At 32.4% G+C, this 288,358-nt stretch overlaps 4 protein-coding genes and 1 long non-coding RNA gene across 5 annotated transcripts; 2 read left to right on the forward strand and 3 right to left on the reverse strand.

Moving 5' to 3' along the window:
• Positions 1–17,809: 17,809 nt before the first annotated feature.
• LOC130675200 (uncharacterized) lies at positions 17,810–112,559 on the reverse strand. The gene is made up of 3 exons (XM_057480741.1): positions 112,477–112,559; positions 70,165–70,279; positions 17,810–19,918 (listed from the first exon to the last, which is right to left on the reverse strand). The coding sequence occupies exons 2-3, from the start codon at positions 70,273–70,275 to the stop codon at positions 18,743–18,745; spliced, it is 1,287 nt and encodes a 428-aa protein (XP_057336724.1). The 5' UTR covers positions 70,276–70,279; positions 112,477–112,559; the 3' UTR covers positions 17,810–18,742.
• A 25,322-nt stretch (positions 112,560–137,881) lies between these two features.
• Positions 137,882–139,180, forward strand: LOC130675203 (uncharacterized). Its single transcript, XM_057480746.1, has 3 exons — positions 137,882–138,043; positions 138,130–138,326; positions 138,407–139,180. The coding sequence occupies exons 2-3, from the start codon at positions 138,195–138,197 to the stop codon at positions 138,746–138,748; spliced, it is 474 nt and encodes a 157-aa protein (XP_057336729.1). The 5' UTR covers positions 137,882–138,043; positions 138,130–138,194; the 3' UTR covers positions 138,749–139,180.
• A 25,351-nt stretch (positions 139,181–164,531) lies between these two features.
• Positions 164,532–166,854, forward strand: LOC130675205 (uncharacterized). The gene is made up of 2 exons (XR_008991238.1): positions 164,532–165,375; positions 165,457–166,854. It is a non-coding gene; the product is annotated as an uncharacterized LOC130675205 (long non-coding RNA).
• An 85,121-nt stretch (positions 166,855–251,975) lies between these two features.
• Positions 251,976–269,225, reverse strand: LOC130674944 (uncharacterized). Its single transcript, XM_057480391.1, has 7 exons — positions 269,087–269,225; positions 259,769–260,086; positions 257,484–257,685; positions 256,534–256,727; positions 256,111–256,330; positions 254,946–255,387; positions 251,976–253,028 (listed from the first exon to the last, which is right to left on the reverse strand). Exons 2-7 carry the CDS (start codon positions 260,072–260,074, stop codon positions 252,134–252,136), a joined length of 2,259 nt encoding a protein of 752 aa, XP_057336374.1. The 5' UTR covers positions 260,075–260,086; positions 269,087–269,225; the 3' UTR covers positions 251,976–252,133.
• Positions 269,226–270,323: 1,098 nt separating this feature from the next.
• LOC130674139 (uncharacterized) lies at positions 270,324–274,577 on the reverse strand. Its single transcript, XM_057479405.1, has 2 exons — positions 274,412–274,577; positions 270,324–274,360 (listed from the first exon to the last, which is right to left on the reverse strand). Exons 1-2 carry the CDS (start codon positions 274,575–274,577, stop codon positions 270,324–270,326), a joined length of 4,203 nt encoding a protein of 1,400 aa, XP_057335388.1.
• Positions 274,578–288,358: the final 13,781 nt, after the last annotated feature.

Genomic DNA, 288,358 nt, shown 5'->3' on the forward strand with positions numbered 1-288,358 from the left:
CATAATAAAATAAAATATGGTACATTCTGTTTAAAGAAATGCTGAGGTAGAAAAATTTTGAACGTTTTGAAACTTTGTCGGGAAATTTTAATTAATATTAATAATTAAAAAAAAGTTATCGTCAGTAAACCCCGCACGACTATTTTTTATAAAAAAACATTGCGTTTCGTAAACAAATATACATATTGTTTTTTTTTTTACACGACTCTTAATGCTAAGCATTTGAGTGTGCTTTACGATCGAAAAATATTAAAACAATTATTTATTACGTTCTCCAAAATTGTGAAAAAACAATTCGTTTTTTATTTACAATTGTTTTTCATAATTTTAGAAAACGTGATAAATAATGATCAAGAACGTGATTTGAAAAATATGCTTCTTTAATATTAATTTTTAGCAACAACAAAAAATTATTAATTAGAAAGTGCATTTTAGAGCAATAAAAAATTTGTTTTAAGAAACGAGTTTTTTCTTTAAAATCATTATCCTTATCAAAGATTAGATTTTGAAAAAATTTTAATTTTTTAAATTTTTAAAGTATTTTTGATCTCAAATACCCTACTTTTTTCTTAAATCGCTTGTGAGCTTTGAGACCTCTAATAATTATACAAAAAAAATCGGTCTATAAGTTGACCCTGCGAGCCAGCCCCAAAACTTGCCACTGTTTTCGAGCTCGTTGAGCTCAAAAACATTATTGTGAATACATTTTCGAGCTCTTCGAGCTCGCAAATACTTTTGTATGCCATTGTTTTGTAAAAAACCATTTTTTAGCATTTCTTTCTGCCACGATATCTCGCGAACGAATTAACCGATTTTGATGGTTGAGGCGGCAATCGACGTGTTTTATCAAGTTCTAGAGCTGGTCGAATTTTGAAAAAAATTTTTTTTGAATTCTTTCGTCAACGGTTTCTCTTGAACGAATGAACCGATTTTGATAGTTGAGGTGGCATTCGACGCAGCTTATAGAGTTTTAGAGCTGATTAGATTTTGAAATCAATCTATCGAGCGAATTAAAAGTTATCCAAATAATACATTTTCGAAAAAATTTTATTTTTGAAATATCTCTGAACGCACCCTACCGATTAAGTTCAAATTTTTACGGCTTCAAGATATCAACAAGCCGCGTCGAATGACACCTCAAAGATCGAAATCGGTTCATCCGTTCAAGAGTTATGAATTTTTACATACATACCAACGTACGTACACACATACATACACTCGGACACCATCGTGAAAGTAGTCAGGATAGCTTCCTAGAACCTCAAAACGTCACAATCTGATAGAAATTTGGTCTTTACAAATTGGACCGAAACCAATAACTTTCCGAATTTTTGAAAATTTTCAATTTCTTTAGCGGGAAGTTAAAAATTATTGTGTAGAAAAAATTTGTTTTTTTAACCAGAAGTTATTTTTCTTGGAGAGGAAATATGTAAATTACATCAAACTCATAAATCTAGACTTTAAAAAAAAATTTTTTCAGTTTTTTAAATTTTTGGCGGGAACCGTGTTGCCTCAGGTTTCTCTTATCACTCTGAAACGTGTTGAATGTATCAAACTCATAAAAATATGATGATAAAAAAAATTTTTTTTGATAAATTATAGAGGTAGTCCATCGTGCCCTGGTGTCCTTTGAATAATAAAATTTTACTAATATTTTATAACGTTCACTTCTTTAATTTTTATTTCTTAATAAATTTAAATTACTCAACTGTTAAACCGCAAAATTATTTGAGGATCATTCTAGAGTAACAATACATGAATACATTTTCAACGCCCGATGAAAAAAGATTTTATATAATTTTTATTTTATATAATTGTATATCAATTATATATGGACTATATATAATTATGTATAGACTATATATAATTGGATAGAAAAAATAGCCCGGTTCAATTGTATACAATTTGTATAGAAATTGTATACAATTCTATACAAATTGTATGCAATTCTATATAATTATAAAGAATTCTATATATTGCAATTATATAGAATTGTATGTAATTATATATAATCGTATATAATTTGTATAAAATTGCATATAATTATATAGACTTGTATAAAATTTGTATAGAATTGTATACAATTTCTATACAGTTGTATACAATTGGATCGGGCCATTTTTTGTATATTATTTTTTACAATTGTATAAAATCTTTTTTCATCAGGCGTAGAAAATTGAATTGTGGATTTAAAATTTCGATGAGAATTTATTTGGTTGTTATACTAGACATAATCGCATTTATTATAGTTTGTAATTAAAGATAAATGTATGGTTATGATGTGACCGTTAAATTATAAATATGAAGGGAGGGGTGGGCAAAGCGGAGTATGGTGGCAAAACGAGGTACCCCAAAAAATTTTTTGTTGAAATGTTTTTTAAATATTCTACAACTACTTTTGTAAATCTAGTTGAACATTGTTTAGAATTTTTCTCTCACCGTTTTCGAAATTTTTTTTTTTTATAAAAAAATATTATAAAATCAATTTGATTTTTATTCTTATTAATTTATAATATCACAAGAAAAAAGCTCAGAGTCAAATTACTTCAGATGTATTTCAATAATCAACATGAAACTATTAACAATTTTTTAAATTTTAAAATTTAATCAACTTATGATAATTTTGTAATCCATTACTTTAAGCAATATATAATTGCTTTTTAAAGAATATCTTCTTTAAAATTGAAACGAATTTAAATCTTAATCTTTGAAGTTAATAATAAATAGTGATTAACAAATGAAAAATTAACAGTTTAAAGTCGGGAGTTGAACTTTTTCAAAAATCGAGTGTCAGTCAAAAAATGATAATGATTTGTTTTGTGATAAAAACTATTAAGAATTTTTTTTTTGTTCCTTTGCATCTAATAATTATGTGAAATGTAATTTTTCTTCATGTAAATTACTTATACTAGAAAATTTAATTTCATCAAACATATTAAATACCTAAAAAATTTTTTTTCTTCACCTTTTTTAGAGACTTCCTCATTTTGTCCGCAAAAAATGAAATTTTTTATTACATACTTTGAATATCATTGAAAAATAAAAAATAGTATCAAACGTATTTGAGTCCCTGAAAACTTAGTGTTTTTTTAAGTACCCCATTTTGCCCCCCTCCGCTATATATATATATATATATATATATATATATATATATATATATATATATATATATATATATATTAGACCGGTTCAAAAAAATCGACTATTTTTTTTTTTCAAAACTCGCAGTGAAATATCCTCCTACTCATGAAAGAAGAAGCCTGTGAAAACGGGAGCTTTTAATATCAATTTTGAAAGGTCGCTTATCGTATATTTCTATTTTACGTTTAAATAACATGGAAAAAAAAATTTTTTTAGTTTGGAATTTTTCACCTTGGCAATGGCTGATTATGCGAATAAGCCAAGTATATATTTTTGTAGGGAATTTAACGCTCTACAAAAGAAGTTTCTTATCATTTTTCGACAAATCCATCTGTTCAAAAGTTATTGGAGCTCGAAGTCAAGTAAGAGTAAATTTTGATATCTTTTTACTTTTCCCGCAAAACTATCATACTTATTATAAAATGTCATAGAATCATTTTTGTAGACAATTTTATTTTCTACAAATTATCATTGATAAATTTTTTTCAAATTCTGCATTGTTTTCTAGTTATTTCCATTTTAATGCCAAGCTCTAAAAATCGATCAGAACACTATTTTTTTAGGAGCTTGGCATTAAAATGGAAATAACTAGAAAACAATGCAGAATTTGAAAAAAATTTATTCATGATAATTTGTAGAAAATAAAATTGTCTACAAAAAAGATTCCATGACATTTTATAAGAAGTATGATAGTTTTGCGGGAAAAGTAAAAAGATATCAAAATTTACTCTTACTTGATTTCGAGCTCCAATAACTTTTGAACAGATGGATTTCTCGAAAAATGATAAGAAACTTTTTTTGTAGATCGTTAAATTCCCTACAAAAATATATGCTGGGCTTATTCGTACAATCAGCCATTGCCAAGGTGAAAAATTCCAAACTAAAAAAGTTTTTTTTTCCATGTTATTTAAACGTAAAATAGAAATATACGATGAGCGACCTTTCAAAATTGATATTAAGAGCTCCCGTTTTCACAGGCTTCTTTTTTCATTATTAGGAAGATATTTCACTGCGGGTTTTGAAAAAAAAAAAAAATAGTCGATTTTTTTGAACCGGTCTAATATGTATGTTTAATTTTTGCATAAGAATTGCACCATAACCATCGGAACTGGCATCTGTGTGTAATTCTATCGGAAGATTCGGATTAAATATCATAAGTACTGGTTCGTTTGTCAGTGCTAATATTACTTTTTGTCGAATATTTTCATGCAAAGTCGTCCATTCAATATTTTTTTTATTACCTGACGTTAATTGGTATAATGGTTTCAGTATTTGAGAAAACTTATGTATAAATTTACGGAAGTCAGACGAAAGGCCTATAAATTGTCTCAGCTGAGTGACACTTTGGGGTGCAGGAAGTTCTGTTAGCGCTGAAATTTTACGAGGGTTGGGTCGGACTTCGCCGGCTTTAATCTCATACCCGAGATAATGAACTGAGGTCTTTAGAAACGAACATTTTGAAAAATTAAAAGAAAATCCAGCTTCAATGAGTATACTCGTCACTTCTCGTATTCTTTCTAATGCTTCTTCTATTGTAGATGCAATTATCATAATATCATCGAGGTAAACTATAACATATGAATACGCAAGTTTTCCGAGAGCTCTCATCACAGCTCGTTGGAAAACAGATGGCGCATTTTTTGAACCAAAAGACATTGTTAAATATTCATACTGACCATCAGGGGTCACAAACGCGGTCCGTTCGATAGATTCTGGATGAACAGGGATTTGATGGAAACCACTTGCCATATCTAAACATGTAAAATATATTGCGCCGCTAAGTCGGGCAATTTGGTCAGCAATAACAGGTAACGGGAATCTATCGGTAACAGTATTATCATTCAGCCCACGATAGTCCAAACACAGACGATCCGAACCATCCTTCTTTTTTACTAGTAATATTGGGCTCGAAAAAGAAGAACAACTCGGACGAATAACATTTGCTTTTAACAATTCATCTATTCTGTCCCTGACTATCTGCCTTTCTTCCGAGCTAAGCCGGTACGGTCGTCTTTGTACCGTAACATTAGGATCAATTAAACGTATTTCCAACTCTCCGGTATTAACACGAGTATTTGGAAAGCCTTGAATAAAAGATTCTTTAAACTCTTCCAAAGTAGATATGAGTTTAATTTCATTATTACCGGTTACGTCTGTATCTACGTTATTGAAATCGATTTTATCATTTAACTCCGATTTATCACACGCATAAATAGTTTTACTCTTAGCAATGGTAAAGTGATCTAGGGTTATATTAACATCAAATCCTTGATTAAGAATTTCACGACCAATCATGACGTCGTTCTTTAAATAATTATCTAATACAACATGAAAAAGAATCTCTAATATATGACCATTTATAGTTACAGTGGACAAAATTTGTGCCGTACAATTTACGCTAGCATTTCCTATACCTCTTAAAATTATCAATTTATTTTCTCTATTACCTGAGAATCTAGCAGCAATGCTCTCTTTAATTAATGAACATTCTGCTCCAGAGACGAAACAAAATGAAAATGACTCACCAAGGTGTCTCAACGATCCTGATGGAGCTGCCACAGTGCAAACATCCACACGACGTTCATTGTTGTTGGCATTCTTGTTTCCAATCGATGATGTGCATTTTGAGGCAATATGACCGCTCACGCCGCACTTGAAGCAGGTAACAGGCTTGTAAGGTGTAGTGATCTTACTCACAATCTGGTTGTTGAGAACTGATTCGTGTTTTCTAATCTCGGGCCTCGAACGACATTCTGATTTCTTGTGCCCCGATTTTTCACAATTAAAACACTTAACTGGCGTTGACGGCTTCAGTCGTTTCGTATCAGATGATTTCCAGTCTTCTTGCATCGGTGCCGACCTTTTTCTGGCGTACGAAAAAGCTTTTAACTCGTTTTGCAACTGAGACTGAGTTTTTATGTCGGTAGTGAACGATAAGCGCTGAAGTCGGCTATCAAACTGTGAAGCATGAGCTAGCACAATTGACACAGCGATTTCTTCTATATTTGAATTTTTGCACTTCGATGTGAGTGACGACAAAAGACGGTTTGAATATGCAGCTAAACATTCACCATTTTTTGGGCGACTATTTCGAAGATTTATCAGTGTAGCTGCCGATGTTTCAACGCCACCAAATCTTGTCAGGAAAAAATCTTTGAATTGAGTCCAAGTTATTCCCGGAAAACATACTGGGATAGCTATTGAGATGCAGTACCCTGGTGAGCTTCACTTAACACAATAATAAGCGCATTACCTTCCAGTGGACGTTCACTTAAACACATATCTGCTGTCGCGCACCAAGCAACAGGATCTGCACTCGAATTTTCCCGGTTAAACTTTGGTAGAGAGATATTCTTAATACATGACTGTGGCTTTGTCACCACTTTCATCAGCTCGATAAGATTTCGATTTTAAGTTTCTAACAGAAGACTAAACTGCTCAGCAGAAACTCCCGTTGACGATCCAGATCCCACTTCTGATGTCAGAAAACAATAATATGATAGGCATCACCCTGACCATCGGGTTTATTATTTTTGTCTGGCATTTTATTACAAATATAAACAAATAATAATTACACAGAACAGTAATTTATTATTAAAGTATTATTCACAAATACTAGTAACTGAACAAACGGTATAACGAATATAATATCTCACAATTGTTAATACATACAGAATAACAACTAACACAATATTTGTTACACATAAAATGATAACAATAAATTAATAATTATAAATGATATTAATCGTAGTATACAATCGCCCGATAATATTAATAATAAACTATGATTAAATAATATACGAGTACTACGGTAAACTAGGCTCGAGAACGAATCCACGGTCAACAGGAAAATTTGTACTCGCACAACGTATGCTCAATCAGAACTGCCCGACTCAACTAGTCCAAAAACTCTGTACTCTTCATTAGAAACCTTTTAGTCAAAATGTTTAAAGAAGGACGACAATCTTATTATCTTGTCCTCTGTGTCTTACTACATCCATCCTGTGACCGTGGCTACGTTTGGTGAACAGATGTCACAGCGAGCCTAAACCTCCCGTAATAAACATAATCTACTTAAGTTGTAAACAACTAGAGCTTAAATTTTATTTAATTGTTACTGTAAAAACTAGTCTCGACTGTTAGGAATTTCCCGTCCCATTGGAAAACCCCATTTTATTCTTTCATCTCCGACATATATATATATATATATATATATATATATATATATATATATATATATTAGGGTGGTCCGTTTGGAACGACTATTTTTTTTTTTTCGCTCCCACTGAAAAATATTGTTGTAGACATTGAAAAAAAAATTCTCTGAAAGTTTTAGCTCTTAATTTTAATTCTAAGTACTTTACATTTGATTTTAAAGTTTTCCCATTTAAAATACATAGGAAAGTTGGGATTGTTTTTTAAATTCTCTATAACTCAGCCGCATTTTAAGTTATCGGGTCGCCGTTTGCGGCATTTTTTAGGTAATTTGATACTCTTCAAAAGTCTCCTAAATACACTAATGCAAAAAATTAAAGGAGCAGAAAAATTTTATAAATTTTTTAGTGATTTTTGGAAGGCTGTAACTTGGTGAAAAAAAATCGTATCGAAAATTTAAAAAAAGCATTTTATAGCTTGAAATCTCTAGTTTAGGTGTATTTTTTTCAAAATTTTTTAAAAGCTCCGATTATTGCGCAAACATGAGAAATACCGCGAGCCAAAAAATTTCTAAATTTTTTTTTTTTTTCCGAAGAGCCCACGGACCGCGGAAAAATTCTTTCAACTAAACGAATGCATACATCATTTAGCAAATTTATTTAGCTTCAATTTGGTTTTTTTTTTAACCTCGTAGGACGATTTGTCGCAGAGATATCAGCCTTCAAACAGAAAATGATCCTTTTGGCTTTGATCTTCGATATTTCAGGTACCAATGATCGCACAGATAGTTGAAGGGCGGCGTTGAAAACTTGAATAAATTCCCTACAAGACCCTGTCATCAATTTTTGAAAAAAAAAATTTTTTTTATTTTTAACATCCATTAGAAGAAAGTACAAAAAAATGACTTTTTTTGGTTTTTTAGTAAATCAACCGCTACTCTGCAAATATCGATAAAAAAAATAATGTTGCCAGGGACTTTTTTAGCTTAATGTACCCCCAAGACCCCTGTAAATTTTTAAATTGATCTATCGAACCGTTTTTTGGGAATCATCGATCAAAGTTTAGCTAAACAATTAAAGGAGCAAGTTTTGTTCTTTTAGTTGTGTAATCATAATCAAAATGGAAAAATTTTTTTTTTTCGACTTTTCTCAAATTTTTGCGTTGGTAACTCAGCAAATGCAAGGAAATGACAAAAAAAATAAAAAATTTCCAAAAAATGTCAAGAAAAAAATTTAGAACACAAAAAACAAGTTTCAATTTTTTTTTTTCTTCGATTTTTTTTGACATTTTTTGGAAATTTTTTATTTTTTTTGTCATTTCCTTGCATTTGCTGAGTTACCAACGCAAAAATTTAAGAAAAGTCGAAAAAAAAAAATTTTTCCATTTTGATTATGATTACACAACTAAAAGAACAAAACTTGCTCCTTTAATTGTTTAGCTAAACTTTGATCGATGATTCCCAAAAAACGGTTCGATAGATCAATTTAAAAATTTACAGGGGTCTTGGGGGTACATTAAGCTAAAAAAGTCCCTGGCAACATTATTTTTTTTATCGATATTTGCAGAGTAGCGGTTGATTTACTAAAAAACCAAAAAAAGTCATTTTTTTGTACTTTCTTCTAATGGATGTTAAAAATAAAAAAAATTTTTTTTTTCAAAAATTGATGACAGGGTCTTGTAGGGAATTTATTCAAGTTTTCAACGCCGCCCTTCAACTATCTGTGCGATCATTGGTACCTGAAATATCGAAGATCAAAGCCAAAAGGATCATTTTCTGTTTGAAGGCTGATATCTCTGCGACAAATCGTCCTACGAGGTTAAAAAAAAAACCAAATTGAAGCTAAATAAATTTGCTAAATGATGTATGCATTCGTTTAGTTGAAAGAATTTTTCCGCGGTCCGTGGGCTCTTCGGAAAAAAAAAAAAAATTTAGAAATTTTTTGGCTCGCGGTATTTCTCATGTTTGCGCAATAATCGGAGCTTTTAAAAAATTTTGAAAAAAATACACCTAAACTAGAGATTTCAAGCTATAAAATGCTTTTTTTAAATTTTCGATACGATTTTTTTTCACCAAGTTACAGCCTTCCAAAAATCACTAAAAAATTTATAAAATTTTTCTGCTCCTTTAATTTTTTGCATTAGTGTAGTTTTACTCGGACTCTGATTGTTTTTTCTGTATTGGTTCTGAAAATAATTTTTTTAATAATAATTTGGGTTTTTAGTTGATATTAACTAAATAACGAAATTTACAGAAAAAGTGCAGATAACGATTTTTTAGGAAATTTTATTCGCTACAAAAAAGGTCTATTTAGTTAAGTGGCTCAAGTTCTTCGTTCACGTGATATAGGGATTTCAGTAATTTTGTAAATAAAATATTTGTCGAAAAATTCCACCAAATGCTATTTCATTTCAATTTTAAATCAGTAAATAATTTTCCTTTCATTAATTTAATCCAGTTATTAAAATCAGAAGGGGTCGAATTGATGAACTTCGGAAAAATTTTTGACAAATTTTATATTTACAAAATTACTAAAATTCCTATATCACGTGAACGGAGAACTTAAGCTACTTAACTAAGAGGACCTTTTTTGTAGCGAATAAAATTTTCTAAAAAATCGTTATCTGCACTTTTTCTGTAAATTTCGTTATTTAGTTAATATCAACTAAAAACCCAAATTATTATAAAAAAAATTATTTTCAGAACCAATACAGAAAAAACAATTAGAGTCCGAGTAAAACTATTAACGAGACTTTTGAAGAGTATCAAATTACCTAAAAAATGCCGCAAACGGCGACCCGATAACTTAAAATGCGGCTGAGTTATAGAGAATTAAAAAAAAAATCCCAACTTTCCTATGTATTTTAAATGGGAAAACTTCAAAATCAAATGTAAAGTACTTAGAATTAAAATTAAGAGCTAAAAATTTCAGAGAATTTTTAACTTCCCGCTAAGAAAATTGTAAATTTTCAAAAATTCGGGAAGTTATTGGTTTCGGTCCGATTTACGAAAATCGAATTTCCATCAGATGTCGACGTTTCGAGGTCCTAGGAAGCTATCCTGACTAATTTCACGATGATGTCCGAGTGTATGTATGTGTGTACGTACGTACGTACGTACGTACGTATGTATGTATGTAAATATTCATAACTCTTGAACGGATGAACCGATTTTGATCGTTGAGGTGTCATTCGACGCGGCTTGCTAATGTCTTGAGGCCGTAGAAATTTGAACTTAATCGGTAGGGTGCGTTCAGAGATATTTCAAAAATAAAATTTTTTCAAAAATGTTTTATTTGGATAACTTCCAATTTGCTCGATGGATTGATTCCAAAATCTAATCAGCTCTAAAACTCTATAAGCCGCGTCGAATGCCACCTCAACCATCAAAATCGGTTCATTCGTTCAAGAGAAACCGTTGACGAAAGAATTCAAAAAAAATTTTTTCCTTGGTTTTTTTGAAATTTCTCAAAAACGGCTGAGTAAATCAATTTCAAAATTCGACCAGCTTTAGAACTTGATAAAACGCGTCGATTGCCACCTCAACCATCAAAATCGGTTGATTCGTTCGCGAGATATCGTGGAAGAAAGAAATGCTAAAAAATGGTTTTTTACAAAACAATGGCATACAAAAGTATTTGCGAGCTCGAAGAGCTCGAAAATATATTCACAATAATGTTTTCGAGCTCAGCGAGCTCGAAAACAGCGGGAAGTTTTGGGGCTGGCCCGCAGGGTCAACTGACAGACCGATTTTTTTTTCAATGTCTACAACAATATTTTTCAGTGGGAGCGAAAAAAAAAAAATAGTCGTTCCAAACGGACCACCCATATATATACATATATATATATATATTAGGGTGGCTCATTTGAAACGACTATTTTTTTTTTTTTGGTCCATTGACGGAATATTGTTCTAGACATAAAAAAAAAATTTTCCACAAAATTTGAGCCCTTAATTTTAATTTTAACAACTCGCTAATGGAATTTGAAATTTTCCCATTCATTTAGCATGTAAAGTGGAGGTTTTTTTTTTTAATTATCTATAGCTCTGCTGCATTTCACGTTTTTTTACTGTCCATAGGCAGAAGTTGTAGGGGAACCTTTATACTTCAAAAGTTCCTACAGTAAAATTTATGTGACAGGAACGGGGTCAGAGTTAAAAAATGTAAAAGTCGATTTTTAGCGATTTTTGCGTATTTTTTGAGTTTTTCATAGAAAATATTGTAGTTACCGAAAAAAAGTAAATGACAAATTTGTAGGAAATGAAATTCGCTACAAAAAAGGTCCTGTAAGCCAAGGCTGTAAAATCTATTGTTTCTGAAATAAATTGAATTATACATATGAAAATTCAAGATATCTTTGCAGTATATGATTTGTTAAATTAATAATTTAATTTTCATTTGTTAAATGTTTTTTTTGGACATCATATTATTTTTTCATGAAAATATAACAAAAAAAAATTTATCTATATGGGGCATTCCACGCCAAATTGGACGGTTTCAAAAATTGATTTTTCCGATTTTCTTCAATATTTGGTATTTTTTACTACCCCTCAAAAGAGGCTTCCCGGTAAATTTTGAGATCATTTTGATTAATGGTTCGAAAAATATCGAATTTAAAAAAAAAAACCGCTCTTTTTATGGTTTTTTGATCATAACTTTCGTAATCTCGATCAAAAACATTTCGTATATTTGTTATGCATTTTTGTCTGTAGAGGCCAACTAAAAACGAAAATTTTGAATAAAATACATTGAATTTCGACCATTATTACGAAAGTTATGATCAAAAAACGATAAAAAGAGCGGTTTTTTTTTTAAATTCGATATTTTCCGAACCATTAATCAAAATGATCTCAAAATTTACCGGGAAGCCTCTTTTGAGGGGTAGTAAAAAAATACCAAATATTGAAGAAAATCGGAAAAATCAATTTTTGAAACCGTCCAATTTGGCGTGGAATGCCCCATATAGATAAATTTTTTTTTGTTATATTTTCATGAAAAAATAATGTGATGTCCAAAAAAAACATTTAACAAATGAAAATTAAATTATTAATTTAACAAATCATATACTGCAAAGATATCTTGAATTTTCATATGTATAATTCAATTTATTTCAGAAACAATAGATTTTACAGCCTTGGCTTACAGGACCTTTTTTGTAGCGAATTTCATTTCCTACAAATTTGTCATTTACTTTTTTTCGGTAACTACAATATTTTCTATGAAAAACTCAAAAAATACGCAAAAATCGCTAAAAATCGACTTACATTTTTTAACTCTGACCCCGTTCCTGTCACATAAATATTACTGTAGGAACTTTTGAAGTATAAAGGTTCCCCTACAACTTCTGCCTATGGACAGTAAAAAAACGTGAAATGCAGCAGAGCTATAGATAATTAAAAAAAAAAACCTCCACTTTACATGCTAAATGAATGGGAAAATTTCAAATTCAATTAGCGAGTTGTTAAAATTAAAATTAAGGGCTCAAATTTTGTGGAAAATTTTTTTTTCATGTCTAGAACAATATTCCGTCAATGGACCAAAAAAAAAAAAAAATAGTCGTTTCAAATGAGCCACCCTAATATATATATATATATATTAGGGTGATCCAAAAAATAAGAAACTTTTTTTTTTTCTTCCAAACAGGTTCAAAAGTTTCATTTAGATAAAAAAAGACGCCTGTGAAAATTAGAGCTCTTAATATTAACATTAAGAGGTTCCTCATCGCACTTTTCTATTTCCCATAAGAATAACATGGGAAAAATTTTTTTTACGTCTTCTGATTTTTATAAGTAGCTGACGATGCGTCATAGGAATAAATGGCAGGCATGTTTTTGTATGGAATCGAATGCTCTATAAAAAAAGATTCTTATCATTTTTTGAGGAATCTATTTGTTCAAAAGTTATTTGAGGTTGAAGTCGAATTCATATTAAATTTTGAGATTTTCTACTTTTCCGGCGAAACTATCAGACTTATTACAAAATATCGACGAACCTTTTTTCTAGACAATTTTATTCTCTAAAAGTTATTTCTAATAAAGTTTTTTCGAATTCCGCATTGTTTTCTAGTTATTTTAATTTTAATGTCAAGCTCTTAAAATCGATCAGAAGACTATTTTTTTATGAGCATGTCATTAAAATTAAAATAACTAGAAAACAATGCGGAATTCGAAAAAACTTTATTTGAAATAATTTTTAGGGAATAAAATTGTCTACAAAAAAGGTCTGATGATATTTTGTAATAAGTCTGATAGTTTCGCCGGAAAAGTAGAAAATCTCAAAATTTAATATAAATTCGACTTCAACGTCAAATAACTTTTGAACAAATAGATTCCTCAAAAAATGATAAGAATCTTTTTTTGTAGAGCATTCAATTCCCTACAAAAATATGCCTGCCAATTATTCCTATGACGCATCGTTAGCTACTTATGAAAATCAGAAGACGTAAAAAAAATTTTTCCCATGTTATTCTTATGGAAAATAGAAAAGTGCGATGAGGAACCTCTTAATGTTAATATTAAGAGCTCTAATTTTTACAGGCGTCTTTTTTTATTTAAATGAAACTTTTGAACCTGTTTGGAAGAAAAAAAAAAAAATTTGTTATTTTTTGGATCACCCTAATATATATATATATATATATATATATATATATATATATATATATATATATATATATATATATATATATATATATATATATATATATATATATATATATATGTCGGAGATAAAATAATACTTGGGTTTTTCCTGAGACTCGGGAAAGTCCCAACTATATTGAGTTCGTTTTTAGACAATAAAAACTTAGTAAAAATATTTTACAATTTAATCCGCTTAAGATTTTGTTAGTTTTCATATTTACGTTTATGACGGTAGACTTAAGTCGAAGGAGCCCGTCTGGGCATCCAACGTAGACACGATCGAGAGATAGCAATATTTTCGGTATAATGAGTTTTCAAACATATGGAAGTAATTGTACGAGTTTGTAAAAATTACCTGAGATATAGTTTTGATCGATTCAGGAACTCAAGAATATTGGGTATAGAGAATTAGTTCTAATTGAGCAAAGGAACGGACGACATTGCTATCCGACCGATCGTGTATTCGTTTCGATTTTAACTTTACCGCCGCGCACATTTTACAACAGTAACTAGAATATTGTCAATAGTTGTTATTCTCTAGTAAACTAATCGCTTGTAATAATTTGTGTATTTAATATTGTGTATTATTTGATATTTTTGTAATCTTTAATATTCTCTTGGATATTTTGATATTGTGTAGCTGTCAAATACTGATATTATTGCTTGTAATCTTATTGTTCAGTGTGTACGATATTTGTGAGTAGTAATTACCGGTGTGTATTCGTTAATTTGTTTAATAAATAAGATGAGTGGCAAAGATAACAACGTAGACCCGAGTCTCATTAATACCTCCACTGTTAATTCGACACACATATATATATATATATATATATATTAAGACAATATATATATATATATATATATATATATATATATATATATATATATATATATATATATATATATATATATATATATATATATATATATATATATATATATATATATATATATATATATATATATTAAGACAATGTGAATTGTCTTCTTCGCCTTCAGCCTTGCGGTTCCCAATTTTCCCCGTCTCGTTGCCGTCTGAAACTACACAAGTCATAGTGACATGGTCACATGACTGATTATCACGTCGACGCATGCCTGTCAGGAGGAGGTAGGGACAGTCAGGAGGCTAGCCCTATGACCAAAAACTATCGGTCAATCACTTCGATCCTGGATTAATTAGCGTTCAGACGTCTTTATTATTTAGTGTCAATTATTAATCAGGCAATTATACTTGCAATATTAACGTACTTTATATTCTGTAAAATTGATATTTCTTTCTGGCAATTAACTTGCAAAGTAATACTTTTATTGTTTATTAGTTATTAATTATAATTAAATTTAAGTGTATTGAAAGCATTATACGTTACCGGCGACATATTCGCGGTAATAAAATTAGAATTAAGTAATAAAATCAGTGTATAACAAGGCGTTATTCCACGTGGTTACTGATTGCGTATCCGGTGTTCCAACCAGGACTGCGTTATTGTATCTTGCGGAAATTAATGTAAGTGAATGAATCTTTGTTACAATTGGCAATAAACTTGCGTATTTCGATAATATCAATCCTTGACATTATACATCGCCCTTATCCTATCCTAGTCCTAAAATATTGGTAAGACCACTGAATAATATGATATAATAATTATAAATTGAGTTACAAGTAGTAACTCGACTATCACTAAGTATAATCTATAATATAAATACAATCCATAACTTTATAATAAGCCGTGAGGTAAGTTGACAAGCTTTTGATACGTTGCCGAGTTTGAATAAGTGCGGGTCTTTGCTTTGCAAGAACCCCAGCCCACTGCTCTGTCCAGCATAAATGAAAATTTCGTAGAGGCCGGCCTAAGCCAGGGTTCAACCCGCGAAATCTGGTGGCTGCTGGCGAAAATCGCGAAGACGAAAAGCGATTTGTCTCAATATATATATATATATATATATAACGCGCCGTTATCGAACGATAGAGCCCGAAATTTTACACCGATCATAATGAAACTCAGTATACTTAATCTATGGACGATTACCTTGGATGAGTTTGAAGATGAGCCCATTTGGCCAATAAGTTTAGAAGTTATGGTAAATTGAAATTTTGTAGAATTTCCAAAAAAAATTTGTTTACTTATTTAACTGGATGTCACTTTCAGACGGAAAGAGATAGCTTATTTTTGTTTCCCCTTTGTGAAGACTCGTTCGATTGCCTACAATTTTGACTATACAGCTCTTTGATTTGACCATTTTTTCTAATAGATAAATGGTTTTGAACATGTACAAAATATTATAGAAACTAATTTTAGGCAGGTTTCACTTTGATTATAGCCACAATTTTAAACCGATCGCCTTGAAACTTATTATACGTATTGTGGGTGACTACCTTGTTCGAGTTTGAAAATGAGCTTAATTGGTCGATTAGTTTAGAAGTTATAGCAATTCAAAAATTTCTAAATTTCTAAAATTTATACTTTTACTTGTTCTTTCTTCAATATCTTTTAAATGTGATAACTAATCGACTTTCTATAAAATTCATCTGAAATCTCTTCAAATAAGCTTTAATTTCCATGCTTATATATGTGCCTAGACCGATAAAATTACTTATTTTACCATTCATTTAATGAAATTTTGCTATTGCATTAGTTCTCCTACTTCTTAGTAAATTTATGGAGCTACTTGACTTTATATTATTACAGTGTGACACTTATTAAATCCAAACATATCAATTCAGTGGGAATTTGCAATTTTATTTTATCGACAGTGTGTAAATGATATGATATATCAATAACAAGATTAACATTAGATATCATGATAATATTCTCTTTATCTACTCGTCGTTTGATATTCTAATAGGCTTTTCATTTCAAATATTAGTTCTAATTTTAAGTATGACAATTTGATATATCACAATTAAATTTTAATCTTAGATTATTTTATTAGTGGATTTTATTGAAAGCAAATTATTGCCTTTGTCCTTATGGTAGAATTTTTGAGGAATCAAACCATAATCTATTATAATCCTTCGAATAGAATCCGAAATACTATTGGTCCGATAGTTTTAATAAATACATAGGTATCTTTAAATAACGTCAAATCAAAACATGTAGTGCATTATCATCAAAAATTCTTCTGAAGCTCATTTAGTTAGCTTCAATTTTAGGCATTATACTTAACATTTTTTACTTTTTTTTTTGTTTTATCATCTTGAGAATTTTTAAGAAAATGTCAAAAAAAAATTTTATTTCGTTATTCACTTTTATTTGAAAGGTGAAAAAAATCAAATAATGAAAAATCTACTTCCATTTTGGCTGCCGAATGGCCTTATATTTAATATAGATTAATTGGAAAATCTACTTTTCATTTCGGCTGCCGAATAGCCTTTTTTCTTGTTTATCTCATTTTTGAGCTAGTTTCAACATCTTACGAATCTGAATTTTCCGAATTCGAGTAATTTTTGACAATTAAACTGTCACCGAGATCCACAATAATACAGTGTAGTTTCTGGGCACCTGTTATAGTTTTTGTATGTTTGTATCTATTAGTCAGTTTTGTTCATAACTTATAATTGAAATAACAAAAGTTCATATTTTAAAAGAATTGATATTTATTCAATAAAAAGCTGCTACTACACACGATTATGTAATAATCACATTTTCACACGAAAAACTTGACACATTAAAAGCAGAAATTTTTTTTCCGTTCTTGTTTTAATTAAAGAAAAATAGAACGGATCGGTATCAAATGATCAGATCAGGTTCAAACTTTTCGTTACAACATACACTATTTTTGAGATTTTTTTCTAAGAAAAAAAAAGTGTCACACATGTTGAAAACCACACTTTTATGATTAAACCAAAAAGACAAGCGGAAATAAAGAATTCTCAAATTTTTTAATATTTTTTGTTGAAAGTTTATTTGAAGCTGAAAAAATCAATGCACAACTTTATATAATTATCTATATTTTTCACAAAGTTATGAGTATTCACATATTTTTTATCGGAAAATTTCAAAAATCCATAACTTTTTCAAAAAGCAATAAAAAAAATCATGGATGCGTTTTTTGATAAGGTCTATAAAATGTCGAAAAATCGGCCAAATAAATAATGGTCGGGTCCATGACCTTGGTGATTTGGCGTGGAATGCCCCATATTGGTTTGATATCAATTGAGCGTGATCAGGTCTCATCATATATAGACATACCCATTAGTATGTAGAAGTATAAACTCATATATATGATATGAATCAGTCATGTGTGGACAGATCTGAATATTATGTTATTGTTACTTTCCTTTTAAGGACTTAGTTTATAAAATTGTATTAGATTGTATAAAATTTCATTTAATTATTGCTTTCTTACTAAGATATTACTTTATAAAATTGGATAAGTTTGTATTAAATCTTATGTTATTTCATGAAATTGTATGGAAGCCTACAGAATTTGATAGAATTTTTTTAAAATTCCATAAAACTATATGAAATTTCATTTAATTATTACATTCCTTACTGAGATCATGCTACATAAAATTTTATAATATTTTATACAATTTTGAAAAATTTCATACATTTTTGAAAGATCCCATTTATTTATTATGTTCCTTACTCAGATTTAACTTATAAGATTTTATAAAATTGTATGAATTTCTAAAAATTATGTTGTGAAATCTTATAAAATCTAATAAAATCTTATAAAATTTTAAATAATTTTATAAAAACATTTTTTCCCGGGATAACAGCAATATTTTCTTCCGTTCTGAAATTATTGAAATCGTCATATAAATCGACTCGTTACGACGAACAATAGACAAAACTTATTCGTATCTTATTCGATCATTTTCAATGCCTGCTCTAATTCAAAATGGTCTGTACTTGATGTTAAATATTGATTATGAATATCTAATTTTAACGGCAAACCCCAATTATTAATCGATACATCTCGATCACTGAATAATTGAGAATTCTCATGCAGTGTTTCATGCATTACTGTATTTTGTAATTCGAAGCAGCTTTGGTCTATTTGTACATTATAAGATAAATTTTGATCATTTTGGTTTGACCAATTTCCTTTCGATTTTTTACTGTTTTTCAAGATTTCATGAAGTTCACCACGTTCTAAAGCTTCTTGAAGTATTCTCTCGTGCACTCTATATATGTGGTTAGCAATTGAACCGGGTCTCTTGAAAAATTTATTGCAACGGCAAATGGAACAACTCATTGGTCCATCTTTTGAATTTGATTCATTCCATTTAAATATAGTATCAATTGTGAATAAACCATTTTTGAATTTTCGTATTATACTTCGACATTTTTTGTTCAAGTCAACCAATGCCTTATGTTTTTTTTCAGCATCGTGATTGGTTTGTCGTAAGTTGGCTAATGGCCTCGATTTTTTAGCCAATAACTTATTGCAGGATCTATAGTATTCTAAACTATAAATTTCACCGCTTAGCTTATCTATTTCGTGATTATTTATTAGCGACATTAACTTTATGTGAAAATTTTCGTCTCTTTTTATTACGTGATCTTTTTGACTGTTTACTGATCCAAGTATTGAAAAATTTTTGTAGTTAATACCTCTTCCTTCATCGAGCTCATAATGTTGACATTCATTTTTCTTTGGACTTAGTTGAGCAAGAATAGTCGTTTGTCCATTGACTAATGAATCACTATGTTTTATTGTTATGACGGCTTCTTCGTGATTGAAATTTGAATGCTCGTTCAATATTTGTGTTTCTAGCTTCTTATTTACATAAGGTTTTTCTTCAGACTGATTTAAAATAAGAACGCATTGATGTTCATTGCTTACATTCATAAAATGTTGATTATCATTAAATTTGCATTTTGATGTATAATTATGGTTTCTACTTTCTGTATTGCTTATATTACTGATAGAGAAGAATAATGGCGCAAGATTCTCGTTACAGTACAGATTGATAAAGTCAAGAAGATTATCGTTTGCGTACTTTGGACCATTATCTGTACCATTGTAACAAACCTCCTGTAAAAGAAACATTTTTGAATTTTACATATCCTCAAGCAAAATGTTCAATAAAAATAAATTGAAGATTTTTCAACATCATACACCATTCGCATCCGTAAAATCATAACAAAGTATAAAGTATTTTACAGTAAATCAAGGCAAAAATTCTGGGCTACGGTTGGCCCTGCGGGCCAGTCCCAAACCTCCCCGCTGTTTTCGGGCTTAAGGAGCTCAAAAACATTAGTGTGAATACATTTTCAAGCTTTTCGAGCTTGAAAATACTATTGTTTTATGCTTACATGCAATTGATTTTTCTGAGCTTTTCAAGCTCCAACAAGTTAGGTTCTATGCTGAAGTTTGAAAATTTAAGAATCGAAAATCATTAATGAAGAAGCGGTTTTTGAATTTATATTCCCGATTATGTTCAATTAAATAAATGTATTGAGGCAGGAATCAATATCAGTGATCAAAATCAAGATTTGAATGAGTTTTGACTTCGGTCAGAGCAATAATATATGAAATATCCGAGAAAAATATTAGGGACTATGTTTTTTCAATTTTTTATTGATAATATTGTAACAGGGTAAAGTAGATTCCAATGACTATTTATTAAGATCTAAATTTTGATTTGTCCACGGTCGATAACGGGCCCAAATTATAACCCGGTTTATTAAATTGAGTGATTCGACATGTCACCGGGTGTCGCTAATCAGTGAGACCTGAACATCCGCCCCTCTCTTTGGCTAATTAATTTAGTAGGGATGAGTTTTCCGGAGGTAAATCAAAGAGACCCGAATCGAAGAGTTATAAGGGAGTGAAAGGCCAAAAAATCGAGAGAGTCAGTCGGACGACCGAAGGCGATGGACGCCAAGTGAAGACAAAGTGAACGACTAAAGTGATCAGACACATTGTAATACAAGGTTATCTAGTACATTGCGAATTAAATAATAAAGTGTGACGGAAGCAAAAATACGAGGACGAAAGCCGGACAACGGAAACCTGGAAAAGAACACCACTAACATCGAGAGATTGCTAGCAGCCGGAGCAGATCATCACTAGAAGTTCCAAGGACTGCTGAAATTATAATTGGAGGTAAATTATAATTACTTAAGGCCTCCGATTAATTTTATTAATCTGGCAAATTAATTATAATATATTACTTAATATCTTTCCGTTGATCTCGCGTAAAGAAACAGATAGTTCAGGCTCTCCAGCCGTTCAATCTCGTGTTCTCGAAAGTTCCGTCGCGTCATTTGTCGTTAATATCTGGTCTAAACTCTGTAATAATTATTCAAGGCTCCACAGCCAGAATAAAATAAAATTATCGCATAAATAATCCGGTCATTAAAACTATTAATTTATTAATTTATTCCAGGCTCTCCAGCCGTTATAAATTAATTTATTAATTGATCTTAAGATTATAATACAGGCTGGAATTTATTCCGTCGGCCGCATTAATTCTAAGATTCATTAATTCAATCGATTTACTCTATCAACGTCAATAAAATCGGGAACCGTGTGACGCCAATTCACCGGCCTAAATTTCTAGTCAACCCGAAATCAAGTTCTAGTCATTACGTGATTATTAAATTAATTTTAAGTTAATTGAAATATCTAAAAACTAAATAAAAGATACTAGAGTTTGGGTAAATTAAATTGTGAGTAAAATTGAGAAAACGGATTATTTTGAAAGTGAAATAAATTTAATTGTGAAAATTGTCAGTGAAATATTTAGGAATTGAAAGTAATAAATGAATAAGAATTGTGGCAAATTAATTAGAAAAATTTAATCAGTCAAAATAATTAGTGAAAAATTTATAAGTGGTAAAATTAATTAATTTATAAATTACATTAAACAAAAATAAATTAATTGATTTGAAATACAGTGAATTATAGTATGAGAAAATTTTGAGTATTGAAAATTATGAATTGTAAAAATTTAAGTGGAAAAAGTTACTAAGTATTGTTAAAATTAGAGTCAATTAATTTGTAGAGTCAAGTTAGAGTAAAGGAACTGTGTCTGTGATGTAAGTCCGGTGGACAAAGATTAAGTTAGGTTTAGGATATGTCCGGTGGACACTAGGAAATAAGAATATGCGGGTTAACGTCCTGTGGACGGTTTTTTAAAGTAGAATTTAAGGAAAATAAGGTTTAATGTCCGGTGGACGGTTTTTTAATCAAAGTGTATTAAGGTTAAAGGTTTAACGTCCGGTGGACGGTTTTTTAAAGAGAGAGTGTGTGTGTGTTACGTCCGGGAGACGCTTAAAATACATGTGTGTGTGTGGGAGTGTGGAAAACGTCCGGGAGACGTAGTAAAATTAGTTGTCATAAGAATATTAGTTTGCCATAAGTACACGTCCAGGGGACGCATTTAGTTTGTCATAAGTATATAAATTGTTAAACAAAAGGTTAAATAAATAATAAGCAAGGTGCTTAAATTAATTAAAATTAAAAGTGAAGTTTAAAAAAAAATGTATTCAGCCTGTTCACTATTCCTCTCCTCTCTCACAAAATATAAAATTTACGAACGACCCTGAGCATATAAAATAAATACAATTAACATCCGGTTCTGGAAGGCCGAGTCCATCTTCCAGTGGCGCCCTAATATTCGACCATAATACTTAGGTGCGACCAGACTTGGCAAGCTAAACACTGTCATAATATGATTTAAACTAAAGAACAAATTAGATGACATTATATGATGATCGAAGGATACTGTAAAGAGAAAGAGTTCGTATAATTTCAGACACATTTTAGTACATTATATTATGATTTATTCGGAAAAAATAACATAAAATGTTATTTTTTTAACGTTTCAACGCCGATATCTTTTAAACTAATTAGCCGATTTTGATGTTTAAGGAGGCAATCCGTGGGTTTTATTTAATTCTAGAGCTGATTAAAATTTGGAATCGATCAGGTTAGTCATTTCGAAGATATTTGAAAAAAACCGTTTTTCACCATTTCTTTCTCCGCAATATCAACCGGTTGAGATGGTTGAGGCAGCAATCGACGCGTTTTATCAAGTTCTAGAGCTGATTAGATTCTGAAGTCGATTGTTCAAGTCGTTTCTGAGAAATCAAAAAAAAAATAACAAAAAAAAAAAATTTTTTTTTCATAATTCTCAAATATTTTCGAATTTACATGATCAACCGATCTGAAATTTTCAGGAAAGCTGATGGCCAACAAGCAATTTTGATTGCTGCCTTAACTATCCAAATCAGTTCATCCGTTTAAAAGTTATAGAGCGTTCACATCCACACTCACACACACATCCACACACACACAGGCACACACATACACACACACACGCACATACAGACACTTGGACAGCATTCTGAAAATAGTCAGAATAGCTTTCTAGGACCTTAAAACATCGACATCTGATGAAAATTCGATTTTCGAAACTTTTGTGAAAAAAATAACTTCCCGATTTCTGTAAAAATCATCGATTTTCTGAACGGAAAGTTAAAAAATGACTGGATTTTCCAATTGATGCCATCATTATAAAGTATGAAGAATTTGAGCTTTATAATGATTTGTTTTATTCCTTATTTATTGAATTTATAGATTATAATGCATTGCATTCGTTAAGCACGCATGCAATAAAGGAGCTCCACGAACACTGTATCTATCTCAAATATTTCACTCAACCTAAATTATATCTGCAATCGTTTAATTAATTTAAAATGGGTCAAATTATATATCGACGTACAGAAAATGTAAAAAGGCCATTCGGCATTTAAAATGGAAGTAGATTTTGTTTTTTTGAAGTTTGAAGAAGTAAAATGGGATAAAAAATTTAATTACTTGACATTTTTAATGAATTTGGAGGTCACAAAACCGCCAAAGTTTGAATAATGAAAGTTTAATCATAACACAGAAATCAATCATGTAGCTTTAAACCTTCTTTCAAAGTTCAAAAATTATTCTAAAACAGGAAGAAAAACTAGGAAAATATTGCTTATCTATGTGAGATGGAAACAAACGTTTCAAATCATTCAGTAATTATTCAAATAATAACTGTTACGCAATTCATGATTTGAATATATAAAAAGGTTGATGTGTCCTAGAGTTTCTGGGGGGTACATAGATTTGTAATGATTCAAGGAATCTAGGACGACCAATAGAGCTTCTGAAATAATTTTTAGAAAAGGCCATTCGGCAGCCGAAATGGAAATAAATTTCTTATTATTTGATTTTTTTTTATCTTTCAAATAAAAGTTAATAACGAAATAAAATTTTTTTTTGACATATTTTTTTTAAATTCTCAAGATAATTGTAACGTTCTGGCTTTAATTAAATTTAAATAAAAATTTTTAGGAATTTTTTTTTTGAAGTCTCGAATTATTTATTCGCCGCAGTGGGCGAATAAACGGTTCGAAACTTCTAAGAATCATAATTAAATAATAATTTAATAAATCGTTACTTTGTTGGCGATATTATTTTTACTCACCGCCAACAATGTAACGGAAATCTCTAGCGATCCCGGGAAAAAAAGTTCTTATATGATCATATATAAATCATATAAAAGTGACTCATATAAAATCATATAAAGTTTTATAATGAAATTGGTCCTATAAAAACTTATATGACTATAAAATCTTATATAATCATATAAAATCTTATATAATCATATAAAGTAAGATATACCCGGTAAAAAATGATTTTACCTAATCATATATACAATAAATTTTATATGATTAGATCTCAAAATTGGCAGGATTTCATGATATATAATTATATATAATCATGCATGAACAAAAAAAAAAAAACATCTATCGGTTAACTGCTATTTTGCCAAGGGGTCACCGATCCAATTAATGTTCTGCCTCAATGCTGCTCAACTTTGATGATCTCTTGATTGCCGTCTGGTTCTCTAGTCTGCTTTACCCTTATAAGTATTTGACAATCTATAGCATTACTTAAATCGAATGATCAAATTGATACATCCTACATCAATAATGCACCAAATATGATCAAATTTTATCACATTAGTGTTTTATATAAAATTAGAAATTTCTTTAAAATAACCTGCTTATAAGACCATAGAAATTAATATATAAGAATCATAAAGCTATATAAACTTTTATATAATCATGTATGATTTTATATAACCGTATTAAACTCTTTTGTACTTATACAAATTTATTTATAAATTCATATAAAATCACATCAATTTTCATTATTTATCTGAATTCGTAGAAGAATTTTATAAGGTCACATAAGATTTCATATGATCATACATGATTATGTATAATCATATAAAACGTGCTCTTGTAATTTCACAATGTTATATATAACTGTCTATGAAGTTACATTGAATTTTATAAAAATTTTATAAGATTATACGAATTATTATAAGAATTTTATAAGATCATATGAGTTCTTATATAATCATATATGACTGCATATAATGTATAGCATTTTATCTGGTAATGTTATAAACTAATATCTAACTTTATAAAAAATCATATCAACTATTATAAAATCCTTATAAAATTATATAAATTCTTATAAGAATTTTATAAGATCGTTATGAGCTTTTATATGATCATATATGATTATATATAAGCATATGAAACTTTACCTGGTATTGTTATAAAGTTATATATAACTTTATATAAAATCACATCAATTGTTATAAAATTCTTATAAGATCATATGAATCCTTATAAGAATTTTATAAGATTATGTAAGCTTTCATATAATCATATGTAAACACATATTTTTATATATGATTCCATAAGAACTTTCTCTCGGGTTTATATAAAATCACATCAAATTTTATAAAATCCTTATAAAACTATATAAATTCTTATAAGATTTTCATAAGATCATATGAACTTTTATATGATCATATATAATTATATATAAGCATATAAAACTTTATCTAGTACTTTTATAAAATTATATATAACTTTATATAAAGTCATATCAACTTTTATAAAGTCCTCACGAGAGTATATTAATTCTTATAAGAACTTTATAAGATCATGTAAGCTTTTATGTAATCATATATAATTTTTATATATTTCTTATATGATTATATATAAATTGTATATGAACATATATGTTTATATATGATCATATAAAATCTTTTTTTCCCGGGATAAGAGAGTCGCCGTGGCTCGCGGATAGTCTATTCAGATGACGATGCATGAGACACCCGGGCCACGACGATTCTCTCATAGGAAACCTGAGATGCAACGTTAACATTTTTGATAATGTATTATACCAAGGAGCGACAGAATCAAGTCAGTCAATCACAAGATCTAGTAGAGCCAAGAACTCTGCACAAACATGCTGGCTTGACCCTGTCACTCGGACTTTGAAGCAAAATATCTATCCGTATTCTATTAAAATACGCACTCCTTATTCAAACTTTGGGCGCTGTTACCGGCAGCCTAATATTCTCACCTATTTTGGGCGCCGATACCGGCAGCCTAAGCACTTCCTTTCCGAATCCAAAATCCACATCGAGAAACAGGAGTCAGGATGTCCAGTATAGCTCGGTCGCGGGATTCGAGGTGTCATCGTGGAACTCACCAGAGGTCGTTCGAGAATTAAGCTGAGGTGTTGTTGAGCCTTCGAGCTCTTGTGTTGTTGAGCCTTCGAGCTCTGGTGGTTTGATCGACCAATTAAAATTACTTTCCTCGACGAACAAACCGAGTCTTCGGGGCTCGTCTTGTTCGCGCTCAAAGGAGGCATCAAAGGGATTATTTGGGGCGAGTTATTGGGGACCATAATTGTCATCATGGTAAGTCAATAAATTTTTTTTGCATGAAATAAAAGAAGGTCAACAGCTAACGCACCTGGGGTCTATCGACACCCTAACGACGTAAACCTGGTAATTTAAAAAATATTCTGTTTCATATGTTGAGAAGCCAGAATGTAACATAATAAAACAAAAATAATCAAAAAATTTTAAGTATAATGCTAAAAATTGAAGCTAACTAAATGAGCTTCAGAAGAATTTTTGATGATAATGCACTACATGTTTTGATTTGACGTTATTTAAAGATACCTATGTATTTATTAAAACTATCGGACCAATAGTGTTTCGGATCCTATTCGAAGATACGTGATAGATTATGGTTTTATTCCTCGAAAATTCTACCATTAGGACGAAGGCAATAATTTGCTTTCAATACAATCGACTAATCAAATAATCTAAGATTAAAATTTCATTGTCATATATCAAAGTGTCATACTTGAAATTAGTACTAATATTTGAAATAAAAAGCCTATTTCCGAGTAGGATTGAAACTCATAGGTGGCCAGCCCATAGCTAACAGATTGGAATCATACCTTATTACTGCCTAATAGAATTGGCAAGTCATAACTTTACTATATAACGGCATCTTAGCCGATGACTGACTGATTATAACAGGCCAATGGATAGATTCTAACATATCCAATAGCTAGGTTAAAATAATGAGTTAGTGAGTGTGCAATTATAAATAGCTAATCGCTAACCCAGAACTATGAGCTAATGACAAGATATAAAAAATAGCTAGTGGCTAGCTAAAAAATATGAGTTTATGATGACTCGAAAATTGAAAAAAAACATAATATTTTTTTTTTTTACACTGGCTCTACAATTTGTATTTAGATTAATTTCTTTATGAGTTTATCATCAAATTAACCGTGATGTCCAGTTGGGCGGTGACGGGAGTTGAACCCGGATCCTTGAGATGATGAGTCTCGCGTGTTATCTACTAGGCTGCTACTGCTCGTTGGAATCGACTACAATTTGATGATCCATATATATGTTATAATGTAACATTATATAACTAATAGTGATTAGACAACTATAAGATACTGGTGAGGTGAAATTTATTTTTTAAGCAACTCCATCTATAAATAATAATTACTGGACACCCATTAGACACTGGTGAGTTACATTTATATTTTTATGTGGCACCATCTCTAGCTAATAGCGGCTGGACAAGCATGAGATGCTGATGAGTCACAATTAAATTTTTATATAGCTCCATCTATAACTATTAGCGATGAAATAGCCATGAGATACTGGTAAGATAAATTTTATTCTTTATACAGCTCCATCTGTAACTCATGCTAACTGGACAACCATGAGATGCTGATGAGTTACAGTTATATTTTTAGGTATCGCCATCTGTAAATATTAGCGACGAGATATCCATGGGATGCTGATGAGTTACAGTTATAATTTTATATAGCGCTATCTGTAACTATTAACGATGAGATAACTATGAGGTACTGCTGGGTAAATGTTACTTTTTGTACAGCTCTATCTGTAACTAATTTTTGATGGACAACCATGAGATACTGGTGAGTTGCAAATATATTTTTATGTAGTGCCGTCTATACTTATTTGAGGTTAGGTTGATATATTGTTTTTATATAGTTTACGCTTATTAAGCTGATCATAAAGTGGTTATATTGAACATAAAATATAATTGGGTAAAGAACCAATAACAAGTCAGCTAATTCTTTTTATGTATCACTATCCGTAAATAATAAAAAGTGGCCAGCTACGAGTTTACAGTGAGTCATCTTTTGAATTCAAAACTACTCTATCTATAAAAAATTATTTTGAGCCAGCTGTGAGGTAATGATGGGCCAGCGTTTTATTTCAATACAGTGCCATCTCGAAATAGCAGATAATGGCCAGCAATCAGCTTCTAGTGAGTCGTCTTTTGACTTAAAAACAACGGCACCTATAACTAATGACTCCGAGCCAACTATGATGTAATGATGAGTCAGGATTTCATTCTCATACAGCGCCATCTGTAAATAATAGATAATGGCCAGCTATGGTGAGCTATTTTTAACTTCCCGCTAAGAAAATCGACGATTTTCGAAAAATTGGGAAGTTATTGTTTTCACCCCGGTTTGCGAAAATCGAAATTTCATCAGATGTCGACGTTCTGAGGTCCTAGGAAGCTATTCTGACTATTTTTAGAATGATGTCCGAGTGTCTGTATGTATGAGTGTGTGTGTGTGTGTGTGTGTGCGTGTGTGTGTGTGTGTGTGTGTGTGTGTGTGTGTGTGTATGTATGTGTGTGACCAGTCTATAACTTTTTAACTAATGAACCGATTTGGATGGTTAAGGCGGCAATCGAAAGAGCATGTTGGCCATCAATTTTTCTGAAAATTTCAGATCATTTCATCAAGTAGACTCGAAAATATTGGCGAATTACGGAAAAAAAAATTTTTTTTTTTTTAGTTTTTTATTGATTTCTTAGAAACGACTTGAACGATTGACTTTAGAATCTAATCAGCTCTAGAACTCACTAAAACGCGTCGATTGCCGCCTTAGCCATCTCAATCGGATAATTCATTCGAGAGTTATCGCGGGCAAAAGAAATGGTAAAAAACGGTTTTTCGCGAATATCTTCGAAACAACTAAACCAAACCGTTTCAAAATTTGATCAGCTGTAGAACTCAATAAAACACGTCGATTGCCACCTCAACCATCAAAATCGGTCAATTCGTTCCTGAGATATTGTGGGAGAAAGAAATGCTAAAATCGGTTTTTTTCGAAATCAATGGAATACAAACGTATTTTCGAGCTCGAAGAGCTCAAAAATGTATCCACAACAATATTTTCGAGCTCAAGGAGCGGGAGGTTTTGGGGCTGGCCTGCAGGGTCAATCGATAGACAGATTTTTTTATTTGAAAACAGCGACATCTATAACTAATTACTTTGAGCCAGCTGTGAGGCAACGGTGAGTCAAGATTTTATTCTTGTACAGCGCCATCTGTAAATAATAAATATTGTTCACTCACGAGATGTCGGTGAGCTAAAAATATTCTTGAAAAAAAAATTAGCCAACGGTGAGCTGGTTATTAGCGAAACCTGCTAGCTAGTATCGCTGAGCTAGTGACTGGCTCTAAACTCATCTTTCTTAGCCAGGATTCTACTCGGGTTAGAATTTAAAATGACGAGTAGATAAAGAGAATATTATCATCATAACTAATGTTAATCTTTTCATTGATATATCATATCACTTATACACTGTCGATAAAACAAAATTGGAAATACCCACTGAATTGAGATGTTTGGATTTAGTAAGTGTCACACTGCAATAATATAAACTTAAGTAGCTCCATAAATTTACTAAGAAGGAGAAGAACTAATGCAATAGCAAAATTTCATTAAATAAATGGTAAAATAAGTAATTTCTTTGGTTTAGGCACATATGTAGGCATGAAAATTAAAGCTTATTTGGAGAGCTTTCAGATGAATTTGATTTCAAGTCGATAAGTTATCACATTTAAAAGATATTGAACGGAGAATAAGTAAAAATATGAATTTTGGACGTTTCGAAATGCTATAACTTCTAAACTAATCGACCGATTGAGCTCATTTTCAAATTCGACAAAATAGTCACCCACGAAATACGCATTATAATTTACGTTATAATATATATATATGTATGTATGAATGTATAGATATATATTATCTGAGAATGTTCATAAACTATATACTATACGAAGTTCCGGAGTATATACTTAACTATACTTTTACTTATTTTGGTATACTATTAGACCCACACAGACACTCATACATGCTTACACATACACACAAATATATGTCTACCTTAAGTTTCACGTATATGACTTATGAGATCAACTTTACAAGATAAGATTAACATTACAAAATAAGGAGTTACAAAATTTTTTCCCTACCGCGCCTAAAGAAGTTTCACTTCAAAAAGCAATTACGTAAGCCAAGAAAAATCTTTCTTGAACTACGCAATTTTTTTCTAAGTTCGAGAATATTTTTTTCTCAAGTCAAGAAATTTTATTTCGGCTAAAGACATTTTTTGTATTGAGTCAAAAAAAAAATTCTTGAACTGAAACAAAAAAATAATTTTAAACTAAGTAAAAAATTTCTCAGCCCAAGTGATTTTTTTTCAGTTCGAGAGTATTTTTTTCTTAACTTAAGAAATTTTTTTTCATGGTCAAAAACATTTTTTTTGTTGTCAAAAAAAAAAACTTCTTAAACTAAAAAAAAACAATTTTCGAGCTAAGTAAAATATTTCTTGGCCGGAGAAATTTTTTTCTTGGTTCGGTATAATTCCTTCTATTCACTCAAGAAATAATTATTTATGCAAAAAAAAAAATTATTGCAGACAAAGAAAATAACTTATTTGTCAGGATTAAAGTTATCTGAAACCATAAACGAAATTTTTTTCTCTCTCTCTCTCTCTCTCTCTCTCTCTCTCTCTCTCTCTCTCTCTCTCTCTCTCTCTCTCTCTCTTTTTATGTATATATATTGTGACGTTATTTTTCGTATAGGGGTCAAATCAAAGTGAACGTCACAAACACCAACGGATTTATGGTATTTACGAGCATGGTAATTCAAGACTTATAATTTAGCTTACAGTAATTTACGATTTTTATACAGATTTTTGATTAAGTTATAGTTTAAGAATTGAATATGGAGTAACGTTTGGCTACAGTTATGAATTTTTGGATAAAGAAAATAAGAATTAAAATTAGAATTATTGAAAATTAGTATGGGATATGGTTTGAGATTAAAGTTTGGGAAAATGATTGTTTGAGTTTTGGATTTTTAGTATTTTGAGTATGTGGACGAGTCAGTGTTACCGTGGAGCAGGACTTAAATTAGTCTCCCGGTATCATCTGATGATAGAACCTAGTTCTATCCCTCTGAGACTTTTCGGTTGATTGCAGAGGTCTAGCTGAGATGCTAGTGCTCCAGTATATAAGGAATTTGACGGATGCAGAATGGGATCAGTTTTGGAGTTTTGGTTTGGCAGGCCTCAACAGTAATTCTGTGACCGTTGCTGTTGTGGAAGCCGTTTGGTCATTTTTAAATTATTAGTCTGACAGGCCTCAGAGGACAAGTCATGACCACTTGTACCGCTGAGGAAGTCATAGGTCACTTAGTTTATAAGTTTTATGATCCCAGCTGAAGTCTGTTCCAGGAGAGCAACTGCCAAGGATATCCATACTCAGAATGGGTTTAGTGAGTACGTTTGGTGAGGACTTGAGCCTCCAGTTACCGTTATAGTAAAGATTGGGTTGGATTTTAGAATTTAGAATATAGAGGTCAGTTATTGATAACGATAGGATTGAGTTTGGGGTTTTTAGAATTGAGAATTGAGAGAAAAAAAGTCGAAGGGAGACCTTCGAGGAGTACGGACGTGGGCATTCGACTCTAGTCGCTTGAAGCGAGTAGACGTGTGCAGTAATGGCGCTACAGTTCAAGGCATTGCAGAAAGCTACAGATTAAGATTATTGCTACAGAAGTATTATTAAAAACAGTGTAAGACGTTACTTGATATTTATTCACCAGACATCAGGTATGAACTAATTATTATAAATAATTAATCGAGTTCGAGTCAAAAGTCTTGAGGTATTATGCTCCTGTTTTAATTAAAGAAAAGATTTAATATCTGAGAGAATTACGAGAATAGTGTTACATTTTTAGAGTCACGATCATGTTCCATTGTTAATATTATTTTATAAAAGAATTATAAGAAATATGTTTGATTGTTAAACCAATTAGTGTCTAATTAACATCGAAATGAGACCCATGTACGTTAGTTTTACGATTTTGCTAAAGAGAATGTTCTAGAGTATCGAATCCATAATTATTGTTCTAGTTTACCAAATATTATCTGATTATCGTTTAGTTCTAGTTAATTAATTGTTTTATTTATAAAATATCGATACGTATCATTTAGATGTCAATTTACCTTCCGTTAAGATTAATTTTATTGTATTCAGCATTCGTTATAGAGACAAAACATTATTTGTACTGAACTATCGTATTTTATTTATTGTTAAATAGAGTTTTGGGATTATTTGTTGTTAAATAAAAGTTGCAAATTTAAAAATGAATCGACATGACTTTGGGAATGATGTAACCCGGACCACTCCTTCTCTCCATAAACCTACACACTGAGCGACACCATGGCATACCGTAACTCTACTTTTAGTTTTCCAGTCTCCGTTTTGTTTTGCTAATATGTTCTGAGCACTTTGTTAAGTTTTAGTTTTAGTTTTGTCTATGCGTGGTTTTGGTGATAATTCCACAGATCAAAAATTATCCAAAACTTCATGATTTACTGGTTTGGTGATTCCAGTGATAAAAATTACCTGGCGCCCTATTCGTATTGTCACGGGAGGCTAAAGGCAGAGAACGAAGTTATAGCGCAGAAATTAGCGTCTAGTTTTTGTGTTATAATATATATATATATATATATATATATATATATATATATTAGGGTGTCCGTTATTTACCAAATTAGATTTTTTTACTTGGGTATGATATAAATCATATATTTGTGATCCAAAAATAATAAAAAAAAACAAAAAAGTTTATTCTAATGCCGTTTAACCCTGCCTAAGTAATGATACATTCTCATTTCAGTACAATGAGAAAAATGTAATTACTTGCTTAAAAATGAGTGCACAGTAATGACTAATACATATTTTTGTAGGAAATTTCCCGCTCTTCAAAAAAGGTCTCTTATGTTTTTTCCGTGAATCCAACTGTTTAAGAGATATTGATAGTCAAAGTTAGATTTTCTTAACAACGTTTTTGTTTGAAATTTTATAACTCTCTAACACCTAGACATAAAATTAAGCGCTGTAAACTTTCTTGTAAGAAATTTATTGCTCTTCAAAAAAGGTATCCAACACTTTTTCCCTAAATCCAACTATTTGAGTAATATCGAAGCTCAAAGTTGATAGATTTAAAAATGAATGTTTTTCGATTAAAATTCTATATCTCTCCAGCAAACGAATATTTACGTAAGCTTTTAACAGTTTTTTGTTGGAAATTTACCGCTCTACAAAAAAGGTCTCAATAATTTTTTCGATAAACTCAACCGTTTAAGAGATATTTGAGCTCGAAAAAAAAGAAATTTCTTATATCATCAGAGCAAAATTTTGTGTTGGTTTGTGAAACTTTTCTTTCAACTTAAAGCTTGAATATTTCTTAAACGGTTGAGTTTATCAGAAAAATTACAGAATCCTTTTTTGTAGAGCGGTAAATTTCCGACAAAAAACTGTTAAAAGCCTACGTAAATATTCATTTGCTGGAGAGTTATAGAATTTTAATCGAAAAACATTCAATTTATTTATCTATCAAGTGTGAGCCTCGATATCACTAAAATAGTTGGATTTAGGGAAAAAGTGCTGGATACCTTTTTTGAAGAGCAATAAATTTCCTACAAGACAGTTTACAGCGCTTAATTTTATGTCTAGGTGTTAGAGAGTTATAAAATTTCAAACAAAAACGCAAATTTTTTTAAACAAATCTAACTGACCTTCAATATCTCTTAAACACTTGGATTCACGAAAAAAACATAAGAGACCTTTTTTGAAGAGCGGAAAATTTCCTACAAAAATATGTATTAGTCATTACTGTGCACTCATTTTTAAGCAAGTAATTACATTTTTTTCATTGTACTGAGTGAGAATGTATCATTACTTAGGCAGGGTTAAACGGCATTAGAATAAACTTTTTTATTTTTTTTTATTATTTTTGGATCACAAATATACGATTTAGATCATACCCAAATGAAAAAATCTAATTTGGTAAATAACGGATACCCTAATATATATGTATATATATATGTATTAGACTGTGCCAAATAAAATCGATATTTTTTTTTTCAGTCCCATACGAAAATTAGGTTGTCTCAATAAAAAAAATCGGTCTGTCAGTTGACCCTGCGGGCCAGCCCCAAAACTTCCCGCTGTTTTCGAGCTCGCTGAGCTCGAAAACATTATTGTGAATATATTTTCGAGCTCTTCGAGCTCGCAAATACTTTTGTATGCCATTGTTTTGTAAAAAACCATTTTTTAGCATTTCTTTCTTCCACGATATCTCGCGAACGAATCAACCGATTTTGATGGTTGAGGTGGCAATCGACGCGTTTTATCAAGTTCTAAAGCTGGTCGAATTTTGAAATTGATTTACTCAGCCGTTTTTGAGAAATTTCAAAAAAACCAAGGAAAAAATTTTTTTTGAATTCTTTCGTCAACGGTTTCTCTTGAACGAATGAACCGATTTTGATGGTTGAGGTGGCATTCGACGCGGCTTATAGAGTTTTAGAGCTGATTAGATTTTGGAATCAATCCATCGAGCAAATTGGAAGTTATCCAAATAAAACATTTTTGAAAAAATTTTATTTTTGAAATATCTCTGAACGCACCCTACCGATTAAGTTCAAATTTCTACGGCCTCAAGACATTAACAAGCCGCGTCGAATGACACCTCAACGATCAAAATCGGTTCATCCGTTCAAGAGTTATGAATATTTACATACATACATACGTACGTACGTACGTACGTACATACGTACGTACGTACGTACGTACGTACACACATACATACACTCGGACATCATCGTGAAATTAGTCAGGATAGCTTCCTAGGACCTCGAAACGTCGACATCTGATGGAAATTCGATTTTCGTAAATCGGACCGAAACCAATAACTTCCCGAATTTTTGAAAATTTACAATTTTCTTAGCGGGAAGTTAAAAATCTGTCTATCGGTTGACCCTGCAGGCGAGCCCTAAAACTTCCCGCTGTTTTCGAGCTCCTTGATCTCTAAAACATTGTTGTGAATACATTTTCGAGCTCGAAGATACCTTTGTTGCCCTTTTTTATGAGCTTTTCAAACTCAACAGGGTTCCGTTTTATGTTAAAGTTTAAATTTTAGAATCTAAAATAATAAATAAATGAGCATTTTTTATATTTGTTCACAATGATGATTAATAATTAGCTCAAAAATACACTAATGCAAAAAATTAAAGGAGCAGAAAAATTTTACAAATTTTTCAGTGATTTTTGGAAGGCTGTAACTTGGTGAAAAATGATCGTATTGAGATTTAAAATAAAAAGCATTTTACAGCTTGAAATCTCTAGTTTTGGTGCATTTTTTTCAAAATTTTTTAAAAGCTCCGGTTATTGCGCAAACATGAGAAATACCGCGAGACAAAAAATTTCTAAATTTTTTTTTTTTTCCGAAGAGCCCACGGACCGCGAAAAAATTCTTTCAACTAAACGAATGCATAGTTCGTTTAGCAAATTTATTCAGCTTCAATTTGGATTTTTTTTTAACCTCGTAGGACGATTTGTCGCAGAGATATCAGCCTTCAAGCAGAAAATGATCCTTTAGGCTTTGATCATCGATATTTCAGGTACCAATGATCGCACAGAAAGTTAAAGGGCGGCGTTGAAAACTGGAATAAATTCTCTACACGACCCTGTCATCATTTTTTGAGAAAAAATTTTTTTTTTATTTTTAACATCCATTAGAAGTAAGCACAAAAAAATGACTTTTTTTGGTTTTTTAGTAAATCAACCGCTACTCTGCAAATATCGATAAAAAAAATAATGTTGCCAGGGACTTTTTTAGCTTAATGTACCCCCAAGACCCCTGTAAATTTTTAAATTGATCCATCGAACCGATTTTTGGGAATCATCGATCAAATTTTTGCTAAACAATTAAAGGAGCAAGTTTTGTTCCTTTAATTGTGTAGTCATAATCAAAATGAAAAAAATTTTTTTTTTCGACTTTTCTCTAATTTTTGCGTTGGTAACTCAGCAAATGCAAGCAAATGACAAAAAAAATAAAAAATTTCCAAAAAATGTCAAAAAAAAATCAAAGAAAAAAAAATTGAAACTTTTTTTTTGTGTTCTAAATTATGTTTAATTACACAATTAAAGGAACATGTTCAAACGAGTAGTCTGCCGGTGAATTGGGTTGTAATGAAGAGGAATTCGTACGTTTAATTGATGTGGTGGCCTTGAGAAAGGCCGATTTGGTCTTTAAAAAGACCGTTGGTTAGAGTTTCTACGTAGATTGCAGAGAAGTCCTGAGAAGAACTAGTATGATAAGTTTTCTTACTGACCCGGAGGTCGAGTTGGCTAGCGCTGAGAAGTGCTAGTCAACTTAGCTTGAGAATGGTCAATGAGAATTATCTTACGAACCCGGAGGTTTAGTTGGCTAGCGCTGAAAAGTGCTAGTCAACCGGTGAGGAGTTCTAAAAAGAACTGATTTAGTTGTAGAGTAGAGCTGGAGACTAATCAAGCTAGCGCACTTGATTAGTTGGTGAGTTAATGTTACAATAGCCTTGCTCGCTATTAGATGAGGTATTCTTGCCAGTTAGACTGCTCAAGAATTAATTCGCTGCCGCTCTGATTGTTCCTTCTTTTATACCCGAGAGCTGGGTTCTAGAAGGTTCTCCGAGGAGTGGGAGACGTCGGTATCTGCGCTCCAATGAGAAGTCTCGGATTCGAGGAGAAAGGGAAATCTTAAGAGTTGACCAATGTCACGTCGGTTGGCGAGGTGGGAGAAGACGCGGACCATGGAGAAGCATCCGACGATGCGGACGTCCGATTCGAGTTGTAAAGTGGAATGGCAAAGAAGGCTCCAGCTGTTAGCTCCAGCGTTACTTCCGAACAGAACAAAACTTGCTCCTTTAATTGTTTAGCAAAAATTTGATCGATGATTCCCAAAAAACGGTTCGATAAATCAATTTAAAAATTTACAGGGGTCTTGGGGGTACATTAAGCTAAAAAAGTCCCTGGCAACAATATTTTTTTTATCGATATTTGCAGAGTAGCGGTTGATTTACTAAAAAACCAAAAAAAGTCATTTTTTTGTGCTTACTTCTAATGGATGTTAAAAATAAAAAAAAAAAATTTTTTCAAAAAATGATGACAGGGACTTATAGGGAATTTATTCAAGTTTTTACCGCCACCCTTAAACTTTCTGTGCGATCATTGGTACCTGAAATATCGATGATCAAAGCCTAAAGGATCATTTTCTGCTTGAAGGCTGATATCTCTGCGACAAATCGTCCTACGAGGTTAAAAAAAAAAAAAACAAATTGAAGCTGAATAAATTTGCTAAACGAACTATGCATTCGTTTAGTTGAAAGAATTTTTTCGCGGTCCGTGGGCTCTTCGGAAAAAAAAAAAAATTTAGAAATTTTTTGTCTCGCGGTATTTCTCATGTTTGCGCAATAACCGGAGCTTTTAAAAAATTTTGAAAAAAATGCACCAAAACTAGAGATATCAAGCTGTAAAATGCTTTTTTTTTAAATCTCGATACGATCATTTTAAACCAAGTTACAGCCTTCCAAAAATCACTGAAAAATTTATAAAATTTTTCTGCTCCTTTAATTTTTTGCATTAGTGTAAGTATTTACGTGATACGTTGTATCTATATCGTGTAAGTATATCCTGATACGAGCAAACATGACGATTTTTAGGCAATCACTTCTAATGACTCATATAAAGAAGAACATATTAGTCTTGAGTAATTTTGTTCAGTAATTATTCTGTTATTCAATGAAAAAAGCGAATATTGATTTAACATTGATTATTCCGTTGACGATATTTCTCGATCGGATTATCTGATTGAAAAACGAGTAACAGAATCGATAAAAATTCTGCACAGTTAGAACATCACTTTTTCCTTTATTTGAATATCAATAAGTATTTTATTATCATAAACAATGTATATTTTTATCAATAAAGTAATAATTTTTGATCAGCAGTATGAGAATTTCAAAATTACAATTATGGACGATATTCTGAAGCAGAAAAAAATTACTAGAAGGATGAAATGCGAAAAATGTCAAAACGAAGAAAAAGTCTTGTTAGAAATATCGTTAATATCAATAGTTAAATGTTAGTTTTATTACTTCAAGTATGTAAACTATTCCTTGGGATCATAAAGGTTCCTAGAGAAATTCAATTCAATAAGTTTCATGCTTAGCAACATAGTTTTCTAAGCGTTTGATAATGAATATAAATATAAATTTTGAAAAAAAATTAGGTTAAAATGGCTGCAGAAAAAAATTGGCTGATGTTTTTCATTCGATCAAAAGTTACTTTTGTAGAGAATTGAATCCCCTACAAAATGCCACCTTGGCCATTTTTTAAACAGTTATATTTAATCAGTTGTAAAATATTAAGTTGGGATAAAAAAAAATTTTCTCAGAAAATTCTTATTTACGCGAGCGCTAACTGAAAAATAGACATATCGAGCTGAAATTCTTTCAGGATTTTTTTTTTTTTAGTGAGACAACCTAATTTTCGTATGGGACCGACAAAAAAAAATATCGATTTCATTTGGCACAGTCTAATATATCTATATATATCTATATATATCTATATATATATTAGGGTGCTTTATTTCGGAGCCAAATTTTTTTTTTTTCAAGTGCATGTGGAAAAAACCATAGTTCAACACAAAAAAAAAATTTTCGCGCAAGAAAAAAATTCTGTTTCGATTACAGACCTAGCTCATTGAAAAATTCGATTTTCCCATTTAAATAACATGGGAAAATTTTTTTTTTTAGCTGTAAGTATTTTTAACCTCGTTAACAAATCAATAGATCAAATAGACTAATACATAATTTTGTAGGAAATTGAACGCTCTACAAAATAGGTTTGTTATTATTTTTCGATTAATTCATCTATTCAAAAATGATTAGAGCTCGAAGTAAAGTTGGAGACCTTTTTACTTTTCCGATGAAACTATCAGACCTATCACACAATTTTATGAGATTTTTTTTGTTGACAATTTTACTCTCTACAAATTATTGCAAGTAAAGTTTTTTCAAATCCCGCATTGTTTTCTAGTTATGTTCATTTCAGTGTCGAGCTCTTGAAATCGATGAGAACCATTTTTTCAAGAGCTTGAAATTAAAATGAAAATAACTAGAAATCAATGGGGAATTCGAAAAAACATTACTGAAAATAATTTGTAGAGAATATAATTGGCAACAAAAAAGATCCTTCAACATTTTGTGATAAGTCTGATAGTTTCACCGGAAAAGTAAAACGATCTCCAACTTTACTTTGAGCTCTAATAATTTTGAAACAGATGGATTTATCCAAAAATGATAAGAGACTTTTTTAACTTTCCGCTAAGAAAATTGCAAATTTTCAAAAAAAGGGAAGTTATTGGTTTCGGTCCGATTTTCGAAAATCGAGTTTTCATCAGATGTCGACGTTTTGAGGTCCTAAGAAACTATTCTGACTATTCCAGGATGGACGTCCGTGTGTATGTGTGTGTGTGTGTGTGTGTGTGTGTGAACTTTTTTTTGTCCGACGATATCTTTGGAACGAATGAACCGATTTGAACGTACTTGGTGGCGATCGAAAGAGCTCACCAAAACTTAGTCTTGATTAGATTTTGGGGTAAATCGATCATGTAGTTTACAAGTTATACAAAGAATAAGAATTAAAAAAATTTTTTTTTTTTTGGTTTTTTATTGATTTCTCAGAAACGACTTATACGATCAACTCCAAAATCTAATCAGCTCTAGAACTCAATAAAATACGCCGATTGCGACCTCAACCTTCAAAATCGGTCAATTCGTTCCTGAGATATCGTGGGAGAATGAAATGCTAAGGTCGGTTTTTTTCGAAAACAATGGCACAAAAAAGTATTTTCGAGCTCGAGGAGCTCGAAAACAGCGGGAAGTTTTGGGGCTGGCCCGCAGGGTCAACCGATAGACAGATTTTTTGTAGAGCGTTCAATTTCCTACAAAATTATGTCTTAGTGTATTTGATCTTTTGATTTGTTAAGGAGGTTAATGATACTTAAAGCTAAAAAAAAATTTTTCCCGTGTTATTTAAATGGGAAAATCGAATTTTTCAATGAGCTAGGTCTGTAATCGACATAGAACTTTTTTTCATGCGCGAAAATTTTTTTTTTGTGTTGAACTATGGTTTTTTCCACATGCACTTGAAAAAAAAAATCTGGCTCCGAAATGAAGCACCCTAATATATATATATATATATATATATATATATATATATATATATATATATATATATATATATATATATATATATATATATATATATATATATATATATATATGTCGGAGATGAAAGAATAAAATGGGGTTTTCCAATGGGACGGGAAATTCCTAACAGTCGAAACTAGTTTTTACAGTAATAATTAAATAAAATTTAAGCTCTAGTTGTTTACAACTTAAGTAGATTATGTTTACTACGGGAGGCTAAGGCTCGCTGTGACATCTGTTCACCAAACGTAGCCACGGTCACAGGAGGGATATAGTAAGACACAGAGGACAAGATAGTAAGATAATAAGATTGTCGTCCTTCTTTAAACATTTTGACTAAATAGTTTCTAATGAAGAGTACAGAGTTTTTGGACTAGTCGAGTCGGGCAGTTCTGATTGAGCATTCGTTGTGCGAGTTCAAGTTGTCCTGTCGACCGTGGATTCGTTCTCGAACCTAGTTTGCCGTAGTATTTGTAAATTATTCGATCGGGTTTTATTTGAATATTATGGGACTGTCGTGTATTACAATTATTATAATTTCCTTTGTAATCAATTATTGCATTAATTAGTATTTAGTGTATTTTGATATTTGTGCGACACTATCTTCATTATATTGCTTGTCTAAGTATCATTATTTGTGAACAATACTTTTAATATTAAATCACTGTGTTGCATAATTATTATTCGTTTATAGTTTAAATAAAATTACGAGATATTAATATTAAGACCAATACTCGGGATAACGCCCAAGCTTGTAATGACTTTCTGACATATATATATATATATATATATATATATATATATATTGAGACAATGTGAATTGTCTTCGTCGCTCTCAGCCTTGCGGTTCCCGCTTTGATCCGTCTCGTTGCCGTCTGACATTGATGTCATAGTGCCGTTGTCACATGACAGCTCGTCACGTCGACGCATGTCTGTCCGGAGAAAGTGGGGACAGAGTCAGGGGGCTAGCCCTATGCCCAAAAATTATCGGTCACCGCTTCTATCCTGGATCCTTTAACGTTCAGACGTATTTATCACTTAGCATCGATTATTATGCTTGCGATATTCGCGTACCTTATATTTTGTATGTCTTACATTTTCTTTTGGCAATTAACTTGCAAAATAATATTTTTAATGTTTATCAGTTACTAATTGTAATTAAATTTAATTGTATTGAAATTATTATATGTTATTAGCGACATATTCGCGGCGATAAAATTAAGTTAAATAATAAAATCAGTGTATAACAAGGCGTTATTCCACGTGGTTACGGATTGCGTATCCAGTGTTCCAACCAGGACTGCGTTATTGTACCTTGCGGAAATTAATGTAAGTAAATGAATCTCTGTTACAATTGGCAATGAACTTGCGTAATTACGATAATATCAATCCTTGACATTATACATTACCCTTATCCTATCCTAGTCCTAAAATATCGGTAAGACCACCGAATAATTTGATATAATAATTATAAATTGAGTTACAAGTAGTAACTCAACCATTGATAAGTTTAAATTATAATTTTATAATAAGCCGTGAGGTAAGTTGATAACCTTTTGATACGTTGCCGAGTTTGAATAAATGCGGGTCCTTGCTTTGCAAGAATCCTAGCCCATTGCTCTGTCCTAGTAAAATAAAATTTGTTAGAGGCCAGCCTAAGCCAGGGTTCAACCCGCGAATTCTGGTGGCTGCTGGTAAAAATCGCGAAGACGAAAAGCGATTTGTCTCAATATATATATATATATATATATATATATATATATTGAGACAATGTGAATTGTTATCTTTGTCTTCAGCCTTGCAGTTTCCACTTTCCCCCGTCTCCTTGCCGTCTGAAACTACACAAGTCATAGTGCAGTGGTCACATGACTAATTATCACGTCGACACATGTCCGTAAGGGTGAAGTGGGGACAGTCCCGAGGCTAATCCTACGCCCTGAATTATCGGTCAATCACTTCGATCCTGGATCAATTAACATTAAGACGTATAGATTATCTACTTCTGTAAAGCTAGCATTGCCATTTCAGAAAAATCGCATAATTTTTGTTTATTAATTTAGTGCTAATTTAGTGCTTTTTTTGGATCTGAGAAAATTGATACAATGGTAGCTTCTAATCAAGCTAGCATTGTATCATGAGAAAAATACAGATTAACATTGCATAGAAAACTGGCTCATAGCTGCATAATTAGTGCTCATTAAGTGCTGTCGACCCAGCTTGAGAGTGGGCATTATAAAACCTACCAAAAACAGATTCTCTGTATAAAATCGCGCCAAGTACACGTTTAAAATTTTTTACAATTAAGAAAAGATTCTTTTTACAAAAAAAATAAATCAAATCGAAAAAATACCAAGTACCTAATATAATTCGGAATCATGAAAAACATTTTCATAGAATTGAAAAAAAAAATTTCAATGTACTTGGTGTGCATTACTAAATTTATTCAAGCAAAATTAATTTCGAGAATTGATTTCGCATATAAATTATTTTCTAATAAAATTGGATTTTCTTTTTTTTTTCCAGTTTATAGGCACACCAAGTACATTGAAATTTTTTTTTTCAATTTTTTTTTCAATTCTATGAAAATGTTTTTCATGATTCCAAATTATATTAGGTACTTAGTATTTTTTCGATTTGATTCATTTTTTTTGTAAAAAGAATCTTTTCTTAATTGTAAAAAATTTTAAACGTGTACTTGGCGCGATTTTATACAGAGAATCTGTTTTTGGTAGGATTTGTCTTTTTTTTGTCATGTTGATTGTCAATGATTTTGATATACACTATTAGAAATCGATTTATAATTTAAAACAAGTGAGCCTATATTGTTTATAGTATTATCTTGTAGAAACAATAAAATTGTTTGCCAACAATTGTAGTAATTTTGTACCGCTAACCCTATCCAAAAATTCCCATAGAATCCACTCAACTGCGACAAAAACCGCATAGAAACCAATACAGTCTACAGGATTCTATGCGGTTTTTGTCGCAGTTGAGTGGATTCTAAGGGAAGTTTTGGATAAGTAAATATCATAATCTGATTAATTAATTTTTATGTATAAATTCGCTTATCTTCAGCAATGGTAAGAACGAACATTACAGACTTTTTTTTTGTAGTAAAAATTAACCCTTAAGGTAGTACCCTCGCCAGAGGCGTTTTCTTAGGATTTTTTTTAAACTTTGACAGATTAATATTTATATAATTCTGCATCAATTGGCGCAATTCGAGAATTTTTGACTATCTAGTTTCAGAGATATTCAATTTCAAAGTTTGAGTTTTGAACGCTCTTATACATTGCGGTATACGGGATATCGAAAAGTTTACCTACAAACATTTTTTTTCTCAGAAACTTTTTTTAGGATCTGTTTAAAAAACTAAAGTAACGTTAACTAACAATTAAACAATTTAAAAAAAAAAAATTTATTGATAATTACCACACAGTTTCAGAGATATTTATTAATAAGTAATGAAAAATTTAGCAGACTTTAGCCGTGGAGGGGATACGTTAATGAAGCGGTGGCAACAGCGCAAGTTTTGCGAGCCGCGAAAGAAGTATGAGACGCGCATGCGCAGACAAATTTGAAAAGTTTAATTTACGTACAGTGCAACTTTATAGTTATTAATTTTATTTATTTAAAAAAAAAAAACAATGATTATTTTATGAAAAGAAGTAATTTTTTTTATATTTATTAAAAATTCAAAATGTTAACAATTTTCATATAATAATATATATTAATCTCTCATAAGTTATAAAAATAATAGTCAGATGAAATAATAAAATACTTAAATTTAAAATCAGTTAATACATTAACACAAAAATTATATTACTTGTTTTTCTGAAAAAACAAAACAATATTGTCAATTATTTTTTTTCTATTAGTTAATCTAGGCTTATTGTTGACTTTTTCAGACAAAAAATGACTTAATCCAGCTTCACTCTTTTCAGTGAAAATTTTTTTCAAATCATCATAGGCTATTTTAGCTAAAGCCATTTTTTTAATAATATTATCAGCAACATAATTTTTTGAAACGTCCAGCGTTCCTGTGATTTTGGTGACTTCTCGTGCTCCTACTATATCATTGACAACTTCTTTTAGTCCTTTGGCATTAATTATTAAATCCTTAGTGACAATATTAGAAGATACCAACTCTTTTAATATTTCAACATCAAACATTGCCTCATGGAAATTATCAGTTTTTCTATGAGGTAATAAATCTTTGGCAAGCTGCGATAATTTAAATAATCCTTTTCCTTTTCTGTCAGGGAATTGTTTTTTGAATAATACTAATGTATCAGTAAATCCTTTTATTATGGACTTAAAATCATTAATCATCTTACATCTAGTAATGGCTTAGACCAAGTGTTTAGCATCAAACTTAGCGTTATGAGCAACTAAAATTGACGGCTTTGGTGATACACGGAGAAATTTAAGAAAATTTTCTAAAGATTCTTTTAACGAAATAGTTTTTACTTTTACATCATTGAGTTACAACTCGCCATCAACAACGGTTAATCCGGTTACAGCAGAAGCAGCAGTAACTACAGGTTGAGTAGGTTGAATATATACTGAGAACTTTCTTCCTTCAACTTTAGCCGCGAGTTGCAATATGTCAGCAGAGTTTGCGAAACCACTAGTTTCAATATCAAAAAATACAATATTAAAAGAATCAAGGTTATCTTCGTCAACTTCCATAAGCTCATCCAATTCAATATCTTCATTGTTATTAATATCAGTATCGAAGCCACAGTTAGGAGAATATTGCACACCTTCTGAGTTTTCTGTTTTTTTACGAAGATTTTCACGATCTTGTTTCAATAGATTACGTCGACACTTCGCTGAATGCATTTGTGAAGCCTCAGCTCGTCGTTCTCTCTGAGAGTCTCGATTGGCTGCATAAAGTTCAGTATTTTTACCGGAAGAAAGGTTAAGTTTTTCTTTAACTGTTGATAAATATCGCTCGCCGTCGTTTTTAGTACATATTGCACTTGCCCATCTATAATCTGACGATTCGCTTAAGCTATAACACATATTCTTTGGTGCTTTATGTGCCATAATATTATTTAAACTTTCATTTGCCTGACTACTAGCAGCTATTGAAAATTTAGCTGGATTTGCGGCATATTTACTAAAATGTTTTTTCAATGATGCATACAAGTGTTGATCTTTGAGGACAATCGTCTGTTTTTTACCTTTTTTTAAACTGTCAGGATGATTGTGACACCATGTACCGCAATTTTCATGAGCACCAAACACGTGATCTGGAATCGCAGCAATAGTTTTTGCAAGTTTTACACTATCACCTTTATTTTGAGCAACAGCGTAGTTAAAACATTTTTTCAAATGTGGTATCACATTTTTTCTCTTCATTTCTTTAAATTCTGTTTGCATTGCATACAATTCTTTCGAGAAATTCTTTTTTAAATGATTAGAGTCTGATAACTTAAAAATTTTAGCGCTTTTTCTACGGCGGACAGCTGCTATCATTGAGCTGTCATCGTCACCAATGACTACACCTACATTTAGACCAGCTTGTTTCAAAATTGAACTGTCGTTTATTAACTCAGCTCCTACATCAGCTTCCATCGCTTTAGCACTTCCTTTGAAATTTAGTCTACAGTCATGCTTCTCTTGACTCCGACCTGAAGCACAAAATTTACATTTTCGATTTCGGGTTCTGAAATCTAAAACTTTTCCTGACAAAAAATCCAATTATCGCTCCATAACCATTCAAGCTTTTATAACTTTTACCATTTCCACGTTTGCTCCAACCCATGTCGTAGGAAACAATAATATTAATAATGTTTCCTAGAGCTTCATCAAATTTTAAAAATTTAGATTTAAAATTTTCTGAAGGTTGTGAAGAAGTTGCAGTAGAAGAAAGCAATTCTGAATCCAATGTTTCACTGTCAGAATGTGATGATGTTGAAGAGACGTCAGCTGTTACAGCAGCTTTAAGAAAAAAGTTATGACAGAGTGATTAGCTTGCCAAGTCTGGTCGCACCTAAGTATTATGGTCGAATATTAGGGCGCCACTGGAAGATGGACTCGGCCTTCCAGAACCGGATGTTAATGTAATTTTATTGTATGCTCAGGGTCGTTCGTAAATTTTATAATTTTGTGAGAGAGGAGAGGAATGGTGAACAGGCTGAAATAAATTTATTAAATGCTTTAATTCCAATTTCTTATTAATTAAGCACCTTGCTTATTATTTATTTTCCCTTAATAACAATTAATAACCTTATGACAAACTAAATGCTTATGACAAACTAAATCTCGTCCCCTGGACGTTTTCCTTATGACAAAACTAAATATCGTCCCCTGGACGTAACACACACACACACTCTCTTTAAAAAACCGTCCACCGGACGTTAAACCTTGAACCTTAATACACTTTTATAAAAAACCGTCCACCGGACGTTAAACCTTATTTTCCTTAAATTCTACTAATTTTAAAAAACCGTCCACAGGACGTTAACCCGCATTTTCTTATTTCTAGTGTCCACCGGACATATCTTAAACCTAACTTATATTTTGTCCACAGGACCTGAATCACAGACACATTTTCCTTCAATTAACATTACTTGATTCTACTTAGAACTCTGTTTTCCTTTTGTACCGTCAATATCATTACAATCTTTTTCACCCAAAATTATCATGACTCTAATTCAACTAATATTCCAATATAAATTTTCCCACATTAACTCATTCTGATTACAATTTATCACTTCCTTAATCTACAATTAACTCACTGATTTTACACCTATTAATTAATTAATTTATTGTTTAAATTAAGTATTAATTAATTAATTTTTCCTTATAATTTTCCACTAATAATTTTACCAGTATTTTTATACATTAATTTACTTCACAATAAAATAATCCGTTTCTTTCCATTTTACTCCATTTTAATAACAATATATCACAACTCTAGCCTCCTTTTTACGACTTCATTTTATTTAGATATTTTAATTAATTAACTTAAAATTAATTGATAATTAAATCACGACTAGAATTACGTTATGAATTGACTAGAAATTCAGCCATAGAGTTGGCGTCACTCAGGTCTTGAATCTTACTGACGGATTCGAGTAAATTAAAGTTTATTTATGAATTAATTCAGCCACTGGAATAAATTCCGGCCTCAATTAATTTACTGACGTTATCGAATAATTTATTTAATTAGTTATTTACGCGGGAAAATTATTTTATTCCAGCCAAAGGCCTCGGATAAAATAAATTCAGAGTTATAGACACAATATAGCGAATGAGAGCGGCGCGACACTTTTGAAAAGACAAGGCGCGTGGTTGTAATGACCAACGGCCTACAACTTCCAATTTATATACGCGAGAACCACGGAAAGATATTAATTAAATTAATTATAGTTAATTCTGCCATTGGAATATAAATTCCGGCCTTAGTTAATTATAATTTTACCTTGATGAATTTTACAGCAGCAACCAGATGAGACTTGTAGCTGATGTCCGGCTATTTCTCCAATTGTCGTCCAATTTTCCTTACAGGTGAATCTGCTCTTCTGGTTCTCGATTGTCCGGGTTGTTCTTGCTCCAGGTTGTTAAGGTCCTCGTCTTGCCTCGTATAGAATGGTGTAGATGATGCGTTCAATCACTTTAGTCGTTCACTTCACTTAGGCGTCCATCGCCTTCGGTCGTCCGACTGACTCTCTTTGGGTGTCCAAGGAACTCTCTCGATTTTTGGCACGGCACTCCCTTATAACTCTTCGATTCACCCCCGGAAAACTCATCCCTACTAAATTAATTAGCAAAAGAGAGGGGCGGATGTTCGGGTCTCACTGATTAGCGACACCCGGTGACATGTCGAATCACTCAATTTAATAAACCGAATTATAATTAGGGCCCGTTATCGACCGTGGACAAATCCAAATTTAGATCTTAATAATTAGCCATTGGAATCTATTTTACCCTGTTACAAAGTACTCTTTATAAATTTCTTGTGAAATTTCTTCGGGCCTAACAAAACAAATATAAAGTTATTTTATTAGGTAATTTTAATAAATAAATTAATAGTCGCTGAATTTTTATTCATATGTTTTATTGATTTAAACATCGATGTAAAACTCGGTATTTATATTATAATCCCCAAAATCTGGATAATAAAACAATAATAGTTATTTTCATAATAAAAATAATAATAAAATAATATTTTGATAAAATTTTTAATTGAATTACTTCATTAATTAAATATATTAATAATTTTAATTAATTACTATTGTAGCTTATAAGCCCAAATCAATCACTGAACTTCCTGAAAATAGTTAAAGTCAAAATAAAAATTTTTTACAAATGTTTCACTTGTTTACAATTATCAAGTCTGAATAATACTAACATTAATCTTGGTATAATTCGTCGAAATTAAAATTATTTACAATTTTTTATAAATTTGGAATTTTTACTGAAGTAAATTAATACTCACACAGGATTCATCCAATTATAGCCATAATTATTATTATTTTTATTAAAATGATTATTATTGCTATTATTTACTATTAATTATTATAGTAGTAGTACCCTGAATAAAAAAAAAGTATTAACATAAAGGAAAAAGTATTGAAAAGTACTTATTGAATTGCTGAGTAAACGGATACTTCTCAATAATTTTTTCTTTGTCTCGACACTTTTTATAATCAGAGTAGTACGGCATTAATAGATTCGCATGATTTATTATATTTATCAGCAATCAAAATAAATATAACTAAAAATTCGATAAATGTCTTACAGATCTTCGCATAGTTTTTCGATATTTTCAACTACCAAACTACGTTCTTCTTCTGCAGCTCGCTTGCAACTCTCTTTGGCAACCTCTTCTATGACAGTCCCTACTTCTCGTTCATACCTCTTATACAGAGCTTGCGATATCATTGATACATCAGCGCAAGCCAAAATTTTTCTTAGACAAGTATATCCAACTCCAGCGTGTACTGCACCTGCAATAATGTTGTTAAAATATCATGCTCATATTTATATTTTTTTTTTATAATACAATCATTTTTTTTAATATCAAAATTTGCAAAAAATATATTAATTTTTTTGATTATTTTATATTAATTTTTTTTTTAAACTTGAACTTACCTAACACAATTTTTGTATTGATATCACTATGTTTTGTGTTATCTTTGGTGATGTGTTTTTTACTGGTCTTGACGTTAGTTAATGTAGAGCAATTTTCACATTTACTACTAAAAACTGAACTTAAGAAGAACTTTGTTTCTCTCACAATATTTTTTAATAATAAATCTTTTTCACAAAGACAACAAATTAAATTATCCATCAGTTCATCCACATCTACTATCCGAGTACCAATTTTCTGAGAATTATTTCTTTTTTTTTTTGCTTCAGCCATAGCTGCTAGTGATTTCTGTCATTTCTCAAGGACTTTTTTTTTTATGAAACGTCCTTCATAAGTCAATTTTTCAGACATTATAATTATATTTCCGAATAAATATAAGTACATAAATAAATAAACGCATGCATCTAAACAGAGGTTAGTCTACAGCTGATCCAAAACACTACAGTATAACCACTTTAAAATATATTCACGCTCATGCAGTGTTGCCAGACTTTTCAAACGATCAGTTTCTCGTTTGTGATTGGCTGAAATAAGTACATAAACAGCAAAAAGTTTTAGGCTTGTCAATAATGACTATCTGGTATCTGTACCGTACACTCTAGCATAAACTTTTGATGGCTAAAGTCGCGAGGGTACTACCTTAAACCCTCGCGGATTCGGGGTTACTGTGAAATCACAGTGAAATCACAGTGAAATCAATTTTACCGTAAGTTTACTGTGTATTGATGGTAATTTCATAGTGAATTCACAGTCGTTTTGTGCCATTTCGTCACTCTGGTTATATAGTAATTTTACAGTAATTTTATGGTAGTTCCATAGTGATTTCACTTGTGATTCTTTTGTAGGTTTAGAATAAAATTACCATACTTTCATGATAATTTTACTGTCGATCAGCTATCGATTTATGGTAACCCAACAATGGTAACACTGAGGCTTTATCATGGGTTCACAGTCAGTTTATCGTGATTTCACTACGAATTCACTGTGATTCCATAGTAATCTGATAGTGTTAACTCTGTGACTTTACAATAGTTTCACAGTCAGTTCATAGTAGTTTAACCATGAATTTACCGTGATCCCATGACAACCTAGTAGTATTAGCACTGTGACTCTATGATATTTTCACAGCAAATTATTCGCGTTTTCTCCATGATTTCACTCTACTTTGATAGTGATCTGATACGGTACATCTATCATTAATCCAATTTCAAAATCAAAATTTGAATTTTTAATGTCATTAATCGATAGAAATGGAATTGAAAAAAAAATAATATCAATTATTTCATAAATGCTCCTATAATTGTTTGTAAGTTTAGCAAATATTTTGGCACATATGTATTTTATTTATTATAAATTTAGCTATTTTAGGAATTTCCGAGCGAAACTTTATCTGTAATTATCTAATTTAGTTAATTTTATAAAAGCTTAAGACGGTAAAATTCTTCAGAATTATAAAAAAAAATAAATAAATAAAAAAATTGAATAACTTTTTTTTTAAAACTGTATAAATTGAATTTAAACTACTGCAAAAAATAAAGAGAACATCATTTAGATTAATATTTCAATAGTAAATATTTATTATTTATCATAATTTAGAATAAAATATTCTTCAGTTCAGAAAACTTGATGATTTACAAATGAAGGCAAACATTTTTTTTTTTATGAATATCGTATTCTTTTAATTTTATAGTATTTAATAAAATAATTTTTCTTATAACTTAGTCTTGAGTATATATAGTATTGAATAGCATCAAGTAACAGATTAAATATTTAGTTCCGAATGCGTGTGGTGGCCGAGTGGGCTAAAGTACATGACTTAAGCTGCTCTTCAATCGAAGAGACGGCAGTTCGAGTCCCATCGTACGTAAAAAAAAAATAAAATTCCTTCTTTACCGAGGGTAAAAAATAGCATTTAATTCTCCAGAGGAATTACATGAAGTCATACAAAGGGATAATAAATAATTTTTTTAAACAAGAAAAATTATTTATTGAAAAACCAAGATTTGGATTATTGTTGCTATTATAATATTATTATTAATTTTATTATTATTATCTTTGAATCAATAAATATAGGATCTCAATATTGCCCCTAAATCTCGATGAAAACTAAGCAGATCCAGGATTAAATGATTAAGAAATCACAGTAATATTACTGTCAATTCACAGCGATATTATTGTGATTTCACGAAGAATCTATAGTAAGACTGCTGTGAAATCACTGTATGATCACGGTATTATTACTGAGAAAGCATGACTGAAGCACTGCAGATCCAGCATAAACTGATAGTGAAATCACTGTAAATACACAGTGAGACTACTGTCAACTTACAGCTATACTACTGTAAATTGACTGTTATGCTATTGTGATTCTACTATGAATCGATGGTGAAATCATCATAAAATTACCATCGGATGATAATTATCACACAGTAAGCAAATGGCACAAAGTTACAGTGATTTCACTGTCATTTCACTATGGGTTCACTATCTTTCCACTATGATTTCACCGAAATTTCACCATGATTTCGGAGTAATCCCGAGTCCGCGAGGGAATTGAGGAACAATTAACCGCAAATTTTTCTTTCCAATTTTTGCTGTCAAAATGTCAGCAAATTCAGGAAATTTCAATGTCAAATTACTGTCAATTTCAAGCTAAAGTGGTTATTAGGGAAGTACCCTGATAGCCACCATAACCGCAAGTGAACTTCAAGCCACTGCCATATTCTGAAGCCAACTTAAAGGAAAATGTTGGAGAGCAAAGTGACGGTTAAAATGACAGTAAATTGTCTGTAACTTGTATTCAACTTGACTACAAGTGTTACCGTCAGACAATGACATTAAGTTGATTTTTCTAACTTTTGCTTTCAAATTGTCGGCGTATTTGGGCAGCAAATTTCGGTAATTTCAATTGTCAAATAACTGCCAGTCCCAAGCTAAAGTGGCTATTAGAATATATATATATATATATATATATATATATGTATATGTATATCCTTATGCATACCCTAATAGCCACTTTAGCTTGAAATTACCAGTAATTTGGTATTAAAATTGCCTGAAATTCGCTGCCTGAATTCGTCGACAATTTGACAGCAAAAGTTAGAAAGAAAAATTTGCGGTTAATTTTTATGATAAAAAAAAGTCAGTTATGTTTGTTTCTACCATTTCAAAAAGTAAGCAAATTTATACATAAAATTGTCTACAATTCTACGGTAAAAAAATGCTGTACAATTTTTCGAGTCAAATTAACAATAAATTGATGTAAAAATTTGCCTGAAAACTTACGAAAAATATTTTCTAGTCAAATTTTGAAGTGAATTTGCATTTTCATTCGGGTGGTAAATTGACATCTAATTGTTTAGCAAGTTGTATGCAAATCGTCGTCAAAAACAGAAAAGTCTGAAGTTGACGGATATTTGAAGAAAAATTCAAAGAAATTTTTGCTAAAGCAAACTGTGCTATTAGGGAGGTTCGGTCGAAGACAGCCAATGACAACACCCTAATAGCACAGTTTGCATTAGCAAAAATTTACTTACAAAAGTTTCGTTGAATTTTTCGTCAAATTTCTGTCAACTTCGGACTTTTCCATATTTGACGATGATTTGTATGCAACTTGCTATTGAATTTGACGTAAATTTACTGCCCGAATTAGAATGCAAATTCACTTCAAAAGTTGACTAGAAAAAAGTTGTCGTCAATTTTCAGGCAAATTTTATGTCAATTTGTTGTTAATTTGACTTGAAAAATTGTTAAGTAATTTTTTATCCTCAAATTGTAGACAATTTTATGTATAAATATGCTTACCTTCTGAAATGGTAAGAACAAACATTACAGATTTTTTTTTTTGTAGTAAAAATTAACCTTTCAATTGAGAAAAAATTAACCGCAAATTTTTCTTTCCACTATTTGTTGTCAATCTGTCGGCAAAATTCAGGCAGAAAATTTCAGGCAATTTCAACATCAAATTACCGTCAATTTCAAGCTAAAGTAACTATTGGAGCATCTGTATCTGTCATCGCACTAAATATTGTACGATTTTGATACCACCTAGCGGATATAACTAGATAGAACTTAAGAAAATAGAAAAAAAAATTTTTAGCAACCCACAAATAGGTATTTCTGTGGTACAGGTATAAATCTATATATGTATGCAAAATCAGGAAACATTTAAAAAATACAAGTCAACTTTGAATACGAAATGAATAAAAAAAAATTCATCTTAGACATTAACAAGGATTTATTTGTATCATTGAAATCTAAAACGTTCTTACATTCTAATGATCGTCATCTCCTGACATGATATCGATAATTTAAATACGGATTGTTTGAATTTTATGTCAGAATTTCTATATAACTCAATGAAACTATAGTAAAAAATACAGACTGAAGCACCGCTAGTGGCGTAAAAATGAACCATTGCTATAAAAAAATTTCAATGTTTTACTGAATCATGGCATTTCTTACAACTTTTTATTCTCTGGCAGTGCCCTTTTTTCATGAAAAAATTTATAAAAGTGTCTAAATTGGGGGTGCTATAGTATATGCTGGCCTAATTTCATTATTTAAATTAGTTCTCATAACTAAAATGAATAAAGTTTTATAATTTAAAGACGAACAATCAATCATCTTTCGAACAGAGAAGGAATTTTCTGAAAATTTATTATTTTAAAAAAGTTTTTAAAAATGAGAGCTAAAAAGAGCCAAAAATCACTATGTCTACGGTATAGATACACGGTAGGCTCGCGCCATGACACTTCACACATATACATGTGTTTGAACGTGTACTTGGCGCGAGATACTACCGTGTCTCCTGATTTTTAAACATATTTTTAATTCCGAACAATGCTAGCTTGACGTTCACCAAGCATGGGACGACCGAAAGCAAGAGATTTAATCCTCTGTGCACTTATTAGTCACAAAGAGAATTAAGTGCTCATTAAGTGCTGTCGATCCAGCTCGAGAGTGTGCATTGAGTAAAGTTGAAACGTATTTTAAATTCCTAACAATGCTTGCTTGCCGGTCATCAAGCATGGAAATGATAGAATCAAGAGACTTAAACTTCTGTGCACTTTTTAGTCGCAAAGAGAATTAAGTGCTCATTAAGTGCTGTCGATCCAGCTCGAGAGTGTGCATGAAGTAAAGTTTAAGAATATTATAAATTCCTAACAACGCTTGCTTGACGATCACCAGGCATGGAGCGGCTAGATCCAAAGATGTAAATCGCTGCGCATTTTTTTGTCGCATACCCATATGAAGTCGTTGATGTTCGAAAAAAAACTACGATTGATCGAGGCTCGGCTACTAATGCTCGGTCGAGCGTCGGTGCTCTATTATCAGCCTATGGCTGTGACACCATCGGTAACTGAACTATAGTAATAACAATGAAATCCGAGGGGAGAAGGAGGAGAGGATGGTTAGAGAAAGAGCAACGGAATTGGAGGTCACGGGATGTGTGTGAGGAAGTGGAGGAATGAGGAAAAGCAAAAGAGTTTTTTCTTTGAAAGTTCTTTTTCTCTTGTTGCCCTGAGTGTGAAGGATGAACGAAGAAAATTGTAAAGGATGGGAGAATGGAAATTGTAAAGGAGCGTGTGGTAGGATAAGGATATAGATTTAAGGAATTTTGTCGATGTAAAGTGGATATTTTATGTATTTGTTGATGTTTGTAATGTTTCATGTCGTTGTGGATGGGAAGTCCAGTTGTAACCCGTAAGGAAAATCTTGAAACCAATAATAAATAATCTGGGCGTTGGTTGGCCCTGCGGGCCGGCCCCAAAACTTTACGCTGTTTTCGAGCTCAAAAAGCTCGAAATCATTAGCGTGCATACATTTTCGTGCTCTTCGAGCTCGGAGATGCTTTTACATGCATTTTTTTTATGATCCTTTTAAGCTCTGACAACTTACGTTTTATGTTACAGTTTGAAAATTTAAGAATCGAAAATTATTAATGAATACCCGGGAAAAAATGGCCAGATCTGATCAGATATGAACAGACATGAGTCTTCAGGTCTGATCAGATATGAAAAATGACCGGGTCTGACCAGACCTGGCCAGGCATGTTCAGGTCTGATCAGGTACGTTCATGTCTGTTTATGCCCATCTGGGTAAAAAAATTATAGATAAAAAATGGCCCTATATAATTATATATCATTATGTGTAACTATACATATGTATACAATTGTATATTATTATTTCTATAAAAAAAAAAAAACCGGGCGTGTGCAGAATTTGAACCGTGTACCTTGCACTCGAAAGTTTAACCGCTACCCGTTCACCTAAGAGATTGACTTGAAAAGTAAGTTTCGTATGAACTTCAAGCAATAAAAATCTTATACGTGATCGATTCTTGGTCAACAAAATTCTATATCTTATACATGATAGATTTTTAGTCAACAAAATTTTATATCTATTTTATTAATTATTGATTTACATGATATGTATAATAATATGAAATTATACATAAGTTATATATAATTATAACTGCGGTAGCTATGTAACTAAGTTAGTTATATTTAATTATAAGATTTAAAATTTTAAATTTAATCCCATATATCAGGCTGGATCAGACATGAACAGTTATGATCAGGCCTGAGCGTATTGAACGGAGCTATCCTGACTAATTTCACGATGATCTCCGAGTGTATGTATGTGTGTACGTACGTACGTATGTATGTATGTAAATATTCATAACTCTTGAACGGATGAACCGATTTTGATCTTTGAGGTGTCATTCGACGCGGCTTGTTAATGTCTTGAGGCCGTAAAAATTTGAACTTAATCGGTAGGGTGCGTTCAGAGATATTTCAAAAATAAAATTTTTTAAAAAATGTTTTATTTGGACAACTTTTAATTTGCTCGATAGATTGATTCCAAAATCTAATCAGCTCTAAAACTCTACAAGCCGCGTCGAATGCCACCTCAACCATCAAAATCGGTTCATTCGTTCAAGAGAAACCGTTGACGAAAGAATTCAAAAAAAATTTTTTCCTTGGTTTTTTTGAAATTTCTCAAAAACGGCTAAATAAATCAATTTCAAAATTCGACCAGCTTTAGAACTTGATAAAACGCGTCGATTGCCACCTCAACCATCGAAATCGGTTAATTCGTTCGCGAGATATCGTGGGAGAAAGAAATGCTAAAAAATGATCTTTTACAAAACAATGGCATACAAAAGTATTTGCGAGCTCGAAGAGCTCGAAAATATATTCACAATAATGTTTTCGAGCTCAACGAGCTTGAAAACAGCGGGAAGTTTTGGGGCTGGCCCGCAGGGTCAACTGACAGACCGATTTTTTTTTATTGTTGTAATAATGCTCGGAGTACCGGCGATTGCCTCATATTGTGGCATCATTTGCATGACCTCATTAGATATTGATTCCCTTTTTTTTATCAATCTCCCATTATGAGCTCTTGCGAAAGAAACAACTGGTAGTCTTGATGATCAAAGAAAACCTAGCTCTTTTTTATTCAACCAAATGACTATTACTTGACGTGTAAAATATTTTTCAGCCATTTTACGACGTAACAGTATTCAACGCTTCATACATGAACAAACCTGGAGAAGTGTGATCAGGCCTGATCATACATGAACAGGCATGGTCAGGTCTGATCCGGGCACGCGGTTTTTAAATTTTTAGTCCTGATTATTTTCAATAAAATAAATAAATTGAGGTAGAAATCAATGTCAGTTATGAAAATAAAGAATTAAATGAGTTTTGACTCAAATCAGAGCAATATAATATATAAAATATCCGAGAAAAATATTAAAAACTGTGTTTTTAAAATTTTTTGTTGATAATATGAATCAAACTAAAAAATAAGTTGCATGAAATTACATGGCGATCGAAAAATACCATAAAGACAAAGAGTTAGTGTAAGTTTAGACATATTTTAGTACATTATATTATGATTTATCGAGAAAAAATATTGTAAAATGTAATTTTTTCAACATTTTGATGCCGATGTCTTTTGAACTAATCAACCGATCCTAACGTTTAATGTTGCAATCGAGGCGTTTTGTTAAAATCTAGAGCTGATTCAAATTTAAAATCGATTGGTTCAGTCGTTTCAAACATATTTGGAAAAAACCGTTTTTTTGCATTTTTTTCTCCCACGACATTTTTTAGACACATGACCCGATTTTGATGGTTGAGGTAGCAATCGACGCGTTTTAATAAATTCTGAAACCGATCAGATTTTGGAATTGTTTAGTTCAGTTGTTTCAAAGATATTCGCAAAAAACTGTTTTTCATCGTTTCTTTCTCCCGCGATATCTCTTAGACAAATGACTCGATTTTGATGTTGGAGGTGGCAATCGACACGTTTTAATAACTTCTAAAGCAGATCAGATTTTGAAATTGTTTAGTTCAGCTGTTCTAAAGATATTTGCAGAAAACTGTTTTTTAGAATTTCTTTCTCCCACGATATCTCACGAACGAAGTGGCAGATTTTGATAGTTGGGGCTACAATCGACGTGTTTTATCAAGTTCTAGAGCTGATTAGATTTTGAAGTTGATCGTATAAGTCGTTTCCGAGAAATCAATAAATAACTAAAAAAAAAAATTCGTAATTTTTTCGTAATTCGCCAATAATAGTAATAACTAAAGTTAAATATTAAAAGATTGTAAGAATAAAGTTGTTTATATAACATTAATAATAATTATCCCTTTTCTAATTATTATTGCCATTCTTCCTCCTTGTATGATAGTTTATAACAATTGGCGACGAGGTAAATGATAAAAATTTAGAAAAATAAAATAAAAAAAAAACGAGTAGAAAAGATGGCGGAACAATTGAAGCAAAGAGAATTGGCAGTGTTAGAACAGGAGAAACAGTTAAAAATTCAATGTGAGCAAATTACACGAGAAAGTCAAGAATTGGCAAAGCAAAAAGAGGAAGTAGCCAGGTGGGAAAGAGAAGCAGAAGAGTTGAATAGAAGTAAGGGCAAGGAACGACAAAAGCAACAGGGTTCAATGAGAAGTGCAGGGTCATTGAGTGAATTTACGTGTAAGGATAATTGGTCTCATTAGAAAGAAATATTTGATTTATTCTGCGTGGTGAATGACATTGAACAAAATAAAATCGTTTCCCTGTTTTTGACGATGATTGGAGCAGAAACATATGCTTTGTTAAGCAATTTATGTGACCCAGAAAAGGTAAAAGATAAAACGTATGAGCAATTAAGTGAGGTCATGAAGGAGCATTTGGAACCAAAAGCAAGTATAATAACAGAGAGGTACAACTCTAAGAAGAGGAGACAATTGGAGGAAGAAAGTATCAAGGAGTAGATGGCGTCCCTGAAGAGGTTAGCCGTAAATTGTGACTGTGGTAATAATTTGGATAGTACGTTAAGAGATTGGTTTGTGTGGGGTTTAAAGAGTGATGCGATTAAAAAGAAGTTATTGAGTGAAGCAGATTCAACATTTAAGAAAGCGGCTGAGATAGCAACAGCAGTGGAGACGGCGGCAAAAGACGTCATGAAGATGAATGGAATTAAAGAAAATGTGACCAATGTTAATTGCATACAAGATCGTAGAAGTAAAACGATAAGGGATAATATACAGTGTTATCGTTGTGGAAAGAATAATCATATTAAGAGTCAATGCAGGTTTAAGAATTATAAATGTAATGGGTGTAACACAGTGGGACATTTGGAAGTGGTATGCCGTAAGAAAAATTGGGAAAATAAGGATAAGAAGGCTATGACAAGTATGAGAGAGAAAAAGAAAATTATGAAGGATCAGAGGGATCAAAATAATTATGTGAATGATGTTGAAGATAAAGACAAGGAATTAGAGAATTTATTTTGTGTTGAGGATTTGATACTTAGTACGGAGCCGTTTACGACGGATATTTGTGTAAAAGGAAAAATGATTTAATTTGAAGTAGATACAGGATCGTCGGTATCAGCTATTCCGCAGAAAATAAGAAATTGGGAGAGGTAATATCAACTGATAGAAGATTGAAGTCATACCAAGGGGACGTGATGTGTCCAGTAGGAGTAATTAAAGTGAACGTGAGTAAGGGAACCATCATCCGATATTAGGTATAGATTGGATTGATGCTTTATCACTGTTCGAAGGAAAGGCAAAAACTCATAATTTCAACTATATGAATAAAGAGTATCCGTCAGTAGGAGAATTGGTAAAAGAATTCAAGGATGTTCTTAGTGATAAATTGGGGATGTATGAAAGGAAGGTTTTTGAACTGAAGTTGAAAGATAAGGCAAAACCAGTGTATTGCCAGCCAAGGTCGTTACCGTATGCAATAAAGGATAAAATAGGAGAAGAAATTGATAATTTAGTAGCAGATGGAGTGTTGGAAGCGGTTGAGAGTTCGGAGTGGGCTACTCCAATTGTTCTAATTTTGAAAAGTGATGGAAAGATTCGTATTTGTGGTGACTACAAAGTTACAGTAAATTCTCAATAGGAGGTGAAAAAGCATCCAATTTCTTAGGTGCAGGATTTGTTTGTTAAACTAGAAGGCGAAGTATATTCAAAAGTGGATTTACGTCAAGCTTATTAACAACTGCAGTTGGGAGAAAAATCAAGAAAAATCGTAGTAATTAATACTCATAAAGGTTTGTTTGTACCAAAGAGGTTTATGTGTGGGGTAGCATCGGCTCCAGGTTTTTTTCAGCAAAAAATGGAAGAATTGTTAGGTAGTATTGAAGGAGTAGTGGTGTTTTATGACGATATAGTTGTTTCAGGGAGGACATTGAAGGAACATAATTTAAGATTAAAAAGAGTTCTAGAAATATTAAGAGCGTGTGGGTTAACCGCTAAAATTAATAAATGTGTTTTCGGAGTAAAAAGTGTAGAATTTTGGGGCTATGTGGTAAGTGATAAAGGGATGTCAATTCGAAAAAAGCGTATAAATGCGATTGTCGACATACTAGAGCCAACAAATGTAAGTGAATTGCGTTCATTTTTGGGATTAATTAATTATTATAGTAAATTTGTTTATAATTTTTCGACGATGGTTAAACCTTTATATGAATTGCTTAAGAATAATAGAGAGTGGGTGTGGTCTAAAGAAGCTAAAAGAGCGTTTACGCTCGTGAAAGAAAAATTAGTGGCCCATGATATTTTGGCACTATGATCCAAAGCTTCAAGTAAAATTAATGTGTGATGCGTCGCCAGTGGGAATTGGAGCTGTATTATTGCAAGTTTATGATAATAAACAAAGCAGGCCGATTGCATTTGCGTCTCGCACGTTATCCAAAGCAGAAAGGAATTACTTTCAGTTAGATAAAGAAGCGTTAGCCTTAGTTTTCGGGGTAAAAGCGTTTCACCAGTATATATTTCGTAAAAAATTTATTTTAGAAACGGACTGTAAACCTTTAATTTTTATTTTTGGAGAAAAAAATAAACTACCTATTATGTCAGCAAGTAAAGTCCAGAGGTTTATATTTAAGCATAAAGAGAGGGAATTGACAGTGGAATCAGGGTGTTTAATGTGGGGCCATAGAGTGGTAATACCAGAATCATTATGGAAAGAAGTGTTGTCTGAGATACATGGAGTCTATTTGGGTATTGTCAAAATGAAAAAGTTCGCAAGATCATATGTGTGGTGGCCGACAATAGATACAGACATCGAGAACCTGAGTAAAGCTTGTGAGTGGTGTCAGGAATTCACAAGTGATCCAGCATGGTCAATGCTACACGTATGGAAGTATCCTGAAGGTCCTAATGACCATATTCATGCTGATTTTTTCGGTCCGATTGAGGGTAAAATGTTTATGGTTATTGTGGATTAGGGTGACCCAAAAAAACCGACTATTTTTTTTTTTTTCGAGTCCCTTATGAAAATTTGGTTGCTTACAATGTTTTAAGAAGCTTCTCCAAAAATCAGCTCGATAAAAAATTTTCAAGAGGTCGCTCATGAATTTTGAAAATATCAAAAATAATTGAAATTCGGATTTTTTATATCTAAATTTTTTCTTTTTCGTGGCAGCAATAGTTTATACTTGTAAAATCATGACTATGCTGAAAACTTCAGCCAAAAATTTAAATATTTAAACGGTGCTCAAGAATTTTGAATATTAACTGATAATATGTAATTAATACTTTGAATTAGTTTTTGTATTTTTTTGTAACTTAATTATTGTTATTTCACTACAATATAACTTTTACATAACCAAAATTATACAGGACAGTCTCAAACAATAAAATTTGGTAAGTTTTGAATGAGCGAAAAAACTCAAAAATTGAATTAAAAAATAAAAAAGTATCTAAATAACTTATTATTTCTATTTCTCGGGTTATATGTTCATTTATTGTGATGCACATTGATGGTGAAAAAATCGAGAAGCTTTATTATTAATATTCAAGGGTCGCTCGAAACCGTCCAAAAGACAGCACTCGTAAGCATTCAAAATGCTTGAGCGAGGTTTCAATATTCAAATTTTGGGCTTAAATTTTCAGCGTAGTCATGATTTCACAAATATAAACTATTGCTGCCACGAGAAAGAAGAAATTTTGAACAAAAAAATAGGAATTTCGATCATTTTTTATATTTTCAAAATTCGTGAGCGACCTCTTGAAAATTTTTTATCGAGCTGATTTTTAGAGAGGCTTCTTAAAACATCGTAAACCAACAAATTTTCATAAGAGGCTCGAAAATAAAAAATGGGTGCGACATGTGGATCTCGAAAATAAAAATTGGGTGCGACATGTGGATCAGTTGAAGTCTAGGAATCTGGGCGATATAAAATATCAGCAGGAGATGACAAGATTGCAAGATTATGAAGAAGATATAGTGCGTAGATTGGTGCAGTCGTGGCCAAGCCACGGAAAGCAATTAGACAGTACTAGCGATCGGGGTACGTCAGTGGTTAGCAATAAATCGAGTAGTGCTCTTTCAGCCCCTGAAGTGATTGTGTCTGCCGCAAAACCAGTAGCGATTATACGTCGTTTTGAGCGACGAGTAAAACCTGTACAGCGTTTTAATTTATAGTAGTGTGTAAGTAAGAAAGTCGTATGTATATGTTTTCATTTAATGATGGAGGGATGTGACGTATGTAGATGGTGTCACCATCGTTTAAGGTATATATATATATATATATATATATATATATATATATATATATATATATATATATATATATATGTTATAAGTAGATGAAAAGAATGTCTTTACGCAGCAGTATGCTTTATAGTAATAACTAAAGTTAAATATTAAAAGATTGTGAGAATAAAGTTGTTTATATAACATTAAAAATAATTATTCCTTTTCTAATTATTATTGCTATCCTTCCTTCTTGTATTAGTTTATAACAATGTCGTAGGTTATTTTATCACTCGGTTATTTTTTCGTCAGTTATTATGTCGTGGTTATTTGATCGTGGTTATTTTGTCCACAGTTATTAACGCGAGTCACCCCATTATACCCACTCCAAAAATTCTGAAAGAATTCCTAAAATATCCTCTCTTTATGTAGAATATATATCCAGTTTTGGTTCGGCGGAATCAACCCCCTCACCTACCCTCAAGCTAGAGAAGTATAAATCACTACAGACGGTCCATTATACCCACTCCCAAAATTATAAAAAAATTCTTGAAATATTCTCTCTTTATGTTGTATGTATCTACCCTGTTTTGGTTCAGCGGAATGGCCCCCTCACCCACCCTTACGCTAGAAAAGTATAAATCACTACAGACGGTCCATTTTACCCATTCCCAAAATTCTAAAAAAATTCTTGAAATATTCTCTATTCTAAACAAATTCCGCGGAACCAAAACTGGGTGGATATATTCTACATAAATAGAGGATGGTTTAGGAATTCTTTCAGAATTTTTGGAGGGGGTATAATGGACCGCCTGTAGTGATATTTACTTCTCTAACTTGAGGGTAGGTGAGGGGGTTGATTCCGCCGAAGCAATACTGAGTGTATATGGGGCATTCCATACCAAATCGGCCACTTTTTGAGGTCACCCCCTCCGATATTTTTGAAAAATTTATATGATTTGGAGGCTGATAAAAAACGCTCTCACGAATTTTTTCAAATTTTTTTGACTACTCGTTTCCGAGATACCGATTTTTTTCAAAATACGAGGTTTTTTTTTTGAAACGGTTATAACTTCGCGAAAAGTACACCAATCGAATCGTTTTTTTTTTCAAAATCTTCGTTTTTGAATGTTCTTTAAAAAAAAAACACTTTTTTATTCTTAATCAATTCCTTCATTGTTTATTTTAAGTTTGGAGCAAAAAAAAATGTTTTTTGGAAATGTATGCCCCCTCCGATTTTTTTGAAAAAATTCTCAAAAAAACTTGGATGAATTTAGAAAAATTTGAGACCAATCCGATCGTGGACAAACATGGTTAATTCAATAACTAACAATTAACACAAAAATTACAGATGATAAATCAGATCTTTATTTAACAATATGTACACTGAATAACTGTGAGAAAAATACTTAATAGCGAATGCAACTACAAGATACGCGATAGCGAATGCGACTGTAAAAGAATGCGCGTATAAATTCGACACGTGGTCGGTAGTGAATAATGACGCGATAATTAATTTATAATTAATAACACGCGAGCAACAATTCGATATATACTCAATAATTAGTAGCCTTGATATACTAGCTAATTATTGAGAATATTGAAGCGGAGATTTAGCGGAGCGGTTCAGACTTATATCACACTAGAGATATATTATATTGAGTGGAGCGGTTAGATGGATAGCTGTCTTTGTACTGATCGAACTACGAAGTCGATCCTAGCTTAAGCGTTGTTAAGCAGGCGTTCCCACTCGGTGCTAACGTGGCAGCATTACTGCATAAGACAAATTTTCCCATTGGCTTAAAAACGCGCCAACCGGAAGTAGTTAACAGCCAATTTCCTTATTGGCTGCCGAGCACGCTGATATAAGACGAATTATTCGATTGGCCGGCTAGTAGCGGGTTTTCATGCCATTTTGACACGGTCATGATCAAGAAATTGCAGGTTTCGGGCCCAGATAGCGTGTGACCCGGCACTATTCTGACATTTAAGTCAGTAGCGAGTTCGGCTGCTCCCGTACGTAGCGAAAGTACACGAAGCTTTTCAAAATGATTAAGCTCGTGACTGAACACAATCACTAAAACTATTCTAATCACTTCCATTATTATTATTATTAAATATACTATAATTAATTTCTTTATTTTGTAACAGGGTAAAATAGATTCCAATGACTATTTATTAAGATCTAAATTTTGATTTGTCCACGGTCGATAACGGGCCCAAATTATAACCCGGTTTAGTAAATTGAGTGATTCGACATGTCACCGGGTGTCGCTAATCAGTGAGACCCGAACATCCGCCCCTCTCTTTTGCTAATTAATTTAGTAGGGATGAGTTTTCCGGGGGTAAATCAAAGAGATCCGAATCGAAGAGTTATAAGGGAGTGAAATGCCAAAAATCGAGAGAGTCAGTCGGACGACCGAAGGCGATGGACGCCCAAGTGAAGACAAGAGTTAGTGAACGACAAAAGTGATCAAACACATTGTAATACAAGGTTATCTATCATATTACGAACGAAATAATAAAATTGTGACAGAAGGAATTACGAGGACAAATAAAGCTGGACAACGGAAAACCTGAAAACTCAACTAACACCAGAGAGATTGGTAGCAGCCCGAAGCAAATCATCACCTAAAAATTCCAAGGACTGCTGAAATAAAATTTGGAGGTAAATCATGATTAATTCAGGCCTCTGATTAATTTTGTTAATCTGGCAAATTAATTATAATATATTATTTAATATCTTTCGGTTGATCTCGCGTAAAGAAACGGATAGTTCAGGCTCTCCAGCCGTTCAATCTCGTGTTCTCGAAAGTTCCGTCGCGTCATTTGTCGTTAATATCTGGTCTAAACTCTGTAATAATTATTCAAGGCTCCACAGCCAGAATAAAATAAAATTATCGCATAAATAATCCGGTCATTAAAACTATTAATTTATTAATTTATTCCAGGCTCTCCAGCCGTTATAAATTAATTTATTAATTGATCTTAAGATTATAATACAGGCTGGAATTTATTCCGTCGGCCGCATTAATTCTAAGATTCATTAATTCAATTGATTTACTCTATCAACGTCAATAAAATTGGGAACCGTGTGACGCCAATTCACCGGCCGAAAATTCTAGTCAACCCGAAATCAAATTCTAGTCATTACGTGATTATTAAATTAATTTTAAATTAATTAAAATATCTAAAAACTAAATAAAAGATACTAGAGTTTGGGTAAATTAAATTGTGCGTAAAATTGAGAAAACGGATTATTTTGAAAGTGAAATAAATTTAATTGTGAAAATTGTCAGTAAAACATTTAGGAATTGAAAGTAATAAATGAATAAGAATTGTGGCAAATTAATTAGAAAAATTTAATCAGTCAAAATAATTAGTGAAAAATTTATAAGTGGTAAAATTAATTAATTTATAAATTACATTAAACGAAAATAAATAAATTGATTGGAAATACAGTGAATTATGAATTGTAAAAATTTAAGTGGGAAAAGTTACTAAGTATTGTTAAAATTAGAGTCAATTAATTTGTAAAGTCAAGTTAGAGTAAAGAAACTGTGTCTGTGATGTAAGTCCGGTGGACAAAGATTAAGTTAGGTTTAGGATATGTCCGGTGGACACTAGGAAATAAGAATATGCGGGTTAACGTCCTGTGGACGGTTTTTTAAAGTAGAATTAAGGAAAATAAGGTTTAACGTCCGGTGGACGGTTTTTTTAAAGAGAGTGTGTGTGTGTGAGAGTGTGGAAAACGTTCGGGACACGTAGTAAAAATTAGTTTGTCATAAGAATATTAGTTTGTCATAAGGATATTTAGTTTGTCATAAGTACACGTCCAGGGGACGCATTTAGTTTGTCATAAGTATATAAATTGTTAAACAAAAGGTTAAATAAATAATAAGCAAGGTTCTTAAATTAATTAAAATTAAAAGTGAAGTTTGAATAAAATTTATTTCAGCCTGTTCACTATTCCTCTCCTCTCTCACAAAATATAAAATTTACAAACGACTCTGAGAATCAAAAATTACAATTAACATCCGGTTCTGGAAGGCCGAGTCCATCTTCCAGTGGCGCCCTAATATTCGACTATAATACTTAGGTGCGACCAGACTTGGCAAGCTAATCACTCTATCATAATTTATTTATTTTTTTTTATTATTGGTTTCAAGATTTTCCTTACGGGTTACAACTGGACTTCCCGTCCACAACGACATGAAACATTACAAACATCAACAAATACATAAAATATCCACTTTACATCGACAAAATTCCTTAAATCTATATCCTTATCCTGCCACACGCTCCTTTACAATTTCCATCCTCCCATCCTTTACAATTTTCTTCGTTCATTCTTCACACTCAGGGCAACAAGAGAAAAAGAACTTTCAAAGAAAAAACTCTTTTGCTTTTCCTCATGCTTCCACTTCCTCACACACATCCCGTGACCTCCAATTCCGTTGCTCTTTCTCTAACCATCCTCTCCTCCTTCTCCCCTCATCCATTCCAAATCTTTAAACCACATTTCTCCTTGCCCCTCCTCCCCTATCACTTCCTTCCTCATCTCTTGGCACCCTCTCTCTACCCCGAATCCCGAACAATCCTCCCACACGTGCTACCATGTCTCCTCTTTGTACCCACATACCCTACATATCCTTTTCTCCTCTTTTCCCTAATACCTGCCCCCGTTCACCCTAACCTCTAGTCTGAACCTCGCCACCCTCCTCCACCTCTCATTTTTCCAGCCCCTCTTCAAATACCCCGGTATTCCTAACCCTTTAATAAACTTATATTCTTTATTTCCCTTTGAATCCCTAATCTTTTCCAATCTATCCTCCCACTGCGTTTTCCTATTCACTTATATTAACCTTTCCCCTCTCATTTCTCCCTTCTCCCATTTCTCTTCTACCTCTTCAAACATTCGAACAATTTCTTCCGGTCCACCGAGTTGAACGCTGCCCTTAAATTACCGATTAACATCATCAACTTCCCTTTATCCATCCTGATCTTCCTGTTCACCAAATAATTTAACACATAGATGTAATCTATCGTATCTCTTTCTTTTCCTAAATCCAGCTTGACTCGGTAGCAGCAACCCTTTTTCTTCTACCTCCTCTCTTAATCTCTTCTCAAGCACTCTTACGTATACCTTCTACGCAGTTTGTGTCAACGTCACTCCCCTGTACTCTTCCACTACGCTGCCCTCCTAATTCCTTTATTTACAGCATTATTTACAATTTTTTCACTGTGTAAATTATCATGATCACGATCATTTGTAATATGATCATTAGCAATTAACACTGAGGGTGTATTAGGTGGTTGAGATCCATTATCCATGTATTTTTATAATGCCGGATGTTTTTTTACACGGTCAGACATGATTTTATAAATTACAAAATTTTTTTATAATCAAAACGATAAACTGATTTTCTGTTTTATTCAGTAAGAATTGCTTCGGTTAAAGAATAACTATATGCCGGTAAATAATGCTTAAAAATAGCTGATGTGATATTTAGTGCGCATGCGCAAGAAAAAATTTATTACATCGTCGACCGAGAATCGGCTGATGATCGGATTTCATTGTTATTACTATAGTTCAGTTACCGATGGTGTCACAGCCATAGGCTGATAATAGAGCACCGACGCTCGACCGAGCATTAGTAGCCGAGCCTCGATCAATCGTAGTTTTTTTTCGAACATCAACGACTTCATATGGGTATGCGACAAAAAAATGCGCAGTGATTTACATCTTTGGATCTAGCCGCTCCATGCCTGGTGATCGTCAAGCAAGCGTTGTTAGGAATTTATGATATTCTTAAACTTTACTTCATGCACACTCTCGAGCTGGATCGACAGCACTTAATGAGCACTTAATTCTCTTTGTGACTGTTCAGTCAAGACCCACTTCGCTACCACCTGAGAACGCCGAGCCTCACCAATAGGTCGGCAGCACCTTTGCTTCTTGAATAAAACGCGCGAAATCTTGGCCAATGAGGAAATTCCATCATTTGAATGATTAGTTCCAACTTTGAATAAAAGAGTTGCGACATGAAACGCACTCATTGGCTCAAGATTTCTACAAGCTACGTGGATTTTCGCTATTGGCTGAGATTTCGTCAGCGTCGGCAATTAATTTTCTTATTGGTCTATAACTCTGACGTCATAAAGAAACCGTTGTAAGCTTTCACTTTTACGTTTTCCTCATTAATTCACAACGTGCTCTTCAAAAGTTCACCTCATGTTCAAAAACCGCTTTGTTTTCTAAACGCTTTCTTGAGTTATTAAACTAAATCTTGTGCTGAATTATATTCAATACTTAGTCAGTATATCAAGGCTGCTATTTATTGGATATAAATAAATTGTCATCCGCTACTAATAAATTACTTAAAGTAATTTCCGTGAGTTTAACCGCAAACTACCACGTGTTGCTTTTATACGTGCTCATTGTGTTGCATTCGCTCTCGCGTGTATTAATCGTTGAATTCGCTAATAATAATAATTATTTCTCACAATAATTCTGTACAAAGTGTAAATAAATAGTTAATTTATTTTACCTAAAAAGTGTATAAATTTTAATTGTTAAAATTACCAACACCTGCACCAGATCCAATTAGTTTATCCTCTAATTCAACAGTGACTAATAAGTGCACAGAAGTTTAAATCTCTTGCTTTCGGTCGTCCCATGCTTGGTGAACGTCAAGCTAGCATTGTTCAGAATTAAAAATATGTTTACAAATTTTATAATGCCCACTCCCAAGCTGGGTCGACAGCACTTAATGAGCACTAATTATACAGCTATGAGCCAGTTTTCTATGCAATGTTAATCTGTATTTTTTTCATGATACAATGCTAGCTTGATTAGAAGCTACCATTGTATTAATTTTCTTAGATCCAAATAAAGCACTAAATTCCGTACACCAGCATTAAATTAGCACTAAATTAATAAACAAAAATTATGCGATTTTGCTGAAATGGCAATGCTGGCTTTGCAGACGTTATCTACTTCTGTAGTTAGATTTTTACTGAAACTTAGAATTTTTGCTCTTTGTAAGGAGAGTAATGAGTGCGTTAATTTTAAATATTTGTTTCTTTCATGAGAATGGTACAATTTTTATTCCACTGAAAAAGCTCAAATTTATACCTTCGAAAATATAGTAGTGAGTGCGTTAACTTTTATTATTATTATTATTATTATTATTATTATTATTATTATTTTTTTTTTTATGAGAAGTACAATTCCAAACATATGGTCCAAGATTAATAACAATACCATTTTTTTATGAGAATTATAACCTCAAAAACTGTATCAAGTAGCCTAATCTATAATTTACATTTACAATTACCTCATAATTAATATTGTCAATGAGTTCGTGAAATATATCCTTATAGTCTCCGTTATTTTCAACATAGTTAAATGTAAAAGTGTCAGCTACGGTTGATTGAATTGACTGCATCCTCCTATAAATAAAAGTTAATGTTTTCATCAAACGACAATTAATTAAGGGAGGGGTCTGGGTTTCAGCGTAAAAAAAAACACTTATTTTGTGATTTTTTATCTCAAATATCGATTGAGCAATTTTATTCAAACCTTCTATACATTATTGAGCATAGTTTTGACTATGTTCTGTAAACTTTTCATGCAAAAATATTAAACCATTAGCCCGTGACAGAGCTTCCCCCAGGACGTCTTGAAAAAAAAACAATTTGCGCTGTTCACTGTAACTCGGCCGGATATTATCTGAAAATGAAAAACCATGAAAATTTAGTTAAATTATAAACAAATCTTTCCCTCAACGTTCTCCGATTATTTTTTTTTCAATTTAAAAATTTTTGGCGGCCATCTAAAGTGTGAACCGTTATTTTCGACTAAAATTTCCGCCATTTTGTGGGTGGGAAACACCCTTAATGTTAAAAAAAAAAATTTTTACTAAACGTAGGGGGGAGGTATTTTATATGAAGAAAATGTGTACAAAGTTTGAAATGAATCGGTCGAGTAGTTTTCAAATGGCAGTGAACACGGACTTCGAAAAAGTAGTTTTGAGAAAAACGCGTTTAGAGCTTATGAAGCAAAAAAGTAAAGAAAAATAAATTTTTTATAAACTTACACAGAATCATCAATTCCAGCTCCATACAGCACACATCCTTCAGCATTGTCGATGTCTTCAGCCTGTTTTTTTTCAAGTCTTCGTTTTATTCTGGCTTCTGTGCTCTGCTGCACAGCTTGGAACTCGGCCCTTTCAATGCGATTGCTGTCCGTAGATGATTCATACTCGTGAGTGCTTGGGCCGACACTGACGTCCATGTCAGACAGAAAAGTTAGAAGAGCACCAGCACCTTCATTGAATGTGCATGCAGCTACATAAGATGCAAATTCAACAATTTGTCTGCTGCCAGATAATTATTTCGGTGCAATTCTCCAAATCAGCTGGTTCAAACTTTCGTTGGCATTTTGAATAAAACCTCCAAGACACCTTTCTAGAAGTTCGTCTTTACTCAAATCTTCATAAATCGGTTTGATCGCTTCTATGACATCTTGTGGAAGTGGAGTGTAGTCATGATTGAAATTTTCCACTCCTGTTGTGGCCAAAGCTTTTTGATACGAACACCACGAGTTCTCACCGCTCATGCACTTATGGTATTGAGGGTAATCGTCTGTTGACTGCTGGTGGTAGAACGTTGCCCAGACTGCATTTTTCATTCCTTCTAAAGAATCACACTTATGTCTGATTGCTGCTCCGTAGTATCGACTCAAATTATCAATGACTTTTCCAGTGAGCTTTCCTTTGCCACCGAGTAATTTACTTTGTCTTGTTTTACCAGCATTTTTTCCGGTTTTTACAACTTTATGTTCAACAGTTTTATTTACTAGATCACGTAGACGTTTACCCATTCTTTTTTGCACGTGACCTACACATTCTTTTTTATTTATAATAAAATTTTCACCATAAGGTTTAGCTTTTACTAAATTGCCGTAAGTTTTACTATCTCCGTCTCCAATATAGTTGCTGATTTTCGCTCCGTATTTTCCTTCTGATCGGCGAAACAGTTCGATGACAGCATTTACTTCCATGTTACCTGATGGTCCGGTGTGATTTGCTTGGCATTCATCTTTTCCAACATGTTCTTCGTACCAATCTTGAAATTCATCAGTATTTAATTGATTTCTTCATAATTTGCAAACCTGGCAGTGCGAACTACTTACGAAAATATCGATAACTTTTCCAGACCAATATCCAATCAAGGAAGTGACGCCAAAGGAAGAGCTAATGCCTTGCTTCTGCCACGTGCCGTCACCAGAAACGGTCAAAGTGTCTGACTCCGAATTTGCACGTGTTAGCTGTTTTTCTTCGTCTGCGGTGGAGACAAGAAATTTCTCAGCAGTCGTTTCGATGCTGCAGCAAATAGATTTCATGAGATCCAAATAAGATTGTTTCAATAGAAAACTACTTGCTATGTCCATGAGCCCGCAAAATTTATTGCAGCCTGCTAAACCCAAACCTAATGTACGCATTACAAAGGCAAAACGAGTGTTGATTTCATAGTGATGACCAGTTTTCTCACTCGACGGTATAAAGCGTGGATCACAATTTGTACATTTGACTTGGATTTGGAAGCCAAGTCCTTCTTTTTTACAGCTCTTGAACTCGATTGAACCATCACACTGAGCACATTTTACTAAACTTGCGATGGTTGAAAACACAAGCAAAAAATCTATGATTCTAAAATGTTTTTCAACGTCTTCCGGTACACTAGCACTCGTATTTAGTTGCATTTTCTTCGCCGAAGCACTTTTGGTGGTAGCCTCATCTTTTATTTTTTTATTCGGGTTTGATCTTTTTTTTGATCGACACAAATAGGTCCTTCCACTTTGACGGACTTCTCGCGAAATTTTACTTACTCTCGGCATTATTGCTCAGGAAATTTTTTGAAAAAATAAAATTACAAGTGCACGGTCGAACGTCTAGTCACTAACTGAAGCTCGTTTCTTTTTTTAAAATAATGTAGTGTATAGTAAACATACAAATATAAAATATATCTATATGGTTTTAGTGACCTGGCTTTACTAAATGAAATATTTCTAAAACTGGATATGGGATCAGGACAATAGCAATGAATAACCTGTATACCTGCTCGACAGCTGCACTGCAATCCCAACCGCCCGTAGCTAGTAGAGTTAGAGCGTTAAAGGCCCCGAGACTAATTAAACAATAACTTCAAGAATATTGCTTAAATCGGATTAAAATTTTGAGGACATATTCTTGAAATGTTCAACAATAAGATCAAACAAAAAAAAAATCGATTTTTCGAAAGTGAAAACCCTTACCCCGCCCTCAAGGTATTAGAAGAAGAAAAGGTAACGGAGAAGCAAGTAACAAACCAGATATTCAATGCGTTGTATAGTGACATAACAGATATCAAGAGAGTTAGCTAGAGTAATTATTAAGAATCTAGATAGTGGAATAACTCAGGTAGAATCTAGATTGGCTGAGGAAGCGGCTAATGAGCTAGGAGTCTATGGTAGGCTGGAGGGCAATTCCTTGGTGGCCAAGCTAGAGAAATTTGTTAGACAGGTAGATGCTCTAACGAAGAAAGAAAAGGCTAATAATATTATTATCAAAAGGCTTGAGCTAAAGATAGGCGACTATAACAGAGTTGTAAAAGACTTTCTAGCAGCAAAATTTCAGGTTAAGGAAGATAGTTTGGTTGAGATGAAAATGGTAGGAAAGGGACCCAGATATGTCGTAGTAAAGCTTTACTCAATGGAAATTAAGCATAATATTCTAGCAAAACAAAGTAAAGGGCTTGAGAACAGCAAAGTTTACATTGATAATGATGTGGCCAAGAGGGATAGAATTATACAAAAAACTATCAGAGTGTTTGCTAAGGAGGAAAAAATAAAAAAAAAAACAGTTAAGACAGGCTTCAGGAAGGTCACGGTCGACGGCAAAGTTTGGAAGTGGGATATGGTGTTTGAGAAGTTAACCCGACTAATCAGGAGCTAGATGCTGGAGTGCCCAGAGACTCAATGAATGCGCAAAGCAGTAATTTAAATGGGGAGTTGGCAGATATGAAGCTTTATAGGATGATTGGTGGAGGAGAAAAGACGACAAAAAACTAGCGAGGAGAGAGATAGTAGGTGATGGTGTGATGCGGATTATCTTTTGGAATGTACATAGGTATGCTCATTATAACATGAGCGGGTTGACGAATCTAGGTAATGTTAAGTGTCTTTCGGAAACCTGGTTATCTAAGGATCCTGGGTATTCTGAGGATAAATATTCAGTATGGATCAACGCTGAAAAGAAAAAGGGTCCAGGAAGGCCAGGTGGTGGTCTAGCTACGTATGCAAGCTGTCAGTGTGAATTGCTGTTTCCGTCATCTTCATGGATATTTAGCAGAGTTATAGGAGTAAGGTGCAGTCTGATAATTGACAATGTATATTTCAAAACGAACACAAACATAAAGGAAAAACTAAAAGAGTTACAAGTTCTGTTAGATGAAATTGAAATGAATTACAGCGGGGACATTCTAATAATTGGTGGTGACATGAATTGCAGAAGTGGGGAATGGGACTACTTGGAAGAAGAAGCCTTTATGGGCACTGCTTGCTCGTACAAGATTTCATCATTGGACAAAGAAGTGAGTAACAAAGGCATGGAGCTGAAAGGGTTCATGAATTTAAACGGCCTGGCCTGCATCAATGAAAGAACACCCAGCGACTGTCCTGCCAGACCTACATTCTGTAGTAATAATGGTTTCAGTGTTATTGATTTAATCTGGGTTAAAATCGAGTGGCTGAGCGTTATCAAAGACGTGGGAGTCAGAAGTAATATGAGTTTGTCAGATCATTTCCTGGTTATGCTAACGTTGATACTGGATGAGGAGGACGCAAGTGAGGAAAACGAGGATTGCAGTCTGGCAGAGGTCTTTTGGTGGAATTTGCAGGATAAGGGTGCCTGTAGGTAATTCATCAGGTTGTTCGATGAGCAGTATCAGGTGTGTGCAGGCAAGATCTATGACGGTTCTAAAGAAATGTACTCGGATCTAACTAAGGAAATAAAAAGTGCTGCATTCTAAGAGTACTTAGAATGCAAAAAGAGGTTCAAGGAGCTCTTACGGAAAAAGAAGCGCCGGTATAACAAGTCCATTAAGATGGTATTCAGTAACTGGAAAGATTCCAAGGCATTTTGGGGTGCAGTTAGAAAGTTTTATGGTGGTAAGCAAAGTCTGACATCTCTACCCATGCAAAAAAGGAATAAATTTTATCGGATGTGACGTTACATTGCCGAGGAGATGGAGTTGAAAGTTAGAGTACGTGTGAGTCTGTGTGATGAAGCGTGGATTTAACGGGGGATGTCTAGATGTGTCGCAGATAGTGGCCAAGATAACGTGCCTCCCGACCAGTGATGACGACTAGGCCTAGGCTTAGCCCTCGGGGTTGACGTGGTGATTACGGAAGTGCGACTGAGATGTCGCCGCCCTTTGTAGTGGTACCCGGAGTTAGCTGGGGTACGTGTACGTTTATTGAGGGAATGGCAGGCCTCGTTTGCGATGCTCGGGAAAGCCAACAATTCACTAACTTCGGATATCACGGGGAGTGACATCACGGGAAGGCCCGGGAGTCCACGGCTGGTATGCTTGTGAAGGTAAGAATAGATGGAGAAGCGAGAAAGTGACATTGAAAGAGATGGAGTGGAGCGAGCGAGTTAGAGTGGGAGATTATGGAGTAACAGTTGTGCAAGTACCGGCGAGTAAGTAAGTGGAGACTTGGCGTTGCTCGTGAACGAGTCGACCCAGTAGTCGAGTTTGAAGTCTTGGAGTAAGGAGTAGTGAGTCGGAGAGTCCCCAAGGTGGACCTTGACCGCAACCGTAGGCTGTCGTCGTTTTGGAGCCTGTAGCCCTGTGTATGGTGCTCTTAGAGCCGTCTGTCGCATTAATTAATTGTCGTAAATTACCGCATTATTTATTTATATTTTATTTTATAGTTTATCTAGTAGTGTATTAAGTTTTGGGATTCGTCGTCGTCGAGAGGTTCCCGATGTTGTATTCAGATATTTATTTGCGTGATGGACCGAGAGTACTGGACCGCGGGTTTTTTGGGCCCTTCGCGTCGCTCTCGCGTCATCCTTATTGTATTTTATTTAGTTTTGTTTTGCTATTTGATGTCTTTTATTTTAATTAATTAATCGGCTTCTTCCACATCAGAAGAACCGCGACCCTCTCTCCACAACCTAGCATACTGAGCGCACCAGGACATGCTGCTACCACCGGTCATGTCTCTCATCTCCAAAGAGTACAGTTTTTAGGTTTTAATTTACATGTACGTTTAGACTGGTTGCCGATACCGGGGACATAAAAGTCGGCTGGCGCCCGTCAGGATCTGGAGGAGATGAGAGGGGTGATTGGTGGGCGAAGTGTAACGTAGCCCGATTTTGTGTAATTTGAGTTTTGAGTTCTTGGATATTTTATTGAGTAAAGTTTTGAGTAATTATTGGATTTTATCGAGTATTAAGAAATATTTACCTTACACGGAATATATGCAAGCCCAGAGTTATGACAATGGAGATTAGCTCGGATTTATATGTGAAGACTTTGGATGATGAAATATTTATCGATGAAATTTAGAAAGTTCTGACGGTTCTAAAAGTTAGGAAGGCAATGGGTCCTGACTGAATACCTAATGAAGTTTATAAGCTCTTCTCTAGGGATTAAAAAGAGCATCTGAGATGCCTCTTCAACAAGATTCTAAGAGATGAAGTGTGCCTTGCTGAATGGTCCAGAACATTTTTTGTAATGATTTTTAAAAAAGGTGACACCCAGCTCCCGGAAAACTATAGAGGTATCGCTACAATAAACCATCACACTAAGATTATTACAAATGTACTGAAGAAGCAACTTGAAGTGTTTATTAGGCAGAAGGAACTGATCCCTGATACTCAATTTGGCTTCTGGAAAGGCAGAGGGTGTACGAAAGCTATATTCACGCTTATTGAAACTGTCCAACTGAAAATTAGGCTAAAGGGGAGGGAAGCTTACGCAATAATGGTAGATTTCGGGAGAGCGTTTGATTCAGTGCCGCAGTACTGGCTGCGGGAGAAGTTGATAAAGTTGGGCCTTAGTCGTAAATTTGTGTGCATACTCAAATCAATCTACGACCAAGCCACTATGTAGGTAAAAATAAAACATACACTCTCAGAAACCTTTGACATCACTGAGGGTGTATTGCAAGGGAAAATCCTTAGTGCCTTGCTATTTATCCTGTGTATTTCGGACATTGAGGAGTTTTTAAGAAGTAAAGGTCTGGAGGGGTTTAATATTAATGGCATACACGGCATTTTATGCATTCTATATGCTGACGATGCTGCAATTTTGGCTAGCACCCATGTTGATTTACAAAGAAAGCTAAAAGCGCTACTGAAATACTGCAAGTTGAACGAGCTGAAGGTCAATGTTAAGAAAACAAAAATCATTGTTTTTAAGGGTGCCGGAAGGAAGAAGAAACTGATGGTACAATTTACCAAGTATGGTGAAGACTGTATTGAAGTAGTAAACAGCTTCAACTATCTAGGAGTGCAGATCTCGCCGTCGACATTGGGCCTGGTGTCAACCAAGAGCGTTATTGTTAAGGCCAAGGTAGCTTCATCTGCTGCTCTAGGGATTCTGTATAAGGCGAGGTGCAACTTCTGGTTTGTCTTTAAAAGGCTTTTTAGCAGTCTGGTATCTTCTACGCTCTTGTATGCATTTCCTGCTTGGGGTCTGAGGCACACGAATTTACTAGAGAGTGATCAAATGAACTATTGTAAAACAATCGTGCATTTGCATCGAAGTACTCCGAACAGGACAGTTAGGTTAGAGTTTAATCTGCTTCCAATTGAATACAACGCCATTAAAATGGTCTGGTATTGGTTCCTAAAAATACTGAAAGCAGAAGACACATTTATGCCAAAAATTTGTATAATAAGGATGTTGGGCCTAGTTGATGGTAAAGATTGTGATGGTATATACAACGGGATTCTTCTAAGTTTCTGCTACAAAAAGTTGGCTACGGGCACTTATTGGATAATTTATCGTACGACGGCTGGAAGAGCAAGGAGGTCTTGTTCTTCAAAGAGCTGAGAGATTTCTACAAGTTGGAAGATTTTCACATGTACAGAGAGTCCACTTCCTTACAAATAAGAATCCAAAGGTCTACGGAGGACGAGTTACCTGGATATCTGATAATGAACCTAGCTCTGACGGACATGCGTACTATTGCGCAGCTCAGGCTCGCGTCGAAATTTTCGAGTAGCTTTTCATTAAATAAGAGTGGAATTAAGATCCTACCAAGCAAGGTATGTGAATGCTGCGGTCTGAATGAAAAGGAAGGTCTATACCATATTTTTCTGAGATGTCCTGCCTATAATGGCTTAAGACAGCTGCTAACGGTAGAACTTAAATTTAATTCACACCCCAAGAAAGTCTCTTTTCTGATCAGTAATCCAAGCTATAGCACCTGCAAATCTATTGTAAAATACTTGAATAGCTGTTTCTTAACTAGAAATATGATTTTGGTTGAGTGAATGGTATTTGCTAGTACTGCTATCTATCAAATTTTTCTCTAGTTTTATGTTTTCTAAATTTTTTTGTTTAAGTAATTTTTCATATATGTTTATACATACACTGTTTTTCACGTGGTTCAGTATTTATTTGTAACTAATGGTAACCCCCCTGTTTATGATACTTTTTGTGTCCAGGAAATAGAACAATAAAAAAAAAAAATTATTAATAATTCATAATTAAGTTTAAGTATTAATTATTTTTGCCTGATTGTTATTTGATAAATACTTAATGTGTTACTAATTACTTAATAATAATTTATAAATTATTATTTATTAACAATTAAATTTATTTATTAGTTTGTTTTCCTTGTTTCAGTTTAATAATAAGAAATTATGTTATTGTATTATTCATGACATTTTTTCAAAAAGATACAAGTTGTTTAGTAATAATATTTTTAAATGTTACTTTCAATTATGACTGACCAAAGCTGCAGGTGAGCCTGAGACGCTCAGCCGCGCACTGTGTTGAGAACGCTTAGCAACCGGCGTGTGGTGATAAATAAGTTCATATTGTTTAAACTAATCCCAAGCAGTAAAATTTTCTTTTGAGATCTTAAACTTTAATAATTAACGCATGTAACCCATGAAAAAAAGCTTCATTTTTTGACGGAGAAATCAATGAAATTTTCATTTGTTTACTCAAAAAATTAACAATGGGATAATAAACAAATAATTTTATGCTATTAATATTTTTATAAAATATAGATATTCGACAATAAATCCTGAAAATTTCATTAATTTATCTTTAACGGTTATTTTGGAATCTATTTTTCAATTAAAAGTACTCAAAATTTTCACTGTAAAAAAAACTGTTGTTAAAATGAAAATTTTGAAAAATCGTTTGAGGGATTAATTTTTCATAGTGACTACATACGAAAAAAATATATAGACTTAATTTTTATGATCAAATGGGAAATGGGGGGTCTACTTGGCGTAATCTTGCTTGAATGTAAGAGCGTCAAAAATTAAATTCGAAAATTTCTGAAGCTTGTCTCTATATTCAATAAATAAAATTAGAAATTAAAGATTTTATTGATCGGGCTAAGCTCCAGATCGTAGACGAATTACTGAAAGTCATGACTGATTTTCAAAAATATCGGTTTATCGGTTGACCCTGCGGGCCAGCCTTAAAACTTACCGCTGTTGTCGAGCTCCTTAAGCTCGAAAACTTGTTGTGAATGCATTTTCGAGCTCTTCAAACTCGAAAATACTTTTGTTCGCCGTTCTTTTCGAGAAAAATCATTTTTTACCATTTTTTCTGTAACGATATCTCTCAAACAAATTAACCGATTGAAACGGTTGAGGTGAATAGCGACGCGACTTATCAAATTCTAAAGCTGATGAACTTTTGAAATTGATTTATCCAGTCGTTTGTGAGAAATTTCGAAATAACTAAAAAAAAAAATTTTTTAATCCTTTTGACAACGGTTCCTCTTGAACAAATGAACCGATTTTGATGATTAAGGTGGCAAACGACGCAGCTTATATAGTTTCAGATCCCAGTTGATTTTAAAATCAATCCATTGAGCAAATTACAAGTTATCAAAAAAAAACATTTTTGAAAAAATGTTATTTTTGTAATATCTCCGAACAAGTCCTACCGATCAAGCTCTATTTTTTACAGCTTCAGAATATTGACAAGTCGCGTCGAATGAGACCTAGACGATCAAAATTAGTTTATCCGTTCAAATTTACCGATATTTACATACGTACGGACGTACGTACGTACATACATACATACACTCGGAAATCATCTTGAAATTAGCCCGAATAGCTTTGTAGAAGCTCAAAACATCAAGATCTCTTAGAAATTTGATTTTCGAAAATCGGACCGAAACCAATAAGTTCCCGAATTTTTGAAAATTTCCAATTTTCTTAGCGGGGAAATTAAAAAAAAGTCTGAAAACCGCCTGACTCTGCGGGCCAGCCCCAAAACCTTGCTGTTTTCGAGCTCAGATAGCTCGAAAACATTATTACTTGTAAAGTTCTGAGCTCTTCGAGCTCAAAAATTTGTTAGGACAGTGAAACATAGCTTCACTAAAAAATTGTAATTTTTGTCCGACGTTATCTTTGGATAGTATGAACCGATTTGGACATTCTTAGTGGCAACCGAAAGGGCTCAACAAGACTAAAAACTGATTACATTTTGAGGTGAATCGGGCAAGTGGATTATAAGTTATACGCAAAAAACCAAAAACACGCAAAAATTTTAATTTTTTTTTCTTCGTATAACTCGTAAACTACATGACCGATCTACCCCAAAATCTGATTAAGTCTAAGTTTTGGTGAGCCCTTTTGATTGCCACCAAGTACGTTAAAATTGGTTGATTCGTTTCAAAGTTATCGTCGGACAAAAAAAAGATCACACACACGCACACACATACACACGGACGTCCATCCGGGAATAGTCAGAATAGCTTCCTAGGCCCTCAAAACGTCGACATCTGATGAAAACTCGATTTTCGAAAATCGGACCGAAACCAATAACTTCCCTTTTTTTGAAAATTTGCAATTTTCTTAGCGGAAAGTTAAAAATCTTGTACCGGATTGGCAGTCTATTTCTCATTTTAACTCCACCTTTGAAGTTTACATACTCTATTTAGATTCTTTAGAATGAAAAATCGATATACTTTATAAAAAGTGAGAATCTCCAAACCTCCCGAAAATTGCCCGGCAAATTATTGTTCCAAAAAATAAAATTAACGACGTTCTTCAAGAAGCACATAACCCTTCATCTGATGGACATTTTGGAATTAATAAGACCCTTGATAAAATTTGTCTAAGATTTTATTGGGCAACTTATACACAGGATGTTGAGTTATGATGAAAAAATAGTAAGGTCTGTTTCTCGAAAAAAGGTCCTCATCGAAAAACTAAAGCATAATATAAGATTCATCATGCAAGGTCACCATTGCAATTGATATACTCGGTCCAATTACCAAATCTTGTTTAGGAAATCGTTTGATTTTAGTCGTCCCAGATTATTTTACTCGACGGCCAGAAGCAATTCCTGAAGAAACAATATATCCTGTAACTCGTTTTAAAATAGTTAGGTGATGATACAATATACAATTTATTTTGTACACGATAATTAATAACTTCCCGCTGAGGAAATCGACGATTTTCACAAAATTCGGGAAGTTATTGGTTTCACCCCGATTTTCAAAAACCGGGTTTTCATCATATGTCGACATTTGAAGGTGCTAGGTGCTATTCTGACATTTTCAGAGCGATGTCTGTGTGTGTGTGTGTGTCTTTTTGATGAATGAACCGATTTAGATGGTTCTTGCGGCATTCGAAAGATATCTTCTGAACTTAGATTTTCAAAAAAAATTTAGACCATTTAGTCAAATAAACTTTGAGATATTTAAGAAATACGAAAAAAAAAAAAAATTTTTTTTTCGTTTTTTTTTTGGATATTGTGAAAACTGTTGGATCGATCAATTCCAAAATCTAATCAGCTCTAGAACTTGATAACAGCTTTCGATTACCACCAAGAATGTCTCAATCAGATAATCCGTTCAAAAGATATCGTCGACGAAAGAAACAGTAGAAAACGGTTTTTTGCAAATATCGTCGAAACGACTAAACCAATCATTCCCAAAATTTTATCAGCTCTAGAACTTGATAAAACGCGCCGATTGCCACCTCAACCGTCTTAATAGGATAATCTGTTCAAGAAATATCGTCGACGAAAGAATGGAAAAAAATCGTTTGTTTCCGTTTTTCGTGGACATTTCGGAATCGATCAAGTCCAAAATCTAATCAGCTCTAGAACTCGATAAAAGCATTCGATTGCTGCCAAGAACGTTCCAATCAGATAATCCACTCGAGAGATATTGTTGACGGAATAATGAACGTAAAATCTACATCTGCTTTTTCCGTTGAAAAACATCATTATTACTGAACATAATTACTCAAAACTAATATGTTCTTCTTTATATAAGCTATTGAAAGTGATTGCTCAAAAATCGTCATTTTCGCTGGTATCACGATATACTTACACGATGTAGATACAACGTATCACGTAAATACTTATCTTTGAGCTAATTATTGAACATAATTGTAAATAAATATATAATAAACGCTCATTCATTCATTATATTGGATTCTAAATTTTTAAACTTTAACATGAACCGTAACCCTTTTAAGCTTGAAAAGCTCACAAGAAAAGAGAAACAAAGGTATTTTCGAGCTCTAAGAGCTCGAAAATGTATTTATACTAATGTTTTCGAGCTCTTAGAGCTCGAAAACAGCGGGAAGTTTGGGGGCTGGCCTGCAGGGCCAACCGATGCCCAGATTTTTTTTAATAACTTTTACAAATTACAGTAGTCTATTGTACATAATTAATTTAGATACGATATATACAGCATGGAAAATAAAATCTAATAATATTTGTTATTTTTCAAATTAAATTACTATTTTACCGAGGCACACTTGGAACGGTCAAAAAACCCAGAAATTTTCTTTAATAAGTACAAAATATGATCGCTTAATCCTGTATATTGCAATATAATAATTTGATCTTAGTGTTCTCAACCACCCGTTTGTCTTCAAACGGTTGCTAATCGCTGATATATTAGGTGAATTATTCAATAATGATGTCATTAATCACCATTTTCAATGTTAATTAAAGTACTGTATCACAGTTGAATCGATCTACCTATTAGTAGTTGGAGAAACTATTTATGTGTAGTGAATAACGGTGACTACATTATCAGAGTAGTTGCGCTGACTATTAGAAGTAGTTACACGAACTATTGGATGATAAACAAACTAAAATAGTCACGGGTACATTTTTTTTTGTCGGAGTGAACTAAAAAAGTATCGTTATTATTATTGTTGAAGTATAAAATCTGAGAAATAATATCAAATAATTACCATAAAAAAACACAAAATGTCAGCAATGCTTAGTCAATATTACTATTTCCGAATAGGTTCGGGCACTGATATAGTACCAGAAACAATAAATATTAGTTTAGATTACTATTTTTTCATCCTCATCTCTTTCTAGTTACCACAACCATGCACTTTTCTCTCAGTGTCACTATATTTGGGTATACATGGCCATATATAGTCATATATGACCATGCATAGCCATATCTAAAATCATTTGGAAACTACATATGGCCGTATTAGGGCATCGACAAGCCACATATGGTCTTAGATGATAGACATGTGGCCATACATGACTATATATGATTCGTTTTTCCCGGGCGCCTTAGTCGTAGGTAACGGGATTTCTAGTTTTTAGTCGGGATTACTGGCCAGTTACTAGTTTGAAATCGAGTAAAAACTTGCGTATTTCTACTAGGTATAGAATCCGAAATACCATTGGTCCAAAAGTTTAAAGATGTGTACGTATCTTTAAATAACTTTTAACAAGGGTTATCAGATATTTTCGGCTGAGTTTTTTTTGGAAACAAAATCTCTAAACACAAAATACAGACTGCACATTGATGCACTACTGTCTAATCTAGCGAAGTGCGCTTTAATTGTTTGACAATATTCGTTTGTTTAAGAGAAAAACTCGGCCAAAGTTTACATTTACTGCACAAGTGCAACAGAAATAGTATCGTTCGTGGACTTAAGTGTAATAGAAAGAGAAGTACGAATCCCTGTTAAACTAAAACTTGTAGTGCATTATTATTAAAAACTTTCCTAAAGCTCATTCAGTTAGCTTCAATTTTTGGCATTAAACTTGAAATGTTGACAGAATATTTATCTCTACTAAATATTCTGTTCAAAATATCATTTCGATCAGCGTTACATTTACGTCGTAGTATACATATTATTTAAGTTCAGTTCAAAATGTGCATATGTTTACTTAGGTAAAGGAAGTTAGTATGAATCAAATTTTATAACCTTAGATACTTGGATCGACGAGAGATTAAGGCCCATGTTCCAAGTAAATGAAAGGCAATATGTTTCTCTTCAATTGCACCCATATGTATATATAATTTGAACTTAGACGTCTTTTGTTAAGAAAACGAGAAGAGTTTAGTAAACCTCAGTGTTGAATAATATTAAAAGAATAAGTTAGTCTAAGCTAAATCTCTCATGAGTCGAGACATACCCCAGAGGGCGTATTTGAATAAAAAGTAATAATTTCCTTTTGTTCACTAAATTCATTTGTTTTATTCACGATCACTATGCCTTAATTCCCAACAGTATTTTTCACAATGTTTCACTGAGCACAAGTTTCGAAAACTATCAATTAGTCGTTAAGTCGTTGATAACGAATGGTAAAAACAAAACTACAGAACTTTCCAGAAAAAGTTTTTGATGGGTACGACCAAATACAAAAAAATTAATGAAATCAAAAATTATAATTTTATTGAGCTGTTCGATTTCGCATAAAATGCCACATACACATGTACTCAGACGGGAAATTTCGTGGCTAGCCAGAAGGGTCAGCTGATTTATACATTTTTCCGACCGAAAGTCTCGATTTTTAATGCCAAACAAATAAATGTATATGATTTTAAAAAAATAATTCAACAGCTCTAGAAAATTCAAAAATATATTCCGTCGCAAACCTATTAATATTATTTATTTTACATACTATTCAATTATCACCTTTATTTACATATTTTTCATTTTGAATGTAACATATAAGTTTTATTATTTTTAACAATAATTATTGTTACGTCCGATTGATTTTTATAATTTTCAAAATAATTTTTTTTATTCATAAAATTTTTTAACATACAATGAGCCACGCGAACAGCAAAATACCTGCTAAGGGAAACCTTAATGGGGAGAATAATGCGTGCGCCGACCAAAATGGAAAATATGGAGGGGCCGATAAGAAAATTTAGGCCCCAGAAACGAAAAGGAAACTCTCGCTCTCTTCTGGCAATCATCAAAGTGTGAGCAAGTTTTTTTATATACAATGAAGAAAAAAAAAAGGAAAAGAGTGAGTTAAACGAGTATAAGTACTACATCATGTATTCGCACAGAGAAACCAGGTACAATTAAAATATTAAATAAATTCAAAATGTTCAGTTTAAAAATTAAAATGTTAAACGAAAGTTTGAAATGTTCAGTTAATTATATCAGAATTACAAAATCAAAATTCGAACACGTGTTGTCTAAAATTGAAGTGTTAAATGAAAGTTTGAAATATTCAATTAATTATATCAGAATTACAAAATTAAAATTCGAGCATATGTAAATTAAAATTAAAATAGTAAATGTAATTTTGAATCTTGTAAATTAGAGATGGCTGACTAGCCACTTAATAATTTATTTTCATAATTTTTGTTGTAAATCAAAGTCGGCTGACTAGCCACCTGTCTTTGGATTATAATGGAAATGTATTTGGATCAGGAGGTAATTCCAACATTGTAATTAGAAGCATAATCTCTAAACCTCAACATTTTTTGTAATCGAGTTGATAATATAGTAAAAATTAAAATTAAATATCGTTTTATTAATAAAAAAATTAATCTATCCTCCTTAATAAAAGATCTCTGGGGTTCCCGGTCTATAGGCTTCGGCTTGGGCCAAATACCCACAAAAACATTAATTTATGTCAATTCCTGACATAACATTATGATTTACTCGGGGAAATGTTTTTAATCCTCCCAAGGTATGTATTTTACAAAATTTTTACTTTTGTCAATCTTTAAGTTTGTTATTTTTAGTAACTAATTGTAAATATACACTAATGGAAAAAATTAAAGGATCAAAAAAAAGTTCTACATTTTTAGGCGATTTTTAACAGGCTCTAACTTTGAGAGAAATGGTGGTACAAGAAAAAAAAAAAAGGAAATTATAGCTCCAAGTATCTACTTTTTGGATAAGAACTTAAAAATTTTTAGCGTCAGCAGTTATTGAGTAATCTTAGAATAACCAACGACAAAAAAATTTTCAAATTAAAAAAATTTTTTTTTTTTGGTCTCCGGGCGTGGTAAAAATTATTTTTGCTTAACCACTATGAGGATCGGATACCTTCATTATTCAGCTTTAATTTCTTTTCTTGGGGACCTTGATACGTCCACTTCTCGCCGAGATATCGGTCTTCAAATGAAAAAGGATCCTTTTGTCTTTGATTATCGATATCTCAGAAACCAATGATCGCACAGAAAGTCAATGGTGGGTTTTAAAAACTTGAATCAATTCCCTTTAACGATTAGCCATTGCTTTTTCGAAAAAAAAATTTTTTCCTATCGTCACATGAATTTAAAAATGCAACAAAAAAAGTGCTTTTTGTGGTTTTTTGGAAAATCAAGCACTGAAACGAAAATATTGTGGAAATCGATAATGTTGACTGTGCATTTTACAGTTCAATATGTCCACAAAAACCCTGCAGAGAGCCAGATTAATCCAACCAGCCGTTTTTTTGTTTCACGCAATCAAATTTTTAAAAAATTAACGGATTACGTTTTTTGCTCTGAAAAGCTCATAATCTTTAACAAGATGAAAACAAACATTTTTTCGGAGCTTTGTCCACAATTTTATTGCAGACAGTTCGTAAATTTCCGAAAAAGAAAAAACTTTTTTTTCGAAACAAAAATTTCCAAAAAAAAATTTTTTTTGAATTTAATGACTGAGAAATCAGTAAAATCACGGAATGCAGCGACGTAAACGTGTTAAAAATTATTGGGTGTTGGTTTTGTGAATTTCCTAAAGTTATTCAAAGAAAAAATTTTTTTGAAAAAAATGGAAATTTACGAACTGTCTGCAATAAAATTGTGGACAAAGCTCCGAAAAAATGTTTGTTTTCATCTTGTTAAAGATTATGAGCTTTTCAGAGCAAAAAACGTAATCCGTTAATTTTTTTAAAAATTTGATTGCGTGAAACAAAAAAACGGCTGGTTGGATTAATCTGGCTCTCTGCAGGGTTTTTGTGGACATATTGAACTGTAAAATGCACAGTCAACATTATCAATTTCCACAATATTTTCGTTTCAGCGCTTGATTTTCCAAAAAACCACAAAAAGCACTTTTTTTGTTGCATTTTTAAATTCATGTGACGATACGAAAAATTTTTTTTTTCGAAAAAGCAATGGCTAATCGTTGAAGGGAATTTATCCAAGTTTTTAAAACCCACCATTAACTTTCTGTGCGATCATTGGTTTCTGAGATATCGATAATCAAAGACAAAAGGATCCTTTTTCATTTGAAGACCGATATCTCGGCGAGAAGTGGACGTATCAAGGTCCACAAGAAAAGAAATTAAAGCTGAATAATGAAGGTATCCGATCCTCACAGTGGTTAAGCAACAATAATTTTTTCCACGCCCGGAGACCAAAAAAAAAAATTTTTTTAAATTTGAAAATTTTTTTGTCGTTGGTTATTCTAAGATTACTCAATAACTGCTGACGCTAAAAATTTTAAAGTTTTAATCCAAAAAGTAGATACTTGGAGCTATAATTTCCTTTTTTTTTTTTCTTGTACCACCATTTCTCTCAAAGTTAGAGCCTGTTGGAAATCGCCTAAAAATTTAGAATTTTTTTTTTGATCCTTTAATTTTTTCCATTAGTGTAAATTTAAGCTGATTGTTTATATCACTAAAGGATGCTTCGGAATTTCCCAACACTTTGTCGTTTTCCCAGTTTTTAACATTCTAATACTACAATACCACAATTGTAATTATTGATAGCAATCTGCTCCATAAAAAAAGTTGTTGTACAGCTATTTATTTATAACATCGCTAATCCTTTCCAAAAAGTTCATCTCATGGTCGAACTATTATGTCTCTAATTTTTTAAGCCCCTCATAAATCATACCTTCTCTTTTCTCATTTGTCCGCATTGCATACCTCTGACTACTCTACCATAACTCTGTTAGTCCGAGTTAAGTGCCCACCTACGGTCCATTTAATTACCAATTGCAAGACCCATTATCCCTTTTTTCACTTTCTTACCCTGAACTACCCAATGATCTTCTCCTCTCGCCTTTTCCCTTGGTTAATTTTAGTTTCTAATATAGCCCCACCTCCAAAAAACCAATTAGTTTTGAGCATATTCGGTTGTAACAGTAACTCACCAGACTTGTGAAGAGGGAAATAAAATCTCATAAAAGTGTTTTTATCTTTAACCATCCACTGAACTTGAACTCACACTGGTAATTCAATATTGTTTGTCACGAGGTCGTTATTAAAATATTCAAATTACTGCGGTAAACTAATCGCAGTGCAAAACAAAGTACACTTTTACACAACGTATATAAAAAAGTTTCACAAAAATCGATATTTATGACATTGATGCACTCAGTTATAACGTATACCGTTTTTTAATTCGCGACGGAGACGCGAATAAATTCGGTAAACCGTATGCGGTCACCCACGTGTATACAAAATTATAAATTATAAATAATAAATATATGACTCAAAATAATAATAGTTAAATATTCGTAAATAATAATATTAAACAATAAATAAAATAAAAGTGTGCCTGAACCAGCTCCTCAGGCTGGGTTAGTGCATGAGGGCGCCAGCCTGTTTTTACAAAACGGACAAAAATAATACCAAATCAGGGGAAAGATCACGGGACCAAATTTCGAGCGAGAATGTATGCACCAAGCGGAAATATAACCAAATAAATATGATAAATAAAAATAATAAAGAATAATTATCACTAAAATATATCCAGGAAATAACCAAAGAAATGTTGGCTATCACTGGAATCCTTCTTTCATATTATTTAATTTAAATATATTTATAAATATAAATCCAACAAACTATTACAATACCAAATGTTATTTACCATAAATTAATTCTTTATAGTAAATTTCAACAAATGATAATATACTTAATACAGTCCAATAATAATAATAAAAAATCAAATTAATTTAAATTATCCACTGGGGAATTCAAATTACAATTCACAAATTTTACTGATTATACTCAATATAAAATTCATATAAATAGAAATACTAATTTCTTTCTTTATTTTATATTATTTACTCTGGGCAGAGAAAGACGCGGGTACTCAAAATATATTTGGCAACACTGGGTTGCATACCATCAAATTATAAAACAAATTTTACCCAGAGAAATAATATTTTAAATACTATCGTAAGACAAGGAGTCAAACGCTATCCTTGTCTATAATCCACTAAAGAATGTATTCGACGCGTCTACGCACGTATACCAAACTCTGGGGCATACGCCGAATGTACTCAACTTATTATTATAAATAATAACTCAGGTTCAATTATTAATCAATTAAATATCGCGATCAACTCTACCGTGGGTCCAGCGATAGTCGATGCAACAAATGATAATACAGGTGACTTACCGGCGCTGATAATAATTTACTTCTGGAGTCTTAAATAACAATTAATCCGAGACTTTTTACTTTCAATTCAATATACCGAAAAAACTAATGATCACGAAATTAACTCTCTTTGATATTTAATTAATTTTGTAACGGCAACTGGGCCAGAATAATTTCACTTAAATCACGGACAACAGCAACACGTCCTATCTTCACAATAGCCCAGTCCTCTCTAATTATTTTTTTTTTGCGTCGGTTTTCCGAGGGATGGGTATCACTCACGTGTTATCCCCTCTAATGACCTCGGACCCGAAATTATCAATTAAAATAAAATATTTAAACATATTTCCCGACCTGAGTTATATGATAATAATAAATCGAATAATATTTTCATCAATATTCATAAACATAATAATAATTAACCCTTTAAACAATAAAATAATAATTATTTCAGTGAACCACGTGGCGGGAGGGATATATTGAATTTCATCCCCACTTTATCGACTTACTCTCCCTTCGGTCGATATTTTTATACAATGTATACGCGCACGTGTGCTACTAACTGAAATGAAAATATTGATTAGATACATAAAATTCAAAATAATTATCAAAACATAAACATAATAAACAATGATATTAATAATTTCTGAATAAATCGTAATTAAATCATAATTAATAATTAATTAAAATAATATCAATACTTAAATAGTAAAATCTTATAATAAATAAATGCGCTTTAATAGCTAGGAGGTGTTGTTAAATTCACGGCGAAATGGGAAAGCGCGCGCAGCGATTCACGTTTGAATCGCTACGTGACACAGTTTAATTTCAGGTTTTGACATTAAGTTGTTTATTAGTAGTACTAACTCTTGTTTGAAAAATTATATTTAAAATGAATTAAAATATTTCTGAGGAAAAAATTAAAATCTTAGTTAGCGACATTCTTTCTTTTTCAAAGATGTACTATGATATGTTAATTAATCACTTGAAAACAACAAATGACTCTAAAATAACTCACGCCTTAAGAAACATGCTAGAAAATAAATATCTGTAATGTCTACACTAAATTAGTAAATTGCATAGCGAGTGGGCTAGGTGAGTCTTCATACGGGAAGCACGATTGTTTTAACACAAATTGTGTAATGACAATTGGATAATGACTTAGCCTACGTGTTCTGCACTATACTTTATTTAACAAATGTCTGATCTTCGTGAATTATGATATCAGCAATGTAAACCCTCAATCAGGTAGGGTTTTTTTATGATACTAGTTCTTGATTTCTCTTACACTTACTATTTATTTGTTTTAATTAATAAAAAATGACCAACGTATTTCTACATAGACACTGACATCAAATTTGTTAGGTTGATTATAATCCTCATTAAAAAAAAACTGTTTCAATTTGATAGAAATCATCGACTTCTTTCAATTAATTCCGCAAATGTTGTTGATGAAAAGTTTTATGCAGTTATCTTAACTTACTTTTTATTTTGCTCAATATATTATAGTAATTAATTCATGTAACGGGACCTAGGTCCACCTCCGCAGACCAATAGCCGATACCTCACCCTTTTGGGCAAACTCCCGCTGTGAAATCCCATCTCTTCGATCCAGACGACACACTTAATCGAAACGTAGGTGGACATTAACCGGAGGTATAATCAAAAATCCTCATTATGTGTGGTATCTAACCACAGCCACTACGAGTCCAACTTCACTTGGGGCCCACCACTCCTCCCATGTCAAGAAATAAAGAGACTCTGGTCCGTCTCCTCCCCGTCCTCGGCTAAGGGGTCTTTTTCTGATCCTGGCTTGGGCAAAACCAAATCCTCTGCGGGAGCGACCAGTACCACCTCGGGTGCGGCAGCTACGGGCACATACGTAGCCAGCTCCTCGGCTTCAGCTGGCGTTAAAACTTCGTCCCCCATAAGATTCCAGCGGGTTCGGTTGAGGGCCTTGGCAACCTCAATTGATGATGACGGCCGTGTGGGAGGCCCGTAAACGGCTGGACATACCGGGCCGATGATGGGTGACCCTCCAACTGTTCTACAGCCTGGGCTAAGGTGCAGCGTCTTTGCCACCGTGCAGACAAGTCTGGTCGTGCAGTTGGAGCGACCACTGTATGGCAAGGCACTGGTTCCCTTCTTGGTACTGCTGGCTCGCCAACCTCCGGACGTGGTGGACGTGGTCAATGCAAAGGCGGGAGTGGTAATCCCAAACGTACCCCGTACTCCACGGGCTCCTGGTCCTCGTATAATCTCGATAAGGCATCCGGGCCTTCGTTCTCGGTTCCACAACGGTGTTCAATCGTGATTTGGTGGGCCAAAAGTTCCATTGTCCAGCGGGCAAGCCTACCGTTCGGGTTTTTTAAAGTATGGAGCCATTTTAACGAAGCGTGGTCAGTAACCACAACAAACGGAAATTCTTCCAGATAACATCTTAATTTTCTTACGGCCCATACAACCGCCAAACACTCTTTCTCGGTTGTAGTATAGCGTGTTTTGGCACCTCGAAACGGTCTACTTAAACATATTATAAGAAACTCTTTCCCGGTATCTGGTTCTTTTTGAACCAAGAACGTGCCTAGACTCGTATCACTCGCATCGGTATATAAATAGTACGGAAGATTTGGCTGGGGTTTGGCATTAACAAGAGCTTGTTTAAGATCTTGGAAAGCTTTTTCTTCCTCATCACCCCACTTCCACTCAGTATTCACGCTACAAAATTTATTTAGAGGTCCTTGGACCTTTGTGACGTTTTGTAAATGCCTGTGGTACCAGTTTACTAATCCGCAGAAACTGCGTACCTGTTTTCTAGTCGTCGGACGCGGGAAATTCGCGATAGGTGCTATTTTTTCAGGGTCAGGTCATAGACCCTCTCTATCTACAATAAAACCAAGAAATTTTACCTCAGATCTCGCGAATTTACATTTACTTGGATTTATTAATAATTCCGCCTCGCGAAATATTTCGAAAACGAGAGTTAAAATGGCTTTGTGTTCGCCATAGGTCTCACTAATTATTACCCAGTCATCCAGGTACGCGAAAACTTTATCGATCCAAGACCTCGGTAGATTTCTTTTAGGCACTCTATCCACAAACCTTTCGCGGAGCTTATCCATCGCTTTTTGGAAAGTTGATGGTGCACCCGCGAGCCCATAAGGCATACGGACCCATTCGAATTGCCCCCTACCTTCCACGGAGAAGGCAGTATAAGGGATGGACTCCGGTGCCATTAAGACTTGATGGAATGCCTCCTTGAGGTCCATCGTAGTTATATATTTCGCATCGTGTAAGGCACTTAAGGGGGGCGATACATGTAATCGCCTTAATTTTTACCGTTTTTTGAGGACTTTTTAAACTGGGAAGGAATATCTGAATTATTTTGAAACTTTGTAGGGTTATTTATTATATATTGAAGTACAGAAAAAAATTTTTTTGTTATTTTTTTTTTTTCAAAATGGCCGCCGTAAAAATAAATCTGCCGAGACCCTCTTGGAAAAAGACATCAATTTGCGGGCGTTCTCACTTCTCGTACGGTGATTTGAAATTAAAAAAATTAGTTTGTACGTGTTCATAAAACATATATCTTCTAGTCAAACCAAAAAAAAATCAAAAAAGTAAAAAAATCGTGAATTGGCACACCTCAGAAAAAAAAGTTTGATTTTTTACCCTTTTTTTCAATGGTTTTTTGGCAAAAAAGGTTAATTTTTGAAAATTTTTTTGAAATGTTTGAGGTTTAACTAGAAGCTATTACTATCAAGTAGACATGTAAAAAATTTCATTGGAATCGGTTAAGAACTTTTTGAGTTATCCCGCCCGCAAATTTCAAAAAAGTCGTTTCGAAAAAAACGCGTTTAAAGTTTTGACACCCAGAAACTGTATGATTACAGTGGCTAACTGATTTCGGCAGATTTATTTTTACGGCGGCCATTTTGGAAAAAAAAAATAACAAAAAATTTTTTTCTGTACTTCAATATATAATAAATAACCCTACAAAGTTTCAAAATGATTCAGTTATTCCTTCCCAGTTTAAGGTCCTCAAAAAACGGTAAAAATTAAGGCGGTTACATATATCGCCTCCCTTAAATGAGTTTTTAATATATAAATAATGATAATTTTGTTTTGAAAATTTACAGGCGTATTTTTGAGATGATGTAACCGTGCAACAGCGATTTTAAGACGTGAGAGTGAGGCTCTCTCGCTTCTATTTGTCCTCTCTCTCTCTCTCGTATAATTTTCTCGTTTGCGAGTTCGGCTGAGTCTCAGCGCTAGTCTTAGCGCAGCAGGTGAGCGATTTTCGGTCACTGCGCATAATTAGGTGGGGTCAACACGAGGTGTTGACCCGAGACAATTAATCAAGAGACGACACTTGAACTCTAGACTGCAAACCGATCAGTCGTTTCTTTTACTTTTATTTTGCAAAAGTATTTACTTGTGCTCTAGTGCGCTGAACGACCAGTCGCTTCTTTTTTCTCTACTTTTTTTAATTTAAATTTCTCCAGTGGTTTGTAGTTTTTGTGGGTGAGGCTGTTTAAGCAAACCAAGTGTTTGTGCTTTTGGATTATTTACCTAAGGAGGGTAACGAGGTGCTTACCCGGACCATTTCATCTACCCGTGGATCACCCAGGGATTTCGAGGATGCAACGTCGTCCAATTCCAGCAGTAAGTCCAGATTTTGGCTCACATATATATAAAATTAATTTATAACGTTATATAATGCCTCTCTCTTCAACGCGGTAGTTTTCCCGCCAATCTTTGCCCATTATTCTCACTCGTTATCAATTAATTCCCGCGCGTTTCGAGTCCGCGAATTCTTTTGAATTACTTGTATATATATATATAAAATTAAATTAGTTTTAAGAAAAAGGGGAAAACTGTATATAATGAGGGATCTTGGTTAAATAAATTTCATAAATTAAATTTATTCGAGTAGTAATTATTGACTATCACCAGAGTCCTTTATCTTTAAGTTTATTTTCAGCCGCGTGTCCGGTCAGGACGAGTACCCGCATCCTGAGAGTTTTCCCGTCTTTGGAACCAGAACTTTAGAATAAATTAAGGAGAATTAATGATAGAAAATTTAAGTAAAATCAGTAATCTCGGGAAATTTAATTAACTGTGGTTCTTGGCTATCTGGACACGCAGTAGCCAGGGCCCACCGTTATATTTGGCGCCCAACTCGTGTTCCTCGTCCTGAAAAATTTTAGACCTGGTGATAGTAGATAATTTAGAATTATACCAATTTATAATTATAATAATCACAAATAAATTTTGAATTTTCTTGTAACACCCCTATTACCGTTGAAGAGAGAAATTACATACAACCAAAAAATTGTGTTTATTGCATTGGTTGCCCAAAAATTTAATTATGTTATAAATTTAAATTTTAATAATAAAATAATAACTGGGTGAAATAAAATTTTAAGTATAAAGCGCGCGAGAAAAAAAAAAATCGATAAATTCCTGTAGCGCCGGTTAGACAAAGCGATACTCACCGGCTTACGCATCGGTCGCACGCGTCATCAGTAAACAATAACAAACACCGGTAGAGAAAATAAAATAAAATAAAATAAAATAAAATGAAATAAAATAAAATAAAGTAAAATAAAATAAAATAAAGTAAATTCTTTAGTAAAATAACAAAGAAAATAAAATTTCTTTGGTGACAGTGTCATCCAAAATAAAATCAGAAGAATAAATAAAAATTTTGTTGAAAATAATTTTCAAAATAAAATTTTAAATAAATAAAGTAGTACTTATCTGGTTTATTCTGGTTTAGAGTAAACCATTCTTTCGAATAACCGGTAATTTGAATTTATTTGACATATGAGTCACCATAAATAAATTATTCTAGTATAATAAATTAAAATTAGTAATTACCGGTCGAGAACAGTCGTTAAGATATTTGTTTGAGGAAGTTTATTCTAAAAGAATAATTAGATTTAGTATAAAATTAATAATTAAAATAAAGACAATACTGTCATCCTAGTATTGACAATAATTATCCAAGTAATCGGATAAACGTTCTCCGGAAGTTAATTCCGGTAAAATAATAAATTTTCTTGAGAACTAATAAAACTAAAGCTGTCATTTGGGGATTAAATATTAGTCATCGGTTTAGATAAAATAAAATTTTAATCCGGAAATAAAAATTATCCGTGTATATATTAATAATTGTGCTTCGTCATTATTTGTTTAAATTTGAGTCTATTTGGGCTCGTAAGCTGATAATAGCCATCGAGTAAAAATAAATAATTGAGAATTAAGTTGTTTGAAAATGAGTAATACGCGACCACTGACGCGCCAAAATTCTAAACAACAAAGTAGGCAGGACAGTGGGGAGGTAATATTTGACGGGGTTGGTTCATCGAACCAGAGTAATCAATCCAGGGTAGTACATTCACCACCTTCGAGTACTACCGTTTCGTCCGCGAACTCGACAATGTCGGTTCCCCCTCCCACGGTACCCAGTATACCAAGCTTGGTTGTCACTGCAGGCACGCCGCTGCAAAACAGACCACCAGTCAGGCGTAGTTTAGGAAATAATTTAGCGACGGTACCAAGTACCACGTCAATGGTCACCACGTTGACCACAACTATCGTTACAACCACACCGAGTACAGTAACAACTACACCGGTAACAACAATACATCCACCGATAACAACTACTACCGTATCGGGGTTAGTCAGAACGAATAATTCACCGGCAATAAATTCGAATGCGCAAATAAACCAAAGAATAAATAATAATAATTCACAAGCGTCTGTGGACGGGGTATTTGTTGAAAACCCCCCACCGGTACATTTACCACAGATTCAGCCTAATGCGGGATTCGTTTCTTATCCTGGCACCGCTTCAGTTTCCGCACAAGCTGAACAAGGGGTTTCTCAAACAGCGATGACTCAACTTATGAGTTGCATCCAAAATTTGACCCTTGCTTTAAACTCGCAGCGGGAAAATACTTTACAAGTGCCTGTACGACTTAACACACAAACTGTTCGCACCGTAACTCACAGTTTTGGCGACGGGGAGTGTGGTACAGGACACTTGACACAAGATACTAGGGCTATGACGTCTTCAGCCCTCCCGGCGTACGAACAACCTGGTACCAGTGGAACCATGAATGTCCACAGTAACTTAGCAGGAATAAATAATAATATAAATAATAATTCAAATATTGATTCGAATGCAAATCCAAATAATTACCCACCACAAAACAACAATTTAAACAATAATATTAATGTAGATAATAATTTTAACAACAATAATCACCCGATCGGGCCACAAATTAATAATGTAAACGATAATAATTATTGCGAACTAAGAAATAATAATAATTATCGACCGATGAATAATTACGGGAATAACGGTAATGATAATTATGATATATTGGGGGAAAACTTAGGAACCGGTGGCTACCATGACAGATATTTAAATAATAATGGCAGTGAGAGATACCAAGGGTTTTTCGAGCAACCCAGAGCGAATAATTTAGCGTTACCAGATGTCGCGGCGGTCTCGTTACGTAAATGGCGGGATATAAGAGAAATCGTGAGATCTTGGCCTGTACGATACCCGCAAGGCGATTTATCCGCCAATAGTTTTCTGGCTTCATTTGAAGCCATGGCGTTTCGCGAGGGTTGGTTAATTACGGATTTAATAAAAATTCTCGGCTACATTTTTGTCGGTAAAGTTAATAAATGGTACGATACTTACAGTAGGCATTGGATAGATTATGACCATTTTAAGCGGGAATTTTTACGAGCATTTGGCTCACATAAAACAGATACGCAACTCTTAATGGAAATTGGTCAGTTAAGACCAGAAGCCGGTGAATCTTCAACCGACTTTGTTTTCCGAGTACAACAGAAATACGGTGAAATGCGCAACCCTCCTCCCGAATCTGAACAGGTGACGTGTATACGTAACCATCTACCTAGAAACTTATCAACGTTGGTATTTTCTAGGCTAGTAAATAATTATGATGACCTGTTATCGGTATTACATGAAGCTGCCGTATTATTAGAGGAGAACAAACGCACGTTAGAGTCATCCGAGAAGTCGAGTTCCAAAACGAAAGAAAAATCGCGTTTCTCAGCAGTACATACGTCACCGCGTAACTCTATTTTGGTTGATATGATGAACGGGAAACAACCACTGATTATTGAAGAAATTCGTGAGGGTGAGGACGGTCAATTTATTGTTTGCGCGTCGGCAGCAACGGTACAACCTCCTCAACAAAGTTTTTCATCCTATCGTCCTCAAAATAATAGAGCGCGAAATTCAAATAACGCGAGTAACAACGGTAGTTTCAATGTCACACCGCGCTCGTACAGTGAAGCTACTGCCGGTCGAAATTTAGACCAAGATTTCTGTCACAATTGTGGACAAAATGGTCACACATTTGACCAGTGTAACAACATTAGAGTTGATGTCTGTAATTTTTGTTTTAGAGCAGGTCATATTAAACAAAACTGCTTTCAAGCAAACGGTGGTCCACCCAACAATGGGTTTAACCAAAACTTTAATTCCCGTCGGTCGAATGGTCCTACCCAAGTAAACTATAATAATAGAAATAATTATAATAATAATCCAAATAATAATAGAAATAATTATAATAATAATAATAGAATTAATTATAATAACAATAATGTAAATAGAAATAATTATAATAATAATTCGTATGTAAATAGAGATAATTTTAATCAAAATCGTGGGCAATCTAATTTTAGAGTAAATGAAAATGGCAATGAAAGCGGTAATCAGTTTCATGAGAATAATCGGGCAATTTCTCATTCTCAAGGCGATAATAACGTAAATAATAATCGTAATAATAACCCCTTTAATTGCGTCGAAGTTCAGTCGACCAGTGCTGGTGATGCCAGTTATCCTCAGTCGTCAAAAAACTAATCTCGCCCTCCTATTCCCCGAGGAGAAAGGGCGCGACATCCAGAAAATCGGTTAAACGAAGGAAAAGGGGAAATCGGAGCCCTAGTAATTATCGCGCGCACCAAATCTGGTTAAATAAGCCAAATAAATTTAAAAGAAATTCTGTAAATACTTTAAATAAAAATTCTGAACCTGACGGCGTCTTAGCGAGTACTGTCGGTTCGGTTGAAAATTTATATTATGAAGGTTTAGGAAATAAACACTCGGAACCTGACGGCGTCTTAGTGAGTACTGTCGGTCCGGTGGAAACTAGTAATTATGAAAATGTTGTAAATAAAACTTTGGGACCTGACGGCGTCTTGGAATTGAGTACTGTCGGCCCGACGAAAGAAATTTATAATAAAAATTCGGTAAATGTAAATTTAACCAGACCTGACGGCGTCTTAGAATTGAGTACTGTCGGTCCGGTAAATGAAGTTTATAATAGAAATTTGCTAAATATAAATTCAACTAGACCTGACGGCGTCTTAGAATTGAGTACTGTCGGTCCAGTTGTTCTAACCAGTGGTGAGCAAGTAGGCGATATTATTTTAGAAAACCAAAATTTAAACTGCATTGGCTCCGATATGTTTAATAGTAATAATTTTGAGACTGAGGTCGATCTAATTGACCTACGCGACCCAGTTACGGTCGAAAATAATTCTAATTTAGAGGTAGAAGATTTAATTAGCTTCGAGAATGAGGATGAAGATGATAGAATTGAGAACGAGTGTGCCAAAGAAGACACCTTCTCGGAATTTTGTAGAATATACGATAACGTAAACGGTTTATCGGTTTTTAATAATTTATCTGTCTTAAATAAAGATTGCCCTATTTTAGATAATTTATTTGTTTTAAATACTGACGAAATTAATCGATGGGAAGGCTTGAGGGAAGAAGCACAGCTCACGGTTAATTTACTAGATTCTAATAATTTAATTGAAGATATTTATGAAAATTTGAATCGAGATAATTCTTACGAAATCCCCTTAAATCTTTTGGAAAATTTTGAAGTTAGTGATTTTATTGAGTCAATTGGTTCTGATGAATCTGAGGAACCAGGTTCCGTTAATGTTCCTGGGATGCCATATTTATGTGGATTGGAGCCACTCGAAAATGATGAGGAGACCGAAGAGACGTGGGAGGAAGAATTGGATCCAGGTTTTGAACCTGAAGATCCAGCGTTAACTGACTCTCCACCATCTTGTCCTTCATCCCCACGCGCGTCGTATTTACCACATATATTTAAAAATAAAATATTACCCTCACGTATCGCGAATCGTATTGCATCTCGGACCAAATTTTATTCCGGTACTGGTCCAGAGCCACCTAAAATTACAGCACGAATACCTGTGTCTATTTGGATATTCGGGGTGCAAGTAAACGGTATAATTGATACGGGAAGTGAAAGGTCCTATATCAATCGGCGAGTTTATGACCAAATACGTGAGCTAAGCTCTGGTCAATTACAATCAGACGATACGAACCGTCGGGGAGTTCTTCTCGCGAACCACACCGAATGCAAAACTATCGGTGGGGCTCCATTCATTATTCAAATCAGTACGATAGCCGGAGAGCAGTATCTGAGTGTCCTCGAGGACCTGAGCTATTCAGTAGTCCTGGGTATGGACTTTGCTCTTCAATTTGGCTTATTAATCGATTGTGCTAATAAAACTTGGAAATTTAAAGGCACTGATGAAAGTCATCCTTTTCAATTAATAAATTGTAATGATAATAAAACCCGTTGTCAATCACTAACTTCCAATGAACAAAAAGATTTCGATGAATTTTTAAAATCGGAAATGTCAAAATTCGCGGAGTTACCGAACCAAGGTCTAACTGACCTCGTGCAGCATACGATTACTTTACAGCCGGGAATAAAACCCATACAAATCCGTCCATATCGGCGTAGTCCTGTTATATCGGCGGAATTAAATAAACAAATCGACGAGCTGCTCGAGAAGGGTTATATAAGGCCCAGTAACAGTTTCTGGTCGTGTTCTCCGGTCATGGTGACCAAAGCCTCAGGTGATTGGCGTTTTCGCGTCGATTATCGACCAATCAACAAATATACTATTTTACCCGCTCACCCTCTTCCAAATATGCTACGTATTCTAAGTGCTTTACATGATGCGAAATATATAACCACGATGGACCTCAAGGAGGCGTTCCATCAAGTTTTAATGGCACCGGAGTCCATTCCTTACACTGCCTTCTCCGTAGAGGGTAGGGGGCAATTTGAATGGGTCCGTATGCCTTATGGGCTCGCGGGTGCACCATCGACTTTTCAAAAAGCGATGGATAAGCTCCGTGAACGTTTTGTAGCTAGAGTACATGAAAGTAATCTACCGAGGTCTTGGATAGACAAAGTTTTCGCGTACCTGGACGATTGGGTAATAATAAGCGAGACCTATAGCGAACATAAAGCTATTTTAACTCTAGTTTTTGAAATATTTCGCGAGGCTGGATTATTAATAAATCCAAGTAAATGTAAATTCGCGAGGTCGGAGGTGAAATTTCTTGGTTTTATCGTGGACAGAGAGGGTCTACGACCTGACCCTGAAAAGATAGCACCTATTGCGAATTTTCCGCGTCCAACGACTAGAAAACAGGTACGCAGTTTTTGCGGATTAGTAAACTGGTACCACAGGCATTTACAAAACGTCGCGAAGGTCCAAGGACCTCTAAATAAATTATGTAGCGTGAATACTGAGTGGAAGTGGGGAGATGAGGAAGAAAAGGCTTTCCAAGATCTTAAACAAGCTCTTGTTAACGCGAAACCGTTGGCTGTACCTCAGCCAAATCTTCCGTACTATTTATACACCGATGCGAGTGATACGGGTCTAGGCGCGTTCTTGGTTCAAAAGGAACCAGATACCAGGAAAGAGTTTCTTATAATATGTTTAAGTAGACCGTTGCGTGGTGCCGAAACACGCTATACCACAACCGAGAAAGAGTGTTTGGCGGTTGTATGGGCCGTAAGAAAATTAAGATGTTATCTGGAAGGATTTCCGTTTGTCGTGGTTACTGACCACGCTTCGTTAAAATGGCTCCATACCTTAAAGAACCCGAACGGTAGGCTTGCCCGTTGGGCAATGGAACTTTTGGCCCACCAGATCACGATTGAACACCGTCGTGGGACCGAGAACGAAGGCCCGGATGCCTTATCGCGCTTATACGAGGACCAGGAGCCCGTGGAGTGGTCCGAAGTCCTCGATGAAATTAAAAATAAAGGTGTAGATTTTGTACATATTCAAGTTCGCTCGTGGTACGACGTAAAGAAAGCAAACGTTAGAAAATACCCGGAAAATTTTGTTGATTGGCGAATAAATAATGAGGATAAACTAGAATATTATAAACCCGATTATCTAAAAGAATGTATAGATGATCAAGATATGTGGAAATTGGTTTTAACTGAAAACGAGATTCCCGATATTTTGAAAGCAAACCATGATGTGCCAGACGCGGGACATTTGGGTCGCGATAAAATGTACCATCGGATACGTACACGTTATTATTGGCCTGGTATGTATCGCGATGTAGGCGAGTATGTAGATAATTGTGAGACGTGTAAAAAGGTCAAATATAAACAGACCTCGTCTCAAGCGCCGATGCGCACGCGACAACCAATTGAACCCTGGGCCATTGTTGCAGCTGATGTGACTGGCCCATTTCCGCGATCTAAAACCGGCTATCAATATGTGTTAATAGTACAAGACCTATACACGCGATTTATTGAGGTCTTTAGACTTCGTAAGCAGACTGGATTAAATGTCAAGAAAAGTTTCCGTCGCGTTTTTTCACGTTGGGGATACCCTCTATTTTTAATCACCGATAATGGGAAAGAATTCATAAATCATGAAATTAAAGATTATTTAAAAGAAACGGGAATAAAATCTGTACCTACAGCGATCGCGCACCCGCAAAGTAACCCGGTTGAAAGAATTAACCGTACTCTGAAACCAATGATACGGGCATTTATTTCGAAAGATCAGACGTCGTGGGATGAGCACTTAGGTGAGTTCCAACTCGCCTACAATAGTAGTTACCATGCTTCATTACATATGTCGCCATATTATTTGGTTCATGGTAAAGAACCACGGCTGTCGGGTAAAATAACCGAACTAGAAATAGATGACTTAGATTCAGATGATAATTCGTGGCGCGATCGAGTAAATCGTCTTGATCAGTTACGACACAAAATTGAAGCTATCATGAAAGTAGAAAGTGAGAAACAAGCCGTATATCATGATAAGGGACTTAAAGAGCCGCCTAAATTACAAGTGGGTGATTCGGTATATTACCCAAACAGAAAATTAAGTAAGAAAATTGATAAATATTCGTCTAGTTTGGCTAACAAATTCTTGGGGCCAGCCATTGTCAATAAAGTCATCAGCCCTTTAGTTGTCGAGTTAAAATCAGAAACCGGAAAAATTTTGGGCAATCACTATGTACCAGATTTAAAATTGCCCAGGCGCAGTCAGAGGCTGATGAAAACTGTTTAATTTGTTGCCAAGAGAAGAGAGTGACCGCCGAATCAATGGAAAATTTACTTAATCTTTTTCAGCTTCCGAGCCCCAATCTCAAGTCTGGCGACGGGGAGTGTAACCGTGCAACAGCGATTTTAAGACGTGAGAGTGAGGCTCTCTCGCTTCTATTTGTCCTCTCTCTCTCTCTCGTATAATTTTCTCGTTTGCGAGTTCGGCTGAGTCTCAGCGCTAGTCTTAGCGCAGCAGGTGAGCGATTTTCGGTCACTGCGCATAATTAGGTGGGGTCAACACGAGGTGTTGACCCGAGACAATTAATCAAGAGACGACACTTGAACTCTAGACTGCAAACCGATCAGTCGTTTCTTTTACTTTTATTTTGCAAAAGTATTTACTTGTGCTCTAGTGCGCTGAACGACCAGTCGCTTCTTTTTTCTCTACTTTTTTTAATTTAAATTTCTCCAGTGGTTTGTAGTTTTTGTGGGTGAGGCTGTTTAAGCAAACCAAGTGTTTGTGCTTTTGGATTATTTACCTAAGGAGGGTAACGAGGTGCTTACCCGGACCATTTCATCTACCCGTGGATCACCCAGGGATTTCGAGGATGCAACGTCGTCCAATTCCAGCAGTCAGTCCAGATTTTGGCTCACATATATATAAAATTAATTTATAACGTTATATAATGCCTCTCTCTTCAACGCGGTAGTTTTCCCGCCAACCTTTGCCCATTATTCTCACTCGTTATCAATTAATTCCCGCGCGTTTCGAGTCCGCGAATTCTTTTGAATTACTTGTATATATATATATAAAATTAAATTAGTTTTAAGAAAAAGGGGAAAACTGTATATAATGAGGGATCTTGGTTAAATAAATTTCATAAATTAAATTTATTCGAGTAGTAATTATTGACTATCACCAGAGTCCTTTATCTTTAAGTTTATTTTCAGCCGCGTGTCCGGTCAGGACGAGTACCCGCATCCTGAGAGTTTTCCCGTCTTTGGAACCAGAACTTTAGAATAAATTAAGGAGAATTAATGATAGAAAATTTAAGTAAAATCAGTAATCTCGGGAAATTTAATTAACTGTGGTTCTTGGCTATCTGGACACGCAGTAGCCAGGGCCCACCGTTATAATGATATTCTAACGATTGATGAAAAAAAAAAAAAATCGATTTTTTTTTTTTTTTACATGTATCGCCCCCCTTAAAATACGTAACATATTTGGAAGAGGGTGAGCAGGTAATATAGTATACTTGTTGATTGGTCGATAATCGACGCAAAAGCGCCAATCACCCGAGGCTTTGGTCACCGTGACCAGAGAACACGACCAGAAACTGTTACTGGGTCTTATATAACCCTTCTCGAGCAGCTCGTCTATCTGTTTATTTAATTCCACCGAGATCACGGGACTACGCCGATATGGACGAATTTGTATGGATTTTATTCCTGGCTGTAAAGCGATCGTATGCTGCACGAAGTCAGTTAGACCTTGGTTCGGTAACTCTGCGAATTTAGACATTTCCGATTTTTAAAATTCATCGAAATCTTTCTGTTGATCGGAAGTTAGTGATTGACAACGAGTTTTATTATCATTACAATTTATTAACTGAAAAGGATGACTTTCTTCAGTGTCTTTAAATGTCCAAGTTTTAGTTGCGCAATCTATCAATAACCCAAACTGAAGAGCGAAGTCCATACCCAGGACTACTGAATAACTCAGATCCTCGAGGACACTCAAATATTGCTCTCCGGCTGTTGTACTGATTTGAATAATGAATGGAGCCCCACCGATAGTTTTACATTCGGTGTGGTTCGCGAGAAGAACTCCCCGACGGTTCGTATCGTCCGATTGTAATTGACCAGAGCTTAACTCACGTATTTGGTCATATACTCGCCGATTGATATAGGACCTTTCACTTCCCGTATCAATTATACCGTTTACTTGCCCCCCGAATATCCAAATAGACACAGGTATTCGTGCTGTAATCATAGGTGGTGTGGGACCAGTACCAGAATAAAATTTGGTCCGAGATGCAATCCGATTTGCGATACGTGAGGGTAATATTTTATCTTTAAATATGTGCGGTAAATACGACGCGCGTGGGGATGAAGGACAAGATGGTAAAGAGTCAGTCAGCGCGGGATCTTCAGATTCAAAACCTGGATCCAATTCTTCCTCCCACGTCTCTTCGGTCTCCTCATTATTTACAAGTGGCTCCAATCCACATAGATATGGCATCCCAGGAACATTAACAGAACCTGGTTCCTCGGATTCATCAGAACCAATTGAGTTAATCAAATCACTAACTTCTAGAATTTCCAAGAGGTTTAGAGGAATTTCATAAGAATTATCTCGATTAAAATTTCCATAAATATCTTCAATTAAATTATTAGAATCTAGTAAATTAACCGTGGGCTGTGCTTCTTCCCTTAAGCCTTCCATCGATTAATTTCGTCAGATTTTAAAACAAATAAATTATTTAAATTAGGACAATCTTCTTTTAAGACAGACAAGTTATTAAAAACCGATAAACCGTTAACGTTATCGTATATATTACCAAATTCCAAGAAAGTGTCTTCTTCGACAGGCATATTCTCTACTCTATCACCACTACTAATATCCTCCTCATCATCGAAGCTAATTAAATCATCTACTTCTAGATTAAAATTATTTCCGACCGTAGCTGGGCCGCGTAGGTTGATTAAATCGACCTCAGTCTCAAATTTGTTATCATTAACTATATCGGAGCCAGTAAAATTCAAACTTTGATTTTCTAATATAATTTCACCGATTTGTTCACCACTGGTTAGAACAACCTGACCGACAGTACTCTCTATGCTGTCAGGTCTTACAATTAAATCTTTCTCAATTAAATTTTCATCGATAATTTCTTCAAACGAACTGACAGTATGCGCTGAGCCGCCGTCAGGTTCTAAATTTAAATTTATTAAATCTTGTAATTTATTTTGTTTATTCGGATCAACAGTATGCACAAAGCCGCCGTCTGATTCCGGATTTAAATTTATTTAATTTTCTAAATTAAACTGTTCAATCGGGTCGACAGTATGCACCAAGCCGCCGTCTGATTCCGGATTTAAATTATTTTGATTATTAAGTGCAGTGTTCTTAAATTCATTTGGTTTGTTTAACCAGTTCGTGTGTGAGTTAAAACTACTTGGGCTCCGATTTCCCCATATTATTTGTTTTTTAGATCTTCTAGATTTCGCGCCCTTTCTCCTCGGGGAATAGGAGGGCGAGATTAGTTTTTTGACGACTGAGTGTGACTGGCATCGCCAGCACTGGTCGACTGAACTTCGACGCAATTAGAGTGGTTATTATTATAATCATTATTTACATTATTTTCGACTTGAGAAATGGGAATTGATCGATTATTATTTTGAAACTGATTACCGCTATCATTGCGGTTACCGTTTATTCTAAAATTGCCCGAGGTAAAATTCGGGTTTGCTCTGTTAGTGTTTATAAAACTAGATTGCCCACGATTCGGATTAAAATCATTTCTATTTACATTTGGATGATTATTATTATTATTTCCATTATTATAATTAATTTGGGCAGGACCATTCGACCCACGGGAATTAAAATTTTGGTTAAATCCATTCTTGGGTGGACCACCATTAGCTTGAAAGCAATTTTGTTCGATATGTCCTGTTCTAAAACAAAAATTACAGACATCTACTCCAATATTATTACACTGCTCAAATTTGTGACCATTTTGTCCACAATCAAAACAGAAATTTTGGTCTAAATTACGACCAGCAGTAACTTCACTATAGGAGCGCAGTGTGACGTTAAAATTGCCGTTATTACGCGCGTTATTGGAATTTCGCGCCCGATTATTTTGAGGACGATAGGATGAAAAATTTTGTTGAGGAGGTTGCAGCGTTGCTGCCGACGCACAAACAATAAATTGACCGTCCTCACCCTCACGAATTTCTTCAATAATGAGTGGTTGTTTTCCGTTCATCATATCAACCAAAATAGGGGTACGTGGTAACGTGTGTACTGCTAAGAAACGCGATTTTTTTTTGTTTTAGAGTTCGACTCTTCGGATGATTCAAACGTGCGTGTATTCTCCTCTAATAATACAGCAGCTTCGTGTAATACCGATAAGAGGTCATCATAATTATTTACTGACCTAGAAAATACCAACGTTGATAAGCTTCTAGGTAAATGGTTGCGTATACACGTCACCTGTTCTGATTCGGGAGGAGGGTTGCGCATTTCACCGTATTTCTGTTGTACTCTGAATACAAAGCCGGTTAAAGATTCACCGGCTTCTGGTCTTAACTGACCAATTTCCATTAACAGTTGTGTGTCTGTTTTATGTGAGCCAAATGCTCGTAAAAATTCCCGTTTAAAATGACCATAATCTGTCCAATGCCTACTATAAGTATCATACCATTTTGTGACTTTACCCACGAAAAGATAACCAAGAATTTCAATTAAATCTGTTATTAACCAACCCTCACGAAACGCCATGGCTTCGAATGAAGCCAGAAAACTATTGGCTGATAAATCGCCTTGCGGATATCGTACAGGCCACGCTCTCACGATTTCTCTTATATCCCGCCATGTACGTAACGAAACCGCCGCGACATCTGGTAACACTAAATTATTCGCTCTGGGTTGCTCGACAAACCCTTGGTATCTCTCACTGTCATTATGAGTCAAATATCTATCATGATAGCCACCGGTTCCTAAATTTTCCCCCAATATATCGAAATTATCATCAACGTTATTGCCGTAATTATTCATCGGGTGATTATTATTTAAATTACAATTATTTCTTAATCCGAGATAATTATTATCGTTGGCATTATTAATTTGTGATCTGATCGGGTAATTATTGTTGTTGAAATTATTATCAACATCAATATTATTGTTTAAATTATTGTTTCCGATCGGGTAATTATTTAAATTTACGTTCGTATCAATATTTAAATTATTATTTATATTATTATTTATTCCTGCCAAGTTACTGTGGACATTGATGGTTCCACTGGTACCAGGTTGTTCGTACACCGGAAGGGCTGAAGACGTCATAGCCCTGGTATCTTGTGTCGAGTGTCCTGTACCACACTCCCCGTCGCCAAAACTGTGAGTTACGGTGCGAACAGTTTGTGTGTTAGGTTGTACAGGCACTTGCAAAGTATTCTCCCGCTGCGAATTTGAAGGGTCAAATTCTGAATGCAACTCATAAGTTGAGTTATCGCGGTTTGAGATACCCCTTGTTCAGCTTGTGCGGAAGCTAGAGCAGTATTTCCTAAACTACGCCTAACTGGTGGTCTGTTCTGCAGTGGCGTACCTGCAGTGACAACCAGGCTTGGTATATTGGGTAACGTGGGAGGGGGAACCGACATCAACGAGTTCGCGGACGCAACGGTAGTACTCGAAGTTATTGTACTCGTTGTCAAAGGTGGTAAGTGTACTACCCTGGATTGGTTACTCTGGTTCGATAAACCAACCCCGTCAAATATTGCCTCCCCGCTGTCCGGCCTATTCTGTTGTTTAGAATTTTGTCGCGTCAATGGTCGCGTGTTACTCATTATTCAAACAAATTGATTTTCAATTTCTTATACTACTCGATAGCTATGATCAGCTTACGAGCCCAAATAAACTTAAATTTAAAAAAATATTGCCGAAGCACAATTATAAGATATAAATATATACTCGGATAATCTTTAGTTCCCGATTAAAATTTATATTATTTTAACCGATGACTAATATTTTAATCCCTAAAATGACAGTTTTATTTTGTTTGTTCTCAAAAAAAATTATTATTTTACCGGAATTAACTCCCGGAAAAACGTTTATCCGATTACTTGGATAATTATTATACATCCTACAGTGACAGTATTGTTTTTTTTATTTATTTATTTTATACTAAAGGCCGCGGGACGATAAGTATACCGAATCGGCCCCAGATAGGGATCGGGCTCATTTTCTCAGGGAATGTTTGTACCCATGAGATACTTCGATGCTGCGAGTTTCAGGTCTTTATCTATAACCACTTCGGAGTAAATCGAAAAATACTGAAAATTAGAAAAAATTGATGTTCTCAGAGCGTACTTATTCGATTGATCTGAAAATTGGATATATTTTGGGGTTTGATGGTAGCTATCTGGAAAAAAAATAAGAGCTATTTCGGCTCACAAAAACCTAAAAAAAAAACGAGTTTATATTTTTAATTTCAATTTTTAAGCATCTTACCATTACGACACAGTTATGAAAATATTTTTTTTGAATTCCTCATCCAATTTTCTATGAATCTATGGCCTTTCGAAATTTTTAAAAATGGTACTACATATTGAAAAAAAATTATAACCATTTTTTGCTCAAAAATCGGGTTTTTCTATTAATTTTACTCTTGAACTGATAAAATACAAAACTTACTCGTTTACTAAGGTAGAGAAAACCATAAAAGAAATAAAATATCCTTACATTATTAAAATAATTTTTTTTATTTATTAATTTCAACGCTGATATTTCATCCATAAACAATTAAAACTGCAATTAAATATGTTAATCTACTACAAATGATAAATAAAATTTTTCTCCTAATTTGTGAATAGTCTTCGTCGCTATCTTCATCACATTCTGCAGTTAAACTTTCCATCATTTTAGACAATTCTGAAAATCTTAAGTTACTCCAATTAGAATAAACTTTCAAGTGGTTCAAAGTCTCCGTATAAAAGCGTTATTTTTTTATGAGATGATCGCTGCAGCATCGATTCCCATTCGGAATAAAAATTCTTTTCTTTATAAAGCATTGCATACGGGCATCTTGAGGAACAACGACTAGATTTTGATTTGAGACAGAACATACACAACAATATCTATGAGTCGCAACAGTTCTCTTCATTTGAACTTCTATACATTCTTCTATTTCATCATCACAGGCAACATCTAAATGAATAGATGGATCATCAGTACTTGATTGAGATGAAGTCATCGTTGATAAACTCGATTCTGTTCTTTCTAAAAGATCACTCCTATCTGAAGGTAGTTCATCTTCCAACGATAATTCCTGATTCTCATCTTCAAGTTTGGTTTTTTTATATTTTTTTACGCGACAATTGGAACAAAGAATATCACCAACTACAATCGGACACTCAAAAACAGTTGAAAACTCTTCAGCTTCTTCGTCAGATTTTATATGTTTTGGAGTACCTGGCATTTTTTTCAGGTACTTCGAACAAATACAACACTTTGGATTATGAGCTTTAGGGGTCGACATATTTTTACTTAAATAGTTATTTAAACAATTAAAAATAATTACTAAATATAGATAATAGTACAGCCAATTCTTTGGAATGTCAACACTCAGTAATTTTTAGGTTATCTACAGATCTAGTGACTTTTCACAAAAAGAAAAACAGTGTTACCGATTTCGAATTACAGTGCCATCTTGTGGTTGTTAGATTCATTGAATATTGGGCGGGAACGTTTAAGTTCTCTGAAACAACGTTGATTTACATAAACAATAGTAATGAATACTGATTAACTCATTACAGTTACTGATAGAGTTTTTAATAATAGTTAAGTACATTGAATAAAATTGTTTTAATAATGTAGGATATTTTATTTCTTTTATGGTTTTCTCTACCTTAGTAAACGAGTAAGTTTTGTATTTTATCAGTTCAAGAGTAAAATTATTAGAAAAACCCGATTTTTGAGCAAAAAATGGTTTTTATTTTTTTTCAATATGTAGTACCATTTTTAAAAATTTCGAAAGGCCATAGATTCATAGGAAATTGGATGAGGAATTAAAAAAAAAATATTTTCATAACTGTGTCGTAATGGTAAGATGCTTAAAAATTGAAATTAAAAATATAAACTCGTTTTTTTTAGGTTTTTGTGAGCCGAAATAGCTCTTATTTTTTTTTCCAGATAGCTACCATCAACCCCCAAAACATATCCAATTTTCAGATCAATCGAATAAGCACGCTCTGAGAACATCAATTTTCTTTAATTTTCAGTATTTTTCGATTTACTACGAAGTGGTTATAGATAAAGACCTGAAACTCGCAGCATCGAAGTATCTCATGGGTACAAACATTCCATGAAAAAATGAGCCCGATCCCTATCTGGGGCCGATTCAGTATACTTATCGTCCCACGGCCTTTAATTATTCTTCTGGAATAAACTTCCACAAACAAATATCTTAACGAATGTTATTAACCGGTAATTACAGATTTTAATTTATTATAATCGAGTAGTTTATTTATGGTGACTCATCTACCAAATAAATTCAAATTTCCGGTTACGAAAGATGGTTTATTTTAAACCAGTATAAACTAAATAAGTACTAATTTGTTTATTTAAGATTTTATTTTGAATAATATTTTCAGCAAAGATTTTTATTTATTCTAAATCTCTTATCATTACTGACACTGTTACGGAAAGAAACTTTATTTTTAATCTCTTTATTATTTTTCAAAAGGAAAGCCGTTTTTTTTTTTTTTTTCCTTTTACTTATTTTATTTTATTTTATTTTCCGGTGTTTATTGTTTGTCTACGAATGACGCGTGCGACCAATGCGTAAGCCGGTGAGTTTCACTTTGTCTACCCGGCGCTACTGGAATTTATCTATTTTTTCTCGTACGCGTTAAATTTTAAATTTTTATTCTCAATTATTTATCTTAATTTTATTAATATTTTATAAAGTTTTGGGCAACCAATGCAATTAGCACAATTTCTGGTTGCAAAAATTTCTCTCTTAACGGTTATAGGGGTATGAAAAAAATTCAAAACTTATTTGTAATTTTTATAATTATAAGTTGGTATTATTTAACTATCACCAGGTCTTAAAATTTTCAGAACGAGGAACACGAGTTGGGCGCCAAATATAACGGTGGGCCCTGGCTACTCCGTGTCTAGTAGCCACGAACCACAGTTAATTAATACTTCCCGAATTTATTAAATTAAATTATTAATATTAATTATTTCAATCTTAAATTTTAGTTGGTTATCGTTACCTCTAAAATCGGGAAACTTGTGTGTCTCAGGAGTGGATCGGCTCGTCCTGACCGGACACGCGGCTGAAATAGACTTACTCACTGTAGGACTCTGGTGATAATTGAATTTTATGCTTAATAAAAGTTTAACTACTAATTTTATTTAACCAAATCCCCATGTATATACAGTTTCCCCTTTTACTTAAACTTAATAATTTTACGACTATTTACAAATGATTCAAGAATTTTATCAATTTAAGACGCGCGTGTTTCTTATAGCGAGCGGGAAAATGATGGGTAATTAACTACGTTGAAGAGAGAGAGAGCAAATATGACCGTATACAGTGTAAAATATATATATATATATATATATATATATATATATATATATATATATATATATATGGCGACCAAAAGCATTAAAAACTTACAGACGGTACTGGTCGTCTATGCATCCTCCTGGTACCCACTGCAAAGTCCTTGATAAAGATGGGAGACGTGATTGACCCTTCAGGTGGTGAGGTGGTTCGCAGGATCACGAACAACACTATCGTAATTTATTATGTGCCACAAGTTAACTTAACTCACTATTTTATATACACTGGTCACAGAAATTAAGGGATAGAAAAAAAATCCGAAATTTTTAGGTGATTTTCAACATGCTGTAACTCGGTGAAAAATGGTCGTATAAAAAAACTAAAAAAAGCAAATTGTAGCCTTAAGTTTCTAGTTTTCAGATCTGGACCTCAAAATTTTTCATCATGTACGGTTCCGGAGTAATCATAAGAAAACCAACGAAAAAAAAATTTTCAAAATTTTTGCTGGTCTTTCAATACCTCTATGGACGACAATAAATTTTTTTGAATAATCCGACTGTCCGACTTTTCTCGGAAATTTTATGCCCTTTAATTTGGTGGCCTTAAAAAGTCTCTACGACGATTTGGCGCCGAGTTATCATTGATCAAAGCAAAAAAGTCCATTTTGGCTTTGATAATCAATAACTCCGGATGTATTGGTCGTACAGAGAATGGAAGCAGGGTTTTGAAAACTGGAAAACATTCTCTATAAGGCAAAATTACTGGCATTCGATAGAAAAATTTTTTTTAAAGCGATATTGTTTGGTAAAAAACAGGTCAAAATTCACAAATTTAAGGATATTCGGAAATCTTGCTATAACTATGGATATAACGGATGAACAAAGGATATCTTCGACTTTTTTTCAACCTCAAAGTGTCCTGAAAAAACCCTGAAAATTTCAAATCGCTGCGATTTTTCTTTCTTAGTGCCCCGAAGCTTTAAATTTATCGATTTTGTCAAAAATCACCATAATTGGTAGTTTCTCGGTTTTTGTTCATCTTTTCGATTTGAAAATGTTTTTTTTACCGATAATCTTCATTTCTTCGATCAAAAAGATCGATTATCGAAAAAAATTGAAAAAAAAAACTTTTGAAAATTAGTTTTTTTCTCAAAATTTTTTTTTTCAAAAATTATTTTTTTTCAAAAGTTTTTTTTTGTTGTATCTGCAATGATTTATCATTGTCAAAAAAAATTCCTAAAATTTTTTTTACCGCTGTAACTGCATCTGTGTTAAATGTCATTAAGTTGACTTTTTAAGGCCACCAAATTAAAGGGCATAAAATTTCCGAGAAAAGTCGGACAGTCGGATTATTCAAAAAATTTATTGTCGCCCATAGAGGTATTGAAAGACCAGCAAAAATTTTGAAAATTTTTTTTTCGTTGGTTTTCTTATGATTACTCCAGAACCGTACATGATAAAAAATTTTGAGGTCCAGATCTGAAAACTAGAAACTTGAGGCTACAATTTGCTTTTTTTATTTTTTTTATACGACCATTTTTCACCAAGTTACAGCATGTTGAAAATCACCTAAAAATTTCGGATTTTTTTTCTATCCCTTAATTTCTGTGACCAGTGTATTAATTTCTTCATGAGAAAAACTCGGCCAAAGTTCCTGATTACTATATTAACGCAACAAAGATATGTCGTTTACCCACTTGGGTGCGAGAATAAAAAAAGTAAGAACACCTGATAAGGATGCAGATTGATTTAATGTTATTTAAACAAAATTTTGAAAAGACAAAAAATTTTTTTGTTTCTCTTTTTTCATCTTGCTGTACCTCCAAAATTACAGTAGCTGAAAATCTGTGAAAATTCTGAGGAGTAGCTACTATTATAAGAAAAAAGTCTGAAGAGTTTCAAATTTTTAGAACTATTACTTTTGTAACGGGGTGGAATCCTTCCACATTACATTTTAAATTAAATTTCGACTCGCGCCAAAAGATCCGCCCTCCTTCTTCAACAACTGTCAAAAATGGAGGAAATACAGTCACTGATGCGCCGGGGTCGCTACGGTCGTGTCCCGACATTTGGTTTTAGGGGTTGGTCAACCTGAGTGGAGAGGTACGAGGGCCAGAGACGACGAGCGATCGGTCTCTTGGCTCGCAGCAACCGCCGTGGACGGACATGCCTCGCTACAACTACCACTAACATCTTGGTTTCCACAAATTTCTATCTACTACTACTACTACTACTATTACTACACGTGCTGCTAGTCATCAATAAAATGGGCCAAGAGCATATAAGCCCACGGCTCGTGGAAGCTTATTCCAAATTTAAGTTTAATTAAGTTTATTTAAACCGGTATTTATATAATATTTATTTTGGATTGGACCTAGTTGATTGGAAAGGATTGGAATGGTTTGGTGGACTTAGAAGGAAGGACTGGTTATGGTTATGGTCTTGGAGGAAAAAGATCGGTGGAAAGAAGGACTGGTGAAGGTTGGAGATTGTTAGAGTAAGTGAACTCGTTTGGTTATTGTCGGGTTAACTATTTGTTTTATGAAATAATATTTTATGATTGGAGTTGTTTATTAGATTAGAGTCAGTAGAGCCACATTGTCGTTAATTAAATTAGTCGAGTCAGTTTTGTGAAATTAGTCGAGTCAGTGTCATCAGTCATTTTGGTTATTGTTCATCTGTCACTAATATTATCTGTAAAGCGGCTTCGTTTCAATAAATGCTATTGTTTTTATATTTAAATTTGACGGATAAAAGTAATTAATCACAACCTTCCTGATAAGTTAGGTATAAGAATTCTCTCTTCATATTTTAATACTGTGTGGTCCAGTAAGGGGCTTACCCTCACCTGGAGATACTGAGTTCAGCTAGACAGGTTTGCAAGACACCTTAAGTTTTGCACATGTGTGGGACACTTATTGTATTGAGACCACAATCACAAATTAATATAATAAGTGCACCCATTACACTTTAGCCGGGATAAAAAATAAATCATTTAATGCGAGAAACCCAATGTTATTCGAACAGTAAACTTACATAGCTGTGCGGCATGGGTTAAAATTAAGATAGAGACCTAAAACTTGGAGGATATTTTTTTTTATTTATTTCGAACCACATAAGCCTCTGGGAGCATAAAAATTCGAAAATATCCAAAATAAGGACTACCCCAATATATATATATATATATATATATATATATATTATAACACAAAAACTAGACGCTAATTTCTGCGTTACAACTTCATTCTCTGCCTCCAGTCTCAATACGAATAGGGCGCCAGGTAATTTTTATAACTGGAACCACCAAACCAGTAAATTAGGAAAGTAGATAATTTTTTATCTGTGGAATTATCTAAAAACCACCCATTGATAAAACTTGATAATTTTTGATCTGTCGAATTATCACCGAAGCCACGCACAAGTAAAACTAAAATCTTAACAAAATGCTCAGAACTTATAAGCAAAAACAAAATGGAGACTGAAAAACTTAAAACAGAGTTACGGTATGCCATGGTGTTGCTCAGAGTGTAGGTTTATGGAGAGAGGGAGTGGTCCGGGTTACATTATTCCAAAATCATGTAGATTAATATTGAATTTGCAATTTTTATTTAACAACAATAATCTCAAAACTCTAATGAACAATAAACAAAAGACAGTAGCTTAATACAAATAATATTTCTCTCTATAACAATTGCTGACTATAATATAATTAATCTTACGGAAAGTAAATTGACATTTAGATGATACGTATCGATATTGTATAAATAAACTAATTAATTAACTAGAACTAAACGATAATCAAATAATATTTGGTAAACTAGAACAATCATTATGGATTCGATACTTTAGAACGTTTTCTTTAGCAAAATCGTAAAACTAACGTACATGGGTTTCATTTTGATGTTAATTAGACAATAATTGGTTCAACAATCAAACATGTTTCTTAGAATTCTTTTATAAAATAATATTAACAATAAAACGTGAACGTGACTCTAAAATGTAACAACATTCTCATAATTCTCTCAAATATTAAATCTTTTCTTCAATTACAACAGGAGCATAATACCTCAAGACTTTGACTCGAACTTGATTAATTATTTATAATAATTATTTTATACCTGGTTACTGATGAATTAATATCAAGTAACGTCTTACAATGTTTAAACAATACTTCTGTAGCAATAATTTTAATCTGTAGCTTTCCGCAATGCCTTGAACTGTAAAATCATTACTGCAAACGTCTACTCGCTTCAAGCGACTAGAGTCGAATGCTCACGTCCGTACTCTTCGAAGGTCTGCCTTCGACTTTTCTCTCTCAATTCTTAATTCTAAAATCCCAAACTCAATACTATCGGTATCAATAACTGACCTCTATATTCTAAATTCCTAAATCCAACTCAATCTTTACTATATCGGTAACTAGAGGTTCAAGTCCTCACCAAACGTACTCACTAAAGCCATTCTAAGTATGGATATCCTTGGCAGTTGCTCTCCTGGAACAGACTTCAGCTGTCAGACTAATAATTTGAAAATGACCAAACGGCTTCCACAACAGCAACGGTCATAAAATTACTGTTGAGGCCTGCCAAACCAAAACTCCAAAACTGATCCCATTCTGCATCCGTCAAATTCCTTACATACTGGAGCGCTAGCATTTCAGCTAGACTTCTGCAATCAACCGAGAAGTCTCAGAGGGATAGAACTAGGTTCTATCATCAGATGATATCGGGTGACTAATTAAAGTCCCGCTCCACGGTAACACTGACTCGTCCACAGACTCAAAATACCAAAACTGTAAATTCAAAACTCAAACTTTATTATTTTACTAAACTTTAATCGCAACTCATATTCTATATTCAATTTCCATAATTCTGATTCTAATTTTTCACTATAATTTTTCCCTTACAAAAACCGATAACTGTAGCCAAACGTTACTTTATATTTGATTCTTAAACTATAACTAAATCAAAAATCTGTATCAAAATCGTAAATTACTGTAAGCTAAATTATAAGTCTTGAGTTGCCATGCTCCGAAATACAATAAAATTTATTAGTGCTTGTGACGTTCGCTTCGCTTTGACCCCTATACGAAAAATAACGTCACAATATATATATAAAAGACACAGTATATAATAATTTACAGATATTTCTCCCTTTAAGGGGATAATTAATTATTTTGGTTTATTCAACAAAAAAAAAAATTATTATTGGTTAAATTTTATTTAACCATTATCAGCAGGTCTACGATTTTCAGAACGAAAAATACGAGTTGGGCGCCAAATATAATGGTGGGCCCTGGCTACGTCGTGTCCAGTAACCACGGACCACAGTTAATTAATTTTCCCAAATAAATATTAATAAATGAATTTTATATTATGAACTATAATAAATGTTAAAGTTCTTTGCTGTTGGCTCTGCAATCGGGAAAAGGATCTTAGGAGTAGGTAGACTCGTCCTGACCAGACACGTGGCTGAAATTTACTTAAATTATTGGACTCTGGTAATAATTAAGTTTCGATACGAAATTTAATAATAATTTACACAAGTTTGATTTAACTTAATTCCCATCTACAAAGTTTCCCCTTTTACTGCTGAAAATATATATATATATATATATATAATTAATTTATCTACTTGGCGTCCAGCAGTTATTTTATAAGTTATGGACGCTTGAATTTATTGAACGTGACCGAGGGCAAATTTTATCGAAGGAATATATTGACCGCGTTGAAGGGAGAGAAAATATATCGGTGACAATATATGTATATAAATATAGATCGATCAGAGTGGTAGACGACTTACAGGTGAAATCGGCCGACGCTGCATCTCCACTTGTAATTGAACTGCAAGTCCTCTGTTTTATTTTAACCACACAACGAGTTTTATAAAATCACTTAGTTTGATAATAGCCTGAAGAAATATTAAATATATTGTAGAATGAATTTAGATAACAAGAGTTTCTTTTCTGACTGATCAGATTGAGCTCTTGAGCTTGAGTGTGGTCTCCGGCCAAGTCGTCTTAAGTCGCAACCTCTGTTGACACCTTCTTACTCATGCGCAGTGACCGATTTTCGGTCTCCTGCTGCGCGAAATTGTCCCTTAGACTAGCGCCAAGACTCAGCCACACTCGTGAATCAGGGAAAGATGAAAGAGAGATGGAACAAACAACAGAAAACTGAGTCAGCAAGAGAGCTGCACTCTCATGTCGTGAACCACTGCGGCCCGGTTACAAAGTTTACTTGAATTTTTCTTTAGATATCTGTCATATACGGACTTTTCCGTTATTGACGACCATTTACACACAACCTGCTATACAATTTGATGTAAATTTACGACCTGAATTGGAATGCCAATTCGCTTCCAAAGTTAACTAGAAAAAATTTTTCGTTAATTTTCAGGCAAATTTTTACATCAATTTATTATTGTCTTGGAAAATAGTGAAGTATTTTTTCACCGTAGAATTAAAAACAATTTTATACATAAATTTGCTTCCCTTCTGAAATAGTAGAAACGAACATTACCGAATATTTTTTATAATAAAAATTTACCTTTAAAATGAGGAAAAATTAACCACTAATTTTTCTTTTTAACTTTTGGTGTCAAATTGTCGTTAAATTTGCACAGCAAATTTTGAGCAATTTCAATGTCAAATTACTGGCAATTTCAAACTAAATTGGCTGTGAGAGTGTGTATTAGGATATACATTAGGGTGGCTTATTTGATACGACTACTTTTAACTTCCCAATAAGAAAATTTTTAATTTTCAAAAATTCAGGAAGTTATTGTTTCCACCCCGATTTTCGAAAATCGAGTTTTCATCAGATGTCGACGTTTTGACAGGTCCTAGGAAGCTATTCTGACTATTTTTAGAATAATGTCCGAGTGTGTGTGTGTGTGTGTGTGTGTGTGTGTGTGTGTGTGTGTGTGTGTGTGTGTGTGTGTGTGTGTGTGTGAGTGTGGGTGTGTGAACTCTTTGTAACTTTTTGACTAATAAACCGATTTAAATGTTTAAGGTGGCAATCGAAAAAGCTTGTTGGCCGTCAACTCTCCTAAAAATTTCAGATCTTTTGATAAAGTATACTCAAAAATGTTGGTGAATTACGGAAAAATAAAAATTTTTTTTTTTAGTTTTTTACTGATTTCTCAGAAATGAGTACAATCAATTTCAAAATCTATTCAGCTCTAGAACTTTATAAGTCGCGTCGAGTGCGACCACAACCATCTCAATCGGTGAATTTGTTCGAGAGATATTGTTGGAGAAAGAAGTGGTAATAAACGATTTTTTTCAATTATCTTTGAAGTGACTTATTCGATCAATTCTAAAATCCAATCAGCTCTAGAACTTAACAAAACGCGTCGATTGTCACCTTAATCATCAGAATCGGTTAATGCGTTCAAGAGATATCGTTGGAGAAAGAAATGGTGATAAACGGGTTTATTATAATATCTTCGAAACGGTTAAACCGATTGTTCTCAAATTTTGATTAGCTCTAGAATTTAAGAAAACGCGCCGATTGCCACCTCAAACGTCACAATCGGTTGATTAATTCAAAAGATATCGGCGCTGAAAAGTTAGAAAAATAACATTTTATGTTATTTGTTCCGGATAAATCAAAATGTAATGTGCTAAATTGTGTCTGAAATCATACTAACTCTTTCTCTTTATAGGCTCTTTCGATCATCAGATAATGTCATATAACTTGTTCTTTAGTTTTAAACATACTGGCAGAAAAAATTGGAAAAACCCAGTCTAATGTTTTTCTCGGATATTCCATATATTATTGCTCAGACCTCAGTCAAAACTCATTCAAATCTCGATTTTGATCACTGATATTGAAATATGCCTCAATACATTTATTTCAGAGAACATAATCGAGAATAAAAGTTTAAAAGCCGCTTCTTCATTAATGATTTTCGATTCTTAACTTTTTGAACTGTAGCCTAAAACGTTACTTGTTAGAGCTTGAAAAGCTCATAAAAAAAATGATCGCATGTAATAGCATTTTCGAGCTCGAAAATATATTCACAATGATGTTTTCAAGCTCATTGAGATCGATAACAGCGGGAAGTGTTTCGCTCCATTGGCGAAATATTGTTCTAGACCTAAAAAAAAATATTTCTACAAAATTTAAGCCCTTAATTTTAATTTTAAGTACTCGCTAATTGAATTTAAAAATTTTCCATTCATTTAGCAAGTAAAGTGGAGATTGTTTTTAAAATTATCTATAGCTCAGCTGCATTTCACCTTTTTTTTTACTGTCTATAGGCAGAAGTTATAGGGGAACCTTCATACTTCAAAAGTTCCTACAGTAAGATTTATGCGACAAGAACGGTGTCAGAGTTAAAATATGTAAAAGTCGATTTTTATCGATTGTTGCTTATTTTTTGATTTTTTCGTTGAAAATATTGTAGTTATCGAAAAAAGATAAATGAAAAATTTGTGGAAAATTGAATTTGCTACAAAAAAGGTCTAGTAAGCCGAAGCTGTAAAATCTATTTTTCTGAAATAAATGGAATTATACATATGAAAATTCAAAATATCTTTGAAGTATTTATCGGCAAGATAAATAAATCAATTTATTTATTTAAGAAAATATCTATGTTAAATTAATGCACATAAATGTATTTTTTTTATTTATGATGATTTATAACTTATAACTTGACTTAACACACGATGAATAATTTTTTCGATGATTTTGGACAACTTGTAACAAATACTGCCGTTGATCTCCATCGTGTGTTAGGCTGTTATTGAACTTTTCAATGAGAGCTACGCCTCTCTCAGCAGTATCATTAACAACTCTTAAATTTCTGAAAGTGTTGAGACACTGTTGATAAGTCGTATTATTATCCTAGGAATGAGGATTATTTTCAAAAAAATCGTATGACAAATCGAATTGGTCAAAGATAAAAACTGAGTTCTGAAAATATATAATTTTAGGCAATATATAGCTTTAGCAAGCCATTGTTCAGGGTGCAAAGCTATAGGAGTTTTGAATTTGACCTCATTTCTTGGAATCCCTCCCAAAAAAATAGAACTCAAAGATAATAATTCTCCATCGTCTCTCGACTGATGATTCTAGTAGACCAAAAATGTCAAGATCAGACATGGATTTCGGAAAATTTCCTCTTAGACTAATTTGATTTACAAAATTTAACGAACTTCAATATAATTCATAGATATCGCATAACAGATATAAGGGCGTAAAATAAAAATTTGAAAGTAAAAAAAAAATATTTTGATACCCACTTATAACACCTTCAGCAGGTGGTAGATACCATAAGGGCGTAAAATAATATTTTTTTTTTCAGGAATTGAAGTATATGTGATCTAAAAGAATGAAAATGAGGAAGTAAACTTTTCAAATTTCAAATTTTTTTAAAAGTTTTTAAAAATTATTTAATAATTGATAAAATTTTTTATTTTTAAATTTCTTTTTTATTTTTACGTTTTCAGATAATTGTTATGTCAATTTTCGAACAAAAGTTTTTTTACATACCTCTATGACACCAGGAGCAGGTTCCACATGCCCATAATAAGAGACCATAAAAAAAAATTCAATGTTAGAAACATTTACGTTATTTTTTTATTTTCGAGCTTTTAGTCTTAATCGTGTCGATTTTAGGGGAAAAATAATGTTGATACACCCTTACATCCTGGTAACGGTACCTCGTGCTAGTGTATGACTTCATAATATTGATCGCGATATAATAATTATCAATTAAAAAATTCTGACGTTATTTTTACCGTAAATTGATCCTCAATAAAATTTAGGACATTATTTTTATCCTCATTAAGAATATGTTGGATCTTTTCATCGTTTATACCAATGTCGTACATCGATGTATATATTTTATGCCAATCATCTTTTAGCCTCTTAAAAATTGGCACGTTAGGACTGTTCGTTACTGGCCAAGCACACTCCGAAACATGTCTTAACATGATTTCCGAAATATGATGACGGCATGCAAAATAAAGTATGTCGTGACCCAACTTTGTTTTCAATAAAGCACATGCTCCAGCCCGAACCCCTAAAATAAAATTAACATCAATAACGTGAATTAATTTAACAAGAAAGACAATACGTGCAAATTTACAATTAAATTCTCCATCAAAAAAAATAATTTTGATTTTTTTTTTTTTTTGTAAGAGTTGCTGGTCATTACCGGGAACATATAGATGTCGATCAAATGTCGTTTCTTAAAAATAAAGAAATAATTTTTTGAATAATAAGAAAAATTTGTTAAATACAAAAAATGACGTCGAAGAAATTTTAAAGTGGTCGATTCGGCATGCAATATCCCCGTAACATTTAAATTTTACCACGCAGTTGTTTTATACAAAATAACATAAGTATTTTTACTGTTTACGGAAAATATACGAAAAAACAAAATGTTTTTACAATTTAGTTACAATCAAAATCAATTGTTTTGATGTAAAATTAAAAATCAACGCGTAACAAAATATAATAATAAAAATTTACCTGTGTTAACGGCAGTTGTATCAAAGCAAAATGCTTTGACACAATTTATGGAATTCCACATTTTTTAAAACATTATAAATTACATCTGCTTGGTTAACTCCAGTTCCTTCGTTTAGCATTGGTACAGAAAGTAACTGTTCTATATTAACTCCAGATGCAATGATAGGTAATCTTTCTACTTTAGGAAGATCATACCGAAGGAAGTAACTTTTTTCCCAATGATTTACAAGGTAATGGTGATCTTTAAAAGTATTTTTTGGAATTTTAGTATTTGGTACTTCTAACTCATCTTCGAAATCGAAATGATCCCGTTTTAACTCGCTGTAAGTAGATGATTGACTGCATAAACTATAAAAATTCGAAGCGCCTGAATTTTGTCTTGAAACTAGAAATAACACAAAAAAAAATCACAATTTTCGAGAAAAAAAAATTTTTCAAAATTTATGAAAAAAAAAAATTCATTTAATGCCTACAAAAAAAAAAAACATCATGATCACATCACAACTGAACAGATAATGGGTCATGAAATTTTCTAAACAGAGTAATCGAAGTAAATAAAAACTAAAAACGATTTATGTTTCTTTCAATATTTGAAAAAAAATTTTTTTTTTCATTTTCACATTTTTAGATCTAAAATACGTCAATTGTGGAAAAAAAATTTTTTATGCCCTGATAACACCTAGAGTAGGTACCACGCGGACTATAAGTGCTTAAGAAAAAAAAATCAAAATTTTAAAAAACAATTCAATTGAACAAAAATAAATATTTTATAATAAAAAACATTATATTAATTAAGGACATAACAAATAATTTTTATTAATTTACAAAAATTTCGAAGTTAAAAAAATTTGTATTTATTTTATTAAATTTTAAATAATGCACTTCATTTTGACGCACGGATAGGCCATAGAAATATACATAAAAAAAAATTCAGCAATCCACGTAATTATTATGATCCAAAAGCGTAAAAATAAAAAAAGATGAAAATAAAATAAAAAAAAAAAAACGAGAAAAAATGAAAAAACTTTAATAAAATAGCAAAAATTCTTATTTTTAAAATAACGAGTCTAATAAATAAAAATTAATAATTAGAACATAAATTTGGATAAAGTTGAATATATACTCACTCATCGCATTTTGATCAATCTAAATATTTTCTTCGCATTGCATTGGTTGTTCCTTAAGTTGATTATCAGAAATAGTAACAAATTCATCTAATAAATTATTACCAGATCGATAGCCGTACCTTGTTTCTCTGCACTCAATCGAAAATTGCTTGCAGTTCTCTGATAGATCCTGATATTTATCACTATCAGCGATATCAAACAATTGATTCAATTTTAAATTGAATTGATCTATTTTTTCTTTATGTTTCTTTGATTTTTGAAGTTATACTTCTTTAGGCGCGTTATGAAAAAATGATGAGAGTGAAATTTTACGATGCGCGCGCATCAATGTAACACACAATTATCACGGAAGAAGTTGCCCGCTAAGCTGCTCATTAAGTCTCGAAAAAAAGCTACCAACAAAATAGAAATAGAAGCTCTATTAGTCGCGCATGTTGGCACGCTCGTCGCCTCTGATCACTGTTTTCATATTTATAATATTTATCCACATGTTTCTAGTTTCTACTTTCACAACACGTGTTTAAGTTTCATACAAGCGCGAATTATACATGTGCTAATAAATTATATTCAGCAGTAATATAAATTGAAATATTATTATTTAATATAGTTAATACTAAATATTATTGAATTATTAATGTTAAATCTTTATTTTATTTTTTTTTATTTTAATATATTCACCATGTATGTAGGCCAGCGTCGCCGGTCACATGGTATACAATATTAACTAAGCTCATTTTTCCTGTTCCCAGTTTGTCTTTTGTGCGGCTGTGGCCCGACTTGTGCATGTACTGTACTGTATCATTACGGTGATGCCCTACTATCACCTTTGTGCAATGGAGGTGCAGTGGTGTAGGAAAACCACAGAGAAAACCTAGCCAGTACAGTTTTCGGTTTGAGTGAAGCTCCAGTGATCGATGAAATTCCCATTTTACCGATCACTGGTAGTCCAGTCGAGATAAGGATTTGTGCTGGTGAAAATTCCTGGCCGACTAATTTTTCCACAGAATGATTCAAAATATGCTAAAACTACGGCAACCGAAAAAATCCAACAAAAAAGTGCGTCGCAAATATGTTTTTTTTATAACAAAACGGTCAAAATTCCGGTTTAACGCAAATATCTAACAAACTATAGCACATGGATAAAAAAACCCTTAATAAAACTTGAAAAAAAAAAAACAATGAATTAAATGAGCCTTTATTTAAGTTCCTACGTGCTGTAATTTGTAAATTATTTAAATGTAAATTAATTTTCTCGTCAACTCGATGTTAATTTTTTTTTTTTTTAATTTATTGCATTAAGAGTAAAATTTACATCTTTTAGCAAGAGGTCCCATAGGCAATAAAAATTATTAACAGAATAAATCTTGTACATTAGAGCTAGTTTAAAGGAGAACAAAAAAGTAATGTTATATAATGCAGAGTAAGTAACCAGTAAGAGAAGAGAATTAAACATATTTAGAAATGAACTAATGAGAATAGAATTGGTGGTCAACGGCGAGAAAAACGTATTAAAGAGGATTGGGTGAGACTTCCTAGTGTTGGAGGGCCCAGTTTCAGAGCATTATGCATTTCCTTGCATAGTTGTAGACTGCGAAGATGTTACAGTCAACTCTGTCTGAAGGTTCTACGTCGGGGCAGGACCATTGCCTAAAGGTTCCCTCCCCACCATCAGCACTTCCCCTACAATATATTCCCCTCGAGCACCGAGGCGCACGCTAAAACGAACACATTGCGCAGTAAACATAACCTTAAAAAAACGTGCATTTAAAGTTAGCGCTCGAAAACTGAATTGTGATTCGTCACTCGAGAAAGCGGGTGGGGGAATATCCGGGAACCTTTAAGCAATGTATCCTGGAACCTATAGACAGCGGGAACCTTTAGGCAGAGAACCTTTAGACAGAGTCGACTGTATGCTCGCCTAAGGTTTCAAGGAGTGAGCAAGCAGTTGTGCATTGTGTTATTAACTGACTAAGGTAGTGATTCCTGTACAGGCTGGAGATCAGGCATCTCGACAGAAAGTATTCAATACTGTCTCTATCGTTTAAGTTGCAGAGTGAACACATGTTGGCTGGGTCGAATTTGCATGACGTATTCGACAAAGACAGGTAGCAAATAAAGTTATTGGCACGTCTAAGCTGGGCAAATATACGCTTTATCGGGATAGAGTATCTTGACAGGAGGTAGTTCGGCGTGTGGTTTTTGGGAGTTCTCTGAAGTGAAAATTGGGACGAAGACGATTGTCTGTATGCTTCGAAGTTCTTGTTCCGTAAAATAGCTCTGTATTTTTTGAAAATTTCCTCAGTTTTGGACTCCCAGAGGCCTGGGTTAAGGTTGTTAAATAGGTATTTATGGTCACACTCTGCTAAGAACTCCCTGAGTTGTGTAGCCCAATTGAATTTGGAGACATGCTGCAAGTCTTTAGCTAAGTTGTAAGTTCTTAGCAGGCAAATTTTTACCATAGTGGTAGCCCCCAAGCGTAGTTTCTTGATGAACCAGTTCCAAAGCAGCTTCATGGCCTTCCAGGCTACGGGTGTTAGATTAAGCTCCAGTCTGATCGCCCAGTGAGCAGTATTACGTGGCAAGCGCAGTAGCTTTTTGTAGAAGAAGCATTGGGCAGTTTCGAGTGAGTTACGGTAGCGCAGACCCCATGTTGGGAAAGCATAAAGAAGCACCGAGGCCACTAAGCTTTCAAACAGTTTATTGTAGGCATCCCAGGAGTCCCAGTTAGCCTTGGATAGTATAGGAATGGCAGTACCAGAGGCACATTTTGCTTTGAGTAAGGCTGAGTTGAGAGCAGCGAGACCAAGCGTAGACGTGGATATTTTTACACCTAGAAAGTCCGTTTTGCTGACCGTGTTCGAAGGAAGCCCATTGTAGGTTCTAAAATTTTCAGGGATCAGTTTAGGTCTTCCTGCAGATTTGTAGATCATGATGTTGGTTTTGCTGCGATTGACCTCCAGTCCATTGATTAGGCAGTACTCACGCAGCGCTTTCAACTTCCTGGCTAGATCAACATGAGAGTGCGCAAAGATGGATGTGTCATCTGCGTACAGAAGGATCATTAAATCGTTTAGACCATCAATATTTAGTCCAATTAGGCCACGCATCCGAAAGAATTCCTCGAAGTCCCAGAGGAAGAAGATAAAAAGATCTACACTCAAAGTTTCCCCCTGCAGGACCCCTCTGGTGACATCGAATTTATCTGAGAGTTCTCCTTTAGATTTAACCTGGAACGAAGCTGATTCATACAGAGAGATGAGAATATTGATAAACTTGCTGCTCGCATTTTTTTCACTTAATTTTTGCCTTAACCGCTGGTGAGGAACAGAGTCAAACGCCCTTTTAAAGTCAACTGCAATCCCAAATACTTTTTGGCCATCGTTGTGTCTTAGTTGCAGCTGTAAAGCATTGTGTAAAATGAAGACAGCGTCTGTGCGGCCACGATCTTTTCTAAATCCCAGCTGAGACTCCGGAAGAATTTTTTCCGTCTCCATCCATTTTACGAATCTGTTTTTCAGGATCTGGGTAAATATTTTTGTCACAGCGTTGACGAGAGCGATACCACGGTAGTTAGCTGGATCGTTCTGTCTCCTTTTTTAAATATCATCGTCATAAGGGCATTAGCCCAGCTGTTCGGAACCACTTCATCATCCAGGATTCGATTGAATAGATCTTTGAGCAGATTCTTCCAGGGACCAGTCAGGTTTTTAAATAGCTTGTTCGTCAAAAGGTCGGGGCCAGCCGTTTTGCCGTGTTTCAAGGAGGATAGAATTTCGTCTAGTTCTTCAAACCCAATTTTCGCGTCCAGCGTGTCATTGTGATACCCCGGTATCCTTGCGTAAATGCTATGTCTGGGCTAGTAGATGTTGGAATAGAAAGTATTCCATCTCTCTATTGGTATTGTTGTATGAAGATTTCCTTTGTATGTGTACTTTTTTACCGCAGTCCAAAAACTCGATGGATTGGATAAGTTGGAAAAGGCGTTCTTGATATTGTGATAATAGGATTTTTTTTTCTCTGTAGACTTTCTTACATCTTGAGATGTTGGTTTTGCTATTGGGCGAAAATTGACTGGTCTTATAGCTACGCAATGCTTTGCGGAAATCCCTCTTTGCAGCTTTACAGTTGGCATCAAACCACGGATTTGGCAGACAGGATTGCGGGAGTGAAGCGACTTTGGTGACTAAGATACCAGCTTGATCTGCTGCTTCGATCAGGACTGAGTGGAGTACTTCGTAAATCTGTAGTGTTTGTAAATTGTTGGTGCTGGGGACATCTGTTAGGTGCAGAAAGTGTTGGAATTCATTTTTACAATTGCTCGTCCATTTCACTTTGGTGACTGGTTTAGCAGGTATGACTGGATGCAAGTGCATATCTTATCTTTGGGAATGTTGAGAGAGAGACTGACTGACCTATGATCTGAGAGCGCGGGTTCCAGGAGAACTTCCAGGTCGAGGATATGTTGTAAGCAGGTAAAATCCGCCCAAATTTAATCAATAATTGATGAGCCTCTTTCATTAAAAGTTGGTTGAGCAGGTGAATCGTTCATAGATCTGCCATTGAGAAGCACAAAGTTGTTGTCAGTCATAAATTCAATGATTTTTCTACCTCTCTCACACACAGTACCATTGGTCGTGCACATGTGGTTATTTAATGTGAGACCTTCAAAGAGTTCTTCTGGCCAGTTGTCGACTATTCCAACTTTCGCGTTCATGTCGCCACCGAGAACGAGAATGTCGAAGTGCTGCTGTTCCCTTATTTGATTCAGCGAGTCCTGTAACATATCTAATAAATAATGCAGGTCTAAGCTCTTCTTTAAATATACAGACCCGATGATGATGGTTGTGTTGCCGGACTTAACCTTGTTAAACAGCCACCACGGCGATGATTCTACGATTTCCGAGGTGAATTGGTTGCTGATGGCCGTAAGGAGGCCTCCACTTGCCCTGCCGATATTATAGTCTCTCGTAGCAGTCGCACAGCATGAGTGGTGGTTTGGAAGGTACGATGTGGATATTTCCTGAGTGCGCCAAGTTTCACACACTGATAATATTTCGTGGCTTTGAATAAAAGGACATAGCGCAAGATTGGTCAGTCCATGTGCGTTCCAAAAGGCTACTCTCACCGTCTCGTCATTCTTACTGGATTTAGTTAGTTTTTTGGCAGGATGAAGTTGTAGTGCATTTGGATGCTGCTACTGTGCGAGTTCGTATTAAGCCTATTGCTGCTGTTGTGGGTAACAAGTTTGTTGTCTTCATTGCTTCAACGGTAAGCGGTGTTATCAACAATCAGGGTGTTGTGTTTTCTGGTTACATTTTTGCCGTCTTTTTCGAGTTGTTTTTTAGCAGTTCTCAGTTGCCGGTCTTCTTGGGATTCTCTGGGAGTTCTATCTGATTTAATATAAATATTCGTACCAGACAATTTCTCCATTTTGTTCTTTATAACCGAAGCTTTCGATTCAGAGCATTTCTGATCAACTATAATGCGCTTTTGGAGTATTCTGATTGACTCAGCGCTGCAGTCAAGATTAAATTCAGACTTCATGAAGTCTTGAACAACAGACGTTTGATTGTTACCTAATAACACAAGCCCAGAGATAGAGATGTTGTTTTTTCTTCGCTCTTTCTCTAGATTCTCCAATTTGGATGGCTGGCAGCATCTTAACCCGAGACTCCAGAGCAGTCACTAGTTCATGAAGACGTTCGAATTGCGAGTTTTTAATAGAGTCAGCTTCAAGAGCAGACAGTCTAGCTTCGTGGGCAGACTTGGATTGCTGAAACTCAGTTTGAAGTGCGGTTAGACTGTTTGTGATCCCAATACATGCGGTAGCGAAGGCATGGGAATTTTGCTCGATCTTCGCTGTGAGTTCACGATGCTTGGTATCTTGATCATTTCATAGTGCTTGTATTTCTTTTAGTATCTTATCCATTTCGGCGTCTTCGTTGGTGACAATTATTTGGGATGGTGATGTAGCGCTGGACAGGATCTTAGTGGGTCTGGCTTCTGGTTCGCTGCAGTCCAAGTCTTCCTGATCTCGCTTCCTTTTTGACTCAATGAAATCGAGAATAGAAGGGCAGAAGGATGATCTGTTGTGACACAGGCGCTCGATGTTTGTTGGCCATCCTCTTCTAGCTGCGTCGTTTGAATTACGCGGGGTGGTAGGTGCAGGCAGCTTTAATATGGGTGGTTTGAAGAGTGGCACAGAAGGTTCCTTCTTGCTGTCAAATATGTCGCTACTAGACATTAAGGTGAGCAACAGATCTACTCTCCATGTGGCATGATAATCTAACCTAGAAACTTTCAAGCTCGATAAAACTGCTAGCCAATTTTAATTAACAGGACGGATCCCTGAGATTAATATCTGTGAATCTTCTGGCCAATTAGACCCACACTTTCACTATTACAATGAGAAAAAGCTTTAGAATAAAGAGTGTTTAACTTGCGAAGACGGCCACTCACTTTAGAAACACGACCACTCACTTAGCCAGCCTAGATGACACTCCAACTCGATGTTATTTTTCATACATCAGCTGTCCCGATGCCAAAACTTGCCGAAGTGTGACGATGCATGACGAAGCTGCTCGCGCGTTCGATCGGGAAATTTAAAATTAGAGAAATGACTGTTTATTTTCTAACTGAAAGAAATCTATATTTTATTTAACGAAAAAATTAAATATATTCCTATAAAAAATAATTAAATCCCTGATTAAAAGAAACGATTCAAAACGATTTGCAATGTTAAATGCCCATAAGAAGGGCGATTCAAAAGCATTAAAAAGTATTTAAAATGTTATTTTTCTAATCGTTTTAAATCATTTATTTTAATAAGGGGTGGTTCAATTCTTAGCTTAAATGTTTTTAAACAATATTAAAAATTAAAAACATGTTCTTTTCCGTAATTTATTTTATTTTTTATCAGAATCGATTGCCTACTTATTTTAATTTCTTAAAATTATAAATAAAAAAATATTAATATATTTTCATGGCAACTATTTATTTATTTATTTACAAAACTTTCTGATATATAGCTGACCATCAACTGGAATAAAAATAATGATAACAATAATTATAATGGTAAAAATAATAATAATATAAGTATTAGTAATAATGGTAAATAGAATAAATAATAATATTAATTATAAAATCATAATTAAAACGAAATCTACATTAATAAAAGTAAATTTTAAATGTCGTCATCAGATGAATCAGAAAATTCATCATCGTCTACGGGAACATCTAAGAATTCTTCAACATCCTCTTCGTCGTTTACATCTTTCTCAAATTCTATGCTACCATTAAATAAATTATTTTCAGCGTACGCACAAACGTCCTTTCATGCCAAATTATATTACATTAATAGTTTTGTTGGAATAAAAAATTTTATGGAAATATTTTTAATTTTGTTCTAAAGTATTAAATGTATATGGGTCATCCCACCAAATAAAATTATTTTTACGGGGCGACCCTCGTCGATTTGGTTCAAACTTTGTGGAGTCGTAATATATATTAAAAAAAAAAATTCTCTGAAAAGGGCATAGCCGGAATAATATAGGAATTCTGCCCCCATGGCTTTTTTGACTCAAACTTAGGGGGTCGATTTGGTGTCGAATGAAAATAATTCACCTCAATTTTTAGCTCTTCAACTCAAACGGTATTCGAGAATTTCAAAAAGACCTGTTTTTTCGAAATTATTTTTATTTTTATAGTAAAATTCGGAATTAATCAATGATGATTTTTTTCCTAATTCTTACGAGTCCAAAACATGAAAAAATCATATGATCGTGATTCTTAAACGGAAAGCCGATTTTTAACGGAGAAAAGAAAATTATAATCTTTTTTTTTTTTAGCCTTTTTGAAAGATGTCACTCACCAAAATTCGTCAGAAAAAGTCTTTCATACTCCTCTATACTCAGGAATTTTTTTGAATTTTTTGAATTGGTGAAACAATTCAAAAAAAATTTTGAACTCATTTTTTTCTTAAAATCTTGCGTTTTAACAAACTTATATTTGTTTTTAGTACAAATAAATACGTAGGAAATTTTTTTTTACCAAAAATATATCTTAGCAAAAGATAAACATAAAAAATCAGTAGCCTACAGTCATTATAAGGGTTATTAATGATTCAAAAGACACTTAAAGGTAATACTTATTAGGGTGTCCCAAAAAAAAACAAATATATTTTTTTTCAACGTCTTATGAGCTCAAAAGTTACTTTATATGATATAAAAAATCCTCACCGAATTTCAACCAAATATCTTTACAATTGAGCTATCAAGAGGGAGTTCCCTTTTCCCATTTAAAATACAAGCGGAAATTTTTCATTTTAGTTTTTTGTTATTAAGACTATGAAAAAATTTTTTTTTTTTTAATTTCGCCTAGTTTAATTTTGTAGGAAATTAAATCCTCTACAAAAAAGTGTTCAAGCATTATATACGTCAAACGAACTGGGACAAAGTCACTGGGTTTCAAAGATCAACAAAAATGTAGTTTCCTCAATGTTAATTTTTTAAAAATTATGTTTCATTTTTATTCCATCAAAAAATTTTTTTTTTCGAATTTTGAGAAGCACATTCTTGTAGAAAATTTAGTCTCGTACAAAAAGTATCTGATATTATATATACGTCAAAAGAATGAGTAAAAAGTTACAGGGCTTGAAATGTCAACGAAAAGTTAAGTTTAAAAAATATTAAATTTTTGAACTTAACTGTAAACGAAAAAGTGAACTTCATTTTTCGTTGACATTTAAAGACCTGTAACTTTTTTCTTATCCACTCGACGTATATAAGATGTTAAATATTTTTTGTAGGAAATTAAATTTCCTACAAGAATGTGCTTCTCAAAATGTGAAAAAAAAAAATTTGATAGAACAAAAATGAAAAATAATAAAAAATAATTTAACATTGAGGAAACTACATTTTTGTTGATCTTTGAAACCCAGTGACTTTGTCCCAGTTCGTTTGACGTATATAATGCTTGAACACTTTTTTGTAGAGGATTTAATTTCCTACAAAATTAAACTAGGCGAAATTAAAAAAAAAAAATTTTTTTCATAGTCTTAATAACAAAAAACTAAAATGAAAAATTTCCGCTTGTATTTTAAATGGGAAAAGGGAACTCCCTTTTGATAGCTCAATTGTAAAGATATCTGGTTGAAATTCGGTGAGGATTTTTTTTATCATATAAAGTAACTTTTGAGCTCATAAGACGTTGAAAAAAAATATATTTGTTTTTTTTTGGGACACCCTAATAAGTATTACCTTTAAGTGTCTTTTGAATCATTAATAACCCTTATAATGACTGTAGGCTACTGATTTTTTATGTTTATCTTTTGCAAAGATATATTTTTGGTAAAAAAAAATTTCCTACGTATTTATTTGTACTAAAAACAAATATAAGTTTGTTAAAACGCAAGATTTTAAGAAAAAAATGAGTTTAAAATTTTTTTTGAATTGTTCCACCAATTCAAAAAATTCAAAAAAATTCCTGAGTATAGAGGAGTATGAAAGACTTTTTCTGACGAATTTTGGTGAGTGACATCTTTCAAAAAGGCTAAAAAAAAAAAAGATTATAATTTTCTTTTCTCTGTTAAAAATCGGCTTTCCGTTTAAGAATCACGATCATATGATTTTTTCATGTTTTGGACTCGTAAGAATTAGGAAAAAAATCATCATTGATTAATTCCGAATTTTACTATAAAAATAAAAATAATTTCGAAAAAACAGGTTTTTTGAAATTCTCGAATACCGTTTGAGTTAAAGAGCTAAAAATTGAGGTGAATTATTTTCATTCGACACCAAATCGACCCCCTAAGTTTGAGTCAAAAAAGCCATGGGGGCAGAATTCCTATACTAATCCGGCTATACCCTTTGAGCCTTTTATATGCAGTTGTTTCAAAGTTATGATTTTTTGGATTTTTTAAAAATTTTTGTTTTCAACTTTTTCATTAATTTTTCTGAAGGAAAAATTTTTTTTTAAAAAATCAGCACATAACAGTTTTTCGTAGTAAAAATTCTCAGCTTTCCAATAAGAATATTCATTTTTTATTTTATGTTACAGAATACTTTTTAAAATTCGATTAAAGACGAAAAAACGATTTTTATGACTGTGCGGCGCTTGATACATCTAATTTGATATTTTTTTCTGAAAGCTGAGATTTTTTCCCACGTAATTTTCACGATGTGCATATTTTTTGTTTGAACAAAATCAATAACTATTTGAATGCAAGTCATTAATTTTATAGTTTTAACAAACTGTAATAGTTCATTGTGTGGCAAGAGATGAAACAAAACGATGTCAGACGAAAGTAAAGTAGGCTACCCGAGCCGTAGGCAAAAGCTGACAGTAATTGCAATCTGAAGTCGTGTTTCATCTAGTGTTACACACTATTTTTTCATGATTACCTGCATTGAAAATTATTATCAGTGTCAGCAGCCAGTTAGAATCAAGTTATATTAAGACCAATGGTGTGATCAACCATTAGTGTACGCCTAACTTATGATTTGCAATTTATAACTAAACAGAAACCATAAATACTATTTATTATGTACACAAATTTTTATAAAACTCGATTACAAAGTCAGAACTGTCATTAACGCAGATGACATCAATAGTTTGAAATCACTATTGAACAAAACTCAAGAATCAAAGTTCAAATTACTGATTCCTAGACTTGAACCACACGGAAAAAAAAGATTTATACTAAATAAAGATTAACTTCTAGTTAATAAACAGATGTTCAGTAACTTATAGCATTTCAAATAGCAATTTCGTTGTTTTAACATGTAATTAATAGTAATTATCAGATGAATGCTACAACTTACAGTTTGTTTGCAAAAAATTACTATTTCAAACGATAAAAACTACAATGTGCACGTTAAAAAAATGTAACTATAATAATTATAAGGCAAAATTGTAATATTTATAGTTTGGTAACTTAAATATTTAAGTTTCAAGTAGTGAAAACCTTAAACAACCAATAAAGATATATAATATGAGAATTGTATTTTTTTATGTTATTCAGATAATGAACATCAACAGAAGTAGTTCTTACATTTTATGATTAGCCAACATTAAAAATTAATAATTTGAACGTAAATGAATAAATTTCAATGGGTATTTATTACAGGAGCTAAATTTGAATATTATCACACCGCCGTGTAAAAATGTATTATTCCGAACTGTACATTTTATAAACCAAGCTAAGATATCTTTATACTTATTATGCTTCTTAAATTTGTGAAAAGTAAACTTCGACCTCAGCAATTTTTATTGTTTGAGAGTTTAGATTTTAACGTTTGAACGTAAACCTTATCCCCTCTTTCACAAAAATCGGCTGCGCAACCCTGTGTATTTTGTCGACACGCATTAGTTTGCAATTACGGCGAGAGACAAGACGTCTTGATTCAAGTCATTTTTGGTTATATTTATAAAAAGATTTGTATTCCACAAAGGATCAGCGATACAGGTAAGTTTCGAATTCCATTAATATAATAATTAATATAACAATACTTTTATTTAATATAATACTTACTACACGATTATACACACATGCATAAATTTATAGATATGGATACATATATATATATATATATATATATATATATATATATATATATATATACCCTCCTGAGTTTCAGAGTTTTTGTTTCTTTATACATAGTCTTTACGTACTATATATGTATAAGAGAAATATACTAAGGAGGATATACATACATACTCTCTTCTTTTGTCTTTTCAAACAGTTACTGGTTCTTTGGATGGCTACGAGCTACATTTTTTTTTGTTCATTTTTAGTAAGTATATATATATATATATATATATATATATATATATATATATATATATATTTCTATATTTTTTTTTCTTAAATTTATTAGATTTATTAGCGAAATAAACTTATTTAATTTTTTTGCTGATCAGTAATAATTATAAAAATAATTATAAATTAAGCGATTTGTCGAAAGAAAAAAAAATGGATTTTAGTTGTATCAAGCAATTTATTTGTCAATTTTTTACTTAAAATCAGGGTTGAAATTTATTTTCAATAAAACATCGCGCTTTTAATTTAAAAATACATTCATTGAAACGATTTTAATTATCTATTATTTTAAATGTTGATATTTATTTTTTTTTTTTAATTTAAATTTATTTAAAAAATTTATTAAAAAAACTTTTTTAGTTATTGCTATTTAAAAAATTAAACAACGAAAATTATTTTAGTTTCAAATATTCTGACAAATGCCTTCATTAAACTTTTTCCATTATCTATTTTTTAGAAAACTTACAATCAAAAATGAATAATGGTTGTAATTTTCTTCTTTAGTTCTATGAAAAATAGTTCCTTTCAATAATTATTATTCAATAATTTGTAGCCAATTTAGTAATTGAACAAAAAAATGTTTCGAAAAAATAAAAAAAAATTTTAGCAGCCCTCATCTTAATCTATTATTTTCTCATTGTAAACTATTTATTATTTCCACAGTTTTGAAAAAAAGTGATGGAAGATTTAGATTTAAATTTTAATAATTCAAACATGAATATAACTCAGGTATTTGACGGGACGACCTTTACGACAGATGAGAGTAATGTAGGTTTTATAATTTTACTTTGTCGTTTATTCATTGTTTTTTATTTTTTTTTTTTTTTTACGTTTCTATAAAAGATATATTTGTATCTGAATATTTACACACATCTACACTGATTATTACGACAATTCAAAAAATTTCTATACTTAAATGTTTAAATTCCTAGATTGCTCACAAACAGTATCATCAACTGGAATCAACAGTTAATTCCAATAACATTAATTTACTATTACCATCTTCTTCCTCTTCAAATAGTATTTTTCATAATCATAATACAGACCAGCACCATTTTCGAAGAACTGAAGTAGTTAACACTGGCGTTTCATCTAATAATAAATTATTAGAACAAGGACTTAATGAAGTAGGCAAACTGCTTTTAGCCAATAATGTATAAACCGAATTTTTTTTTCTAATCTTGCTTATTTTATTTTAGACTAATGTTCTTCTTTCTATTCCTGAGGTACATTCTGTTTCAAACGATTATTTTGATTTAATGAATTATTACAATAATATAGGCCAAGATTCAAACCAGGTACAAATATTTTTATCTTCAATATATTTCACTTTCCTTTGATTTACAGTCCAAAAATTATTTGTATTTTATAGGAGCCACCACTTTTAACTACGCTTCGACAACATCCACATGGATTAAATGTCCTAAACTGCTATAAAATAAATAAAACTTTGACAAAAAATGCTCGTAACTTATTAGCTCGGTTGATACTGTATAAAGAGCATGAAAATAAGTTAACAATTGATTGTATTGCAGCGTCGCGATACTTGGAATTAGCGGCTGAGATTTGTAATCTTTTTAAAACAGAATTACCAAGTACGTACTATACACCCCACGCTGGTGGTGGCGGAGGATTACCTCAATGTGCACGTGGGCTGTTGCTTTCAAGCAATAATTATATGCGTAAAGAGTATTTAAAACAAACTACTTTGAAGTCATTGATTGACCATGAAACACCTGCAGGTAAAAATTTTGACTTTTCGGAAGATTGATAATGTAATAAAAAAAAAATATATCACAATATTATTATTATTATTATTAATATTACAATTTTATCTTTATAGAAGAAATAAATAATATTCCTTCAGAAAGCCTAACATTTGTAGAGAAATATATTGAACCTTGGGAAAGTGTAGAAACCCATTGGATTCAAAGCTACGATGAAAGAAAGAGCATAGTATAAAATTTATCGATCAGCAATTACTATGATAGGTTTCCCTGTTTGAAACAGAGTAACGGATACATTTTAGTAAGTTTATAATTTTTTCTCTTATATTCATATATTTTAAATAACAAACTTTATTTTAATAGCTTGAACATGATTTTGATTTAAAATATTCTGATCAGAAACATGCATTTTCGGAAAATTGGCCTACGGTTCGAAACCAACTTAAATATTTATTTTCCGGACCTAGAAGGCCAAAGGAAGCAGAACTCCTAAACATAGCACTAAGATTAAATACACTTCAAGAAGGTTAGTTACAATTTATGATTATATATAAAGTCACGAGATTAATTATTATATTGTTATTACTAATAATGTAAACTTTTGTTGAACAGATGCTTTAGACTTAGCGATATTCTTTCTTTTATCGGCTGCTTTTCCCAAGCCTAGATATGTTTCGATGAAAGATGACCAAAATACGTCTAAAAAACGGAAAAAAAATCAGAAAGATAAATCCACTGTAACTCCTACTGGAAAAGGGTGGAATCCGACAAAACCTGAAGCACGTGGAGGATTTATTTTTCATGTCCAGGTTTGTTTAACTCCGAGTTTGCTATAAATTTCTCATTGGTATAAAATGATAAATTAATTTCTTGTTTTTGTTTATATTAGACATCCAATGACGTCCACACTAGCTTGAAACAGCTCCAAAATACGCTAGAAACGTATAAACTTCCGCTTCAACCAAGGCCCATTGTTGTTGGGCCCATTGACAACATCGTTTCATATCATATTTTTATTAATGAAGTGCAATATGATTTTGAAACGAGTGCCCGTGCTATTGAAGTAGCATTCAAAACCTATTATTCATTAAATGCGCACTACCCTCTTGGAGCAAAGGCTCCTTGGCTATTTATTGAGAGAGCGGTGTTTAAACTAAATGCAAAACACGAACATCCAGTTCCTGTCTCAGTCACATCTTTCATTGGTGACCTGAATATCAACTTTAACTAAAAGATTTTATGGTATTTTTACATATCTACGTATTTTAAGTTATAGGGATAGTTTTACTCATAGTTTTATGAGTATTTTTTTAAAATGTCGTTTGTGTGTACATGTTCAAAAATATTTGCTTACTAGTCCAGTCGAGTTAGGTCCAAAAAGTAACTCTTGCTGGTGATAATTCCTGGCCGACTAATTTTTTCACAGAATGATTCAGAATATGCTAAAACTACGACAACCGAAAAAATCTACACAAAAAGTGCGTCGCAAATATGTTTTTTTATAACAAAATGGTCAAAATTCCGGTTTAACGCAAATATCTAACAAACTATAGCACATGGATAAAAAAACCCTTTATAAAACTTGAAGAAAAAAAAATAATGAATAAAATGAGCCCTCATTTAAGTTCCTACGAGCTGGAATTTGTAAATTATTTAAATGTTAATTAATTTTCTCGTCAACTCGATGTTATTTTTTATCCATCAGCTGTCCCGACGCCGAAACTTCCCGAAGTGTGACGATGTATGACGAAGCTGCTCGCGCGCTCGTTCGGGACATTTAAAATTTGAAAAATTACTTTTTATTTTCAAGCTGAAAGTCATTAATATTTTATTTAACGAAAAAATTAAATATTAATTAAATTTTTATTCCTATTAAAAATAATTAAATGGTTTAATTCTTAGCTTTAATGTTTTCAAACAATATTAAAAATTTAAAATATGTTCTTTTCCGTAATTTATTTTATTTTCTGTTACAATCGATTGCCTAATTTTTCAAATTTCTTAAAATTATAAATAAAAAAATTTTAATATATTTTCATTGCAAGTATTTACTTATTTTTTTACAAAACTCTCTTATATATAGCTCTTATATATAGCTGACCATCAACTGGAATGAAAATAATAAAAAATTTGAAAAATTAGGCAATCGATTGTAACAAAAAATAAAATAAATTACGGAAAAGAACATATTTTAAATTTTTACTATTGTTTGAAAACGTTAAAGCTAAGAATTAAACCATTTAATTATTTTTAATAGGAATAAAAATTTAATTAATATTTAATTTTTTCGTTAAATAAAATATTAATGACTTTCAGCTTGAAAATAAAAAGTAATTTTTCAAATTTTAAATGTCCCGAACGAGCGCGCGAGCAGCTTCGTCATACATCGTCACACTTCGGGAAGTTTCGGCGTCGGGACAGCTGATGGATAAAAAATAACATCGAGTTGACGAGAAAATTAATTAACATTTAAATAATTTACAAATTCCAGCTCGTAGGCACTTAAATGAGGGCTCATTTTATTCATTATTTTTTTTTCTTCAAGTTTTATAAAGGGTTTTTTTATCCATGTGCTATAGTTTGTTAGATATTTGCGTTAAACCGGAATTTTGACCATTTTGTTATAAAAAAACATATTTGCGACGCACTTTTTGTGTAGATTTTTTCGGTTGTCGTAGTTTTAGCATATTCTGAATCATTCTGTGAAAAAATTAGTCGGCCAGGAATTATCACCAGCACAAATCCTTAACTCGACTGGACTATACAATGTTGCTCTCAATGACCATCTACTTTATGAACATAAAAATGATCTTTCAATGCAATATTTTCAATGTCTTGGCACTTGTACTCGCAAATACGATTGTGTTAAGAGTTTTAAGAAACATTTGAAAAAATGGCATTCTTATGAAGCTAATAATAATAAAAAATTGAGTAACCATGAGGATGAATTTCAAAAAATTGATAATAGAGATGAATTGAACGTAAATACGATTGGTATTGAAAGCAACATTGATGACAATGAAAGTCAAAGTATTTTAAATTCTTTTTGTAATACTAATACTTCAGATTTACGCTATTTTGATAAGTCAACTTATATTAATTATATTAATAAAAACTATCAGCTGTGTAAAAGCTTAGATGAATTAAATTCTTAACTACCTTTAACGGAATTTAATATAAAACAGTGTGCTTATAACTTAACTTCTAAGTGGTATTCTGAAAAAGACCTTCTACGAAATAAAGTTCAATCTAACATATCAGACGTAAATAATTTTTACCAAAATGTATTAAATTCTATAGTTGATACAACTACTAGTATATTAAGTGAAAATAACGTTTCTGATAGTGTAGTTTTAGCTGTAGTAGATGCATTTTCAAAAATACAAAAACTTTTTGATGATCTTGAGTCTGAGCACAAGAGATTTAAAGAATTTGAAAAGAACGGTACTCTAATCCTACCAGAACGTGTTCTGCTTGGCACAATTCCTGGGACTAAAACAGAAAACGGAGCCACTAAAATTAGTGGACAGGAAGTATTTGCGCAATTTATTCCAATGCGGAAAATTTTGAAATCATTTTTCGAACTACCCACTGTTTTAGAGAGAACTATTAATTATATGGAGTATGTAAGATCGTTTACTGACAGTATATTTAATTACGTTCAAGGTTCTTTATGGTCGAAAGTACTTTCAAAGTATTATTATAATGATATCGTCCTTCCACTTTTTCTTTACTTTGATGATTTTGAATCTAATAATTGTTTGGGGAGCCATGCTGGTTATGGTGGAAAAATTGGTGCCTTATATGTTTTCCTTCCTTGTCTACCTCCAGAATTATATAGTAAACTGGATAATATATTTTTATTTCAATACTTTAATACACTACATAGACAAATATTCGGGAATCAGAGAACATTCCAAAGAGTAATTGACGAATTAAATTATTTAGCTATTACCGGAGTTGACGTTGAAACTAGTACCGGAAAGAAACGTATTTTTTTTTGTTCTGAGCTTAGTTTTAGGTGATAATTTAGGTTTAAATTCGGTCCTTGGCTACACAGAATCTTTCAATAGTTTTTATTGGTGCAGATGTTGTACTATGCATAAAAAAAGTGCTTGGACAGCTACTTCGGAATCTCCGGATTTAATTCGAACTAAAGAAAGTTATGATTGAATAATTAAATTACTTAATGTTCCTGACAACGAAAATTATGGCATAAAAGAAGTATGTGTTTGGAATAGTGTTGCAAATTTTCATGTGGCTGTAAATTTTAGCGTCGATGCGATGCACGACTTACTTGAAGGTGTGTGCAAAATTGAACTCGTAGAAATTTTGTACCATTACATTTATGTAGAAAAGATAATAGATGATGAAGTTTTGAATAATCGAATCGATTCTTTTTCATTTAATCGCAGTGAACGTAAAAATAAACCACCCGAAATAATTCCAAGCAATATAAAAAAATTAATGCTAAAATTATCTGCTTCTGAAACTTTATGCTTGATGAGGCATTTTGGTTTACTTCTCGGTGACTTAATTCCTGAAGGTGATGAGGTCTGGGAAATTTACACCTCTCTCAATGAGATATTAAATATAATTTTAGCTAAAGTTTTTCATACTAAATGTCCGGATTTACTACGTGTCCTTCTTGCGGATCATCTAGATCTTTACCAGAGAATTTTAAAGAAAAAATTAAAGCCAAAACACCACCTGTTACTCCATTATCCGCGAACTATGGAATTAGCTGGCCCGGCTGTTCATTTCTGTTCGATGAGAGGAGAAAGTTGCCACAAAAATTCGAAACTCATTGGCCACGCAACTACTTCGAGAAAAAACTTTTGTTATACGTTAGCGATAAAAAATCAGTTAAGATTCCACCACAAATTATGTACAAAAGCCGTTTCAAAATGTACACCTGACCCTGGTCCTATTCACCAAAATATGATTAATAATTTAAATGACTTTGACAAGTTTGTAAAATTATTACCTCCTGAAGTAGATTGTGAAAAACTTGTATCCCTACAATCGGTTTGTTGTTTTGGCGAGAAAGTATATCCGAGTGAAATCATTATGATTATTACAAAATTCGGTCCGTCATTTTCAAAAATAAAATATATTTTGTTTGATGATAATAAAAAAATTTATTTTATTTCATATCAATTAAATTGCCACTATTACGATTCGCATTTTCAAGCATATTTTGTAGATCCTGGTATTGGAATTATTATTTGCCACGCACTGGATGAAATTGATGGCATTTCGTATATGTTTAAACAATGTAATGGAAAATATTATATTGTTAATTATTGGTAAAAAAGGTCGTTGAGAATCTCATTTAATTAAGCTCACGTTATTTTACTTATTTCATTGCATAAATTGTTTGTAGTGTATAAGTTTTATTATAATTTAATTTTTTCGATTAAGAACATTGTTTTTATTTGTATTTAACTAAACATGTAATAGTTTTTATTGTTATTTAAATAAAAAATAAAAAAAATATCATTCGTACGTTAATTATTTATCAACCCAATAGACAACTTACTTTTTACTAATCACATTTGTTAAATTTATAATAATATATTTTATTTTATGTCAAACATATTATTAAAAAATAACTGGTAAGAATTAAAAAAGTTTAGAACTAAACAATAATTATTAAAGTTCTACGTAGTAAAGATTTAAATAGTATAGGATTGATTCTTACCATTTCAAACAATAAAATTTAACGCTTGAGACTGAATTTTTATTATAGTTACGTTATGAAATATACTGTAATGTATAAGAAATTATACATATCTCATATGAAGATTTTTACCATTTGAAACAATAATATGTTACGTTTGAGGTTGAGTTTTTACTATATTCATTTAAATAAATAACTAGCTTCCTTATGAAATTATATAAATCTAGGTGGCGATTTTTATTATTTGAAATAATAAAATTTTAAGTTTGAGGTTGAGTTTTTACTATAGTGACTTTAACAAGTTACTGATTCTCATATGAAATTATATACATGTAGATGGTGATTTTTACTATTTGAAACTTTAAAAACTTCATCTTTTATCTATATTTTTTATCTTGTAACATAAGTATATTTTAGAAAATCACTTATAAATTTTTTACTTGATACTTAGTAATAATCAATAAAATCCGACCCGGGCGCCGCATTACTATTTGAAACAATAAAAAGTAGTGAGAATCTGAGTACAATTTAACATTTTTTTTTTTTCCGTGCATTGATGCTGGTATCATGAAAAATAGTTTTATAATTTTTGTTTTTAGAGCTTTACTGCAGATACATACCTGAAAACATATCCTCACACCACAAAATTTATACACTCGGATATTCAAAATTCTACCAGCGTCGATTTCACTGTTATAACCAACCCTTATTAAAAGAAACGACTCAAAACGATTGGAAAAAAAATTTTAAATACTTTTTAATGCTTTTGAATACTTTTGAATCACCTTTTTTATGGGCATTTAACATTACAAATCGTTTCGTTTAATCAGGGAATGATGACTTTTTATAGAAAATAAATGTTTTAGACGTACGATACTTGGAGTCAAAAACGGTAAAAGAAACACAAGCAGTGCACTATCTCACCTTTTCTTGATAGCTTAAGATATATATGTGTTAAAAATGTATCAACATCCTCAAAACAAATAAGAATTAACGCTTTTTAATCATAGAGAGTTTATATTTTATTTAATTTTGTTCAAACAAAAAATATGCACATCGTGAAAATCACATATTTTGTGGGAAAAAGTCTCAGCTTTCAGAAAAAAATATCAAGATAGATGTATCAAGCTCCGCACAGTCATAAAAATTGTTTTTTCGTCTTTAATCGAATTTTAAAAGGTCTTCTGTAACATAAAATAAAAAATGGATATTCTTATTGGAAAGCTGAGAATTTTTCCTACGATAAAATGTTATGTGCTCATTTTTTAAAAAACAATTTTTCTTTCAAAAAAATTAATGAAAAAGTTGAAAACACAAATTTTTAAAAAATTCAAAAAATCATAACTTTGAAACAGCTGTATATAAAAGGCTTAAATTTTCAGAGAATTTTTTTTTTAATATATAGAACGACTCCACAAAGTTTGAACCAAATCGACGAGGGTCGCCCCGTAAAAATAATTTTATTTGGTGGAATGACCCATATATTTAATAATAAGGTTATTTTTATTCATAATTTTTAGATATTATAATAATAAGACAATCGATTTTAATAAAAAATAAAATAAATTACGGAAAAGAACATGTTTTTAATGTTTAATATTGTTTAAAAACATTTAAGCTAAGAGTTCAATCATTTAATTATTTTTTATAAGAATATAAATTTAATCACTATTTAATTTTTTCGTTAAATAAAATATAAATATCTTTCAGTTAGACAATAAAAAGTAATTTTTCAAATTTTTAATTTTCCGAACGAGCGCGTGAGCAGCTTCGTCATGCATCGTCACACTTCGGCAAGTTTCGGCGTCGAGACAGCTGATGTATAAAAAATAACATCGAGTTGACGAGAAAATTAATTAACATTTGAATAGTTTACAGATTACAGCTCGTAGGAAATCAAATAAGGGCTCATTTTATTCATTTTTTTTTCTTTAAGTTTTATTGAGGGTTTTTTCATCCAAGTGCTATAGTTTGTTAGGTATTTGCGTTAAACTGGAATTTTGACCATTTTGTTATAAATAAACATATTTGCGACGCACATTTTTGTTGGATTTTTTCGGTTGTCGTAGTTTCAAATAAAATATTTGTCAAAAATTTTTCCGAAGTTCATTAATTTGACCTCTTCTGATTTTAATGACTGGATTAAATTAATGAAAGAGAAATTATGTACTGATTTAAAATTGTAATGAAATAGCATTTGATGGAATTTTTTGACAAATATTTTATTTACAAAATTACTAAAATCCGTATATCACGTGAACGAAGAACTTGAGCGACTTAACTAAAAGGACCTCTTTTGTAGCGAATAAAATTTCCTAAAAATTCGCTATCTGCACTTTTTCTGTAAATTTCGTTATTTAGTTAAAATCAACTAAAAACCCAAATTATTATTAAAAAAATTATGTTCAGTACTAATACAGAAAAAACTATTAGAGTCCGAGTAAAACTATGAAGGAGACTTTTGAAGAGTATCAAATTGACTAAAAAATGCCGCAACTGGAGACCCGATAACTTAAAATGCGGCTGAGTTATAGAGAATTAAAAAAAAATCCCAACTTTCCTATGTATTTTGAATGGGAAAACTTTAAAATCAAATATTAAGTACTTAAAGTTAAAATTAAGGGCTGAAACTTGCAGGGAATTTTTTTTTCAATGTCTATAACAATATTTTCAAGTGGGAGTGAAAAAAAAATGTAGTCGTTCAAAACGAATCACCCTAATATATACATATGGGGCACTCCACTCCAAATCGACCACTTTTGAACCCGACCCCTTTAGATATGGCTGAAAATGTTTTCTCTTTTTCTACCCCATCAAAAACGTTTCTCATAATTTTTCCAAATTTTTTCACCCAACCGAAAAAAAGTTAAAAATTTTCGAAAAAAATGACTTTATAACAGGGTATTTCTCAACCTTGCCAAGTTTGGCCCCTCTATTAATTGATCTTAATAAGGACGCCACTGGAAGATAAGACTCGGCCTTCCAGAACCGGAGATGTTAATATTATAAATCAGGGTCGTTGAAATATATAAGAGTGAGGAGATTGAGGGATTAAATTTATTTTTAGGCACGATTTAAATCAATATAATTTTAGATTTTATTCACCAATTAACATTTTGCCCACCGGGCTTTTATTTTACTTATAACTATTTTTAACACTATTGTCCACCGGACTTTTATTCTTAACACTAACTAAATAAAATTTTGTCCACCGGACTTTTATAAATTTCACGAACGAGTCCCCTGGACTTTTACACGAAATGGCCACTGGCCTGATCCCCTGGATCTTTTATTAATTACGACGAACGAATGAGTCCCCTGGACTTTTATACGATATGGCCACCGGCCTGATCCCCTGGATCTTATTTAAATAAACGAGTCCCCTGGACTTTTATACGAAATGGCCACCGGCCTGATCCCCTGGATCTTTTAATTAAAACAATTTGGCAACTTGCCAGATCCCCTGGATCTATTATTTTAAAACGTTTCCACAGGAAACTTAATTTCTCTCTTCACACACACACACACGTTTTACATTCTAGTCCCCAGGACTTATTCACACTCACACACACGTTGACAATTTATTATCTTACCGATTAATTTCACACGCACTTTTAATTAATCTCAATTTTATTTATTCGTCCACTGGACTACATTTATATCCGAAATTTTCAATTTATAATTTTACTGACTTTCCAATTTTAATTCTTTTACATTTAATAACGATACTTTTATCACCACGACAATTTTATATACTTTCAGTTTTTCGAGTATCGAGTTTTGAGTGAAGAAGTTACTGATACTGAAAAACTGACGCCAACGATAGACGCTATCTCTCTTTTATCCATTTCCAACTAGTCTTCACGTTAATAACAAATTTATACAACAAGAACTGATTTCCATTACTAATAAATTTAATTACTTATATCCTTATTCTTTTATCACTAATTTCACTGCAATTTTACTTTTCTTTCAATTTTCAATATTTTAAATTTTGTATTTTATATTTTTCTTATTAAATAAATTGATTAATTTACTATTTATAATTTCTTAATGACTAGATTTATTATTTATAATTTCTGGCCCTCCTGCCGAGAAATTGACTTTCTAATTTAATTTTAATTGTTAAAAAATTCTGGTCTTCTTGCCGAGAATTTATCAGACGGACCGCGTGTAAATTTATTTTGGATTCTGTTCTTCTTGCCGACAATTTATATTTTAATATAATCAAATCGGAAATGACGACTGCTCACGAATTAATTCAATTATTAATTTTCAATTAGTTAATTAATAATTTGTGGCCACTTGCCGACGATTTATTTACCTCGGTATAAATTTTCTTCCCAAAATGATCGTGGCGTCCTTTATTCCTTTCCAGCCTTCCTGCTGATTTCCATTGACCCGTTATTCGTTCTCCAACAAATTGATTCTCCTCAATGGTTCCCGTGCGGTCACCCGTCCAACTGTTCTGCCGGTCCGTCCGACTGTTCTGCCGGTCCGTCCGACTGTGTCCGTTTTCACTCTTGTCACTCCCTTATCAAATCTAAGTTCGCGATCATTCGGCCCTTATCGGAAAATCCACCACTCCAACTTATTTCCTTATTGGGTCTCGGGGACGAGCCCCTTGAATTAGCGCGCCCGGCGACAAGTCGATAAAATAGTAACGCATATGGGGTACTATGGGTAATTAATCAACCGCGGGAAATCATGTTGATTTAAAGTCGTAATTTTAAATATTTACCCCGTTACAACTTTTTTTATTTTAAATAGTTTCAACTTTTTCAAAATTCGACTGATTGGGACGTTTTTTTTTCAAAATTTTTGTTTTTAAATGTAGTTTTCATAGAAAAATACAAAAAAATTATTGCAGCTTATCTTCATTGTTTTTTTGTAGATTTTTAGAAATAATCAAAAATTTTTCGATGTTTATCATTTCTGATTTTTGATTTTTTTTTTTTTCATAAAACTTTGGCATTTTCTGCAGATCCTCAAATTTTTCAGAGTGATGATTTTTCGATTTATATTTTTTTTTTCCAATTGAAAAAAAAAAAACTTCTTACAACTAGCCTTATTTCTCATAACACTATGCTAAAAATTTTTAAGAGTGCTCAGAAAACTTTCAAACTTAGAGAAAAAAAATAAAAAAAAATATTTAAATGGTAATCCTCGAAATAATTTGAATTTTGTTCGAAAAATCAAGTTTAAAAATAGAAGGACCGTCTGAATAATTTTTTTGTATTTTTTTCTGAAATTTAAATTCAGAAGAAAAGAAAATTTAAAAAATAAGTTTTCGATTGGTCCATTTTTGGACAGATGCTGGCAATTCGAAAAAATTCCTTCTACACTTATTGTTTTATGGTTAAATGGTTTTTTTTAATTACCAGCATCTGTCAAAAAATGGACCAAATGAAAATTTTTGTTTCGCATTTTCTTCGTTGTTGAATGTAGTTTTCAGAAAAGAATACAAAAAAATTATTCAGTCGGTCCTTCTATTTTTAAACTTGATTTTTCGAACAAAATTTAAATTATTTCGAGGATTACCATTTAAATTTTTTGTTTATATTTTTTTTTTTCTAAGTTTCGGAGTTCTCTGAGCCCTCTCGAAAATTTTTAGCATGGTGTTATGAGAATTAAGGCTAGTTGTAAAAAATTTTTTTTTTCAATTGGAAAAAACAATATAAATCGAAAAAACATCACTCGGAAAAAATTTGAGCATCTGCAGAAAATGTCAAAGTTTTATATGAAAAAAAAAAAATCAAAAATAAAAAATGGTGAACATCGAAAAATTTTTGGCTTTTTCTGAAAATCTACAAAAAAACAATGAAGATAGGTTGCAATAATTTTTTTGTATTTTTTTTCAAAAACTACATTTAAAATAAAAAATTTTGAAAAAAAAAACGTCTTAATCAGTCAAATTTTGAAAAAGTTATAGCTATTTAAAATAAAAGATGCCATTTTTTCCAAAAATTTATAACTTTTTTTCGGTTAGGTAAAAAAATTTGAAACAATTATGAGGAATGTTTTTGATGGGGTAGAAAGAGAGAAAAAATTTTCAGCCAAATCTAAAGAGGTCGATTCAAAAGTGGTCGATTTGGCGTGGAATGCCCCATATATATATCCATATATATACCCGATGAAAAAAGTTTTTGTCTAATCATATATGATTACATATTTTCATATATGATTATATATAATCATATATGAAGTTATATATAATCATGCATGATTTTATATGGGGTCATATACAATTATATATAAGTATATATGACCCCATACATTATTCGATCTGATCATACCTGGCTTTTATAAGCCCATATATAATCATACCTAATTCTAAATATGATCAGATCTATTTATATATAAGTCTATATATAGTTAGATCTGATCATACCTGGCTGTTATGACCCCATATATAATCATATACAAGTCTATATATGATCAGATCTGATTATATATAAGTATATATATATTTAGATATGATCATACCTAGCTGTTTTGACTCCATAGACACTGGTCACAAAAATTAAGGGATAGAAAAAAAATCCGAAATTTTTAGGTGATTTTCAACATGCTGTAACTCGGTAAAAAATGTTCGTATATGAAAATTAAAAAAAGCAAATTGTAGCCTCAAGTTTCTAATTTTAAGATATGGACCTCAAAATTTTTTAACGTGTACGGTTCCGGAGTAATCATAAGAAAACCAACGAAAACAAAATTATCGAAATTTTTGCTGGTCTTTCAATACCTCTATGGGCGTCAATAAATTTATTTGAATAATCCGACCGTACGACTTTTCTAGGAAATTTTATGCCCTTTAATTTGGCGGCCTGAAAAAGTCTCTACAACGATTTGGTGCCGAGTTATCATTGATCAAAGCAAAAAAGTCCATTTTGGCTTCGGTAATCAATAACTCCGGATGTATTGGTCGTACAGAGAATGGAAGCAGAGTTTTAAAATCTGGAAAACATTCTCCCGGAAGGCAAAATTAGTGGCATTTGATAGAAAAATTTTTTTTAAGGCGATATTGTTTTGTAAAAAACAGGTCAAAATTCACAAATTGAAGGATATTCGGAAATCTTGCTGTAACTTTGGATATAACGGATGAACAAAGGATATCTTCGTCTTTTGTTCAACCTCAAATTGTCCTGAAAAAACTCTGAAAAGTTCAAATCGCTGCGATTTTTTTTTCTGAGTGCTCCGAACTTTTAAATTTATCGATTTTGTCAAAAATCACCATAATTGGTAGTTTCTCGGTTTTTGTTCATTTTTTCGATTTGAAAATGTTTTTTTTACTGATAACCTTCATTTTCTTGATCAAAAAGATTAATTGTCGAAAAAAATTGAAAAAACAAAAAATTTTTCAAAAATTTTTTTTTTTTAAATTTTTTTTTCGAAAATTTTTTTATTTTCAAATTTCTATTTCAAAAATTTTTCTTTTTGTTGTATCTGCAATGATTTATCATTGTCAAAAAAAATTTCTCAATTTTTTTTTACCGCTGTAACTGTATCTGCTTTAAATGTCAACTTAACAAACATACACTTTGGGTAATGGTAATGCCGGCGGAAAAAAAAGTTTGAGGAAATTTTTTTGACAATGATCAATCATTGCGGATACGACAAAAAAAAAATTCTGAAAATAAATAATTTTTGAAAAAAAAAATTTTTTCCAAAATTTTTTGTTTCTTCAATTTTTTTCGACAATCAATCATTTTGATCAAGGAAATGAAGGTTATCGGTAAAAAAAAAACATTTTCAAATCGAAAAAATGAACAAAATCCGAGAAACTACCAATTATGGTGATTTTTGACAAAATCGATAAATTTAAAGCTTGAGGGCACTAAGAAAGAAAAATCGCAGCGATTTGAACTTTTCAGGGTTTTTTCAGGACACTTTGAGGTTGAACAAAAGACGTAGATAACCTTTGTTCATCCGTTATATCCAAAGTTATAGCAAGATTTCCGAATATCCTTCAATTTGTGAATTTTGACCTGTTTTTTACTAAGCAATATCGCTTTAAAAAAATTTTTTTTATCAAATGCCACTAATTTTGCCTTATAAAGAATATTTTTCAGTTTTCAAAACCCTGATTCTATTCTCTGTACGACCAATACATCCGGAGTGATTGATTATCAAAGCCAAAATGGACTTTTTTGCTTTGATCAATGATAACTTGGCGCCAAATCGTTGCAGAGACTTTTTCAGGACGCCAAAATAAAGGGCATAAAATTTCCTAGAAATGTCATACGGTCGGATTATTCAAAAAACTTTATTGACGCCCATAGAGGTATTGAAATACCAGCAAAAATTTTGAAAATTTCTTTTTCGTTGGTTTTGTTATGATTACTCCGAAACCGTACATGATGAAAAAATTTGAGGTCCAGATCTTAAAACTAGAATCTTGAGGTTCCAATTTGCTTTTTATAATCTTCTTATACGACCATTTTTCACCGAGTCACAGCATGTTGAAAGTCACCTAAAAATTTCGGATTTTTTTTCTATCCCTTAATTTTTGTGACCAGTGTATAATCAGATATGAGTCTATGTATGATCAGGTCTGATCATATATGAGTCTATATATAATGAGATATGATCATACTTGGCTGTTATAACTCCATTTATAACCATATATAAGTCTATACATGATTAGGTCTGATCAGACATGGCTAATATAAATTCATGTATAGTCGTGCATATATATGATTGGATCTGATCAGACATGACTGATATAAACTTATATGTAGTTATATATGTCTATGTATGATTAAATCTGATCAGGCTTTATTGACATGAAACCTATCAATATTTGTTTATGTATATAGTTCCAATAAATATATATATATATATATCAGGGATATGGAGTAGGAGTTTCGCTCTTTTTACGAAAAACTCTTCTAGCGAGTACTCCTGTGACTAAATAGCCTAAACTCACTCGTGAGCGATCCCCACTACTTTGCCATCTAGTTGAGCTCCGAGTAAGAGCGAAAGACATTTTTGGTATTTTGCTCCACTCGGGAGTTTTTCGTCGACTCCTTATAGTCCAGTCGAGTTAGGTCCAAAAAGTAACTCTTGCTGGTGATAATTCCTGGCCGACTAATTTTTTCACAGAATGATTCAGAATATGCTAAAACTACGACAACCGAAAAAATCTACACAAAAAGTGCGTCGCAAATATGTTTTTTTATAACAAAATGGTCAAAATTCCGGTTTAACGCAAATATCTAACAAACTATAGCACATGGATAAAAAAACCCTTTATAAAACTTGAAGAAAAAAAAATAATGAATAAAATGAGCCCTCATTTAAGTGCCTACGAGCTGGAATTTGTAAATTATTTAAATGTTAATTAATTTTCTCGTCAACTCGATGTTATTTTTTATCCATCAGCTGTCCCGACGCCGAAACTTCCCGAAGTGTGACGATGTATGACGAAGCTGCTCGCGCGCTCGTTCGGGACATTTAAAATTTGAAAAATTACTTTTTATTTTCAAGCTGAAAGTCATTAATATTTTATTTAACGAAAAAATTAAATATTAATTAAATTTTTATTCCTATTAAAAATAATTAAATGGTTTAATTCTTAGCTTTAACGTTTTCAAACAATAGTAAAAATTTAAAATATGTTCTTTTCCGTAATTTATTTTATTTTTTGTTACAATCGATTGCCTAATTTTTCAAATTTTTTATTATTTTCATTCCAGTTGATGGTCAGCTATATATAAGAGCTATATATAAGAGAGTTTTGTAAAAAAATAAGTAAATACTTGCAATGAAAATATATTAAAATTTTTTTATTTATAATTTTAAGAAATTTGAAAAATTAGGCAATCGATTGTAACAGAAAATAAAATAAATTACGGAAAAGAACATATTTTAAATTTTTAATATTGTTTGAAAACATTAAAGCTAAGAATTAAACCATTTAATTATTTTTAATAGGAATAAAAATTTAATTAATATTTAATTTTTTCGTTAAATAAAATATTAATGACTTTCAGCTTGAAAATAAAAAGTAATTTTTCAAATTTTAAATGTCCCGAACGAGCGCGCGAGCAGCTTCGTCATACATCGTCACACTTCGGGAAGTTTCGGCGTCGGGACAGCTGATGGATAAAAAATAACATCGAGTTGACGAGAAAATTAATTAACATTTAAATAATTTACAAATTCCAGCTCGTAGGAACTTAAATGAGGGCTCATTTTATTCATTATTTTTTTTTCTTCAAGTTTTATAAAGGGTTTTTTTATCCATGTGCTATAGTTTGTTAGATATTTGCGTTAAACCGGAATTTTGACCATTTTGTTATAAAAAAACATATTTGCGACGCACTTTTTGTGTAGATTTTTTCGGTTGTCGTAGTTTTAGCATATTCTGAATCATTCTGTGAAAAAATTAGTCGGCCAGGAATTATCACCAGCACAAATCCTTAACTCGACTGGACTATTAGAAATGCTCGACTCGCGAGTCGAGTGAGAGCAAGAACTCCTGAAGTCACTCCTGAGAGGAGCGAGTCGGTCCAAGACGCTTGACCAAAAACTCCCTCCACCTTTGTTCTTCTCGAAGCTCGCTATACGGAGAGAGGTATCTGCTTTACCATAATGAAACGCCATATGCTAGCGCCCTAAACTTGTCGTCGTCATAAATTTAAACTTCTTTCTCATGTTCTCATTATACTCACAAAATTTTTTTTACTTTTTTTGTATGAGCAATAATTTAAAAATTTTCTAAGAAATCGATCCGACAATGTGTTTATCAATAAGTTGCGAATTTCGTTAAATGGATAAATAACTTATCATGTCAAGAACGATTATGCAATTAAAATTAATTTTTTTTTCTATCATTCATTTATTAAACTACTTATTCTATTATTAATATTATTATCAATAAAAAAAAACTTTTATAGAAAAATCGACCCAACAATGTATAAATGAATCGGAATTTTCATTTGATTCATATATAACTTGTCAAGACGATTTTTTTTTTATTATTGACTAACCGTAATGAAAAAAAAAAAAACTTCATTTTGAAAACGTTCTCGTGATGATTTTTTAAAAAATTATTAATTTATTGTAAATAAAAAAAAAAATTTACTTAGCAAACATTTTATGTTCATGAGGTCAAAAACGTTCTTAAATTTTGTGAGGTCATTTGAAACTACAAAGTTAACGGGAAAAAAAATTTATTACCAGACAAAAAACCCTACGCAACTACTTTTTATTAACAAAAAAACGCGTTTCACGATGCGACCGCGGAAATAAATGGCTCTAAAATAAAAACTGTTCACAGGATCAGGTCATCTAATAACTTTTATTTCGTAGAGGAAGAATCATAGAAACTGTGTACCGAATTTACCATCAAAATATTCGACACATTTCAATTTATTAATGTTTAAAGTCAAGAACGAAAATTTATAAACAGTTAGCCATAAGTATAACTATTGATAATATTTATATGGTACCATGATTCTTGATCCCCCGACAAAATATCCCCACGACAATAAATTCCCGACAATTAATCCTAAATAGCCGGAGTTTTTTAATAAATTTATTCGTTTAAACGATAAACCACCAAATATTAAAAGAAAAAAAAAAAAGAAAAAATTTTTGTTTGCAAATAGTATTTTGAAATGTATAGTAAGAATTGTCTAAACACAAATCTAAACCTTTAAAAAAATGTGTTTTCGGTAATTTAGTATGTTTTGATATTCTATCCCAGTTTTTTCTTACAATTGCTTTAACTAGTTTTAATGGTAAGTTTGTAAATGATGAGACTACGTCTAGGGATATTAGAATGTAATCTGAAGGAATGTTGTTAAGTTTGTCTATTTATTTCTTAAATTCAAAACTATTTTTAACAGCAGAAGGTTGTTTTTTTCTTGTTTGACTTAAAATGTTGGTGTACCATTTGTTTCGATTGTATATCGGAGAGTTTACTGATGAAATGATGATTCGAAAAGGCATGTTGGGTTTATGAATTTTGGGTAATGCATATGCTCTTGGTAAAGTACTGTTGTGTGTGATTAGAAAATTTTTTGTATCTTTGTCAATGTGTCCTAGTCTAAACCAAGTATTTTAATCAAGGTATAATCATGGTTTTTGTGTATGTTTGCTCGGTTATAGGCCAACGCAAACGCGGGTAATAGTGTTGCGCCCTTTTATCATGGTTTTTGTGTGTGTTCCCTGTTTAGAAGATCTCATAGAATCCGATAAATTCCCATAAAGATTTTATAAGATTGAATGAGTTCTCTGAGAAGTGCTATAGTTAAGTATAGGGCCTTATACATACAGCTATAAGAATCTATCGGATTTTTTAAGCAGGGTTTATTCGACATTAGACCAACATATACGCTTGTTCCCGTGTTGTGCCCTTTAATAATTTTTTTTTTATTTAAATTTTCAAAAACTATAACGAATTCGAAAGATAACTTGTCGGGGTTTTTTTGTCATAGGGATAATTTGTCGGGGACATTTTGTCCAGGGATATTTTTTTTTGGGATATTTTGTCGGAGGATCAAGACGCCTGATACCATTTATATATATTGTATATGGGGTATTCTATGCCAAATCACCGAGGTTTTGACCCGAACCCCTTTGATTTCGCTGAAACTTTTTTATCATTTTTTATCCTAAAAAAGGCATTTTTATGAATTTTTTCAGATTTTTTTACCCGACGCAAAAAAAGTTACGGATTTTCGAAAAAAACCGCTCTTTTTTTTTTAAATTGCTATAACTATCTCACAAATTAACCTTTCGGCACTTACTTTTTTTTCAAAATTTGTGTTTTCAAATGGTGTTTTTAGAACAAAATACAAAAATTTTTTCAGAAGTCACGATGTATGAAATATTTCAGTTTTTTCAAAAAAAACCGTCATTTTGTCGAAGTCAAATTGGGAATTATCCTCCGAAAAAATTAATCCTTGTCCCTAATACACGTTTTTGTAAAATTTTATTCAACTTCTGAGCTTTTAAAAACAATCCAAAAAAACTTCAGCGCAAAGTCATATAAAATAAGCCAAATTTAGAAATTTTTTTATTTTCAATCGAAAAAAAAATATAAAGGAAAGTCGGCACAAAATGGGAATAGCCGGGTTAAATACTGTCTTAGTTGAAGTTTTTTTTGAGACAATAAAATTGACAATCGAAGGTTTCGGACTTCGACAAAATGACGGTTATTTTGAACAAACTGAAATATTTCATATATCGTGACTTCCGAAAAATTTTTTGTATTTTGTTCTAACAACTGCATTAAAAAACACAAATTTTGAAAAAAAAAAGTGCCGAAAGGTTAATTGGTGAGATAGTTATAGCAATTTAAAAAAAAAGAGCGGTTTTTTTTAAAAAATCCGTAACTTTCTTTGGATTGGGTAAAAATATCTGAAAAAATTCAGAAAAATGTCTGTTGTAGGATAAAAAATGATAAAAAAGTTTCAGGTAAATCGAAGGGGTTCGGGTCAAAACCTCGGTGATTTGGCATGGAATGCCCCATACAACGCAATAAACAAATCGTCAAAGTGTCAAAAAAAGAATATGTTAAAATTCTGAGTGTTGAATTTTTAACATTTTTGTGTGTTAATTTAACACACAGTATTTATCTTGTTCAAACAGTCGCAATTGATAGATTTTTCAACACACAAAAATGTTTTTTTATACGAAAGTAACACTTTTTATATGTTACTGTCAAGCCAACATACAAAATACGTTAGAAATAATATCGACTATCACAAAAGAATTCTTGGAAAATTTGTAACTTTCAACTGTTACGTTCTGGCTTTAATTAAATTTAAATAAAAATTTTTAGAAATTTTTTTTTTGAAGTCTCGAATTATTTATTCGCCGCAGTGGGCGAATAAACTGTTCGACACTTCTTAGAATCATAATTAAACAATAAATTAATAAATCGGTACTTTGTTGGCGATATTATTTTTATTCACCGCCAACAATGTAACGGAAATCTCTTGCGATAAGAGAGACGCCGTGGCTCGCGGATAATCTAAACAGATGACGATGCATGAGACCCGGGCCACGACGATTCTCTCATAGGAAACCTGAGATGCAACGTTAACATTTTGATAATGTATAATACCAAGGAGTGACAGAATCAAGCCAGTCGTTAAAAGTCAGTCGTTAAAAGTCAGTCGATTAAAGTCAGTCGTTTACAAGGCAGTGGATCACAAGATCTAGTAGAGCCAAGAACTCTACACAAACCTGCTGGCTTGATCCTGTCACTCGGACTTGGAGCAAAATATATATCCGTATTTCATTCAAAATACATTTTCCTTTTTAACTTTGGGCGCCGCCACTGGCAGCCCAATACTAATACACACCTCATACTGGGCGCCGTCCCCGGCAGCCTAATATTCTCACCTGTTTTGGGCGCCGATACGGGCAGCCCAAGCACTTCCTTCCCGAATCCAAAATTCATGCTTCGAGGCCGATGACGCAGGAGGTCAGGATGTGCGGTACAGCTCGGTCGCGGGATTCGAGGTGTTATCACGGACCTCACCGAAGGTCATCCGAGAGTTGGGTCGGAGGAAGTTTTTGTTGAGCTTTCGAGCTCATGTGTTGTTGAGCTTTCGAGCTCGTGTGTTGTTGAGCCGTCGAGCTCTGGTGGTTTGATCGATCAATTAAAATTGCTTTTCCCTACGAAGGAACCGAGTCTTCAGGGCTCGTCTTGTTCGCGTTCAACGGAGGCATCAAAGGAATAACTTGGGGCGAGTGATGGGGCCCATAATCGTCATCATGGTAAGTCAATAAACTTTTTTTTGCATAAAATAAAAGAAGGTCAACAGCTGACGCACCTGGGGTCTATCGACACCCTAACGACGTCAACCTGGTAAAATTAAAAATATTCTGTCTGATTAATAGATAAGCCAGAATGTAACACAACATATACGCGTTTTCAGTATGAGGACTTAAAAAATTTATTGCTGCGGGACTTATAAAAAATTGGACTTTACATATCTTCTGGAATTTTTAGAGAGAGAAAGTGGGCATAAGACGTAGGGTTCCATGATTCTTGATCCCCCGACAAAATATCCCCACGACAAAAAATTCCCGACAATTAATCCTTAATAGCCGGAGTTTTTGAATAAAACGATAAACCACCAAATATTAAAAGAAAAAAAAAAAAGAAAATTTTTGTTTGCAAATTGTATTTTGAAATGTAAAGGAAGAATTGTCTAAACACAAATCTAAACCTTTAAAAAAATGTGTTTTCGGTAATTAAGTATGTTTTGATATCCTATCTCAGTTTTTTCTTAAAATTGCTTTAACTAGTTTAAATGGTAAGTTTGTAAATAATGAGACTACGTTTAGGGATTTCAGAATGTAATCTGGAGGAATGTTGTTAAGTTTGTCTATTTCTTTCTTAAATTCAAAACTATCTTTAACATCAGAAGGTTGTTTTTTTCTTGTTTGACTTTAAATGTTGGTGTACCATTTGTTTAGATTGTATATCGGAGAGTTTACTGATGAAATGATAATTCGAAAAGGCATGTTGGGTTTATGAATTTTAGGTAATGCATATGCTCTTGGTAAAGTACCGTTGTGTGTGATTAGAAAATTTTTTGTATCTTTGTCAATGTGTTCGAGTCTAAGCCAAGTATTTCAATCAAGGTATAATCATGGTTTTTGTGTATGTTTGCTCGGTAGTAGGCCAACGCAAACGCGGGTAATAGTGTTGCGCCCTTTTTATCATGGTTTTTGTGTGTTCCTTGTTCAGAAAATCTCATAGAATCCGATAGATTCTCATGAATTCCCATAGAGATTTTAGAAGATTGAATGAGTTCTATGAGAAGTGCTATAGTTAAGTATAGGGCCTTATACATACAGCTATAAGAATCTATCGGATTTTTTAAGCAGGGTTTATTCGACCTTAGACCAACATATACGGTTGTTACCGTGTTGGGCCCTTTTATCATTGTACCCTTTAATCATTTTTTTTTTTAATTTTCGAAAACTATAACGAATTTGAAGGATAACTTGTCGGGGTTTTTTTGTCATAGGGATATTTTGTCGGGGACATTTTGTCCAGGGATATTTTTTTTGGGGATATTTTGTCAGGGATATTTTGTCGGAAGATCAAGAAGCCTGATACGAAGACGTAGTGTCTTTCTCTAAATGATTACGTCTGAACGTATCCCCACGGACAAAGATTATGATCATTCATAGCGAGTAGGTAATCGAATGTGAGGGTAATTTTTATAATTAATAGCTTAGCTTTGGTAGTTTAATTTTTTTTCACCGTATTGTTAGCGTAAGAAAGTAATAATTTTTAAAAATTAATTTTTTCTTAAAAACAATATCTTATTGTTTATATTCGTTTTTTTCATACGTTGATCATTAAAATAAATTATGAAGGAATCGTTTTTTTTTTAATCATAACTTGCTTTTTTAAACAAATGACAGAAAAAAAATTGATTTTTGTCAATAGTTTGTTCATTTATTTATTTTAAGATTTGTTATAAGTAATTTTTTTTCTTAATTTGAATTATTTTTTAGAACATAAAAAAATACTAAAATGGCAATCCGCAACAAAATGTAAAAAAAAATTTTTTCAATTTATTACAAATCATTGTGATTTTGGATCAAGACAAAGTCCAAGCACTGATTCGATTTCTCAACAAACAAATTGCTGTATCTTTGCAACTATTGCAGATACAGTTTTTGACCAAGTCGTTTTTATTCAGTATGACTGAAGCTTTCTTATAAATTTTTAACCTAACGGTTGTCTGTTATAGTTCTCTAACTACACGCATTTGTGTATAAGAATCAGCATATTTTCTATTTCTTACAATGCTTATATCTCATAAACATATAATGTTGTAACAAATACTCTTCCGGACATTTTTGTTACCCGATTATTAAACTATTCAAATATATTGTTTTTCTATTGTTAAACTTATTTGTTTATGTTATTTTGGAATAAAAAATGTATACCCGAATAATTATTTTCTTTATACATCGAATAGAACTTGAAATTAATATTTTTATAATAAGGAACTTCGTTACTATCTGGTGTCCCACGACATCACACGGTTTTTTTTAAATTTAGTAGAAATTCTTTAATTTTTTTCTCCGTGCAAAAAATGATTAAAAAAACAAATATATTTGAAAATTAATTTTTTATTTAAATAACAGTATCCTTTAATTTGACCTGTATTGAATAATAAATTGATAATTAATCAATGTCTTTGACAAAAAAAATCTGTATTTCGAAACAACTGGTCTCCTTTCAAAATATCATTATAAAAGAATCTTTTTAAAACTTTTATTTTGTCCGAAAAAAAAAATAGTTTTTTTATTCGAAACTTTCAAAGTACATCATTTTACCTCAAATGCTCTGTTTTTTTTTTAATCACTTATAAACTCGTAATCACACAATATTGAACAAAACAAATTTTTATTTTGAAAAAAAAAAAAAAAAAAAATGTCCTGTAATTAAATATTATAGAATTATTAACTATATTCTATATTTTAATATGAATTCTTATTCCCATATAAGAAAAAAAATTAAAAAATAATGGCCTAATCTGGCTCAATTACCAAGTATAGATTATAAATAGAATATTCTTATTTTTGATTCTATAAGTTATTCGCTAAATAAAATATTCATTTTTTATTTTAATACAAAAAACATCATACAATTTGTATTTATAAACTATTTAAAAATAATAAAATTGAATTACTTATTTATCTAAAGAATAATTTGATAAATAAAATTATTTCACTTTTTTAATATATTGAATAGTTTAAAAAACATATGTATGATTTATCGTTTGTTTTAAAATTAATATTTTTTTCTTTACAAAAATAAATAAACAAATACTTCGAAATTAAAACAATTTTTTTATATTAACTGCAACGCCCTATAAATTAAAAAAAAAATATTAAACACTATTTTCTGTTTATTAAGAAAATTATATTAAATTTTCATCAGTGTAGATATAGTAGAATTCAGTGTAGATAAAGTAGAAGTCGCTCCTGTTGTATAGCCGCCAGGTTGACTATAGCGTGAATAGTTCTTTTAATTCGCCCTTCGGAACTTGGAGGCGTTCAGCTCGCGGAGAAATGTGTAAGATTAAAATGCGCGCGATATTACTGTTTAAATTTGAATTAGGTTTTAATATACTCGTCGGAATTAATATTGAATCGCCACACTTTCCTTTCCGATATAGAAAAGAAACAGGTGACAACAGAAGTCCTCTGGAATCAAGCTAGTTACAAGAACACTACCACGGCCATGTGGAAACGTAGTCGAGACATTCCCGTACAAATACGCAGTCGGCACAACACTAATGTGAGTCCTTGGATCACCAAACCATAAATTCCACCTTCTGTACACCAAATTTCAAAATTTTGGTGTATGTGACACCCAGCCAATCCTAAATCAACCAATGACAACTTCCTAAACGAAACAAAAAAAAGGAAACCAAACTACCCTCGGCTAACAAATTCCAGAATTTAGATACAATGAATGAATAAGTACATGAAAACACAATTCTAGGACAATACAAGCGTATCAAAGAAATAAAAAACCTGCCTTATTGTTATTTCGCAACTTTCAAAACTCTGATGCATAAAACCAATTACCTCAAACACCATACTTCATCTGTATTTATTATTAATTCCGCCCTTCAACAAACCCAATCCATTATTTATTATGCAAATACTTCTATATATAACCAAACTGATTATTCCAACGTATAAATTTGTTTATGGAGTTTTAAACAATTTCAAATATTATTTATTCTACCGCATTAACATAACTTATTCAAAGAAAGATTTGTGATAACAGAATTTAAATATTATACGAGCCTATTGGTCACTTAGATTATATGAAAGGGGATTATTTTGACTAACTACTTGATGATCTTGTCGTCGTGTCGATGAGAGGACCAGTCGTCTGATGATGTGCCCCGATGCCGTCGTTGATATACCCTCTGGATGCCGATGATGAATACCAAGTCCTCAGGAAGCCAATGGTGAAGTTGATTTTCCAGGAATCGATGATTATCTCGAATATATGCACTTGTCTTGTAATTATTATTCGAACGTTTTTAAAGCATGTGATTGAAGGAGTATGATATATTTAAATACTCGCGGCCTTACAATCACCCAACTCCGGTATACACCCAATGATCTGAGGGAAACCTCAGATAGAGTGGCGCTTAAAATAATAAAGATTTTAGCGTATGATCGCAATTACACTTTTACTGCACTTTAAGTTTATACAATTAGTTTATTTAATTTTTTGTTTAATTAAGTTGAGATGATCACTACTACTATTTATTTTGCACAAATTAATTTATTTATTTAAACACTAGTCCGAAAGAGTCACCGTTTTCAATGATACACACGTATTATTTTTGAATTTAATGTCTTTTCGCGCACTTTTGATTGAATTTTTCTCTCCCGAGTTGGCGAATCCCACCGCACTGTCACCAATGTTGTATAGCCGCCAGGTTGACTATAGCGTGAATAGTTCTTTTAATTCGCCTTTCGGAACTTGGAGGCGTTCAGCTCGCGGAGAAATGTGTAAGATTAAAATGCGCGCGATATTACTGTTTAAATTTGAATTAGGTTTTAATATACTAGTCGGAATTAATATTGAATATGAATTAAATTAACTCGTTCAATTTAAATAAAACTGTATTATTTTATTCATATATTTTACACAAAAATAAAGACGAACTTATTAAAATATCGTTTCTAAATTACCAACGTTCAAGTGGGTTACCACGCTTGGAATAATCTCTATCCGAATTGTTGAATCAGCTTGTCCTTCGTCTTCTCCAGCGATCCCTTTTTAAGAGAGGGGGTAAAATGAGTAGTGAGGGTGTTTTCGTGTGCTGCTGTTGAGTCCTACCGTCACTTGCTTTCATCCTCTCTCAAAATGAGTGAGTCCGTGCAGACTTTGACGTCACAGCAGCTTCAATTTATCTGGACTGTCGCTGCCATGGAGTCTCGCCATATTGTCTGCAGCTTAGTCCCAGCAAAATAATCCCTTAATTGTTTTGAATATTTTGGGAAAGTTTTGCCAACAAGAGGATTACAGTCATAAAAATATGGAATTAAACATCTGGCAGAGGATCCTCGTGGGTTTCCCCAAAATATTCATTTATTTTATACTCTAAGTGGCCATTACAATACTTGTATTCTTATTTTAGTTTTTTACTTTATATCTAATATATATATATATAAGGTTTTCGTAAATTCCCGCCTATAAATATAATTTTTTTATTTCATTTTCTATAAGATGGTCATAGAGAGCGCTGTGTAACCCGTTGACTACACAACACTCCCAAATAGCTCTTTCTCAATTTTTACCCCACCACAATTTTAAAGAGTATTCGATTTAAGCATCCAAGTTTCGCTCCTTTCAGGAGTTTTTGCTAGAAGAGTCTCTCTTGAAATACTCCTTAGAGAGTAACTCGTAGAAGGAGTATTACTCGTGACGAGCTACATTCTCTTGCTCTTCGTTAGAGTTACTCATCAACAGAGCGATGAGTAGGGAGAGTTTAGGCATCAATACTCTCATGCGTCCGAATCCTACAATGAGTTTAACTTCTAAGGAGTGGGGAGTTATCGAGGAGCGAAGGGCTTTTGAGGAGTAACTCTCTATCCCTGATATATATGTATATATATATATATATATATATATATATATATAAATACATATATAAACTTTTGAACTGAATGTATTTCCTGACTCAGCTCATCGAGCTGAGTTTAGAGGTAGCAAAATTTTTCGAAAATTCCATCATGAGGACAAATACAATAGTTAGATTTTCATGAAATCTACTAATTTCATGAAATCTACCAAAAATTTAAAAGCCGCTTCTTCATTAATAATTTTTGATTCTTAACTTTTAAACTCATAAACATAAAACGTTACTTGTTAGATCTTGAAAAGCTCATAAAAAAATGATTGCATGTAATAGCATTTTCGAGCTTGAAGAGCTCAAAAATATATATTCACAGTGATGTTTTCAAGCTCCTGAGCTCCAAAACAGCGGAAAGTTTTGGGGCTGGCCCGCAGGGCTAACCGACGCCCAGATTTTTTTTTCTTTTTACCTTAGATTTACTAAATAAATAACGCAAAGATAAAAGAAAATCCGGAGAAAATTAATTTTTTCATTTTGATAACGATTACACAATTAAAGGAACAAAACTTGTTCCTTAAATTGTTTTGCAAAACTTTGAGCAATCGAACCGGACAAACGATTCAATGGATCAATTTGAAAATTTCCGGGCTTTTTAGGGGTACATTAAGCTGTAAAATCACCTGGCAGCAATGAACTTTTAATCAATATTTGCAAAGTAGCGATGAGTTGACTAAAAAACCAAAAAATGGCCATTTTTTGTGGGTTTTGCAAATTGATGTTAAGGATAAATAAAAATTTTTTTTTGAAAAATCGAAAACGAAGCTTGTAGGGAATTTATTCAAGTTTCTCAAACTGTCCTTCTAATTACTGTGCGACCATTAGTTGCTGAGATATCGATAATCAAAGACAAAAAGATCCTTTTTCATTTGAAGGCTGATATCTCAGCAGCAAACTGTCGTACAGAGAAACAAAAAAAGCAAATTGTAGCTGATTAAATTTCCTAAACGAGCCGTGAATTGGTTTTTTTGAAAAATATTCTTCCGGCCGCGTAGACCTAAAAAACAAAACTAAAAAATTTGGAAAAATTTTATCTCGACATTTTTCTTATGATTCCGTAAAAACCGTGGCTTAAAAAATTATTTTGCTGGAAGATCTTTAAACTAGAGATTTCAATCTTCAATTTTCTTTTTTTATTTTTTCGATACGATCATTTTTCACGAACATACAGCCCTCCAAAAATCACTAAAAAATTTATAAAATTTTCTTGTTCCTTCAATTTTTTGGAAAAGTGTATAATATATCCACGATATCAGCTTATATGAAATCAACCTATTGTAGACTTTTTAAACTATATTATAACCACAAATATACTTACGGTAGTTATTTGTCAAATGTAAACAATGCTTAATTTAATCAACTAATAACTACTTGCATACATTGCAGAAAGCTCAGTAAACCATTTTCACTTTAAGCAACTTTAGTAAGAAATATCTCAAAGATAATTACGTGAAAAATACTAAGAGTTTAAATAATCAAATCTATTATCAACAAAATTATCAAAACGTGACTGGCGTAACTCACAATTCTAATCTATTGATAAATATTGAACGTGCTCATTAACATATTTTACAAATTCTCATTAAACGTTCGCAGAATCGTACGTGTTGGAAATGGTGTTTTGGAAAACAGAGGAGTATCAGCATGATTTTATTAATCTAAAACAGTTATAACGTTCTCTACTATTCGTCACAACCCACGGTTGAGTGTGGTGTGTGCAGAATAGCCGTTATGGCCCACCGATGGTGAAACTGAAAATAAAAATAATAAACCAAACCAAAAATATCCCTTGGAGATGCCCACGATCCCCACTGGACACTCAGCTCTTCCCAGGCTGGGTTAGAAAACCGAATTGGGCGCCAGTTCGTGTGCCCCATGAACAAAATAACAAATAAACAGGAAATAAGAAAATGAAATGAAAAAAAAAATGAAATAATCGAAAATAATCAGAGAGCAGTTTCAGGTGTTGGAAAAGGAAAGCAAGAAAGAGATAGTGTGCAATAAATAAATAATAAATTTAAATAAATCCCGGGTTGGTAGCCATTTAACCCGATATATTTTAAATTATAATGCTCAGCGGGTATATAAAACAATAATAAACAATAATATAAGTAATAAAGTCACTTTACAATATAAATTTTTGACCAATAGTCAATTAACGCAAACAATAATTATATAAAAATAGCCGTCTTGCTATCACTCGCACGTGATAGCCAATATAATAATTATAAATAATAATTATTAGGCGCACACATACAATTTTATCCCAATATTAATCATTAAACTCAAAACAAATTAACACTGATTATAAATTAAATCGTTATCGCAACATAATAAAGCACCCACTGGTGATATCTAAATAATTGTAAAATACTGTTCAAAAAATGCTAAATACTTATCAAATAATAAGTTACATATGGGTCGATATTTAACGCAAAATAATAAATAATACAAATAATAATTATCACATTAACTCATAATGTTTTTTCAAATAATAACTAATTAATTAACTAATTAAGCAATAAACAAGTGTTCCCAATACTCTTCAAAATAATTATTTAAAAATGTAAAATAGTAATTGTAAATATTAATAATTATTTACCGCCGACAACACACACACGGTCATCAATAATTAGTCAATCAAAGATAATAAATTAACTGGTGATAATTATTTACCGACAAAGTATACAGACGGTCACTAATAATTATTAGGAATGTAGAGTAAGAATTGCAATTATCAATAATTATTTACCGTCAGTCATATGCACGGTCACCAATAATTATTTATAATATAATAACGTGAATATTAATAATTATTTACCGTCAATAACATATACGGTCACCAATAATTATTAATAAAAGTAGCATATTTTTCCAAGTTTTGGATTCCAGTTTGTCGCCAGGACAAATGAGTACGCAAATATATCTATATTTATGACTCTCTTTCTCACTCACACGTGAGATATATACTAATGGCCACCAACGCGGGACAAATTACACGCCAACGTATTAGACACAAAGGTACTTACAGTCATCGCCAATCTCTAATACTCATACCGGCTCCATCGGTTTAGATTTCAAGGCAATATTAATTAATGGCCACAATTCCAATCAATATAATCTTGCAAAATGCCAGTAAGTCTTCAATTGTGCAAAGTAACTCAATTGGCGTCTCAATTTAATTTAATATTCGGCAACAGCAGCAACAGCACACCTTACTCTCACAAAGGATTATCCACGTCTGGCCATGGCAGCACGTGAGTCCCATGCCGGCACCTCGGCCGGCGCCATCTTATAGTGTTTTCTCATTTCAACCAATGGAGCACTATATCTGTCGCATGTTAATTCACTCATCGACACCAACATGATGCATGACTTGTTTGGCATGTAATTTGTCAATTCCCGACATTAAATGACCATTCCCTTTTCAGAGCCAATCAATAATATAATTTTATACATGAATATTCCATTAGTTTAGTTATAAGACCCGTAAATTTATTTAAAATAAATAAATTTACTGCGGCCAACTGTTGCGTTGCCGCGCATGCGTCAACCAACCAAAATAATAATAATAATAATAATCATATGATAAATAAATAAATGCGCAATTATTTATTCCGGCGGCTATAAAATCCATTTGCCCGTTTATAAAATTCAGTAAATTTTTCTGAATTGTACGCAATTTGTACCTAGTAAATTAAACAAATAATAATCACACAGTAAATAAAATAAAAGAATACATAAAATAATAATAATAATAGTATGATAGTAATAATAATGGGTGAGACGTGCTGAGCAGCGTGTGCTGCCATCTGTTGCCCTTCTCCGACCTAATGCGAAGATGCCGCGATATTCAAATATCGTGACACAGTGGTAACTATTAATTGAAAAGGTTGCTTCCTTATCGTCATCCAACGGTCATTCTATTCTAATGTTTTCGAAGTGTGGAACGAAACGTTTTGAGTAAAAATTTTCATATGATATTCTATATGTTCATATACTTCCTCATGTCGCAGAATTTGATACATACGAAATACTATCGTACGAAGGTCGATACGACTCAATTTATGTAGATAAATTGAGCGAAATTTCGCGTATGTTTCTACTTAATCTTCATCCACGTCTCTTTGTATGCTCTCGGGGGAAATAAATCCAATATGGCCATGAACGATTTCAACACAGATTGCCGTACATGGAATAAATAGCTAAGCATGACTGAATATGATTATATGTTGGAAAATATAAGTATATTTAGCATGGAATCCCGTGTAGGAACCACCAGACATACGACAATGCCGATGACTGGCCTATTAATGGCTTGCAATCATTGGCCGATGATCAAAGTACCAGTATTGGGCCATTAATAATTGATGAGTAGCCCATGGATCTCGTATCGAAATCGCCAGTTATACACTTGGTCAGTCATTCAGCCAATGGTTGTCTGATCAATAGGTAACCGGCCCATAAATTTCGTATCAAAGGCACTGGTTAGACAATCGGCCAGTCACCCAGCCGATGGTAGACCGATCAATGATTATCGATGGTTTGCCGATGATTAAAAAACATTCTTAACCCAGTCGTAAGCTATGGAAGGCTGACAGTATTTTGATCACAATTTTCGTGCTATATTATAAGTGGATGAAAAATTGATCTATTATTAATTTTATAAAATATTTAAATATTAAAAACATTTAAATATTTATTGATATATTTATTTAAAATATAGTAGAACTTCTATAACTCCAACTCCAAGGGAGAGGCAAAAAAACTCGAGTTCTTGAGTTTCCGAGTTACAGAGGATTTCGAGTGAGGCAGCAGGAGCTGTCAAAATTGATTTGTATTGCAGTAAATCCTAACTAAGTCTAAAGGTATGATAATTTTACAATCGCCTACAGAAAACCTGATGTCAGCTATAAATTCCATTACCATTTCGTAAAACTGGTAATCCTAATAAGATACTTACATACGGTTATAATTTTAAATTCGAGATAAAGAGGTCCAAAAGTATGTATTCGAGTTATGAAGGGGAAAAATGTACAGAAATAGCTTGTAGGGACTCACTGATTATTTCGACTTATAGAGGGTAAAAATTTCGAGCAATGGAGGTTTTGGGGCTTGGAAGGAAGGGGATGAAACATTTCTTTGAGTTTAGGAGGTTTTCGACTTATCGAGGTTCGACTTACAGAGTTTTTACTGTATTTTATTTTATTTTATTTTGTTAAAATTTTTTTTACTAACAAAAAGTGATTCTTGTCGTTTTTTTCGTTTTCAGTTTGAAATTTAAACAAGTTATGCTTTAAATTATTATTTATTTTTCTTTGGGACTAGACTATAGATTCATATACTTGTGGAAGTTAGTTGAGACTATAATCTATGGTGAGACCTCATTCCCTATACGTGGTGTGTTAGATGAAATTATAAAAAAAAATATTTCTTATTTTATTTAATTATTTATCATGTCGCACAATTATTATCGAGTAAGAAAACACTATGAATTAAAGTCTGTAGATGATAATGGTGGTAATGATTGTAGAGGAGTTAGAGATGAGGTGAATAAATTTGAAGATTTGGAGGTTAATCATTTAGAAACTCCAAGTTATAAATTACTATCAAATACTATTGATCACAGTGATCAAGTGATTGATAATAATGGTGAATTTAATTATTGTGCTAGTGATAATCCTGATGTTAGTTGTGATAGTGATGGACTATTTATTATTCCGGGAAAAAATGTTTTTATAAAATTTTATACTGAAAATGGCCTGGTAAAATTTTATCAAATTTTATAAAGTTTTATAAAATTTTATGAAGTTTTATAAAATTTTATAAATTTTTATAAAACTTTATAAATTTCATAAAATTTTACCAGGCCATTTTCAGTATAAAGTTTTATAAAATTTTATAAAGTGTTATAAAACGATTTTTTTTTTCCGGGACGTGTCACCTATCCATTTAATGGCCAACCTCGATGCTGCTTAACTTTTGTTATTGAAGAATCGTAGTCTGCTCCGCTCGTCTATTGGTCACTTGTAGCTTGGAAATATTCGTGGCTGTATTTATGATTACTCATGAATTCTTATCAGCCATATTTCATAGTATTAATTTATAATTATATATAAAAAAAAGATTTAAATAATTCAACTATCGACTGTTTAATGGACATAAAATTTTAAAATTAATTAAATTTATTGATTTTTCATGATTTTTATTTTTGAATTAATGGCGAAACCTTTGAACTTTTTCTTGAGTAACGACGATTTAATTTGAATTAATAGTTGACAAAATAAAAGTTTAAAAACATTAAATTCAAAATTATCACATTATGTAATATATATATATATATATATATATATATATATATATATATATATATAAATATGTAAGAGAAAGGGGTGGCGGGGGTAGGCAAAACGAGGTACTTCTAAAATATTATAAAAAAATTTTTACTTTTGTAAATATAATTGAGCATTATTTTGAATTTTTTCCGTTAAACTTTTTCAAGAATCGAGTGCCGGTCGAAAAATGTTAAAGACTTTTCTAGTATGATAAAAACTATTAAAAACTTTTTTATCTTCCTTTGCATCCAATAATTGTGTAAAATATAATTTTTCTTAATGTAAACAACTTACAAAAAATTGTGATACAATCAAACTTATTCAATATTCAGAATTTTTTTTTTTCTACATTTTTCTGGGGGTACCCTGCATATATTTAGGTAATCAATTATATTTTTTATAATATCATTTCCATATTTGTTTATTACCATATTTTGCCCGCAAAAATGAAATTTTTTTTATGGCCATTGAAAATTTTATTTATTTACTTTGAATTTCTAACAATTTTTATAATAATTTGTAATAAACTTTATAAAATTGTGTGAAATTTTATCAAATTTTACAAAATGCTACTCTACACTAGATGCAATAGTGGCATCAAGTTCTCTAAAGTTTTATGAAATATTATAAAATTTTATATTATTTTATAAAATTCCATACAATTATATAAAATTTTATCTAATTATTACTCTCCTTTTGAGATCTTACTTTATAAAATTGTATAAATTTGTATAAGATTTTATAAGATCGCATATAATTTTATGAAATCGTATACAACTTTATAAAGTTTTATAAAATTTCATCTAAATATTACTTTTCTTCTAAGGAATTACTCCATAAAATTATATAAAATTGTATATAATTTTATGAAATCGGATAAAACTTCATAAAATTTCATACAATTATATCAAATTTCATTTTATTATAACTTCCCTCACTAAGATCTTACCTTATAAAATTTTATAAGATTGTATAAAAATTTATATAATTTTATGACATCGTATGAAAGTTTATACAATTTCATAAAATCTTATAAAATTTCGTACAATTATATAAAATTTTATCTAATTATGACTTCCCTTTTAAGATCTTATCATATAAAATTTTTTAAAATTTTATAAAATTCTATGAAATTTGATAAAATTGTATAAAATTCTATAAAATTTCGCTGTACAGTCTTATAAAATTGTATAAAATTTTATATAATTTCATAAAATTGTGTAAAACTTTATAAAATTTTGTTGTAATTTATACAATTTTATAAAATGTCATGCAATTTTATAAAATTACATTTATTTATTACGTTCCTCACTCAGATCTTACTTTATAAAATTTTAGAAGATTTTATAAGATTTTATAAAATTGTATAACATATTATAAAATTGTATGAATTTTTATAAAATTTTGCTGTAAAATCTTATAAAATCTTACAAAATTTTATAAAATTGTATAAAATTTTATATTATTTTATAAAATTTTATAAAAACATTTTTTCCCGGGATGTAAATAATGTAGTAATGATTACACATAAGTATGTTAAATTTTTCTTATGTTGATTTATTATAATAAATATTCAATAACATCTTCAGTTTAATTATTTCAACTATTGCAAGTTTTATTGTTGAAAAATTTACTTTTTAGATTCTACGTCGTATTTTAAATTCAAAATTTATTATTTATGTGCTGTCTTTAATTATCATCATAGGGCCATTCCAGTATACTATGTTCGGCCAATGATAGTTTTTCATGGCTGGACCCAAGTTAGGATCCAGCCGTTACCCGTTGAACGGCCATTCTTGGTTGCCATAACTGTGCCAGGCTAGTATGTTTGGCACCTAACCATTGCCCGATAGTTGGCCATTCATAAAACCCTACTCGGGATAGCTATATATCAAATTTTTGATTAAACGACGAAAGAAACATTTGTGTTTCTTTCTCTACCAATTTTTTTAATCCTTTCTGCGGAGCAGCGATCAGCAGATACCCACTTAGCTATATTTCTAATCAAAAAAGAAAAATTGATTGCTCAAGAAATTTCCTATTGGCAGAGAGCTTGACGAAAACGACATCTGATGGTTACAAAAAATCATGCTCGAGAATTATAAAAGATATAAAAAATCAGTGTAAAAAATAAAAATTCGTTATAAAATCAAAATATAAAAATTTATAATGATATAAATAATAAAGTGCAATTTTATTTTTGATAGAGAAAATTAAATTAAATATATATTTCAATAAAGAAATTAAGGATGAAAAATTTTAATAAATAATAAAACTATTATTTTAGTATTTAAAATGACCACGGGGATGTGCCGATAGCGACACTCATTATTTTAGAATAGAATAAGGTTAACCGATAAAATCAAAACAAATAATACATGACAACTACAATGATAAAAGTTTGAAAAATAGTAGAATAGTAAATTAAATTTTTCAAGTTCTTTGGCGAATAAGCCTACAGGTTTAAGTAAGAAATCGAAATTTTCACGATTTTTGGCCAATAGATTTACAGACTTGAAATTTAAAATGAAAATTACCTACGATACGACGAATTAAATAGTGTAATTTTTTTCTTTTAAATGACACTGTTGGGGCTATGCGGCGCGTGAGGAATTGAAACTTTCACGTCTGTGACCACAAGACCTATAGACTTTAAAGGAATATTAGCTAAGATACAAGAAAATTAACAACGCGGGAAAAAAAATTAATGTATAATTATATAACATTTTATATAAATGCTTAAATAAAATTAGATATGAGTTTTGGTTTGATCTAATTTTATAGAGTTATACATAATTTTATATAATAATGTATAACTTCCCGGAAAAAAATCATCAGGCCTGATCATGCTTGATCATGCATGAATCATGCGTGACCATTTAAAATCACGTTCAATCGTGCATAATCATGCAAGACGAGAAAAGAATAGTCACACATGACTCGTGCAACGTCATGCATGATCAAGCTCAGTCATGAATGATCATTCATGACACTGCACGAATTATGCATCGTCATGCATGACCATGTAAAATCACGTTCAATCGTGCATGATCAAGCATGACGAGGAAAGCATAGTCACACACGATTCGTGAAACTTCATGCATGACCAATAGTCCAGTCGAGTTAGGTCCAAAAAGTAACTCTTGCTGGTGATAATTCCTGGCCGACTAATTTTTTCACAGAATGATTCAGAATATACTAAAACTACGACAACCGAAAAAATCTACACAAAAAGTGCGTCGCAAATATGTTTTTTTATAACAAAATGGTCAAAATTCCGGTTTAACGCAAATATCTAACAAACTATAGCACATGGATAAAAAAACCCTTTATAAAACTTGAAGAAAAAAAAAATAATGAATAAAATGAGCCCTCATTTAAGTTCCTACGAGCTGGAATTTGTAAATTATTTAAATGTTAATTAATTTTCTCGTCAACTCGATGTTATTTTTTATCCATCAGCTGTCCCGACGCCGAAACTTCCCGAAGTGTGACGATGTATGACGAAGCTGCTCACGCGCTCGTTCGGGACATTTAAAATTTGAAAAATTACTTTTTATTTTCAAGCTGAAAGTCATTAATATTTTATTTAACGAAAAAATTAAATATTAATTAAATTTTTATTCCTATTAAAAATAATTAAATGGTTTAATTCTTAGCTTTAATGTTTTCAAACAATATTAAAAATTTAAAATATGTTCTTTTCCGTAATTTATTTTATTTTCTGTTACAATCGATTGCCTAATTTTTCAAATTTCTTAAAATTATAAATAAAAAAATTTTAATATATTTTCATTGCAAGTATTTATTTATTTTTTTACAAAACTCTCTTATATATAGCTGACCATCAACTGGAATGAAAATAATAAAAAATTTGAAAAATTAGGCAATCGATTGTAACAAAAAATAAAATAAATTACGGAAAAGAACATATTTTAAATTTTTAATATTGTTTGAAAACATTAAAGCTAAGAATTAAACCATTTAATTATTTTTAATAGGAATAAAAATTTAATTAATATTTAATTTTTTCGTTAAATAAAATATTAATGACTTTCAGCTTGAAAATAAAAAGTAATTTTTCAAATTTTAAATGTCCCGAACGAGCGCGCGAGCAGCTTCGTCATACATCGTCACACTTCGGGAAGTTTCGGCGTCGGGACAGCTGATGGATAAAAAATAACATCGAGTTGACGAGAAAATTAATTAACATTTAAATAATTTACAAATTCCAGCTCGTAGGAACTTAAATGAGGGCTCATTTTATTCATTATTTTTTTTTCTTCAAGTTTTATAAAGGGTTTTTTTATCCATGTGCTATAGTTTGTTAGATATTTGTGTTAAACCGGAATTTTGACCATTTTGTTATAAAAAAACATATTTGCGACGCACTTTTTGTGTAGATTTTTTCGGTTGTCGTAGTTTTAGCATATTCTGAATCATTCTGTGAAAAAATTAGTCGGCCAGGAATTATCACCAGCACAAATCCTTAACTCGACTGGACTACAAGCTCAGTCATGAATGATCATCATTCATGACACTTCACGAATTATGCAACGTCTTACATGACTATGTAAAATCATGCCCAACCATGCATGACTATATATATATAACGGGAAATTAATCATCATGCATGAGATTGCATGACTGAGTACGACTTTGCATGAGCATACATGACTATGCCTGATTCATACAAAGTGATATTCAATCATTTATGATCATGGATGAGAATGTGCAATTCGAAATGTATAATAATGATTATAATTAAAAAATTTTGTTGCTTAAAATTTATTATTTAATAATTTAAAACTATTATGTATATAATTTCCTACACGCAATACATGGTGCATTGTTTTAATTCGATTCATTGTTAGAAATAATAGTTTTCCACTTTTACGGATAGGCATCATATGAGTTGTATTCGCCTGATGTTCAACATTACAGAAAAATTTTGTATGTTCAATAACAAATTCATCTAAAACAAAACATGTTATTTTCTCGAACTCCACGAAAAATTGTATTGAACTATACATAACACCGGCACACAAAAAAAAATTGTCTGGACACCGGGCGCCACCTATCTACGGGTATGTTTTTCGACCCCCTGATCATTAATTTCAAGTCAGTTTAGGCCGCCCAGCCATCAATTTCGAGTAAATTGCAAAAAATAGCAAAATTTCGATCTGTTCAACACTAATTTCGATCGTACTTTAATCATAAACCGTTTTAAATCTATAAAAATTGTAAAAAATCATCAAAAATTGCAAAAATCGAAGAAAATTGGGATTATCTTATTATAAAAAAGTTTGTGGATCCGGATTGAAGAAGATTTTCATGTAATTTAATCTGCTTGATCTGATTCTGCAATAAATTTGGCCCATAGTCTCCTCAAATATTCATAAAACTGCAAAAAACCGATAAAATAGCAGAAAATTGCTGCTAAATAAATGGAAAAAATCTTTTAAACACAATTAAATAAATTTCTGGTATTTTTTATTAACAAAATACAGGATTAAAATCTGGAAATGCAAAAAAATTGTAAAATTTATGGAAATGACGTATAAATAGAATTAGAAAAATGATTTTCCCAACTTTTAAACTGTTTTCCGGTGGTATCGAACTCTGTTATTTTTAAATGATCTACGGAGTGGATTTCTCTTTCGTTTGTTATTTTCTTTTGGTATATCTCTTTTGAGTGTCCAGCAATAGTCTGCCATCATGTTGATATTCCAATTTCCTTGAGACCTAGTCTCCATTTCACTTATGTCTTGATGAAAACGTTCTCCCTGTTCTCCACTGTACTCCCCAAGATTCTCAGGAAAGTGGTCGATGTGAGAATCTAGGAAGTGTAATTTAAGAGTCGTTAAGCATCCTAAATATTTGTAATTTGTCACTGATTCTTTGACTATTGTCCTGTAATTTTCACTTTTATTATTTCCTAAAAAGTTATGACACACATTTTTGAAACTTACCCAAGCTGCTCTCTCCGTATCATCCATTTTACCTATAAAATTAGCATCCTGAAATAGAGTTCTAATTTGGGATCCATTAAAAATTCCCTCTTTTAATTTGGCACTTATCGCCGGAAACTTTTCTCTCAAGTACTGAAAACAATCACCATCCTTGTCCAGAGCTTTGACATATTGTTTTATGAGACCTAGTTTGATGTGAAGTGGCGGTAGCAGATAGTTTGAAAGCTGAATTAATATCGTTCGTATTACATTATGAGTACCGACATTTAATTGCACTCTCGTAGGCCATTCTTTTTTCACATAGTGATTCTTTCTGTCTCTGCTATCCCTCAAACATAGATAGCAAGGATATTTTGTGAATCCTGATTGTTGGCCTACAAGAAGCGTTGCGATTTTGAGATCCCCGCAAATTTGCCAATGGTGTTCTGAATACTTTATCTTATCCAATACAATTCCCAAATTTTCATAGGTCTCTATAAGCTTCGTCGAATTGGCTATTGGAATTGGCGCTAATATGTTTCCAATGTGAAACAAGACAGCTTTGAGACATCTAGTTGATGAATGTATAGAGTCTTCACTCATCGTCTTTATAGAAATTAGATTTTAATTCATCAACCAAGCCTTTAACATTGGAACAGTACACCACTGAGTTCTCATCGTCCTTTGTGAAAAACTTCCGGAACTCCTCTTCTCTATTCCGATAAAAGTAAGCCGTTACCTCTTTAGCTAACAAATTTTTATTTTTTAGTCTTGATGCCAGTAATTCAGCTCCATCCTTAGGCAAATTTAAATCTCGTATGAGATCATTTAGTTCTTCTCGACTTAATGTTTCAGGGTCTTTCGTTTTCCCATCTGGCATGAAATCTTCATCTTCGGGATTTTCATCTTCAGAAATTTCTTCTTCCTCTTCTTCTTCCAGTGGCACTTCTTCTTTTTCTACTTCCATCTCTTCAAGAGCTTCGGTTTCATCAACAATAACTGTTTTCTGTGGCTTAACAGCTGATAAAACATTGGCGTACTGTATTTTACTTCTATTCGACGAAGTAAAACCGGCAATTTCAGTCATACAGAAGTAACAGTTATGTGAACTAGTTGGTGAAGTCCAGATCATGGGAATTGTAAATTTCAAGTTTCCTCTGTTATTGGTTGTTTCCCATCGTGTTGACATAATATTACATCGACCACAAACAAAGTGTCGGACCCAGGCAGAATCCAAAATTGTAATTTCAAAGCAAAAGCATTCTTCATAATTTCGTTTTAATCTATCGGAAAACGTTCTGCGGTTTTTTACCGGCTCAAACTCCCCACACACGTAACAAAATAGATCATTACTCTTATTACATAGATGGGAATTGCTTCTTGTAATAGTATACTCTCTAGTACCGAAGTTTCCCACTACTGAAGAGCTGTAGTCGCTGGATGACGACGCCTGCGGGCCTGCTTTCTTACCCTGAACAGACGCCGATACTGGGTTTCCGAATCCCTGCATCGTAAAGTACTCATCACTTGTACCTGCCATGACGGCACTCACGCCGTTAACCCAGGGACTCTGCCAAATGGTTCTGTTGCCTACCGTCACCCCGAGGAGGTGCCCTAGTTGCAAGTACAAGCGATCATGCAATGAAATAAAGTCTGCACATCGAAGAAGTTGAAATCCCAACACGATGGCAAATTTTTACTAAATAAAGGAAAAGGTGGAAAAAGAGGTATCCACGTCGTAGATCATTTGAGAATGAAATAGTACAATACCCTCGAAAAACCGTTAAAAATCCAATTTGTGTACATTCTCAGATCTTAATCTTATATTTTAGAAATAAAAAATACACGAAATTTATTTGATTGTGTTTAAAAGATTTTTTTCCATTTTTTCAGTAGCAATTTTCAGCTATTTTATCGGTTTTTTGCAGTTTTATGAATGTTTGAGGGGGCTATGGGCCAAATTTATTGCAGAATCAGATCAAGCAGATTAAATTACATAAAAATCTTCGTCAATCCGAGTCCACAAAATTTTTTGTACCAAGATAATTTCAACTTTCTTCGATTTTTGCAATTTTTTACAATTTTTTTTAGATTTAAAACAGTTTATGATTAAAGTACGATCGAAATTAGTATTTAACAGATCAAAATACATGATAATCATGCTTGCCTTAGATCTCAAAAATTTTTTTCTTGCCAAAACAGCGAATTTTCGCTATTTTTTGGGGTTTTTTTTAGCAATTTACTCGAAATTGAAGGCTGTACGGCCTAAACTGCGCCCGGTGTACAGATGATTTTTTTTTTTTGTGTACCGGTGTTATCAGCCGAAGTTATCTGTACTGTGAAACTGTTAGTCTTTATATTTTATTTACATGGTCATGTATGAATCATGCATGATTAAGCATGATTCATGCAAAGCCATGTCTGATCATGCAAAAAAATACAATCGAAATCCGATCGAGCTTGAATTAGAATTAATCGAAGTTTTTAATCAGGAATAATCAAATATTTTTGATGAAAAAATGTCAATAATTGAACATTTATTTTTATTTTGAAGTAAGTCGTTAAAGTAATTTTGATTTTTTTTTTATCGATGATTAAAATAAATTTAATTTATAATTTTTATTCAAGTACACGGAAAAAAGAGCAGTTGAAAAATTACAGTTCCTACAGTAAAAATAGGCTTTCGGGGCAAAAATCTTTAAACATTAAAACTTAAACTGTAATTTTAGAAATTTGTTATAGTAATAAAATTAATACAATTTGAAGCAGTAAATTTTACAGTTTAAAATGTAATTTTAGTTACAAAAATCTTTAAAGTATTATTTATTTTGTATTTTGAATTCTTGTTTTATTACAAATTCATAGTTGATAGGTGAAACTGTAAAAATTAAGATTTATTGGTGATCTATTTTTTGCTTTCCTAAATAATTCCTCTTATTTATTCATAAATATCAAAATTACACTGTGAGTTATCAATTGTCGAGAATGATAAATGATCTGAGAAAAATCACAGCTCACACTGCAATTTTTGAATTCTATATCTTAAGAAGAACTATACTATACGGAATAGTAATATTAACGATCGAAGATGTGATTTTAACTAATTTAACTTGTAAGAGAGTATTCACATATTGTAAATAAAAATTACAGTTTCGGATAGCAACTTGTAAATTTTAGCCGGTGAGTTTTACGGTTTGAAAACTTTATTTTTCAATATTTAATATTTCGCTTTTTAGTATCTCACTCACGCTAAGACAGTGACCATAAGTCGAATAGAGTCAAGGAAGCATCTTGCCCATAGCTCGAGTAACAAACGGCTACAAACAAGTTTGAACTTGTGCTTTGTGCTTCTGTTTTATAGACAGTTCTTTATTAGATGTGATTGCATCAAGTCATGAATTTTATGTGATTATTTGAATTATTAAATAAAAATTTATATCGTTAAAATTGATTTTTAATTGGTGGTTTTGTGGTACTATTCATCTACAATAGTTGATATTACTGTTTAATATATAGATAAAGAAGCTCAATGTAAGAGGAAACTAAAAAATCATAGTAAGGAAAAATTGCCTTGTATTGTAGCTTTGCAACATCAAGTACGTCAATATTAATATTTTTCGTCGTATTCGGACTATATTTATGAACCGGACATGGGATTAGCTGATTCTGTCAAAACTTCTATTGAAGGTTATAAATATTTATTATAGTTGGATTAGAGAGAGTTTGCGCTTCGGTTTATTACCCCCACCATCAAGGCGCAATGTCTTAGGTAATAAATTTAGATGGTGGGAGTAAAAACCGAAAACATCCGAAACGCAAACTCTCGCTAATCCAACCATAACACATTTAAATCCGATAATAACTAAAAAACAAAAATTATTGTACTATAGATATAAAAATTTTTATTATATATGGGTCATTCCACCAAATAAAATTATTTTTACGGGGCGACCCTCGTCGATTTGGTTCAAACTTTGTGGAGTCGTTCTATATATTAAAAAAAAAATTCTCTGAAAATTTGATCCTTTTATATGCAGTTGTTTCAAAGTTATGATTTTTTGGATTTTTTAAAAATTTTTGTTTTCAACTTTTTCATAAATTTTTCTGAAGGAAAAATTTTTTTTTAAAAAATGAGCACATAACAGTTTTTCGTAGGAAAAATTCTCAGCTTTCCAATAAGAATATTCATTTTTTATTTTATGTTACAGAAGACCTTTTAAAATTCGATTAAAGACGAAAAAACAATTTTTATGACTGTGCGGCGCTTGATACATCTATCTTGATATTTTTTTCTGAAAGCTGAGACTTTTTCCCACGTAATTTTCACGATGTGCATATTTTTTGTTTGAACAAAATCAATAATTATTTAAATGCAAGTCATTAATTTTATAGTTTTAACAAACTGTAATAGTTCATTGTGTGGCAAGAGATGAAACAAAACGATGTCAGACGAAAGTAAAGTAGGCTGCCCGAGCCGTAGCCAAAAGCTGACAGTAATTGCAATCTGAAGTCGTGTTTCATCTAGTGTTACACACTATTTTTTCATGATTACCTGCATTGAAAATTATTATCAGTGTCAGCAGCCAGTTAGAATCAAGTTATATTAAGACCAATGGTGTGATCAACCATTAGTGTACGCCTAACTTATGATTTGCAATTTATAACTAAACAGAAACCATAAATACTATTTATTATGTACACAAATTTTTATAAAACTTGCCCTCGCGGATTCAGGGTTACTGTGAAATCACAGTGAAATCAATTTTACCGTAAGTTTACTGTGTATTGATGGTAATTTCATAGTGAATTCACAGTCGTTTTGTGCCATTTCGTCACTCTGGTTATATAGTAATTTTACAGTAATTTTATGGTAGTTCCATAGTGATTTCACTTGTGATTCTTTTGTAGGTTTACAATTAAATTACCATACTTTCATGATAATTTTACTGTCGATCAGCTATCGATTTATGGTAACACAACAATGGTAACACTGAGGCTTTATCATGGGCTCACAGTCAGTTTATCGTGATTTCACTACGAATTCACTGTGATTCTATAGTAATCTGATAGTGTTAACTCTGTGACTTTACAATAGTTTCACAGTCAGTTCATAGTGGTTTAACCATGAATTTACCGTGATCCAATGACAACCTAGTAGTATTAGCACCGTGACTCTATGATATTTTCACAGCAAATTATTAACGTTTTCTCCATGATTTAACTCTACTTTGATAGTGGTCTGATAGGTTACATCTATCATTAATCCAATTTCAAAATCAAAATCAAAATTTTTAATGTCATTAATCGATAGAAATGGAATTAAAAAAAAAATAATATCAATTATTTCATAAATGCTCCTATAATTATTTGTAAGTTTAGCAAATATTTGGGCACATATGTATTTTATTTATTATAAATTTAGCTATTTTAGGAATTTCCGAGCGAAACTTTATCTGTAATTATCTAATTTAGTTAATTTTATAAAAGCTTAAGACCGTAAAATTCTTCAGAATTATAAAAAAAATAAATAAATAAAAAAATTGAATAACTTTTTTTTCAAAACTGTATAAATTGAATTTAAATTACTGCAAAAAATAAAGAGAACATCATTTAGATTAATATTTCAATAGTAAATATTTATTATTTATCATAATTTAAAATAAAATATTCTTAAATTAAGAAAACTTGATGATTTACAAATGAAGGCAAAAATTTTTTTTTTATAAATATCGAATTTTTTTAATTTTATAGTATTTAATAAAATAATTTTTCTTATAGCTTAGTCTTGAGTATATATAGTATTGAATAGCATGAAGTAACAGATAAAATATTTAGTTCCGAATGCGTGTGGTGGCCGAGCGGGCTAAAGTACATGACTTAAGCTACTCTCAATCGAAGGGTCGGCAGTTCGAGTCCCATCATGCGTTAAAAAAAAATAAAATTCCTTCTTTACCGAGGGTAAAAAAATAGCATTTAATCCTCCAGAGGAATTACATGAAGTCGTACAAAGAAATAATAAATAATTTTTTTAAACAAGAAAAATTATTTATTGAAAAACCAAGATTGGAATTTGAATCAATAAATATAGGATCTCGATATTTCCCCTAAATCTCGATGAAAACTAAGCAGATCCAGGATTAAATCATTAAGAAATCACAGTAATATTGCTGACAACTCACAGCGATATTATTGTGATTTCACGAAGAATCTATAGTCAGACTGCTGTGAAATCACTATATGATGACGGTATTATTACCGAGAAAGCATGACTGAAACACTACAGATCCAGGATAAACTGATAGTGAAATCACTGTAAATACACAGTAATACCACTGTCAACTTACAGCTATACTACTGTAAATTAACTGTAATGCTATTGTGATTCTACTATGAATCGATGGTGAAATCATTATAAAATTACCATCGGATGATAATTATCACACAGTAAGCAAATGGCACAAAGTTACAGTGATTTCGCTGTCATTTCACTATGGGTTCACTATCTTTCCACTATGATTTCACCGAAATTTCACCATGATTTCGGAGTAATCCCGAGTCCGCGAGGGTGATTACAAAGTCAGAACTGTCATTAACGCAGATGACATCAATAGTTTGAAATCACTATTGAACAAAACTCAAGAATCAAAGTTCAAATTACTGATTCCTAGAATTGAACCATTGATGCTGGTATCATGAAAAATAGTTTTATAATTTTTGTTTTTAGAGCTTTACTGCAGATACATACCTGAAAACATATCCTCACACCACAAAATTTATACACTCGGATATTCAAAATTCTACCAGCGTCGATTTCACTGTTATAACCAACCCTTATTAAAAGAAACGACTCAAAACGATTGGAAAAAAAATTTTAAATACTTTTTAATGCTTTTGAATACTTTTGAATCACCTTTTTTATGGGCATTTAACATTACAAATCGTTTCGAATCGTTTCGTTTAATCAGGGAATGATGACTTTTTATAGAAAATAAATGTTTTAGACGTACGATACTTGGAGTCAAAAACGGTAAAAGAAACACAAGCAGTGCACTATCTCACCTTTTCTTGATAGCTTAAGATATATATGTGTTAAAAATGTATCAACATCCTCAAAACAAATAAGAATTAACGCTTTTTAATCATAGAGAGTTTATATTTTATTTAATTTTGTTCAAACAAAAAATATGCACATCGTGAAAATCACATATTTTGTGGAAAAAAGTCTCAGCTTTCAGAAAAAAATATCAAGATAGATGTATCAAGCGCCGCACAGTCATAAAAATTGTTTTTTCGTCTTTAATCGAATTTTAAAAGGTCTTCTGTAACATAAAATAAAAAATGGATATTCTTATTGGAAAGCTGAGAATTTTTCCTACGAAAAACTGTTATGTGCTCATTTTTTAAAAAACAATTTTTCTTTCAAAAAAATTAATGAAAAAGTTGAAAACACAAATTTTTAAAAAATTCAAAAAATCATAACTTTGAAACAGCTGCATATAAAAGGCTTAAATTTTCAGAGAATTTTTTTTTTTAAATATAGAACGACTCCACAAAGTTTGAACCAAATCGACGAGGGTCGCCCCGTAAAAATAATTTTATTTGGTGGAATGACCCATATATTTGAGAGAAAAAAATAAATATTAGTTTATGAAACTGTAAATTTTTTAATCTTAAACTATATAGTTATCAATACTTTAAATATTGAATTAAAAAAAAAAAAAAGAATCTTAATTGTCGAATGAAACTGTAAAAATTGCAGCTTATATTTCATATGTTAGCAATTTCGAAGTATGAATTCAAGCAAAAGAAATACTTTTTACTATATGACTCTGAAATAATAAAATTTATTTGTCTCAGGAAATAAAATTTGAAGAATTTGTAGAAAAAATTACAGTGTGAGATTGTAATTTTGAGAACACAATTTAGTTATAAAATCTACTATAGAGAACTAGACAAAATCGAGTATGAAACTGTAATATTTGTTATGCCTGGATAAAAGATGTAATTGAAAAGTCGAACGTTCATTGAAAGATATGTGTTTTTAAATTCAGATCGCAACTAAAAAATTTATTTATAATTAAAAACATGAATTAACTTATTGCGGTAAATGTAATTATGTTTTCTGTTCTGGAGGCCGAAACCCACAGCAACCCTTCAACGTACACCAAGCCTTCTATCAAACATTTCTTCTGCTCGGAAACTCTCCGTTCAAAAAATTATTTTTAGATTTTAATGGATTTATAAAAATATTTCAAGAAATCTTGGTCATGTCTTAGGATCTTGATGATGTCCCTGCATCTGCTCTCACATTTAACATTTATTCTATTCACATATTTTCTGCTAAGAAAATTGTTTCAAGGATAAAATTAATAAATTTTTTTCTCGAGTTTATTTTAATTGAAAAAATTATTTTTTACAATTTCTAAACCAAGATATTCTGAAATAATTTAATTCGTATTAAATTGTTAACATTCATATTTCAAGATTTGAATGATTAATTGAAATTGAATTTTCTTAGAATTTTTTACTTAAAAAAAAAACGTTTTTTATTTATTATTGCTTCTAATCTGACAGGTAATGTAAATACACTTATCCAAAAATTTGAAGGAACAAAAAAATTTTATAAATTTTTTAGTGATTTTTGGAAGGCTGTATTTTTGTGAAAAATCATCTTATCGAGAAAACAAAAAAAGCAAATCGAAGCTTGAAATCTCTAGTTTGAAGATACTTCAGCAAAATATTTCTTCGAGCCACGGTTTTTGCGAAATCATAAGAAAAAGGTCGAGACAAAATTTCTCTAAATTTTTAACTAGAAAATGGCCAGTTTTTAAGGGTTTTTCAAATGGATATCAAAAATGAAAAAAATTTTTTTTTTTTTAAATCGAAAATGGAGCTTGTAGGGAATTTATTCAAGTTTCTTAAGCTGCCCTTTGAATTACTGTGCGGCCATTATTTGCTGAGATGTCAATAATCAAAGACAAAAGAATCCTTTTTCATTTGAAGGCTGATATCTCAGCAGCAAATTGACGTACAGAAAATCAAAAAAAGCAAATCGTAGCTAAATGAATTTCCTAAGCGAGCCATGAATTCATTTTTTTTTTCTAAATTTTTCCCGGCCCCGTAGACCTTAAAAACAAAACCAAACAATTTAGAAAAATTTTGTCTCGACCTGTTTCTTAGGATTCCGCAGAAACCGTGACTCAAAAAAATATTTTGCTGGAAGATCTTTAAACTAAAGATTTCAAGCTTCGATTTGCTTTTTTTGTTTCTTCGATACGATCATTTTTTACGAAAATACAGCCTTCCAAAAATCACTAAAAAATTTATAAAATTTCTTTGTTCCTTTAATTTTTTGGATAAGTGTATAAATAGTTTGTAACAGGGTAAAATTTAGATCTTTTAAATTCAAATTCAAATTCAACTCGCGCCAAAACGAGAATGACCTCCTCCTACAACAACGGCCGATAAACAAATAATCTACTCATCGCTGGGGTCACTGCTGTCGAGTTTTGGGGCAGTTTTGTTTTGTAGACGTTGGCCAACCTGCGATTGAGGGGTACGAGGCTCGACAATTCTCGAGAGACGGTCTCTTGGTTTTTGGCGTTCATCGGAGACGGACGCACTTCCCGCACTCATACAGATATACTATAAAATCATACATTCAACATCCAGTTATAAATTATTCATACACACGCCATTGCCAAGAGCCTATGAGCCCACTGGTGAGTGGAAGCTTATTCTGGTATTATAAATTACTGCGGATTATTGAAGGATTGGGTTTTGGAAGTGGACTTGGGACCTGGTGACTGAGAATTGGGTTTGAGGAGGCCAGAGGATCAGAGAAATCTATTGTAGTCTTGTTGGAGAGATCGGCGGTGGTCTTGGGACAGTTGTTGGAGTAAGAGCGTTGAAGTGAGTGGAGTTTTCTTGAGTAAAATTGTTAAAATAGAGTCATTGTAGAATTGTTAAAATAGAGCCATTGTAAAATTTGTTAATAGAGTCATCGTGAAGTTTTGTTAAAATAGAGTCACTTGTAATATTATAATAGTAGAGTCAGTATAAATCTTTTCAAAGTAAATTGTCAAGTCAAATTCATCATCCATTTTAATTTATTGTTCACCTGTCATTATTAAATTTTGTAAGACGACCCGTCTTGAATAAATGCCAGACTCATTTATTTTCTATAAATTTCATATTAATTATTTCTGAACATTTCCCTTTACAAGTGTAAGCTTCAACGAATTTTCTCTCTCTTAAATTTCATTTTTCACTGCGTGGTCCAGTCGGGGTTTACCCTCACCTGGAGATACTGAGACAGTCAGACAGGCTCGCAGAACGCCTCAAGTTTTGCATATGTGTGGGACACTTGTTGTATTGGGACCAAAATTTAAACCAATATAATAAGCACACCCATTACAAGTTAACAGTTCGTGTGTCGTAGTATTTGTTTTGGGTAAGCAATCTTTATTTTGATTTTTTGTTTTTTGTTTTATCAAATATATTTGGTAGTATCTTCTAGTTACTAATATTCAGATATTAAAGACTGAGCTATCGCAATTATCTTTATGAATAAATTCATTGCTTTTTGGAATTGCTGTACGACAAAGATTAGTTTATAGTTTTTGTTGATAAATTGTGCAATTTTAATAGATTTTGTTTATATTTTTCGTGTATTATTGTTGAATATAATGAAATGTAAACATCCTCTCCTCGTCAAGACAATTGGTGAAAGTGTCAGTTCCATTGACGATGTGGAATTATACTCTTATTCTAAAGGGTCGTTGTGTGCAAAAGTAAGTACCACTTTTTTTTCATTGCCCGGAATGTTCACACTAAATTAAGAATTAATTTCAATGACATATTTTTATTTATATAAATATATATACACTTATCCAAAAAATTAAAGGAACAAAAAAATTTTATGAATTTTTTAGTGATTTTTGGAAGGCTGTATTTTCGTGAAAAATGATCGTATCGAAAAAACAAAAAAAGCGAATTGAAGCTTGAAGTCTCTAGTTTGAAGATCTTTCAGCAAAATATTTTTTCGAGCCACGGTTTTTGCGGAATCATAAGAAAAAGGTCGAGACAAAATTTTTCTAAATTGTTTGGTTTTGTTTTTAAAGTCTACGGGGCTGGGAAAAATTTTTTCAAAAAAACGAATTCGTAGCTCGCTTAGGAAATTTATTCAGCTACAATTTGCTGTAACAGGGTATTTCTCAACCTTGCCAAGTTTGGCCCCTTTATTAATTGATCTTAATAAGGGCGCCACTGGAAGATAAGACTCGGCCTTCCAGAACCGGAGATGTTAATATTATAAATCAGGGTCGTTGAAAATTATAAGAATGAGGGAATTGAGGGATTAAATTAATTGTTTTACACAATTTATTCACTTAATTAATTATAAATTTATTTTAACTAATAATATTATTACCCACTGGGTTTATCTCACTTATAAATTCTTTACAATGGTTGTCCACCGGAATTTTATTCTTATTGACTACTTAACTAAATTTCGTCCACCGGACTTTTATTTCTTATGATTATTTAAACAAAACTTTTCTTATTATTAACGAGTCTCCTGGACTTTATATACGAACTATTTGGCCACCGGCCGATCCCCTGGATCAATGTAAAATAAAAATTTTAGTCCCCTGGACTCTATAACCGAAATGGCAACTTGCCTGATCCCCTGGATCTTTTAATTAATTTAAAAACTAGTCCCCTGGACGTTATAACAAAATGGCAACTTGCCTGATCCCCTGGATCTTTTAATTAATTTAAAAACTAGTCCCCTGGACTTTATAACAAAATGGCAACTTGCCTGATCCCCTGGATCTATTACAATTAACCGTTTCCACCGGAAACTTAATTTTCTCTCACACACACACACACACACGTTTTACATTCTAGTCCCCAGGACTGTATTACACACACACACGCGTTTACAATTTATTATTTTACCGACAAAATTCACACACACTTTTAATTAATCTCAATTTTCATTTATTTTAAAACTTTTACTTAGATTTTTCATAACTATGATTTATTTTATTTTAAAATTTTATCATTAAAATTTCCACAACCATGAATTTATTTCCTTAAAAATTTTTATACTCAAAAATTCCACGACAATAATTTTATTTCTTTCCTCAATATTTTCACGACTGTAATTTTATTTTTATACTCAAAATTCTCCCGACTGTAATTTTATTTCTTTCATACTTTTATACTTTCAGTTTTTCGAGTATCAAGTTGTTGAGTAAGAATTTACTGACACCGAAAACTGACGCCAACGATTGACGCTATCCTTCTCTATTTGTATCAACAATCTTAATTTTACAATTATGACTGACATCAATTTACTGATAAATTTTATTACTTATTTTAATTTATCTTTTATCACTAGTTCACAGCAATTTTACTTTCCTTCAGTCTTTTGAATTTTATAAATGTAAAATATTCTTATTAAATAAAATTATTAATTTACTAATTATGTTTCCTTATTAACTAAGTTTTATTATTAAAAATTTCTGGCCCTCCTGCCGAGAAATTTGGCTTTTATATTTAATTTTTATTGTTAATAAATTCTGGCTTTCTTGCCGAGAATTTTATCCGACGGACCGCGTGTAAATTAAATTTTGAATTCTGGCCTTCCTGCCGAGAATTCGTAATTTATTTTAATCAACCGGAAATGGCGACTGCCATCGAATCTCTTAATTATTAATTAATTAATTGATTAATAAATTGTGGCAACCGGCCGACGATTTATTTACCTCTTTGTAATTTTCTTTCCTCTATTCAATTGCTCGTGGCTTCCCTTGTTTCTCCAGTCCTTCTGCCGATTTCCGCTGACACGTTCTTTTCCCAATAATTTGCTTCTCCTCAATTTTATCTCGCCTCAATTTATATAGATATCTGTGAATAATTCAGTACGAGTAAGTAATCATAATTGTAGTGTATCGGCTAACGGGCGGATACACGAGTTGTTAATTTATTTAAATTATTGGTTCTAGAAGGTTCCACGAGTAACTCTCCAGAATATTTATAATTATCTGAATTTTATGTACTTGGATTTGCGTCTGATCGCAACGCCGGTCCGTCCAACTGTGTGTGTTTTCACCTCGTGCACGCACTAATAAAAGTGTCAGTTCGTGACCTTTCGGCAATTATCGGGTGTATCTCCATTTGATTAATTCTAATTGGTTCTGGAGGACGAGCCTCCAAAATTGGCGCTCCCGGTGACAAGTCGATAAACTAGATCACGGGGTCTATCGGTTATTGGGTCATTGACCAACCGCGGGAAATTTATTCAAATTTAAATTTTAAATTATTGTAATTTATTAAATTTACCCCGTTACATTGCTTTTTTTTGTTTCTCTGTACGTCAATTTGCTGCTGAGATATCAGCCTACAAATGAAAAAGGATCCTTTTATCTTTGATTATTGATATCTCAGAAAATAATCTCCGCACAGTAATTTAAAGGGCAGTTTAAGAAACTTAAATAAATTCCCTACAAGCTCCATTTTAGATTTTAAAAAAAAAAATTTTTTTTTCATCCTTGATATCCATTTGGAAAACCTTAAGAAAATGGCGATTTTCTGGTTTTATAGTCGAATCATCGCTACTCTGCAAATACTGATAAAAAAAATAATGTTGCCAGGTAATTTCACAGCTTCATGTACCATTAAAAACCCTGGAAATTTTTAGATTGATCCATTGAACCGTTTGTCCGGTCCGATTGCTCAAAGTTTTACAAAATAATTAAAGGAACAAGTTTTGTTCCTTAATTTGTGTAATCGTTATCAAAATGAAAAAATCAATTTTTTTCGGATTTTCTTCCATTTTTGCGGTAGTTATTCAGTAAATGTAAGGTAAAGGAAAAAAAAAAAAATTTTCCGAAAAACGAGATAAAACAAGAATTTTTTTACTTTTTTGTCTTTCACGTTTTATTCAGGTTTTTTTTTTTATTTTTTCGTATTTCGGAAAGTGTTTTTTTTTTTTTTTCCTAGCAAAAACCGTTGCTCGAAAAAATATTTTGCTGAAAGATCTTCAAACTAGAGATTTCAAGCTTCAATTTGCTTTTTTTGTTTTTTCGATACGATCATTTTTCACAAAAATACAGCCTTCCAAAAATCACCAAAAAATTTATAAAATTTTTTTGTTCCTTTAATTTTTTGGATAAGTGTATATTAGGGTGATTCAAAAAACAAACAAATTTTTTTTTTCTTCTAAACAGGTTCATAAGTTTCGTTTAGATAAAGAAAGACGCCTGTAAAAATTAGAGCTCTTAATATTAATATTAACATTGTCCGCGTTGCACTTTTCTATTTCCCGTAAGAAAAACATGGAAAAAATTTTTTTTACCTCTTCTGATTTTTATAAGTAGCTAACGATGCGTCATAGGAATAATTGGCAGGCATTTTTTCGTAGGAAATTGAATGCTCTTTAAAAAACAATTCTTATGACGATACAAAAAAACGATTCTTGTCATGCTCATAAAAAAATAGCCTTCCGATCGATTTTAAGAGCATGACATTAAAATAAAAATAACTAGAAAACAATGCGGAATTCGAAAAAACTTTATTCAAAATAACTTCTAGGGAATAAAATTGTCTACTTAAAAGGTCCAATGACATTTTGTAATAGGTCTGACAGTTTGCCGAAAGAGTAAGAAAATCTCAAAATTTATTATGAATTCGACTTCAACCTCAAATACCTTTTCAACAAATAGATTCTTCAAAAAATGATAAGAATCGTTTTTTGTAGAGCATTCAATTTCCTTCAAAAACATTCCTGCTAATTATTCCTATGACGCATCGTTAGCTGCTTCTAAAAATCAGAAGACGTAAAAAAAATTTTTTCCATGTTATTCTTACGGGAAATAGAAAAGTGCAATGCGGACAATGTTAATATTAATATTAAGAGCTCTAATTTTCACAGGCGTCTTTTTTATCTAAACGAAACTTTTAAACCTGTTTGGAAGAAAAAAAAAAAATTTGTTTGTTTTTTGAATCACCCTAATATATATATGTATATTAGACTGGGCCAAAAAAATTGACTATTTTTTTTTTCGATACTGTGAAAATATTATTCTTGATGACAAGAAAAAAATAATTGTGAAAGTTTGAGCCCTTAATATTGATATTAAGAGGTGTATCGTTACGCCTTTTAGTTTTTTGACAGAAATTTTATTTTTTACCTAAAACTTGTAAATCATCTGTTTAAAAAATTAGAGCAATATATGTTCTTAAAGAAAATTGAATTCCCTACATAAAATCTCTCCTAGTAAATTGACGTAAAACGAGCCGTTTTCCTGTAACCGTGCCTTAAACATTGATTTGATTTTAAAATTCTTTGTTTTCATTTTGGATTTTTGTAACTACTAGAAATATCAAAATTTTTTTTGGTCGAGATACTTATTTTTGGAAGAAATTTAATGCTCTACAAAAGAGGTCTCTTAACATTTTTTGCTAAATTCACTCCTTCGAAAATAATTCAAGGTTGAAGTTAAGTCAAAACGACTTTAATAACCTGAATAACTTTCGGAGGAGTGAATTTAGCAAAAAATGTTATGAGACCTGTTATAGACATGAGACTTTCTTGTAGAGCATTAAATTTCTTTCGAGAATATATATCTTGACTAAAAAAAATTTAATGTTTCTAGTAGTTTCAAAAATCCAAAATAGAAACAAACAATTTAAAAAACAAATCAACGTTTAAGGCACGGTTACAGAGAAACAGCTCGTTTTACGTCAATTTACTAAGAAAGATTTTTTGTAGAAAATCCAATTTTCTTTAAGAACGTGCATTGCTCGAATTTTTTAGATAGATGATTTACGAGTTTTGAGTAAAAAATGAAATTTTTGTCAATAAACTAAAAGTCGTAACGATACACCTCTTAATATCAATATTAACCCGAGTCGGAAATTCAGACCTGTTTAAATTGTATTTTTTTCTAACAATTCTCAGAAAATTGAGTGGTCAAGGGAGAGTCTGCTTTATAAAATACCATATGAACTGGACGCCTGGTTTGACTGTAAATAGTGGAGTTTTGTCCCATTTTAACAGGATTACATTCAAACCAGGCGTCGAATAATATTAACAATTTTAATAATAATAATTATTATTTTTCTTGTACCGTGCCTAGGGATGCAGGTTCGAACCCTTCTTGGGAACAGGATTTTTTTTTTAATAATAATAATAATAATAACATTATTATTATTATTATTATTACACAGTAAAAAATATTGTGTTAAAATCAACACAATCTGTGTGTTAGAAACGGTCCACACAATATTTGTGTTAATTTTCAACACAGACTATTTGTGTTGAATTTCAACACAAAATTTGTATTAAAATTTCAACACAAAATTCGAGTAATATAAGAAGTAACTTCAACAATTTTATTTTTGTACCATGGATTATTTTTAGGTTATCAAAAATATGCAATTTTTTAAATATTTTTTTTTTTAAGTTATACGAATCATGAACTTTGTTAACTTAATTTTTTTATTTCCAATTGAAAATAAATAAAATCAATGTCACAAAAATAATAACTAACCAAGCAAAATTGATGCTTAATGGCGCTTCCCGCGTGAATAGAAGGAAGACATTTTTTATAACACAATTCAACTGTCGTTTCAACACTTTTTTTGTGTTGATTTTAAAGTAACACTCAATAAATGTTTATAATATAGATTTTTGTATTAGGTATTTCTTTTATCGATTAAAAATTTCAAAGTAACACAAAGAATTGTGTTGATTTGACACAAAATAATCAACACAGAAAATTTAACACGGACAGTTTTTAACACAGATATACAATATTTTTAGGTAGATTTTTTTACAAATCTAGGTATTGTATTTGTCCTCATGGTCGATTTTTCAAGGAATTTTGTCACAACCTATCATAATTAGTTGAGTTAAGTTCGAAAATACCATTCGTTGAAAAATTTATATATGTATGTATATATATATATATATATATATATATATATATATATATATATATATATATATATATATATATATATATATATATATATATATATATATATATATATATATATATGTATATTGTAACATGAGAATAAATTCGACATCGACCCGAGGTTTGAAATTATTTAAATAAAATAAATAGTTATCCGGTGAGCCAATTCTGGTGACACCTATGAGCAAAGATTCCGACTTTGACCAAGCAATCGACTCGACGCATGGATTGAAACGTGAGATCCGGGATAGACGCCGAACTGAACGGCCACGTTTATTTTTATTTGAACAATTCGACTCGACTAAACGAACAATTTCAATTCCGACGTATGATCGAGTTGCATTAATAAATAAGTGCAGTGCGTACGTACTAATAATAAATTAAATAATTAATTACGCGTAATAATTATTTAATCGTGTAATTTACCGAAATAAAATATTATTTTATATTTTATTTTATTTCATCGAGCAATTCTGAGAATTCCCGATTATCCGTGTCTCATTCGTACCGCAGTCGAGTCTTACGTTTACAATACTCTGACGTCATTTGTCAAGTATTTTGTGTGAAAAATAAAATAAGTTTATTTTATTTCGTAAACCGACTGTATTTCTCCGAGCAATGAACTGATTTGTTTTCCGATCAACTGCGACTTTTTTTGATGATTTTGTTTATATCGAGTCAAGCCGACAACGGCAAATTATTATTTTGTTTGTAACCGGTTATTTTTGTGAGACCGATCAATTTATTATTCTGTGTTCAATATACGATTAATTAATTTTGTTTAATTCTGATCAATTATTTATCGTAATCTTAAGTGCCTGACCTTTCCCCGATCCGTCACCCTGAGTCGACATTTTTGATAATTGTTTATTTGGTGATATTAAAATTACCTGGCGCCCAACTATAAATTTTGAACAAGGTTGCCAATAATCGTAAGTGTATTCGGACTTCACTCCGGTAGATCCCTGGTGGTAAAAAACCCGTTACAATATATATATTCATACATATACAATACATATACACATATTCAATATATATTCAATTATTAAAAAATTTATAAATAATAAATAACCATGAATAACAAAAATAAAAGTAGGAATTACAAAAAAACAACACTAAAAAACTGAAAAAAAAAGGAAATAAATAAGCAAAACAAAAAATGTATTTATATATATATATATATATATATATATATATATATATATATATATATATATGTAAAAATTTAAAATTTCCGACGACTGTGCGCGTCGCTACCCTCCCGCGCTAAGAACATTACCAGCGCAGAGTTGGTAATGTATCGATTATTTATCATATTACAGAAAGCTACTTGAAAGTAATCCATAAGTAAATATATATATACTTTTATTAAGAATTATTTATAAAATTTATTATGTTTAATTCTTTACGTATTTTTTTCTTGTATTAATTCATTATATAATGAATTGAAATATTGTTAAAAATGTAAAAATGTATATTTTCCTATAGATCCTTAATTTTTATTTTTCCTATTATTATTTATCTATTTTTTTTAATTTTAATATTTTTTCTCTCTGTTTTTTTCTTTATCATTATTTTCCTGTTTTTTTTTATATATATATTTATTTAGTAACAATATTGATAACAATGATATTTAAATTTCCTTCACACATTAAATTACACATAAATATCGATGAAATATTTATTTCCTAAAATGTCGCGATAGTTTACGAAAGTATTCGCACAATCTTTACAAATATATCCCGGTTTTTGATATATTAACTGTTGCGTAATCACAACTACATTCAAATTTGAATGTAGTTGCACTTCCGGCAAATAGAGGCAGTACCTACTGGGGCCTAGTGTCTATCAATTAAAAACTTGACTAGCGCAGTGTGACGCATGCGCGTATGCTTTTCCTGCCTCGTGTCGAGAAAACCGACGCCATTATCTTGCGTTGATATAATTTTCAAGTGACACCACGTGTTTTTTATAATCAATTAATTTTGCACTCATCTCGAGTAAACAAATAAAAGTAATTAATCAATTACATTAAGAGTTCATAACACTCTATAAAAATATTGTCACGATCGGAGAGAGTGAAGGCGACGGGCGAAGGGTTATATTTAATTAATTATTTACTAGAAAACTACCCGTAATATTTATTCTATTACTCAACCAAGGAGCCAAAAAGGACCGTCACGTGGCTAGTGTGAGAATGTTAAATATTCTGTAATATTTCAAAATAGTAAATAAGTCTATTTTGTACCGAGCGGAAGTACAATAGACTATCCCGATTGTTGACCTGCGTGGCTTAGGATAGGTCCGGGATATTAGAGCGAATGGAAAGTAGGTAGGTGAATGTGGGCCCTCGAGAAGTCCCTGTTCTTTAAGTCTGTCTCTTTCTGTACCCGTTCACCTGTGAATGTTAGAGCAAGAGGTATAATAAGAAAAAGATATATTTTATAAAAGGAAAAGAATTGTATATTCTTATATGTTGTTTTACATAGGTGTGTTATACTTTTAACAATATTTAATTAGACTTACCACTCAGGTTGAAGTGGTTTACAATTTTTCGCTGATCACACTCTCTCACAGTTCACCAATTTGAATTTATGATTGCGAAATTATACAGTTTATGTCTTTTATTTTTAATTGCACTGGGGCACGGCACTGTGGCTTCGTGAATTAGATTCAGCGAAATTAAAAGCACTATTCGGATTCGAAGCTACTGGGGTACCGAGATGATGCACTCCCCTATCTATCGAATACGAACGCGAGTTATTTTATTTTAATTCAGGATTTAGATCTAGGAGTCCGGATTCCTAGGCTGTGGACCGTCACAAGACCGATGATCCTGTTTTGAGTGAGTCGAATCAACCAAGGTTTTAGCAAGTTTAAAATTTAAGTATTTGACCAAGGAGCCCGATTGCCTAGGCGGTGGACCGTCACGTGGGCAATGATTAAAATTTCAGACTCTGATTCGCGGCACTAATCGGACGTGGCCGTTTAGAACTAATCTTTAGGTTGATAGAATTTCAGACCAGGAACCGGCGGTAGATTTTAGCTATTGACTCGAGATCCGGCAGAGATTACTTTAGATTAGCGATTGACTGCCTTCGTTAGTTTTTCGGCAGTTTATATACCCTAGTTTTGAATGGGGGAAGTGTATTGGTTCCTATGGATTTCTTCCTGGTTTAGCTCATCGATGATGATCTAATGAAGTATTACGCAAGGGTACCAGATTCGGTGGTCATCTTTGTGACAAACAAATGAGTAATTCACGCAGTAGGTGTAGTGTTAGCTATAATTTCCGGGTTTAGGGATTTGAGATGCGTCAAAAACATGATGCGTAAGTCTTCCGGGTTTGCATGTGAAAAACAAATGCGTAAGCATGTTGAGCAAAGGGTGTTTAGATATATCTCAAAAATAAACAAAAATATGATGCGTGAATATTCCGGATTTGGAGGTCATCTTATGTGACAAAAACAACTGAGTAAGCCTATTGAGCAATAGTTTCTGAGGTTTGGAAATCAAAATATGACTAGAAATATTGAATTTAAGTTATAAGTAACGTCAATCATTTAGCTCGTAAAGTTGTTTACCACGGATTTATCAAAGGCCCAGTGCACACGTGCAAGCGTCTCAAGTAAAGTGGACGATGATTTCATCATAATTTCGATCATCTATCTGATGCTATGCTTACACACACATACACACACGTTCTATTGTAAATGTATTGCCGCAAGAAGACGCAGGTAGGTGTGGATGCAAGATGAGTATACTTCTAAGCATCATAGTTAGACTGAGAAACGATGACAACGAGAACGGGACAGATAGGTACAACGTAGTCCCATCTGTTTATCCCTGTCCGTTCACGGTCATCGTGCATACACGTACATAGATACCAGAGAAAGGTCGAATTATTGGGCGTAGTCGAGTAATTTTTGTAAACAAAATAAATAGAAAAATAATTAATTATATAAACTATTGTTTTGGTCGATTAAATCGCAATTTATATGTATCGATTGTTACAAAATAATTATTTTTATAATTGCGAGCACCGGAGCTCATAAAATAAATAATGAAACCATCAAGCATTCCAGTGATCTACGACCAAGTTCCTGCGGAAGTTAATTCAACGGAAACTCGTACAGGTGCTTAATTACTCTTTTATAAATTAATTCAAGTGCTCCTCAGAATAAAAGACTCAGTTTTATTATTTATTTAATTATCATGATGCTCAATTTCGTAATTAAATTGAACGTTATTTTACGCTCTGTAGCCGCTGCTATCATGCTACCACGTGTTCAACAAATAAATCAAAATCAGTGTAATTATTATGAGCTCATTAAATTCAATCGAATTAAGTGATCATTATTATTAAAACTCAATAACTAAATTAGTTATGTATTCAGTGCTATCAAAAATAGTAATTAACGTGTTCAATAATTAACTTCGCTCGGTAATCTGAGATTTCATGTTACTTTTCATTCTGACATTTTTGCAATCAACTCAGTGTTCAATTAAACTCAACTTAATTATTTTAATTCCTTTATTTACTCGAGCTCAATTCAATAATTGTATTCAATCATTTACGTATTCATGAGCTCAAACATTTATCAGTATTAATAAATTAAATCAACGATTTGATTTTGTAACCCAGTGATATTATGTGCTGTGACAAATAAAAATATTGTTATGTTTTTAAATATGCGTATTTGTCAAACATCCCAACCATCAACCAGTCCTGGCATGTCTTCATTTAATTATTATTACAACATTAACACTTTACCGCACTCAAGGCAATTTCCCGAAATTTTATACGGATAACCGATGCCAGTTTTGATTGCAATATTTAAATCTTTTTGTAAAAATCATTGGACAGTCTTCCAAACAATTTTCGCACATAGATGCGTTATCAAAATCATTATTTCCTTTGGCATAGTACAATATGATGATATCAAACTTGCGTAGAATTTTAAATTTCGTCTTGGAATTCTGGTGTGTGGAATTCCGTACAATGCATCCAATTCTTCATCTTCTTTCATCTTTTCAAGTACTCCGGCAGGAATTTTCATCTGTAATAACACATTTAATTTTAAGTATCATCACTAAAATTATAAAATAAAATATGTAAAAATTTTTTTAATTTGTTAGTCACAAGTTGTTAGTAATTTTGAAATTGATTTTAAAATTTATTTTATGAGGATAAACGGAACATGCTAGTTGTTTTTTGAATAGTTCTTGTTTCATTATTTCCTTCTTCATTTGTTGGTAAACTTGGATAAATTTTTTCATCTGTTGATGGTGCTGATGGTTCAGTATTTTCAATTGTTGTTTGAATTTCTTGATTTTGGGTTGGTTGTCGAATTATAACTAAATCAACATTTCCATCATTGTTTGAATTTGTATTATTATTATTATTAATATTGTTATGAATATTCTTAATGTTATTTTCTTGTGCTCTTATTAAAATGTAATTAGTACAGGCATCCCAAAATGAAAAACACAAACAAAAAGAGCATCCATGAGTTTTTTGAATTTGAAAAGCATGAAGTAATGAGTCAAATGAAAATTTTATTAGTCGCATAATCATAATTATACTAAATATTCCCGCATTTGCAGATCCAAAAATTAAAAATTTTCCCCATGTTTTTTCCCATGCTGAATTAGCTAATTTTTGTAATGCATTAGTGTCAAATGAATTTAATATTGATTCACCTTGATTTGCAAAATGCAAATAATCCATTCTTCTAGCAATATTGCTTAAAATTGCTGGTAATTCGTTATAACACTCACGTCTTGGGTAAACTGATACTTCAACAGGTATGAACAACAATATTTATCGATACACCTGACATTATAGCCATATAACCTGGTCCTTTCATGTAATTATAAGCAAACTCGTCTGGTTTACTTGACGCAATTGATAACAAATTTTTTAAAGTATTACGTTCTAGCATACAACGATGAATTAACACATCATAACATAATTGTTTAATTTGTTTTTGTATAAATTTTTCTACATATACAAACTTAGAATTAATATACGCAATTAGATCTAAATTTTCTATTGATATTTTATTATTTAACATTAAATCATTCGTTGATGTTTCAAAGATAAATAATTTTAGATGTTCATTTCTCATTATTTTATAGCCACAAATAATTTCAACATTTGTGGTAGTTAATACAAATGTTATTCCATTTGATTCTAAGGAATAAATAATTTCATGTTTATCTGAATTTTTCTCAGATGTTTTATTTACTTTACCCGTGTATAAAACCCCGAAATTTTGAAAACCACATTCATGTGATGGAATGTAGTCCCAAGAAGTATAACCTTCCTCTAAGTTCAAACAAGATAAATCAGATAAAGTACATGTTAAACCCGATTTTCAATAAATCTTATCATTTTAATATTTAACTTCCGCGAAATATTCTTGTATTGTAATTTTTGAAATCCCTTGAACGACAATATCGCTCCAACTTCTATAAAAATCCGAATAACTTTCTTTTGTACACGTTCCCTCATTACTGATTGACCCTGCGAGTGTTGCACCACGCGTAATTGTGCTATTAATTTTTAAAGCGATTATAAATAATGTACCGAATTTATATGATCCCGATTTATGAATATCTAACCATCTTTCTTTCGAAATTTCTTCAATATATTCCATACGACCGCCGTCTACAACTGACATATGAGAATAAGCCCCGCAATGATAAATATTTCGATTTACTTCGATTTTACATTGAATGGCTTTTGTTAACGAATATTCTTTTAATTGTAATAATTGAATAAACGGTTCTGTTGTATTTATTTCTTTTGGATAAATGTCACAATCTCCCACCTCTGTAATTGAAATTGTTGTTGACTTTGATGAAAATTTCTCGCAATCATACCTAATAATTCCATACCCTAATGATGACCACAATAAAATAAAATAAATCACAAAAGTGATATTGAAAATCACCTGTAAACATAAATTAATTAGAATTTTCTTCATCGCTATTTTTCTTTTGTTTACGTGTTTTTTTAATTGGTGTGATTTCTGGATTTATAAATGAATATCTCAATCGATTCATGTGAACTATTTGAATTCTTTTTTCTGTTCGAATTTTTACGTTTTCTTTACCCAAAATTTCAAGAATTTTGTGTGCTCCAGAGTAATGATTTTTCGTTTTACTTGGATTTGGTCCAGTTTGTGAAAATACATATTGACCTACTTTACAATTTTGTGGATTACAATGTTTATCGTAATATTTTTTAGATTTGTGTTTAGCGTCAACTTAATTTTGATAAGCTAATAGTCTTATCCCATGTAATCTTGTGATTAAATCAATTAAATAACCTTGCATTGTAGGTAATTGCTCACATTCTCTTATTGGTTCGCTAGAAGGTAATCTAGACTGTTGTCCAAAGACAATAGCATAAGGTGTAATTCCTTCATGATAACTTGTATTGTATGAAAATGTTGCTAACTCAATCCATTCGTTCCACTCTTTATCAATGGATGAGTATTGTTTAAGGTATTCGTTTAATGTGTGATGTGATCGTTCTAATGAACCGTTTGATTGTGGATGATAAGCTGTAGTTTTAAGTTTTTTAATTCCGAATCTTTTTGCTACGCATTTTAAAATAGCACTTAAAAAGTTACGACCTTGGTCTGTAAGGATAATTTTTGGCGGACCAAAATAGCAAATAAATGTTTTAACAAAAGCAGTTGAAATTGTTGTAGCTAAACTGTTAGGTAATGCTTCAGCATTACAAAATTTAGAAAATAAATCTTGAATAGTTAATATATATCCACTTCCCCTTTTAGTTTTTTGTTTTGCCCCGACAATACCTATAGAAATTTTCCAGAAACAAGCAGCTGGAGTATCAGTAATAACCGTAGGTTCTCTATGTTTTATACGAACTAATTTTTTTGATTGACAATCTAAACATTGTTGAATTCTACGTTGAATATCATTTTTCAAATTTTCCCAATAATAATCTTTTTTAATTCTTTGATAAGTTTTAGTTACCCCTTTATGACCCCCGATTGGTGATTTATGCATTTCATAACAAATATCATCTCTTTTTTCGATAGGAACATAAATAATTGTGCCCAAACAGATTATTACTTTAATATCAGTTCCGTCACAAACATTTTTTAATTCTGTTATGACATTATTCCACGGTAAATTTTCTATATTTTCACTTTTTTCGAAACTTACTGTTTTTAATTAAAATTTTTCTCAAGTTTCTTTTGAATTTTCAAAAATTATTTTAAAATTTTCAATTAAAATTACAATCGATTCTTTTTATTTTTCACGAATAGGCAAAGCAAAATAATATTTATTTTTGATATTCTTTTTAACTACTTTTCCTAACTCTAAATTTTTAAATGTCGGTAATTTATTTATTTCTTTTAATTTAATTGCGCCATTATCGCATGGTTCACCATTGGTGCTAAGAAAATAAGCTAAATTATCTTTTCTGAAATGATAATAATCCTTAATATCAACTATATTACGAATATTTCCCGCTTCTCAAATTCCGTTAATATCAGAATCACTATGATCTGATGAATCATTTTCAATATTGTTTTGTTCATTTATTATGTTTTCAATATTTTCATCTGAGCTTCAAGAACTGCTCACACTTTCTTGATTTAATTCTTGATCCTTTATTTTCCTTTCTTAATTTGTTTCACTTTTTTTTTGCGCTTAATAATTTTTGGTTGATTTGTAATTTCTTCGTCGGTTGAATCGTTATTTTTATCACTTACTTTTTTTTTTATTTCTTTTTTGTTTTTGTTTAAATTTTCATTTTTAATAATTTCATTAGTTGTTTTAGTTGTTGGTTGTGGTGTGGTTTTTATTTCTTGTTTCTTTGCTGCAGCTCTTGTAGTTACTTTGATTTGTTGAAATTTCTCTGTTTCGATTGGATTTCTTGACAAAGTATCAGCAACATATTTTGTTTTACCTGGTTTGTAAATAACTTTAAAATTATATTCTCCTAATTTTAATCTCTATTTTAAACTTCTTGTGTTTACATTTTTTGCCTTTTGAAACCAAACTAATGGTTTATGATCTGTTACGAGAGTAAATTCTTTACCATAAACATATGGTCTAAATATTTTTACACTAAAAACAATAGCTAATGCTTCTTTTTCATGTGTTTCGTATCTTATTTCAGCGTCTCTCAATACTCTTGAAGCGTATGCACATGCTGTATCTTCTCCGATTTGTCCTTGTGATAAAACTGCTCCGATTGCATAACCTGATGCATCAGTGGTAATAATAAATGGCATTGTAAAATCAGGTGTATTTAATAGAGGTAGTTCACATAATTTATTTCTTAATATTTTAAAAGCTTCTTGAGTTTCTTTATTCCATAAAAACTTGACATCTTTTTGAAATAATTTTGTCAATGGTTTAGCTATTTTTGCAAAATCTTTAATAAATCTTCTATGATAATTAGTAAAACCCAAAAATTGATGAACTTTTTTCTGAGTAGTAGGAACTGGATATTTCTTTGCAGCTTCAATTTTACTTGGATCAGGTCTGATAGAATTTTTACTAATCAAATGACCTAAATAACAGACTTCGCGTTTGAGGAATTTGCATTTTCTCGTTTTAATTTTACATTTGCTTCTTTTAATCTCTGCAAAACAATTTTTAATCTTTCGATGTGTTCCTGTCAAGTTCTTGCAAATAAAATTATATCATCCATAAAAACATATAATATAGAACCAATTAATCTTGAAAAAACACCCTCCATTAATGCTTGAAATGTTGCTGGGCCATTTGCTAGGCCAAAAAACAATCTTAAAAATTCAAAATGACCTAAAATAATAGAAAAAGCAGTTTAATGTCGATCTTTTTCCTTCATTTTAATTTGATGAAAACCCGATGACAAATGTAGTACAGAATAATATTCAACGCCACCCAAACTATCAATTACATCAGTTATGTCACGGCTGATACGTTCGACTCGTATCCTTACAAGTCGTTAAAAATCTTTTCTTTTTGAAAATTTTAAATTTATGGTACACGAAAAAACAATTTTTTTCGAGAACTATGGCGACATGGACAGAAAACAGCAAAGACACAGGCGGTAACACAAGTGCGTTTCCGAGTAGACCTTCAGTTTTTTTTATGTATAATAATTAACAGGGTAAAATCAGTAGGATAGATCGCATAAGAGAATATCCGTCCATCTAGTACGTGGGAACTTAAGATCTCTTGCATTTGGACCTTTTTTTTTATGACACCCGACTTACTGACGCCAGTTATCGTACGGGAAAAATATACCTCCCAAAGCGTTTACAACACTTTACAATTAAAAATCATACAGGTCCAAGTAGAAAAGTACTAATGGAACACACGTACCAGAGTTTCTCTTATTCTTTAGATTTCATCATTTTACTTAAAACTTTTAAGTTATGTATCCGTTCTCTTTTAATCATCTAAGCATAGGAGCGGTAATCTTTCTTTGATTTTCTTCTTAAAACTATAGACCACCCAACTCATGTGCACCTGCATGTGATTCTTGGAAATTAGAGAAAGCTAATGGAAACTACCAAAATTTATAGTTTCCTCGGCGGCAGAGTGGCGCCAGGTCATCGGCCTACTTAGTAGTCAAAATCTACTTCCCAGGGATCACACGTGTGTATGGGCCTAGAACTTTCGAGTGGGTCCGAGTCTTTTCGTATGGGAAACAAGTTACCACCACTTTTCATAGGTGAAGACCATATAAAAAGACCATGGACTTTAGCTCATCAGTTCTTTTGGGAATCAAACTCTGAACCATACCGAACTCCGGACACTTGACGGTGTTCGTGGCTAAAGGATTGATATCTCGATTGAGCATTCGGTCACGTGAGTCCAGATCATTGGATCGGTCCTTGATCGTCGTAAGCACTCGTATAATCGGCATGTTATTTTCTACTAGCTTCAGAAGCATAATCAACGCGATATTAGTGTATAGCATCCGATCACGTGAGCCCAGATCGTACGATTGGTCCTTGATCGTTGTGAGTCGTGAACTAATATCAACCGTTTAGCACCGGTACAACATTGATTATCTTCATCTTATTTTAATTCATTCAATTTCATTTTTTATTTGCACCACAAAACGTGAAGAAATAAATAAATAAGTCACACTCATAGATTGGAAATCGTTTTCAATTTTATCAATATTTGTCTTCAACAATATTGTGTAGGCGCGAGTTGAATATAGGGTAGAATAAATCGAGCATTTGGTCACGTGAGCCCAGGTCGTAGGATCGGTCCTTGATCATTGTAAGTACCCATTTATTTCATATCTTTATACGAAATTCGTACCTACGCCCATCACGATCTCCAATCGTAACAGTTATATTTGGTAGTGGATATGCATTTTCAATCGTCTTATCATTTAACGCTTGATAATCGATTACCATTCTCCATTGTCTCTTACCTTTAGAGTCCGGTTTCTTTGGAACTATCGAGACTGGACTGTTGTATGGTGACCTTGATTCCACTCTAATATTATTTTCCAATAATTCTTTAATTTGTCGATTGATTTCTTCTTTTAAAGCATAAAGAATTCTGTAATTTTTAATATTAACAAGTCATTCTTCTGTAGTCAATATTTCATGTTCAACTCTATCTGTTGTTGGTAAATATTCACCTAGAAAGTGAAATCTTTCAGTATTATCTTTTATACGCATGCGCTAGCCTGGAGTACGAGGTAGTAATCGACTCGCCGAGGGGCAGAACAGACAATTCTGTGTCAGCTACAGTTGAGCTCACCTCGCTTACCATTGTTATACTTGTCATCACATATATTCATTTCTATTCGATACCTGTTTGGAATTAATTTGGAAGCAGTCTACGTCCATTATACACCTTGTGAAAATATATTGTGGAGTCCAGGAAAGCAGTGGAGTTTGTCTGGTCGGACTTTGTTTGGTTGGAGTTTCAGAGATTTGGAATTTTGTCTACGACGGAAACTTGGAGATGTGGACCTGGGCTGACTTAGACGCGAAACGTGCCAAGATGGCAGAATCACGAGACGTAGGTGTTTTCCAGTAATAAAGGTTTATATAAATGAATTCTTACTCTGGTAAGATTAATATTATCATTTGGATCAAATAAATCAAATTTATGATAAATAATTACTCTCAGTTGGAGAGCATAAAATAAATTGGAAGTTTTTATAAAATCGAGAGTGAAAATTCAATAATATTGTAATTAAAAATTAGAAAGTAAATTCAGATAGAATTATAAAGTCGAGTCAGTGTTTTGTGCTCGCCATTTTGGCGTCAGTAAATCATCAAGATCATCTTCACTCTCACTAGCTTGTGTCGTTAATTATTGTCGCGGTTTTATTTAATTAATTATTGTAAAGTGGGGTCTGTTGTCTGGGTAGATGGGTTAGATAAAATTGTCATTAATTTTATATATATATATATATATATATATATATATATATATATATATATATATATATATATATATATATATCACCTATACAAGTCTCTTATTTTATAAGCTTCCTATACTCTCAGGATTTCTAAATATTCCTTGTGACCAGGATCGGGTATTCCCTGCCCTGTAGAGGAGCTAGTCACAAAACAGTTGATTTTATCAACTGAATTTAAGGGGGGAAATACGTGTAGAGGCTTGAAAAAATTCAAAATTTTTTTTTTTCATAAATCGCTTGTAAAACTATTGAAAAATACACAGTTAAAATTTCAGGTCAAAATTATTATTCGTTCAAAAGTTACAAGCGGTTCAGTAAGTGCGCTCGGTACAGCGCCCGAGAACATAATTACCTGAACGGAGCGGTCGGTTAGGATCGAGTAGGTAGTCATTCATATACTTCCAGGTATATATTTTTATATATAAAAGCATATAAAGCTGAATAAGGCTTACAATATGGTGCTGGAATAGCTGATTAATTCGTAAGTTGTTTCAATTCGTTTAATACGACTTTATATTAACCTTTTAGCACCGTGGCTTTATTTACTGGTAACAATTTATCGAAACAAAAATTTTTCATAAAAAATTTTTCATACAAAAATTTCTCACATGCAAAAAATTCTCACAGAGCAAAAAATTATCATTTAAAAGTTTCTCAAATATTTTATTATCACTTTATCATAAAAAATTCATAATTAAATAAATATTAATTTTAATAATAATTAATAATACCAAATAGATTTTGACAATGAGAAATTTCGCCTTTGAGAAAATATCGAACAAGAAATTATTGCTGATAATTTATGTCGCGAGAAATTATTGTATGAGAAAAAAAAGACGGTCACCTTAACTTTTTTAATCACTTATTTTTTAAACGCGTTTTTCTTGAAACTAGTTTTTTTGAACTAGTGTACACTCTAGCTTGAAAAATTTTTAACCAATCATCTTCAAATTTAGTATATTATTTCTTTACATAATTGTGCTGAATATGAACCTCAATCAGAAGCAATTTTTTCATTGTAACTAATTTTTTTATACTAAACAATAAACAAAAAAAAGGTAAAAAAACATGACTTACTTTCACAGCCGTCAAAAAAATGGAAATTTTTTTTTTTTTCTTTAAAATGAGGTTTATATAGAAGATACATGTCTAAAAAAAGTAATAATTTTGTTGCATTGATTTCGGATAAAAATTATGGCCTCCATGATGTACACCAGTTGCGAAGTCGGACGACAACCTACGAGATGTATCAGCTGATATCTTTACTACTTTATAAGTTTTATTCTTGTAAATGTAAATTTTTACTCTTCAATATATGTATAAAATAACCCAAAAGTTTGAATAAATAATATTAATTTTTTATACCTTAAAATAATTGATTAAAATCTGCTCGAAAACGGCCATCTACACGTATTTCCCCCCTTAATCTTGGCTTCTTGGACAGGAGGTCACACCCTGGACTGGGGGTCTCGGTTATATTTTAATAACGCGATCTTTATAGCAAATTTAGACTTTCGCTCCGTTAAAGAAATTCGAACTCAACATTCCCGATTGCTCGATTGGAAAATCGTCCGGAACTACACTAATGCAAAAAATTAAAGGAGCAGAAAAATTTTATAAATTTTTTAGTGATCTTTGGAAGGCTGTAACTTGGTGAAAAATAATCGTATCGAGATTTTAAAAAAAGCATTTTATAGCTTAAAATCTCTAGTTTTGGTGCATTTTTACTAAAATTTTTCAAAAGCTCCGGTTATTGCGCAAACATGAGAAATACCGCGAGACAAAAAATTTCTAAATTTTTTTGTTTTTTTCCGAAGAGCCCACGGACCGCGGAAAAATTCTTTCAACTAAACGAATGCATAGTTCGTTTACAAAATTTATTCAGCTTCAATTTGCTTTTTTGCTTAACCTCGTAGGACGTTTTTCCGCAGAGATATCAGACTTCAAACAGAAAATGATCCTTTTGGCTTTGATTATCAATATTTCAGGTACTAATGATCGCACAGAAAGTTAAAGGGCGGCGTTGACAACTTGGATAAATTCCCTGAAATACTCTGTCATCATTTTTTGAAAAAAAAAATTTTTGTTATTTTCAACATCCATTAGAAGTAAGTAGAAAAAAATGACTTTCTTTGGTTTATCAGTAAATTATTTTTTTTTTTTACTTTTCTCAAATTTTTGCGTTAGTGACTCAGCGAATGCAAAGAAATGACAAAAAAAATATAAAATTTTCAAAAAATGTAAAAAAAAAAATTTAGAACACAAAAAACATTTTCAATTTTTTTTTCTTCGATTTTTTTTGACATTTTTTTGAAATTTTTTATTTTTTTTGTCATTTCTTTGCATTTGCTGAGTCACCAATGCAAAACTTTGAGAAAAGTCCAAAAAAAATAATTTTTTCATTTTGATTATGATTACACAATTAAAGGAACAAAACTTGCTCCTTTAATTGTTCAGCAAAACTTTGATCGATGATTCCCAAAAAACGGTCCGATGGATCGATTTAAAAATTTACAGGGGTCTTGGGGGTACATTCAGCTAGAAACATCCCTGGCAAAATTATTTTTTTATCGATATTTGCAGAGTAGCGGTTGATTTACTAAAAAACAAAAAAAAGTCATTTTTTCTACTTACTTTTAATGGATGTTAAAAATAAAAAACATTTTTTTTTCCAAAAAATGACGACAGGGTATTTTAGGGATTTTATTCAAGTTGTCAACGCCGCCCTTTAACTTTCTGTGCGATCATTAGTACCTGAAATATCGATAATCAAAGCCAAAAGGATCATTTTCTGTTTGAAGGCTGATATCTCTGCGGCAAAACGTTCTACGAGGTTAAACAAAAAAGCAAATTGAAGCTGAATAAATTTCGTAAACGAACTATGCATTCGTTTAGTTGAAAGAATTTTTCCGCGGTCCGTGGGCTCTTCGGAAAAAAACAAAAAAATTTAGAAATTTTTTGTCTCGCGGTATTTCTCATGTTTGCGCAATAACCGGAGCTTTTGAAAAATTTTAGTAAAAATGCACCAAAACTAGAGATTTTAAGCTATAAAATGCTTTTTTTAAAATCTCGATACGATTATTTTTCACCAAGTTACAGCCTTCTAAAGATCACTAAAAAATTTATAAAATTTTTCTGCCCCTTTAATTTTTTGCATTAGTGTATTAAAAATTAAATTTCTTAATCAAGAACATCTAATTCAACTTCACCCAATGCTTTAACTGGAATTTTGTTAATTCCAAGTAATTTAATAGATTTAGTTTTATCTAGAATTGCTTCTTTTGGACAAAAGCTTTCTTTTAAAATATTAGGACCGCTACCTATGTTTAGCATTACTGAAATTCGTCCGACATTAGGATTTACACTATATTCTAATACAATTGTTGGATTTTTATTATTTTTATTTAAATTAATTTGTTTAACGCGAGTTTCTTTTTTATCGCTAATAGTTTTAAGTGGAATTCTATCAAAAATACCAAAATGTAAATTAGAGGTTAAAGGATGATTTTCTTTTATTTGTTTTCCTTCATCATTTATTTTCTCCCAACAATCTCTAATTCTGTGACTCATTTTTTTACAATAATCACAACTAATAATTTGTTTAGGACAATTATTACTTGAATGTTCATGACTACCACAAGTTAAATATTCATTAAAGTTTTTAAAATTGTTATTTGAAAATTCGTGTTTGAATTTTCAAATTTTAGCAATGTGACCAGATCTATTACAAATTTGACATCTGTCAACATTTTGACTTTCTCTAGAATTTAATAGTTTAAAGCATTTAACAGCAGTGTGACCTGCTTTATCGCAAAACTGACAAATTACAGTTTGTCTTAAGTTTGATTGTTGATTAAAATTTTTATTATTATCAAATTGTTTATTTTGAGAGTAGAAATCTTGTTTTTGTTGGTAATGAGATTGATGTGGTTTTTGAGAATTATTGTGTTCGCAATTAACTTCGTCGCAAAGACGAATTTCAATTCCCCTTCGTTTTATATTTTCAAACTCACTTAATTTTTTTCAAAATTTAATTTTTTGCTCAATTTGAATAGCTTCATTAAGTGTATTTTGAAAATTATCATTTAAGTATCGAATTTCACTTTCGATTTCAGGATTAAGATCATTTAAAAAACTTTCTACGGCTCTTCGCTTAACTTGTACTATATAAACATTGTTTTCTACTTGTGTATGTGTTCTTTTCTGTACTTCAACTAATTGTGATGCAATATCACAAATTCGATTAGAATATTTCAAAACAGATTCCCTGTCTTTTTTATAAACGCGACCCAATTCACCTAATAATTGCATTTCTGTTTTATTTGGGGCTGCTTTTCCCCTTAAAAAGTCATAAAATTATTGTTTTGTATTTACTGTTGCACAGTTTATAGATTTTCTTAAATCGCCTATCAATTTTTTTCGCAATAATTTAAACAAATTAGTTTCAGCATCTCCTGGTAAAGAACTAAAAGCTTCATTACAAGCGGTTATAAATTCTGTAAGTGTCATATTTTCACCAAGATATTCGGGTACAAAATCTAACGCGTCACGTAAAGAAATAAATTGATTTGCTGAAAGAGCCATTACTACCGGTTGTTCGTTATTGATTTGATTATTATTGTTATTGTTATTGTTATCGTTATTATTATCGTTATTATTATTTAAGATACGCTCACCATTTAAAGGTGCATTGTGTGAGTGTTCATTTGTAGAATTAACTTCAGAATGTTGTGCAGAATTATTTGTTTGATTGTCATGCGTATTCACTTCTTTATTTTCTTTTGAATTGAGAGTAAATTTTCCAACGATTCAGTAGAATAATCAATATTAGAATGATGACCAGATTCAGCATTATTTTCATTAGGATTTTCTTCTATACTTTCATTAGTTAGTTGGTTAGTACTATGTAAATTATTATTTTGAACAAAATTTGAATAACTAAGTGAAATCGAGGTATCTTTGAGTGAACGTCTTCCACTAGGACGATAAGGATTTTTTTGTTTTTTAGTGGATGAATCTGGATTTTCTCCGGAAGGATCCAGATTGATATCTATATTATTTTCTTTTGCAAATTTCCGAGTAAATATTCTATCTGACATAGGAAATCATTTTTCCTTTGAAATGAAGTTATTTCAATTATTTATTTTAATTTAAATTTATTTAAATTTTAATTTCTAAAATATTTTTTTTTGATTTTATAAATTAATTACTTTTATCATTATTGATTGTGATTTTATTATTCTTATTAATGATGAACAGCATCCTTATGTATCCCGGACGAGCCCCCAAAAATTTTTAATATATGTTACGTCAAAATAACACATATTAAGAGTAGCGCTGCTGTTTAGCCTTCACCGAGTGAAATAACTCGGACGGAGCTATAACGATGACTGTTTATTAAAAATAGAATTAAAATAAAAATACTTACGGTTCGTTGTCTAAGAGATAATTAAAATTATTAAAAATTAAGTAAAATAAAATTTAATTAATGTAGTAAAATAATAAAAGCAAAATTAAAAGAACTTTCAAATTTATTTGAATCAAAACAATTATTTAAAAATTTTTACAAAACAAAATTAAATTTTCAGTCTCGTTCTAACTGTCTACGAGCGCAGACGTGTTTGAATCGTCTAGTGCGTTAGAGTGCGTCAGTAGTGCGAAATTTCAGTGTGTAACTTTCGATATCTATATCTAGGTCGTTATAAGTGTATATCTGGGTACCTGCTCACAGGTAATACAGGTGGATCTCTAGCCGAGATCTACCCTCCACCAAAGCCACCATGGCCGACCAACATACCCCATTGTCCCAAAGTTTTCCAAGTTACTCCAACATCACTCAAGCCGACTGTTTTCCAAAAAAGGATCAAGCTGTTATTATAGATGTAATAGACAACACTCAGTTAAAAGATTACTCCCAGGCTCTAGCAAAAGTCATCTCTCCATCTCAGATCAGATTTATCTCCAGAATATCAGGAAACAGAGTGTGTGCATATGCCGCAACAAAAAAATTAGCCGACGAATTGGTTGAGAAACACAAAGTTATTCACATTCAAGGTCAATCCCTTCCCATAAGGTCGCTCATTACCAGGAACAAAAGAATTATCATATCTATATCTGTCCAGTATTTCCCCACTATGTACTTGAGGATAAGCTGAAGGAATTAAAAATCAAGCTCACGTCACCAATGACATTACTACGCGCTGGCTTAACTGAGCCCGGCTTCAACCATACACTAAGTTTCAGAAGGCAAATATACATAGCTCCCGATGACATCATTCCTGACTCATTACAAATCAATTTCGAAGATACTAATTACTGGATATACTTAACTACAGACACAATGACATGCTTTCTATGTAAACAGCAGGGACACATAGCCAAAAAATGTCCGAATCAAACCGTTAAAGAGACTACCGATCTACCCGAGCCGGTGGATGGCAGCAGTAGAATCACGAATATGCCTCCTCCTAGTACTCCAGTTAAAACTATGATACCTCAGTTTCCTGCCCTGCTAACTCCGACTGACCAAGTTATGACAATATTAAATAAACGGCCTCATCCTCCTTCAAGCTCTGGATCATCTCTTCCACCAGTCCCACTAAAAGAAAAGGAGGATATGGTCGTCGATGGCGCATCTTCCGAATCGGAATCCATGAGTGACTCAAGTGATCATCAAACTAGAAAGGTCCGCCTAGCCAAAAAGATTAGACATAAATCTCCCAGTCAAGGCCAAATAAATTGGCAAGATGTTGACTAAATATTGAAAGAGATATCCTATCCTCTGAATTCACTACAATTTAAAAATTTCATCGAATCTACATATGGCACAAGTGATATCAAAGAAATCGCTGACCAGTATGTAAAAAATACTGATGAACTATGTCGCATGTTGGAAGACCTATACCCACATGTTGAAGGTAGGGCCATAAAAAACCGTTTTTCCCGTGTATTAAATAAACTCAAGGACTGCTCGCAATAGAATGGACATTCTTCAGTGGAACATCCACGGATACCAACGAAGAAATCAGTTCCTCCAACTACTGTTGGTAAACAGCAATCCGGATATCACTTGCTTACAAGAAACCAATTTAAAAAAAAACTACTGTGCGCAGATAAAGGGTTACAAATCGAGCTTTAAAAATAGAACCAATAACTCCCACGCAAGTGGAGGGTTAGCCATTTTTACTAAATCAAATATCTTCTTAAAAGAAGTACAAACCACCTCAGTATATGAAGCAATAGCAATCCAGATAAAACACCCTTTCACCTTAACTATATGCAATATATATTTACCAAACAGCTGCACTCTCGACATATATGAGCTAACCAATCTCACCAATCAGCTTCCCAAACCCTTCATCCTATTGGGTGATTTCAATAGCCACAACGAGCTCTGGGGTTCTAGATCCACGGACTCCAGGGGCAGATTAATCGAGAAGTGGATCGAACTTCATGATAAGCTAGTCATTCTTAACAATGGGCAGCCTACCCACTTCAACGTTAATAATGGGTCAACCAGTGCAATTGATCTGACCATAGCATCAGCGGAACTAACCTTAGATCTCAAGTGGGAAGCTTTGTATGATTTATATGACAGTGACCATGTCCCCATTTTCACCAGAATCATCAAAAATCGACAAGAAGAAGATGCAGTATCGCAACCTAAGTGGATCCTGGACATGACCAATTGAAGTCAATTCAAGGAGCACATAGAAGAGGGACTCTCTAAACTCCACTTTAAAAAAAACTCTATGTACTCCAACCCTGCCAACGCTAATTTCCAAGTAATTAACCAAATCCTCTCTGAATTCACAACTTTGATCCAGGAAGCAGCCACAACTAGTATACCAAAAACATCAGGTGAAAGTCACTATAAAAAAATCCCCTGGCTTCACATGACCTGCCGAGAGAAAATACGCATCTACAAGAACCTATTTCGAAAATCCAAGAAGTCCAAAAGTGACGCTGACAAGATAAAGTTCAAGAAAGCAAGAGCAGAAGCAAGAAGAACGATAAAAGGAAATGAAAAACAATCCTGACATGAGTTTACCTCCACGATAACGCACTAGACCCCAGTGGCAGTCGTTTGGAACAAAATTAAAAAAATCTCAAAAAAAACCACTGACTATATCCCCCACGTTCTTGAAGATTCTCATAACACAATAGCTACCACCAACCTGGAAAAATGTAACATCCTAGCTGAATCATTTGCAGCCAATTCCTCAAATGATAATTATGGAGCCGAATTCCAGGATAACACCGAAACAGTATCTAACCTTCAGCTCTTTGGCAACGCTATCACCCAGTCAAATGATCAAGTAAACTGCCCAATAAGTATGGAAGAACTTCTAGACGTCGTAACAGCATGTAAAAACTCTTCTCCAGGACCTGATGACATTCCAAATTGTCTTATGAAAAATCTCCCTGACCAAGGAACCAAACATTTACTTGAAATTTATAACTTTATTTGGCTAAATCAAGTCTTCCCAAACCAATGGCGTGAAGCGCTAGTAATCCCTATACCTAAATCTAACAAGGATCTAACCAAAACAGTTAACTACAGACCCATTGCGTTAACATGTAATCTCTGTAAAATCCTTGAAAAAATTATCGCTCGTTGACTGCGATGGATCTTTGAATCTAATCAGCTTATTTCACCTCAACAAAGTGGTTTCAGAGAATTCAGGTCCACATTAGACCACTTGGGTATAATTAACGAGGAAGTATGTAGCGCATTTGCCAATGGTTTACATCTCATACTTGCCTCAATGGATCTAGAAAAAGCTTATGAGAAAGTGCCCAAAAGATTCATCATTGAAAAGTGCATCAAGCTAGGTCTAGAAGGAAATATTATTGCTTACATATCTAACTTCCTAAGTCACCGACGTATAGAGGTTAGGATAAAAAATAAACTTTCTGACCCAGTTGATGTTGATAACGGACTCCCTCAGGGTTCTGTTATGAGTGTTATCCTGTTTATAATAACAATAAAATCAGTTCTTGACGAGATAAAAGCTCCTGTAAAAGCCCTGTTGTTTGCTGATGATCTGACTCTTCTTTGTCCTGGCAAAAATATAACAACCTCACAAAAACTTATGCAAGAAGCACTAGACTCAATTCACGGTTGGGCTATCAGGAACGACTTTAAATTTTCTAAAACCAAATCAACATTCACAATATTTTCAAAAAAAAACCAACCGATAGAACCAACGCTTCTGTATTTAGACAACCACCCTCTTACTCGTACAGACTCAACGAAAATCCTCGGGTCGACATTTGACTCTAAGCACACATGGACAACCCACATAAATGAATTATCAACCGAGTGCAAGAAAAGGTTAAACGTTATTAAAGTCTTATCGAGTACCAGTTGAGGAGCAGACCAGGGAAGTCCAATGAGAGTATACATAGCTCGATTCGGTCCAAGATTGACTACGGATCTATTTTCTATGGTTCAGCAAACCCAAGAACCCTGAAGAAGCTCCAATCAATTCATAACACAGCTCTTAGGCTGTGCCTAGGAGCGTTCAGAACCACACCAGTGACCAGCATCCTTGCCGAATCTCAGGAAAAACCACTAGAACTCAGAAGAATGGAATTAAGTATCATCTACGCAACTAACGCCCTATCGTCTTCCTTAAACCCAATGTATTCCAAACTGTCATATAATGTCAACATCAGCCCATACCAAACTCATCCTAGACTTCCCAAACCTAACCTTCCTATCAATCTGGACCTAGCACAGTACCACAGACCAACTACCAGTGATCGTACATATAGACAACTTTTTATGGAATGCAGAAACACGTATGCTGATCATGATTTCTTGTACACGGATGGTTCTATCATTGAAGGTAAAGCAGGTTGCGCAGTGGTATCAGAATTCGATGATCTAAAGTCCATTAAGCTTCCCAACCAATGCTCCATATATAGCTGCGAACTGTACGCCCTGTCCCAAGCACTGGAGATTATCAAAGATGGCCCAATTCCAGCACAATACGTCATATGCTCAGACTCACTGTCTAGTCTAACTGCATTAAAAAACCGATTCACAAAAAACCCGCAAATCCAGCTAATTCAATCGGTAGTTAACGAACTTCTGACTCCCGGAACCCACATTGTCATTCTGTGGATCCCATCACACCAGGGAATCCCAGGTAATGAAAGAGCTGATGCTCTAGCAAAGAAAGCTGCAAAATGAGGGCTGCCATGATGCTATTCCAGTCCAGATATTCGAAGCCAAAAAGTATATCCATGAAGCAGTAAAGAACCATTGGAACCAAAAATGGCAAGCAACCCACTCCGAACTCCACACAGTAAGAAGCAACATACATGACTCTAGACCAATAATCACCTCTGGTCGCAAAGACCAATGCACAATTACAAGGCTGAGAACTGGGCACACCAACGCATCTCATATACATATTATAAGCAAAGAGGCTCCCCAGAAATGTGCAAACTGTAACCACCGATTCACCGTAATCCATCTGCTGGAATCATGCGAAGCCCTTAAGTTAATAAGGAAAAATTTTAATATACCAAAATCCATAAATAAAGCCCTTGAAAGCTTGGAAAATTGTATAAAACTCTAATGTTTCTCAAATTTATAAATGCTGTGGATATGATTTAAATGTAAAAATGTTCCCTTATGAATAACCTCATTTTGTTTATATTATTATATTGTTTGTAATTATGGTGGTCGCTAATAACCAAGTTGTTGTACAGCGACCTAAAGTAATTAAAAAAAAAAAATAATTAAATTTGAATTAGACAATTAAATGCGGTTTACAATTTTTAACGCTTTATGAAATGATTGAGCTCTCGATGTCACTTGTTATACAATTTATTTAAACAATCAATTTATTATTAACCATTTATTTAAGTAAATTGTTACCTTGATTTATTTGATGATTATTATTATTATTATTATCAACAATTATTTATTTAATTTATTATTTATTATTCTTCCTTCTCAACCCTTGATAATTGATGTAATTTTATCAATATTGCATTTTATTTCTTAAATGAATTATATTAAAATAATTCAAATTGAATTTGATAATCGATGGAAAGGTTATCAAAATCATTTATTAATTAAATGAATTACTACTTGTGAATAATTCAACAATTATTTTAAAAAAACTTCTGAATTATATTTTAATAATTCAGTTTATAAACAATTAAATCACCATTATTAATGATTTAATAAAATTAAGGACTTCGCCTTTAAATACTTAAAATTTCGTCAATGACGAATGAGCTCACTTAGGAAACCGAAATATTTTTCGATTTCCAGAAGAGCTGTTACCAGGTAGTAACATCCCTTCTAATAATTATTTAATTATACCAACTATTTCATTGGTCGTAATTGAATTAATATTTTTTTTTATAATTATTATTTATATACATATATATATATATATATATATATATATATATATATATATATATATATATATATATATATATATATATATATATTGTAACATGATGAAAAACTCGACATCGACTCGTAGTTTGAAATTATTGAATATTATAAAGAGTTACCCGATGAGCAAATTCTAGTGGCATCGTGACACAAATATGACTTTCATCATGAATTTGTATCAACAATTTCAATCACGACAAAATTATGATTCAGTCAAATTTTTACCCAAGTGATCCGAAGTTCATTCACTAAATTAATTTTACAATCGAAACTGATTTACGATAATCGAGTACTTGATAGAAGAAATTTATTGGTAATTTCTGAGTCAATAAATTTGACAAAAGGTTTAATTCAGTCAAGTTTCTATCGAAGTCATCCCAAGTCCAATTCAAAGACATAATAATAAATTTTTAGAAGTGATACGGATTTACTAGACGAAAAATTGTGGGAGCAAATTCATGATGAAAGTCATATTTGTGTCACGATCTAAGTTTCGTTATGAAATTCAAATCTAAATTCATTGGGAACAAAAATTTTTTTTACACGGGTGATGTTTTTTCGATTTACATTTTTTTTTTCCAATTAAAGTAGAAAATTTTTATAACTAGCCTTATTTATCGTAACACCATGCGTAAAATTTTGGAGAGTGCTCAGAAAACTCTTAAATTTGAAAAAAAAAAAATAATAAATAAAAACAATAAATTTAAATGATAATCATCGAAATCATATGAATTTTGTTCGAAAAATCAAGTTAAAAAATAGAAGGACCTTCTGAATAATTTTTTTTTCTGAACACTGCATTCAAAACGAAGGAAATGAAAGTAAAAAGTTTTCGTTTGCGCCATTTTTGGACAGATACTGGAAATTCAAAAAAAAAATTTTTTAACCGTAAAACAATAAGTGAAGAATGAATTTTTTTGAATTGCCAGTATCTGCCCAAGAATGGTTCAAACGAAAACTTTTTATTTTTATTTTCTTCATTTTTGAATGTAGTGTTCAGAAAAAAATACAAAAAAATTATTCAGAAGGTCCTTCTACTTTTTAACTCGATTTTTCGAACAAAATTCATATTATTTCGATGATTACCATTTAAATTTATTGTTTTTATTTTTTTTTTCCAAATTTAAAAGTTCTCTGAGCACGCTCAGAATTTTTAAGCATGGTGTTACGAGAAATAAGGCTAGTCATAAAAATTTTTTATTTTCAATTGGAAAAAAAAAATATAAATCGAAAAAACATCACTCTGAAAAAATTTGACGATTTGCAGAAAAATTCGAAGTTTTATATAAAAAAAAAAAAAATTAAAAATCAAAAATGGTAAACATCAAAAAAGTTTTGATTTTTCCCGAATATCTACAAAAAATCAATGAAGATAGTTTGCAATAATTTTTTTTTTCAAAAAGTAAATTTAAAAACGAAAATTTTGAAAATAAAAACGTCCCAATCAGTTGAATTTTGAAAAAGTTGTAGCTATTTAAAATAAACGTTGATAGAGAAAAAATTTTCAGCCAAATCTAAAGGGGTCGGGGTCAAAAGTGGTCGATTTGGCGTGGAATGTCCCATGTATACATTAGAGTGAGTCATTTTGGAGCAACTTTTTTTTTTTTTACTTGAATGTGGAAAAACTCATAGTTTAACACAAATAAAAGTTTTCGCGCAAGAAAAGAAATTATATGTCGATTACAGACCTGGCTCATTAAAAAATTCGATTTCCCATTTAAATAACACGTCAAAATTTTTTTTGAAGCTTTGAGTATTTTTAACTCAATAACAGATTGATAGATTAAATAGACTAATACTAATTCGTTAAGGGAATTGAACGCTCTACAAAAAAGGTTTCTTATCATTTTTTGATAAATCGATCTGTTCAAAAGTTATTGGAGTTCGAAGTCAAGTTATAGTAAATTTCAAGATCTTTTTACTTTCCGAGCGAAACTATAAGTCTTTTCATAAAATGTTATAAGATCTTTTTTGTTGACAATTTTATTCTCTACAAATTATTGCCAGTTAAATTTTTTCAATTTTCGTATAGCTTTCTAGTTACTTTCATTTTAATGTCAAGCTCTTAAAAAAGTTTTCTGATCGATTTCAAGAGCTGGATACAAAAAAATATTGCTCCGAAATGACGCACCTTAATATACATACATACATACTAGGGTGATTCAAAAAATAATAAATTTTTTTTTTTTTCGCAAACAGGTTCAAAAGTTTCATTTAGATAAAAAAAGACGCCTATGAAAATTAGAGCTCTTAATATTAACATTTAGAGGTTCCGCATTGCATTTTTCTATTTTCCATAAGAATAACATGAAAAAATTTTAGATGGCGGCCATGGCACTTAAGAAAGTAGATTTGAAAATTTGTTTTGCTAAAATGGGTACAAAGTTTCACTTCATTCGTGTAGAAAATTTTACACCATATTTTTTTTTTTTCAACCATTCAAATTTTAGATAAATAATAATATTTTTATCAAATTGATAAATCTCGAATGGAATATAAACTTACTTCTTTTTCAAGGTTTCTATCGAATTTCTGGCTAGAAGTACTTGGTTGAGGGTTATCAAAATCAACTGTTTCTGAGGATGAGTCAGAGTCAATTAGGTTACATTGCTTTAAATTTTCAATATCATGTCTAGAATTATTCTGTTTTTTCCTGCTAATTGGCTTTGTTTTGTGTATTTTTTCAAGTGAAGGAATATCCATGAGCTACAAAGAAAAAAAAACTGTTAGCTAGGCATACACACTCATTGAGGTAGGCTGAAAAATTGCTATTTTCGATACATAGGTTTTAATTGAGGGTGTGCGTTATGCTTGTATTAGCGAGACAAGTCTTTGGTTATAACATAATCTCGTTGATAAAGTCAGATAACTTAAGATGAGTGTTGAATCATACGTGTCAAACAATAGTTTTTATACCAACTGCGTTTGAACAGCAGTAAGAGACGCCAGAGCTGCTGCCGGCTTCTCACGCAGTACACTGAGAGTGGGGACGGACCAACCGTGGACGGCGGACGTACGTGATGCTAGGTGAATATATGAGATCGTTCAATAGTGTGTAATAATGCACGTATGAATGTGAGTGAGGATATTTTTATTTTTTTTACTATAGGCACAAGATTTGACCGAATTCGACGGCAAAAACAGGATAATTTACTAAATTCAATCGGTCACGACTGAATTTCGATTTTTAATTGGAATAATTAAAGTAATTTTAAATTAAAAAATCAGTGACGGAGCTCAGGCAAAGGCTCAGGGCGAAAGTTACTGGACGTAAAGTTTATTCATGAGGAATGATTAGAATAATTTTTGATTAAAAAATCAGTATCAAGGCACTAGGCGGATATGACTGAATTTTTCTTTTATTTCAAGTAATTAAAGTAATTCTTATTTGAAAAATAAGTAGGGAGGGTGAGTTAGAGGCCATTGGCGGCCATGACAGAATTTTAATTATTAATTAGAGTAATTTTTAAATAGAAAATAAGTAGTGAGGGTAAGTTAGAGCCACTGTGCGGCTATGAATGAATTTTTGTTATTATTTGGAATAATTATGGTAATTTTTAATTGAAAAATAAGTAGTGAGAGTCAGTTGAAGGCACTGAGTGGCTATAAATGAATTTTTATTTTCATTTAGAATAATAAGAGTAATTTTAAATAAAAAAATTAGTGGCGAGCGTCAAGCAAAGACACTGGGCGGCTATGCGTGAATTTATATTTTTATTCAGAATAGTTACAGTAATGTTTAATTGAAAAATAAGTAGTCAGTTAGAGGCCCTGACCCCTTATAGGAAGAAACAATAGGCCCAAGCTTGGCACAAGACTTATTATAACTCTGGAAAAAGCTTGAAATCCAAGCATTGTGCCAAGACTGCATCTAAATATTGGTCCAAGATCGAGAGCCAGAATTGTGCCAAGACTGTTGCTAAATAAGCACCTATGCATATTAAAGATAAATAAGAAATAAAACACATTAGTAGATATGTGCGTGATGGTAACAAATGGAAATAAATTTGCACACAGAGAAATCAGGTGGATCGATAAAACTAATTATTTTTTTTTTGCATTCGCTGGGTCTCGAACCTGGTCCTTCAAGGCCGGTAGGCAAGCGTCTTATCCACTGGGCTGCTACGCTATTCACAGAAGCCAGAGGTTTTTAGGTACCATTTGTTATTTCGACTGGTAAACCAAGGCTTGTCAATTAAATGTCTGTTGAATCTTGGCCCAAGACTGGCAAACCAAGGCTTGTCACTTGAATAATGGCTGAACCTTGTCCCGAGGCTGGCAACCCAAGGCTTGTCAATTAAATGTCTGTTGAATCTTGGCCAGGGTTAGTCAGAGGCACTGTGTGGCTATATCTGATTTTTTATTTTCATTTAGAATAATTGAAGTAATTTTTAATTAAAAAAATTAGTCGCGAATGTCGAGTAGAGGCGCTGGGCGGCTATGCGTGAATTTTTATTATTATTCAGAATAACTACAGTAATTTCTAATTAAAAAATAAGTAGCAAGGGTCACTTAAAGGCATGGGCGGCTATGGCTGAACTTTTATTGTAATTTGAAATAATTAAAGTAATTTTTAATAAAAAAAATAGTAACGAGTGTCAAGTAGAGGTAGTGGGCGGCTATGCATAAATTTGTATTTTTATTCAGAATAATTACAGCAATTTTTAATTGAAAAATAAGTAGCCAGGGTCAGAAAGAGGCCATGGGTGGCTATGAATGAATTTTTATTGTAATTTGAAATAATTAGAGTAATTTTCATTTAAGAAATTATAGGCGAGTGTCAAGTAGAGGCACTGGGCAGCTATGCATAAATTCTTATTCATATTCAGAATAATTACAGTAATTCTTAAATGAAAATTAAGTAGCGAGGGTCAGTTAGAGGCACTTGGTGGCTGTGACAGAATTTTTTTATTCATTTTGAATGCTTAAAGTAATTTCCAAATCAAAAATCAGTAGCGAGACTCAGGCAGTGGCACTGGGCAGCCATGATTGAATTTTTTTAATCTAGAATTATTGAAGTAATTTTTTATTTACAATCAGTAGCGAGGCAATAGATGGCTATGGCTAAATTGTTTTATTTATTTAGAATTATTTAAGTTATTTTTAAGGTTAAAAACTAATACTAAGCTCAGACAAAAACACTGTAATGGTTTTTACAATAAAAAATTTATTTACTGAGAAATATTGAAGAATTTAAAAATTCAAAATCCAACGATTAACATCAATCTTTTTTACCGCAAGTGCTGATCAAATTTGATTGTTTACAATGACAGTGTAAACTCTTTATAACGAAACTCAAGGGACTGAGCATTTTTTGTCGTTATAGAGAGTTATCGTTATATGGAGTGAACAAAAAAACGACCAAATTAACAAGAATTTTCAATATGTATGTCTTAGATAATAAATGCTTATAAATTATTGTTTACACATATAGTCTGATAACTTTGTATGACGTTTTTTGCTATGCCAGTACTTGTTTTGTATTATTTTATGTATTCTATTCATATCTAGATATGTGGTGGAATCGTCTTGATTGAACAACAAAAATTTTTCTACCAACTTAGCGGCATCTAGGGCTTGTTGCATTCTTGTTGGTGATTCGGCTTTGTCCACTTGATCATCTTCTTAATCTTGATTATCGGGTGTTTCCTGACTTTTTGACACTAAATCAACAATTTGTCCATCTGTAAGTGTACCAGTTGTGGCTACATCCTCATCTATATTTTCGTACGATTGTAGATCTTCGTTAAAATTGTTTGGTATGTTGAACTTGCTTATCCATTCACTCAGTGGTAGATTGTCTTCACTGTCAATTTGGTTTGTTTCTTGGCTACTACATAATCCAGTATGTCGAAAAGAATGTTAGATAGTGGCTGCTGTTACCACTTGCCAGGCTTTTGATAAGAAGTTTACTGCTTGTAGCATGTTGATCGAGACCTTGCCGTCAGTTTCGATCATATCCATCAACATTTTCCGTCTATAGTGACTCTTTAGGCTTTTAATTACACTCTGCTTGGCAAACTTTTCAGCCTTAGCTTTTACAATTGGCCCCGAGATGGGTACATTATTCTGGCACTGATCGTTAAACTACGACAACATTGCCTGATCTAAGTCTTCGAATTTTGGCTTTCTTAATTTCCTAGAAGAGTTTCCTTCCAGCGCCGCCTGTAGAATTGTTTTTTGGTTTTTCCAAATGGCAGCAACAGTGGATTGACTTACTTCAAAACGCTTTCCAACGTCACTTTTCATTTCTCCCTTTTCAATCGCACGTATCACACAAACTTTTTCGTCAACACTAATCGCTTTCCGTTTACTGGCCATGTTAACAGTTTCAAAGTAGGTTTACGACTGATAATACAATAGGTACCCAGTATGCTTAGTCGAAGATCATCACTTCCGAGAAAACAATGCGTTATACTGCACGTGTTCAAGGCAATTGAGGATAACAAAAGCTAGACCGACCTCGGATGTTTCGGAGCTTCAAAGTCTTTTGTTACCTGATAACATAACATAAATGTCACGATCGGAGTGAGTGAAGGCGACGGGCGAAAGGGTTATTTTATTTATTATTTAATATCGGAATACCGAATTATCTCGTTCTATAACTCAGCCAAGGAGTTCGATTGAACCGTCACGTGGTTAGTGTGAGAACTTACGAGTGATTGGGTACCGATCATTAAATTATAAGTCATAATATGAAATTATTATATTCTGTCATCCAACCTAGGAATTGGCGTCACGTGGCTGATATAAGAATGTTTTAATTTCTTATTGTTTTATAACTTATTTGTCTATTCGTACCGAGCGGATGTACTATAGACCGTCCCGTTCAATGACCTGCGTGGCGTTAGGGTAGGTCCGGGATTTTTGAGCGAGAGGGATATTGGGTCGGTGAATATGGGCCCTCGAGAAGACCGTGTTCTTTCTCCGTCCTACTTAGGGTGACTATGACTTAATTTACTAGCACTTGAATGCTGGAGAAAAAGGACAGTAAATGAAAAGACGAATGTATTAAAAGAAAAACATGTGTTGTATATTGACAAGTTAAATCTTACATGTAAATATTATAATTTTAGACTTACCCAGAAGGGTTGATATACCTGCACACACACTCACTCCAAATTCACCAGTTTGAATTTGTGTACATAGGAGTTTACAATATTTTATGATAGTTTTTAATTGAGATTCACAGGTTGAATCTATTCACGCGAACGCACTGCACGCTGAACCGAAAGGCCGGCTTTGCTGTCGAGTGAATTTATGATATATATATAAATATATATATTTTCTTTTAGGGTTTTATTAAAGGATTAACTATTCCCGGACAAGGACTCCGATTGCCTAGGCAGTGGACGTCACGTGAAGGAGTTTAATTAATTCTAATGCGAACTCAAAAGATTTTATCTTAGGTATCCAACCTAGGAGTCCAGATGCCTAGGCGAAGGACCTCACGAGGAAAGGTTTAAAAAATAAAATTTTAAGTCGCGAAATGAAAGAATCGAAACTCGGTTATCGGTCTAGGACCTCTGATTGCGTAGGCGTAGAGCGTCACGAGAGCGAATTTCGAAATCGACTCAGTGAGTCTTACTCGAGGATGGATCCGACAAAGGTTTTTATTACAGAAGTGAAGACTTTTGATTTTTAATTTAAAAATTGAATTCCGATTATCGGTCTAGGACCCCGGTTGCCTCAGCTGTGGAGCGTCACGAGAACGAACTTTGGAATTTTACTCGCGGATAGATCCGACAAGGGTTTTAGCTGCGGCGGTAATGACTGATTTTAATTATTTTTCAGGGGTTTATATACGAAAACTTTGGGAGAAAAGTGGGGCTAAAAATATTGAGAGCGTGAGAATAAAGGATTAGATCATAAATTTGAGTGTCATTTACTTTCATTCTTGGAAACCTGTCATCTTAGAAAATTTACTATTTGTAGGGGACTCAGAGATACAGACGGTTCATTCATTTGCGACCAAATATTAATTACTTAAATCCATTAGTGGTACATATTTTTAAAAGCGATAATTTAATTCTAAGAAAACATTTTAAAATTTACCTCTGATCTCCGTATGGAGATGATAGAAAATAACAGGAGATCGTAAATTCAAGTGACATTTATTTTAATTTTTGGACCTCTGAAAATTATATCATCAAAAATTATCGGCTACCGGAATCCATGGGAAACCGTTAGTTTTATTAGCGGGCGGATATGCACTCTTTAATTCCATTAGCAGCAAGACAGAAAGAAATAAAATTTTGATTTAAATGACGAGAGCTCTTTACTCTACTTTTCGGGTAAATAAAATCAACAGAGAATTCGTGGGAACTGTAATATTTATCGATGTTAGACGATGTTAAATTAAGTGCTTGGGTAATAAAATTTAGATTTAAGGGAGAATTTTTAAGCTAACATGATTTAGACATTAAAATTTAATTCAAACTAGATCACGGAAATATCTTAATGAATTCATGTGACATTTATGACGATTTGAGGGACTCGCGTTGGACATGTGAAAAACATTGAGACAGTGAGCTCTTCGTAAGGGACCAGCCGTAGCGGTTCAGCTGTGCATAGCGGGAGAGAGATATACAGAGTTTTCTTGCTTGGTAACTCTTATTTTCCTTTCTCTCTCACTCTTCTGACTTGACCATTCGTATTCACACACTCTTTCGGTGAGAATTCAGAACAAACCCAAAAAGAGCTAGATGAATATATAGGTGTGAAAGAATATACATATGAATATACCCTCACATATACGTACACGCATTTTTATGCATATTGTAGTGATTGGTACCTTAAATTAATATCACTTATACACTACAATGATAACACACTTATATTAGAAATAACAACACCACAATTAACAGCAGTAAAAGAAAGCAAGAGCAATATATAGTTTATTGAGATACAATGTTTGCTGTTTAACTGTCAATATACGACTGACTTTAATCGCGCATCTATAAAACAAGAGAAGAAGGCATTTGTTTTCTAGCTATTCAAATATTTAAAAGATCAGTTTCACATTCGTTACACTACCCCCTTCTCAATAAAATTATCGTCCCGATAAAATTTGTGTTGGAAAAATCGAACTTAATTGAAATTAAAACTATTTACAATCTTCGTTCGATTCCGCTATGGTCCCAACACACCCTATCTATCACCCTACAGGGAAAAAAACACCATAGCCCAAAAACAACCCTGTAGGCTAACGCAAAGATAATAAAAAAAATAAAAAAATAGTCTATAGTTTAATTGAGCTAAGAATTATTTATAATAAAAAAATAAAATATTCTGCTAAGAAGTTAATCAGTGCACGTGACGCTATTTTCCTATTCAACGAATCAAAATAAATAAAATCAAAAATGTAACCCTCCTCTTGATCGAATGGACCTTCAATGGGAATGGGATCAGGTATGGGATGGGAACAGGAACTCCTTCCTCTCCTCCTTGAAGGACTAGGAATGGACTCCTTCTCTCCTTCCCCAATGAAATTGGAAATATTATCTGCACATAATAGAAAAAAACAAAACGAGTATCTCCAACATTTTATTAAATTTCATATTTAAACATATTTCATCATTACATTCTATTATTTATCAGTTGTTCATTATAAACTTTTAGTGTGATCAATTTGTTACTTTTTCGATCTTAAATGCTCAATGTTCTACCGCTCGGCCCATTCAGCTCATATGCCGATATGTTATCTCGAGCTAACACATCAATGATTACTGAATAATACACGTTGCAACGAATTTCAATTTTCCCCCTAAAAGTTCCTCGGAAACTCTCCAGGGCATCCACCTATCTCTCAGAAGTCGTGCACTACTTAAGAGAAATGTTGACTATGCCAACTCCGGATGGATCCCAAAGCTCCAGTCAGGATACTGTTGACCAATGATAAGTCCTAAGAATTCAAACTTTTGATTTGAGCTGAGCTCACTTAAACCAAAAGAAATATCCAGTTTCTCATCAAAGGCCCAAGAATCCCGGGAACCCCTTACAACGACTAATCGTTCAGGGTCCTCAGACGGACTTCCCTCAGCTAATAACCGAACTTAGAACATTCCAGTCCTTCTAGGATCCCGGAAATCCCTCGAACAACGTTACCACCGAGATCGTTCGGAGCCCTCAGCCAGACTTCTTTCAGAATCTCGGGAACTCTTCAACAACGTCTACAGTGTGGTTATTCAGGGTCCACTGTCAGACTTCTCCTAAGGACTATACCAGTCTTTAGTAGTCGTTCAGACATCTCCAATTCTATCAGTTTGCAAGATATCCTAGACTTACTAATTGACTACAGAATCCCGGGAACCCTTTACAACGTCTACACTGAGATCGTTCAGGGTCCCAGCCGGACTTCTCTTTTATTTTTCTTATTGATCCCAGTACGGTGCAAGACGGTTTACATGCACAATTTTATATTTTCCTTTGGGGATTTTTCTGATTCTATAAACTACGTTATTTAGCCTATTTTCAATTTCATAAGGACCCTCCCAATCGCATTGAAGTAAATAAATTTTTTAATTATTTCCGTTAATATCGACTTTTCTTTTTTTTTCTTTTTTAAATTTAACTCATGATAGTAATCTCAGCAGTTTCACAAAATTTTCCTATTTATCCGTATAGAACTTATTCATTGACTTGATAAAATACTTAAGGTATTATATAGCCCAGATAAAAATTTTCAAATATTACTATCTATACAAAATCGTTTATCTATTGTTCTACATCATAGAATCATCAAATGTACCCGGTTTATTAATCATGTCAATCGATTACAAAACAAAAGAGCGGTTAAATGTCACGATATTTCTAGTTAATTTATGTTTAATAAAATGATGTTTCTTCTATTTTTAATTTTACCTAACTACTATTATTATTAAATAATGATACATCACCAAATTTATCCTTTCCCATTTGTAATTTGTCCACAAGTTCAATTTTAACTCCTCAATCAATTCTATGAAAATTTTTACCGTCTTTACTTTTTCCTGTTTTTTTTTTTAAAATAAGATTATCCGTCGTTTAATGTTTCGATCACTTTTATTTTATATTTTTATCACACGTAATTACTCATACCCGCACTTTAACACAAATTAATAGAAATATTTTCACAACACTAATTCATTAATCCCGAACTTTTTTTTTTTTTTTTTTTTTATACACAGTATATCACACAAATAAATTCAAATACGCACTTTGACACCGATTAAGAAAAATATTTTCTCAAAACTTAATTATTTAATCACTGAATTCGTTTAAATTATTACACGCACTTGAAATCTATATTATAAAATATATTCACAAATTTTAATTAATTCATCACCGTATTTATTTATATCACTACGCGGACTTTAACACTATAACACATATCCACAGAACTTTATTTTTTTTTATTTTTTAATTCATCACCGAATTTACTTATTTTATTACACGCACTTTAATATAATAACACATATTCACAAAACTTATTTAATTCATCACTAAATTTATTTAAATTCACACGCGCACTTTATCACAAATTTAAAAAAAAATATGTTTTCACTAAACTCGTTTAATTGATCACTGAATTTACGTCTTTTTTAATATTAAAAACACGATCGTTTCAAACTTTTGCTTTTCCCATCGCGTCACGATATATTGACAGATATATATATTTTTTTTTAATTTTATATTTATAAGTACACACGACACACGAACGTTACGCGCACTTCTGACACCAAATTGTAGTGATTGGTACCTTAAATTAATATCACTTATACACTACAATGATAACACACTTATATTAGAAACAACAACACCACAATTAACAGCAGTAAAAGAAAGCAAGAGCAATATATAGTTTATTGAGATACAATGTTTGCTGTTTAACTGTCAATATACGACTGACTTTAATCGCGCATCTATAAAACAAGAGAAGAAGGCATTTGTTTTCTAGCTATTCAAATATTTAAAAGATCAGTTTCACATTCGTTACAATATTATTGGGTGTGCTTTGAACTACGCAGTCGAATTCTTATTTTAACCCGTCAGCACTCACGTGAACTTTTCGGTAATCTTTACTCTCATGATGAGAGATTCGCTCACGCTCTATGCGCATGCGTCTAACATCTCGCACGCTTTGGCGCACTTGTAACGGAGGATAAGTTTAAAAGTTACGAAGTATGCCGAGTGCGGCCGAACAGCTATTCACTTACGAAGGCACACGAACTGGCCCGAACGTCACCGAAAGTAGATTTTTTTTTTTTACATCTATAATCCCGTGATGAGAAGAATGCTCACAATTTCCGACGCGCATGAGAAAAATATTTTTTTATAAATTATATATAATATTAAGGCATTTCAAAAGTTCATAATTTGAAAATAGATAAAATTATTTGAAGGTAGAAAAAATTTCATCTACCCTTTCCATTTGAAAAAAAAAAGTTATCGTTGTTTTAAATCGAGCGTGAGCAAAATGCTCATAACGTGAGTGCTGACGGGTTAATAAAAATAAAAAAAATTTAGAAGAATTGATAAATTAAAGTACGGTTAAATCGCGATCCATTTGTAACGATCGTTACATAAACAATAATACCGATAATAAATATTTACTGTCTACAAATATGAACACATTTCTTCGTAATAGAGAATGGCGTATCGCTATAAAGAGTGTTTCAATATGTGGCTTTTAACGCAAACCAACCAAGTTGGACTCACTTTAACGTTACAGGGAGTTTATTGTTATAAAGGATAACGTGATAAAGAGTTTACACTCTATTTGAGAGAAGGAATGCATCTACATTTAATCGAGTAGATACTCAAAATGTCGTCCGTTTACTTGAAGACAGAGCCGGCATCGCTTGAGAAGATTTTCTCGGATAGCCTCTAGCGTTTCCGCAGTGACTGTTGTCTGAGAAGCATTAATGCGGGCCACGGTCTCCATTTGGTCCTGGGGCTCATCAAAGTAGACCATTTCCTTGAAATGTCCCCACAAAAAAAAAGTCCAGTGGCGTCAAGTCAGGTGATCTAGGGGGCCATCTTCGTGGTCCGTTTCTTCCCAACCAACATTGAGGGTAAACCCCGTTGAGGAAGTTTCTCACTGTACCAGCATAGTGACTCGGTGCTCCGTCATACTGAAACCACATCGGCTGCTCATTCACTTCACCGAGTAGTTGAGGAAGTTCATCACGCAGGAATGTCAGGTATTGGATGCTCTGTAATAAGGAGAATTCATGGTTTGTTGTAGGAAACTAGGAACTAGGTACATGGAAGTGGTAAATTCAGTGAAGGAATATTTAAGGACGACGAGGACGACGTAACTAATTATGAAAAATCGAACGATTCCATTGAAACACAAAAATCACTAGCGTAAAAAAGGTTCCATTTTTATGAATGGTAATAGCTCTCAGTTAATTTTTAAAAAGACTCAATTCAAATCCTCCACACATAAGAATTTTTACTTGTGTATTCAAATGTTTACTTACGTCCATTGTTTCGGGTAATTCGTAAAGAATGACGTGGTCACTGATAATTCCACCCCAGACATTAATCTTCCATTTATTTTGGAAATTACGGTTCACCGTCATGTGCGGATTTTCGTCTTCATACTAATGACTATTATGTTGATTGAAACACCTCTCCCGAGTAAAGAGTGATTCATCAGTCTACAATATTCCCCGTAAAAAATTTGGATCCGCGTCGTTGGAGTCAAGAATGAACTGGCAGAAGTCCATTCGCAAGCGGTAATCTCCATCTTCTAACTTCTGCACTTTTCTTCTGTGATAAGGATGGATTTTCTCAGTGCGAGTAATACAGTTCACTGTCGAGCGGGAAATGTGAATCTGACGTTCAACCCGCCTCGTACTCGTACTTGGATCCGCACGGATAGCAGCGAGAACGCGCTGTTCGTTGCGAACGTTCCGAACCTCACGAGGTCGATCGACTCGCTCGACGTTGTTCGGCATCAAATTGCCGGATTCGCGACTACGATGAAGAGCGCGGAAAATAAAATTTTTATCCAGATAGCTGTCACGATTCAGAATCCTCTCACGATAAACGCGTGCAGCTGCCGAAGCATTGCGATTACACTCGCCATAGAGAATAATCATCTCGGTAAAATCAGCAGAAGTATAAACCATGATAACGAAGTTCGTTGACAGAAAATTCAGAAACGACTGACAACGGAAAACAGTTAGCCAAGAGAGGGAAGAAAACAAATGCTATCGGAAAACAAATCGAATCGCGAAACGCATGAGAAAAAAAAAGAGAGTCGGAAAAATAGCAACAATTAGAATAAGAAAAGTTAATAAACAAGGAAAACGAAAGAATAAAAACACAGAAGTTTTTTAAGGAAAATAAATCAGCAAACGACACTCTGTTAACCCGTCTAAAAAAATCGATTCTTTATTTTAGTAATTATAATTATGATTTTATTAATTTACCAAAAATAAATTAGCCGTCCACACTTTGTTAACCCGTCTGAGATGATCGTATTTTGACTTTCACATTAATGATTATTATTTTATTAAATAACTGGAATAAAGAAACCAACGATGGTCTCTCGGTTCGTCTAAGACCATCGGTTTTTTATTTTAATAATTATAATTATTAATTCATTAATTTACCAGAATAAATTGACAGCTGACACTCTGTTAAGCCTTTCGAGTTAATTGTTTTTTTATTTTTAAAATAATAATTATTACTTTAGTAATTAACTGGAAAAAATCAGCTGCCCAGTGCCTTTGCTCGACCTTCGCTACTGGTTTCTAATTAAAAATAACTCCAATAATTTAAAAAATAGGAAAATTCTGTACCTACCACCCAGTGGCTCTAACTGGCCCTCACTACATATTTTTCGATCAAAAATTATTTTAATTATTCCAAAAAATAATAAAAATTCACACATGGCCGCCCAGTGCCTCTACTTGACACTCGCCACTAATTTTTTAAATTAAAAATTACTCAAATTATTCTAAATGGAAATAAAAAATCAGCCGTACCCACACAGTGAATCTACTTGACTAATTTTTAAATGAAAATTACTTTAATATGCATAGGTGCTTATTTAGCAACAGTCTTGGCACGATACTGGCTCTCGATCTTGGACCAATATTTAGATAATGTCTTGGCACAACACTGTCACTCAAGCTTGGCTCGGTGTTATCATTTAAATGCTTAGACAGACGGACCAAGCTTGGATTTCAAGCTTTTCCCAGAGTTATAATAAGTCTTGTGCCAAGCTTGGGCCTATTGTTTCTTCCTATAAGGGGTCAGGGCCTCTAACTGACTACTTATTTTTCAATTAAACATTACTGTAACTATTCTGAATAAAAATATAAATTCACGCATAGCCGCCCAGTGTCTTTGCTTGACGCTCGCCACTAATTTTTTTATTTAAAATTACTCTTATTATTCTAAATGAAAATAAAAATTCATTTATAGCCACTCAGTGCCTTCAACTGACTCTCACTACTTATTTTTCAATTAAAAATTACCATAATTATTCCAAATAATAACAAAAATTCATTCATAGCCGCACAGTGGCTCTAACTTACCCTCACTACTTATTTTCTATTTAAAAATTACTCTAATTAATAATTAAAATTCTGTCATGGCCGCCAATGGCCTCTAACTCACCCTCCCTACTTATTTTTCAAATAAGAATTACTTTAATTACTTGAAATAAAAGAAAAATTCAGTCATATCCGCCTAGTGCCTTGATACTGATTTTTTAATCAAAAATTATTCTAATCATTCCTCATGAATAAACTTTACGTCCAGTAACTTTCGCCCTGAGCCTTTGCCTGAGCTCCGTCACTGATTTTTTAATTTAAAATTACTTTAATTATTCCAATTAAAAATCGAAATTCAGTCGTGACCGATTGAATTTAGTAAATTATCCTGTTTTTGCCGTCGAATTCGGTCAAATCTTGTGCCTATAGTAAAAAAAATAAAAATATCCTCACTCACATTCATACGTGCATTATTACCGATACAGTCACGCTAGCCCACACTAGTAGACGATCTCACAAATTCACCTAGCATCACGTACGTTCGTCGTCCACGGTTGGTCCGTCCCCACTCTTGGTGTACTGCGTGAGAAGCCGGCAGCAGCTCTGGCGTCTCTTACTACTGTTTCACTCACTTTTTATTCTCCTGTCACGCGCTCCTGATTGGTCACTTTCATTAATTAATAATTAATTAACTATGCATCTGATTGAAAAATGGCTAAGGACTTTTCGTCTCAGAATATTTTTCTCTTTCGATCCCTAAAATGGGGTCCGCGACTTCTGGGACACCCTGTATAACATTTCCAACATGTTACTTCCACCTCGGCGTCTTAGGTGGGGTATACGATAGACACACCTACCTGAGGAGTCTCAGCTATCGTATACTTAGACGAAACGCCTCTCTCTCCACAAATACCTTTTTCTATCTCTCCTCTTCTCATCTTCTCTCCCAACGTTTCACTGTTTGGTAGTTGGCGACTTAAGCAGTGATTATTGCAATCTAATCCTAAAGTATCGTCGCCAAATATATATATATATATTAGGGTGGTCCTTATTTTGGACATTTTCGAATTTTTATGCTCCCAGAGGCTTATGTGGTTCGAAATAAATAAAAAAAAATATCCTCAAAGTTTCAGGTCTCTATCTCAATTTTAACCCGTGCCGCACAGCGATGTGAGTTTCCCATTTAAATAACACGGGGTTTTTGGCATTGAACGATTAAGTTTTTATTTCGGCTAAAGTAATTGTTCGAAAAATTTGAAACTCTGTAGACTTTATCCTCATATTAGCAGCTACTCCTCAGAATTTTTACAGTTTTTCAGCTACTATAATTTTGGGGGTACAGCATGATGAAAAAAAAGAAAAAAATTATTTTTTTTTATTTTTAGCTAAAATTTTTTTCAAATAACATATCAAATCACTCTGCATCCTTATCAGAAGTTCTTACTTTTTTTCATTCTTGCACCTATAAGTGGGTGAACGGTATATCTTTGTTGCACTAATACAGTACTCAGAAACTTTGCATTAGTGTGCAGTAAAGTGTTCCTTAAAAGGATTCTTTAAATTTATTACGATTACCTCACAAACGGTTTTAATTACGGCAGAAAAAAATTCCCTTAAAGTTTGAGCTCTTAATTCCAACGGAACCACGTGTCGCAAATTTTGTTTTTGTGATTTGTTAAGTTTATTATATTTATTTATAAAAGAGATCTATTTTATTAATAATTTATTATAGTTAGAAAATTGTAAACAAATAATTATTTCGATATTATAATGCACAAAACTATCAACCTTTTGTTTATTATTTATTGCTTAAAACAAATAATAAACTTAAAGGTGACCAACTTATTTAAGCGAATATTGGAAAAAATTCAATTTATTGATAATATTTATCAACTGTTAAGCTGAGACATAATATGATTAGTGGCATTGATATACCGATCTCAGATATCAATTGAATGCATTATGTATTTTTGAAAAAGACACATTGTCAAATAACATAAACAAAAAGATTTCTTGAAAAAATCACAAAAAAAATTTTGCGGTAACTCTTCCCGTTAGAATTAAGAGCTTAAACTTTAAGGGAATTTTTACTGTTGTAATTGAAAAAAAATGCTCCTGATTACTGTATTAGTGCAACAAAGATATGCCGTTCACCCACTTGGGTGCGAGAATGGAAAAAAGTAAGAACTTCTGATAAGGATGCAGAGTGATTTGATATGTTATTTGAAAAAAATTTTAGCTAAAAATAAAAAAAATAATTTTTTTCTTTTTTTTCATCATGCTGTACCCCCAAAATTATAGTAGCTAAAAATCTGTAAAAATTCTGAGGAGCAGTTGGTAATATAAGGATAAAGTCTACAGAGTTTCAAATTTTTCGAACAATTACTTTAGCCGAAATCAAAACTTAATCGTTCAATGCCACAAACCCCGTGTTATTTAAATGGGAAACTTACATTGCTGTGCGGCACGGGTTAAAATTGAGATAGAGCCCTGAAACTTTGAGGATATTTTTTTTTTATTTATTTCGGACCACATAAGCCTCTGGAGCATAAACATTCGAAAATGTCCAAAATAAGGACCACCCTAATATATATATATATATATATAGTAGGGTGATTAAAAAAACAAACAAATTTTTTTTTTCCTCCCAAACAGGTTCAATAGTTTCGTTTAGATGAAAAAAGACGCCTGTGAAAATTAGAGCTCTAAATATTAATATTAACACTGTCCGCATTGCACTTTTCTATTTCCCATAAGAATAACATGGAAAAAAATTTTTTTACGTCTTCTGATTTTTATAAGTAGCTAACGATGCATCATAGGAATTATTGGCAGGCATATTTTTGTAGGGAATTGAATGCTCTACAAAAAAAGATTCCTATCATTTGTTGAGGAGTCTATTTGTTTAAAAGTTATTTGAGGTTAAAGTCGAATTCATATTAAATTTTGAGTTTTTCTTACATTTCCGGTGAAACTATCAGACCTATGACAAAATATTATTGGACCTTTTTTGTAGACAATTTTATTCCCTAGAAGTTATTTTGAATAAAGTTTTGTCGAATTCCGCATAGTTTTCTAGTTATTTTGATTTTAATGTCATGCTCATAAAAAAAATAGTCTTATGATCGATTTTAAGAGCGTGACATTAAAATAAAAATAACTAGAAAACTATGCGGAATTCGACAAAACTTCATTCAAAATAACTTCTAGGGAATGAAATTGTCTACAAAAAAGGTCTAATAATATTTTGTCATAGGTCTGATAGTTTCGCCGGAAAAGTAAGAAAAACTCAAAATTTAATATGAATTCGACTTCAACCTCAAACAACTTTTGAACAAATAGACTCCTTAAAAAATGATAAGAATCTTTTTTTGTAGAGCATTTAATTCCCTACAAAAATATGCCTGCCAATAATTCCTATGACGCATCGTTAGCTACTTATAAATATCAGAAGACGTAAAAAAATTTTTTTCCATCTTATTCTTATGGGAAATAGATAAGTGCAATGCGGAAAATGTTAATATTAATATTTAGAGCTCTAATTTTCACAGGCGTCTTTTTTTATCTAAACGAAACTTTTGAACCTATTTGGAAGAAAAAAAAATTTGTTTGTTTTTTGAATCACCCTAATATATTGAAATGTATTTGGGTGCTTTTTTTTGCGACTATTTCTTTTTCATTCCCATCTCTAAATTTTGTTGGAAATACCCCCAAAAATTTCCCTAAATGTTCGCGCCCTTAATATTAATACTAAGTACTCGACCACAGCGTGTGAAGATTTCGCATTTAAAATACGCATTAACTTGGGTTTGTATTATTTAAACTTCTATAACTCCACGTCATTTTATGATATCATCTCGCCCAAAGCCGGGATTTTCTCAAAATTAAATACTCTACAAAAGTGCTGATTGTCGCGAAGTCGTAACTTATACGGTTGAGGTAGTATCGACCGCTAAACGGTATTTTTCCATAAAATTCTTGTTTTTTCTCTCATTATTTCATAAACAACAAAACCTACAGAAAAAATGCAAGAACATTTTCATAGGAAATTTAATTTTCTACAAAAAAGGTTCTTAGCACCGAATCATTCAGATTAATATTTTTTGATATATTAATTATTAAAGTTTACGTAGCATTGAATTCCCATAAAATGTCGAATCAAATCTTAGAAAATATTGATTTTTCATTTCACTTATATCTCAGAAAATATCAATCTGATTGATTCGGTGCCAAGGACTTTTTTTGTAGAGAATTGAATTTCCTATTAAATGATCATTTACGTTTCTTGTAGGTCTTGTTGTTGAGAGAAAAAACAAGAACCCTATGAAAAAATTTAGTTTAGCGGTCCGTACTACCCCACCTGTATGAGTTACGACTTCGCAACACCGGGCACTTTTGTAAAGCATTAATTTCTGAGGAAATTGCGACTTTGGGCGAGATGATATCATGAAATGCCGCGGAGTTATCGAAAGTTAAAAAAAAAAACTCAAGTTTACGTGTATTTTAAATGGGAAATCTTCACACGCTGTGGTTGAGTACTTAATTTTAATATTAAGGGCTCAAACTCTCAGGGAATTTTTTTAGGGGTATTTTCAACAAAATTTCGGGATGGAAGCGAAAAAAAAAACAGTCGCAAAAAAAAGCACCCTAAAATATGTATATAATAGGGTGGCGCAAAATAACCGACTATTTTTTTTTGATCTCGCATAAAAATTTGTCGGTTTACGATATTTTAAGAAGCCTCTCCAAAAATCAGCTTGATAAAAAATTTTCAAGAGGTCACTCACGATTTTTGAAAATATCAAAAATGATCGAAATTCGGATATTCATTTCTAAATTATTTTCTTTCTTGTGGCAGCAATAATTTATATTTGTTAAATCATGACTATGCTGAAAATTTCAAACCAAAATTTCAATATTTAGCCGGCGCTTAAGAATTTTGTATATCAACTGATAATATGTAACTCATAGTTTGAATTAGTTTTTGTATTTTTTCATAACTCAATTATTAGAGTTTCAGTAAATATAGGAGAAGGAGGGGCAAAAGGGGGTACTTAAGGAAATACCAAATTTTTGAGGACTCAAATACGCTAATTTTTTTTTTTTTTAATGATATTCAAAATCAATAGAAGAAATTTTTCAGTTACCGTTGAAAAAAAAATTTTTTACTTCTGCGGGCAAAGTGGGGTACTCCCTAAAAAAGGTAAAAAAAAAATTTCTGGATTTTAAACGAATTTGATTAAGTTGAATTTTTTTTTAAGTAATTTACATGAAGAAAAATTATATTTTACATGTTTATTGGATACAAAAGAAGAAAAAAAATTTTTAATAGTGTTTATCATAAAACAAACTTCATTATTATTTTTCAACTGACAATTGATTTTTGAAAAAGTTTATCAAAAAAAAATTCAAATCAACGCTTAATTATATATACAGAAGTGATTTTGGAATGTTTAAAAACCATTTGAAGTATAAAATTTTTTTTTATCAAATTTCAGAGGTACCCCGTTTTGCCTACTCTACCCCCTTTTGCCCCCCCTTACCCTATATAACTGTTGCATAACCAACAATATACAGGACAGTCTTTAACAATAAAAGTTGGTAATTTTTCAATGAGCGAAAGAACCTACAAATTGAATTAAGACAAAAAAATATGTAAATAACTTATTATTTCTATTCCTCGGGTTATAATTTCATTCATTGGCATGTGAATTGATGGTAAAAAAATCAAAAAGCTTTATTATTAATATTTAAATCTCGCTCGAAAACGTCCAAAAGACAGCACTCGAAAACATTCAAAATTCTTGAGCAAGGTTTAAATATTTAAATCTCGTGCTTGGATTTTCAGCGTAGTCATGATTTCATAAATATAAACTATTACTTCCACGAAAAAGAAAAAAATTTGAAATAACAAAGTCGAATTTCTATCATTTTCGATATTTTCAAAATTCGTGAGCGACTTTTCGAAAATTTCTTAACGAGCTGATTTTTGGAGAGGCTTCTTAAAACATCGTGAACAAACGAATTTCCATGCGAGATCGAAAAAAAAAATCGGTTTGTCAGTTGACCCTGCGGGCCAGCCCCAAAACTTCCCGCTGTTTTCGAGCTCAAGAACCTCGAATACATTATTATGAATACATTTTCGAGCTCTTCGAGCTCGAAAATACGTTTGTATGCTGTTGTTTTCGAAAAAAAAACGTTTTTCACCATTTTTTCTCCAACGATATCTCTCAAACGAATAAACCGATTGAGACGGTTGAGGTGGCACTCGACGCGTTTTGTCAAGTTCTAAAGCTCATCAAATTTTGGATTCGATTTATCGAGTAGTTTTTGAGATATATCAGAAAAAATAAAAAAAATTTTTTTTTTTAATTCTTTCGACAACGGTTTCTCTTGAACGAATGAACCGATTTTGATAGTTGAGGTGGCATTCGACGCAGCTTATAAAGCTCTAGAGCCCAGTCCATTTTGGAATTAATCCATCGAGTACATTAAAAGTTATTCAAAAAAGACATTTTTGAAAAAATTTTATTTTTGGAATATCTCTGAACAAGCCCTACCGATCAAGCTCAATTACCTCACGGCTTCAAGATATTGACAATCCGCGTCGAATCACACCTTAAGTCCAAAATCGGTTCATCCGTTCAAAAGATACAGGTATTCACATACGTACGTACGTACATACATACATACACTCGGACATCATCTTGAAATTAGTCAGAATAGCTTCCTAGGACCTCAAAACGTCGACATCTGATAGAAATTCGATTTTCGTAAATCGGACCGAAACCAATAACTTCCCGAATTTTTGAAAATTTACAATTTTCTTAGCGGGAAGTTAAAAAATAGTCGGTTTTTTTGCGCTACCCTAATATATATTGTAACGGGTTTTTCACCACCGGGGATCTACCAGAGTGAAGTCCGAATACACTTACGATTTTTGACAACCTTGTTCAAAAATGATTAAGTTGGGGGCCAGGTGATTTTATTATCACCAAATAAACAATTATCAAAAATGTCGACTCAGGTCGGCGGATCGGGGAAAGGTCAGGCACTTAAGATTACGATAAATAATTGATCAGAATTAAACGAATAATCAGTCGTATTTTAATTAAACAAAATCGTTGATCGGTATCACAAATCAAAAATACTCGGTTACAAACAAAATAATAAATTGCCGTGGTCGGCTTGACTCGATATAAACAAATTAAAAAAAAAAACGTCGTCGATCGAAACAAAATCAGTTCTTTGCTCAAGGAAAACACAGTCGGTTCACGAAATTAAAATAAAATAATTTCATTGTCCAGAGACACATACAGCGGGAGTATTAAAGAAATACTTGACGAGTTACGTCAGAGTATTCTTACACGGCGAGGTGACAAGACTGCTGTTGCGAATGAGACACGAATAATCCGTAATTCTCAGAATTGCTCGATGAATTAAATAAAATAAAATATAAAATAATATTTTATTTCGGTAACGCGTTCAATTTCACTATCATGCCGTTATTACGCGTAATTAATTATTCCATGAATTAATTATTATCGCACTTCACTGGTTACTTAACAAATCGGTTGTATACTTTGTTCAGTTTCGGGCCGAGGCTTCGACTTGTTCACTGGTTCACGAACTCGGATATGGTCGGTCGAAATTAATTGTCGTGAATAATTAATTTAACTAGTCGTTGATCAAAACTCGGATTGGTCGTGTTAGTCGTAAATCGCGTTGTTCAATCGTCGGGATCGAAATTGGTCGGAGTCGAATCGTTCAAATACAAAAAACGTGGCCGTTCAGTTCGGCGTCTATCCCGGATCTCTCGTGACAATCAATGCGTCGAGTCGATCGCTCGGTCAAAGTCGGAATTTTTGCTCCTAGGTGTCACCAGAATCGGCTCATCGGATAACTATTTATTTTATTTCAAAGAATTTCAACCCTCGGGTCGATGTCGAATTTTCTCATGTTAAAATATATAAGATAGAACGCGCCGTTCTCCAACGATAGCATCCACAATTCTACACCGATCTTAATGAAACAGTTAACTTAGTATATTCTATGGACGATTACCTCAGATGAGTTCAAAGATGAGCTAATTCGGTCAATAAGTTTAGAAGTTAGGGTTAATGGAAATTTCAGAAAATTTTCAAAAAAAATTTGTTTACCGATTTAACTGGATGTAACTTTTGAACGGAAAGAGATATAGCTTATTTTCATTTGTTCTATCTGAAAACTTGCTTGATTGCCTTCAACTTTCACCATACGACGCATTGGTTTAACAATTTTTTCTAATAAATAAATGGTTTTGAAAATTTATAAAATATAAAAATTCATTTCAATCGCCCTGAAACTTGGTATACCTATTTTGTAGGTGACTACCGCGATCGATTTCGAAAATGAGCTCAGTCGGACAAAGAATATGGAAGTTTTAGCATTTCGAAATTTTCAAAATGTCAAAAATTTATATTTTCACTTATTCTTTCTTCATTATCTTTTGAATGTGATAACTCATCGACTTTCTATAGAATTCATCTGAAAGCTCTTCAAATAAGCTTTAATTTTCATGCCTATATATGTGCCTTGATCAATGAAATTACTTACCTTACCACTCATTAAATGAAATTTTGCTATTGCATTGGTTCTACTACTTTTAGTAGATTTGATAGGAATATAACTATTGTAACTATTGTATTTATTAGCAAATTCATGAAACTGCATGAATTCATATTATTGCTGTGAAATTAATATTTATTCAAAAGGTTGAAATAATCTAATAATGAGAAATCTACTTCCATTTCGGCTGCCGAATGGCCTTTTTTCTAAATTTAAAACGTTAATGGAAAAAAAAACTTCAGATTCGAATTCAGCGGGACAAAATACATAAAAATCATACTCAAGCTGAATTCAAAAATTTTTTTCATCTTGATAATTTCGATGTTTCATGATTTATTGAAATTTTGTTCGGTTTTTCGCCATTCTTTCAATTTTTGACGGCACAACGGGCTATGTAACGTTTAAATTCCGATTCAGTGAATTAAAAATAAAAAATCATTCTTGATCCGGATCCACAAAAATTTTTTCGTCGCTGTAACTGCAGTTTTTTGCAAGTTTTTGCCTTTTTTTAGAGTTTTTTGCGTTTTACTCAAATCTGGAGGGTGACCGGGCCCAACTGACTTTAAATTCGGATTCAGTGGGTCAAAATATATATCTGTTCGTAGGTCCGGTCAAAAGATCATACAATTTTTTTTTTCGTGTGCTAGTGTACTGATCCCCATCACTGCTATGGCGGACATATTTCCTGCCATCATTTTCTGGTGAATTTCATCTTCTTGATGGTGAAGAGAGATCTCGGACATTCTTTTTTCGGTCTCTTCCAACCCTGCTCTCCAGGGGTTGAATTTATCCACGGTTTTCAGTGGGTCAATTTTACTTTTGAAGTAAAACCCGAATACTTTTGGTTGAGCCGATAAATTCTATGACAAAGATTCAGAAGTCAAATTTAATTTTGGCATAGTTTTATTGAGCTGGGTCGTTCCTTCATTTACGCTCTTAAGTAAATATTTTCCATTCTTAACCTCACATCCGTTCTGAATATGGACCATTCCAGTCGCATTAATGTAGTATTCTTTTTCAATTAGGTTTGAACATTTGAGGCTCAATTTTTCTTTTACACAAGTCGAATATGCCCATGCGTTTGGTTGGTAAACTTTAATGCAGGTGGTTGGCACTTGGGGATAATGCGAACATTGCAAGTCCGCACGACTTCTTCGGTTGACTTCACTAATAATCTCATTCCCCAGTCAACTTCGTCCGGATTTTCCGTGGATTAAAATGGGATGTCCGAGCGACAGGACAAGTTGTCTCTGATATTCTTGCACTTACTGATATAATCGGTATCTGCTAAGGAACATTGTTGCAGATCAGTGTCTGTGATCAGGAATTTCTCTGATGACATCTGTCATCGCATATGACAATAATTGAGTCTTGTGGAACAAGGGCAGGGTTACTATATGGAGTAAGTATTCTTTCGCCCTTGCTACCTTGACCGTTGATACCGTTGACAAGGTTGATATGTCCATTCTATCAATTGGCTGTGGTGGATTTAAATCGGGATGTTTATTTATGATGTCAATGGTTGCTTGGTAGAGTTGTCATGGTGAAATGGCTTGTGACGGAAGTCTTCTTGCTTTGGCTTCTTCAATGATAGTTTCCGCTTCCCTCAGGACTCTGAGGTGATAGGAGATTATTTCTTGTCGTTCGTTCCCCAACATTATGACTGTCACTACGTATGCAAGTTTTTTCAGTGCCTTTCGAGTTGTATTCGCAAATTACCCAAACATCAGGTAACTATATAAGTCGGACTTGGCTTCCAAGTGTGGAACCCAGCGATTACTCCAAAAACTTATTTATCAGATTACCAGGCACGAGGCCAGTATTCTTTAATATCTCAGTATTAATTAATCTGAATAAGCAGGTATTGGAGTCATAAAATCAAGAGTATAAACTGCGAGCATACCGAGACGGACCTCGAGACGCCAAGGACCAGTACAGACAATCCAAAGTACGCCAACAAAACAACCAAGACAAAGGCTGGATACAAGTCGTAGCTGTAATTAAAATCGTAGGATACTCATTAGTTCAATTCTAGGCCTGGGCCAGAATTATAAATTAATAATCATACAAAATCGTACGTCGTGTCCGTAGCGTGATCACCGCGTCTAGGCCGAACTAGGTCAATTAATTATTACTTATTAATTAATCAGCGTAGGAATGAGTTCGTCAACCAGGCGCTAAAAAATCTCCCTCCATGGTACCAGACTTCAGCTCTGGTGAACTGCTTGCATCGATTAGTGGTGGGACGCAAGTTCTCCCCATACCCTATGTAAAGGGCCACTCCACTTGTTTCTTTCGGGTTCCCAACAAGCAATTATCCGCTTGTTTCAAATCATCCCCTCTAAGATTTTCTACTTTCCCCAAGCCAGATAGCACACTAATTATTCAAGCCAAATTAAAGTTGGGCGGCTTGGGGGAGGCATGGGACTCACGTGCTGCCATGGCCAGACGTGGATAATCTCTTGTGAGAGTAAGGTGTGCTGTTGCTGCTGTTGCCAAATATTTTACTAAGTTACGACGCCATTTGGAATTTATAAGTTTTTCACAATTATATTGGCTGTCTATAAGTGTTTGAGACACCTGGCAAATTGTTATTGATATTATTCGTGTCATCGATTGATAACATATAAAATTCAGACCAATGGAGCCGGTACGAGTGCTAAATATTGGTGATGACTGTAAGTACCTTTGTGTCTAATACGTTGGCGTGTAATTTGTCCCGCGTTAGTGGCCATTCGGGTATATCTTACGTGTAAGTGAGAGAGAGCGTCATACCTACAGATATAAAGGCTTACTTATTTGTCCTAGCGACAACCGTTTATCCAGAATTTGGAAGTCTAGACTCATGATTGTCTTATTAATAATTATTGACGACCGTTTGTGTGTTGTGACGGTAAATAATTATTAATAGTTGTAATTATTATTTTATATTGGTTAATAATTATTGGTGACCGTTCATATGATTGGTGGTAAATAATTATTACTATTTACAAGTATTATTATTATATTATTTAATGATTATTGGTGACCGTTCATATGATTGGCGGTAAATAATCAATAATATTTACAATTATTATTTTACGTTAATTAATAATTATTGGTGACCGTTCGTATGAGTTGTCGGTAAATAATTATTAACATTTACGTCATTTTATTTATTATTTTACTGTTATTGGGAACGTTTTTCTTTTAATGGCGGTATATATTTACGAATAATTAATTATTATCGGGGAACACTCTGATTTAATGCGAAAACATTACTTTTGGTAATTATTATTTATATTATTTATTATTTGCGGTAAATATATACCCATCTTTTTTTTGTTGTGATCAGTATTCACCATTTGGAAATTATTTGCAATTATTTAAATATCACCAGTGGGTGCTGTATTATTTTGTGAAAACGATTTAATTTATTATCTGGGAAGCATTCCTGATTTAAGGCGAGAATATTACTTGCTAATCATTATTTATATTATTTATTATTTGGCGGTAATTATCTACCCATCTGTAATTTATTGTTTATGATTCGTACTCATCATTTGAGAAATATTTTATAAATTATTTAACTATCACCAGTGACTTTGTCATTAACTTTGAGTTAAATAATTAAATAATATTATGTGCGATAATCATTATTAGTGGCATCACGTATTTATTTTGAGTTATATGAGTATCATTTTAACACACTGGTGATTAGTTGTCGTAACTATTTACAATTATTATCAGCTATTATTATTAGTGGTAAATAGTTACAGGTGATCAGAGTATTATTATTTTTGCGTATTATATAATTAATAGTTGAGAAAATTGTATGTGTGCGCATCATACTTATTATTTATAATCATTTATTTTTTTTTGCTATCACGTGCGTGTGATAGCAAGCCGAATATTGTTTATTGTTTTTGCGTTACTTGACTGTTGGTCAACAATTTATATTGTGAAGGGACTCATATTATTTATATTACTATTTATTGTGTATTTACCCGCTGAAGCATTATAATTTAAAATATATCGGGTTAAATGGCTACCAACCCGGGATTTATTTAAATTTATTATTTATTTATTGCAAACTATCTCTTTTTTGCTTTCCTTTTCCAACACCTGAAACTGCTCTCTGATTATTTTCTATTATTTCATTTTGCTCATTTCATTTTCTTATTTATTGTTTATTTGTCATTTTGTTCGTGGGGTACACGAACTGGCGCCCAATTCGGTTTTCTAACCCAGCCTGGGAAGAGCTGAGTGTCCAGTGGGGATCGTGGGCATCTCCAAGGGATATTTTTTGGTTTTGTTTTATTATTTTTATTTTCAGTTTTACCATCGGTGGGCCATAACGGCTATTCTGCACACACCACACTCCGCCGTGGGTTGTGACGAATAGAAGAGAACGTTATAAACCTTTGGCTTATTCTTGGTTCCAGGTTTCCTACCTCTTTTTACCGCGTTGATAGCTTCTTCGCCCGGTAGAAATGACTTTCCTAGAGGCAACTTTACTGCTTCATTGATTTTTGAATTTTCTATTTCCGGAGTTAGCGACTCTTCATATCGTTCTTCGGTATTATACGATAATCCTTCCGCGTACTGTTCGGAGATCTTGTGTCGAACAACGACTGAAAATTTGTACTCACTCAATTGGGACCTCCATTTGATCTATCGTTCAGTTACAGTTTGACTATCCCTTAACCAAGCCATACAAGGGCTGCTGGTGTATAGGGTAAACTGTTGAACAGCATATAGAACAGCCAAACATTCTTTTTCATTGTTTGTATATCTTGTTTCTGTATCATGCAAGACGCGGGACGTACAGGAAACAATTTTCTCGGTTTTATCATTATTTTCAGCATTTGGGTCGTTTCCCTCGGATTCAACTTCTTGACTTAAAATGCCCGATATTCTGACCTCTGAGGAACTTGTAGCTGTTATGTCCAAATAAAATTTTTTTTTTATTTCTAATAATTATTTAAAATAATTATTTCCGAGCTCCTCTTTGGAAAGCGCGCGAAAACGCAGCGTCAGCTTTTTCACCTTTTTATGCGGCAAAGAATAGTGGGAAGACACCTGCAATAAGTTTAACGAATAAATAATAAACTGTCGTCACTTTCCACCAATGACAATGATTATAAATTCCCCATCAAATTACCAATCAAAGTTTATAAAAAGCCTGAGCACCCATAGCTCAGGGCTAGTCGGTTCATAAAACTTACGGTCCGCGAATATTCGAACGTCGAAATTTCGTGTACTCTTATTGCAGGAATCCGCCCTAGGCGTTGAAAAGTCAATAAGAGGATTTTTAATAATTTTTAACTTAAACCCTATTGCAGGAATCCGCTTCTGCGTTGAAAAGTCAATAGGGCACTTCTTAAATAATCTAGGCTAATTCTTATTGCAGGAATCCGCATCTGCGTCGAAAAGTCAATAAGAAATAGTCAAAGATTGCTAAATTCTATTAACCTTACTGCAGGAATCCGCCCTAGGCGTCGAAAAGTCAGTAAGGGATTTAAATTTTTATATTACAAATCCTCAAATATTGATCTAAAATTCGATCTGACGCAACTGTAGTAATCGTTCGTCTAGTACAATATTTGTCGGATTATAAAAACCATCCGGTACGATCGAACCAGTGACGCAAATCACGTGAATTTGCGATTCCATCTCGTGCCGAGTTAATTTGCGCATAAAACCACTTTTCGGGTGTGAAAAAGGACGCATTAAAAATAAATTGAAATCTTATAAAAATATCTGTTAAGGATAAATAATCCTATAATATAAATTAAATATAAAGTTGTGAAAACTTAGAGTGAACAAGTGACGTTCAGTAAAAACGTTGTAATTTGAAATAATTAATAAAAGATCAAGTTCATCACTTCAACCTTGCGGTTTCATTCGAAAGTAGTACATAAGATATCATCCTACCAACCCAGCCGCACCCATTCTACCAACCCTCAGGAAGGTCGAGTGAGCTGTTTAGTCCTGGAGGGATAATAGCTGCCGCACTAGAAGAATTGACATCGAAAGGTAGGTGAAAGAACTATTTTTCTATCATCATAAAATACTTTGGCTTAAACAAGAGCACCAGTCTCTTTGGAGACGTTTGGGTTCTTAATTTTCGAAAAGATCCACTATAAATAATAAATTATAGGAAGATAATTTCTTCCTCGTATTCTTTATTGTTGTCCGCACCCTCCAACCCGCTTGTCCAAAAATTACTATCGCTACCAAAGGGAGAAATCCCGGATAAATAATTAAAAATTAAGCGGCGGACATAACATAGCCAAAATAAATGGTTTGTTAAAATCGCGATAAGCAAGGAAAGAGTTTTCACATAATGCATTCTTGATGTCATTGAAAGCATTCTGAGCTTCTTCTAACCAAACGAACGGTTTTGTCTTTTTGGTAAGGTCAGTGATGGGCTTAGCTCTTTCAGTGAAATTTTTAATAAAACGGCGGTAATAATTCGCCAAACCCATGAACTTTCGAGCTTCGGTGTGATTACGTGGTTTAGAGGCGTTCTGAAGCAAAGAGATCTTTTTAGGGTCGGGTTTTACTCCATCTTTTGTTATAATGTGACCCAAATATTCGACTTCTGGGCACAGAAATTTACATTTCTCGGGCTGAAGAGTTAGCCCGGCTTCTCTGAGGCGATTGAAAAGTCTTTGAGCTCTTACCTCGTGATCTTCAAGTGAAGACACATAGCTCACAAAGTCATCGAGATATATGAATAGTTCTGTGCCTTTGAGACCACTTAAAGTGGAATCCATCATACGTTGGAAGATTGCAGGGGCACATTCTAGTCCAAATGGCATGCAACAGTATTCCCAATGGCCATCGGAAGTTGAAAATGCAGTTTTTTCTGCATCTTTTGGGTCCATTGGAACTTGATGGAATCCAGTCGCTAGATCGAATACGCTGAAGTATTTGGCTCCACCAAGTTGATCTAAAATATCGATTATCAGAGGTAGAGGGTAAGCGTCCCCCACTGTAACTTTATTTAGATTTCGAAAATCGATAACCATGCGCCATTTTTTGTTACCGTACGCATCAGGCTTCTTTTGGAACTATCCATAAAGGCGAATTATAAGGTGAATTCGATTTACGAATAATTCCTTGTTTTAAAAGATTATCGACTTGTATTTAAATTTCTTCTCGATGCTCTTGTGGGAATCGATATTGTCGCATCCGTATTGGCTGATCTGTGGTTGTATCGATTTTACATGTAAATTTCTTAGATCGCCCGAGGCGATCGCCAGGCAAATGAAAGACGTCGTGATTTCTTTTAATGAGGTCAAATACCTGTTTTCGCTCTCGTCTGTTTAGGTGATCCGTGGGGATTTTGTCGAAGATCAAATTTATCCTTTCTTTCTTGGGTAATTTACTGTTGGACTTCGATAGTGGTTCGACATTATCAGGAAAGTAATCCGTGGAATCAGTTTGGTCAAAATCGAACTCTTCTAACATTTGGGGTTCGATGTTGATATCAACTGGATCTGAGGTGGTGTTGATGACCATGCACATTGCTTGATCACCTTCCAGGGTAACTGCAGCTTCACCCATAAGGATCCCGTCTTTAAGGGTGAGCTTAGGCAAGTAACCCTGCTTAATTTCAGGATTAATAATCCGTGCCGCAACTGTCATTCTCATACGAGGTGGAATCGTATATGAGCGCGATGGTTTGACCTCCAGACTGAAGTATAGAGGTCGAGAAGGTCTGGAAAGCAAGTTTATCGACTGATGATGGTAAGAAATTTCGGCTTGTTCTTTCCGTAGAAAATTGTTGCCAAGGATCCCGACTCCATTAAATGGTAGATTTTCATCTACCACGTGAAAGAGAATTTTGGATCCTAAGACCTTTAGTTCTACAGTACCGATTGTTTTAACTCGGCACCCATTGAGGTCTCTCAACGACATGACCTCATTTTGATTCATTATGATTTGAGGTTTGAGGGCAGAGACGTTGATCAAACATACGTCCCCCCCTGTATCAATGAGAAAGCATTGTAATTCACCGAGCAGTGAGTTACATGCGTCGAAAATTTTCGGTCCTGTACCAAGAGTTAAAATTGAGTTCTCTTGAGAATCCTCATCCATTGTGAATGGAATGGGACGAGTGGGTCTTTCTCTGAGGACAAGAGTATTCCAATAGAAGGAAATAGCTGCTCTTTCCTTCGTGAAAAACTCGTTACCCAAGATTCCTGAATAGCCTTCGGGAGCTTGAGGTAATAACTCAAAACGAACTTCCACTCCAAAAATTTTCAATGTGATATTTCCAATGATGGGCATACTACTTGTCGCAATACCTCCCACCATACCTCCTTGTTCAGTTGTAAAGACGGCATCGTCTGCTAAAGCATCGATGCAAAGGAGGTTAAGATCTGAACCAGAGTCGAGAAGAACTTCACAACCTGAATTGGAAAGTTCCTTTGATTTCATCCAGATCTTAGGGCCTTTTCCGATCACTAATGTGACGGATTTGGTCGCTGGAGGAGTTTGTACTCTCTCGCTGTTGTTTGCGAGTTGCGTGCGAGTCGGGGCGGTGATCTTCGCGACTCTCGGGCTCCACTCGTCATCGTCTCGCTTTGACGAGCGCCCCGCATATTTAAAGACGGTTCTGTAATTTTTCTAGCAGCTCGTCGTTTCGCTTGATGATGAGGACAAAATGGACAATTACAACATACAGAATCGTCTTTTGCATGTTCTAATTTCTCCTCATCGAGCTCAGGGTCGAATACAACCTCTTTCTTTGGACTCACAGGGGATCTACCACTCGCAATTTCTTGTGAGTAAGACGATGATCTGGGAGATAGTTTACGACTAGGCCGATAAGGTTCGCGACCCCTTTACTCGATGAGTAAGTGTAAGTTTCGTATTTCGTTGGTATCGACTCTTCGTCTGAATATTCCGATTCTAGGTCTTCTTCTGAATCGTAATTTTTCGTCAGGGTTGGGCAAAAATAGTATTTTCATCACTATTTTTCGCTTAAATAATTAATTTTTCAATTAATTAATAATTAATTAAAAATTATTACGAATTATTTCAAAAAATTAGTATTTTTTAAACTTATTTTATTAAATATCTCGAAATAAAAAATTTGAGTATTGATAATTCCAATTGAAAGAAAAATTAAAATTATCTGAAAAAGAAATTTCAATTCCCAAAAAATTCAACCATTATTCATTTTATAGTTAATAATTATGAGAGTATTTATCATTTTCTCTACAAAAATTTCTAATTTTTAGAAAAATTTCATTCCCATATCTGATAATTATTTAATTGACAAGCAATTAGATAATTTTTTTTCAATAATTTTAATTTCCTTGAACATTAGGATCAAATTTCTCCCAATTATTAAATTTCAAAAAATTAAAAATTATTTGTTTCTAATTACTAATTACTTCAAAAATTAAAAAATCGTTTACTTTTAATTTTTTATTTAAAAATAATTAGCAAATTTCTGTGTTTAAATATTAATTAATCAAATAATTAGGAAATAATTGTTCTCTAATTATTGATGTTTAAAATAATTAGAATATATTTCTTCTCTAATTACTGATTTTCAGAATAATTAGAAGATATTTTTTCTCTAATTACTGATTTCCAGAATAATTAGAAAATATTTTTTCTCTAATTACTGATTTCCAGAATAATTAGAATATCATTTTTCTCTAATTACTCATTTCCAGAATAATTACACCGTAAAAAATTTTCGGAGTGAGTACGGAGTAATTTGGGAGTGAATACAAAAGAGATATTATTCATTTAACTGACTCCCCTTAGTAGTGAAATTCGCTCCAAAGGGAAGTTTTTAAATAATCGTTAAGAATAAAACTTCACGCAATAGATTTTTTTAAATACTTCCAAAAGAAATTGAGAAATTTTGCGGTTATCGTCGATCAGTGCAAGGAAGTCCACATTTACTTTGAAAATAAATAACCCGGAAATTAATAATCATACAGAGAACCAATGTTGAATTTTAAAAGCTTCAAAAAATTCTCTATAAGCTCTTATAGATAAGTGATTTTTTAAAAACAATTAAAAATTACCAGAATAAACAATTCTTAAATATTCATCCACTTTGTTTAATATAAAAATTTTTATTATCAGCCATAATGAAAATACAGTAAAGGGAAATTAATAAAAACAAAAAACCATTAAACAATTTATTGTTAGTTTAATAAAGACAAAATATAATAATTTTTTTATGGAATTGTATACATTAGGCGGTATCAAAAAATATCTATTGTTTTTTTTTTCAACAAGTACTCTGAAAATATTGTTAGGTATAGCGAAAAAATGTCCTTGTTGAAACGACAGCTCTTAATTTTAATATTAAGCGGTGCCTTATTGCAATTATCTATTTACCATTTGATTAACATAGAAATTTTTTTTTTTAGAGCTTGGAATTTTATTACTCATTAGTGAATCAAAGTATTAGAAAAATCAATAGATATTTCCGTTGGAAATTAAACGCTCTACAAAAAAATTTTCTTATCATTATTCGGTAAATTTAATTTCTCAAAAGTTATTTAAGGTCAAAGTTGAATTTATAGTAAATTTTACTACTATTTGACTTTTTCGGCGATACTATGAGACTTATCACAAAATATTACTGGTCTTTTTTTGTAGATCATTTTATTTCCTACAAATTATTTTCATTGAAGTTCCCAAAATTTTAAAAGTTCTTTAGTTACTTGCATTTAAAAGTAAGTAATTAAAATCGGCTAGAATTGATTCTTTGGAATAAACAGACATTTAAATGCAAATACCTAAAAAACTTTTAGAAATTTTGAAAACTTTGTAAGTAATGAGTTGTAGGAAATGAAATGATCTACAAAAAAAGTCCTGTAACATTTTACAATAAGTCTGATAGTTTTACAGAAAAATTTGAATAGTAGTAAAATTTACTATTAATCAAACTTTGACCTTGAATAACTTTTGAAAAATTAAAGTTATCGAAAAATTATAAGAGACCTTTATTGTAGAGCGTTCAATTTCCAACAAAAGCGTTTATTCATTTTTCCAATACTTCTATTCACTAATGAGTGATGAAATTCCTAACTTTAAAAAACAAATTTTCCCATGTAAATTAAATGGGAAGTAGGAAATCGTGATGAGGAACCCCTCAATACTAAAATTAATAGCTGCCGTTTCAACAGGATAATTTTTTCGGTATCGTGAACTATATTTTCGGGTGCAGCTATTTTTCGGGTGTATTTTTTTTGAAATGCTTGCATTGCATCTCATCAGTATTCTCATTTCAAAGTTATCGTCACTTAACCTATTGTATTTTGGTAAATTAAACATTGTAGCATAACTGAATAACCGTTCAACAGGTGCTGACGAGGGTATAATTGTATTATATTTAATAAAAATATCTTTTACTACCGGGTATAAGTTAAGTAATTCTAAATCGGTTCGGCTTTCGCTGGTATGCTTTGTAAATAGAACTTCTGGATCTGTGGTTCCAAATGGTTCTAATACCCGCTGTTCCTGTGAACCAGAACGATTTCTAAAGTCAAAAAAATCATTATTCTTGACCATAGTTTTGACTTCAGGTGGCGGGCTTGAGTCTACAGAATTCACAGCTTCTTTCATTGCCTTAAAAACATTTGTTTGAGCTGCACCACTTAATGACTCAAGCCAATCCAATTTAAATAATGGATGAGAAGCTGCAGCTGCTGCAGCCATTTTTCCTTCCTCTTCAACTTGAAAAATCTTCTTGAATCGGACGTCAATAGCTTTTACTAACCCCACAGCCAGTTTAAGACAGAATTGCATTTTTAATTCTTTACAATCTATTAATTTATTTTTAATAGATATTAGTGAGGGAAGCAAATATCCGTAGCAAGCTAATTGATCGCCCTGTAAAATATCAATGGCACGAGCTATCGGCTGATTACAGTGGAGCCATTCTTCCATAAATCTGTTGAAGTTAATTTACAGTAATTAATTTGTAAATAATAATGATATTATGAAATTGAACTTTTATCAACAACCCTGATTAAAAAAAGCTTTCAGAAGTGATTCAAAAATTTCAAATTTTTTCGAATCGAATCAAATCCTTATACGGTATTTAAAAGCATTCGAAAAGATTTGATATTTCAAAATTTGAATACTTTTTAATCACCACGGCGAATATAATTTTTGAAAATCGGGGTGAAAACAATAACTTCCCGAATTTTTCGAAAATCGTCGATTTTCTTAGCGGGAAGTTAAAAAAAATTTTTTTTTCATCATTTTTCTTTCAATTTTTTTTGACAATCAATCTTTTTGATCAAGGAAATGAAGGTTATCGGTAAAAAAAAAAAAACATTTTCAAATCGAAAAAATGAACAAAAGCCGAGAAACTACCAATTATGGTGATTTTTGACAAAATCGATAAATTTAAAGCTTCGGGGCACTAAGAAAGAAAAATCGCAGCGATTTGAAATTTTCAGGGTTTTTTCAGGACACTTCGAGGTTGAAAAAAAACGAAGATATCCTTTGTTCGTCCGTTATATCCGGTATTTAGTATTTGGAGCGATTCAGAATCATAAAATTTAAATACTTTTCAATTCACTTTTGATATTAGAAAATATCGAAAGTGATTTAAAATTTTAACTGTATTAATTTTGAATACCTTTTAATCCTTTTTAATTGCTAAATAATAGTCTAATTTTTCCCTGATTAAAAAATTTAATTCGAAATGATTTAATAAATTGAAATTATTTTATATTGTATCTGTTGGATTTTCTGTACAAAAATCAATCTTTATTCTTATATATACTTTATTTAATTATTTCTTTATACTAAGTATTCTGTTCGAAATAATATTTCGAACAGTGTCGCATTTAAGTCGTAGTATATATATTTGAGTTGAGTTCAAAATGTGTATATGTTTACTTAAAGAAAAGAAAGCTAGCATGGATCAAATTTTATGACCTTAGGTACTTGGGTCGACGAGAGATTCCAAGTAAATGCAAGGCAATATGTTTTTCTTCATTTGCACTCATACATATATATATATATATATATATATATATATATTTTGAACTTAGAGATCTTTGTTATATAAAAAGAGGAGAGGTTGGTGGACCTCAGTGTTAAATAATATTAAAAGAATAAGTTAGTCTAAGCTAAATCTCTAACGAGTGAAGACATACCCTAGAGCGCGTATTTTAATAAAAGATATAATATTCATTAGTTTAATAAATTGATTTGTTTCATTCACGATTACCATACCCAAATTCCCAACAGTATCATATCATAAAATTATAACTTGAAAGAATTTAAAATTCTAAACTTCGAATTATTTGAAATTATATAAATATGATTTGAAAAAATTTAAAATAATTTACACGCTTGAATCATTTTAAATTAAATTCAATTAGAAAATAATATCGCAATTTCTGGTTTCTCGGACAATTAAAAATTATTTCAAATGATTTGAACTCTCCGATCATTTCTAATTAAATCAAGAAATCAGTAATATTCGACATTATTTTCTAATTCAATCTAATTTGAAATGATTCGAGAGTTTAAATAATTTTAAATAATTCTGAATTGTCTGAGGGACCAGAAATTGCGATATTGTTTTCTAATTTGATTTAATTTGATATGATTCGAAAGTTCAAATCATTTTAAATGATCTCAAATCAGAAAATAATATTTTGTTATTTTTTAATTCAATATGATTTAAAATGATTCATTCCAACATTTATACTCGAAAGTAAAATAATTAAGACAATTTGGAATGATTTAAAATCATTATGAGTTACGTAATCTCGAATCATTCCAAATCAGATTTCTTAATCAGGGTGATAAGAATGAACCATATTATAGATGAAATAATTATTTATACCTGAAATCAAGCTCATCGAGAGGATTTATGACACCTAACTCTTTATTGCAGACCAACAGCTTCTGTTTTAAGCCGAAAATTTGTAAGATAGAATTATACAGGGAATTCCAGCGTGTAGGAACAGGTCTTCTAAGGCTCTGATTGAGAATAGATTTCATTTGTTCATATTTTTTTGGTGAAGATGTCAATTTCCATAAACAATTGCAACGCTCAATCATTCTGGTATACGCTGACTCCAACGGCTTGGATGATTTTATACAAGCCAGTGCATCAGTAGTAGCTACCAGATTAAGTGTATGACTAGCACAAAGGATATGATGAGGTAGAATTTCTTCATGCTGTCTTTCGTTCGGAGACATAAATGGTTCAACTTCACCGTAATCATTTTCATCAGTGCTATTATCATCATCGGAATCTGATTCTTGAGTATTACGACTCTCTTCTGTAAAAGTTATATTTATTACTACACGTAAAAATGTTTGTTTTCAATTTTTAATCATGTATTAAAAAAAAAATTAGAATTTTTTTACGTCTTCGGTGAATCATCGAGTATGAAATTATTTATATAATGAAATTATTTTTAATTATTTGAAATAATTGACAAATTTAAGAATTTCACTATTATGAAAAAATTAAAAATGACTTCAAATAATTAAATAAATTAAAACTAATCCGTCACTAGTCAGACAAGGAATATTTTAGATTTTAGAATAACTAAGAATGATTTCAAAATGTTAACTATTTTAAGTTATTTCAAATAATGATTCATTTTTTGACTAAAAATGATTTTCTCTGAAATTATAACTCGAAAAAGTTCGAGTGATCTGATGATAAATAAAAAAAATTAATTTCCAAACAGTTTTAAATCACTTTCTACTTTACGATCATAACATTGAGGGAGAAAAATAATTCTCTTAATTAGTAGAAAAGCTTGACGATTTCGAACCTCTGTTAATAAGAACGGTTTAATAGTAGAAAATAATTAACTTCGATTTCATGAAATTGAAGGTTGTCATATACGTTATCGCCGGTAAAGAAAATAGTTATTAAATAGCAAAGATATTTTAAAAATATACAATTGTACAACTGCGTTAAATGGTTCAACTGATTCCAGTGTAGGACAATAAAATCACTATTATCTTAAATTACATTATTATAACATTACCGCAGGCTGATAAGTCATCAAAACTAACTCCGAATTGACGAAAAGCTTTTCCAAAGTTAGATCCATTATCAGTCACTGTAGCAATTACTTTTTCTTTATCTAATCCAAAAAATGAATGTATATCACCAATTTTTCTGGCTACTTGATCATATGAGTGGGTTCCAGGAAATCGACAACACGCAATTGCGTATGACTTACGCTCTAAGGTATTTTTCTCAATCTGTAAGTTTAAGTTCAGAATTAATAATCTAAATAGTAGTTGCTTAGAGCGACTATTACTATAATTATGATGTTAATCATGATCATAATGATAAAAATAAGTTAATATAATGATAATATCCATTACAGTATTATTATATCAGATCTACTGGTGTCTGCCTTTGAAAAATATAAAAACTAATATTTTTTATTACTATTACTTACCCAGTGTGCAGTCATTCCTAAGAACCGCCGACTTTTGCTAGTCCATACATCAGCTGTTGTGCAGACATATTCAGCACTATTCATCATAAATTTCAAAAGTTCCATATTTTGATTGAATGTGTCTTTTACTCTGCGTTTTACAGTACGAGCTGATAAATGACTTAGTTCTTTTCTACCTTTTTTTATTGTCATATCTATAATTAATGATAAATTTCAAGAAACAGTTACAGTTTAGTTTATCGCATATTTTTTTAATAATACTCTTGTTTTTTACAGTACAATACCCAGGAAAAAAAAGGTTCTTCTATGATCATATATAAATATATCATATATAAAGTTATATGTATCCGAGAAAAAATGATTTTATCTAATCATATATATAATAACATACATGACTAGATCTACAAATTGGCATGATCTGATGATATATAATTATATATAATCATACATGAAGAATTTAAATTTTAAAAAAACTCTTTCAGTTAACTGCTACATTGCTAAGGGGTCACCCAACCAACTAATGTGCTACCTCAATGCTACTTAACTTTAAATATCACCGGATTGTCGTCTACTTCTCTAGTCTGCTTTACACTTATAAGTATTTACAATCTATAGCATTACTTAAATCAAATTAATACATCCTACATAAATAATGCACCAAATATGATCAAATTTCATCACATTTCTGTTTTATATAAAATTATAAGTTTAAAATAACCAGGCCACCTGAATGATCATATTAAAACTTGTTTCCCGGGTAGTCTTGTTTTTTAGCAGTCTATCTTAGACTAAAAGAACCGATTCACAACGATTAAAAATCATTCAAAACAATTCAAAACGATTCAATTTTAATACTATATCGATATGCATTCATCATCGAATGAATCGTTTTGTTTAATCAGGGATGAATAAAATTGTTTATAGTTTATATCAATAAATAATAAATTTACCATCAAATATTTTACGAAAAGCTTCACACTCTACAGTATTAAATGGAATTAACGTTTCGAGTATGTAGTTAACAACATTTTCTTCGAATCGTGCTTGTGAGAAATTACAATATGTTTTTAAATCTTTCTTCTCTTCACTATTTTTTTGCCTTTTTGCAGAAACATATTTTTTATATCCATCATACTTGTCTCGATGAACTTTCTAAAAAAATTGTAAAAGTAGTTCAAGTTTGAAAAATCAAGTGATTTTGAGAAGTCATTAAAATTACATTACCTCAAACGCTCCTGCGTTAGAAGGCATGCAAAAAAAGTGTTCATTGTTAATAATGACTAATTACCAGGGTACGGAAGTTTGTGCTCAACAATAAAATTAAAAAAAAAAAAATTCACGCTAATTTCTCAAAGAAATTTCAAAAAGATATATTCAGATGTCAAGTGTCATTAAAGCTGTTGAAATTAAGGTTGTGAAAAAATATGTCAATAAGACAATCAGCAAGATAATTAGCAAGACCATCGGAAAGACAATTGTCCTCCTCGTTCTCTTACTGGAGGTCTTGTGGCTGGTCTTGCTGGTGGTCTTGTTCATTGTCTTGCTCATAGTCTTGCTGGCGGTCTTGCTGCTGGTCTTGCTGGTGGTCTTGTTCATTGTCTTGCTCATAGTCTTGCTGGCGGTCTTGCTGCTGGTCTTGCTGGTGGTCTTGTTCATTGTCTTGCTCATAGTCTTGCTGGCGGTCTTGCTCATTGTCTTGCTAAATATCTTGTTAATTATTCTTGCTGGTGGTCTTGCTCATTGTATTGCTAATTGTCTTGTTAATTATTTTGCTGATTGTCTTATTGACATATTTTTTTCACAACCGCTATTTCAACATTCTTTTATGGCATTCGATATTTAAATATATCTTTTAATTTAATTCATGTGAATTTGCTCGCAATCGTAATTTTGATATCGAGAAATTTGGGCAAATTCTTTACTTTTTTTCTTATTGTTAGACACAAAATTCTGTACCCTGCTCATTACTAACAAGTAACAATTTTAAGTCATGATTTTTTATAGTTTACTTTTTGATGTGGCTCAATGTGAATTAATATCTCTGATTTAGAAATTTAATTAGGAATAAGATGAGATTGGGTAACTCTTGATCATTTTGAATCATTTCAAATTGTCTGAATGACTTTGCTTTTTAATATAAATGTTGGAACGAATCATTTTAAATTAAACACGGAAAAAAATGAACAATGTAAATTGAGAAACGACAAGTAATATAATGACATAGTGATCAGTAAATATTCCCGGCAAAAAATGTTTTTATAAAATTTTATAAAATAATATAAAATTTTATACAATTTTATAAAATTTTGTAAGATTTTATAAGATTTTACAGCAAAATTTTATAAAAATTCATACAATTTTATAAAATTTGATGAAATTTTTCCAGGCCATTTTCAGTATAAAATTTTATAAAATTTTGTAAAATTTTATAAAAACATTTTTTCCCGGGTTATTATTCTAAATAGTAATTTTTATATTTATAATTAAAGCGTCAATAATAATAGGATAAGTATTAAAATTTATTGTTTGGAATGTTAAAATTCCCCATATTGACACCCAAATTCCGGGTTATAATTTGAAAAAAAAAAAAAAAAATTTAAGTTTCTTATTTACTGTGTATTAAATAAAAAAATAACGAAGTATATTATACTATGATTTGAAATTATTTAAAATGATTGAAATTGTCGAATTATTTTGAATTGAATTAAATGAAAAAATTAATCTTGGAATTTCTGGCTCGTCGGTTAATTTAAAATCATTTGAAATGATTAAAACTCTCGAATCATTTCAAACTAAATCAAATTATAAAATACTATCGCAATTTCTGGTCTCTCGGACAATTCAGAGTTATTTGAAATGAAGTGAACTCTTCGATCATTTCAAATTAAATCACGGAATCAGTAGTATGCGATATTATTTTCTGATTTGAGTTCATTTAAAATGATTCGAGAGTTCAAAACATTTTAAATAGTCTCAAATCAGAAAATAATATTTCGTTATTCTTTAATTTAATATGATTTAAAATGATTCATTCCAACATTTATATTCGAAAGCAAAATAATTCAGATAATTTGGAATGATTTAAAATAATTAAGAGTTACGTAAACTTAAATTATTTCAAATTAGATTTTTTAATCAGGGATATTGGAAGAGTATGTCAAATTCGATAATAATAACATTAATATTAAATAAACAACTGACATTTTCAAGTAAAATAAATAATGATTTTTTTTACCTTAATATGCGAACTATAATTTGATGGTACATGGAATGATCCTTTAATGCTATGAGTTTTATTATTTTCAGTTCGGCATATTTGACAAATCCCGACAATTGTACCATTTAATGTTGACTGATTGAGATCTGGCACAAAAAACTTTCCATCAAGATAAGGGCGTTTCCTACATTCATCAGACAAATCAATTTTACGCGCATTAATGTCTTGAACTACACCTATAGGTGTTTGAACTATTGATGAATCAACCATCTCAATGTCATCACTTTCTTGGCTCGAAGTAATTGCGTTACCGTAATCTGCCATTATGATGATTTTCTTAAAAACCAAGTAAAATTATTTTTCAAATTACAATTAACGTTGTGAAAAAAAATTATTTTTTTATCGTCTTCAATAACAATTTTTTACGTTATATACTGATCACAAAAATGAAAGGATATGAAACAAATTTCAAATTTTTGAGTGATTTTGAACATGCTGCAATTCGGTACAAAATTGTCGTAGAGTAGAGAATGAAAAAAGTAATTTGTAGCCTCAAGGTTCTAGTTTTACGATCTGGACTTCAAATTTTTATATCATCCACGGTTCCGGAGTAATCCTAACAAAAACCAACGCAAAAAAAATTTCCAAATTTTTGCTGGTTTTTATAAAAGTCCATAGGCTTCACTAAATTTTTTTGATAATTTGACCTTACGACTCTTTTAGGAAATTTTATGCCTTTTTTTTGATGTACTCAAAAAGTCTCTACGACGATTTGGCGCCAAGTTATCATTGGTCAAAACAAAAAAGTTCCTTTTGGCTTGGACTATCAATAACTCGGGACGTATTTGTCATAGAGAAAATGGAAGTAGGGTTTTGAAAAATGCAAAACATTCTCTATAAGACACAATTAGTGGCTTTTGATGAGCAAATTTTTTTTTTCACGAAAATTGATTTAAAAAAAATTTTTTTTTTAATTTTTTTTTTTCTTATCATATTTTTTTTTTTGATTTTCTTATCATCAAAATCATTTCGAAGATAATAAAAAAAAAAAATATTGAAAAATCGATTTTCTTAAAAAAAAAAATTTTTTTGAAAAACATTTTTTTTCCCAATTTCCTCCAATAATTAATGTTTTTGATAAAAGAAATAGAGTTTGTCGCTCAAAAATACTTTTTAACATTGAAGAAATGATTGAAAACCAAAGAATCGCTCATTATGGTGATTCTGGGCGAATACGATAAATTTGACGCTTCAGAACACTAAGAAAGAAAAATCTCAGCGCTTTGAAATTTTAACGGTTTTTTCAGGACACTCTGAGGTTGGGAAAAAATCAACGGTATCCTTTGTTCATCTGTTATATCCAAAGTTATACCACGATTTCCAAATATCCTTAAATATGCGAATTTTTACCTGTTTTTTAATCAACATTATCGATTCAAAAAAAAATTTTTCGTCAAAAGCCACTTATAGTGTCATATAGAAAATGTTTTGTAGTTTTTAAAACCCTACTTCCATTTTTTCTACAACCAATATGTCCCGAGTTATTGATTGTCTAAGCCAAAGGGACTTTTTTGCTTTGATCAATGATAACTCGGCGCCAAATTGTTGTAGAAACTTTTTCAGTACAGCAAATTCAAAGGCATAAAATTTTATAAAAGAAGTCATAAGCTCAGATTATCAAAAAAAATTGATTGAAGCCCATAGACTTTTTTGAAGACGACCAAAAATTTAGAAATTTTTTTTTGCGTCAGTTTTTTTAGGATTACTTCGAATCCGTGCATGTGTTACGTTCCCGTAATATTTTATTGATTAAATTAAATTAATTATTTTTCATAAATTAATTTAATTCGATGTAACGGAAATCAGTTACGATAAGAGAGTCGCCGTGGCTCGCGGGCAGTCAAAACAGATGACGATGCATGAGACCCGGGCCACGACGATTTTCTCACAGAGAACCTGAGATGCAGCGTCAACATTTTGTCAACTCTGTTGACTTTATTATATTTTTATAATGACTAAAAAGTCAGTCCTTCGAGAGAGCTCATAGAGCTCGATCCTCTGCTCTCTATACAGTGAATAAACATAATTAATTCTAAATTAATTCAACCTTATTTTGGGGTGCCAATTGGCACCCCAATAGTTTCACCTACACTATGACCTATCCATTCACTATCCAAAATAAATAATTACAATAAAATAATCGACGACCAAGGCCCACCGGGGGTCTGTCGATACTCCAATGAGGCCAAACCTGAATTAAATTTAATAATTAAAAATTATTTTTATTTTTAATTAGTTTGGGGTAATTCTCAAAACGTAACAGTGGTGCTGTGACTAGGATCAGTGACCATTGTTTATAGACAATACAAATAATTGAAAAATTAATATTGGGAATTATTCAAAACGTAACAGTGGTGCTGTGACCAGGATGGTCTTTGATTATTTATAATTATTAAAAAGGATAATTCTGTGACATAATTGACAATGACATTGAGTTTACTCATTTAGATTTTATAATAGAAATTAATTAGTGAAATAATTTGCATCGGAACTTGTGAACTTGTAAAAAAAAGTTAATCAGTGAATTTGTTTTAGTGACTTGAATTTTGTTAGAAATAATTTCATTCATCAGAATATTAAACTATGTGTTGTTCAAGATATGTGCTACGCACGTGAATTTATTTTTTTAAATCAAATACTGTAAAAATCAATTTTTACCAGTTATAGATTTTAATTGAGTGATCATTAAAACATTTTACGTGTACATACAGTGCTCATATAAAAAAATAATTAAGTGATTTATTGTTTATAAAATTTATTTTTTTATGTGAATCTAACGCTTATACGGAATTACTAGACCAACAAAAAGGTAAAATTTGAAGATTTTAATCGTAATTGTGATATCCAAAAAGACTGTTTACCGTCGGAAGACGTCGATGAATTGATTATAGTGATGATTAAAATCTCACTATTCAATTTAGTTCGATTATCTAATTAATTTTAAAGATTAATAAAATCGATTACGAATTAAATTGTTACGTCCAAACATTTGGTACGTAATTATTTAAGTTTGTGAGTATTTGGCCCAAGCCGAAGCCTATAGACCGGGAACTCCAGAGGTTTTTGTCTTAATAATATTGTTGGTGAAGGTTAAATTAAATGATGAATTCTCTGTTTAAATTTAATACATATATTGTAAAACCGTACAAATATTATTGGTTGCTAAATAACTATTACAAAAATTTTAGTTATTGAAAATTATTTAATTACAATTTTAAACGTAATATTAAGTGTAAACAGCACTTAATAAAATTAATTATTCAAATACAAATATTAAACCGAATAAAAATGATAAACGGCACGTAGCGAAGATTAATTATTCAAATACAATTTAAAAACGAATAAAAACTAATTATTCCAATATAAATTCTAAACACAAAATTTAAATGTTAAAACAACACTTAAATAAAATTAATTAATCAAAATATAAATTCAATTATAAAATTCGCGACCAGACTATTCCTTAAAGTCTCTTACAAAATTTAATTATTCCATATAAATTCAAGTATAATAATTTGTGACCAGACTATTTCTTAGTCTCTTACAAAATTTAATTATTCCATATAAATTCAAATATAATAATTCGTGACCAGACTATTTCTCAGTCTCTTACAAAAGTTAATTATTCCCATATAAATTCAAATATAATAATTTGTGACCAGACTATTTCTCAGTCTCTTACAAAAGTTAATTATTCCCATATAAATTCAAATATAATAATTTGTGACCAGACTATTTTTCAGTCTCTTACAAAAGTTAATTATTCCCATATAAATTCAAATATAATAATTTGTGACCAGACTATTTTTCAGTCTCTTACAAAATTTTATCTGTGGTATTTTATATTAAATATTTATTAACATACCTGGGTTTCCACCTTGCAGTATTTACCGTTGCGAAAATATTTAAATAAAAAGATATACTAGAGAACACTTAGTATAACGCTCACTGACTCTAATTAAAAATATACTTGTCCATTTTACGTGGAGGATCCCGGGGGAACCCGGCCACTGAACCTAAGTTTGATTTACGATCCGCATATTTGGAGATCCTGGTCAAGAGAGAGAGTTCACACGACCAATTTTTCGGGTGTCGATTTTCGGGGCGTTCCAGTTGACCTCAATTGGGGGAAAAACGTGACCAATTAAGTGTCCGAATTCCTGGGCCCTTACCCTCACTCTTAGATTTTCCAGAGTGTCGTATGAACTCCCACTACAAGTGGATACCCTCGTATGAGTATGTGTACATATGTGTGCGTATATGTGTCCACCCACACGCAAGCACATTTACACGTGAGCAAAACACACACACGCATACATACACACGCATACATACACATACTCATGTACATCATGTATTCATGTACATCATCTTTACTATTATGAATTATTTATTATTATTTATTAAAATATTATTTATTACTATTTATTATTTATCAGGCCTGGCGAGCTGCCTAGAACCTTTGATTATTAAATATTATTAATAACCTACTAAATTATTTACCAGGTCTAGTGTTCTCACTTAGAACCTTTTACTATTATTTATTAATTATAAAAATATGAAATGTTATATTATTTACTAGGTCTGGTATTTTCACCTAGAACCTTTAAACATTATTTATTAATTATTATTTATAGAATATTATATTATCTACTAGGTCTGGTATTTTTCACCTAGAACATTAAAACATTATTTATTATTTATAAAAATAATAAAATGTTATCATTTATCGGGCTATGAAATAATTTTTTTGTGAATTATCTTTATGAAATATTTTTAGCTGAAACATTAAAAATGAGTCATTTGTTTTGCTAAAACATTTTTTTTAATGAGTTTAAAATGTGTTCAGCTCTTATCTAGTATTCGAAACTGATAAAAATTCCTATTTATTTGTTTGTTTTGGTTTAAGCCGTTAAAAGCTTTTGTGACGCACCAAAACGATTTCTAAAACTGACCATCGAGGCACTTAATGTATACTCTCATTATTCTGTTTTACTTTTTTAAAAAAATTATAAAATTAAAATAAAATCGTCTAAATTTTGCCAGACGTAACAAAATATTTAAATTTATTATTCAAATATTTTCTGTGAAAAAGTGTAAATTCACGAATTAAAAAAGGAATGTTGCTACGGACAATAAATAAAATGTTTCGCGAGTGTTATTAATATCTACGCGATATTTAATAATTATTAAATTGTGCATGAAAATTTGTTTATTTTCTGGAACTAATTAATTGTTTAATGACCGCTGGATAAACTACAAAGAACATTATAATTATAAATGATAATTATAATTGTAGAATTTTATTATTCTGTTTAAATTAATTTTCAAAAAAAAATTTATAATTTTGATACTTGGAAATTAAAAGTGTTGCTACGGATATTTTTAATTTATATCGCGTTTGCATTTTTGTATTTGTACGCGATACTATGAGATTTTAATACTTATTGTAAAATATTTTTGAATTGTAAGATTGTTTCTACAGAGTTTTAAAGGTGCTTTCGGGAGAATATTTAAATATATTACGCGATAAAAACTATTTTATTATTATTATGAGAAATAATACTGCGCGAATATTTTAGAAAATATTTTAATTATGTTTTATAGTGTGTCAATTTATTTTTCAATGGGGTCAGTCGAGATTCTCGTCGTTGATTTAACGAAGAGTATGTCCCGGTATACTGTAAAACCAAGATGTAGTCGTTATATCACGATCAGGTCTCAAAGCTGATCTCAGTTAGTTTCAAATGAAGCATAATTAAAATATTTTTCCACCGCTGGTCTTTGTGAATGGAAATATACATTAAAACAGTATTTTATATTATGACTCGCGACAACACCTTTACAATTAACTTTGAAAAATATATTTAAGTTCAAATAAATGAATTGTGAACTCATTTAAAATTTATTAGAGCATCAATATAGATTTCTCTCTGAAATGCATAAAAAATTATGCTTATTAACATATAAATTTAAGGATCAAATCATTTCAATGATTTTGATATCATAGACTTTTAAAATGAATAATTAATTGAATGTTCCGATATCGGAGACGGAACTCCAAACAGTAATGGAGAAACAAAATCTTTTACGCGCTCGATTACTTGCGTTTCGAAGACAAGAATCGAGCCGATGTAGAACTTTACCGGTAGTAGAATCGGAATCTACAAAATTGAAAGCCCGTCTCTTAAACGAGACTGCGATGGACGAAAAACAAAATTATTTACGGGCTCGATTGCTTGCTTTTCGAAAGCAAGAATCAAGCGGATGCGAGATTCTACCTTTAGTAGAATCTGAATCCATAAAGATGAAGGCTCATCTTTTGAATGAAGCCGCAATTCGCGAGTTCCAAAAAAAGTCGGAAATTAATCTTGACTATTTGAATAGATCAAAAGGATCTATTAGAGTCAAAACTGTCCATAAGAAGGCAGGATTAGATTCAAATAAATTTTTGCCTGAAAACGTACCACTTATAAATATTTTAAACGAGAATTCATATAATTTGGAGCCAATGATTGATTTTAATTGTTTGAGTAATAATTCGAGTCACGCGTATGTCAATAAGGAGCTGTCTGTACTTGTAATGTCAGGAGCTCATTCGGTTCGGTCTGCTCAAGGTTTATTGAGAGCCGAAAATTTAAACAACCGGGTTGACGAGCTTGTTGTTGCCGCAACCACGGAAAATGAAATTATGCCAACCCGAGCCGATAGAGTTTTTGAGGTTGAGCATTCGTGTAAATATGACCGCGTTGATTTTGTGAATTTAAGAACAATGAAAAATACAGAACGACCTTACTGCTCAGTGGAGAGTAAAGTAGAAAATAATGACAGTCAATCATTGGGCTCAAAAATTGATTCGCCATCGTGGGTCGTTTTAAAAGGAAACAATCCACAAAATGATAGGCAACGTATGTTTTATAAACATTATTGTAATAATGTGAGCAATAAATTTAGTGGTTTTACGTTTTCTGGCTCAGACTTTATAAGAAATATATTTTACATTATGTTTTGTATTAAAGATATATTTGGCCTGTCAATAATGATTAGAAATTGTTTACGATTTTGTTTCAACATAACTGCATTTAAGAAAGATGCATTTAAGTTAAGATTGAAAAAACCTCCAGATAAATACAAATTATCGGAGATTGAATTTGATGATAAAAATATTAAATATTTGAAAAAAGGCGCTAATTTGGACCGAAAAGGATTAGACATTAACGGTTTATTTTTGATCTTATTAAATATAAAGAAATCAAAAAATTATTTAATGTTAATGTGTTATATGAATTTAATTTTTATTGAAGCACAATTCAGGCTTTGTATACGACTTTATGGAACTGATTTAATCCGGTGGTGTAATTGGGTTGATTGGGCGAATTTCAAACATCACCATCGGAGCCTGACGGAAGAACACTACAGTGTGGGAAATAGATCTTCAAAATCAACCAGCAACGGTGCTTCCAGTTCTACGTGTGATGTCAAGGCACCTACAATCAGGTCATTCGCGTGTATAAATATCAAATTTATACACCTCGAGTTATTTTTTTCTATTAATTTTGAAGACTTCTGATGTTTAGCAGAAACAGTTGGAATGTCGATTCCAACTATGTACATCAACACCTTAAAGGTCGTCGCCGAATCAACCAAGGATCAAGGTTTCGATCTTAAGAAATGAAGATTAGGATATTAGTCAGCCGATCCAATCAATCACAATTATTACTTCAACTGCCGAATTAAATCAGTTAAATGAAAGTACGTTATTTTTACTACTGTGTTAAAATTAATTGAATTCCATACTATAAGGTGTTCAAAATAGAAATAGTAACCGACTTATGTCGGGAGGCATTGAAAATGTGAATTTAGATTACATAAATGACTTAAGCCATAAAAATAGTAATAATTTTAATTACTTAAACATTTATAATTATATACAAAAATAGCGCATCTCAGGTTTACGTTAAAATTGCAAGCAAATAACTTCATAAAACAATTTATAATCGAACTTTGGTTTATATAGAGTCATTTAAACATTCAACTTTAGTTTATATAGATTCATTCATACATTGAATTTTAGTTTATATAGAGTCAATTACACATTCTATTTGGAATATATCGAGTCATGAATTTCATTTTCAGTCGTAGCGTTATTCGTTTGAAACGCTGCGACTTGCTTATGTCGGGAGGTGTTACGTTCCCGTAATATTTTATTGATTAAATTAAATTAATTATTTTTCATAAATTAATTTAATTCGATGTAACGGAAATCAGTTACGATAAGAGAGTCGCCGTGGCTCGCGGGCAGTCAAAACAGATGACGATGCATGAGACCCGGGCCACGACGATTTTCTCACAGAGAACCTGAGATGCAGCGTCAACATTTTGTCAACTCTGTTGACTTTATTATATTTTTATAATGACTAAAAAGTCAGTCCTTCGAGAGAGCTCATAGAGCTCGATCCTCTGCTCTCTATACAGTGAATAAACATAATTAATTCTAAATTAATTCAACCTTATTTTGGGGTGCCAATTGGCACCCCAATAGTTTCACCTACACTATGACCTATCCATTCACTATCCAAAATAAATAATTACAATAAAATAATCGACGACCAAGGCCCACCGGGGGTCTGTCGATACTCCAATGAGGCCAAACCTGAATTAAATTTAATAATTAAAAATTATTTTTATTTTTAATTAGTTTGGGGTAATTCTCAAAACGTAACAGTGGTGCTGTGACTAGGATCAGTGACCATTGTTTATAGACAATACAAATAATTGAAAAATTAATATTGGGAATTATTCAAAACGTAACACATGATAAAAAATTTGAAGTCCAGATTTAAAAACTAGAAACTTTAGGTTATAAATTACATTTTTTTATTTTCTACTCTACGACAATTTTTAACCGAGTTACAGCATGTTGAAAATTGCTCAAAAATTTATAATTATTTTTATATCCTTTAATTTTTGTAACCAGTGTAAGTTAAAGAATTGTTAAGTATTTACAATTCAAAATGGAATTCACGTGAAATTTTTTCGAGTAGTAAGAGTAATCAGAAATAAATTTTTTTTTTTTATGTTTTAGAAATTTAAATTATTTAAAATTATTGCTGCTTAGGTAAAATCATGAGATGGATATGTTAAAAGTAAAGTAATTTCTTAAGTAGTATGAATATTATTGATCAGACGTATCTATGGGTTGGTGGACGCTTTAGTGGCGGACATTTTGTGCATTGAAGCTTGCATCATAAAAAAAAAAAATCAATAATCTCTTACCTTAAAAAGACAGTAAGTCTTCGTGAGAGATTAGTCACTTAACAACTGATAACTATATTATTATCACGCACATTGTAAAATATTAACTTAAAAACTACATTAAATATTTAGTTTGCTGGATCGGGATGGTGAAAGAAATAAAAATTCACTTATTTGGTGTATTGTCCATATTTAATAAAAATAAATCACAGATAATAGCGTAGAGTACAAGAGTCGATCACGAGTTCATATGAGAGCATTTATTGAACATTATTCGATTGTATTTGAGTTTAATTGAGTTTTATATAAATTGCATGGCACCGTACACATGAACATTATATTATATACATATAGAGCGTAGTTGAAGATCGAGTTTGTTGAGTTTAATGAATACGAGTTTATAAATTTACACGGCACCATACACGTGAATTAATTTACACAAAAGAGCGCAATAAAAAATAAGTTATTAACAATTAATGATTTACAATTATCATCAATAGTTCGAGTATACATTTTTGTCACAATTAATTTTGATACGCGACATTGAGAACGAGTAAGAGCCGAGTATGAACTTAATAGATGCTTAGCGAGCCGAGTCTGAACGTATAATAATTACTTTGCAGTCACAAATAAAATTTGATATTGATTTTTGGGATTAAGATTACTGGATGACTGAATGATGACATCAGTCACACCAGTTGACATCATGTCCAAGTAAATAATTAATCGATGAGTAATGAAAGTAAATATAATTAAGAATAATTATTTGTGGCTGCAAAGTCACGTGATTGCGATCATATGTATATATATATATATATATATAAAGCCGGCAGGTTATTTTGACACGTGGTCAACACAAAAATGATCACAGATTTTATAAATTAAATTGAGAATGTAAATAAAAAATATAGATGAATAGTAATACCTGATGAGTTTGCGAGTGGTAATCAAATTGAATTAATTAACGAAGCACGATAATTAACACGATGTAATTAGAATAATAATACTGACAGCACGTGGTGTTCTATGCCATGTGTTGTAGAATAATGCCAGTTGCCGCGTAGCTGGCTATCGAGTTGCAATTCCGAGTATCAGAGGGCGCGTCGATAGCAGCACCTCTGGTATAGTAGAGCGTCGAGTTATCAAGTGTTCTGGCACGAACATTTGATATTTACGCAACATTCCCCCGCCATCAGGAACAGAGTTGCTGATTATGATCTTGAGTACCATGATGATTGATGAGTAGATTGCCATTGAGTTAGGCATCTGGTTCTGGAGCAAGTGGTAAAAGTGCGAGCTTGGCAATTGGACGAGTGAAGGTACCAGTGGCTGTTTGAATGGTTACCACTCGAGTGAGGTTGTCCTTCCCTGGATGGAGTGCAGTCACTTTCGCGAGTGGCCATCGAGTTGGTGGAGTTCGTTCATCAGTGAGAAGGACTAGTGAGCCGAGTTTGATGTCATTGCGAGCATGATGCCACTTGGTTCGAGCCAGATGACGTTGAATATAGCTGGTGGACCAGTGATTCCAAAAATGCTGGACACGTTGCTGAATGAACTGCCAGCGAGAGAGTCTCGATACTTCTGTATCCATGAGTGAAGGTTCAGGGATCGCAACGATTGGTCTCCCAATGAGAAAATGACCTGGAGTGAGCGATGAAGGATCCTGAGGATCGTCGGATAGAGCCTCCGATGGTCTCGAGTTCAAAATCCCCTCCACTTGCGTTAAAAGAGTCGTAAGTTCTTCAAACGTGAAGGCTGATTCTCCGAGTGTGCGAGTCAGGTGATGTTTCACCGATTTCACTGCGGCTTCCCATTTACCACCCATATGGGGAGCAGCAGGAGGATTGAAATGCCATGTGATTTGATGCACAGTGGCCCAATTGAGTAGAGCATGAGATTCTTGAGTGCCTTGAGTGAAGAGCCGCTTGAGTTCTGAGTACGCGCCTTGGAATGTCGTTCCACAGTCGCTGTAGAGTGCTGTACATATCCCTCGACGGTGAATGAACCGTCGGAGAGCTGCTATAAATCCTGATGAAGAGTAGTCGCTGACAAGGTCGACGTGAACTGCTGATGTGGTCAGACAGACAAACACACAGATCCAGCCCTTGTATATCCTGGATCCTCGACCTTTCCATGATTTGATTGATACTGGACCAGCGTAATCGACTCCAGTGTGAGAAAATGGTGGCGCTGGGGTGACACGTTGAGTTGGGAGTTGTCCCATTAATTGCTGAGCCCGAACACCTCGATGACGAGCACAGACGAGACATTTGAGTATGTGTGAACGTACTGGTTGACGTCCACCAATGATCCAGTATCGGAGTCGAGTATGAGCGAGTGTTAGTTGAGTACCACCATGCATGGTACGCTGATGGGCATCAGAGATGACGAGTCGAGTTAGAGCAGCATCACGAGGTAGAATTGCAGGATGCTTCTGTTGATCTGAGTTTGGAGCATTTTCCAATCTCCCCCCTACTCGGATGATGCCATCGGTGTCTTGATAGGCCAACAACCGAGCAAATGGGTGATCCTTTGGCCATGATGCCTGTTTTTCGAGTAATTGGAGTTCAGAGTAGAAATGAATACGTTGAGTTTCCTTGATGCAGAACTGGAGTGCGCGGTTGATTTCAGTTGATGTGAGTGGACGAGCGAGAGTCGAGTGTGGTATGCGTTTGATTATATCGCGTACCCTCCCACAGATTGCTGTAACTCTGAGCATACGCAATAGTGGGATTGGACGTTTCATTAGCGTCCAAGACGAGTTGAGTGGTTGAGCCGAAACATAGAGTGATTTGACTGGACGTTCTTCCAGGTGAGTATCTGCATCTTTATGAATGGGACTGGTTGGCCAGGACGGCGAGTCTTCGAGCAACCATGATGGGCCAGACCACCATAGTTGATGAGTTTTAAGCTGACTGGTTGTCAAGCCTCGAGTTGCACAATCTGCTGGATTGTCAGTGCCAGGGACAAACTTCCAGTGGCCATCTGGAATGAGTTCTTGAATAAATGACACCCTATTCCTGACAAAGTCTTTCCAGCGAGACGGGTGCGAGTGTATCCACGTGAGCGTGATTGATGAATCGGTCCAAAGATATGTTGGCACATGCGAGTAGTTGAGAGTAGTCTGGCAGTGTTTGACGAGTTTTGCCAACATGTGAGCCGCGGTGAGTTCCAAGCGTGGAATCGTTAGGGGTTTCAACGGTGCCACCTTGGTTTTAGAGCAAAGCAGCGTGACCTTTGCTCTCTGAGTTCGAGCTGTTGGTAGGACCTTGATAAATACTGCCGCAGCCATCGCCAATTGCGAGGCATCGGAGAATCCATGGATTTCTAGAGCCGAGTTCGTGGACGAGTGGATCCATCTGGGAATCTTGACGATATGAATCATATCGAGTTGAGTTTTGAATGAAATCCATTTCTGTCGTAATTCTGCAGACAATGGAGTGTCCCAGCCGAGTTTTACAAGCCAAAGTTCCTGCATGAACATTTTGGCTTGAATTATGAGTATTGATAGGAATCCCAGTGGATCAAAGATCTGAGCAATCTCTGATAGAATTGCACGCTTGGTGCATGGTTGAGTTGAGCATGGTGGCGAGTGTTTGAAAGAGAATTGATCCTTGTTTGAAGACCAGTACATCCCAAGAACTTTGGTGCTGACTTCTGGATCCTCTATTTTGTATTTTGTAATCGCTTCCGCACGATTGAGCTGAAGTAGTTCGCGATGATTGCTTGCCCATTTGGCGAGTGGGAATCCGCTCGCCTTGCACAGACCCTCAATATCATTTGCAACTGCTTGCAATGACTCGAGATCATCTGCGCCTCCGGAAATGTCGTCGACATACCGACCTTTAGTGAGTGGATCGATTGCGAGTGGGAATCTATGTCCTTCATCTTCGACCAATTGGAGCAGGGCTCGAACAGCAAGAAATGGAGCTGATTTCGTCCCATAAGTAACTGTAGTAAGTTTGAAGGGGATGATGTTTCCTTCCTTATCAAACCAGAGTATTTGTTGCAGACCTTGGTCCTTTTCGTGGACCAAAATCTGTCGATACATTTTGGTAACATCTGTGATAAAGATGAACCGGTGTTGTCGCGAGCTGATAAGTACGTCGAAGATGTAACCGAGTAATTTTGGCCCGGTATGCATGATGTCGTTGAGTGAGAGTCCTGAACTGGTTGGTTTTGAGCCGTTGAAGACCACACGGATCTTGAAGTTGTTGTTGTCTTCTTTCAGTACCCCATGGTGGGGTAGGAAGCATTGAATTGATGATGTAGATGATGCCGCAGGCACCATATGCTTGAGTTCGAGATATTCTGCCATGAAATTCATGTAGAGTGTTTTGAGCCGAGCATCATGATCAAGACGTCGCATGAGGTGTTGTAAGCAGCGACGAGCTGCTGTGTATGAGTTCCCCAGCTGTTGCGGGTCTGTTATCAATGGCAGTCTGACGATGTATCTGCCAGAACTGTCTCGAGTGTGAGTGTCCCGGAAGTGAGCTTCACAAGCCTCTTCTTCGGGAGTTAATGAGCGTAGTTGAGTTGGACTGACCTCTTCTTGGAGCCAGAATCGAGTTAGTAAGTCTTGAAGATCTTGATCATGATGATTGGAGACAGCATGATGAATTCTCAGTGGTTTGTTGAGCCGAGCTTGGATTGGACCAATGATAATCCAGCCAAAGATGGTGTTTTGAGCGAGTAATCCAGGAGATTTGCACTTGATGATCTCGCCAGTGATGACCTGGCCGTAGTAATCAGCTCCAAGGATGACATCCGTTGGACCTGGGGTTCCAAACTCTGGATCTGCGAGCGTGAGATGCGAGTACTGTGCCAAGTCAGTATCTAGGACTTGGTCAGATGGTAATTGAGCAGTTAAACCACTGAGAATATGTGCCTTGATCGTGAGTGATTGATTCGAGTGGCATGAGCGCAGAGTGAGAGTTGCACACCCTCTGGTATGGCCAGCCTTGGCTGCACCGATCCCTAGGATAGTAAGGTGTGATCGAGCACGAAAAATATTGAGCATTCTTACCAATGAATCTGAAACAAAGGATATCTCAGAACCGGTATCTAAGAGAATGCGTATTGGATGAGTACTTAACTTGGTCACTCCGTAGACTTGACAAGTCGCTAGTAACGTAGCGTAATGATGAGTTTGAGTACAACCAGTTGTTGAGTTCTGAGTGGGCGAGTGATGAGTACGAGTGCTGCGATCATGAGTATGTTGAGCTTGAGTGTGGGCAAGAGTGTTGTTTGAGTGCGGTGAGCTTGTAGTAGGCGAGTGCGAGTGCGTGTCGAGTGCTTGAGTGTCGTGCGGAAGCGCAAAGTCTTATTGAGTTTGAGCAGGAGCACTTCGAGCTGGAGTTGCAGGGATTCCTGGATGAATCATAGAGTGGTGCTGTTCCTGACACACTCTGCACGTAAATTGCGAGTTGCAAGACTCGACTCGGTGGTGTCCAAGACAGTTCGGGCATAATCTGGCTTGGATCACCAGCTGAGTTCGTTGTTGTGGAGTCATCCTGCCAAACTGGTCACATCTGACCAAGTAGTGGTCACCTTGGCAAAATCGCACGGGTACTGTGCTTTAGCCACCACTTTGGGTTGAGCGCTTGCTGGTGTTGATGTTCCAGCCGATTTTGGAGCCGAGGATGTTGCCATATGAGCATAGGAGTTCTTCTGGGCTTTGGAGCTTGAGTGCGAGTGCGAGTGACTGGATTTTTGGTGGTCACCAGCCTTTGAGGTACTTTCCTCGTACCGTTCTTGAGCACGAGCACGCTCTGTGAGGAATTGACGCAGTTGTATGAGTTTTGGGAATTCCACCGAAGATCCCAATGATAATTCCCAAGCTTCACGGGTTGAGCGGTCGAGTTTGGAGACGATCACGTGAGTGAGTAAATAACAGTCACTGTCTTGGAGGTTGACCTTTTGAGCTCGGAGTGCATTAATCGCCTCCTGAACCTGATCGATGAGCGCGTAGAGTTGTTTAGATGAGCGCGAGGTGAGTGTTGGCAGGTTCACCAACTTGTCGAGTTGAGCTCCGATGAGTAGCCGAGGTACATCGTAGCGTTTGTAGATGGTACCCCATGCGAGTGCGAAACTTCCGTTGCACATAGGAGTGTTGGCGATTGCTTGAGCCGCTTGACCTGTAAGGTACGTCTTCAGGTAATGAAGACGTTCGACGTCCTCCAAGCCAGCACGATTGATGACGACGGACTTAAACATGTCCCTGAACTCTGGCCACTTGGCGTAGTCACCAGAGAATGGCGTGATGTTGAGTGGAGCGAGATTGACGCTGCTGAGTGAGCGTTGAGTCGAGTTCTGAGCTTGAGCGGGTTAAGCAAGAGTGTCGAGTTCATGGATGAGTGTTGATAGGCGAGTGCGAGCTCCCAGGTAAGACCAGTATGTTACATCAAAGATGCCATCTTTGATGTACGAGTGTTGGAGGAATTCCTCCGTTGCGTTGGCTCCCAGGTAGTCGTGGACAACGGAGAATTCCTGCCACTCCTGGGTGAGTACGTCGAGTCGAGCTTTTAGTGCTGCTATGCCTACAGCAGCTGTGAGTGCTGAAGCACGAGTTTCAATGTCCGAGATCAGTCTCAATCTGGACAGTTGACTGCTGATCCTGAGCTCGAGTTCGCATCCCTTGGCGGACTTCCTGCGAGTGCGCTTCTTGGGATCTTGAGAGTCGAGTGCCTTGCGAGCTTCCACATCCGTCATGTCAGAGTCGCTGGGATTACCAGGTAGATTTGGTAATATCCCAGTTGGCGTGGTCGAGTGCTCATCACTACCGGTGATGACGACGGTTGGAGTGAGTGGGAGAGAGGGAGAATCGTCCTTGGACGCTCCATCTCCCTTCGAGTTCTTTTCATCAGCCATTGAATCTGATAAATTAATTGTAATGTTAAATTTTGTACGAGTATGAAAACATGAGTTTTTTCTGTGATCACTTTTACGCGGTTTTCACCATCCGATCCGGCTCGAAGGACCATAATGTAAAATATTAACTTAAAAACTACATTAAATATTTAGTTTGCTGGATCGGGATGGTGAAAGAAATAAAAATTCACTTATTTGGTGTATTGTCCATATTTAATAAAAATAAATCACAGATAATAGCGTAGAGTACAAGAGTCGATCACGAGTTCATATGAGAGCATTTATTGAACATTATTCGATTGTATTTGAGTTTAATTGAGTTTTATATAAATTGCATGGCACCGTACACATGAACATTATATTATATACATATAGAGCGTAGTTGAAGATCGAGTTTGTTGAGTTTAATGAATACGAGTTTATAAATTTACACGGCACCATACACGTGAATTAATTTACACAAAAGAGCGCAATAAAAAATAAGTTATTAACAATTAATGATTTACAATTATCATCAATAGTTCGAGTATACATTTTTGTCGCAATTAATTTTGATACGCGACATTGAGAACGAGTAAGAGCCGAGTATGAACTTAATAGATGCTTAGCGAGCCGAGTCTGAACGTATAATAATTACTTTGCAGTCACAAATAAAATTTGATATTGATTTTTGGGATTAAGATTACTGGATGACTGAATGATGACATCAGTCACACCAGTTGACATCATGTCCAAGTAAATAATTAATCGATGAGTAATGAAAGTAAATATAATTAAGAATAATTATTTGTGGCTGCAAAGTCACGTGATTGCGATCATATGTATATATATATATATATATAAAGCCGGCAGGTTATTTTGACACGTGGTCAACACAAAAATGATCACAGATTTTATAAATTAAATTGAGAATGTAAATAAAAAATATAGATGAATAGTAATACCTGATGAGTTTGCGAGTGGTAATCAAATTGAATTAATTAACGAAGCACGATAATTAACACGATGTAATTAGAATAATAATACTGACAGCACGTGGTGTTCTATGCCATGTGTTGTAGAATAATGCCAGTTGCCGCGTAGCTGGCTATCGAGTTGCAATTCCGAGTATCAGAGGGCGCGTCGATAGCAGCACCTCTGGTATAGTAGTAGTCCAGTCGAGTTAGGTCCAAAAAGTAACTCTTGCTGGTGATAATTCCTGGCCGACTAATTTTTTCACAGAATGATTCAGAATATGCTAAAACTACGACAACCGAAAAAATCTACACAAGAAGTGCGTCGCAAATATGTTTTTTTATAACAAAATGGTCAAAATTCCGGTTTAACGCAAATATCTAACAAACTATAGCACATGGATAAAAAAACCCTATATAAAACTTGAAGAAAAAAAAATAATGAATAAAATGAGCCCTCGTTTAAGTTCCTACGAGCTGGAATTTGTAAATTATTTAAATGTTAATTAATTTTCTCGTCAACTCGATGTTATTTTTTATCCATCAGCTGTCCCGACGCCGAAATTTCCCGAAGTGTGACGATGTATGACGAAGCTGCTCGCGCGCTCGTTCGGGACATTTAAAATTTGAAAAATTACTTTTTATTTTCAAGCTGAAAGTCATTAATATTTTATTTAACGAAAAAATTAAATATTAATTAAATTTTTATTCCTATTAAAAATAATTAAATGGTTCAATTCTTAGCTTTAATGTTTCCAAACAATATTAAAAATTTAAAATATGTTCTTTTCCGTAATTTATTTTATTTTCTGTTACAATCGATTGCCTAATTTTTCAAATTTCTTAAAATTATAAATAAAAAAATTTTAATATATTTTCATTGCAAGTATTTATTTATTTTTTTACAAAACTCTCTTATATATAGCTCTTATATATAGCTGACCATCAACTGGAATGAAAATAATAAAAAATTTGAAAAATTAGGCAATCGATTGTAACAAAAAATAAAATAAATTACGGAAAAGAACATATTTTAAATTTTTAATATTGTTTGAAAACATTAAAGCTAAGAATTAAACCATTTAATTATTTTTAATAGGAATAAAAATTTAATTAATATTTAATTTTTTCGTTAAATAAAATATTAATGACTTTCAGCTTGAAAATAAAAAGTAATTTTTCAAATTTTAAATGTTCCGAACGAGCGCGCGAGCAGCTTCGTCATACATCGTCACACTTCGGGAAGTTTCGGCGTCGGGACAGCTGATGGATAAAAAATAACATCGAGTTGACGAGAAAATTAATTAACATTTAAATAATTTACAAATTCCAGCTCGTAGGCACTTAAATGAGGGCTCATTTTATTCATTATTTTTTTTTCTTCAAGTTTTATAAAGGGTTTTTTTTATCCATGTGCTATAGTTTGTTAGATATTTGCGTTAAACCGGAATTTTGACCATTTTGTTATAAAAAAACATATTTGCGACGCACTTTTTGTGTAGATTTTTTCGGTTGTCGTAGTTTTAGCATATTCTGAATCATTCTGTGAAAAAATTAGTCGGCCAGGAATTATCACCAGCACAAATCCTTAACTCGACTGGACTATAGAGCGTAGAGTTGTCAAGTGTTCTGGCGCGAACATTTGAAATTTACGCAACACACATATAATAAAAAAAGTAAATATAAATTATGAACAAATCAATGAGTGGTCAACGTAAAGAAATAATAAATCGATATCCAAAAACTCTCAAGTGCTTTCTGAGGTACAATACGATGCATCGACGCCTAATTGAAAAGCTTGATCATACACATACGGAAAGGGTCGACCCACACAACAATCGTCGGCTTATATCGACTACATTCGGATGTGATCGATTATTACATAGATCATACGACTCGAGCCGATTCCGTGCAAATTCGTAGAAAAACATTTACGACAGTTAAACTTCCAATATAAAATTGTATTTTAATTTTTATGAAACGAAATATACTTACGAGTAAAGTCGATTTCCATAATAAATTGCTACCAAATGCCCTTTAATTTTAATTTTAAATGAGTAAATAATTATATTTTTATTAATTTAACTCATTAATGACAATATAAAGGGTTAAATTTGATAATATTTAGAAAAATTTTTAACAGATCGTTTATTTACAAAATTAATAAAATTGCTATATCACGTGATTAAAGAATTTTACTGTAAGTTTCGTTATTTAGTCAATATCAACGAAAAAACTACGCTAATGTTAAAAAAAAATTGTTTTCAAAACGAATATAGAAAAAACAAGTAGAGTTTGAGAAAAAGTACTCAATCGATCTTTGAAGAGCATTAAATTACCTACGAAATGCCGCAAACGACGACTCGATAATTTGAAAAGTGGCTGAGTGATCGGGAATTGAAAAAAACAATCTTAACTTTCACACGTATGCTAAGGTTTCGAGGACTCAAATACGCTAAATGTTTTTGTTTATGATGATATTCACAGTAAATTAATAAAAATCTCAGTTCCCGTTGAAACAAAAAAGATTTTGTATTCCTATTAAATAAAATTGATTAAATTAAATTTTCTTGTAAGTAATTTACATAAAGAAAAATTACATTTTACACAATTATTGGATGCAAAGGAAGAAAAATTTTATTGGTTTTTATCATAAAACAAAAGCCATCGACATTTTTCGACTAACACTCGATTTTTGAAAAAGTTTCACAAAAAATAATCAAAATAATACTCAATTATATTTACAGAAGTGATTTTGGAATATTTAAAAAATACAATTTTTATTTATAAAATTTTGGGGGTACCCCGTTTTGCCTACCCCACCCCCTTTTGCCCCCCTTCCCGTATTTTGAATGTAAAAACTTCAAAATCAAATGTAAAGTATTCAAAACTAAAATTAAGAGCAGAAACTTTCAGAGAATTTTTTTTCACTGTCTTCAACTATATTTCAAAGTGGAAGCGAAAAAAATAAATATTCGTTCCAAATGGACCACTCTAAGATATATCCGTAATTAAACATATATACGTTTCGTATCAATCAAGCGTGATCAGGTCTGATCCTGTATAGACTTATACATAACTATGTACGAGTTTATATCAGTCGTGTCTGATCAGATCAAAATATATTATAAAATTAAATATTCTACATTTTTTATGACATTTTATAAAATTTTACAACATATTTCCTTACATTAGATGCATTCATAGGATCCAATTTTGTAAAGATATATAAAATGATATAAAATTTCGTTCAATCATGACTTCTCTTATTCAGGTCTTACTTTATAAAATTATATGAAATATTCCTATAAAGTCTTATAAAATTATATAAAATTTAATAAGATTTGATAAAATTGCATAAAATTTAATATAATTTTATAAAAGTATTTGTTCCCGGAATGAGAAAGTTGCAACTCAAATCTGTTATTTCAGTAACTAAAAAAAATTGTTTATTTATTATCAGATATTAAAATACTTTCAAACTGACTTGTCTTCATCAACCCTAATCTAGAATATTATATTCTTCAATTATTTCAATAATTATTTGCCAAATATATAATATTTCTATCAATTGTACTGGAAAAGTTGCAACTCAAATCTGTTATTTTGTCTAAGGATTTTAGTAACTAAAAAAAATTGTTTATTTATTATCAGATATTAAAATACTTTCAAACTGACTTGCCTTTATCAATCCTAATCTATAATGTTATATTCTTTAATTATTATAATGATTATTTCTATTCATTTCGATAAGAAGGATGATATTCCATTCAGCAGTTGTTATTTTTTTTCGCATCTTTATTTACTTTAAACAATTGTTTATTTTTCTTCTGATCATCAAATACTTTTATAGTAATTTGAAATCAACAATTTTGGCTTAAAATCTTATATTCTCCATTTATTTTACAGAATAATTGCGAAGTATTTTGTGTACATATTGAACAGAATAGGAAATACCAACGCGATATGGAAATTTTGTCTTGTAATTAAAGGACACACTTAATTTCAAGTGGACGATTAATAGTACGTGGAATGAACTTCTAATCATTTGAGAAAGGTTATTACTTTTTCAATGCAAAGAAATGTCTTATTTTTCAGGAAAACTTAATAGTTGGCCAAAAAAAAAAACTTCTTATTTTTCTGAAAACTTAATAATTAGCCGAAAATAAATTCTAATTTTTTTTTTAAAATTAGTAATTAGCTGAAAATAAAATCTAATTTTTTAAGAAAAATTAGTAATTAGCTGAAAATAAATTCTAATTTTTTAAGAAAAATCAGTAATTAGCTGAAAATAAATTCCAATTTTTTAAGAAAAATTAGTAATTAGCTGAAAATAAATTCTAATTTTTTTAGAAAAATTAGTAATTAGCGAAGAAATTTTTCTAACTAAAAAAAAATTTAATAATGCTTCGCATATATTGTTAATTGTTTGGGTATTAAATAATTAGCCAGTACATTTTTCTAATTTTTGTTAAAAATTCGAAACTTTTTTTCTAATTTCTAAGCTTCGAATGAGTTCGTAGAATCATAATTTGAAAGAGAGATTTTTTTGTAATTAGTAATCGATCTTCAATTAGTTACAAATTTTTTTTTCAATTAATAATGTATCTATCCATAAATTTTAATTTAATTGATTAATTTTTTTTTTGTGTGGAATTATTATCAATTTATTGAAAAATTAGTAATAATCACATCATTAATTATTAAATTTTTTTTTAATTAAATAATTAATGATGAAAATTTTTTTTTGCCCAACCCTGTTTTTCGTCTCCTTTGATGAATAAGAGAACGTTTGGCCTCGAGTTTCCTGACGATTATCTTCATCCTCGTAATAGCATCGAGGCCTAGAGTAATCGTCTCTGGTTTTACCATAGTTATCCCGATCGTGATAACGATCTCGATCATGATAACGCTCTCGGTCGTGATAACGGTCTCGACGGGGGTACTGAGGATTTTCTGGTCGATCGGATTGACCAGGGCGCCATACTGTTATGCTGAAACCCTCTTCTGATACAGCCTCCCAGAGTTCTTCCAATGTTTTTGGCTTGCTAATTTTAGCTAGGCACCTTGGAAGGTCTGGCAAACTAGCGTAAAAACAGTCAAAAGCTACTTTGTTTTGTTGTTTCATTATTATATCAACTTCATCTGCTGGTAGAGCTGCTTTTAGACCGGTTACCATACGACTTATTCTGTAGTAAAAATCTTCGATCGATTCGCCGTTCTTGGGTTTAGCAGAAGCGAGTCGACGATGCCAAATAAGGGTGGGATCGCCCTGTCGGAATATTTTTCCCAAGACGTCTAAGACGTCTTCAACGGTTCGAATTTGGGCTTTAGAAACAATGCTTTTAGCTCGGCCCGCTAATTTTTGGACGATTCTTGCAACCCAAACCGCATGATGACCAGGGGCGATTGAAGGTAAATAACCACGGATAACGTCGTCAAATTCGACGAATTCTCTCTCAGCGTTAGGACCTTCGCCGTCAAAACGCTTCAAGGTATGAAAGAGTTCCGTAGACAACTTGAGTTGACTAGGGGCGATGTTGGCGTCACCCAGAGTGGTGTCCAGGCGAATGAGTCGATTTTGAGGACCATATTCGGGATGTTCATCGTCGGTGCCAGACATAGCTGGAGGTGAACGTAACCGTTCGTTGCGTTTTCTGTGATGGCGCGTAATGTTGGAGACTGACCTCGGAGGTGCTCTAGTGACACAGTTTTAATTTTATGCAAGAGCGTAGTAACAATTGTGTCACTAGTCAGCAAAAAAAATTGGAGAATTGATCCAGAAAAAAGTCAATCGAGAAATAAAAATTTCTTGAGGTGTTGTAACAATAAATTTCGATAACGAGAAGTAGGTTACCGACTCAGCAAAATTTTAGATTTCGAAACGAATAGGGTGTGGTCCAGTTATATACTGGCACAAATAATATGGATATTACAATATTTAATTTTCAAAAACCACAAAAAAAAGGAAATTTTAATGAAATAATATTAAAATTTAAGAGAAAAATTTTTCTTTTGAAGAAAACCCGATTTGGGAAAAGAAAACGTGAATTTATAATAGATTTTAAGGTAAATGCAATTTCTTAAGGAGAAGGATTAATACCTTCGAATCCCACCGCTGCCACCAGTTTTCTTTATGTTATGTCCGCCGCTTAGATTTAAATTAATTATCTGGGATTTCTCCCTTTGGTAGCGATAGAAAAATTTAACGAGCGATTTGGAGGATGCGGACAACAGTAAAGAATACGAGGAAGATTTTTGCTTCCTATATTTATTATTTATTGTGGGTTTTTCGAAGAGTACGAACCCAAACGCCTTCGAGCTTGGTCACGTTGCATTTATATATATCGATCAATAGAGAGGAAATATTTTAAATGTCTCTCACTTACCTTTAGATGAGTCTTTCTTCTAGTACGGCAGGTTGTATCCCTCCAGAACTTTGCAGCTCACTTGGCCTCTTCCTGAAGGAGTTGGTTGAATGGGCGCGGCTGGGGTAGTAGGATAGAATCTTATGTGCTATTCTCGAATGAACTCACTAAGTTAAAATTATGATCTTTTGTCTTTTTATTTAATTTTTCATTGACAGCACTTATACACTATAACTGTTACAATGGTTTGCACTTATAAAAGATATAAAACCATTTAATTTGGTTATTATTAATTTTATTTATTTTTAAATTATGCGTCCTTATGTAGCCTTATGGCTTTTTATGCGCAGATTATCGCGACCCGAGATCGGACTACAATTACACTTGATTTTTGTGTCACTATTCGATCGAGTCGGAGTGATTTTTATAATAATTGTAAATAACAAAAGAATACCGCAACACGATATAAAAATATCGGCCAAGTACCTTAATCAATTTACAATTTAACTGAAACTAAATATAAGATAAACCGCTGTTAATAAAATAATACCACTACACGATAGGAACTATCGGCCTAGTACCTTTTATTAAGGACGGTTACTTATTGCCTTGTCTAGGACAGATTTTTGCAATAAGATTACGGGCTATCGACGCCGTTTACGCGGACCGTAGGACTCGAAATTTAAAGATCTGATCAACAACCACGACACCGTTTATACGATACCGTAGGACTCAAGATCTGAGAATTTGATCAACAACTAAGGCCCTGAGCCATGGTGCTCAGGCTATTTAAAAACTTTGATTGATGTTTGAAGGGAGTAATTAAATTGTTGCGATTGGTGGAAAATGACGACAAGTTTTTATTTATTCGTCAATTGTTATTGCGAAAATCGTCGCGCTACTTTTACACGCATAAGTGATGGTAAAACTGACGTTGCGTTTTCGCGTGCTTTTGTAAAGAGGAGTTTCATAAATTTATTTATGAAATAAAATAAATTAAATAAAAAAAAATTTATTGGACATAACAAATGGATATAAAAATTTACCTGAAAATTGACGACAAATTCTTTCCTAGTTAAATTTTGGAGTGGATTTGCGTTCTATTTCAGGTAGTAAATTTACCACAAATTGTATAGCAAGTTGTGTATAAATTTTCGTCAAAAACGGAAAAGTCCGAAGTCGACGGAAATTTGACGAAATTTTCTAGGAAACTTTTGTAAAGTAAACTTTTGCTGAAGCAAACTGTGCTATGATTGGTAGTCTATTTTCTATCAGTTTAATTAGAATAATCAGTTGTTTTTGTTTCAACAAAATATTATTATTAATTATTTCTACCATACTGTAGTTATTGTTCAACTAACTGATGATTACTTGTAACCTTCAGGTAGAACAAAAATTAAATACTGTCGATTTACATAAATTTTTATGAAAAAAAGTTCCTCAGTCGAAAGTTTGTCTAAAACTTGACGTCAAATTAACCTAAAACGTTCAATTTAAAAATTCGACGGACAAGCGCAGCCGCCATGATTGCGATGAGTGATTTCGTGAAAACGACCTTTATAGTTAGTTATAACGTTAATTACAACACGCTATTCTAACCTGTAATATTACAATAAAAAAAATTTTTTTTATTATATTTGTGAAAAGTAAATCATAAATATTTAAAATTATCATTATAATCATTATTAATATTCTATATTAATAATTATTGATAATTATTAATTTTGAATAATAATCATAATCATCCAAAAATATTGGCAACTAAGTTGCAATTTTGGATTTTAATAATTATTATTTATATTCCATATTAATAATTTTTGATAATTATTAATTTTGAATAATTACTATAATCCTTCAAACACATTTGCAACTAAGTTGCAATTTTGGATTTAAATATTAATATTTTCCATTAATTTAAAGAATTTTATTAATAGGAAAAAAATTTTCTCAAACTTATTGATTTACTCTCAAGAAATTATCTATTGTGAGACATCAAAAAAAGAGTCTGCTTTGCGACTCAATAGAAATTGTCAGCTGTGCGAAATTAAAAAATAGTCTGCTGTGCGACTAAAAAGAAATTGTCCTCTGTGTGACACCAAAAAAAGAGTCTGCTGTGCGACTCAACTGAAATTGTCAGCGGTACGACATTGAAAAATGGTCACCGGTGCGACTGAAAAGAAATTATCTGCTGTGCGACATTGAAAAGTAGTCTGCAGTGCGACTGGAAAGAAATTGTCTGCTGTGCGACATTTAAGAATAGTCTGCTGTGTGACTAAAAAATTTATTTAAGTCTATACTTAATGTGATTAAATTTTGAAGAAATATATTCTATTTCATTTATGTATTTTTATTAATTTTGCATGATTTAATTAATTTAATTAATAAATCATTTATATTTATATTATTAATTATTTAGCTAATTTATTCTGAGCCATTTTTTGATAATAATAAAGCAATATTTTTTATATTTAACAAATCAATTTTGTTTATTTTCTTTATTTTCCCAACTCCTTTTCACAAAACATGCAACCATTAAATCAACAATATTTTTCTATCATAATAAATAATGGTTTATTAGAAGATCATCATATTGATTATTTTGCTTTTCTTCTTCATGAACAATTTAGGTATCCATTCTTAGAATCTTGGTATGTTCAATATCCAGAATTAATTAATCCATTAGATGCTAACAAAGCTCATATTCATATACTGCATAGTCGTGATACAGCGTATGATTATAATGCAAATGATAAATTTGGTACTGATCATTGGGTCTGCTGTTATTATGATACAAAAAAAATTTATATTTTTGATTCTGCAAAAAAAAAATCTTCTTCACAACAATCATAAAATTGTTTTAGAAAGATTTTACCCTAAATTTGTATTTAACGATAGTACGATTGAATTCCCTGATGTACAAGCACAGCCAAATAATTTTGACTGTGGTGTTTATTCGATAGCATTTGCTTCGTCTTTAGCTTTGGGCGAGTGGCCAATAATAAGTAATTTTCTTTATGATCATAACAAAATGCGCCCACATTCGATTGGAATATTTCAGAAAAAGATTATCTCTGGTTTTCCAAAGACAATTAACAAACCAGTTACGCATAGAGTGTATCCAACAATTACGAATAAATGTAATCTAAAAATTGGCAGTGATTGTACATTAAAATCGGTCAAAAGAGAAAATAATTTTGAAAGAAAAAATTTAAAGATTCATGAATATGATAAATCAATGAAGCCAATTGTTAGAAATGACAAGCAATCTAAGAAAAATTCGAATATTAACGATAAATTGGTCAAAAACGATAATAATTCTAAACGAAAAAAATCAAAGATTTCCAAATGTGATCAATCAATAAAGCCAATTGTTTGTAATGACAAGCAATCTAAGAAAAATTCGAATATTAAAGATGAATTGGTCAAAAACGATAATAATTCTAAACGAAAAAAATTAGAGATTCGTGAATGTAATCAATCAATAAAGCCAATTCTTAGTAATGATAAGCAATCTAATCCAAATTTAAATATTAGAGATGAAAATTCGAACAATAACTGTCAGCTTCAGCAACAATTAAATTTTAATAAACAGTCATTCACGAATTCACTCAAAAGAAAAATAGAGATTACCACATTAAAGCAATTAGCACCAACCAAACGTAGAAAAACTAAGAACAAAAATACTTTACCGCTAATACATGAAAACTATTTAAATATGGTGTTAAATGGAAATCAACTACAAGATGAAAACATTTACCAATTTGAATTAATCTTAGCCAGTTGTTCAAATTATGATCATCGTTATACACTGTATTTAGCAAGACCTGAAAAAATTGTACCGGTTCCACGACTCGAAAAACACATTCAAATATTATTGAGCAACGATAAACATTGGATATGTACATATTATGACACAAAAAAATTTATATTTATGATTCTTCAAATAAATTTTCATTAAATAATGATCAAAAAATTTTTGTACAAAAATTATATCCATACACTGTATGTCACGTTACTATGGCCCTGCAACATGGTTTTTGACAGTAAGTCCTGCTGAATGGCTTTGGGATGATTTAGTAGAATATGTAAAAGAAGTAAATGCACTACGTTTTGACAAGTTATCTGCTAGCGCAGTGATTGCAGCAGATCCAGTATCAGTATCAAGGTTCATAGACAATAAATTTCAAGCTGTTCTTGACTTTATTCTGTCAGATAGTCAACCTCTTGGTAAAATAAGTCATTACTTTTGGCGACGGGAATATCAAGGTCGAGGAATTCAGCATTTTTATCTTATACTTTGGGTTGAAGGTGCCCCAATCATTGGTTTAAATACAAATGAAGAAGTTGCTGAATTTAGAATGAAATATGTAACTTGTAAGTTACCTAACAAAAGAACTTCACCAACACTGCACAGGCGTGTGACAACCCATCAACAACATCATCATAATAGCTATTGCTTACGAACAAAATAACCAAAATCAGGTAGAGTTATTAAATCTTGTCGATTTGGATTTCTACGACCTACCACCGAACATTTTGTACTTCGTGACGTTGCTACTTCAGTAGCTGGGCGCAGAAATTTAAGAAACAAAAGTCGGCTTTATGATCTTCCTCGTACTGATAGTGAAGCTAATATTAACGATTATAATACTACAATTTTATGTGCATGGGAAGGAAACATGGATATACAATTTATCGGTGAAAAATCCACATTACTGACACATTATGTAGCAAAATATGCTACGAAAACAGAAACTGCTAAAACATCAGAAACAATCGACGAAATTGTTTCAAATAAATCGAAAACAGTAGATGAAAATAAGTCAACTAAAACTCTACCTCAGCTTTTATGGCGTATAGAATTTCGTAGCATAAATCGTCGAGAATTTGGAGCTTTAGAAGCTGCTGACACCTTGCTGGGTATTTCTTTATGTGGAACAGATTCAGACACAGTTGTCAGGTGGCTGGATGTTCGAATGATTAGAAACAGAAAATTGAAGACAAAAGTTGAAATTGAACAATTGGAAAAAATTGATCCTAAATCTACTGATATATTTTGTCCTTCATGGATAGATAATTACTATCCAAATCGCCCTAAAGAG

This window comes from Microplitis mediator, chromosome 9 (genome assembly GCF_029852145.1).
Source record: "Microplitis mediator isolate UGA2020A chromosome 9, iyMicMedi2.1, whole genome shotgun sequence".
In the NCBI taxonomy this organism is placed as follows: Eukaryota; Metazoa; Arthropoda; class Insecta; order Hymenoptera; family Braconidae; genus Microplitis; species Microplitis mediator.

What these genes read in the sequence shown, in the direction of transcription:
- LOC130674139 (XM_057479405.1), bottom strand. Translation starts at nt 274,577, where the DNA reads ATGACTCCACAACAACGAACTCAGCTGGTGATCCAAGCCAGATTATGC. An exon ending in CCCTGCAACTCCAGCTCGAA is followed by an intron (nt 274,361 to 274,411) that starts GTGCTCCTGCTC and finishes ACGACACTCAAG; the next exon opens with CACTCGACACGCACTCGCAC.
- LOC130674944 (XM_057480391.1), bottom strand. Translation starts at nt 260,074, where the DNA reads ATGGCAGATTACGGTAACGCAATTACTTCGAGCCAAGAAAGTGATGAC. An exon ending in TTTTCGTAAAATATTTGATG is followed by an intron (nt 256,728 to 257,483) that starts GTAAATTTATTA and finishes CATTAATTATAG; the next exon opens with ATATGACAATAAAAAAAGGT. An exon ending in TAGGAATGACTGCACACTGG is followed by an intron (nt 256,331 to 256,533) that starts GTAAGTAATAGT and finishes TTAAACTTACAG; the next exon opens with ATTGAGAAAAATACCTTAGA.
- LOC130675200 (XM_057480741.1), bottom strand. Translation starts at nt 70,275, where the DNA reads ATGCAGTCAATTCAATCAACCGTAGCTGACACTTTTACATTTAACTAT. An exon ending in TTGACAATATTAATTATGAG is followed by an intron (nt 19,919 to 70,164) that starts GTAATTGTAAAT and finishes TTTCTTTTACAG; the next exon opens with GAGGTTTGTTACAATGGTAC.
- LOC130675203 (XM_057480746.1), top strand. Translation starts at nt 138,195, where the DNA reads ATGAAAGATGACCAAAATACGTCTAAAAAACGGAAAAAAAATCAGAAA. An exon ending in GATTTATTTTTCATGTCCAG is followed by an intron (nt 138,327 to 138,406) that starts GTTTGTTTAACT and finishes TGTTTATATTAG; the next exon opens with ACATCCAATGACGTCCACAC.